General features: G+C 44.1%; 2 protein-coding genes and 1 long non-coding RNA gene across 12 annotated transcripts; 2 read left to right on the forward strand and 1 right to left on the reverse strand.

Annotated features, from left to right (window-relative positions):
• The first annotated feature begins 15,540 nt into the window (after positions 1–15,540).
• On the forward strand, positions 15,541–168,149 carry SGCG (sarcoglycan gamma). 7 transcript variants are annotated; one of them, XM_047864038.1, is made up of 9 exons: positions 15,668–15,751; positions 43,850–43,934; positions 67,831–68,025; positions 98,270–98,371; positions 103,274–103,361; positions 112,162–112,281; positions 130,945–131,017; positions 146,659–146,782; positions 149,470–150,223. In XM_047864038.1, exons 3-9 carry the CDS (start codon positions 67,831–67,833, stop codon positions 149,641–149,643), a joined length of 876 nt encoding a protein of 291 aa, XP_047719994.1. In that variant the 5' UTR covers positions 15,668–15,751; positions 43,850–43,934; the 3' UTR covers positions 149,644–150,223. The 7 variants fall into 7 exon arrangements, with proteins under 7 accessions (XP_047719985.1, XP_047719980.1, XP_047720032.1 ...); XM_047864048.1 differs by lacking the exon at positions 15,668–15,751 and adding an exon at positions 36,602–36,679; XM_047864055.1 differs by lacking the exon at positions 15,668–15,751 and adding an exon at positions 37,604–37,641.
• On the reverse strand, positions 152,713–196,803 carry SACS (sacsin molecular chaperone). Of its 4 annotated transcripts, XR_007153267.1 has the most exons (10): positions 196,665–196,803; positions 196,408–196,558; positions 191,654–191,741; positions 190,678–190,763; positions 187,042–187,153; positions 182,369–182,515; positions 178,022–179,504; positions 177,312–177,403; positions 154,754–167,619; positions 152,713–152,724 (listed from the first exon to the last, which is right to left on the reverse strand). XR_007153267.1 is itself a non-coding variant. In XM_047863997.1 (9 exons), the coding sequence occupies exons 1-9, from the start codon at positions 196,673–196,675 to the stop codon at positions 156,062–156,064; spliced, it is 13,728 nt and encodes a 4,575-aa protein (XP_047719953.1). In that variant the 5' UTR covers positions 196,676–196,803; the 3' UTR covers positions 154,651–156,061. The 4 variants fall into 4 exon arrangements, 3 of the variants coding, with proteins under 3 accessions (XP_047719953.1, XP_047719963.1, XP_047719968.1); XM_047863997.1 differs by lacking the exon at positions 152,713–152,724 and having other exon boundaries at positions 154,651–167,619; XM_047864007.1 differs by lacking the exons at positions 152,713–152,724; positions 190,678–190,763; positions 191,654–191,741 and having other exon boundaries at positions 154,651–167,619.
• A 2,233-nt stretch (positions 196,804–199,036) lies between these two features.
• LOC125168764 (uncharacterized) lies at positions 199,037–203,386 on the forward strand. The gene is made up of 3 exons (XR_007153287.1): positions 199,037–199,094; positions 202,280–202,397; positions 203,156–203,386. It is a non-coding gene; the product is annotated as an uncharacterized LOC125168764 (long non-coding RNA).
• The last annotated feature ends 84,972 nt before the right edge of the window (positions 203,387–288,358 follow it).

Below are 288,358 nucleotides of genomic sequence, written 5' to 3' on the forward strand. Positions count from 1 at the left end.
TGTGCTCTTTTCTGTATTTTGTTTTATTTAAAATTCCTTTTAAGGAAATGGCTGGATTCGTTTACACTTGAAAACGTTCAAGTTTGATTTAAAATTTTATTTAAAAGAGACGTTTGATTTTAAAACCAAATTATTCGAGATTTTAAGACAGAATCCACAATATTATCAATCCGTGCCCCAGCTTCACAATGCACTGTGTTATACTTCTGGATGTCTACTTAGATAATATGATTATTTAATTTAATAACTTGATAATAACAGTAATGTGCAAAATTTTCCATAGCTTACAGCCAATACAGAATAGAAAAATGAAAGAGATAGTAAACAATAAAATAGGAAGAATGAACTTTGGCTGAGTTTACTGTTGGAAAAGTAAGCTGTAGGAGTCTGGTTCACTTAAAGGATGTTCTACCCTGGGCCTGTAACTCGTAGACATATCTTGGCAATTTTACCCTTTATTCCTAGGAAAATAAACGAATAAAATACTAAGAATGTTAAGAGAAAGGACTTTCCAAATGTCCGTTAAACGGAGCAAAGACGCTGCTCAGAGACTCTGAGGCACCGGGTCTCCCATTTTTCCCTTGATGAAAATGCCACCTTTCTGACTTTACGTTTGGTTCAAGAAGCGGGTAACTTTATTTACCCTAGAAGGTAAATGTCACGTAGACAGCGGCCATCAGTTCTTCCTGAATAGTGCAGAAAACCCACGTTGAAAGGATCACGGCACAGCTCAGAATGAAGTTTCGCCATTCCGGCAACATCCCACCTCTCCCAGACGTCCAGTCCCTCGCATCTGTGCTGCCACCTCTATTCCAAACATGGCTCCTGGCACCTGGGCAGTGACCGTCAGGAGAAGGTGTGTTGAGCCACAGTGCAGATGCCCCCAGTCAGCCATGACCACAACAAACCAAGCCTTGACCAAAACTCACACAGCGGAGAATGTGTATTGACAAGGCCTTATCATCTAGCTGTTGCTCTAAGAGACCCACGGAAACAAAACACGGTATTTGGCCAGTTGTTCATGACCTGGTTGACCACCAATTATTTCTTACATGGGTTCATGTGGTAGCTCTTCTTCCATCATAGATGAACATCGTTCCTACTCACAGGGACAATTACCCAGGGAATCCCAAGTTGAGGGAGTAAGGTCAAGCTCATCGTCAGCTCAGTGATGGACTACGAAACACACACCACCCCATATGCAGACAGTAGTGGGCACTTCAGCAATTGTTTTCTCTTTGCATTGTTAAGACATGCTACTGATGAAATTACCTATAATTGTGATCTTGGTAGTTATGGAAATTTCAATGGAAATGAAGGGTGGGATTATTGCCTAAACCCTGCCAATGCATTTCTTTTTTTCCTGGCTGATCCAAGGCTCTGGTAGAATTGCTTTCTGGGATGAATGGTGGCACAGGATTACCAAGGTGAAGGGTACTCACACCTTGACATAATACAGTGTTAATCAGTGTGGGAAAAGGAAAGACATTTCTTTGTTTTAAATTATCTTGAATGGTCAGAAAATTGGTTTCATAATAATAGACAGGCACACTAACATTAGTACTCTGGAGAAGTCTATGCAGATGAACTGACTAGAATGAAACTCTGAAAATGCTAACAGTGGTATTAGGTTAGTGGATATTGAAATTTGTTTCTATGTCTGTATTTTCCAAATGCGTTATAAGATTAACTTATTTTAATGATTTAAAAAGTAAATATGTTAGTAGGTATTAGATATAAAAATATATTCTAAGAATAATGGAATCAAAACCACACGTATATCTATACACCCACATATGTAAATATAAAAATATATAATTAGATAATTAGTAGGTTATGATCTTCTCACCTGAATGGTAGAAAAGCAGGCAACCTTTTATACATGAACAGATAGAATTAGTATCTTAATTTTAATGATATCTTTCTGAGAGTCATTTTAGCTTTTGTTTCAATTATTATTCAATTTTGTTCAATTATTTATATGAATATAATTGCTTCACATACCCATCTTCGAGGGATGGATATCTTCTAACATTATATTGATGCTAATGTTACCTGCTAACATTATATTGGTGCTTCATGTTATGTCTGGTGAATTTCATTGAATTTAGTTGCATTTTTAAGTTTTACATTGTTTAAAAATATGTAGTAGAGTGATTCATTTCCCAATAATGTATAGATCGAATTCCAAAAATTCAAATTATATCTCACGCAATGGTTTAATAGTAGGAAGTTGTTAACTAGTAATTTGCTTTTTCAAAAGTACTGGAAACCTATCCCCTTATTTAACATTCAGGAAGCAAAGCAAAGACTAAAAAAGAGAAATGCTTGACTTCACACACCCAAGGCAATATTTAGTCGCATATTCTTCAAACTTCCAAACTTCGCACTCACTGAGAGAGGCATACCTATTTTTTAGATAAAAGTTATTACTCTACAAGACTGCTTAATATTTGTCTTTTTTTTAAGTTTATTTATTTATTGAGAGAGAGAGGAAGAGAGAGAGAAAAGCAGGGGAGGGGCAAAGAGAGAGAGAATCCCAAGCAGATTCTGCACGGGCAGCACAGAGCCCAATGCAAGGCTCAAACTCACAAACCTTGGGATCATGTCCTGAGCCAAAACCAAGAGTTGGATGCTTAACCAACTGAACCACCCTGGTACCCCTTTGTCTTTTTTATCAACAATACATCATGGACACATTTTTAAGTCAACATAAACTGACCTCATAGTTTTAATGACTGACTCATGTTCCACTGAACAGTTATATAATAATTCATTTAACCAATGCCTTATTGATTAGAAATTACAGTCCTTTACTAATTTTCACTACAACTCACATTATGACAATCTCAAAGTTCATCTGTAAAACACTGTCTAAATGTTATTTTAAGAAAAATTTGTAGTAGCAGAATCATTGTTCCAAATGAGCCTATAGTGCTTAAAATTTTTGATGGATAGTTTAATTTGTCTTCCAAAAATCTCGTGCCAAAAGAAAACTCTCATTAGCAGTTTATGAGATTGTCATTTATCAAAAACCTTTGTAACGTTGAACGCTATATGTTTTTTTAAATATTTGCCAATCTGAAGAATAGATATCTTGTTTTTATCATCACTTTGTTATTTATTAAATGATGGAATCTTTTCCTTACAGCTGTTGACCATTTATGTTTCTCTGTGTATGTATTGCCTATTTGTGTCCTTTACTGTTATATGAATAGCTTACAATTTAATTTAATTTAATTTAATTTAATTTAATTTAATTTCCATTATTAGCTTCATTCTTTAAAAATCCCAAGTTCATAGGACAGTATTTCTCAGTGAGGCACCACTGGCACTCAGAAAAAGACAAGTCTTCATTCAGAAGAATCGTCTACATACTTCAGGATATTAATTGCACAAGGACCCTAAATGCCACCAGTGCTCCAGGCTGCCTAACAACCAAAACGTCCCCACTTATTTCCAGATACTCCCCCAAGAAAGCAACAGTACTGCCCCTTTGGTTGAAAATTATTTAACTGGATATCTCTGCTTTCCTTTTACTCCTAATTTCTAGTATCATCCCAGGTGTATTGACCATTGTAAACAGTATTCTTATCATTACCTTTTAGCTGCCTGTGAACATTTGGGTACATTATCAAATTTCACCTTATGGCTCAGTACAAAAATAAACTCAAATTACATTAAAGACCTAAATGTGAGACCTAAATCCATAAAACTCCTAGGAGACAGCACAGGCAGCAATTACTCTGACATTGGCCATAGTAACTGTTTCCAGATACGTCTCCTGAGGCAAGGGAAACAAAAGCAAAAACTCAACTATTGGAATTGCATCAACATAAGGAGCTTTTGCACAGCAAAGGAAACCATCAACAAGACAAAATAGCAACCTACTGAAGGGGAGAAGATATTGGCAAATGATCTATCCAGTAAGGGGTTAAGATCCAAAATATATAAAGAGCTTTAAAAACACAACACCAAAAAACAAAAAAGAAATCAATCTGCTTAAAAAATGGGCAGTGGAACTGAACATTCTTCCAAAGACCGACAGACACACGAAAAGATGCTCAACATCACTAATCATCAGGGAAACGCAAATCAAAACGGCAATGGGCTGTCACTTTACACCTGTTAGGATGGCTGAAATGAACAAGCCAAGAAATAGTAAATGTTGGTGAGGCCTTGGAGAAAGCGAAATCCTGGCGCACCGTTGATGGGAATGTAGACTGGTGCAACTCCTGTGGAAAACGGTATAGAGTTTCCTCAAAAAATTAAAAATAGAAATGCCATATGATCCAAAGACAAGAAATACCATACGATCCGGTCATTCCAAATTTCCCCAAGAAAAGAAATCCCCCCCGCCCTTTTTAGGATCCATGAGCATTCAAAAGCATGTGAGTATCATGGAATACCATCACGCATCACTTCACCATTACTCCATTACTCAGATCCCCCGTCATGATCCACGACGACAAAGCAAGCAGCCTGCGTCCGGATTCCTTCCTCAAGTGGCTGACTCGTCCCCACACCACGGATTCCACGGATGTCTGCACACATGTGATTAGAGCAACTTACTCACATTGAGACACCAGCTCCAGCTCAGTTTGCAGCTTCCCTGCGTCTCTATGAGAGAAGAGGATGGGAAGAAAATGTGAGTTTGCAAATCCAGGGTCCATCGTATCATCATTATACTTTGTGTGGTTCTCTTAAATTTTCTTTCTCTTCTAAAATTCAAAACACGTCTAATGTTTTCTTTGTTCCTTTATTTCCTTCATTTTGTCCTTCAAACAGCCAAGACTAAATTACTTTGGGCAATTTAGGATTTTGAAGTTATACAGCTAACTTTATTCTATGACTCTGTCATTATAAACTATTTAAAACTTACATTCTTCTGTCAACATAAGGACCAAGTTAGTCTTTGTAGGCTCTCCCATAAGAAACAGAACCTTATGATATTTTTATTCCTTTCACTACTCGCTCTCAATGTATAATAGGTTTCTTAAATATTCAATAATATTTCTAGAGCTAATACATGGTGGTATAGTTTGGGAGTCTTCACGCATTTGAAAATATCCCTTTTGCTGTTTGGCATAAATGTTGTATTAGCCGAAGTCAAATCCTACTAAGTCATAAACTGAAAATGTGTTCATCATCTTCCAATATTTAATATTAACACAAAAATTCTAAAGTAAAGCTGATTCCATCTCCTTACTAACCATTTATTTTTTCTTTCTAGATATTGTCAGTAATTTTTTTTTTTTAATGGGGCTCTTGGGTGGCTCGGTCCATTAAGCATTTGAGTCTTGATTTCTGAACAGGTCATTACCTCACAGTCATGAGATCGAACCCCGGTGGGTTTCATGCTGACAGCCGGGAGCCTGCTTGGGATTCTCTCTCTCTGCCCCCCGTTGGACTTGATCCCATAAACAGTGAGATCATGAGTCTGACGCCCAACCAACTGAGCCACCCAGGAGCCCCAGTAAATTCTCTTTTTTATTGAAGTATAGTTGACATACAGTATTACACTAGTTTCAGGTGCACAACACATTGATTTGTCATTTATATACATTATGAAATGCTCACTACAATAAACGTAGTTACCATCTGTTGCCATCCAGCATTATTACAATATTATTGACTGTATTCTCTACCCTGTACTTTACATCCACGTGGCTTACTTAGTTTATAATCGGAAGCTTGTTTTTGCTATTCAAGTTTTTAAATTACGATCTCTTTCATTCTGCTTAAACATGGTGAAATTTTAAGTAAATATCCATATCTTTCTTCATTTTAAGAGAAATTTTCTCATTTTTTCCCCCACTGCCGCGTCTCCTCCTGCATTAGGTCCATTTTTCTTCTCTCTCTTAACTCCCATTATGTACTAATCGTATCTTCACAATCTATCACCCAGGTAGTTTGTCTTTTCTCCCCTAATTACCATTTGTTTCTTTTACTTGCATGTTAGGAGAAGAATTTTTCTCTTACTCAGTCTTACATAGATTTTTTTTTCTTTTTTTACTTAAGTGCTGGTAATACTTGGACTCGTCACCTTTCAAAGACTTTAGGCTCTCTTTTGGTCTGTTAAATCTTATTTTTATCAGAGAGGCATAATAGAGACCCGTTAATTTTCAAATAGTCCCTCATGCTAGGTGACACAACAGAGATTTTAATGAATCGCTTTGTGGTATAATAGTGAATAATTAAGGAACGAGAAAAAAGAGAAGATAATTTTAGAAGTGAAAGCATCAAATAAAGACAATCTGAAATGAAATGAGGCGAATAAGTGGAAAAGAAACAGACGGTGGACAGAAGAAGAAAAGTTGACGGAAAGAAAAAGGAAGTGAAGAAAATAATAAAGTAACACAAAACAGAAAAGAACAGGACGGGGGAGAGAAGGAAAGTTGAAATAAAAATGTCTGTTAATCCAAAAAGGGGAAGAAGGAAAGGAGAGAGTTGAGAAGGGGTGGGCACGACATATAGTGTCTAACATTACTATGCCTCTAGAAATTACTTTGTTACAGTTTGTAAATCATATTAAATTTGATTACATTAAGATTTAGTGAAATTAAACAGTGGTACAAGATGATGTCCATAATTTTAACTATTCTAAATTCGGGGTTTGGTTTTCTCCTGTAAAAATTCAATGAAAATATACAGTAAATAAAGGATAAGAAATGTAGAAAGCTAACAGGAAGAGGACCAAAGGTATATTATTCTATTGGATAAATTTTCAGGAATAACATATTTTGTCAGGCTGCAATGATTACTTTTAGACACTGAGGCACACTCTATACACTGAAAGAATAATACACAAATGATGTTAGGGGCATAAAGAGCCCGTTCTGTTTCCGAATATGTCTGACTGCTGCCAATATGTTTACGCACTGGAAAAAATCTGGGCCATCAACTTTCATTATTAGGTAATCGAAATGATTTCAATAAAGTGAAAGAAAAGAGAAGAGATCTAAAGAAAGGTAAGTTCATTTTACCGAAACTTCAAAGTCTATCGCTATGTAGCAAATCATTTAACAGACCATCTCTCATAGACATTATGAGAGTACAATGAAAAATTAGATGTGAGAACTCTAAATGAAAATCTTCTACAAAACCAAATGTTACTATGGCTAAGGAATGAACTTCAAGGAGAAATTGGAAATGTTCACCACGCAAAATAACTGAATTGAACAAAAGGAAAAAATAAGTGACTGTGTGGTCGTTGCACGGAACACTTGTTTTTTTTTTTAACGTTTATTATTTTTTGAGACAGAGAGAGACAGAGCATGAACGGGGGAGGGGCAGAGAGACAGGGAGACACAGAATCCGAAACAGGCTCCAGGCTCTGAGCCCTCAGCCCAGAGCCCGACGCGGGGCTCGAACTCACGGAGTGCGAGATAGTGACCTGAGCTAAAGTCGGACGCTCAACCGACTGAGCCACCCAGGCGCACCAGAACACTTGTTGTTAACGATGGCCCTATTGGAACTCAGAAACAAAATTCCCCTGCATTGTTCATTGATTTCCTTAATGATAATAAAAAGAAATATTCTGAAATAACTCAAGTTTATAAAAATTAAGAGTATGCAAAGATCGTCTGGAACAGCTATCATCTTTGATGGGTACAGAAATAGTTTTTAAAAGTACTCTTATTTATTGTTTAATATATTTTTACACCAATAAAGTACTGCAGAAATAGTATTGGACTTGAAAGAGACTTCTGTCCCTGTGAATCATGATTTATAACATGTAGATTGAACAAGAAAGTCCTGCAAAATACACACGTAGAGAGCCATGAAATCAATTAGGGAGTTGTGTTCTTGAGTCAGTACCAAATGATCCACAGACTTAGGGAAGAACGAACGCCCCAGCCTAAAACCCCAGTGCCCTAGCAAAGGAAAGAAAGTGTAACGGTCATAAATGTAATCGAAGTGTCATTCCACGTGAAATTATTTAATGAAATCACAAACCATACGTCTTTTTAGTTTGAAATTATGTAAAACTTGGCTGAGATTTTTTTTTTAACGTTTATTTATCTTTGAGACAGAGAGAGACAGAGCATGAACAGGGGAGGGGCAGAGAGAGAGGGAAACACAGAATCTGAAACAGGCTCCAGGCTCTGAGCTATCAACACAGAGCCCGACGCCGGGCTCGAACCCGCGAACCGTGAGATCACGACCCGAGCCGATGTCGGACGCTTAACCGACCGAGCCACCCGGGCGCCCCAAAACTTGGCTGAGTTTTTAAGACAGAGAATGAAAACCCAAGAATAAAATCTGGCGCCATTAAATTTTACTCCATCAATACCACATCTGTGTGGTAGATTGCATTACTGTTCCAAGCTACTTGTCTTCCCTTTCTTTTAGATTCTAAACAAGTTACAGGATTATACACATCTACCCGTGACCAAGTGGCCTCCAGTGTCTTGAGAGGGATACGCATTTGCGATGAGGCTCGGTTGGTATTCGGATCGGGCCGGTGACTTCCTTTGGAATACTGATGTCCTTGGGCTGACAGGTGTTGGGTGGAAAGAGAAGCTTTCCGGTACGTGGTGTGTTTCCATCAGCTCTCTGGATCTTTCCCTTAGGGACAGCTTGCCTCCGATAAAGGCCCCTCCTTTAACCTGGATCCTGGGATGAGAAAACCTGTGACACAGAGCAGTAGTAGCAATGACTGATACACAACACTAGAGAAAAGTATCTTGTGAGTCGCTGCCTTACAAAAAAATAACCACGCCATTAAATCCCACCGCTAATATTTCCGGGTTCCCCTTACGCCACCAACCACCTTTTCAAACCACGCCTATACCAAGTATCCGAAGAAGTCGTGTGGAAACAAACAAGTCCACTCAAGAGGACCTTCACCTTCTGCTCTTGAGTCTTCGACAAATACACACAAATTTCAATCAGGAACATGAGTGGTGAACACTCAGATCAAAGACTCTACAGCCCAAATATGAATTCATTACAACAGGTAACGGTGCTTAAGCCCCCTTTCCATCTGCCACGCATCAACAGTTATTTCTTGGACACCTGTAAAGAGAGGTCCCCCTTGTGCCCATAAAGCAGTCTGTCACCAGCAGGCACTGTGATGCGTCCACCCCGTTTTCCCCAGCTCGTAGTTACCCATGTCAAGGGACTTGTCGCTGACTCTCCTTCAGCCTCTGGCCCTTGGGGCTGCAGAATATTGATGGGGACCCCTGCAAAAAGTGGAGGCCGACTCCCCAACTTTGAATCGCTTAGTTATAAGGCCCTGGAGTGATTCTCCTGGGGCACAAAGGCCCATAAAGTCCCTTTTGAATAGTTTCATTATCTTTTTTTGCCTTGAGAAAATTCTTGACACTGCGTGAATAAGTGAGGAAAAAAAAACAAGGGAAAACATTAATTTTTCTAATAAAGTCCAATATTAGGTTAAAGGAATATATTTTATTTTGGAATAATTCATTTAACACAGTTGGATATTAAAATAAACTTCTTAACGAAATATTAGACAGAAATAGAACCAAAATTGTTTTACTGGTTCTTTTTGGCAAAAGAAAAAAAAATACAAGCTCCTATGTAGTCCTATATTGTTTAAATTGAAATTTTTCTGTCCAGACTCTGGCCTTACACGAGCAGAGTCCCGCAGCATTATACATGTCTAATCATTTTTTCTCACAAACCTCTTTGGAATATTTGCAAAGATCCACTACTCTATTAAAAGTACACCACACCACATGTATATTTTAAGTGCCACATTATGTGAGTGTGAACATGGTGTTTAAATATTGTGTATATACGAACATATATATGGGAAGCACTTTGCAACAAATGTCAGCTAGTTGGGACATTTAGAAGTATCTTCCTTATATTAACTTCTTGTTGGAACAGCCAGTGAAAAGTGGCCCATATTAGCCTTGGCAGGGGGCGGGGGGGGGCGGGGGAAGTCCAACTAAAAAATAACTTATTGGATCCTAGCAATTGGGCTCTGTTAATTTTACAAACCTTAACTCGTTTATTTCTTACCACATGCCTATGAATTAAGTTCTAATTTTTACCCTATGCTGTGTAGACTAGGAAGTGGAGATATAAGACTTTAAGTCATTTAACCAAGTTCCTCTAGTGACCAGTAGAAAGAGATCAGAGCGCCTGGATTTCTGGACCCAGACAGGCTCTTGAGATCACGTGAGACTTCAGTTACACACTCCTAGGGTTACTGATGTTCCGAATCATCGGCTTTTAGAACTACAGTGATTTTAGGGAGTACACATTGCCTACGGGTAAGAAACACAGGCACATTCAAAACTCTAGCCTTTCTTATGACACAGTCACTAATACAGAAATTGAACATTTAAAATAAAATAGACAACGGCACTTTTAAAGATTAATTTTAAAAATAAATTTTAGGGGACGCCTGGGTGGCTCAGTCAGTTAAGTGGCTGTTGATTTCAGCTCCGGTCATGATCCCAGGGTCATGGGATTGAGCCCCGCATTGGATTCCTCGCTGAGCATGGAAACTGCTTAAGATTCTCCCCCCCCACCCAACCCCCTTCCCTCTGCCCCTCTTCCCTGCTCCTGTGCTCTTTCTCTCTCTCCTTCTCAAAATACAATACAATACATTGAAAAGCTTTGGGCCCGTAGAGAGAGCTCTCGCCACAGAAAAGATTGCTGGATGTAGGAAATGAATTTAAATTAACTAGGGTCCCTAGCACAAAGTTCAGCGTTCTTTTACCACATCATGGTGTCCCTCTGAATTGTGAAATCACAATTGATAATTCTGACACATACACTGTACCAATTTAACCTGAACAGTCACAGAAAGAACCCTTGACTTATCGAGCCTCTTTTGAAAATACAGTCCAAAAAATTAAAAAAGAACCCAGGATGTCATCATATGTCAGGGAAGGGATGGGTTTTATAGAAGCGACCCGAGACCTTATTCCCAGTTGGTTTTAATCACCGAAGAAGAAAACTTCAAAGCAGAAACAACGGCTACTTGGGCCTGTCTCTCTTCCAACTTTGCCCAACGTGCCTGGAGTTGGGGGTTGGGGGCACGTGACTATTATTATTTATAAGCACTTTGTTTAGTACCTTTATTCAGATATAATTAGCAGACCATAAACATTTATCCACTTATGGTATATAATTAAGAGATTTTGAGTATATACACAGAGGCGTGTGGTGATCACCCCCTCAGTGTCTCTTCCAGACATTTTCCGTAAGTCAAATAACATAATGTGGATGTTTTGTGACCAGTTTTGTGACACCCTGCATGTTTTCAAGGTTCATCCATATGGCAGTATGTAACAGTCCTTCATTACTGTTTACAGCTGAATCCCGTTGTATGGATGTACATTTTTTTAATGCATCCATTAGTTGATGAACATTTCTGTTGTTTCTAGATTATGCTGAATAATGCTGCCATAAACATGTGCATACAAGTTTTTGTGTGAAAACACATTTTTATGTCCCTTGGCATACTAAAAGTAGTGTTGCCCCACATCCTTGTCAACATTTGCTATTATTTGTCTTCTTATCTTTTTAGTGTTTATTTATTTTTGAGACAGGGACAGAGCATGAACAAGGGAGAGCAGAGAGAGAGGGAGACACAGAATCTGAAGCAGGCTCCAGGCTCCGAGCTGTCCGCACAGAGCCCGGCACGGGGCTTTGAACTCACAAACTGGGAGATCATGACCTGAGCTGAAGTTGGACACTTAACTGACTGAGCCACCCAGGCACCCCTACCTTTTCCTTTTATTTTAGCCTTTCTAGAGGGTGTGGAGTGGTATCTCATTGTGATTTTGGTTTGTATTTCCTTAGTGGCTAATAGTTTTGAGTATCTTTTCATGCAATTACTGGTTATTTGTGTATTTTCTTTGGAGAAATAACTATCCAGATCCTTTGCCTATTTTTAACAGAGTGGTCTTCTCATTGCGGAGTTGTTAAAGTTCTCTCTACATACTCTGGTTATAAGTCTCTTGTTAGATACGTGATTTGCAAATATTTTCTCCCACTCAGTGTGTTGTTTTTTCACTTTCTTGATGGCAAAACCTTGTTAATTTTGGTGAAGCCACATTTGTCCGGTTTTTTCATTTGTTGCTTATGACTGCCCCACCCAAGGTTACAAGGATTGACTCTGATATTTTCTTCTAGGAGTCTTTTCTTTAAGCTCCTGCACGAGGGCTGTGACCCATTTTAAGTTAACTTTTGTGCGTGGCTGAAGGAAGGGAACACGTTTCCTTCTTTTGCATTTGTTTGCATATATCATGTAAATTACATAATTTGTCAGTACACGGTTGTTCCCAGTATTCCTTGAAAATCCTTTTCTCTAAGGTTGATATTGATGGTCCCTCTTTCTCTCCTGGCTTGAAGAATTTGAGTCTTTCCTCTTTTCTTTCTTGGTCTGTTTAGCCTCTGAGACTCCTGTCCCCAAAGTCCCTGTTGAGCTTCTGGCTGGTTTGCCTCTGTGCATATCACACTCAGTTCTTAGCCTCCACTAATTGCTGGCTGATTTCCCTGTTATTTTCAACAACACCTAGGCATAAACTGTTCCTCAGCTGGATCCAATTACAGTCCAGTCCCTTTGCAGGAGTAATCTTTGAGGCCAGTCTCTGAGGTTTCCTCCACCCTGGTGGTGGGGCGGTGGGGGGGAGCTTTTTTCTTTTTCCCTGGGTTTCTCTCTTAAATTCCTAGCTGGTCCACCATTTAGCTTTTTGCTATCACGGAGCTTCCAACGTCCTGTTAATTGCTCATTACCAAGATCTCCACTGTGTCCTTAGGTATGAGCTTGCCCACACCCTCTTCAAAATAAAATCCGTCTTCTCAGGGAGAGCTGTGGGGCCATGTTACAGCCTGTGTTTCCCACTGCCCAGAACCTCTGCCCCGCTGCCCCAGAGCTGGAGGCAGGCAGCAGCCTTTTCCTTCACAGTGACCCTTGTGCTCTATGGGCAGGGCACTGATTGGGGTCTGTAGCCCTTGCTATTTATTTTCAGTTTTCCTCTCCCAAGGAGGAACCTCCACCCTATGAGTAAGCTATGGTGGGGTCATTAGTAGAAGCCCAATATTCTTACCCCACTATACCTGGCATAGAGTTTCCACACCTCCCACCACCCCCCCCCCAACCCCCAGTGGTGGCTGGATATGTGGAAAGCCCCACACCTCTCAGCCACGTCTGCACACAGCTTGGGGACTGGGGCTGAGAAGGGTGGAGGCCTGCCCCTCCCAGGGAGAAGCCGATATCCTAGACCAGGAACTGGGGGAGAGAGGCCATCATCTCCGTCCACATTCCTCCAGAGCAGAGTTTCCATGGCATTGACCAGATGCCCAGATTCTTGCTCTTCTTACCAAGATTTAGTAGATTTTCATGAACAAATGTTCCTTCGTTGCCTGTATGCCCTTGGGACAATTTCCAGACACTTTAAATGATTGTTTTTAAAACTTTGCACCACTATGGTTGTTCCATTCCATTGGGGAGCCCTGTGCAGAGATCCTCCTTCATTCCGATACTTTTCCCCTGTGTACCTTTATCTTTCCTTTTTAAGTTTCTATTTGTTTTCCAATGTAGTATGTTAACTTCAGGCATGTAATACACTGTATCTTCACAAATGCTTATAACTTACAAATAAATATACATGCACCGGGTGGCTCAAAATATTTTTTACTGATACCGTGCTCAAACCGGAGCCGTCATGCCCTTGTACACACGACTGGGGTTTTTCCACACACTGCTTTGGCTGTATTTAGCTTTCCTGCCAGGACAATTATGGCAAGTGCTCTGAATCCTCTGTGTTCTCACCCTCCACAGCATCAAACTGTTGCCAGTTATTTCTTTCTAAGGCAACAGAAAAGAAGTCCTGACTCTGAGATCGTATTAGTTTGGGCAGTGAAAATGAATTAATAACTTTTGAATTCTTTGACACAAACGTACACCCTGCAACCTTTGCTGGATAGTAAGGACATTTTTAGAGCAACAGTTCGCAATTCTTTTCACTATGCTGCCTGCAAAACAGATAGAAAATGATTCATATGTCCTTAATAATATAGTGCAACCTGTATCAATCTTATTTATCCTTGTGAGAGTGAAGTTTTTGAAAGAAATGGTTGTCACTATCACCTATGAGGTGATACGAAACCTTTCGTTGGACTTCTCTTATTGGACACTGACTTACCCCCCCCCCCCCCCATTTCTACTTTTGAAAAAGTTTGCTTTCATGTAATCTGAGCATTAGAAACATTTCCGCCTTGGGACTATTCATTTTGTTACATGAGAGACATGTTTAAATTCTCCAGGATCTTTATGTTTCCATCTGGTTCCCAATACGGTAGCATAACTCCATTTTAAAAAAAATCAGAAACTAGGGGCAACCGGGGTGGCTCAGTTGGTTAAACCTGACTCTCCATTTCGGCTCAGGTCCTGATCTCCCAGTCCTGAGATCCAGCCTGGCTAAGGGCTCCGCGTTGGGCAAGGAGCTTGCTGGGGCTTCTCTTTCCTTCTCCCTCCACCCCTCCCCTGCTCACGCTTTCTCTCTAAATAAATAAACAGTAATAAATCAGAAAACACACCAAAATGATCCTTGCAGGAAGGAGAGAATTTACCTCCCGAGCACATTCACCAAACGTCTTCAGATACCCAAACCATTCTCCAGACACAAAAATGCTAAAACCAAGTTCACCCTCCTGTGTAGACAAAGGGGCGCAATTGTGTGGACGCAACCAGAAAATCCACGATTGAGGTACATCAGCACTCACAGGATACCTGGAGGCCATGGAAACACAGTGGGGCGCACCTCTCCAGGCCTGGGAAAACCAGAGTAAAAGCGGCTTCGTAAAAGTCATGATCAGCGCTCGCTGCGAAGGAGCCCTACGCAGGGAGCTGGTGGTGCGCGGCGGCATTTCTGCCGGCACCGGGCTTCCGCCCATCCCGCGGGGTGCCTCCTCGCGGCGGGGGTCGGCCCTTGCTCTGCAGGAGTGTCGACGAGGAGAGGGCGCCGCTGCCGGAGCCCCAGGGTGGCCGGCAAGGCTCTCGAGCCTCCTGCAAGGGACCATGCCCCCGGCGGGGACGCCCTAAATTAGGAAATGCGCCGGCTGTTGCAGCGGGGGCCCCGGAGCCCAGGTGGGAAGAGGGGTGGTTGCGCGAGCCCCAGGCCCGGGATGCCCGAGGCGGGCGCCCGAGGGCCGGACGGGAGCAGGAGGGCGCCCCCCGCGGGCAGCCTGGAGGAGCCGGCTGGGAGCCGGGGGTCTGCGAGCGCCCTGCTCAGCGACACGCGCGCGTGCGCGACCGTGGGGGGCGAGCGGAGGGCGGGAGGGGGCGCCGGGGTGCTGTCGGGGCTCTCGGCGGTGGGACGGGCGGCACGCGGGGGGCGCGGTCGTGCGGGGCGCGCGGCGCTGGGGCCGGCAGGGGGCGCGGCGGAGGGGAGCCGGGGGGCGCGTCCCGCCGGCGGCGCCCCCTGCTGGGTCCGGCGCGCGCGCGAGAGCGAGGCCTCCCCGGGGCGGTGGGGGGGGCCGGGCCGAGTCTCCCCCCCCCCCCCCCCCGCCGAGGGGAACGGCCCCCGCCTCCCCTCGCGCCCGGCCGGTGGCGCCGGGAGCCCGGGCGGGGATGGGGGCCCCCGCGGCTCGGGGGGAGCGGTGCCCCCGCCCAGGAGCAGAGCTGTCGCTGCGGTCGCCGAGGAAGGAGGACGGAGCCCAGGCCCGCGCGCTCCGGGGAGAAGCCGGGGGTCTCATCCCGTCGGGAATGAAGGGAAGTGCGGTGGCCGTTTGCTCGCCCGGACCGCCAGGAGGACCGCAGGTAGAGAGAATGGTCACGGGCCACCACTCCGCTCCCCGTTGCCCGGATGTCCTTCCTTCCTTCTCTTGCAGCCCCCGAACGAACTCCTCCGAGGTTGGGGCCGCCTGGTTCCTCCGCAGCCCTTGCCCAAGACCCCGGAGCTACCTTCCCACCCCGCCCCCTCTCCCTCGGCACCCCCCGTGTCCCACGCAGCGTGGGACGTCCTCCGCCCGGCTGTGAGGGCTCTGGCACAGGTGGGAAACGTAGCCGGGACAGGTGGCCTTTCTTTGCGGGAGAAAACTTTGCTAACTGGTGTGCGCTCTGCCACAGCACTTAAATAACTTTGTCGGGGCCGGGGTGGGGGAGGGGGAGAGTAGGGGGGAGGGAGAGGGAGGCCGGCGTGGGCGGGGGGGGGGGTGCGGGGATGAGACGGAATGGAGATAAGAATTTGTTTGCTGCAGATTGATTTTGCCAAAAAACATTGCCCTGGATGGGCGACTAGCCCATCCACGGACACTGAGTAAGCAGAGTAAATGCACCGAGTACAAAGTTGCCCAGGGTTAGTTGGGGCGTTTTCGCGGAGACGCAGAGATGCTTAAAATCACAGGTGGCTCACCCGCTCTTCGGTGGGATTATAACTGGACGATGCAACCCCCTTGTACCCATTATCCCCCGTTAAGTCCCCAGGGTTGGCATTTATGTATTTGCATGTTCTCGTTTGGTTAAACCAGAGTTAGCGAGTTGATAATTTTTAAGTCGTTACTGGGTGGTCTGGTGTTTATACATACCGACACAATCACACGCAGTTTTTTTTTGTGAAACAACTCATCGAGTGATGCCGAATGTTGTGCAGGTGGATTGTTAGCGACGGCGCTCTGTGTGTTAACGCCGCTGGGTGCCCTTTAACACAGGTAGATCTGTGTTTGTAAAGCAATGGAATCGTGTTTAGTTTTCTTTTAAACCAAATATTTTCCTATGGCTCTCCCTGTGCTTTTCTTTCTTGAATGCGAGCAGGCTATTAAACCCCCCCTAAAAAATACAATAGATATCACAATATTTTCAAAAATTTCCAGGAGCTGACCTCCTGGTTTTGGTGATGGAATGTTTCACTAAAAGGTTCAGTGTCTCTGGTAAGAGAACTTCCTCTCTAGAAAAGAGGTGTCTCCAAAGTGACATCTGTTCCGCGTGTGTAAAAATATGCAGAGTAGACTTTTAAATTGATTGAGTTACCGTGTTTTCAAGTATTTCGTTTTGCCTAAGTCCTATGCTCTTCTGATGTTTAATGTATGTTATTACTGAACCAGACATTAAACACAATTTTTAGTAGATATTACACCTAAATCATTCATGTTCAGTGTGGGCTTAAAAGTGTAGAAAACCTGGCCTGTAAAACAATTGCATCTATAAGATAAAGATCGGAAAAAATACAGTGATGAAAATCCATTTAGCAAGTGAAAATCATTAGATATACATAGCAGCCTATGAAAGAAATCAGGAAACTTTGATGTTTAACAAATAATGTATTTGCTTTTTTAAACTATTCGAATACCTCTTTCAGAGAGAATGAGGATCATATGACTCATTTCATTTTTAAAGAATCATTTTAATTGTGTCTAGAGGGTATTTTAGATAGATTATATTAAATATATATGTACACTATTACATTTCAATCAGCATCATTGTACTATCTTGGGTATGACTTTTTAAAAGTTATTAGGCCCTCATTTAGATGTTTAGTTCTTTCGATTGTGTCCTAAAAGAGCTTCTAATGCCCTTTGGGCAAAATAGGCAACTATCTATGGACGTACAGTTAAGCAAAAAGTTAATGTTAATTTTACTTCTTTCTCTAAAATTGCACTGTTAGAAAGTGATTTATAGGGACATGCTTATTGTAATATAATAACCCTTCTAATTTCCTAACGGCTTAGGTGATGTTGCTTTGTGATTTTTCAAAAAGTGCCCATTTCATTGTATCTTTGGTGGTTAAGTTTATGTGAAGTCAACACAACTAGTTATATGGCGTGAGTGGTACAAATACAGGGTTATCTGTGTGAAGTATTCCTCCTTTGAAGTTATATTTGCCTGTAACTTTCCCATCCTGACACCTTCTAAATTCGGAAACAAAATAGCTACCCATAACGGCCTGAGTTTTTAGTATATCATTTGGTTACACATGAGGGAGATACTCGTGCTGGAATAGGAGGCATCAGGAAAAGGAAGGGTATAGTCAGTACATTAATGCTTCCAAACTATTTTAAGGTCATGGATTCCTTTGAAAACCTGGCGATAGTTAGTCATCTGCTCTTTGGACTGGGTTTCAAAAGGTTAACTGTTCTTGCAGGCAGTTCTGGATCCCTGGCTGCGATCACTCAGATTAAGTTCTCAGCATGTAGGTGGGCTTGGTTGCGGCACCTGCAAACCCTTGAGTCAGTCCGTTATAATGAAGTGTAATTACATGAATACTTACGTTAATCATAAAACAATGAACACTTAATTGGATAAGTAACAGGAACCTGGTATTAATTTATAGAAATGTGCCTGGAATATTTTGTCTTCGTAGACTTTACTCTTTGTTGCTAAACTCCTTTTTCAAAAATAACATACAGCAAATGACCTGAATGATAAAAGGGGAAGTTGAAAAACTAGGAAATCTTAACTACAGTCATATTGCATTGAAGACAGGGGCCTCAGTAGCAACCAGGTATAAAAAGACTAAGGCTGAGGCGCCTGGGTGGCTCAGGAGGTTCAGCCTCTGACTCTGGATTTCGGCATCAAGGTGAGATGATTGTCACCGTCTCAGGGTTGGTGAGATCGAGCCCTGTGTCAGGCTCTGAGCTGACAGCACAGGGCCTGCTTGGGAGTCTCTCTCTGCCCCTCCCCTGTTCACACTCTGTGTCTTGAAATAAACAAACACTGAAAAAAAAGGCTAAGGCTGTATAAAAGTTGTTTTTATAAAAATGTCTTTAGGAGTCACCAGATTATTTACATGAAATTCTGTGGGTTGGATTATAACCGAGGTTGTTTTGCCTTTCAAAGGCTTGGTTCCCAGATGCTCCAGTCCCCAACGAGTCCACGCCTTCCTGCCCCACGGCTGCTCTTGGAAGCCATGGTTCCTCTTCCGTATCCTTGGTATCCTTCTCCCTTAAGATTCTTGACTCTGTTTATAATCGCCTATACTCTGAAATGATTTCAGGTAAATACCCAGTAAATCATTCTCCAAAGACTTCGCCTCTAACATGTAGAGCTTGCCGCTGTCCCTCTGACTTCTAGCACTTGCTCTAAAAAGAAAAACGCTGGGACGCCCGGGTGGCTCGGTCGATTGAGTGTCTGACTTCGGCTCAGGTCATGATCTCGAGGTTGGTGAGTTCGAGCCCCGCGTCGGGCTCTGTGCTGGCAGCTCAGAGCCTGGAGCCTGCTTCCGATTCTGTGTCTCCCTCTCTCTCTCTGCCCCTCCCTCACTCACGCTCTGTCTCAAAAATAAATAAACATTAAAAAAAATTTTTTTAATTAAAATAAAAAAGAAAAGTGCTGTGTTCCTCACCTTGAGTGAGCTCCTCCTTTAGGCCTGGCACGGTGGGCATTCATTACATTCATCCATCTTCACAAGCATCCTGTGAGGAGGGCCCCACTTAACACAGACAGAAACCAGGCCCAGAGAGGCTGTGGTTTGCCAAGGTGATTGCTCAGCAGGGTTGAGGAATAACACAGACCTTACACCCTGCTCGCCCCACACTCCCTCCCCACCCCCACTGCCCTGGCCCTAGCACAGAGGCAAGAGGAAAGAAAACTTTCCTCTGGTCAGTCTGGCGTTCTCCTTGTGAATGCAAGCCAGCTCAAATGTCTGGTCGACAAAACTATTGCTAGTAACACTTTGAATCAAGGAAGAAGACTCATCTTTAAGGTGAACGTTCGCCAGCGTAAAGAGTGAGCACCCGTAACCGCGGTGCCCTGACGGCCTTGGATTCTTCCTTAGAAACCCTGCAGAAGTCTTGGAGGGGACTTCAGTGCCTTCATTTTCTAATTAAATAGTTCTCTCTGATTTTTTCAGTAAATTGGGAAATAACAGAAGGCCTGTACAGTACATAAAACAGTATCTCCTCGACACGGCGTGCCGTTAGCAAGTCTTGAGACGTGTCGAGCACGGTGCGATGGTGTCCAACCCGCTGTTCTCACCTTTTTTAGGAAAGCTTTTCATGTTAGTCATACTTACCTGAGGCAACAGTTGTGTCACCCTTCACATATCATCCTATTTTGGGCCTAAGTTTTGCGTTCCGGCCTCTTATCCCCTTTCCTTTCCATAATCCAAACTTTGGTGAGAATGAGCCAACTGGAATAACAAAAGAACGATATTCCAGTCCCTTCCTATGGCCCGTCTCACGCCCAGGCGGCTGTCCTGCGGTGTATGTTTCTTTGAGAAATACCACACGGTGCTTAGGGTTCCACGTGACTCTTCCAGCTGTGAGCACCTTTCTTTTTTTTTTTTTTTTTTTAATTTTTTTTTTTTAACATTTATTTATTTTTGAGACAGAGAGAGACAGAGCATGAACGGGGGAGGGGCAGAGAGAGAGGGAGACACAGAATCGGAAGCAGGCTCCAGGCTCCGAGCCATCAGCCCAGAGCCTGACGCGGGGCACGAACCCACGGACCGAGAGATCCTGACCTGAGCCGAAGTCGGACGCTCAACCGGCTGAGCCACCCAGGCGCCCCATGTGAGCACCTTTCTATGAGTCTGGAAAGGTGGGCATCACTATCTCTTTGAAAAATGCTTCTCTCTTGTATTTTTTTTTTTCCACCTCCTCCTTGAATCCTCACCAGGTGCATTTTGGCCCTTCTCGTTTCCGTCTTCCGTCTCTGCTCAGGCTGCTGATTCCCTCCTTCCACATCATGATGGTTTAATTGCTCCAGTGATTTGTAATTATTTTGTGTGAGCTCATCTACACTGGGAGTTATTCTTAGATAGGAATCTCAACTGCAGCAGGTGTGAAAGTCTCCCTAGTGGTGTTTCTTCTCATGTACCTGCTGGGATGCAGAGGTTTTATGGGTCTCAGAGCAGCTCTTATGTCAATTCCATGGCTTGGGGTGATAGCAGCACATATCTTTTGTAAATTTGGACACATTCACACCTATAAATGGTACAGGCTCGTAGTTGGTGCAAGCTTATGACTTTGCTTTCTACCCAGTGGTTCGTCTTTCTATCACAAGCCTTAGAGAGGGAGGGATCCCTTCTTGTACTTTCTTTGCATGGTGGGAGCTCTGGCCTTCTGCTGGACAGAGGCCAACTCTCCCGCCTTTGTTGAGCATTAGGATTCAGGCTCAATATCTAGGCCCTAGATCCATAAGTGGATCTAATAACCTGCATCTCTGCCTCTGATTTCCATTCTTTTTCCTAGCCTTGAGAATGTTCCATTCTTTCCTGTTTGACTGTATATTTGTAAAGTATTACATTTTGTGAAGAATTCCCGTGTCTTGCTGGTGCAAATGGTACTCTCTCGTGTCTTCTCAGTCCATTATATTGGAAGAACTCTGTAGGTGTAATAAATTTCACTATTTGGGGGGAATACTTCTGATGCAACCATTTCTGAAGATAATTGTGATATTACGAAAAATAAGCTGTACTAGCTAGATTCTGAGCTGGATTCACAAAAGGACTCCATGACATTCATTATCTAAATTTTATTTTTGGGGTACCTGGGTGGCTCAGTCGGCTGAGCATCCGACTTCGGCTCAGGTCGTGATCTCACGGTTCGTGGGTTCGAGCCCCGCGTCGGGCTCTGTGCCGACAGCTCGGAGCCTGGAGCCTGCTTCGGATTCTGTGTCTCGCTCTCTCTCTGTCCCTCCCCTGCTCACGCTCTGTCTCTCTCTGTCTCAAAAATGAATAAAACATTAAAAAAAATTTAAATTTTATTTTTTTCAAAGTGTTTTTTTAAATGTATTTATTCTGAGAGAGAGAGAGAGAACAAGCAGAGGAATGGCAGAGAGAGAGGGAGAGAGAGAATCCCAAGCAGGCTCTGGTCTGGCAGCACGGAGCCCAATGTCATGAGTTGTGAGATTGCGATCTGAACCCAAATCAAGAGTCAGATGCTTAACTGATGGAGCCAGCCAGGCGCCCCTAATTAAATCTTAAATAAACCAAATTTTAACCGACCTCTGGGATTTTCAAATTAGCAATAAAGTTAAATGGTATATTAAATGATATTGAATGATTAGATGTATAATAAGAGTAATTCTCACTTATGTTCATCTGTGGATTAAGTTGGTTATCTAACCTGTTGTTTATTTTTGAGCTGTCTACACCTTTACTACGAAATTTTGTTTTTATTTATTAGTATTTCTTCCAAATATTCATTGGAAAGTGAGGACAGACATCAGGACAGTTTTGAGCATTCGGTTGCTTGAAACTAATAAATTGAGGTTTGGGTATTTTATTTACCTTGTGATGTAAAACTGAGACCTGAAGTATGAATTTGTAGTCAGGACAGGTACTCAAGTAAGTACTGATTGATTTTAGATATTTACTTTGCAGGGAGAGTGAAGGGGACATAAGAATGTAATATAATCATCAGATTCACCTGTTGGATTAACCATGATAATGAGACAATAAATTTATCTTTAAAATAGTAAAACCCAACTAAAATATGACTTGCATGTCTACAATGAGAAGTATCAGAAGTAGGTAGGCAAGCTTTTTCTGAAAGGGCCAGATAATAAATATTTTAGGCTCTGCGGGCCGTAAGATTTCTGTCACAAGTACACAACTCTGCAGTGGTAGGGTTGGAAATACATAAACAAGTCAGCATGGCTGTGGCCTGAGAAGACTGTCCTTAACAAAAACAGGTGGCCGGTCTTCTTTGACACACAGGCCATCATTGACCAAACCCTGATCTGTACTGATGAAAACAATCAATTCCAAAGGAATCAAAACTTCCGTCGTGAAATAGTTTTCAACATAGACTGATATTGTCAACGTTAAAAATTAAACAACAAAGGCTGTCAAGCAGCAAATTGGTTTATTGGGGCACAGCAGAGAAGTCGCGGGTTAGGACGCACAAACTACGGGGAACCTCAGGCAAGTCCAGAGAACAAAAACATCCTTTTGTTTGTTTTTAAGTATAATTAATTGTCAAGTTGGCCAACGTACAGTGGAGATACAGTGTGCTCTTGGTTTTGGGGGCAGATTCCCATGATTCATCACTTACATACAACACCCAGAGCTTGTCCCAACAGGTGCCCTCCTCCATGCCCATCACCCACTTTCCCCTCTCCCCCACCCCCCATCCACCCTCAGTTTGTTCTCAGTATTTAAGAGTCTCTTATGGTTGGCCTCCCTCCCTCTCTGTTTGTAACTATTTTTCCCCCTTCCCTCCCCCATGGTCTTCTGTTAAGCTTCTCAAGATCCACATATGAGCGAAAACATATGGTATCCGTCTCTCTCTGACTGACTTATTTCACTCAGCCTAATACCTTCCAGTTCCATCCACGTGGCTGCACGTGGCAGGATTTCATTCTCTCTCATGGCCAAGCAGTATAAACCACACCTTCTTTATCCATTTGTCAGTTGATGGGCATGCAGGCTCTTTCCAGAATTTAGCTATTGTTGAAAGATCTGGAAGAGCAGCCTTTCGTACAGGGAAGAAGGAGGTTGGGAGGGGTCGTTCTGAACAGATGTTCAATGGGGGAAAATAGGCTCCAAGTGGCGACTGCAGGTGACTGAGGTGGTGACAGCTTGTCTTTGGCCGCAGGCAAGGGCAGCGTGCGGTCGCCAGACTGAAAGGAAATCTTGCCTCTTCCTGCTGGACTGGGTAGGCCGCGAGGAGTGTCTCCTCCGCCGTGACTCCCAACTCCGTTTTCAGGGAGGTTTCCTTTATTCCTTTTCACAGGAGATTCGTAAATGTGATTTTCTGAGGGGATCACTTCATACAAAATCCTAATACAGTCATACTCAAAAGCCTTGGGAAAGAAAGAATTGCGCCTGTTTATTTTTTCTTCACCTTCTTTTTTCACTTCTTGCTTCAGACAATGAAATAATTCACAAAATTAAAAAAAAAAACCATATTGCTTTTCTCTCAGGAGGAAAGTTAGGAGCTGAAACTTCAAACTGTTGGTAAGTTCATGGTTGTAAACTACCTCTAATTTATAAATGATACCTTAACATATGATACCTTATGGTATGATATGATATATGATACCTTATGATACCTTAATAATGATACCAAAAAAATGATACCTTAATATACGCATCACTGTGAATTTGCTATACGTGTTAGGTAACATTAAGGATCATCCTTGGGCGCCTGGGTGGCTCAGCTGGTTAAGCATCCGACTTCAGCTCAGGTCATGATCTCACAGTTCTTGGATTCGAGCCCTGTGTTGGGCTCTGTGCTGACAGCTCAGAGCCTGGAATCCGCTTCGGATTCTGTGTCTCCCTCTCTCTCTGCCCCTCCCCCGCTAGCGCACTCGCGCGCTCTCTCGCTCTCTCTCTCTCTGTCTAAAATAAACATTAAAAAACAAAAAAACAAACAAAAAGGATCATCCTTGAATTTCATCACTATATGAAACTGTTGCGACAGGCCAAAATATAAAAAATTAGAGAAATGTATTTATGTAATCCATATTTAAAGTGGATATTGTATTGTACCTTTCAGTAAGCCATGATCATCTGCATATTTGGTTTATGACTTTGTTTCTACATATAGTAATCAAATGGAGGCGAGCCAGAAGAGTCATTTTCCTTTAAGAGATAAGAATTTATATAAATTGGAAGTAAGGAGGAAAAAAACCCTAAAAATTATTTTATCATGTTTGCCTCTTTTGGCATTTAAAAGATTTTACAGTTTCATTAAACTATTTAGTTTCATAAAGTCTTCTTAGGTTCATAGTGGGAAGGGCTCCAGATTTTTCTATGTTGCCCGATTTAAAAATATTAACTACTTACTGACAAGTGATGTTAATCCTTTATTTGCTACACATTAAACATTTGGAAGACGTTTTTCCAACTCATAGATTTTGGTTATTTGTAGATTGTGTTTTCAAATAAAGTCAGCAAAAGGTGGTAATTATTTTGCAGTACATAAATGTATCAAATCAACACACTGTACACCTTATGCCTTTAAAATGTTGTATGTCAAATATACCTCAATATAGCTGGAAAGAAAATAAATGAATGGAACCCTACTCCCCCATTTCAAAAAAGAAAATACTGTTATATTATATAGTGATGGTTATATATCATTATATATGTGTCCAAACCTGTAGAGCATACACACCAAGAGTGAACTCTAGGGTAAAATATGGACTTTCAGTGATCATGATGTATCAGTATAATTCAGCTTTGGTAAAAAAACGTACCATTCCGGTGAGTGGTATTGAAAACGGAGGAGTCTGTGCGTGTGTGGAGGCAGGAGGTATATGGCAAATCTCTGTACCTCCCTCTCAGTTCTGTTGTAAACCTGAAACTGCTCTGAAAAATAGTCTCTAAAAAATGAGCCGTGCATACATACACCACATTTTCTTTGTCCGTTCATGTGTTGATGGACACTTAGGTTGTTTCCATATCTTGGCTGTTGTGAATGAGGTCGCAGTGGACTCAGAAGTGAAGCTACGTCTTCAATATCGTGACTTACTTCCTTTGGATATATACCCACAAGTGGCATTGCTGGATCATGTGATAGTTCTATTTTTAACCTTTTGAGGAACCTCCACCCTGTTTTCCATAATGGCTGCGCCATTTTACGTTCTCGTCAACAGTGTGTAAGAGTTCCGGTTCCTCCACGTCCTCGCCAACACTGGTTATCTCCTGTCGTTTTTGATAATAACCGTTATAACATCTCATACTTTACTGTACAGTTGAATTTTGCTAAGGTGATAGCATTTAAGTGTTCTGACCAGGGAAGAAAGGCAGGAAGGAAGGAGAGAAGGGGAGGGGGAGGGAAGGAGGGCAGGAACCGGTAAGTACTTGAGGTGATAGGTGTGTTAATTAGCTTGATGGCGGGGATCATTTTGCATCACGTTGTACACCTACAATTTTGAGGCGCTTGGGTGGCTCAGTCAGTTAAGTGTCCAACTTGGCCTGAGGTCCTGATCTCCGGTCCAGTCCATGAGTTCCAGTCCCCTATCAGGCTCTGTGCTCACAGCTCAGAGCCTGGATCCTGCTTTGGATTCTATGTGTGTCTGCCTCTCCCCTGCTCACATGCGCGCTCTCTCTCTCTCTCTCTCTCTCTCTCTCTCTTTCAAAAAAATAGCCATTAAAAAAATTTTTTTAATATATGCAGTTTGTATTTGCCAATTATATCTCAGTCTGGGGGTGGAAATTTTCCACAGGATATGCTTTCAACATGATTTCTATATTATATCCAAAGTGTGGCTGACTGTGTCAACTCCTGCCCCAGTCAAACAAACAGATATCTAAAAGTTAATCTGCTGCACTCAGAAAAGGGAGGGGGGAGATTGAAAGGCCAGACTTCCATTAGCAATGGCTTGTGTTGTAGCGCCTCAGAGCTCCTCTGGCTCGCCTGCCCTAATCTCAGACCGCAGACTGTGTGTCTCCGTCCAGCAATCCGCTCGTCCCGCATCTTTGTCCAAAATGGGATGCCTCATTATTCACTTCAAACCATTCCTGCTCTGCTGGTTAACCTTGCTTTCTGTTCCGCTTACGCTCCCACACAGCCACGTTAAAACCTTTCGCGTGCCCATCCAGCTGGGTGCTAAGTTCCATTAAAGCCTCGCTCTACACGGCCTCCCAGTTTCCTGCATTTGGGTCCAGTGGCCTCTGCTTCCATGACGCTTGGCAGCTTGGAACCTGCTACCATCTTGGATTGCTCAGCAAATTGTTGTGGAGTTCGGCTTAATGTTTTCCAGCCTCTCAAGTTGGAGCACGGAAACCTGCCCCGAACGTCCTTTGCACGTAGGAACTGTCATGAAGAAGCTGAGGCCCTGCCCCTGTCACTTTCTTGAACTGCTGTCCCCCGGCCTCCTCGTCCTCCCCCTCGTTGCCATGTCCCTTCCCGCGTAGCCGGGCCCATGTTGGTTCCTGAGCTGCCTTGGCCTGGCCAGCACCGTCCGCTTCCACCTGTCCACGTGTATCGGCTCCATCCCCTGAGAAAAGTCCTGCCATAGGTTAGTCCTGTGCGGCGATTTTCCTGCTCTTCTCCCCCAAATGTCTTTAAAATCCCATAAATGTTCAGTGGCCAGTGCTGACCATTCACAGCCTGCAGCCGCAGCTGGCAGGACCCTTTAGCATCACGCTGCTGTCCTTCGCTTGTGCTCGACTTGTTCCCTCTCCATCCCAGACCTCCTCCGTGGTCCTCACCACCCTTCGCTGCTGACCTCCCTCCTCTCAGCTGGGACGATGCCCTGCCTCAACTTCCTGTTCTCCCCAACCGTAACCCTAACCATGCCTGCATCTGTCCTTTCCTCTTCAGAGCTGCTTCCCTGGGTCCTCCCTTCTTGCTTTTCCTTCACCTTCTTTAGGCCATTACACTTCTGTGACCCTCCCCTCCATGGTGCTTTCCCCTATTTACGAATTAGTGCAAGATTAGACGTGTATTTGAGGTTTACATAAAAGACTTTAGAGAGAGAGTGGTTGCACATATGACTGGTTTATTAAAGACAGAAAATAAATTATTATCAGCCTAGCTTTGAGCTGTGTAAAGCAATCTTATCGTGTGCCTATCTTGATCTAGTTTGTATTTGAAAATTTTAATCAACTTACTCCATTAAAAAAATTGGGGCAAAAAAAAAATGATTTAAGACCGTTTTTGAACAACGAAAGGAATACATCGCATCATCCTCAAATCAGTAATTATGTGACATACTCAGTTCCACAAGTAAATGACCGGTATTTCTTGAACAAAATTTTGACGTACAATTGTTGTATTTAAAAAAGGAGCAAAACAATATGGGATGAAAGGTAAACAATTTTAAAGACTTTGGGGAGAGAGGATAGTTGTAAGTCCACAGCAAACTTTAGAAGAAGGTACAACGATTTCCCATATTCCTCCTGCCCCCCCAGTCTCCCCAATATCAACATCTCATCCTACATTTGTTACAGGTGATGAGCCTACCGGTGGCAACTATTATCACCCAAAGCTCAGAGTTCGCAATTAGAGTTCACTCTTGGTGTTGTATATTCCATAGGTTTGGACAAGTGTATAATGACATGCATCCACCATTATAGCACCATAGAGAATAGTTTCACTGCCCTAGAAGTTCCCTGTGTTCTGTGTATTTAGCCCTTTCTCCCCACAGTTTTCTGGTGACCAGTGATCTTTTTTTTTTTAACTTTAGTGTGTGTGTGTGTGTGTGTGTGTGTGTGTGTGTGTGTGTGTGAAAGAGAGAGAGAGGGAGGGAGAAGGACAGAGAGAGGGGAGCGGCAGAGTGAGAAGGAGAGAAAGAATCCCAAGCTGACAGTGCAGAGCCCTGCCGGGGGCTCGAACTCGCTAACTGTGAGATCACGACCTGAGCCAAGACCAAGAGGCGGACGCTTAACCAACTGAACCACCCAGGTGCCCCACCGCTCATCTTCTTACTGTCTTCGTAGTTTTGCCTTTTGCAGGACGTCATATGCTAGGAACCATGCAGTAGGTAGCCTCGTCAGACTAGCTCTTTGTACCTAGTAGCATGCATTTAAGTTCCCCTACATCTTCTCAGGGCGTGAGAGCTCACTTCCTTTCATGGCTGAATAATATTTCATCGCCTGTTTGCACCACAGTTTGCTTATCCATTCACCTACTGAAGGACATCAGGTTTGTGTGAAATCTTTTTAATGCAAAGCTTATTTGACTTTTCTTTCCCGAAAACATTCCTAAAACTATTTCTTTCAATGTGAGTCCATTTAAAAAAAAAAACCAGTTGTTTATACTGTGGGAAGAAAAAGGCCTGGGATGATCTTCCTCATAAGGTACACTACCATTTGTGTCCAGATAATTGGCTGCGTTCTAGACGTTTATTGGTAAATCTAAATATATTTTCTCAGGGGCACCTGGTTGGCTCAGTCAGTTAGGAGACTTCGGCTCAGGTCTTGATCTTCCGGTTCGGGAGTTCGAGCCCCGAGTCGGGCTCTGTGCTGACAGCTCGGAGCCTGGAGCCTGCTTCGGATTCTGTGTCTCCCTCTCTCTCTGCCCCTTCCCTGCTCATGCCCCCCCCTCAAAAATAAATAAACATTACAAAGAATTTAATATATATACATTTTTTTCTCAGAAATGTATCGTGTATCTGTTATGTTGGAAGGACATTTTTGCAAATGCTTCTTCAAGTGTTAATGTTGTTAAATAATAATGTTTCCGTTGCACAAAGCCTAAGTATTATTCAGAGTATCACCTCTGTGTTTCAGTTATTAAAACCAAGAATATATCAGAATAGGTGATGCTCACCATTGGCCTAAAGAATAAGGATTCAAATGGGAAAAGTTTACAGTGACAGTTTGGTAGAAAGGGACTGAGTGTGGCCCAGGGAGGATTCTGCACACACGGTGGGGACAAGCTCACAGCCGCTTGGCGATATACAGCCGTGTGAACCTGAGCAGAGGGTTTTACCAGCCGTATCGATAAACCGGTAGTGGACTTAATGTCCACATAGTGTAGCCTAGAGGTGAAAAAAAGCTTAACTGCTTCTTGCAAATATACAGAAAGAAGGAAGGAAGGAAGGAAGGAAGGAAGGAAGGAAAGAAGGAAAGAAACAAAGGGAAAGAAAAAAGAAGAAAGAGAAAGAAAGAACAAAAGAAGGAAAAGAAAAAAGGAAAAAAGAAAAAAAATCTCACTTTGGGAGCTAAAGCAATTACTTCATGCTATTGAGTTGAAATGAACTGTCAAAAATGACTAAGCTTTCAGTTATACTCCAAGGCATAAAGGTGAACTGAACAGAATCACGTTCCAAAAGAGAGCACTCACGTTGCCAGGGATTGAAAGTGGGATACGATCTACAGAGGAATCGGGAATCCTGAAAGTCTGGCTCGAACCAAGGCCACAAGCTGTCCTCAATTCTGGGCTCCGTTTAAGCTTTTACTGAACCTGAAGTATGCTGTTTTCCTTTTGTCTGGTTATCTAGGGTTTTGTGAGAGACCAGAATTCTTTCAGGAGTCAGATCCGCGGAAGGGAACACCATGGTGGCCGCCGACAGTTGTCACGCGTAGCTAAGGACCCTCGTAGCCCCGTGATAAACACGTCGGTGACCGATTTCCATCTTGAAGATGACCGTGTGAGGTTAATAGTTACACAGTGCCCTCCCGAAAGCATTCAGAAGCAACAAGGAGAGAGAAACCCATGCACACTCTAGTTGAGGCAAAAGTAGGAGACAGCTAAAACCCAAACACAAAATTAGTGGAAAGTTGCCCCGAAGAGTGGGAATCGAACAGGGGCATGTCTGAAAGAATAGCGAGAGAGGCCACTGGAGCTGCAGACTCAGAAACCCGGGTGTGTCCTGCGTGGTGCAAAGTGTGCACGTCTCGCAGGGAGGACAGGAAGTGCACACGCGGACGGCAGGTGGGCAGACAGAGTCGCACAGGTCAGTCACACGTCCAGGAGGCAACCTGTTAAAGCTGAGCATAGACGGACCTTGTATTAGGGGAGGGGAGGGGAGAGGAGGGGGAGAAGGGAGGAGGGGAGTAAGGAAGGGAGGGAGGGAGGGAGGCGGGAAGGGAGGGAGGGCTGACTGGGAAGCGAACATCGGACAGGCACAAAAACTCCGGCTCGTGAAGAAAATTGCGGTCAGACCAGGACGTCTCCCATCCCGGCACAGACCTCCTGGAAGCAGCCACTCAGAAGAAGGGAGAGAGGAGAGGGACGGCTGTATGGAGCGGGCTTGTTGGCCGAGGCGAGCAGCAGTGCGCCGACCGGGTCCGTCCCCCTCATGTGTTTCTGAGTCTGGCATCTGGAAGAGCGTCTCCTCTCGCACTGGGCTGTAGCGACGTTGTTGTGCAGCTGTGGCTCCGTCCTTGGGGACCCACGAGACTGGCCTAGGCATCCGGACTGATAGTGGGGCCCCTGTTGTGCCAGACACGTGGGAAGTTCTGCAGAGGGTCCTGGAGAATGGTAGGTGTTCTGTTATACATCCCCTGCTTGGTTCTGCTGTGTTGCCACGGCTGAGAACCACTGTTCTTCATGCCTCAGTCTCTCTGGCTTTGTCTGTGCTTTTCCATGCACCATGTTCCCACCCCGGGGCCTTGCTTGTGCCTCTTCAACATAGAAGACCGTTCCCGCCCCAGGGCTATTGCATGTGCCACCCCTTGCCCGTATCACACTTTGCCCTAGTATTTTCACGGTTAGTTCTTTCTCATTATTCAGATCATCCCACAAAGGCCTGCCCTAGGTGTTTAAAATATTCTCCCCATCACCCTATTTCTTTTTTTTTAATGAACAAAAAAATTTAAGTGTTTATTTTTGAGAGAGAGGCAGAGCGCGAGCAGGGAAGGGGCAGAGAGAGATGGAGACAGAATGTGAGCTGTCAGCACAGAGCCCGACGCAGGGCTCTAACTCATGAACCGTGAGATCATGAGCTGAGCCACAGTCAGACGCTCAACCGACTGAGCCACCCAGGTGCCCCCTTATTTCTTTTCTTTTTTTTTTTAAGTTTATTTATTATGGAGAGATAGAGGTAGACAGAGCATGAGCAGGGGAGGGGTAGAGAGAGGGGGAGACACAGAATCCGAAGCAGGCTCCAGGCTCTGAACTGTCAGCACAGAGCCCGACATGGGGCTCAAACCCACGAACCGTGAGATCACGACCTGAGCCAAAGTCAGACGCTCAACCGACTGAGCCACCCAGGGGCCCCCTTATTTATTTTCTTAGTAAACTTGCCACTGTAAGAAACCTTCTTGTTCATTGTTTTCACATTTATTGACTGTTTCCTCTCAACTAGAATATAAGCTCTAAGAAGGCAAGGCCTCCTTTGTCCTGTGCACTCTGGTGTCCTTAGCATCTAGAACGGTGTTTGGGACCAACGTGGTGCTCATTGGATCAAAAACAGCAGACGTGGCCTGAGCAGGATCCTGGTGGCCTTTAAGTATAACTGGTTCGTATAAGACAAACCAAGTCAGCATCCCAGAAAAATGGTTTTAGAGACTCAGTCATGAGTTCCATTTAACAACCACCATATACAATGGGAAGCATTTCCATACAGCTACCTAAAAAAGCTTTACTTTTCTTAGTTAATTACTGAGATGAGAACTGAACTTCTCCTTTATTCTAGCAGACAGACATAAAAACAAATCGACAAAAGCAACTCTTGTGTGACAGAGACAACCCTTGATGAATATTATTTAAATAAATCACCAAATGACAGACAACTGCTGTTACCATTCACTCTGTTGTGCTGTTATCATATTTTACCAAATCTAAAATGTCCATTTCTTACATTTTTCTTTTTAAATTTTTTTTTCAACGTTTTTTATTTATGTTTGGGACAGAGAGAGAGCATGAACGGGGGAGGGGCAGAGAGAGAGGGAGACACAGAATCGGAAACAGGCTCCAGGCTCCGAGCCATCAGCCCAGAGCCTGACGCGGGGCTCGAACTCACGGACCGTGAGATCGTGACCTGGCTGAAGTCAGACGCTTAACCGACTGCGCCTCCCAGGCGCCCCCATTTGTTACATTTTGATAGCTCTCACTTGCGATGCATATTATAATTAGTGTTATAGTTTAATTTGCAGAGGTACTTCCTTAGTGCTGAAAAACATCCGTGGTCTTAAAATCATCAGTCTTTGCTTTGATGAAATAATAGTATGTGGGAAAGTTCAGAGCTTTTGCATGAGGGTTTCTTGAATCGTTACTATGCCTATGGTTTTCTTTTTTTAAGTTTAGAACTACCACCTTAGATTTTCCCATTCTTCTCTTGCCAAGTCACGTGATGTCTTTTGGTCCCCATCCTTGACCTCCCCAGAGCACGTGGTAGCACAGAATAGTCCCATCGTTTGTGTATGCCACCACAGAGGATATGGACTTCTGCACCCCCCAGGTTCTGTTTCGTGGCTGATGGCAAGGAGTTGTTCACATTTGTGTTCATCACCTCTCTTCATTTTTTGAAGTTTTACTCTTGCCACCGTCATCCCCTCCTTCTCCCACACCAGCTTCTTTATTGCACTGATTTCACTAAAACTTAGGTTAGATTTCTATGTTGCAAATTGTCAAATACCAACTCTATAGTTTTCGATGAAAAAAGGCAACGTGCCGACCGACGCAGCCGAAAAAGTACGAGACTGCAGCTGATTTAGGCATGCCGTGATTCGTGGACTTGAAGTTGCCATGCTCCAGCCCTCGTGCTGTCAGGTGGTCATGGCCGCTCACAAGCCAGGCTCGAATCGCTGTCAGCTTCAAGTCCAGCAGAAACCAAAGTGTGTCTTGTCAGTCACTGAAGCGAAAGTCGTGGGGCTGCTCTGACTGAGGCTGGTTGGCTTCGATGGACTCATCCTGAAAGCATCTCTGTGGCCAAGAGAGCGCCTTGCTCTGCTCAGCCCGGGCTGAGTCACATGACCTGCCACTCAACCTGGGAATGGCATTGATGTGACTTGACCGAACGAATAGGCTAAAAGCAAGATAGGGGTGGCTGCTCAAGAAGAAAACCCAGCGGTCGTTACCAGTGGTAGAGTTAATGGATGTTGAGAAACGAACAAAAAGCGTGTATTTCTACGTGTTCTTGGAACGAACGTGTTCATGTTTGCCATTTTCAAGTTTTCAGTTTCTCATTTTTAAATGAGAAAAGTGTTTGTCTCCTTTTTGCATATTAGTGAACGAATGGGATTTTTGTGCCTTGCTGGAGAAAGCGGCTTTTGTGCTATTGTGGAGATGCCAGATTTTCTTGTTGCTGAACTTGTATACAGTCTGGGGTGCCTGGGTGTCTCAGTCAGTTAAGTATCAGACTCTCGACTTTGGCTCAGGTCGTGATCTCATGGTTCGCGAGTTCAAGCCCTGCGTCGGGCTCTGTGCTGACAGCGCGGAGCCCGCTTGGGATTCTGTCTCCCTCTTCCTGTCTCTCTGCCCCTCCCCTGCTGCTGCTCTCTCTCTCTCAAAAGAAATCTTAAAAAACAAATAAACTTAAAAAAATTATGCTGAATCTGATGCTGGATATCAAACAGCTTTTTTTCTTTCATGGTAAACAACCAGACTGGGTCACGCATGGGATGTGCTTAGGCCAACATCCTTCATTTTTTCCCCTTTCATTGCAGTCTTCCTTCTCCAGTTAAAAATTAGCAAAAGAGCATTTGCTAATTGAGGAACAAATACACACAATGTAAATGAAATAATTTACATTAAGCTATGGATGACTTCCACTGTGACCAACTGGCCAATGGCAATGCCATTAAGCTAAGGAGGAGAACAGAAGAGAAGGGTTGCAGAGAAGTGGGAGGGACGATTAAAATACGCCGAGTTTGCAACATGATGACTGAAATGTCCATGCCTATAGTAAGTCTTCAAACACAAAGGATCCAGGGCTCCTGGGTGGCTCAGTTGGTTAAGCGTCCAACTTCAGCTCAGGTCATGATCTCACGGTTCGTGGGTTCGAGCCCCATATCGGGCTCTGTGCCGACCACTCGGAGCCTGGAGCCTGCTTCGGATTCTGTGTCTCCCTCTCTCTCTGCCCCTCCCCCACCACACTCTGTCTCTCTCTCTCTCTCTCTCAAGAATAAACATTAAACACAAGGGATTCAAGCCAACTTCACCTCTCCATCTCATCTCTCGGTGTCATTCTCTTCACCACTGTCTTTTCTCCCGGGCCCCAGCAGCATAATCGTGCTGGCACTCCCACGACCTCACAACACAGCATTTCTGTTGTCAAGATCCCTCTAGCGTCCAGCTACACATTTTCAGTGGAGAAAGGGTTTTTGAAATAATAGGATCTTGAAGACTTTTCGGTAGATAGGATGGAGGTAGGAGGTCAGGAGCACAGGGCCCCTCAGCATGTCCTGAGCAGCACAACGGTCAGGAGCAAGTCAAGTGCAGCTGCGTGGGATTACCAGCATCTTTAGTTTTCAGACTATAAAGTATCCCCGTGTGTCTGCCAAGACTGTTCGACTATACGTATCGTATCAAGGCAAGTTGTTGACAAATGCTGTGGATTTGGATATCAGAAAGCTAAACTGTAAGGAAAAATAATAATTTGGTTTGATAAACTGTAAGAAAAAATAATAATTTGGTTTGCTGTTGTGTGGACTGCCTGTGAAGGTTCGTTACTGGCTGAGCTAATGAGTAGGCACAACATCAAGTCAAATCAAGTCTAAATGCTTTTTATCATGTTAGGTATACTATTAAGTAAACCAAAATACCTTTGCTATAAAGGCTGAATTTGTCATAATCTGCGATTCACATATTTTATTTCGTTTTGAAAAATTCACTCACGGCATTGAGAAAGAGTTGTAATAATAGCTACCATAGCTTCATATGTGTTTTACTATGTGCCAAGAGCCTTTTGTGCATTGCCTCATTTAATTATTTTAAATAATTAAGGAGCTAATATTATCCCCGACATTAATGGCAGAAAACAAACCATTAAAGAAGGTAACTGAGTTACCTAACACAAGCTATTACTTGTGAAAAAGCTGAATTTAAAACTCACTTGATCCGAAAGCCTGGAATTTGGGGCCATTGGTTTACATTATTTCTAGGGAAAGAATAAGTAAGGAAGATTTTTACATTAACGCTGTGTAGTGTGAATCATAATCAGACTACAGAATATAGGAGATCAGCCAAGCTGTCAAGCCATAGAGGCTATCAGGTATCTGAACCTGACTTTGGAGGGCTTAGGGGGTTCAACGAAAGTCATCAATACTGTAACAGTAACTTTTTGAAGGTTTTGGTTAGTGCTCTCCAAACCCACTCGTGAATCAATAGAAAACTTAGCACTTAGGTCAGCGACAGGCACATATGTCCATATGTGTTGACTCTCATATTTTTACAAATTATGTTCACACGCTATTATGCCAACTTATCGAATGCGTTTGAAACATGCACAAGCATTAGAAATTTCAGCCGGCCGAGGTAATGATGATTTCTGCTGTTGGAGAATGCACTGCCACTAGGTCTCTTCCAGAAAGAATTACCTTTTCCTTTATATGTCTCCGTAGCCTGTGCTACCCACCTAAACTCTTAGGCGAACCACATTATTGAGTGTTTAGCGGTTTGCCCTCTAAGCTGGAAAGAAAGCTATATAAGCGTAGGAATTGTGGTTCACTTACTAGATGCATTCATTTAGCAGATATTTACTGAGTACGTAGAGGCTCAGGAAATACAGGGGTCAAGACTCAGTCCCCGCCATCAAACTTAGGATCAAATAAAGGAATAACAGGATATAGGGAGGTAAATGAGCAGTGACACATTGGTCTGCCCTGAATTCTGTGAGGACCACAGAGGTATCCAAGAGGGCACCAGCCAGGCAAAAAGAAGAAGTTGAAAGAGAAGAGTTAGATTAGGTGCTAATACAGAATAGCCCCTGCTATAAAAGTAGATCCTTAGCAGAGATGTGTGGTTGTTCGATGCTGATTTTTTTTGTTTGTTTGTTTTTAGTTTGAGAAGATTGAGAAAAATCCCTTCTGTGTTTACTGCCCGAGTTCTGAACCAATTGAGATGAGGCCAATGAAGGTCTAAATGTCATTTTTGTTGCAAAGAGAGCTGTCGGAGAACATATTCTAGATGTGCAGCGACCATGGGCTTGCTAACGTTGCATTCCCAGCAAAGACTCACCCACCTCTTAGCTCTGGATGATCACAGGTCCCCTCCACCCCTTGCCCCCCGCCCCCGGGAAGGTTACAGTTGAAACTTACAGCCTGAAACTGTACTCCCTGCAGGCATGAAGGTCCCTGACGAGGGAGGGATTGCACCATACAGACCCCCTTTCTTATTGGAACTCATCAAGGAGAAGAATTAAACCACTTACCCTGGGAAGAAATGAGTGCAATTATAGAGAGAATCCAGAAGAACTATTACACTAGGAGAAACGTCCTCACGGAAGGAATAAGTGTTCTTTTTTGTAAGTGGCTATTCTTACAAATTTCAATGCCTGACATGCTTTCATTTCCATGGCCCTGGGAACAGATCTTAACTTTGCCTCCAAATGCAGATTTCCAATATTTTTTCAATTGTTTTTCTTTCCCTCCAGTTTATTTTATATCACGTATCTTCCTTTTCATAAATCCTACCATCATTTACTCTCTAGTTCTTGGTCAGAAATTTCTGATCAGAGCAGATTTTAAGAATATTCATGAAATATAACTTGAGTATCTTACTCAATCATTACTTTTCAGTAAGAACAAATACACTTACATTTTATAAACGGACGCTACCTTCTCTTTGATGTATTCAGATATGTGAAATACCAGAGGAACATAACAGGAAATAAACTAGGGAGAATATTAATTTTACCAACAAAAGATGCACACAGCTACCTTTAAATAGTAACGTACCTTACTCAAAATAAACTAGAAATGCCAATGACTAGAATTACATTTCTCTGCGGGAACTCTTAAGGACAGATGTCAATGGAGCCAGGACTTCAAAGTTTAGTCTGAAATTATTTTAGTCCAGAATTTTATGCTAAATGAAAGTATTAACCAGTTTGGGAGCAGAATTGATACATTTCCTGACATAAAAGGACGCAGATAATCTACTTCCCCCAAACCCTTTCCGAATGCTCATTTGAGGGGACATCCCACCAAAGCAAGGGGGTAAATGAGGAGAGGACCTGAGAGCTGATTCGGGGAACTGTTCACGCAGCTGAGGAGCGCGGTGAGGAACACGACCACTGTGCGGGAGGCCAGCTCAGCCCCTTGGACTGGCACAGGACGAGGGAGAGTCTGGCATACAAGGATGCTGAAGAAAAACGCGATCGTATACAACGGGTTTTATTATCAGAAATTCGCCAGAAGTCTGACGATGGGGCAGAAGTAGAGAATAAAAGAAACACAAAGACCATCAGAAAGGGAGGAGGTGGAGGTGAGTCCTGCAAGAAAACCATGGTACAAGCTACTCAAACTAGAAAGGAACATTTTTTTTTCCTTCAAGAAGAAAAGTGACATTGATTCCAAATAATAGGTTAAAGGAATAAAAAGTGAGAGACAAGTAGGAGATAGGCTGAGAACGGCAAATTTAGCAAAACGTCTTGTACAACAACAATAAAGATGGAAAGATGGCATTCAGAAGCCCCCAACCACAAAAGCTCTCTGGGAAAGACACAGTGTCCGTACAAGGCAATTAAGATATTTGGAGAAATATTTCAAAAGTGGATCATTCCAACTGATAATAGAAGCATTGAGGGGCACAGGTGCTTATCTCTGAAAGGAACATGGTTGGACAGTCGGGTAGCTGGTTGTAAGATGTGAACACGGTGTATTGCATTAATTTTTAAGTCAACTTGATCAAATCACAGGAGATGCAGAAGATTAGTTTCTTTTTAAAATTTTTTTTTCAATGTCTATTTATTTTTGAGAGAGTGAGAGACAGTGCAAGCAGGGGAAGGGGCACAGAGAGGGAGGGAGGGAGGGAGGGAGGGAGGGAGGGAGGGAGACACAGAATCCGAAGCAGGCTCCAGGCTCTGAGCTGTCAGCACAGACCCCCAGGCGGGACTTGAGCTCAAACCGTGAGATCATGACCTGAGCCGAAGTCGGACGCTCAACCGACTGAACCACCCGGGCGCCCCAGAAGATTAGTTTCAGTGTAGAAGGTGAATATGACCATTGTGAGCATGCACAAAAATAAAGGGAAGGACAGAAGTTTGGAGACAAGAGTGGAAGGCACTGTGGGCAAGGGGCTGGGACATTCAGAATGCTAATGCCCTCCATCAGGCAGCAGGACCAACGGATACACGGTCATTATGGAACAGGAAGTGAACGTTTAAGTCGATTGTTTGAAATTGCAGAGGTGACCGCAGAGGAAACGAACTGATGATAAAAGCACATGGGAAAAAGGAGACAAGGGCTCCCGGGTGATAATGTACATGAAGTAATAGACTAGGTCAAAAGTTCATAAGCCCAGCTAGAGCCTTGTAAGGGTACTTGAAGGTCAGAGGTAGGTAGGAGAAGGAAGATCTAAGCGGTGACCTCTGACCGGTGGAAGTGTGGATGGGGCGGGGGAAGCGGGAGACACTGAGGTTTCCATTACAAGCCCTTCTGATAGATTTCCCCTTCACGTGTGCAAGTTCGGCTTTGGTCATTGCTCCTCGTGCATTTCCTGTGATTCTGCTATGTGCACGCCACATCTCCGTTTGCTGCCCGACCGGAGAGTCACCGCTCGAGTCTGCACCTAACGGAGTTGTGGAACCTGTTCCCTGTCAATTTAGGCAAAGTCCTGTGTCCATGGAATAAGACTTTAAACATACGATGACCCAGTGAAGTGATTACCGGCGGGTAACTTTTGAAATCTCAGATAGGCCATGTTTCTCTTCTGAAATGTGAGTTTCCTTTTTTTGTCTTTCTCACCTCTTATTTTTCCGGGATCCCACAGTTTTCTTTCCCATCATCCCTGACAACACTGAATTAGCTCTTTATACTAAAGAGTGACTCCCCAACTCTCCCAAAGTACCATAAGAAGCCACAAAATGCCTACATGCGGTAGTCTAGCGATCAACTTAATTTTTTATTGATACAGCAACTCCAAAAGAGAATACGAATTATCTTTTTCAAATGTGCACACATGGATGATCCCTATTTAAAAATAACCAGAGAATTTGGGTGAGAAGCATCCAGGTGATGATGTTAATTACATTCCAGATTTAAATTCATCGAGAGTTTTCATTTGTGTGCAGAATCATCTGCTCACTGCATTTTGCTAGTGCAAAAAGTCTGTGGCCATCTCTCCTGAGGAAGTGTGGCTTCGATTGGAGGGGCAGAGAACTGATGTGGTATTTTTTAATGCTTGAAAGTTTATCTCTTACAAAATAATTTAATTTGGTTTCACTGTCATTTGCCCTGAAAGCTAATATCTTTATTACTGTTATACTGACCTCTTCTGGAAAAGTCTTAGAATGTCATGCTGATCATATGTTAGATCTTTTTTTTTTTTTTTTTTTTTTAATTGTGCACTGTGGAATTGGTATCGTAAAAAACACTGAAGTTTGGTGTCACTGTTCAGAGGCCAGTAGACTGAGGGCTCACTTTATGAAGTGCTGAGCAAGGAGTTCATGGTCTAGTAGGGAGAACACGTATATAAACCAATGATGGCAACGTGAATACAAAGAACTCTAAGTTTATAAACACATCTAGAAAGCTGATAGTGACGTGAACAGACTTTTAAAGGTTAGACAGTCATTCGTTTTCCTGCAGAAAAGGACGGGAGGTGACTCTAGTCAGAGGCTTGGCCAGGTACCCGAGGGCAGGGCAGGAGAGACAGACGCGCGGCCCAATCGTGAAGGTGTGTGTGCCCCGTGGAGTACAGGATACCGCACCCTCGAGCCTCCCTGAAGGGCTTTAGGCTGGGGAGTGCTGTGGAGAGAATTACCTGTTCCTGGCGTCTCTCTGGCAGTTCCAGGAGAGTAAAGTGGAACGTGGCAGGACCTGGAAGCGGGCAGCAGCACCCGGCGAGTCCTGATGTGACCCCCCGCCCCCCATCAGACGGGGATCTGGAGACGAGAGAGCAGGCAGAGCAGGCGATCCTGGGGCTTAGTGACCGGCGGGCTGGTTGGTGAGGGATGTTCCTTTATGGGTCATCCATGACTTTGGGGAGGATGGAGTCATACACTGAGAAAGGACGGATGGACGAAAGAACGGGTTTGGGGAGATGAGTTTCGTGGCGGAGGCAAGCAGGAGGTGGTTTGGGGGGATTTAGTCATGGGCGCTCATGTCTACAGTCATGTCCAAAGTCACAGGAACTGTCAAAAATGGGACCAGTGGGTAGTGATCGAGTCCGGCTGGGCCCTGAACACGATCTAGTATATTTCACGAGTGAAATGACTTCCCTGCTCCTCACGACTGCTCTATTCTTTTCACACTTTGAATGATCCCATACCCCCGCACCCTGTGTCTTGTCCCTCCTCGGGCCAACCTACAGCTCACTTCATATCAAAACCAAAAATGAGTAGTCCAAAATGAACCATATCTCCACCAGAAACTCCTACTTTTCGCTAGATCTAAAAGTGGTCTCCCCAACCCAGTATCTTAAGCAACACGGCCAGCAGCAGGACTGTCTGCCCCCAGGCAGAAGCAAGGTAGGAGGGCAGGACTGCTAACTGACAACAGGAGGGAGGATGCGGGTGAAGCCCAGAAGGATCCTAGAGTCATGGAAGACCCTCTTAAGAATCCCAGAGAGATCCTAGAGTCATGGAAGACCCTCTTAAGAATCCCAGAGAGATCCTAGAGTCATGGAAGACCCTCTTAAGAATCCCAGAGAGATCCTAGACTCATGGAAGACCCTCTTAAGAATCCCAGAGAGATCCTAGACTTATGGAAGACCCTCTTAAGAATCCCAGAGAGGGGCGCCTGGGTGGCTCAGTCGGTTGAGCGTCTGGCTTCGGCTCAGGTCATGATCTCATGGTCCGTGAGTTCGAGCCCCACGTCTGGCTCTGTGCTGACAGCTCGGAGCCTGGAGCCTGCTTCTTGTTCTGTGTCTCCCTCTCTCTGCCCGTCCCCTGCTCATGCTTTGCCTCTCTCTCTCTCTCTCTCAAAAATAAATAAACATTAAAAAAATTAAAAAAAAAAAAAGAATCCCAGAGAGATCCTAGAGTTATGTAAGACCCTCTTAACACGAGAGCCTAAGGACTTTCTTTCTTTTTTTTTTTTTATTTTTTTTATTTATTTTTATTTATTTTTATTTAAAAAAAATTTTTTTTCAACATTTATTTATTTTTGGGACAGAGAGAGACAGAGCATGAACGGGGGAGGGGCAGAGAGAGAGGGAGACACAGAATCGGAAACAGGCTCCAGGCTCTGAGCCATCAGCCCAGAGCCCGACGCGGGGCTCGAACTCACGGACCGCGAGATCGTGACCTGGCTGAAGTCGGACGCTTAACCGACTGCGCCACCCAGGCGCCCCTCTTTTTTTTTTTTTTTTTAATTGAAGTGTAATGGACACACAATGCTACGCTACTTTTAGGTGTATAGTGACTCAACAATTCTGGACATCACACGCTGCCCGCCAAGATGAGTGTAGTCACCGTCTGGCACCAAATGACATCATTGCAATATTACTGACTACATTCCCTATGCTGAACTTTCCATCTCCATGATTTATGTAGGACTGGCGCTTTGTACTTCTTAATCCCCTGCACCCACCCCCGACCCTCTCCCCTCTGGCGACCACCGGTTTGTTCTCTCTGTAGGTAAGATTCCATCTCTGTGCCAGGCTATGGCCAAGCCAGCTCCGTAAGCCTGAGCTCCGTAACCTAACATCCAGTGGAATGTTAGACCTGGTTTCCTTTAAGGTCTCTTACAGCTTTAAAGTGTTAGGATTCCACTGAAAACATAGGAGATGTGTATTTGTGAGTTACAGAGTGAAGCCAGACCTGCATTAAAGACTTCGAAGGTGTTTTAATAATTTCAACTATTCTATAAAATGAAAGGTTTTTTTTCCTCTAAGCCTTCCTACTGAAGGACCGGAAAGACACGTTGGTAGTACTAAATGAATTTTTAGATGTGAATGCAGATCGAGTCCACAGCGTGGCTAACATTTGTACAAAGCAGTCCCCAAAACATTGAAAAGTTCATCGTTATAAAACCAATTTACTGATTGATGAAAAGGCCCCTCGATGCGCAACCTTTCGACGTGTGACATTTCAACCAGAATACTGAGTTAGGAGTTGCCAATTTTGACTTCTTAGACACATACTGGTACAAAAATACATCTTATGTCATCATTGTTAAGTGTTCTATGTTTTTATTAGGAATTGATAGTTGTGCTATAATTTTATGTCCAACTAAATTGCCGTGATAGGGAAAACAGTAATGGGCGGAGAGCTCATGAAAGATTTTTTAAAGTCTTATAAATAAGTGTGTGATTAGTTGAAGCTGTATCAGCTCTTAATTTAAGGCCTGCAGCTGTCAGTATAAGAAGCATCAAATGTCAAAAGACGTTAGGGTTATGAATAAATAGAATAAGAGAAGAGGTCTCCTGAGAAGAAAAGAAAATAAATATTAAGCATATGGATTATAATTACACCACTTGTCCTTTTCAAGTTTTAGTGCTAAAATCCAAATTTCAAACATACAATTTAGTCCATGTTAATTCAGGCAGCTCACCAGGCTGTACAAAAATAGGACAAAATAAAAGATTATTAAAAAGCTCGATATTGGGGCGCCTGGGTGGCGCAGTCGGTTAAGCGTCCGACTTCAGCCAGATCACGATCTCGCGGTCCGTGAGTTCGAGCCCCGCGTCGGGCTCTGGGCTGATGGCTCAGAGCCTGGAGCCTGTTTCCGATTCTGTGTCTCCCTCTCTCTCTGCCCCTCCCCCGTTCATGCTCTGTCTCTCTCTGTCCCAAAAATAAATAAACGTTAAAAAGCTCGATATTTATTTTCTTTACCTCTTATAAAAGTTTAATGATCTAACTTTTTCTTTTTCAATAAAGATAAAACATCAAGATTTCACTGTTACATTCGCATACTTTGTTAAACATAAGTTTAGTTTATTAGTAAAGAACGGTCATAATTTTAACATATGGAATGTATTTGCCTTCTCTTTATTAGGATGGTAATTCCTCAAGGTTTTCTTCTCAAACATTAAAATTTTTCACTTAAAAAGAGACTTAAAGAAACTGATCTTTAAGGAGTGACTATTCTAATACGCATTTCATTTGAATGAGAATAGTTTACACTTAATACTAATAAAGTCCTAAGTTCTAAATGCTGCCTGTTAATTTGAAATGATTTCTATGAGATTTTGTCAACATTAGCTTCTCCTGGAAACCAGTCTGCTTTTCTGCTATTCATTTAAGGTAAAGTTTATTTTAGAAAGTTATCATTACATAAGGCCATCGTGATTCAAGATTTAAATGTTGGTTTTATAAGAATTTTCTTTTCTTTTTTTTGGCCCACTTAGAGCTGTGTCCCAGAATTGGTGCCCAAACAATTTTAAGTGTGGTATGAGCTGTTTATGTCACTGAGTAAAATTAGACACGCCTGTTGCTAATACGAGGGAATGAAACATGACACAAGGCCAAAACACGTGAGAGCCTTCCCGGCACAGTGGGTGAAACCTCAACCCTTCACTCATTCTGCAGGGAAGGGGAAAGTTCGAAACATTGAGTCCCCGCCTAACTCTGGAGCTGGTACTGCCCCCGCCCCGTGTTTTCTGCGACGTCTAAGGTAAGGCCCAAGTTTTACCTTGGATTTTGTATCCTTCAGCTTGGATTTTTTAAAACATCGCTACAATGTACAACTTAAAAACCGAGTAGGTACAAGATTTCTCCACTGTTTTTCTTCATAGGTGACATAATAGTTAATACGTTCCTTTTGGGGCGCCTGGGTGGCGCAGTCGGTTGAGCGTCCGACTTCAGCCAGGTCACGATCTCGCGGTCCGTGAGTTCGAGCCCCGCGTCAGGCTCTGGGCTGATGGCTCAGAGCCTGGAGCCTGTTTCCAATTCTGTGTCTCCCTCTCTCTCTGCCCCTCCCCCATTCATGCTCTGTCTCTCTCTGTCCCAAAAATAAATAAACGTTAAAAAAAAAAAAAAAAAAAATAAGTTCCTTTTAAAGTGTTGAATAGCTTTCTCTGGAAATGATTATATGTAAGTATCAATAACATTCAGTATCATTTCTCATTTCAACTCTTAAGTTACCCTGACTGCTAACACGCTACGTATTTTTCACACGATTTGTGTTTCTAATGTTTTTAATCTGTAGAACTCCATGGTAGCATTTCTGTATTTATCGGACATTAAGTTGTATACTGTAGTTAATCTAGATAAAATATAATCTTTAAGATTGCCTGATTCTAATTCTGCCCTTCAGCTTTTGTGGTAGAACTACGTTTGCTTTACCTTTTGTCCACAGCGCTGTTACAGACGTTAAAAAATAGAGTGAAGTTAATGAGAGCAAAATTTCAGGTCGTGAGATAAATCTGGGGAATAAGCAAAACAAGAGAAGAATACCAACTTCGGCTTCCCAAATATTCTTGGAACAAAAACAGGAAAGAATAGTTCTCTCCTAAAACCTGGAAAACAACGTGTTGTTCCAAACACTTGTCAAAAAGTAAATATAAATAAAGTAAAAGGTAACCATGTGCCAACACTCGGGCCTCCTGAACTTGTCAGCCCTTTCTCTGTTTCCTGAGTTGATACAGGAGAGATTGGAAAGCAAGTAGAAAGGAAGGCGCAGAGAAAGAGGGAGAATGGGACTCAGCTGGCAGAAAGACTGGCCAGCAGGATGGAGTAACTCACTAGCACGAGACGTCCTGTGTTTACTCTTTACTTATTTTCTCGGAAACATTTTGCTGAAATAGGTGCAGAGGCACACTCAGAGTTTCAAGACGAACGGTTCAAGTTGGTGTTAGTTTTATAGGTTCTAGAACTTAGACCTGAGATTTTCTTTCAAAGCCAAATGAAAAGTAAAGTACTTCTGCATATGTAAATGCCCCATTCCTGAGACTGAAAAATCCAGGTTTCCAAAAGAGGCTGTAAGCTCGCGCTGGCAGGTGCCAAGGGCAGGCCACCCCAAAATGTAAAGGCCGGTTAAGAAACAGCCAGCAGAACACCCTGAGCCCCACCTCCCGCACCTGTCTCCAGTCTCCCCTGTGAAAGGCGCCCTCCCTGTAGCAGGAGATCCTCATCACCTGAGGTGGAGAAGTTAGAGCCAAGAAGCCTATACAAGCAACTCTTGTTACTTTTTACTGACTTACGCCCCCAGCCAAAACTCTGCTTAGAATTCCTCACGAACGGGGGGTGCCTGGGTGGCTCAGTCCGTTAAGGCGTCCGACTTTGGCTCAGGTCATGGTCTCGTGGCCCGTGAGTTCGAGCCCCGCACTGGGCTCTGTGCTGACAGCCTGGAGCCTGCTTGGGATCCTGTGTCTCCCCCTTTCTCGTGCTCTCCTCCACTCATGCTCTCTCTCTTCCTCTGTCTCAAAAATAAATAAACGTAAAAAAAAATTCTTTACAAACGGGAGCTCCCAAAGCCAAGTTTTCTTTGTCAATTCCTCACCGACTTATGGCCACTTTCTTCAAAAGGTATAAAAGCCACCCACCCCCGTCTTGTCCTCAAGCCTCAACTTCGTTACTGGGCCTCCACGTGCATGTGGTGAGCCTTTGGCTTGGTTTTGTTTGATTTGTTTTTTTCCCCCCTTTATTCTTACACCACCTGGAAGACCTTCAAGGGTGGAAGGAAAAATATTTCCTCCCCTACACAGTTAAAATGCTGAAAATAAAATGGTTCCATGTTGTCCTTCAAGATACTCACCTTCTAGTCATATTGCTATCGAGTATGAAAATCCAGTAGTAACTGTAAATGATGAACGGCCCTACTGTTGAACGTGGTGTATTTTGTAGGACCTCTGGTTCCCCCTTTGCTCCCCCTTTTACTTGGCTTCTCGTAGACCCTTGTTTCTTCTCAAATGAGCCCAGCCCTCCTGCTAAGAAACCCCCCCCCCCAGGGGTTCCCAGTGGAAGGGGGAAAAACTCCAGTCAGAGCAGGATTCTGCTACTTTCCTACTCCTCAGAACCTGCCTCTGCCCCTCCAGCCTTCCCTCCTCCTCTTCTTCTCAGCCTCAACAGCATCTGCCTAGCTCTGTGTGCTTCCGGACCCACTACGAGGCCAGATATTTCCATGACGGCCCCACGAGTGTTGTTGAATTCCTCGCCCACGGGACTTGCCATTTTCAGGGCACAACTTCACTCAATTTTATATGTGATTTTGCCCTAGAGAAACGTATGAAAAACTGGCAACAGGAGTATTCTTAGCAATTTGTAGATCTGCAGAAGTCTCAAGACTTCTCTCAGAACCCCTCGAAATATTGAAGAGTGCTGGGCGTGGGTCTGACTGGTGCGCAGCCTTCCGCCGATGAAAACCGAGCTGGGGTTGCAGGAGGGTTCGCTTGCCCCCAAAGGGGTCCACGCTTCCTCTGGAAGCAGTGGGGCGCCATTTAAGCATTTGCCACAGAAAAGCCACAGAGACCGGATTATTCTTTGGGATGCTCCCTCTGGTTGCCGTGCAGGATGGGTTGGGGGCAAGGGGGAGGGAGAGGAGAGGAGTTCTAGAAAGTCCAAGGCTGAGGACTGGGGAACGAAGGGAGAGCCAGCAGGAAGAGGTCATTGCTGTTGAGATGGATGCCGTGAAAGCTTGCCTCACCTTCGTGACTATTTCAGTTCTCTTCTGAACGTTCTCAGTTAGTCTTATGTGTAGAACACCCCTGAAAAGCACACTATGCATGAAGAGGCAATCATTACAAGTTCAGGCTGTGAAGTCAGAGGGCCACTCTCCCGCCGTGGGGCCTTGTTTGTGCGGCTTGCTTAATTTCCCTCAGTCTCAGTTTCCTCATTTGTAAAAATAGGAATAAAGTCGCAGTATCTACTTCCTGAGGTTATAATGAGTGCCAAATGCAGTTGAGACAAAACATTTAGACAGTGTCTGACTTCCTGGTGAAGAGTAGTCATACTCCTCCGCCCTCCTGACCCCACCCCTTCTTGCCTTCACAGTCACTGTCAATAATGAGGAAACACATAACCTCTTAGTCTCAGTGACCAGGAGGTCAGGGAGGAGCCTCAGAATGGTGAGTGATCAGGATTTCTAACCTGCTTCTCCTGGATCCCCTAGGAAGGCACCGTGAGCCCCATATAGAAGGTGCTAGACTAAGGAATGCTCTCCACACGCAGTCTGGGCTGCTGAGGAGGAAATGCACATTCCAGAACACAAACAGAAAACCCTCTCTGGTATTCTCACTAACTTACTGGAAATCCCTGTTGCCTTCAGGAAAAACAAGAACAAAAACGAAAACCAAAACTCAACTGCCTGGGTTTCCTATGAACATTCTCCCTTCATAAAACATTTTAGATCTTAATGAAAATTTTGTATGGAACATTCTAGAATGTTAATCTTGGCGAAACATAGAGGTATGCTGTCCTTCTACCGGAATGCATTTGAATGTGTATTCTTTGCAACAGTTGAAAATCGCTTTAAATCCTCACATTTCAATCCTGAAGAAAAGGTGTCTATAAAGATAGAAGTGAATCGTGACCTTGAAGTTCCTGAAACTTGTTAATGAACTGCCAAAGCAATCAGAAAATTGCATATACACTACATTTGATAAGAACCTTAATTATGCCTACCTCAAGAATTTCTTTTTGCCCTAAATCTTTCACATGGAGACTTGTAACTAAAAAGCTCAGCTTGGTTGATACATTTAAATAACTTTTCTTTTCTTAAAATTGGTCCTTAACTTTGTGTGGGTATTTCTCAGAGTTAGCATTTAGTTCAATGCTATTTTTAGGGACTAGGCAAATTGAGGTTTTGAGGGGAAGGGGTTATATAGTTGCTTTGCCTGAAAATTTCAATTCGGTTAGAAAACTCCAAGGACTTAATGACATAGATGACAGGCTTCTTTATTCCCTGGTTAAATGCAATCTCCCTGTGTCACTCGAGGAACATTCTAAACTCTGTCTTCCTTTGTAAATAATGTCAAACGTCAGGGTCATGTCTATACGGGATGAATGGTACTAGGGCGGGCTCAGGTCCCCCTCACCGGTCTGGTACACGAACTGGCCACTGAACCGCCAGTGACGGTTAGCACAGTTCTCTAGGTACCCAGGTGTCACTAGACACATCTTTGTGTCTGGCTTCTCCTGCCCCGACCAGCTGTTCTCATCGCCTGACATATATGCCTCTTAGAGAACATTCCCTTCATGAATCATTTGTACGAGCGTCCTCACCTCAGGTTCCGGAGAATCCGACCTGAGATAGACAAGGTGGAGCCGTGTGCTACTGAGAAATCCATCGATGTGTCTGACTGACTGATCGCTTGTTAAAATCCCGATGTTTCCGACAGCCGTTGTTCAGACCAGTGTCCCCAGGAACCACCCTGAGCTGGAGACTTGCCTGCCGGTTTATTGGAGGGAAAACACCTGCACGCGACCGAAGGCAGCCCAGTTGGGCAGGAGGGTTGAATAGCGATGTAGACGCGTCAGAGCCGGGATGGCCCTCCGAGTTGTCCGCAGATTGAGGGAGGGGCCTGGGCTTTTGCCCCCCTGCTGTGATCAAACAGCGGACGTGGGACATACGGTAGGTGGGGCGGCTCAATGCCATCGAAGCCATTCTCATCCTCAGGTGTCACTCGTGGCAGCTGGAAGAGTGAGGCCTGGGTTCTGAAGACTGACCAGGGTAATACGCCACTGCTGTTCACCCCTCGCGTCGTGCGGATTACTCCACGTACCTAATTTGGAGATCGCCCCCTGCCCCCCAGAGGGTTCTAGTCAGACTCTTTCCCTGAGGAAGCCACTGAAGGAACATCAGCGGGATGAACTACAGGCTCCGTGGCTGCCGTCAGTCTCCAGAAGGCAACCGACACGCATCGTGTCTCCCTCCCACCCACCACCCCCGGCCACCCGTTCATTCTCACCTAATACCTTTGCTGGTCTAGGTAGCCAACCCGGGTGATGACCCTGACGTTCACCTCTGAGGGGTCTGAGCCGTTGGTCACCGTGCCCTTATGGATCAGCCTTTGCGTGAACACGTGTCCATTTGCCATCCGCACGGTCAGAGGACACCGAGAAATGCCCTTCCAGGCCTTCTGGGTGACAGACATTCTTCCCAGCCAGGAACGGCACATCCTTTCCTTCTAACTGCTGTCTTGGTGCGAGGGGCTGAAGTGAACGGATGGTGGCATGCACATCAATGGGACTCAGGCTGCACTCCCTGGTGGAAGCATTTCCCACCGGGGAACAGACTTCTGGATCCACAGAGCCCGTAGTCGTGGGGATGGGAGGCCCGGATTTCCCATCCAGGTCATTAAAAGCGATGGTAAGAATGACCACTCCTACTCTCGCCCTTGGTTCCCAGGCCATGCGTTCTGCCCATTGAGGACGGGATACGGTGCCACGTGGTGGTTCAAATGGCCGGTACGGACTGCATCCTGAGGCATCACCCACCCTCACAAGGAATCTCCACACTGGGGCCTCAACAGCAACCTCAAAAGGCCGTCCCATCCCGTTCTCAAGCCGGCAGCTCTGGGACATGCCATGGGTGTTGAGAACAGTCGGCCCATAGTCAAGTGCCACGGTGCCCTTTGTTATGAAGTGGATCATTTGATTCACTGCAGTGTCACAGGGCGTCCCACACCAGTGGATCCAACATCTGTAGGTCCTCAGAGAGTCATGGTGGCCAAGGCCATGCAGGCGAAAGAGAAAAGCCCATACCCGTCCCGTGTGTTCCAGTCAGAGTGATACAACTGTCTTGCCATTGAGTGGCTGCTTGGACGTGTTGGGCTGTGTCCAGCCTCAGCGTGGGTGTCTGTTGTTGGCAGTTTAGACATTCAGTAGTGGCAGTAGCTAGATCAGCCTTGACGAGAGGGCACCCTCGTTGGGCCCACCCGTGGCCTCCATCGCAGCCACTGTGGCCACTGTGTTAATGAACCCGCTGTGGGAGCACGGGGTGGGTGACGATGAGCTGGCTGCTGTCAACTGGCTGAGTCATTCTGGCCATTTGGTGCCTCCTCCACAGCGGACACTCTGGAGGATGTTAGTGTGTGAAGCGAAGGTCTTTGCCCTTGTGCCCCCACAGGTCCACCCTCAGGCTCTTTCCCTCATCTCGTTGTCGTCCCCCTTCCAGGTCCTGATGAAACAGCCAAGCCATTCACCCCTGTCAGTGAGACTGTCTGTATTCCAACCTCAGCTTGTCTCTGCTTCTGCCAAAAGTGGATGTGCCGATGAACTGCCTGAAGCTTTGTGCTTTGGGAAGATTTCCTTTCAGCACCTTGACGGGGCCATGGTCCGCAGCAAGACGTTTGTGGCTTGCACCAACATACTGAGCCAACCCACCCTGAAGCCAGGTTGGGCCATTTTCTTCCTCTACAGGCTGGTCATAAGGGACACCCCTCTGTGGCCAGAGGACTGAGATGAGGCAGAGGTGGTGGGTGACGGAACCATGAGTCACCTGTGCACGCAGCCTCTTGTGCCCTCTGCCTGCCCCGGTGCCTGGTATGCCACTTCTAACGTCTAGGAGATTACTGCTGGCCTCTGACCTCATGCCTCGGTGGAGGGCTAACAAAACTCAAGTGGTGATGGGAGATTCTGGCCACGTGGCCAGATAGATGTCTCACGGTCGGGTGCCCTGTGTCCACAAAAGCCCGGGAGCGCTTAGGGCAATGTTTTACAAATGGCATGTAATTCCCTACCGCAGACGGCACCACCTTATTCCAGAATGCTAGAGGACTATTCTGTGATTCTTCCACAGGGTTGCCCTTTCCTCATTGTACCACAGCCAGTCACACGGCCTCTGGTTCTGCTGGAGCAGGGCTGGATGAGTCCTCGCACTGTGCGCTTGCTCCAGTGTCACAGGTGTTTCCTTCTGGGGACCTGGCCTCTCTTCAGTCGAGGGTTTCCACGTCTGGAAACCGAGCAAAGAGTTGTGATCTTTGTGGGGGCCAGGGGCCCTCAGCCCCCTGACCATCCATCCTTGATATGTCTTCTTGCACAAATGGAGAGAACTCCCTTGCTGGCTGCCCGTCTGTGTCTGTCCTCATCAACAACTAGCATGGAAGTTCCGGCCCTTGCCTTTCACCGGGTGTCATCCATTGCTTTCTCCAGGCCACCCGTTTCCCCAGGAAACAAACAAACGACAGGAGACTGAGATTTGCATGGAGGACGTTCATTAGGAAGGGTCGCTAGGAGGAACAGCTCTGTGGGAGTGGAGGAAGCAGGAATGGGCAGAGGAAGAAGCTGGAGACAGAGGGCTCCGTGATCCCACCGGACTGGCTGGGCAGAGAGGAGAGGTGGGGGGGTGCTCTCTGGAGCCAGACTGACCCTTCAGAGAAGACATGATTGAAGACAACAAGGGCCAGGCCCTTGTGCCACCAGAGCGACCTGTCATTAGCTGCCCTGGGAGGGGCGTCGCTTTGGATGGGGGGTGGGTAGCCCTCTTTGACCAACGACAGTTCCAGGACCTCAGGTGCACACTGTGAGCAGGGAGTATTCCTGGCGGCCGAGAGAATGAGCTCCTCGGTGACTCTGTGACGAGGGAAGAAGGTCTACCCGACACCACGGTATCTATGCAGTAGTCCTCAGGTTTGCTGCCTTTATGATTATTTGACCTTTGCGTGGATTTTTAGAAAATGATTTCTTTCGTGACTGTTTTACTTCTGTGAGTAGGACTCTTTGGTCATATAATCCAGTAGAACAGCAGTTTATAAAGAGCGTTTAATGGAGAATTGATCTCTGCGTTATTTTCATCCATTTGTTCATCAAATATTGGCAGTGTTCTAGGGAGCGGGACTGGCCAAGAGCGTAACAGAAGAAAAAAAAAAATCCTGCCCTTGTGGATATGGGACAAACGATATGAGAACGTGGATGCAATATTTTTTGGATGTTGCGTAAGATAGGAAATTGGAGGCAGGAGAGAAAAATTAACGTTGCTTGGGTTCATAAGCAGGGGAATAAGTTAAAGCTATCAACAGAAAGGCCAGCATAACTCCACCTTATGTAGTGGCTAACTTCAACTAACTAATTATCTCTTTGCTCTCAGTATAGACAAATAGAGGTCATTATTATTTTGGTGATTACTTTGATTAAATCATATTCTGTTATCAAAGCGTTTTATTTTTTAAACTGTTTAAAGTTTATCTTAAGAGAGAGCACGTGCACATGCACACACGACTGAGGAAGGGGCAGAAAGAGAGAGAGAGAGAGAGAGAGAGAGAGAGAGAGAGAGAGAATCCCAAGCAGGCTCTGTGGTGTCAGCACAGAGCCTGACACAGGGCCCAAAGCCATGAACCGTGAGATCACGGTCTGAGCTGAAATCAGGAGTCAGATGCTCAATGGACTGAGCCACTCAGGTTCCCCTGTTATCAAAACATTTTAAAGGGATGAAAACAAAAATAAATATTTAATTTTTTGATATGCTGAGAGGAATTGATCATGAACATTTTTAACATAATCAGTCTATTTAAAATATGGAAAATATCTCCCTCTCTCTCTGCTCCTCCCCTGTTCATACTCTGTCTCTCTCTGTCCCAAAAATAAATAAACGTTGAAAAAAAAAAAGGGGGCGCCTGGGTGGCGCAGTCGGTTAAGCGTCCGACTTCAGCCAGGTCACGATCTCACGGTCCGTGAGTTCGAGCCCCGCGTCAGGCTCTGGGCTGATGGCTCAGAGCCTGGAGCCTGTTTCCGATTCTGTGTCTCCCTCTCTCTCTGCCCCTCCCCTGTTCGTGCTCTGTCTCTCTCTGTCCCAAAAATAAATAAACGTTGAAAAAAAATATGGAAAATATGTAAATATGTGAATCATTTATATAATTTAGTATATTGGCATTTGGGTTTTGATTGATTATATCAATGATATTGTAGAGCTTTTCTGATCTGGTGTGAGTTGTATCTGTAATAATAGTTTCCAGAACTTTGTCAAGATGTAGCACCGTCATCTTCTATAAATACGTGTTCTTTGGAATTCTAGTATGATCTAGCTTCAAAGTCAAAAGACCACGAACATTGTACTCAGTATACAATAATAGCAAGTCTAACACTCTGTGCTAAACATTGTTTTAGGAACAGTGCCCTTTCCCTTTGGAGCTAGGGTGGCAAATTTCGGGGAAATACTGGCCTCCAAATATGTAAGACTTACGAATATACTTGGGCATATATCAGAGCATATGTTATAAGGTTAACTGGGTTGGTCGTGAATGTTTGGTGCCCGATGGTAATAAAAGGGCTTTGTTTGGAGTAATGAGAGTGATCAGAAGCTTAATAACCTTTATGAAACTTACAATTCTCATGATGTGAAATACATGTAAGGCACCCATGAGTCTTCTATTCCACCTGGTGGGAGAAAGACACCAGCAGGTCAGGAGTTAGATGCACCCTCAGACCTCTGGGAATCCCAACTGTAAGCATTTGGGCACTTCGAAGAAAACAATTACATTACTCATGATAGTAGGAAAGCATCTATAAGTTATAATGCCAGTAAAAAGCCCAGTGAAGGCTTCATGTGTTAAAAGAAATTCTTGAGGGGCGCCTGGGTGGCGCAGTCGGTTAAGCGTCCGACTTCAGCCAGGTCACGATCTCGCGGTCCATGAGTTCGAGCCCCGCGTCGGGCTCTGGTCTGATGGCTCGGAGCCTGGAGCCTGTTTCCGATTCTGTGTCTCCCTCTCTCTCTGCCCCTCCCCCGTTCATGCTCTGTCTCTCTCTGTCCCAAAAATAAATAAACGTTGAAAAAAAAATTTTTTTTTAAATAAAAAAATAAAAAAAAAAAGAAATTCTTGAAAGACTGCATAATTAAACTCTATGTTTGGTGATCCTTTTTTTGTTGATAAAGCATTCAGGAAACACTATGCAATGAAATGTTCCACATATTTGCAGATAGTTTCTGAGTAATTTGACAAAGCACAAAATCAACAACAAACACATGGGGGAAAATGATAACCATATACAGTTTCCTAAAAGACTACATATTGAATCAGGAAATAAATAGCCTTGGTCATTTTGGACCATCGAAATCAGAGAAGTGGATATTTTAAAGACAAGGCGATAAGCCAAGACCGAATAACATCATATGCCTTCCGCCTCCACTTTCGTCTTCACTGTAAGAAACTGTGAGTCTCCAAGTAAATCTTGCGGACCATTTGCCCAGAGCTTGAGTAGGATCACAGGTTGGAGTAGAATTTGAGAAAGGAATGACAGTCTGAAGAAGGAAAAGAAGTTAAAACAGCAAGGGGGACCACATTCTCAAGGAAGCAGGTGCAGGGATCAGAAAGAAATGTGGCTCCGTGGGCCTTGTCTCATGGACAGGGCCAGGTGGCAAAGCCACAAAGCCCTGCCGAAAAGCTCTTCGAACATATTCCACCAAAATTCAGGACGTGTCTTCGGACGAAGGAGTCTCCACTGTGAGGAGAAGGCTGTGGGGCCTTTTGACTTGATCGGTTGACAGAATCCATCACGGCATCACGAAGTTTTCATCATAGAGCTAAGTAAGTAAGGGTGTCTTTAGAAATCAGGCTGGTTTTATGTGAAAGCAACAGGGAAATACCTAAGATAAGACGGTTGAAAAGTGAAAGTAGGAACAGTGCTTTTCTGATGCTAATCTTCCTCCAAAATCCGACTCCTTTATCTTATCAGGGTAGAACTTTATGTGGTCTTGACCCTTAAAATGTGCTGTTTGGACACAAAGAGAGCTTACGATTCCCATTCGTGCTAGAAAATGGAGTTGTGCGCAGGATCGCCAAGATGTGGAAAGAGGGAAGTGTCAGGCTATGAATTATGACATACGCATCAATCATATCATTATGCCAATAAAAGGGTCTGGCAAACAATGATGTGTAAATCAATCATTTTCCCCTTTTGTTTGGTGTGTTCCCATTCTTTTCCGAGCTATTCATGGAGTTTCTATTGAAGTCGGTAGGCTCTCAGTTAAAGAATGGGTAGGAGAGATAATACGATCCTTGGGTAGAGATGGAATGACTTGCATTTTCACGCGTAATGCCGTTTCGTAGACATGGAAATCTGTTCCACGAGTACATTTAATTTTTTCACGTTTGTTTTTGAGAGACAGCCCACACGTGCGAGCGAGCGGGGGAGGGGCCGAGGGAGAGGGAGACCCAGAATCCGAAGCAGGCTCCCCGCTCGGAGCGGTCGGCACAGAGCCCGACACGGGGCTCGAACCCACAAACTGTGAGATCATGACCTGACCCGAAGTCGGACGCTTAACCGACTGAGCCACCCAGGCGCCCTGTCCACCAGCACATTTGGATGCGAATGTGTCTTCTTTGGCCTGCCTGCCTGTAACCAGTATGTATAATTGAGCCCCTACTCTGTTGGCAGGTCCTACTCTCGGTGCTGTGTATGTGACAGTGAACAAAACATTCTTCCTGCCCTCGTGGAGGTAAGAGTCTAAAGAGGAACGGGCCAGAAAAAGTCAACAGATGAAGGCAGCATTATCCGTCCTGGAAAATGAGGGAAATAAGCAGGCCTCGGTTGTAAATGACGACGGGGCGGAAGGTACACGGAAGGGGTGCTGGTGGAAGTCCATCTAAGTCCCGGCCGAGGTGGCAGCCACGTGGCACAGACCACGTGATTCGGGCAGAAGGAACAACGTGTGAAGGCTACAAGATAGGAAAAGCTGGTTCTGTTTGAGGGATCGGAAGAAGTCAGCGCTGAGAAGGGCACAGTGGGACGGGATGGGGCGGGATGGGGCTGGAGAGGCGGGACGCAGCCCCGGAGTGGAGCTTCGTCCCAGGGGCAAGGGAGGCCGCTGAGTGACCTTCGCCAGGGCGACGCGGGGTTGCCTTAGGGCCTCTCGCAGCGCCTCAGTATACATTTTGTTAACTAACTTGGCTCTCACCGCAGCCAACCACCACTGGCCCTCTGCATTCGCTGTGCGCGCAGAGTCACAGGTTAACGGTAGGTATGAGCCCCGCGAAGAAGCGGACCCTAGTTAGTACCAAGTAACACCCTGTTCTGGTTAAGAAGCTAGTTCTCCAGGGGCGCCCGGGGGGCTCAGTCGGTCGAGCGTCTGACTTCGGCTCAGGGAACGATCTTAACGTTCGTGGGCTCCAGCCCCACGTCGGGCTCTGTGCCGACAGCTCGGAGCCTGGAGCCTCCTTCCGATTCTGTGTCTCTGCCCCTCCCCTGCTCACACTCTGCCTCTCTCTCTCTCTCTAAAAAATAAGGAAGAATTTTTTAAAAATTAAACAAAAAAAAGCGAGGTGTCCAAATGTGGCAGCCTTTGTTATGACACTTTCACGGGCGCACTTGTAACTGACGCGAGTGCTGTTCTTAATTACTCTGCCAGCTTCAGTTTCTGGATGTTACTGCTACTCCTTAGATACTGTATAATGACACCTAAAAGCCTCAGACTTCGGAGTTCATTTAATCAAAACAAGGACAAAATGCTAAGAAAAGTACATTTGAACTGCCCACCTTTATAAACCTAACGCTTTGAAAATAAGCCTCTATCTGAACCATGAAACAAAACATGACATTTAAAGCCACAGTTTCTTGGGGTGCCTCGGTGGCTCAGTGGGTTAAGCATCCAATTTCGGCTCAGGTCATGATGTTGCGGTGAGTTTGAGACCCGTGTGGGGCTCCGTGCTGATGGCTCGGCGCCTGGAGCCCACTTGGGATTCTGTGTCTCTTCGCCCTCTCCGCCCCTCCCCTGCTCATGCCCTGTCTCCCTCCCTCCCTCCCTCTCTCTCTCTCTTTCTGTCTCTCTCACAAAAATAAATAAACATTTAAAAAAACAGGGTTTTTTAGCTAACATTTGTATGACAGCGGGTTCGATGTTTTCTCTTCCCTTGTAGTCACTCGTTCACTTAAATAAAGGTTTCTTCCCGTTTAGCTTTCTTAGCTACTTACAGGGCACTTAATCCTCTTGGTTTGGTGTATTTTGTAAAGAGCTTTTTTTAAATGGCAACGTTTGCCGTTTTATTTTAAGAGTCAATCGTGGTGTAAGGACGAGAGGATAATTTGATGACCTTTTAATCTGTCTGAGTGTGGACTTGTGTATGCATTTAGAATATTGGGCATGTGTGACTGTAACTTTGGATGAAATTGACAATTACGATCCGTGTACGTTGCTCTATTTACGTTTACGATGCTGAGCAATTTGATGAAAAGGTAAAGCAGATCTATTCTTGAAATCGGTCATCCTAACTAGTGATAAAGTTGGGATGAGTATGGTAAATTAATTACTAACTTCAGTATTATCAAAGGAATATATATGTATACACACACACACATATCTCAAAAGATAGATTTGTATAAATTCTATAAATCTGACAACATTTGGGGGAGGCATTTAAAAATTTTATTTACATGTTTATTTTTGAGAGAGACAGATACAGAGCTCTAGCAGGGGAGCAGCAGAGAGGGAGGGGGACACAGAATCCCAAGCAGGCTCCAAGCTGTCAGTGCAGAGCCCGATGTGGGACTCAGACTCACCAACTGTGAGACCATGACCTGAGCCAAAGTGGATTGCTTAACCAACTGAGCCATCCAGGTGCCCCTAGGGAATGCAATTTTAAATGAAAAAAAAGAGTCTGAGGAAATCGTCTTAACAATTTTTAAATTTCATCATCTTTTCTTCTGTGGGTATACATTTTAATATGTTTTTCAAAATTCTATCTTTTTCACTTAACACACGGTCATTAGCATTTTCCTGGGATGGTTTTTTTTTTTTTTCATTTCAAGTCGTTAATTCTGTCATAGTGTGAGAATCCAGTGACTTCGTTAGTCTTCATTATTTATTTAGTGTCCAGTTTTTCACCATCCTGGATAATGCTACCGTAGATATCCTGAAACACAAATCTTCATTTTCATTCCTAATTGTTCCTTTGGACTAAGTTCCTAGAACTGAAATGCCTGTGCGTGTTTGAGGCTCTTGGTACTTAGTGCCAAGTATCTTTCCAGAAGGATTATGTTCCCCCTCCCGCTCACCAGCAGAGGAGTACCGTGGTTATTTTTCAGACACTTTGCCGATGCTGGCTATTGTCAGTTTGTCAATCTCTCTCAGTCTTTGCAGACGGCTCCAGTGCTCGTGGTTATTTGAACTCCTTGGAGTCACGGTGAAGCTGAACTTTTTTACCGCGTGTATTGCTGGTCAGTTAAGTTTCTCTGATGTGCGTGCGTGGCCTTGCGCAAGTGTTGCTGGGTTACTTGTGGTTTTTAAGGGCATCAACCTTGCCTTTAAGGCACATGTTCCCCCCCAGTTTACTACCAGCTCTTGAGTGTGTCTTGCTCTGACGTGCTTTCTGTCACACATCGGTGAGGGTGGGCTCGTCCTTGTTCTCCTAAACCGTGGCTCCTGTTCCAAGTGATGAGTTATAATGCAAGCAGGGAGGCAGGAAGTTAGCTAATTACTGTGGGAAGGAGCTGTCTTTGAGAAGTCTGAAAGCAAATGGAGGTGCAGCTGGGCCTGCGGTTCTCAGTGCTGTCACGACCTAGTCCGCTTCAACCGATAAGCACACTATCTTCCTCCTTCCCCAACAGAGTGGCCCACGCGTCCTGGATGCCTCTTGTTTCTGGCCTCCATTTACTTATCGCTTCCATTTACTTATCACTAAAGCGGGCTTGCTTTAGACGCTTCCAATCGTCTTTCCTGTCTTTGTCTGCCCTTTGTCACGATCTCATGTTTCATACTGAAGCACAAAACTATGCTTTGCCGCCTGTGAGTCCTACTGTCTATGCATTCATTTGTCCACCACATACTCACTGATTGCCTGACACAGGCGCATCACTCCTACTGGCCTCGGTGACACAGTTGCACAGTTGACCCCTCCCCCTGGCCACGGTTACATAATCGTGCGACTGACCACTCACCTCAGTCCATGCCTTATCGTTTTAATAGATGATGTAACATGATAGCACTAGATGTGTAGTAAGAAATTACAAGGTGAGGGTGGCTCAGTCGGTTAGGTGTTCGACTCTTGGTTTCGGCTCAGGTCGCCATCTCACCACTCATGGGTTCGAGCCCCATGTCAGGCTCCAAGCTGATGGTGCGGAGTCTGCTTGGGATTCTCTCTCTCTCCCCCTCTCCCTCCGCCCCCTCCCCTCCTCGCTGTCTCGCTCCATCAGATAAATAAGTTTAAAAAGTTACGCCACCTGGATATTAGAGCTGTGTTACGTGGTATGAAAGGCAGTTTTTTAGAGTGTCAAAAATGATTTTCCTACAGTTTTTGGGTTGACGTGACGGGTGCTATTAGACATGCGGTCCGCCCCCAGTCAGCATGCCCTGTGGCCTGGCAGGACCTTACTCAAAGCGGTCAGAATTCCAACCCTAACACGTGGGTGACTCTCCCTCGGAGACATGAGGTGGCTGAGGAGCTGGTGCCCACCGGACACCCTCCCCCTGCCTTGCCTTGTGGTCATGGCAGGAAAACACAGTCTGAATCATGTGTGTGTGTCTGAGTCAGAATGATCTCAAGCCTCAACCCCGTCCTCTTATCATATTTCAAAGACTTTGGTTTCTGTTTTATCCGTGAGTGTGCAATGCAGTTCTGATTGTACTGTATTATCACCAGAGCAGAGAATTTGCCTGAAGCCGATCCATTGGCCCTTCTTCATACTTTCTTGTTGAACTAGCATGTTATCGGATTTTGCAAATGTTACCCGTATGCTTGAGAAAAATAAGCATTTCCCAGTTTCGGGGATAGGGCACATTTCAGTTGTCCATTTGAACACATTTCAGTTGTATCGTTTAGGTTTCGTGTAGCGCCACTCATTTTAGAGGGCTTGATCTATCCGTAGAGGTATGCTAAAATCACTCTGATGATGGCTTCCTTCACTGTTTCCTGAAGTTCTCCCATTTTTATTACATGTATACAGATGAATAGATGTTTGTTAGACGCATACAAGTCTAGCATTTCTACAGCTGCCCGATATGTATTTTATATCTATAGTATTACAGCAATACCCCACCCTAACGTGCCCTGTCATTATGGGCGTTCATATATAACATAAATGAGAGATGGCTCCCGTCCTCCGCTCCTGCCCCGGTGTCAAAGGAGGGGTGGCTGAAGTTTTCCTCTCCTTTTGGGGGAAAAGGATGTGTGGTGATGTGTGCAGGCTAGAAATAAGCAGCACCAGTAAAGGGCGCCCCCTTCACCAATAATCTAGATTACTCGTCCCAGAACAGGTTAGCTGGGAGATTCTTGGAGTCACTGCTGCTTCCTCCTTCCCTTCCTTCTGGGGATTGCTGTGCAGGCCCAGAGTCTCAGCATCGCTCCCGGCAGTTGCCCTACTGAGAAGTGCTAGCTGGAAGGGTGGATTTGAATTCTCTGCCACACTCTGGACTCTTAGCCCACAGCCTATAGATAGGCCCTCGCTGGGGTGAGTTCATTAATTCTGCACCACGGCTACGTTTACAAAGTCGAACGCTGTTGTGTTTTCTAAGATTTATCTTCTATACCGATTTTCTTTTCGCCTGGATGTGATCTGTTAGATACAGAGAAGACATATATTTTGTATGTCTTATAGCTTTAAGCTATATAACTCCTTTTTGAATTTTAAAATATAACTGAGTTTCTCGTTTCTAAAGGGTCCGTTTAGTTCTTTTCAAACCCATCTTTTTAAAAATCACATCATAGTAGCTTCTTTTCAACATCTTCCAGGGGTTTATGATCTCTGTGTCTCAAACTCCTGGCAACAGCCTGTCCAAATTAGGCGTGTCAATAAATGATGTTTGAAATTAAGAATGCCACTTAACGCCATTTATTTAGTAGACCCAATGCTCAGTTCACTACGTTATGTCCCATGACAAGAATCAAAGAATACAGAAGACAGAATTCCTGTCCATGATGTGGTTTTATTTTCAATAATAAATAGGGAACCATTAATTCAAAGCAGATAAAAACTGATACTTATGCAAAAATGTATTCTAATGCTTCATATTTGATTCCCTATCTATTAAAATGTTGATAACTGGGGCGCCTGGGTGGCTCAGTAGGTTAAGCATCTGACTTCAGCCCAGGTCATGATCTTGCAGTTCCTGAGTTCGAGCCCCGTGTGGGGCTCTGTGCTGACAGCTCAGAGCCTGCCTACTTCAGATTCTGTCTCCCTCTCTCTCTGCCCCCTCCCCCACTTTCTCTCCTTTAAAAATAAATAAACATTAAAAAAAATTTAATAAAAACTAAAATGTTGATAACCACATTTGAGAGAAGCACTTAAAACCCATCAAAATTAAGTATACCACCATCAACATACTTTGAGGATTAGGTTAACAGGAAAAGAGGTGTAATTTAAAAAAAAAAAATTTTAATGTTTATTTACTTTTTTGAGAGAGAGACAGAGACAGAGTGCGAATGGGGGAGGGGCAGAGAGAGAGAGGGAGACACAGAATCCACAGCAGGCTCCGGGCTCTGAGCTTTCAGCACAGAGCCCGACGCGGGGCTCGAACCCACGGACCGCGAGATCATGACCGGAGCCGGAGTCAGACACTTAACAGACTGAGCCACCCAGGCACCCCCGGGAATTCATTTTTGAATGATAACATAAGTTATTTAAAAAACTAAAGTGGTCTATGAAGGTAATTTTTATTCAAGATGTAGTAAAACTCAAAATTCCTTATCTTGGATTATAAATTTTAAGTTCTAAGATAAAGCATCATTTCATTAATGTTTTTGTACAAGGCTTATAAATAAATCACAAAGTGCTCTGCCTCGTTGCGGTGCACTTTCCTGCCAGCATGAATGCTACCTTGCTGTTGTCTGACTTCAGAGTCCTGAAGAATTGGTATCCTTCCCAATGCTGATTATAATAGTATCTGAAGGAAGCTACCCAAAGCAGATAGTCTCTGAGAGTCTCTTCTGGAAAAAAATTTAATACACGGTGTCAAATAAAAAATGAAAACCACTATGAGCCGTGAGGACTGTAAGCTAATAATTTATTAAATAACAAAATTGACTCTTTAGAAGAAAGTTTAAGTTGAGTGTTCCGCCTGGCCACTTACATCATGCCTGTCTAGAATAAAGTCCTCGTTTTCTGCGTAATAGCACTGAGAAATAGCGATACCCGCTTGGCCAAAATACGTAAAGTGGGCAACGGTAAAACGCGATAGAGTAAGAACTACAACCGGGAAAACAGACAGATACGAAAGGAGAGGTCGTGGCTTTGGTAAATACGGCTCGAGTCTGGAAGGACCAGAAAGCAGGTCACTGGCTTCTGAGAGTCAGCCTGGAGTCGGTAGGGTCTGCTGAGGAAACGGGGTCCGGCCTCTTCCTTGGGCCGTCAGCAAAGCAGGGGTGCAAATGTGGGGTGACTCCTAGACTAAACACTTTCCCCGGGTTCCTCTCTCCTGGGAGACCCTCCAGAGATTGTAGGGTAGAGCCTGCCTTCTCTCTCGCAGCAAACAGCCGGTCACACTAACCTAGTCCGTTGTGAGTGGGTTTCCACTTACTAAATATAAGCAGTTGAGGGAACTCTGAAGTAACTCTCAACGTATTTTTGTTGTTGTACATTTAAATTATCTGGGTATCTGTGCATTCGACGTTTATACTCAATTTATTAAGCAAATGTTTATCGAGGGCGTACTACATGCCAGGCACTGCTCTAGGCACCCGGGGATACAAGAAAATAACCAAACAATTGAGAGCCCTACCCTCTGGGGGCTTCTATGCGCTGAGGTGAGCCTTTACAGTAAAGTAAGTCAGTAAGGTATATAGTATGTCATGTAGAGTTAAGTGCTATGGTAAAAAAAAATAATAAAATAAAGCAAGAAGGAGCGGAGAGAAATATGCAGTGGTGAGAGCGGAGGGTTATTTAAATCAGATGACCAGGGAAGGCTGGTTGATAAATGCTCTTTGAGCGGGGAGTTGAGGGATGCGAAGGAGACGCCAGCCAGTATCTGGGAGAAGACCTTCCCGGCTTCCAGGTAGAGGGCATCGCAACTCCAGAGTTCACGCTTGGAAGGTACGCGGGTGAGTAAGACCGGTGTGACTGAGCCAGGAGTAAGGAGGAGAGCGGTAGAGGACGAGGTCAGGATGGGCCCTGCCAGTCAGGCTGAGGATGTCGGGGTTTACTCTGAGTGGAATGGAAAGCCGCAGGAGGATTTTATGGAGAGGTGCTCGGTGACCCAGTCGATGCTTTCACAGGACCTCTCTAGCCCCCATGTTGGAAGTGGCCTGTGGGAGGTTTGGGATAGAAGCAGAGAACTGTGAGGTGGCAGCTGCAGTCGGCCAGGTGACCGATGGTGAGACGCAGTCAGATCCGGATTATTGGTAGCACTTTGATTCACTGAGTTGTTGATGGATTGCATGCGGTATGGAGAAAGAAAGGGATTAAGAACAACTTAAAGATTTTTGACGAGCATCTTTTTTCTTAATTTGTTAAAGTTTATTTCTTTGTTTTGAGAGAGCGAGAAAGAGCACAAGCAGGGGAGGGGCGGGAGAGAGGATCCCAAGGAGGCTCTGCACTGTCAGTGTAGAGCCCCATGTGAGGCTAGATCCCACGACTGGGAGATCATGACCTGAGTCAAAATCAAGAGTCAGATGCTTAACCGACTGAGCCACCCAGGTGCCCCTTGACTTGAGCACCTTGAAGAATGAACCAAGTTGCCACTCAGCGATTTGGGGACAGTTTTACAAGGAGCAGGTTGGGGAGATGAGGTCAGCTTTGGTCAGGACATGTGCAACTTGAGATTCCCAGTTGGAGAATCTTGAGTTCAAGGTGAGCCATAGCTAGGAACTAGGAGTCCTCAGCTTAAAGACGCATCCACAACTGGGGGTAAATTCAAATGAAGAGGGGAAGTAATCTCGGGGCTGAGCCTGTGGCTCAGAGATGATGAGGACACGGCAAATGAGAATGAGCGGCCATCACCATTGCAAGTGGGGTTTCCAGAACCCTAGCGGAAGAGGAGGCAATGACTATTTGGCATGTGCTAACCCTGGGTCGTGTGAGCCCGCTTTGCTTAGCAACACGGAGACCCTTGATGAGCTTACCAGAGCAAGTTCCATGGGTGGCCGGTGTGAAAGCCTGTCTGGAAGCGAGTTCTAGAGAGAAGGCAGGCACAGAATTAGAAAAACAGTGGGTATGGTCAACCCACTCAAGGAGTTTTGCTGGAGGGAGGAGTGGAGAAATGGAGCTGGGGCTGTAGATATTTGTGAGGCACCTGCTGTTGGGCCAGAGCATACGGTGGTAAGACATAATCACTGTCCTCAGGAGCCCCAGGCTGGTGGCTCGCCCCTTCTGATAAGACCGTTTTTCCAGTCTTTATGTAGTTTATCCTTGTTAGTATCCTTTCAGTAATAAGATCCTAGAGACCTCATTTTAGAAGTCCTCTTTCCAACAGGTCTTTTCTGAAAATGCTTTAGCAGAGACCGCATGTTTTATTTTTACCTACTTAGCCTGGGTCCCCTTTGGAATTAGCTCCTCATCAACAATCGTTATTTTAGAAGAGTGTCAGACCGCAAGTGCCAACTCTTTTCTTAATGGATTCAGTGCGTTCATAAATCATAGAATGTTTTGTTTAGGATGTAATTCGGAGAAAACACTCCATCTATCTAGCCCCATTTACCAGCCTCATCTCTGGCAGGTAGGTAGCCCAATTAGTGTTTGTGAGATTTAGTAGTTCTATTTTTTTTTAAATGTTTTACCGTTTATGTATTTTTGAGAGAGAGACAGACAGAGTGTGAGCAGGGAGGGACGGAGAGAGAGGGAGACTCAGAATCCAAAGCAGGCTCCAGGCTCTGAGCTGTCAGCACAGAGAGCCCGACTGAGGGCTCGAACCCACAAACCGTGATATCATGACCTGAGCCGCAGTCGGACGTTTAACCGACGGAGCCACCCGGGCGCCGTCTTTCTTTCTATTTTTTCATCCATTCACTCATTCCCTTAAGGCTTCTATTGTGTCACTATTATTTGTCAGTTACCCTGTTTTAGGGGCACAGCGACAAAAAGGCTCACATAGAGTTTACGTTCTGAGGAGGGGGGAGTCAGTAAACAAGTGAATAATCAAATAAAACAGATTCCCAGGATGAGTAAGAGGGATTTAAGGGCTACCCTCATCACAGAATTGCTATTGTCTGTCCTGTAAGCCACAGCAAAATTGTCTTAAATGGATATTAAAGTCTTCCCCATCTTATGTAAGTGGGAACAAAAGCTTCCTATGAGAGGCAGAATAATGACCCCCACATATGGCCATGTCCTAATCCCTGGAACCTTGCATGATAAAAGGAATGGTTCTGTTGTGATTATGTTAAGGCCTTTGAGATGGGGAGATTATCTTGGATTACCGAGGTGGGCCCACTGTAATCCCAAAGGTCCTTATGACAGAGAAGCAGGAGGGTCAGAGTCAGAAAGGAGCCGCGGCAACATAAATAGAGGTTGTAGCCAAGGAGTGTGGGCAGCCCTGGAAGCTGGAAAGAGGAGGGAGCAGATTTTGCCTGGCTCCTCCGGAAGGATTACAGACCTCCCCACACTTGGATTTTTAGCCCCCACAGACCCACTTTCAGACTTCTGACCTCCCAAACCGTAAGATACTGAAGTTGTGTTGGGTTAAGCCTCTAGGTTTGTGATAATGTGTTGCAGCAGCAATAGGAGACTATATATAGGAATAGAAATGTGTAGCAGTTGGAAACTCTGTGTGTGTACACACGTTCTTGGAAAGCTGCTATTTTCACGGATCCGGAGCGATGGCGTGAAGTGGTGCACTGGCTATAAATTCAGACACTCTGGCCACCCTTCCCGATCCACTTGCGGTCTGTTAGCCCACGCTTCACAGAAATTGTGGGGTTGCCACCATTATTTCGGATGAAGGCAAACACTCCGAAAGAAGCGTAAGAGGGTAAGGCAATGGCAGGTGACTGCGTGCCCGGAGAAGGCTTCTTTGAGCAAATGACATGCGATCAAATGACATAGGAGCTGCCACTGAAGGCTGAGAAGGAGCCCGCAACGCAGAGTGTTTCAGGCGGACGCGATGCCCGGGACGGAGGTCCTGGGGGGAGATGACCTGGTCTGTTAAGGAGTAGCCGGGGAGGAAAAGGTGAAATGGTGGTAGGTGATGTCCAAGAAGTACACAGAGACCCTTCACGCAGGGTCTGCCCGGTGATCGAGGAGTTCAGATGTTCTCAGTGCAGGGGCGGGGGAAGCCACCTGAAAGCCTGGCACGACACAGCTTGCTGACGTCTTGCACATTTGGCTTCTGGGTGGAGAACGGCTTCTGGAGGGAAACGACGGTGCAGACGAGAGAGTCTGTGGTGGCCCGACTGGGGGGGTAGCCAGAGGGGTGGACGGATTCGGGATGGGGGCTAAGGGGGAGCTGAGGCGACGTGAGGTTTGGAGGGAAGAGAGAAGAAGCAAGCGTCGCTCCTGGGGCTGGGGAGCAACGGCAGGGTGGGGTGGGGTGGGCCCCGAGTCGGGAAGGCCCAGGAGCTCAAGCCAAGGAGCAGGTAAGTTACACCAGCGTGCAACCAGTAAGCCCTGAGGTTTCGAACAACGTAGACGGTCCGTCCTGCGGGTCTGCAAATCCCATGTGCTGAATAGCATAGTTTTATATAATCACAACGCGGGAAAATGCCAGTTGTTGAGCGAGAAGGAGATTTAAAGAGTTATTTCAGACTGTGACTTACTTGAGTAAGGACACCTCCAAACCGTCCCTAAAAATAAACGTAAGACCGTCGCATGAAGAAAAAACAGAATCCCGGAGGAGATTTTCTGTTCTGATTCGTCGTTTTACCGCATGTACAGTCAGGAAGGTCTTCATTATCTGTCCTCTTCCCTTCATAAATTAAAACCAAAAGTGGACAGTGTGGGAAGCGGAATAATGGCTGTTTTCTTAAATCTCCCCATGGAGTTGAAATGGTTATGGAAACTCGTGCGCGAACTTACGTAAAACAGCGGGTACTTGTAACCATTTGCATGCACGTGTACACTCTGATCGTTCTTGGAAGTAGGTGAATACCAAGGAAATTTATTATAGGCAAAAAATTACGGTGGTGGGTATCTCGACAAGAGCCTTTTTAATTCTGAGTAATTTAGCGACTGTAGAAAGACGTGGCTTAATAATTTGACTAAACAACTAAGTAATTGGATTTTAAAAAGACATACAGGTATCAGCTGGATTTTCCACCCACTGAGTCCTTTAAAAACTTGATTACTTGATTATTTTAGGTTAATGCTTCCATTCTAAGTTTAACTGTGCAGAATTTTGAAAGTTCTCTCTCTCTCTCTCTCTCTCTCTCTCTCTTTCTATATATATATATATATATATATATATATATATATATATATATATATATAACTTATTGATTAAAATCTGAAAATGTGGCCACTGGATTTCAGATGGATTTGCCATAGCTAAACTATTTTCATGCTTGAAACAGTGACATGTTTCAAAGTAATGTTCAGTTCTTTTTAAAAATCATTTTCATTCTAGAAATTTATTATTGGGGTAGAAGGTGTTATTTTGTTGGACTTTTAGTAAATCAGTATTGACAAACAAGTTCTCTGTTTCTGTCTGTCTCTCTCCCTCTCTCCCCCTCCTTCGTCTCCTCCCTCTCTCCCTCCTTCTCTCCCTTTTTCTCTCTCCTTCTCTGTCTGTCTCCCTCCCCCCCCCCCGTCCCATCTCCCACCTTCCCCCTATGGCATGGCAGATGGTCCGTGAACAGTACACTACAGCCACAGAAGGCACCCACGTGCAGAGGCCAGAGAACCCGTGTGTCTACAAAATTGGCATTTATGGCTGGAGAAAACGCTGCCTCTACTTATTTGTTCTCCTTTTACTCATCATCCTCCTTGTGAATTTTGCTCTCACGATTTGGATTCTTAAAGTGATGTGGTTTTCCCCAGTAAGTATCGTCTTCCTTTCCTGGCAAGCATGTTCTTCTTCTGTTTGTTGGATCACTTTATCCATATTGAATTGGTGGAAGCCTCCTTTAGTGTCATTGACGTTTGTTTCTGTCTGGATCAGGATGGTCTCGCGGCAAAATACTCGTGCTTTTTCTTTCTTTAATGTTTATGTTTGAGAGAGCGCAAGTGGGGGAGGGACAAAGAAAGGGGGACAGAGGATTCGAAGTGGGCTCAGCACTGACAGCAGCCAGCCCCGTTTGGGGCACCGGCTCCCGAACCATGAGATCGTGACCTGAGCCGAAGTGGGATGCTGAACCCACTGAGCCACCCAGGCGCCCCCATACTCTACTTTTTCTTAATTTCACTATGAACTATAGTGTGTTGGGTTTTTTGTTTTTCTGTTGCAATTTTTTTTTATTAGTCATTATGTCTACACGTGAGAAAATGGTACCAATCTTGGGTTTGAGTCAAAATTGCGTAATGATTATTCAATAATTTGTAAAATTTTATGAATCCTGTTTTCCTAATCTCATTAATCCATAAATAATAACCATCCAGATGCTACCCTCTCATTTGCTTAAAAAACTTTACTTTAGGGGCACCTGGGTGGCTCGGTCGGTTAAGCGTCCGACTTCGGCTCAGGTCATGATCTCACGGTCCGTGAGTTCGAGCCCCGCGTCGGGCTCTGGGCTGACAGCTCAGAGCCTGGAGCCTGTTTCGGATTCTGTGTCTCCCTCTCTCTCTGCCCCTCCCCTGTTCATGCTCTATCTCTGTCTCAAAAATAAATAAACGTTAAAAAAAATTTTTAAAAACTTTACTTTAAAATACGATAAATTAATAAATTCACAGCTTCCTGCTTCAACACTTAGCAACACATTTACTAGGTGAAATACCAGTAGTCGTAAGGAATTCATATTCTATTTTACACATCCTCATGTTTTCTAGATTGTTGGCTAATGTTGTATGCTCTGATGATATTTTTGTGTACTTTTTGAAAAAATATTCATTTAATATAGAATATCTAGTTTCTGCTAGATAGTCACGGTGGCAAAAAACACCGCAATGAACATCACCTATAGGTTTATCTGTTCCTCGCATGCATCTTGAAGGTGTGAAATAGGCAAGGACTCTCTCCAAGAACAGTAGTTGTAGCTTTCAGTGTGAAATGCCTTCCGCTGATGACTCTCTTTCTCTTTCTAGGCAAGTATTTCCTTCCTGCCACTGCTCTGTGGCCAGTAGGCACATTATTTATTTCGTTGACTTAAATAAATATTTACATTTTCATGTATTCAAAGAAGTAATATACCAACCCAATCGAAATATGCCTTAAGGGGCACCTGGGTAGCTCAGTCGGTTAAGCGCCCGACTTCAGCTCAGGTCATGATCTTGCGGTCTGTGAGTTTGAGCCCCACTTTGGGCTCTGTGCTGACAGCTCGGAGCCTGGAGCCTGTTTCGGATTCTGTGTCTTCTTCTCTCTGACCCTCCCCCGTTCATGCTCTGTCTCTCTCTGTCTCAAAAATAAACAAACGTTAAAAAAAATTTTTTTTAATGCCTTAAAATATGTTATTTAGGGGCGCCTGGGTGGCGCAGTCGGTTAAGCGTCCGACTTCAGCCAGGTCACGATCTCGCGGTCCGTGAGTTCGAGCCCCGCATCGGGCTCTATGCTGACAGCTCAGAGCCTGGAGCCTGTTTCTGATTCTGTGTCTCCCTCTCTCTCTGCCCCTCCCCCGTTCATGCTCTGTCTCTCTCTGTCCCAAAAATAAATAAAAAACGTTGAAAAAAATTTAAAAAAAATACGTTATTTAATATAAACATTATACATTGTTATTATAAATATATTTAACTATTAAAAATACCTAAATATATTTAACTTAGCCAAACAGAAGTAGTCGTTTCTTCTTTAAAATTTACCAAAACAATATTTTTACGCTATCATAATAGTATTTTGTTCCATTGGACACCTTTATTAATGTGTCGTACATCATCTTCATTTTATCCATAAATTAAATTTTTTAATGTTTGTTTTTGAGAGAGAAAGAGAGAGAGCACGAGTGGGGGAGGGGCAGAGAGAGAGGGAGACACAGAATCCGAAGCAGGCTCCAGGCTCCAAGCTGTCGGCACAGAGCCTGACGCGGGGCTCCAACTCACGAACCACGAGATCAAGACCTGAGCCGAAGTCAGATGCTTAACCGACTGAGCCAGCCAGGACACCCTCTAAATTTAAATTTTTTATTTTAATATTTTGGGGACAGTTAACTGAGGTTGGAGTCCTCAGATGATAAACTGTGGGATCTCTCGGATGCCTCCTGACTAGAGGGCCCTCCACTCACAGGCAGTGTGCCCTTCAGTTATGCGGAATGTGGACCGAAAATTTACTAGGGAGGCCAGATTTTAATAGTCCCTTGGCATCAGGGACCGTGAGTTCTGTCAATCATCTTGGCACATGCTTAGCACTCAGTAAATATATCCTGAATGAATAAAGGTGTGCATTATATTAGAAATGTGTGTGAATTAATTTTATAGACTGTATGTGAATGTAAAGTGACCTTGTATCTACCTTGTGCTCTTGCCTTATATTGTAGCACTGAAAACAAGTTTTGGGCGTTATAGATTTTGATTACATTAACGCAAATTGTGCCAGCAGCTGAGTCCACTTCAAGTTAGGATGGCTAACCCCAGAGACCAGCAAATGTTTCCTTGCCATTGCTGCCCCTGTTTCTAGCCCGCACTTTCTCACGAGATACGGTCAGCACGCACGGCATTTTCTTCGACATTCAGGAACCTGTTGCTAATTCAGGGTGCTTCCGTGCTGCCTTTCAACAAAATAAGGCGAATAAACACACGTTCATGGATCAAAAGGCAAGATGCACAAAAAGATTATTCTGCAGAAAGTGCCAGGGTTTGACCGAAAGACGATGGGTAGACTTTAGGTCATTCTCCTCAAAGTGAGATGCTATAAATGATATAGTTCTCATCTGTGGGTGAGCTTAATCCCTTGCTTTGGAAATACTCCCTACATACTATAAGTTAATTTATCCGTTCATTTTTTTCCTAGTTTGAAAGATTTCTCTGTATAGAAGATTGCAGTTTTGTTTTTATTTTTTTCATCTGTAAACTAATATCCTTCCTTGAAGACATACATGCCAAGGAAGTAACAGGACTATAAAAGAACCCTTTCATGAGCTTTGGCACCAAAATGATAAAAGCAGCTAGAGCTCTCAACATTTGCAGAAAGCTATAGAATTTTTAACAGGCAGCAGCTAGTTTCTCATTCTCTACCTGAATGCAGTCACCTAGTCATTAGTCTCGATAGACTGAAAACCATAACTTCCCAAATTAGCAAAGTTTAGAAGACTTTCTCTGCTTAGATCCCCAGTGGGTAGCAATGGAAGGTTTATTATCTTACACATGCGATCATTCCAGTCCCCTTGTCCACTCTTCGTACTTTAATATTTCTCTATAGAAAACAGTAAAATCAACTATGGGTAATATATTTAAAAATGCAAAGATCAAATTATGGGGGAAGACAAGTAAAACATTACCAAATGAAAACACAAGGATGTCAAAGAATATCGAGACATCAAACAGAAGTTAAGTGTTGACAAGGGAACTAATCTGAACTCTGTGAAACCAAGCCTTTAACAGCCTCTATGTGCCCGACACGCATCACAAAGACCCCAGATCGTGAGTATCTCACCAATGAATTCCACTCTTAGCACTGTAACTTCGTGTAGGAGAATTTTACATAATTGCCACGTATGACATCTGTTGAATATAAAGTAATATTAGGACATCGTAGCAACTGATGCTAACCATAACGGTTCTAGAATATTTTGTGTTGGCCACGATCATAACTAAATCGGTTAGGAATGTGGACGTTAAAAGAAATCAGTGCAATAAAGTGGCTAATTCCGTTTTTCCTTTTTATACTTTCCTTCCATAAAACTAATATACAATATTAGTTTTAGTTCTAGTGTGCATGGTTATAAAATGATATCCATGAGTCTTGTCAGTAAGTATGTCAAAATAAGGCATCTTTAATTTTTAATGACCCACATGGATTTTTTTAAACCTTTATGGTTATTTATTTATTTGTATATAAAATATTTTAGTGCATTCAATGAATGTAATTTTAACAAGATAAGATGAAAGAATCCAAGCTTAAAAAGAAAAAAAAAAAACACACTAACCCTGAAAGTTAAATTTCTTTAGGTACTTTTTATTTGGGGGTAAAAAAGGATATAACCAATCAGAGCAGAATTGTAGTATTGAATATCAGAATTAAGCTTATAGTTCTATATTGGTTCTTGACCCTCTCAGGAGCTACCCGGGTGAATCTGAAATTGGCCCCCAAACACGAAGGCAGGGAGAGACCAAAGAAAGAGGCAGGCTTCTCCAGGTTGGTAGGTGACAGTTTTTTGTGTTTATTTTAAATTATTATTTAATTATTATTTTTTTAATTCCAGTATAAGTAACATACTGTGTTATATTAGTTTCAGTAACCTGTAAGTAACCTGTAAGGCACTTTTCAGACTCAACAGTGACACACATTATGCAGTGCTCATCACATTGAGTGTATTCTGGATCCCCTTCTTCCCCCCTGCCCACCTCCCCTCCCGTAACCGTCTGTTTGTTCTGTATAGTTAAGAGCCTAGTTTTCGGTTAGTTTCTGTTTTTCTTTGTTCGTTGGTTTTGTTTCTTAAATTGCACGTATGAGTGATACTGTATGGTATTTGTCTTTCTCTGACTGACTTATTTCACTCAGCGTGATACCCTCTAGATTCATCCATTCATCCATGCAAATGACAAGGTCCCGTTCTTTTTTATGCTGAGTAATATTCCCTTGTATGTACCACATCTTCTTTGCTCTTTCATCCATCAGTGGACCCTTGGGCTGCTTCCATATCTTGACTATGATAAATAATGCTGCAATGAATGTAGGGGCACATATACGTTTTCAAATTAGCGTTTTCCTTTTCTTTGGGTGAACACCCAGTACTGGAACTGCTAGATCGTATGGTGGGTCTGTTTGCAATTTTTTGAGGAAACTCCATACTGTTTTCCACAGGGGCTGCACAATTTTGCATTCCCCCCAGCAGTGCATGAGGGTTCCTTTTGCTCTACACCCTTGCCAACACTGTTGTTTCCTGTGTTGTCGATTTTAGCCACTCTGACCGGCGTGAGGTGGTATCTCAGTGTGGTTTTGATTCGTATTTCCCTGCTGAGGAGTGACGTTGAGCATCTTTTCATGTGTCTGTTGGCCATCTGGATGTCTTCTTTAGAAAAACGTCTGCTCGTCTCTTCTGCCCGTTTTGTGATCGGATTGTTTGTTTTTCAGTGTTGAGTTGCATAAGTTATTTACATACCTTGGATATTAACCCCTTATTTTGATGAAGTCCCAATAGTTTTGCTTTTGTTTCCCTTGCTTTGGGAGTCATGTCTAAAAGAACTTTTTCTTTAAAAAAAATTTTTAAGGTTGATTTTTGAGAGACAGACAGAGACAGAGAGTGAGCAGGGGAGGGACAGAGAGAGAGAGGGAGACACAGAATCCGAAGCAGGCTCCAGGCTCCAGGCTCCGAGCTGTCAGCACAGAGCCCGACGCGGGGCTCGAACTCACAAACCGTTACATCATGACCTGAACCGAAGTCTGGATGCTTAACTGAGCCACTCAGGCGTCCCCTTAGTGATATTTTCTAACGCCTCCATTTGTTAACTATGGCATTTTATAAACTCTGAAAATCTGAAGAAAATTTATCGGCACTCACTGCATATGAAAACTTGAATACGTTGTTCTCTCAATGGCTTGTTTTCTTCATCTCTAAAATACTTGATGAATACTGGATGATACGTAAGTCCTTCCTGATGTAAACTTTGATGATGCTTTCTCAGGTGCTTTCCTCGTGGATTTTCAATAAGTACTGTTGTCTCATTTTGGCGGATCAAGACTCGTGATCTTGCTTTCCTTGCTTTGGATGGGTAGCGAATGTTGAATATGGCACACCAGCTCCATGGCAATCTAGACTGTGTTCGATTATGTATGAAAAGCTAATGAAGACAATCCCTACGATGGATTTGTATGGTTAAATATCTTTTTTTTCAAAGTACCTGGTTTATGCTTGTGGTCGGCAGAATTGTAAGAAGGCTCCCATGACCTCCAGCCCTGGTGTCGTGTTCTGTATAATCCCCTCCCCTTGACTGTGGGCAGGACCTGTGATTTGCTTCTAGGACCTGTGATTTCAATCGAATATGGCAGAAGTGGTGGAATTAAGTCACATTATGTAGCAAAGGCAAAGGCACTTTGCAGATACGATTAATGGCCCAAATCAGTGATTTTGAGTTAGTGAGGAGAGACATTATCCTGGGGAGGCCTGACTCAATCAGGTAAATGGCCTTAAAAGAAAGCCCTCTCGTGGGAGATTCTCCCGCTGGCCTTGAAGGCCTGAGCTGGCATGTTGAGAGGGTCTGTGAGGGGCCCCGTGGCGAGGACGAGGGGCAGCCACTAGGGGCTGAGAGTGGCCCCTGGCAGCATGGGGACCTTGTTCCCTCTCCTGCAAGGAACTGAATGCTACCAACAGCCCCACAGCTTGGAGGGGAACCCCAAGTCCAGAAAGGAACCCCGCCTAGCTGATCCCTCAGCCGCAATTGTGTGAGACCCTGAGCAGCGCCCAGAATCCTGACCCAGGGAAACTGAGACAGAAGAAACACACAGTGTTTTCAGCTGCTACGTTCCCGATAGTTTGTTACATAGCAGTAGACAGTGAATACAGTGTTATCCAGGATTCAGAGTGTTTCATTTCTCTTTTGCTAGATATTGACAACCGGAAAGAAAACCGAGAGAAAAACTCTAAAAGTACCTAAATGAATTTTCCTGATGATTTATATTCGTAACCACTTATTATTGAGGACATATTTAATTTTTGACTCTTTGTGTTGCTGGACATTGATATTTCTTAAGTAACTGAGGACATAAGAAAAAGATAAGAATATTTGAGCCTAATCTAATACTGTGCCTTTGAACCATTTACTACCTGAGAAATTCTTTATTCAGCAAGTAAATTTATTTCTTTTTGAAAATACTTTATTAGGTATCCTCAGTTTTTCACTTTAATAACAAAAATGTTCTTATATGCATTATTAGGATAGATTGATTATTTCATTATAATCGAGGAAATCACCAAATATATGTATTGGTATATTATTATCGTGAAAAGAGCTTATATTTAAGAGTCTCTTTTTTATTTGAATAACTCCTAACTGATGCACACAGATTGCACAGTCCGTTTATTCCCATCAACTCAGTTCATCCTCACAATTACCCTATGAATATGACTTTGACTGACTACACCATTATATATTTTATTTTGGTGATTTCAGCGATCGGCGTACTTAACAAATACCAGTTTCCATGAAAATCAGGAACACCTAAGCCAGGTCTCCAGAGGTCTTCTGCACCCAGTTAGAAGGTAGTAAGTACTATGAAGACGGTGTCCTCGGATTCGGGGTCCTCACACCGTGTCCCAAGGAGCCCTAGTGGGATCTTAGGGGACCCAGGAAATACCACTTTTTCCCCAGCCAAGTTCAGAACCAGTGAAAAGGAGAAAAGGGAGTCAGGTAGGGACAGCTCAAAATAACATCTGTATTACTGATAAAAGCCAAGTGCAGGGTACAGTTTGGACCTGCCCAAACATCTTGTCCCTCAGAATTAGAGGAGTTACCCAGCAAGTCACAGATAGCATGGGAAACTGCAGACACCCCTCTAAGGGCAGGGACCTGACCACTGTGCCACACTTCCGATCTGCCTCACTGTACTGACAGCAAACTGGAAATCTCAGGGCAGGTAGATCCTCAGGGACGGAGGAGCTGAGCCAATGGACTGCTTCTTCTCCCAACTCACCAGCCCTGCAGGGCGCTCCTCCCGGCCTGGGGTGCAGAGAGGGGCCAAAGTGTTTCTCTGATGGCAGGGCCCTCCTGTGTACCCCACTTCAGTGGCCCAATGTTGACTTTTCAGACTGCCAGAGAGGGGAAATCAGTCAGGATGTAAGTTAGAAATTGGGGGACCCGAAATGTTCAGGAAAGGGGAGCCCGTCCAGCCACCCTGGAGACCTGGTGATCCCTGACCCTGGTCACCCCAGCCTGCCTCTTCAGCTGGAGCAGTCTGAGATGAGGAGGTGACTCCATTGCGTACATCCAATCCTGTTATGGAAAATCAATGAGCGGATTCCCTTCCCATTGAGCCCAAAACCACATTAGCTCTTAAAATTCTGCGGATAGTTCTCTTTCGACTCAGTGCTTCTGCACACGTTATTCCCTCTACCTAGAACAGCGACACGCGCGCGCACACACACACACACACACACACACACACACAGAGTCTCAGCTCAAAGGGATGTTCCTTGACCATCCCCATCCACAGGCTAAGACAGGGTCCTCCTATCCTTCTATTTTCTAGGACTCCGATTTGTTTCCCCCGACACAGCACACATCATAATTTGAATTTGTATACGTCTTTCTGTGGTTGTTTAATGTCTGCTCTCCCACTAGGATCATGTCCGTTAAGCCCAGTAGACTCAACATCTAGCATCTAGCATAAAATCAACACTCCCTAAATATTTCTTGCATACGTAACTGATCGAACGACTGAATGAGAGTATTTTCCTTATTTCCTTCGATTAAATTGTCGTTCTGTATTTTTAGCAAGGGAATAGAGAAGGAGCCAAGGCAACCCAGAATAGGCAAAGGCGATAGAAGATCAGGATAATCCGGTTGCTAAAGTGCAGATTAGGGAGGAGGCTGGAGGGTAACATCACACGGGAATGAGGGCTGTCCCGCTCAGTGTGCGTGACAGTTCCTGGAAAGGTTACTAGAGATAGATCTTGTGAAGCCACTTCCCAAAAGATGCTGGTTAATGGCGTCTAGAGTGGGGCTCAGGGTTCTCCCAGGGACCTGAGTCCAGGTTGTAGACCAGGTTTGGGAACACATTGCCTTAGGGTCATCTAGAGTTCAGACTACTTTCAGGTAATACAGTGTTACTTACGTGGTGTCACTTGTCCAGATTTCACGTTGTTTCCTAAAGCCTATCATTCTTAATGGTTGACGCCGAGACGTGTCGTAATGTAGAAGCATTCTGTTCCTTAACTGATGGAATGAAAATAGAAGGAGGAATACGCCTGAATGGGATCATGCGGAGCAAGACATCGCACTTTGTCTAAAGAGCTGTCGACTCATCACCCGTATCTCAGCCCTGGTCTTCCTGGCAAATACGTCGAATAGCATTTATCAAATAGAATTCATTCAAAAAGAAAAGATGACGCATAAGCTGTTGAAATGGAAAGAATCCTTATCTGTGTCAGGCCTTGCTCATTTATTGAAGAGATCAAGTTCAGTCCAAACAAAAGTTGCTTGTCCGAAAATACTTTCTGCTAGAGTATTTCAGTATTTGACAAATGTTTACGTTAGATTGGGCAGAGATTTTATTTAAAAATATCTTACTGGGCACCCAGGTGGCTCAGTCAGTTCAGCGTCTGACCCTTGGTTTTGGCTCAGGTCACGATCCCAAGGTTATAAGATGAAGCCCCATGTTGGGCTCTGTGCAGGCGGCGTTAGGATTCTCTCTCCCTCTCTCTCTCTGCCCCTGCCCTGTGCATGCTTGCTTTCTCTCTCTTTCTCTCTAAACACAAATAAGTGTTTAAAATATATATCTTACTTACTTCAGTAGCTGAGTGAAAAAAAGAATTTCTATCATATGTTCAGTTACTGATACGACAGTATATATTTTTTTTAATTAATTTATTTTTATTTTTATTTTTTTTTAATATGTGAAATTTATTGTCACGACAGTATATTTTAAGATGCCTCTTTTCAGTGACAAGACTTTGCCCACGGAAATCACTGGGGGGGGGGGGGCAGGCACCCACAGGTCCCCCGGGCCCCACCAGGTCTGCAGGTGACGTTGTGCTCAGCCTGGCCGTTTGTTTGCCAAAAGCAGTGTGGTCTCTGCCCACAAGAAAACAGCAGGTGTAAGGGTGAAGGCAGTGACATTTCATGTGGCCCGTAGATCGTGGAAGAGTTTTCCACTTCTTCGCTGTACCTGTCTACCATGGTGACATCTCCCTCCGCCTCACAGAGTTTTACCCTCTGACTCCCGCCTACCTTTACAGAGACCCGTGCTCGTGGGGCGAGAGCAGGTGGCCTCCTGTTCTCCGTCCCTGCCTTCCAGAGCCTGGCCTCCTGGTCGTTCCATCGTCAGGGAGCCCTTGTTGGCTCCTGGCACCCCCTCCCTCTTTCCCACTCATTTTTCACACCAACGGAAATTCGGATTAAAAGGAAACCATGACGCGGTGGCCTTTTCAAGCAGCACCTTGACGTTTTCTCAAATTATTTACAGCTCTCTGAAAAGAATTACACGACATCGGTGCTTACCAGTCTAAAAAGCAAATTGAAATGTGTGATTTGTGTCTTAGTCATAATCCAGTGGGATTGATCCAGAGGTCACAGACAGTAAGAACGCGTACTAACTTAATGGCATTTTCTTTCTAAGAAGACAAGCTATTAGCGAGCCGGGGTGGAGGGGAGGAAGATACAGCTAGAGCTGGTCCGACTACACAGGAATTTCACTGATACCACAGTGACACAAGTCCCATTGTCACCGGTGTCTAGAGATGTGCATAGCACTGTAGTTTTCATTTTTATCTCAAGGACATTCCTTCAGTTTTCCTTTTTATTCTAACTTTTCCATGAGTGACTTAAGCATATTTTAACGATTGGGAAATAAAGAAAGCAAGAGCACCCAGTCTCACAAGCCTTAGGTTCTTGCCACGCCTGGTGGCAGTCAGTCATCCGCTTACCCCGGGCCCCAGATCCACGTTCCCGTCATGGGGAGTATCCCAGCACAGTAAATGTGCTCTAGATGCAAATGGATCCACATGCTTCCCTTTCCCACTAATGATGTAAGACTGATAATGCCTTTGGGCAAATAGTTTGTTTTTTTTCTCATGAATGCTAATGAAGAGAATATCTTGTAATTAATAAACCCACCTAGTCTCACTCACTTCTTGAAGTGTTACTTGCTTAAAAAAGAACAAAAGCCCAATTTTTACCAGTACTGGAAGATGGAAAGAACATTAGCTTAGGAGCCAGACTGGATAAGAATCTTGGTTTTAATTAGGATTATGTTCATCTGTGATTTTCTGATGGTGCACACGCACACAGTACTGTTTGCAAGTATTTGTGTGTGTGTGTGTGTGTGTGTGTGTGTGTGTTTCAATATAATTTATTGTCAAGTCAGCTGACATACAATGTATACAGTGTGCTCTTGGCTTTGGGAGTAGATTCCCATGATTCATCACTTACAAACAGCGCCCAGTGCTCATCCCAACAAGTGCCCTCCTCACCCACTTTCCCCTCTCCCCCACCCCCCATCAAACCTCAGTTTGTTTTTTGTATTTAAGGGTCTCCTGTGGTTTGCCTCCCTCTCCATTTGAAACTATTTTTTCCCCTTCCCCTCCCCCATGGTCTTCATTAAGTTTCTCAAATTCCGCATATGAGTGAAAACATATGATCTCTGTCTTTTTTGCCTGCCTTATTTCACTTAGCATAATACCCTCCGGTTCCATCCATGTTGTTACAAATGGCGAGATTTCATGCTTTCTCATTGCCAGGTAGTGTTCCATTGTATATATAAACCTCTTTTTTAAATTTTAATATTTATTATTTTTGAGAGAGAAACAGAGAGCAAGCAGGGGAGGGGCAGAGAGAGAATAGACACAGAATCCAAAGCAGGCTCCAGGCTCTGAGCCGTCAGCACAGAGCCCGACGCGGGGCTCAAGCTCACGAACCATGAGATCATGACCTGAGCCAAAGTTGGACGCTCAACTGACTGAGCCACCCAGGGACCCCTAAACCACATCTTCTTTATCCATTCATCAGTTGGTGGACATTTGGGCTTTTTCCATAATTTGGCTATTGTTGATAGTGCTGCTATAAACACTGGGGTGCATGTGCCCCTATGGATCAGCACTGCTGTGTCCTTTGGATAAATTCCTAGTAGTGCAATTGCTGGGTCGTAGGGTAGTTCTATTTTCAGTTGTTTGCTATTATTTATGATACTTAAATGCTTGGTTTAAATGTGGCACAAAATTACGAAATCCTTGGACCAAAGTGTTTTTTACTTTATTCTGTGTTGAGCACAAAATGAATGTCATCCCGTTAAACTTCTCGCTGTAAAAATATGGGGAAAGTCACACTCAGACAATATTATCATTCCATGGGTCAAATATGGGTCTGAGCATGGACGATGTGGTTGATATTAGTACAAAGAGCAGGGGGTTAAAACCATCACTGAAACAAAGGTCTGTGTGGTCAGTAGTCACCTTTGCGATAGAGCCACAATGCTTGGACTGTATGTGACTGTCAGATGTGAAAGTCCGACCAATTTCAGACATTCTGTCTACAGAGTTTGAGATAACAGAATTTCAAGGATGACTATACTCAAAAAAAAAAAAATGAGACACAGAGAGGGGGACCATTTATCTACTGTGTCTTAAGAATTAATAGGAGACTTTTCAGCATCCTCCTCCATAGCAATCTTTCTATGACAAAGTTCATTATTGCCATTCCATTAAGAACCCTTTAAAAGTGAACTTGAGTCTTTCTTATCTTTCTGTCTTGGCCCAGATTGAGTCCCACACGCTCCGAGAAATAGTCTCCAGTTTCTCTATTAATCATGCCTCGTTCTGAACTCTCAAAGTTGTCTGTACTACTGGTATATTTTTTCACGTCAGAGAAACTTTCTGAGGGGCCAGTAGAGGTTTTTGTTCTGTTTTATTTTAATTCCCAGTATCACAGTGCCTTGTGCCTTGGAATTTAGGTCCCCAGTAAATACTTGCCGCTCCTAAAAAAGGAGAAGAAATGAAAGATGATTTTCGCACATGTGTATGAAATTAGCGACGACCAAGAAAAAAACGGCACAAATTCAGTACTAGGTTGATTACACAAAATTACTATAGGATTTGCCAATGGGTGGGTGGATGCAAAACTACGAATCAGAAATTTGCTCATCTATTATGTATTTTGTTCATAGACTCTGATACTGAGTGGACCATGACATTCGCTCACAAATTCTCAATTTCTTTGCAAACGCACTTGGATAAATAATGTGTGTCCTTAAAGTTGTTTCCCCAAATTCTCTGAGATGTCAGCGTGGTGGTATAACATTGACTTCTCTTCGTATCCAAATGTCCAGGTGAGTGGTAGCAAAAGCATCTGATCTCTAGGACACTTCCCAGCTGTGAGTTGTATAAAACAATAGGGACTGATTGATTTGCTGTAGACTCCTCCTGTTGGCCAGCCTGGTACTCTGACTTTAATCCCCAAATCTATACTGCTTGAATCACCTGGTCTGAGTATTCCCACACTACTGGTAATATATGGAGAAGCACATTCAGATATTCTGGAAATTTGGTTTTAATGCCAGGATAGTAGAAAACGATGATGGTTATGATGATAAATAACTTTGTGTAGTGCTTTAGAACGTATAAAGCACTTTCAAGTGTATACAGCATTATAAACATATCCATATATAACGTCTCTGTATAATGCCACCTTTTCCAAATAGCAAATTAAGGAACTACCATTCAGAGTATTCCTTTTTTTTTTTTTTATTTTTTTTTTTTCAACGTTTATTCATTTTTTTTTGGGACAGAGAGAGACAGAGCACGAACGGGGGAGGGGCAGAGAGAGAGGGAGACACAGAATCGGAAACAGGCTCCAGGCTCTGAGCCTTCAGCCCAGAGCCTGACGCGGGGCTCGAACTCCCGGACCGCGAGATCGTGACCTGGCTGAAGTCGGACGCTTAACCGACTGCGCCACCCAGGCGCCCCCAGAGTATTCCTGATATGAGCAGTTTTAACTAGATTTCTCTCCCCAAACACCCGGTTTTATGAACACCATTTATAGAATGATCTGTTTTTTGCTTTTGACAACTTTTACTACTTTTAATGTTTGTGAATTTTGTATGCAGTTTTGAAAGAAAGAAGACTTGAGAAAGAAACAAGAAATTACTCCTAACAGAACTATCTAAAAAATTTTTTTAACATTTATTTATTTTTGAGAGACAGAGAGAGACAAAGCATGAGCGGGGCAAGGGCAGAGAGAGAGGGAGACCCAGAATCCGAAGCAGGCTCCGGGCCCTGAGCTGTCAGCACAGAGCCCGACGCGGGGCTCGAGCTCACGAACCGTGAGATCGTGACCTGAGCCGATGTCGGCTGCTCAACCAACTGAGCCACCTAGGTGCCCCCGATTTTTAAAAAACCTTTTAACATTTATTTATTTTTGAGATAGACAAAGCATGAGGGGAGAGAAGCAGAGAGAGAGAGGGACCCTAACGGAACTATCTAGATATAGCTTGGTATATTTTCATAATGCTTCCTTTATCATATAATAGGCAGCTATGAAGAGAATCTGCTTTAGAGCTATATGCTTCCTCTACCTGTTTATGGCTTCTTTTGACAATGTGTTAGGACCCAATTTTCATTATGATAAGCTTATTATTGTTTTTACATATAGATAAGAGGGCAAAGTCATTCCTCCTTCCTTTTAACTTTCCAGGTGTCCTTAGCACTATGACCTGATTATTCTTGTCTTTGCAGTATATGGTGAATAATTTCAAACATAGAGCCTGCAAATACAAAATTCTCCATGAAGTTGTGTGTCATCTTTACAAAGTACCACGCTGATCTTTTCTCATGTTTACAGTAGTGTTATCTATGCTACTCGGTGAACACACCATCCAGTCATTCTTGGCTCTTTGATGTTCCTTCATTTTCTTCTTGTCTCTCAAACCGCTCTGCTCTTACGGTGGCTTCTCTCCTGTTTCCTTCCCTGGGTCGTTTTATTAACTCTACGAGGTAGAAGAGAAGCCAGTCTATGTGTTTTTTCCTAATACCGTATCTATGCCACCACATACGAGGCACCGCTCCATAAACATAGGTGTTCCTTAACTTGAAGTGTCAGAAATTTAAAAATTGTCTGAGATCACCGGGTGAGAAGATAAGAATTAGAATTTGCATCCATTTCATTTCATTTGAAATCCGCCCTTTTTTCACTGCACCACACACATGGGCTATCGTAGATGGCGGTAATAAAAAGAAATAGTTGACCAGCATACTTCCCCTAACATGATAGCGAATATTTACCCGAACCAGCAGCCAGAAACATACTTGATACTGAAACTCTAGAGGCATTTCTGTTGAAGCCAAAAACAAGAGAAGTGTATTACTGTATGCTACCCTTTTATTTTTTGAAATATTGTCAGTACAGCAAGGCAATCTGTTAAATAAGGCATTGAAATAGTTAAACAGCAGATGATTTGAGGGAAAAGAATTACTTGCAAATTATTACCATGTTGTCTTATAAAATCCAGAAGAATTAAATGCAAAACCCCTGAAACAAATACGAAAGTTTGATATGTTGAGTAATAAAATGAGGTACAAAATGTAGTGTCTAACACCCACTCATATTTTAGTCCAAACTAGTTAGAAAATGAACTAGAAGAATCACACTTCATATTGCAATAATGACACAAGTCCACAAGACTCTCAATTTGCGGGAATATATTTTCCCGACAGTCCCGAAAGGAACCCTGAGTAAAAGGGTCTGCACAGCACAGGATGAAAAGACTTCATATTAGCTTTATTCATGACAAAGAATAACAAGGGAAAGCTTGCTCTAGCAAATACCAGAACATTCCATAAAACTAGAATGATCTGGCGCCTGGGTGGCTCCGTCGGTTAAGCATCCGACTTCCGCTCAGGTGATGGTCTCGCAGCTCTGTGAGTTCGAGCCCCGCATCAGGCTCTCTGCTGTCAGCACGGAACCCGCTTCAGATCCTCTCTCTGCCCTTCGCCTGCTCGCACTCTCGTTCTATCTCAAAAGTCAATAAACATTAAAAAAAAACCCGTCCAAATCATGTGGCTCATAAACACCAAAAAGACCCATGGAACATAAAGAGATTTTAGAGACAGAATATAAATTAGTAAATTCAGTACAATTATAATCTCACTTTTCTAAAGCTTATGCTTAATTAAAATGTTTCTGAAATACAAGTAAGCTCCATAATTTTAATGTAATAATGTAAATAATGTAATAAATTAAAACATTAAAAATTATGTAACTTCTTTGTGACGTTAATAATTATAAATTGATAAACTGGTAAGCTGATAAATATAAAAACTGATAACTGATAAGTATAAACTGATAAATATATAAACTGATAAAAAATTAAAACTTGTTTGATGGGAAAGGGTGGTAAACGCAAATACATCCTACTAACTTCAAAATCATTGTCAGGCAGTAACCAATATTTTGCCGTACACTGGGATAACTTTGCTGCTTAAACAAAGGTAGAGCATATCATACCTATTTGTCTTTATTTCCTTGTGAAAGATTCTGTGCTGCCTCTATTGTACAAATATGCCAATACATTTGAATAATGTAAGTTGAGGGGGGGAAGGTGCATTGCTTCGTGAGTCTATGGAAAACTTAGGGAAACTACCCTGCATTTAAGTTTTGCGGTGATATAGTGGGAAAATTATGAGCCAAAAGAATATGTATGTTGTACTGCCAGAGTATTTGTATATTGTATATTTTCCTTTATAGGTTTTTATTAGGTGGCATTTTGTAGTTTGGATCATTCCTTGGATTGCTTTTAATGTCAAAATGAAATTATCCATTTTTCATCAGAAGACAACTTTACTAGCAAATAAGTTTTTTTTCCAGGGGGTTTTTGCTTTTGTATAACTGTAATAATATTAAAGGGATTTTTCTTCTAGGAGAGGATATATTTTTAACTTGTTTTGGAAGTCAATAGAAGGTATAATTCAGTTGAAATTAAATTTGCTTCTATAGCAAGTTGCTGGGAAACATCAATTTCATTAAATGAAGTATACCCAGAACTGGTTTCCATATATATTTCTAGAGACTCTCAAAGTTTTACTGTTGACGAGTCAGCTGATCAACTTGACCAAACTTTATCCTTTCTTATGCTGAGCCAAAATGAAAATTCATTATCCAGTCTTCTGCATGGTTTAGAAGAAATAAACATCAAAACTTCCTAAGATATAAAGCATTGAGAAATGAGTCTCTTTATGGGTATTTGAAAACAGACAAGACAATCACTGATTATTCTGAGACTATTCCCCAAGGACATCTTTACACAAAATATGCTCACTTTAATTTCTCATTAAATTCTAGGAACCCCTTGCCCACAATATGAAAAATCAGGATCACGATAAAATTGAGAGAAAATTGTATACAAATCATACCACTGAAGAATAAATTTATGTCTGTCCTTGATCTGTTGCAGTGCTTTAGAATATAGTCAGATAAAATAACTGTAAACATTCATTCGTGAAATAATTCTTCCTGTTTCTAAGGGAAAAAAATCCTTATGAACTAGAAAAACTCACATTTTTTTGATGCCTAAAGTTTTTACTAGCAGCCTAGCAAGGAAGAAAAGTTGCGTAGAGAACTCCCAGAAGTGATTTAAAAAACCCAAAAACCTGAGGTAAACAAATAATAGTTATGAGAATAATTAAAGGAGCCTCAGTTTGATTTTATATCACCTCTCAAGTGTCGGCATGAAGTTTATGAAAGCACGACAAGGCTAAAAACTTTAAAATCACTACAACATCCCCCCAAATGCCAAATTTCTTACTACACACCATGGGTCATCCTAAACGTGCAAATTCTGAAGTAATACCAATTATCAACCTGTTCGTTTTTTAAATGTATGCTGAGCAGCTAACGTAAGGTAACATGGATCTCGCGGTTGCAAAGGCCAATCAGTGAACCCATTGTTGGGTCCTGCTGTGTGTAGGGTGGTAGCCCCCACAATACAGGCCGGGTTTACAAAGCTCTCAGTGCAGTAGAGGTCTAGATACATGTAACATAATGGGATAAGGTTTCTATGAGAGATGTGATCAAACTTTTGTAGAAATCCAGAAGAAGGAGTTATGGTGGCCTGAGGAGATCAGAAAAGCTTCAACAGGACTCCGATCATTTGGGGATGCAATACAAGGATGAAGAAAGATTGTTGAGTGAGAAGTGTATTGTCACGAAGATGTAAGGTTCGAAGGAGAAGGGCAGGAGATAAACCTGTAGAAATAGGGACCATGTATAAGAGCCTTGTATGCCCGTAGGTCACTTGTGTGGTATTGTGTACACCAGTTTTTAAAGAGGGAGAGTAAACGTTAGGTTAGTGTTTTAAGAACTTATCTGGAGAACACTAAGGAGGGGTGCTCACGTGTAAGAGGATGTGTGTGAGGGTTTAACATATATTCAGTATTTACATGGTGCCAAGCATGCAACTCCAAGAAACGCGGGCCTTTCACAAAGAAGCCTAGGAGGACGTTGTTGAGAAAAAGTGCCAAAGGAACAGTCGAAGCCAAAAGATAAACCAAACTGCCCGAAGCCTCAAGGGAAGGTGGAGTGCGAAGAATTATGGATTGGCCAACAGTCCCAAATGCTACAAGAATTTTCCAGTAGAATGAGAATTGAGAAGGGGCGTTGGATTTTTTAATAACAAGGTTATTGGGGAGAGCAATTTCAGTAGAACGGTGATGGTGGAAGCCACGTTGTCATGGGCCAAAGACCGAGTGGGACTTGAGGCAGTGTGAATTGAATGTGGACTCTGACAGAATGTGACTCATGCGTGGTGGGTACATTCAGCTTTTTTTTTTTTAATTTTTTTTTCAACGTTTATTTATTTTTGGGACAGAGAGAGACAGAGCTTGAACGGGGGAGGGGCAGAGAGAGAGGGAGACACAGAATCGGAAACAGGCTCCAGGCTCTAAGCCATCATCCCAGAGCCCGACGCGGGGCTCGAACTCACAGACCGCGAGATCATGACCTGGCTGAAGTCGGACGCTTAACCGACTGCGCCACCCAGGCGCCCCTGCATTCAGCTTTAATGGAAGCTGCCGGTGTTGAGGACGGATTGCGCCAACTCCCACCAGGACGTGAGAGTTCCAGAGCCTCCACATCCACTGCTTGCCACTGACTCTTGACATTTTCTATAATTTTTTCAGCTTTATTGAAGTAGAGTTGACAAAATTGAAAGAGATTTGAGGCGTACCACATGATGATATGATAGACACACACATTGCGAAAGGACTTCCCTCAGGGAGTTCACACATCCATCACCTCCCATATTTACCTTTTGTGTGTGAGGGAGAATAAGTTCTACTCTATTAGCAAATTTAAACTACCCAAAACAGTGGTATCAGCTATAGTCACCATGTTGTTACACAATAGATCCTGAGACTCCATTCAGGTCTTTTAACTGAATGTCTGTACCTTTTTACCAACCTTTTCCTACTTCTCCCCACCCTACCCCACCCCACCCCCAGCCCCTGGCAACCACTTTTCTATCTGTTTCCATGAATTTGATTTCCCCCCTCTTTAGATTTCACATAAAGTTATACTATGCAGTATTTGCCTTTCTCTGTATGACCATTTCACCTAGCATAAGACCCTCCGTGTTCATCCAGGTTGTCACAAAAGACAGGATTTCCCTCTTTTTTTAAGGCTAAATAATATTCCATTGTCATTGTATACCACATGAGAATAATGTATAATCTGCTGCTGTTGGGCTGAATGTTTATCTGGTCTAACGTACAGTTTCACCACCCTGTTTCCTTAGTGATTTTCTGTCTGAGTGATGTATCCATTGTTGAAAGTGGAATATTGAAGTTTCCTGCTATTACTGTATTACTCTCTATTTCTCCCTTCAGTTCTTATACTCAAATGTTGGGTGCATATTTTGTGGCGTTACATTCTCTTGATGAATTGACCCTCTTAGCATTCTATAATGACCTTCTTCATCTCTTGCTATAGTCCTTGGTTTATAGTCTGTTTTTTCTGATATAAGAATAGCTACCCTTGATTCCTGTTGGTTTCCATTTTCATGGAATATCTTTTTCCATCACTTTCAGTCTATATGTGTCTGTAGAGATGAAATCAGTCTCTTATAGGCAGCATGTAGTTGACTCTTGTTTGGTTTTATTGTGTTATCTAGCCACCCTGTGTCTTTTGAGTGGAAAATTTAGTCCATTTACATTTCAAGTAATTTTTGGTAGGTATGAACTTATGACTGTCATTTTGTTGATTGTTTTCTGGTTGTTTTGTAATTCCTTGGTTCCCTTCTTCAAGTCTTGTTTCCTTCCTTTGTGATTTGATGATTTTTACATAGTGTTCTGCTTATGTTCTTTTCCCTTTATCTTTTGTGAATCTACTATAGGCCTTGGCTTTGGTTACCATAAGGCTTACATAAAACGCTCATAGTTATAACAGTCTATTATTTTTTTAAGAAATAAAAGAGTTTTATTACAGCCCAAGTTAAAGACAGCTGCCTGGGATACACAATCTTTACAAAGAAGAGAGTGCTCTAGGGAAGGAACATTAGGTGCAGAGTTACATATGTTTTTTACATCAAGAGTTACAAGTCAACTTGATAAAGGACATCCAGAAAGTTACAGGTTTTATCTTATTTTTTAAAATTTTAGGGGCGCCTGGGTGGCGCAGTCGGTTAAGCGTCCGACTTCAGCCAGGTCACGATCTCGCGGTCCGTGAGTTCGAGCCCCGCATCAGGCTCTGGGCTGATGGCTCAGAGCCTGGAGCCTGTTTCCGATTCTGTGTCTCCCTCTCTCTCTGCCCCTCCCCCCGTTCATGCTCTGTCTCTCTCTGTCCCAAAAAGAAATAAACGTTAAAAAAAAAAGTTTAAAATTTTAATTCCAATACAGTTAACACACAGTGTTGTATTAGTTTCAGGTGTAAAATATGGTGATTCAAAAATTCCATACATCCCCCAGCGTTTATCACAGAAGTGCACTCCTTAATCCCTATCATCTATTTCACCCATCTCAGAACCCACCTTCCCTCTAGTAACCATCAGTTTGTTCTCCATAGTCAAGAGAATGTTTCTTGGTTTGTGTGTGTGTGTGTGTCTCTCTCTGTTTTTACACTGACTCATTGTTTTAGTTTTCAAATTCCACATATGAATGAAATCATATGGTATTTGTCTTTATCTGACTTATTTCACTTAGCATCATACTCTCTCACTCCATTTGTATTATTGCAAGTGGCAAGATTTCTCTATTTTTGTGGCTGAATAATATTCCATTGTATATACATACCACATCTCTTTTATCCATTCATCTATCGATGGACACTTGGGCTGCTTCCATAATTTGGCTATTGTAAATAATGCTGCTGTAAACATAGGGGTTCATGAATCACTTTGAATTAGTGCTTTTGCATTTTGTGGGTAAATACCCAGTAGTATGATTACTAGATCCCAGGGTAGTTCTATTTTTAATGTTTTAAGGAATCTCCATACCATTTTCCACAGTGGCTGCCCCAGTGTGCATTCAGCAAACTATCAGCAGTGAAAGTAAGTTCCTTTTTATCCACATCCTTACCAACACTTGTTGTTTCTTGTGTTTTTTATTTTAGCCACTCTGACAAGTGTAAGGTGGTATCTCATTATAGTTTTGATTTGTATTTCCTTCAAGGTGAGTGCTGTTGAGCATCCTTTCATGTGTCTGTTGACCATCTGGACGTCTTCTTTGGAGAAATGTCTGTCCATATCTTCTGCCCTTTTTTAAGTTGGGTTATTTGTTTTTTGGGTGTTGAGTTGTATCAGTTCTTCATATATTTTGGATACTAACTCTTTATTGGATATGTCATTTCCAAATATCTTCTCCCATTCAGCAGGTTGACTTTTAGTCTTGTTGATTGTTTCCCTCTCCATGAAGAAGTGGTTTTTCTTTTTATTTAGGTGCAGTCCCAGTAGTTTATTTTTTACTTTATTTTCCTTGCCTTAGGAGACATATCTAGAAATGTTGCCATGGCCAATGTCAGAGACATTACTGCTTGTGCTCTCTTCTAGGATTTTTGTGGTTTCAGATCTCACATTTAGGTTGTTAATCCATTTTAAATTTATTTTTGTGTATGGTGGGAGAAGGTAGTCCAGTTTCATTGGAGTTTTCAGCCTTACACCCCATTCTCCAAAGAAAGGAGAGAGGCTGGAAATGATTGATCATGCCTACATAAGGAAGCCCTCCATAAATCCCAGTCGTAAGGGATAAGGGGAGCTTCTAGATTAGCAAACATATCCACACCAGGAGAGTGATATACCCCAACTCCATGGAGACAAATCCAAAGGTCCCTGCACGTGGGATTTTCCCAGACCATGCCCTATATAGCTCTTTGTCTGGCTGTATATCTGTGTCCTATACCATATTTTTTAATATACTGGTAATTATAAGTTTTTCCTTGAGTTTTGTGACCTGTTTAGCAATTTAATCAAACCCAAGGAGGGGACCATTGGAACCTCCAATAAAGAGCTGGTTGGTCAGAAGCACAGGTGATAACCTTGGCTTATGACTGGCATCTAAAAGCGGTTGGGTGGGACTGAGCCCTTAGTCTGTGGAATTTGGTGATGTCTCTGGGAAGATATGTCTGAATTGAATTGAATTCTTGGACACTCTGCTGGGATATGAGGATTTATAGTTGCGGGGAAAACTTCCACTCATTTATTTGGTGACCAGAAATGTCAGAAATGAAGTGTCTATGTGAGGAACAGGATCCTCAACAGGAAGGAAAGACATAGTAGGGGAGAACTGAGTTTTTCCTACAGAGGAAGGAAAAAAAAAACCCAAGTGTTTCCTTACCATACCCAGCTGGCCTTTAGAAAATGTTGAATGGGGCAGTGCTGATCGGAGAAGGAAAGCGGAGGGTAATCTATTTCCTACAAGAAGGGAAAGTTATCAAAGGTAGTTATGTGAAACCAAATTAATGTAGTAAATTCAAAAGGATATGTAAGTTAATTAAACTTTAAGAGATGAAAGGAAATCAGAGAAGCCTGCAGAACTATCAAATATTTTGCAGTTTTTGACCTCCAGAATGAAGAAAGCCAACAACAATAGGAAATTGACCAGATGAATTTAGGGTTCCAGGGAAAGTTAACTAGATCGTGTTCTACTTGAGTTCGAGCTGTGAATGCTAAGCTTGCAACTAAGAAAATGATGATTAAGGGCCAGAGAAGCACCCCATCTGCGAGCTCCAGCTTTGGGAAGATGAAAAGTGGGGAAGGGTTTGTGCCACAGGTAAAGGTTAAAGTCATGGATGGGAAGAATTTGAGTCATGACACTGTTCTTGTTACATGGAAGGGGTTTGCACTGAGAGTTCATTCACCCTTCTGGCGTTCTGTGTAAATTGCCTAAGGATTCAACCAAGGCATCATCCTGCAGGGACTGCTCTCCCTGCCCCCTGCTATTGCCCAGAAGTGTTGAGCCCACTCTGAACGAGTGGTGGGAGCAGAACAGAGTCAAAATCTGGCACTTGGTTGATTTTTGCCAAAACAATGAATGAGTCACGATACAGTCACATTATGATTGACAGCAGCTGATGCACCAAAGGAAGGAAAGCCAGAGATGAGATGTCCCATACACATGAAACTGACAGTGTGGTGCAATGTAGGATCTAAGTGACCTCGAGCTTTATCAGCTTAACTGATGTTTTTCTGGACACGGATCGTTTAACAGCTCAACAACCACGTGCTGAGCGCTTTTGTGCATCAGATATTAAACGAAGAGTTGAGAATAGATGTGGTTCATCCCTGCTCACAAGAAGTATCCTGGCTAATCTGTTGCTACAAAACATGTTAGTCTAAAAACAAATGGCTTAAAACAAAAGCTATTTTATCGTAACTTTTGATTTTGTAGGTCAGAAAATGGGGCAGGGCTCAGCTAGGCAATTCTGCCCGCCACCACCCCTCATGTCAATTGAGGTCACTCAGATATAATTAGCTGGTATTAGGGCTGGTTTGGAGGGTTTGGGATGACTTCATTCACATATCTGGTGCCAGTGCAGGGATGGCTGGAAAGCTGGGCTCAGCTGAAACTGACAACTGGAGAGTCTGCCCTTGGTCTCCCCAGCATGTGATCTCAAGGTCCCTGGACTTCTTACATGGTAAGACTAGTCAGGACTTCTAAAGTATTCCAGTAGGCCTGAGCAGAAGCCTCAAGACTTCTTTTGATGTCATACCTGCTGGTAGGCCAGATTCATGGGCAGAAGATTATACTCTACCTCTCGGAGGAATAACCAATATTTTGTGCAGAAACAAACAGGCTCTTATATTAGTAATGATATAAGTGCTACTACAGAGTTATGCACAAGGTGCTGTGGACAGGGAGAACTGAAACGTAGGATTAGTAAGAATTAGCTGTATAAATTAAAATAAGAAAGTTATTCGTCAACTCCATGAGCAAACACACGGATGCCGAAAGAGCGTGCTGCCACTCCTATGATACAAGGGAGTAGAAGTGAGGGAACCATAACGCCATCAGCAAGAGTCAGGAGAGACTGAGGGATCCAGAGCAAGTCTGTTCCACCTCAAGGGTCAAGAACGGACCTGGTGCCCAGAGCCTATGGCCACACGGCTCCAGACCCTCTCCTCATAAACAGGAGTCAGTGGGGAGCAGCAGGCACTCACCTCTTAATGCCCCTCCCCTTCCCGGATTTCCCTCCACCATCGGCCTCCAGTGCGCTGCAGATGAGGCCCAACTCCCTTTCATCCCCATCGATGTTGGTCACCATAGGAAACCCTCGCCTCCCCACTGCTCATCTCTTCCACTCAAAGGCTCTGAGGTTCTGCTCACGCACTGTCCTCTCCTACCCTCATCCTTCCCCAACTCTGGGAACCCTCTGTTCGACCCTCTGGAATTCAGGACTTCCATCAGCATGACGAATGTCTTACTTGGCCCATCACTTTAAGCACTCATTAAAGGGCCAGGCTTCTTCCCTGTAAAATGACTGTTTTCCCATTTGCAGGTATAACTATTTGGTAAGGAGATAGGTTTAAACTATGTAAAGACACTGTTTTCGTCAACCCTTCCATTCATTTGTTTATTTTTGCATGTCTGTATGGACTCATGATTTCTAATTCTATTCAGTGCGCTCTCATAATCCATTGCTGCCATTTCTTTCAGTGCTTATATTCAGTCTGATTTGGCCTCTGGGAGCCCCTTTTAGCCGGCTTTTCTGCCTTTTGGTCTATCCTCAATATTCTCTGTGCCCTTTCTTGTCTACCCGCACAGGATCTTCCAGGCTCATCATGCTCTTTGCTTACTCTGGCCCTGAAATTAGCTGTCTCTCCAAGGAGCTCTAATCCCTCTTAGTGTGGAATGGTATTTAGAACCTGAGATTCAAGTGTCAGACGCGCTCATTGTGGTCAGTGTGCTGCTAGCCCAGAGCCACTCAGAGGACATGTAACTAACACCTGCGTGCACGCATGCAGATGCACACACACACACACACACACACTTTTATATGAACATTTCTCTACCTATCCATCTACATGTGGAACACCATGGGTTCATACAAATGTTTAACTTCAGTGCAACAATATGGGGATTAACCTGATTTTCTCTCTTTTTGTATTTGTACCTCCCTTCCGTGACAATGAGGAACTTAGCTCCCTTGTTCTTTCATCTACTTATAAACTCAATCCCTTGCATGTTTCCACCCTCGTACCTCTGCCACCACCCTCTCCCCATTGCACTTGAGCTGGACACACTTCCCCGGGGGAGCTTCGCCACTGAGGGGTTCTATTCACCCTTCTGGGACCTGACACCCAATGCTCGGTCACGCCTCTTCGTAGAAGCCCTCTTCACCCAGCTGGGGCATTTTATTTAACAAGAACACTTGGCCTTAATGGAATCGTACACCTTGTGTGTTCTTAAAACCATAGTGTTCTTACAGGGCTTTGCTATGGGTGTCAGAGCTCAAGGGGCCCGATGATTGTCAGGTCATGAGAGATAGTACTCAATAACCAGAGTGACTTTTCTTAGAGAAAAATAAGATAGTATAAATCCATCAGAATACTTCATTAATTTAAATGACTATGAACATTAAACTCTATTAATAAATATTTTCAAGTTATGTTTTTATAAGATCATCTATAATGTCCTTACAAGAGACATAAAAGAAAAAAATGAGAGAGTTTGAAAATAAAAGAAGGAAAAAGGATAAGCCAGAACAATATGGACTAAATAGAAGCTGGTGTGAGATAAAAATAGTATCATTTATAATGGCACCAAGACACATGAAGTATTTATGTAAAAATCAAGCAAAATATGAATAAGATTTATATGCTGAGAACTACAAAACAATGATGAAAGAAATTTTTATGATTCAATGGGGAAATAGTGTTCGAACATTGGAAGACTCAATATTTTTAAGATGTTAGTTCTTCCCAAATTCATACTTATATTCAATACATTTCTAGTCAAAAACCCAGCAGAAATGTTTGTAGAATAGATAAGCTGATTCTAAAACTTATATTTAAAGGCAAAATGCTAGGATAAAGTTAGAAAGAAAGACAAAAAATGTATATGATTCCACTTACTTTAGGCAAAAGTAAAAGTACTTCTTGATTTATAGAATCAAGAAGTAGAATAGGAGTTACCAGGGGCTGGGGGAGTGGGGAATAGGGAGCTGGGTTTAATGTGCACAGAGTTTCAGTTGGAAAGGATGAAAAAATTATGGAGAAGGATGGTGGTGATTGTGCGACGATATGAAGGTACTTAATACCACTGTACTATGCAATTAAAGATGGCTAAAATGGTAAATGTTATTAAGTATACTTTATCATAATAAAGATTTTTTTAAATTATTCGAATTGCCAAAATAATTTTGAACTCCCACTGGGTGATTTCAAACCTGACGGTAGGGTTAGAGTAATCAATACAGTATAGTAAGTACAGACACATAAGTCAACAGAACAGAATAGACAATCCAGAAATATAACCACATGTGGTTAATTTTTGACAAAAGTACAAAAGTAATTCAGTAGAGAAGGGATACAATTATCACCGTATGGTGCTGGAATAATTGAATATCCACCCATATGCAAAATAATCTTCATGTATGCCCCACACCATACACAAAAGTTAACTAAAAACTGGTCAGAGACCTAAATGTGTAATTTAAAACTATAAAAATTCTAGAAGAAAACATAGGAGAAAATATGTCCTTGGTTTAGGGAAAGTTGTCACATAAAATATCAAAAGCATAATCATAAGAGAAAAGTGATAAATTAAACTTCTTGAAAATTGAAAACTTTTGCTCTGCAAAAGACACCAGTCAAGGAATAAAAAGCCACAGACTTGGTAAGAATATTTGCAAATACATATCGACAAAGATGTGGATAGTAAAAAGCCCACTGAAAAACACTTACTATCATTAGTCATTAGGAAAATACAAATTAAAACCACAATATGATACCATCACGCTCCTATTAGAATGAAAAATAGTACTGACAGTACTAAGTGCTGACAAGAATACAGTGCAACCAGAATACTCATATATTGCTTATGGGAATGCAAAATGGTACAACCGTCTTGGAAAACTGAACAGTTTGGCGGTTTCTTGTTTCTTATAAGGTTAACCATAAACCTACTGTACAACGCAGCAAATCCCCAGGCGTTTGCTCATCAGAAATGACCACTATGTGCACACAGAAGCCCTTTATTCGTAATCATCAGAGCAAGCTAAATGTCTTTCAACTGACACATGTATAAACAAACCATGGAATATTCTCCAGTGGAATAGTCTGCCTCTCTAAAAAGAAACAAACTCCTGATACACACAAAAGCATGGATGACTGCCAGACGCTTTATCCTAGGGAAAGAAGGCAGTCTGAAAAGGCTACATACTGTATGATTCCATTTAGATGACATTCTGGAAAGGGCAAGACTATTGGAACAGGAAGCAGTGGTTGCCAAGGAGTGGGGGTTGGCTGTGACTGCGGGGGGGCATTGTTTATCATCTCCAGAACTGTTGTGTACCTTCACGGTGTTGGTGTGTTGTACTTTGATTGTGAAACCTGGCAAAAATATTCACTAAAAAAGGTGAATTTTATTATTTGTGAGTTGTAGCTCAACATACCTGAGTTAAAAAAAAAAAAACAAACGAAAATAGGCATATTGTTTTGTTTTCAGACATTGAGTAGCGATGGATTGTTTGTAGAGGTTTGTAATTCATTTTGTTAAAACCATAGAATATGGGCTGAGGTCATCTCATGTCAATTTCCTCATTTTTCAATGAATGAAAAAGCCAGAGGAGGAAATGACACATGACAAAGAACAATCACCTTTTGCGATGTGATTATATAAATAAGCTGCTTCAGAGGCTGGGATCCGCATTACTTTTTTGTTGTTTTCTGCCGATGTAGCGAAACAGAGTCCAGAAAAACTCCTGGCATCTGTTCGGTTGAACCCAGAAATCCACAGCAGATTTTCAGATTTGAATGTACAATGCTGGAACCTCACTTTGGCTAATTCTAGGACCAAAAGTTCCTGATGCAGTTGTCTGCTAAAAATTGGTTTATTATACACACATGATGGATCTTACAACATTGCTCATGTTGGCTTCATTTCATAAACTGTGTCTTACAACTGCACGGTTACATTTTGTGAGAAGTTGTACCATAGTGGCTGTCAACTTTTTAGATTTGGAGCCCCGCCTCCAAAGCTACACACTCAGTCACAAATGTAAGAGTGACTCGGGAGAGCTTCTCTGCCTGTGGTGTCGGTTGACCCAAGCCCAGCGGCACTGGGGGACTTCCATTGATCACAGTGCAAAATCCACTGCTCCCACACCCACGTTTGGGAAGAGGGCCATAATGGTGGCTCACAGACAGCTAGCCAGGCCGAATGATTCCAGACTGAATCTGGTTCTTGTTAACAGGGCTTATCAGTCAGTGGAGTTCTTGAGAAGAGAAGTCTGTGGCATCAGTTCAGAGTAACAGATCTCTGTCCCGGAAGTCACCTCTCACTGTATAAAATTGTGCTTAATGTCATTGTTCCATTTTATCTGACCATTCTACTCTCCCTTTTTAAAATCTAACTCTAGACTCAGAAGAGAGGGGAGATCAGAATTCAGTTTGTTGTATTTAGGTGTTACCAAACTTTCGAAAGGGAAGGAGAGATGGAGAATTGTATATACGGGTCTAGAGCTTAGGAGAGAAAATGTAAACTGCAGATAAAAACAGGTGAGAATTTCCACACTGAGATGGTACTGGGAGCTGAGGGTGTGGTCAGAGAAGGACAGGACGGGGCCTTCCTGTGGACAGGAAGGGGCCGGACTGCTGAAGAAGCCAGCAGTCCAGGGCTGGGCAGAGGAGGATGAATGTATATGGAGGCCAAGGAGAGAAGCTAAGAGAGCCTGGTGTCCTGGAAACCGAGTGAGGATAGGGTACCAATGAGAAAGAGGTCCAGTGTTAAATGCTGCTGAGAAAGCAAAGGGAATGAAGTTTAAAAATGTCCACGAGATTTAATAGCATGATGGTCACTGGTGATCTCCATAGTTAAGTCTTCTATCCTTTGTGGGCGTTTTTCATGATGAAAAATTCTTTGAGAACAGACCCTTTGAATAGAGCTTCACGTCCTCCTATATGGTTTTGTGCTTAAGAAATGGCCACCGAACAGTTGCTATATTGTAAACTTACCTGATACACATGAAACCTCAAGAAGGTGTCATGGTGGCGGGGGGGGACCTGGGTGGTTCAGTCAGTTGAGTGTCCGACTTCAGCTCGGGTCATGATCTCACAGCTGATGAGTTCAAGCCCTGCGTCAGGCTCTGTGCTGACGGCTCAGAGCCTGGACCCTGCTTTGGATTCTCTCTCTCTCTCTCTCTCTCTCTCTCTCTCTCTCTGAAAAATTAAAAAATAATAAAAACATTAAAAAAATTTTTTTTCAATGGTACCATGGGGGTGGGGGTGGTGGAACTGTTGTGTACCCTGATTGTATCAGTGGCTACACGTGTTAAAACTCATAGAATGGTACACCTCAAAACAGCCCATTTTATTACATTTTAATTTAAAAAAACAGTTTTAAATAGTAATGGTAAGAGTCTTTTTCTTACATGGTGGCGACTCTCGGGTGTTTATTGTGAAGTGACTCTTTCAATCTCATACGTATTTCCTAAATAGTCCTTTGTATTACGCAAGGGTTAATGAAATATTGACAATTTAATAAAAACAACTAAGGTTTTAAGCAAAGTAAGAGAAATCCAGAGAAGTGCCAATAGAAGATTTATGAAAACGCATCTATAATTTTAGCTGATACTAAAAGAAGTGAAAAGGAAAGCAAAAACAAAATCTCTGTTGTCTCGTCTTTTTAACAGACAGGAATGGGTCACTTGCGTGTTACAAAGGATGGTCTTCGCCTGGAAGGGGAGTCAGAATTTTTATTCCCATTGTACGCCAAGGAAATACACTCCAGAGTGGTAAGAAAGTGATGAAACATGTAAATATGTTGTGTTTTATGAAAAATTAATAATCGTTAAGCATAGAAATTCAGCTATTTCGGAAGAGAGTTCTTAGAACGTATATATGTACACGCGTTCATGTTACACGCTTTATAAAAGCTTGGTAGAAGGTTGTAAAACTTATTTCCGATATTACATTATAAAAAGATGCCATTTTCATGTGCTTCAGCTCTGAACTCGGTGGCCTCAGAAATTTAAACCATAATTAAAAACGTTTGGTAATTAAAACCTTTATCAAAGGCAATCTAAACCTCTTTCCATTAGTGCAGGTAATTTAAAGACACTTTTCTCAAGGCATTTAAAATTATCTGAGAAGTTTAGAAAGAAATTAGTTTCATTGTAGCATGTTCTGTACTAATTACACTAATTATAGATTATGGTCCTGTGGGATTCTCCACAAGTAGATTAAACATATCTGTTAAATAATTGTGTGACTTTAAAAATAAATCTGCCTCCGTATTATCTTCATTTACCTCCATGAAATTTGTAACAAATAGAGCCAAGCGTGAAACACAGTCAAATAGCTTTTGTAATATGTTCTATTTTTCTTCATGTGATGCTATGGACTTCGTAGTAAAGGTAAACCTTTCGCTAAATTATTGGTTGGGTGTCATCTCAATGAAATGTTGAGACTTCACCCAACTGTAACCTACTTGTTGGATGAAGAGTGTACTCTTCGTTTTCCTCCTGTGTTTATACATGTGAAAGGAGGTGTCAGTACCTCCTACATGCTGAGGCTCTTCGAGTGACTCTAGGGCAGTTGGAAAGGATACAAAAGGCCAACCGCTGAGAATCATGTGGTCTTGTAGGAGGGGTAAAGCACACCCCCACACAGCCATCAGAACGGTCACCAAGCTCTACTACCAACCATAATGGGATGCCGTGTAAGACTTGGACATAAATACACTGCCAAGGAGTCTCGAGAGTGCAAGGCACATTAGTAGCTCTTAGGCACTATTGTATTACTTCTGATAATGTCTCAGTTGACAGGAGGAACCCACAAATGACCTGGAATAGGACAGGCTGATACATGCGTGAGCCAGATGCCGTGGGCTTAGCTGAAGAGCTAAGGCACTTAGGTGAATCGTGATGGCATTTCAGTGTATTAAATAGCCGTGTCATATGGAAACATGAGGAATAAACCCAAACTTATGTAAAGGGGGAAGTCAGATGTGAGCAAAGAATTTAAATATTAGAACCATTTCCCCCCCCCAGAGTTATGCTGGCTGATTCCCTACCTATAGTTTTGAGGAGAGAAGACTGGTAAAATAGCCTGATGGCTGAAATCAAGGTGATTAGTTCTAGCAAATTTAATATTCTGGACTTAATAGTACTTTTAGTTATATCTTATCAGATTTTTTATATCTCCATATACTTAAAAAAATCGGGGAGCAAAATTATGTCAATTATTTTAGATAATCATATATTAAACTCTTACAATGATGCATTGATGCAGTATGTCGATCGATACATAAAATTATAGAAACATTTGGAATGATATTATGTGATCACAGAGCTATAAAGTATCTGGTAACTAATATGGCTTTCCAATAATTGGATTAACTGAACAAAATTAGGTCTTATATATTCTGTGTGCACTGATGTATTACTTATGTTTCCTTTTCAAAGATGAGTCTAGGAGGTAATTTTCCATAAAATTACAGAAATGGATTTACAAAATTTGGCACATATTAATTTATGTATATTGCTGAGTTGAGAGAATTTCCTTATTCTAAATATAATTCAACATGGTACTCTGGCTTCTAACATGTGATTACTTGGTAACTCTTCAAAACTAATACATGAGGTCCTGTGAAGATTGTGCCTGGAACTCATGATTTATAACCACCTACCCTGCCCATTATTAACCAAAGCACATAGCAATTATAACTGATAAAACAAAAAAGTTGTAGTTAGCAACATACGTCGTCAAAGATGAAATGAAACCAAAACACACAATGGTAAAGCTTTACTTGGAATGATTGTCTTTGAAGTTCGCAGTCCTGGAAAGAGGCAGGGACAGCCTACGGTCAAAGCCCACAGAGACACAGGGACCAGAATGTTGCCTGATGGGACTGCTTGGGGCTCTAGCCAGACCCACTGCATGAGACAGCAATGAAAGGCAGAAAATAGTCGCACCTACTGCCCAGACTTGAATAAAGATGCCAGACCAAGACCCAAATGTCATCCGAGGACACGAGCCCTGAGCCACCATGACAAGGCTGAGAAACCCAGGGGTCTCAATGAAAACAATGGGAAAGCCCTTAGACAGGCTCGGTAAATCCAGAAATCAAAATACATCCACAGAGGGAAGCTTGAGACTGAGACTGGAAACCACATAAGGAAGCCTTCATCTAAAAAAAGGATTCCAACTAAACTCCCCAAAGAGAGAATTAAATTCCGACTAAGTAGAAATAATCATTCTGAAAATGACTGGAAAAGCACACTTAAGCATCTCACAGAGATAAAGCTGTTTTTGAGGAGCTTCTATGAAAAAGACAAGAAATGGTAAAAATCAAAACAGGTAATACGAGACAGAAATGACAGGAAACAGACGTACCCGCTTATATTAAACAACTAAAAAACTTGAAACTGTATCAGAAACCATGGTTTTTGCTGTGGCCTGGAAGTTACATGTTGGAACCCTAACCCCCAGGGTGATGGTATTAGGAGGTGGGATTTTGGCGACTTCCTCATGAGGGAATCAGTGCCCTGATCAGGGAGGCCCAGAGAGCCCCCTCACCCCTTCCACCAGGTGAGCTGGAGGCTGGGAGGCCCCTTCTGTGAACCCGAAAGTGAGTCTCACTGGACACAGCAAATCTGCCAGCACCATGACCTTGGACTTCCCCGTCTCCAGAACTGCGAGAAAGAAACCTTTGTTGTTTATAAGCCACCGAGTCTCGGGTATTCTGTCAGAGCACCAAAATGGAGTAGGACAGTTTGCAGACGTTGGACAGTGGCAGTCAGGACAGTTCTCTCTGAGAGGCGGACACAAGAGGTGAGCCCCAGGACCGCCCCAGTTTGCTACTTGCAGAGAGTTTCGAAGGCCACGGTGAGGGAGCGGGGCCAACGAAGAGGCAGGGGTCCTCCCCGAGTTGAGAAGATATGGTTGGGAGTCCAAGGAAGAGCAGCCAGCCTAAAGCTCACAGGCTAAAGCTCACCATTGAGGAGGCCACCACACAGGGAGAGCCCCGAGACGGCGGGAGGTGAGCCCCTCCTCACACCCCTGCACGCCGAGGCTCTACGTAAGAAACCGGTAAACCGTTAACTCTTACCATGCTACTTATTTTTGAACAATGTGAAGACAAGTATCAAGGTCACATCAGTGGATGAAACACGAGATGCCGATAGGTCATCTGCTTCCACAAAGCGATGGGGAGAATTTCGGACCTGCCAGAGTTCCAGAGCGTTCCTGAAACTTCTTTCCTTCTGAAAAATCACGGTACTCGCTACAACTTTGGAAGACATTCGGTTCCCTCTGATGGATCATAAACCCGCCTGAATCCAACAGCCAAATCGTTGCGTTCTTTTTTGAAGAAAATTGCTTATATAAAAACAACCAATCTTCTGTAATGCAAAACCAGCCATTCGGAACTATGATACCACAGGAGGCGCTTATGACATAAAGCCACCTTATCTTCCAACAAAAGTTTAAAAAATATAGATATCTGACAAATTTTAAAAAGCTCTTGTGAAGTTGTGAAAAGGCTTTACATTTTGAAAATAAGTAATGTGGTGTTTCTTACAGAAGAACTAACCATGCTCTCATTTATCTTCTAAAAATATGTCATGTCCTGGACATAGATATTAAAAAAAATTTAATATTTTAATATTTTATTAAGAAATTTTAATTCCCTGGAACAGGAAAAAACACTGATTAAAACTCGATTATTTTAGATCTTCACCCAGAGAGCTAACGTGGTACACTATAGCCATTGCATACGAGCAGTGTGAACCCATAAAAATATTATAATTTATGAAAAAAAGAGTTAGGACACCCTGTAGCAGCAAGGAAATGGATTTTGCCACCAACCACATGAGCTTAGAAGAAGCTCTTAAGTCTGGAATGAATCCTCAGCCCTTCAGTCCCCTTGAGACCCTGAACAGGGGACCAAGGTAGCCTGTGCCTAGACTCCTGACCCACAAAAGCAATAATATAATAAATACGTATTGTTTGAAACTGTTGGAGTAAAAAATTTTCATGTACTCTTTTAACATAGTATAATCCAAGATTTTAAAATACTGTGTAGGGCCACAGGATCTCTGACTATGGAAAAAGTATCTTATATAAATCCTAAATTTATATATGAATATAAATATACAGTCATTTTATTTTTTATTTAAAATTTTTAATGTTTGTTTATTTTGGAGAGAGAGAGAGACAGAGCGTGAGTGGGGAGGGGCAGAGAGAGGCAGACACAGAGTCCCAAGCAGGCTCTAGACTCTGAGCTGTCAGCACACAGCCTGACGTGGGGCTCGAACCCATGAACCGCGAGATCGTGACCTGAGCTAAAATCGGACGCTTAACCGACCGAGCCACCCGGGTGCCCCACAGTCATTTTGAATACTACCTATCCATTGGGATGCCCGGGTGGCTCAGTCACTTGAGTGTTTGACTCTTGACTTTGGCTCAGGTCATGATCCCAGGATCGTGAGATCAAGCCCCGCGTTGGGCTGTACACCGATGCACTGAGTGTGGAGCCTGCTTAAGATTCTCCCTCTCCATCCCTTTGGTTGTTCCTGCCCACGGGAACGCACATGTACACGCTAAAAATAAGTCTAAAAATATGTCTCTCTAAAAATAAGTGAGTAAATGAGTGAATAGTATGTATTTGTCACATTTTGTAAATGCCCTTCTAGGATTCATCCCTGCTTCTGCAGTCAACTCAGAATGTGACCGTCAACGCACGCAACTCTGAAGGGGAGGTCACAGGCAGGTTAAAAGTGGGTGAGTCTAACCTCTTCACAGTGCTTTGCATGTGAGTGGTCTGTGGATAGTTGTGCTGAATGGATACACGTCTCTCTTCTGAAGAATTCACAGTTACTCATGAACAATTACAGTACGAGTTTTCTAAATATCATGCTGTGTTGACTGCAGAGAATAGTTGTCATCACGAAGGAGACAGTCTGAGATATTTTAATTAAAGTTATTGCGATTGCAAGAAATAGAGGACCATTCAAGGTAGTAAAAGACACATGATTAGTACAGAACTCAAAGGAATCTCAGAGACCAAAGGAAAGGAGCCAAAGTATCTGGCCTCAAAAGAACAGAGACCAGGGGCTAAGAGCCAGAAGATTCTCTCTCGCTCTTCCTCTCCCCACCCCTCCTTCACCTTCCCTTTCTCCTCGCCCATGTACCCCTCCTTTCTACAGCACCTCTGCCCATTATTTTCACTTGGCCACATCGGTTCTAACTCTGTAGGACGTACAGGACCTCTCTGGTTCTTCATCTGATAGGCTGTGCTTCTCAACACCAGCCAGCGTGGTCTTCAGTTTCATGAATTCTAAATTCACAATAAAGTACTCTAATCGGCCCAAGTAATGCGTGTAACCAACTGCCCGGGGGCAGCTATGTATCCTATCCAACCAGCTAAGACCAGAGAGTAAGCTCACCCAGCAGTGAGATCACACGAACTCTTATACAGAGAGAAAAAAAGGATTACCGAGAAAGATCATCGGTGGAAGAAATGAAAGGAAGAAGTTCCTTTCACCTAGTGAAAGGAATGTGGATCCCTTCTCTATACTATCAGCAGTCTATACATGTGCCAAATCTAAGAAACTGAGTGGCCTTCTGGGTTATGGGAAAACAGATGAAAAGTGTCCCGCCAGCACAAACTGGTAACTTTCAACGTCCCTTTTCTACGAAACAGAATAATGTCACATTGGCAACTGCAGCCGTATATTAGCCTGATGATTCCTTTTTATCATGCTGATACACAAGTTCCATATTATATGTTCTGCTTTAATCTTCATAACTTACTTCTCTTTTGCTTAGAAGTTTGTTCGATCACTAAGTCCAGTGAGATTCTCAGTGGTTCCAGACATGAACCTGAGTTTATTCAGCGTACATGTTCTTGAAACGTGTCTAAGATCAAATCCTATTTTCTTGAAAGATTATGTAGGATTATGATTTATCTTTACCATTATTTCACAGGCTTCTTTGGCTCTAGCTTTTATATGTTTGAGGGATTTTTGCTCATCTTTTGTCATTCATTTGCCATTTGTTGGATGCCTACATGCAACTTTCTATATGCTGTCACATGTAAATAATATGTACATACCCCTTAGGAGCTCCACAAGTAAAAGACGCCCTTTATATTCTGTAAAAATGATTTACTACAAATACTTATTTCCTCATTTAGTTTTTTGTTGAATGTAGATTTTCATATATCGTACAAGAGAGTTAGGGGCACCTGGGTGGCTCAATCCGTTAAGTTTCCGACTTCGGTCATGATCTCACAGTTCGTGGGTTCAAGCCCTGCATCAGGCTCTGTGCTGACAGCTCAGAGCCTGGAGCCTGCTTCCGATTCTGTGTCTCCCTCTATCTCTGCTCCTCCCCCACTGATACTCTCCCCCCCCCCAAAAAATAAACACTTTTTAAAATTTTTTAAAAATTTAAAACAAGAGAGTTAGATGTGATATAAATCTGCCTCCAATTCCATGAATGAAAAAAAACTGAAGCAGTGAAAAGCGAATTTGCTCAAGAACACAGCTATTTAGCAGAACAAGCCAAACCAGGAGTTAGCAGGAATTAGTAGTTTAGCAGGAAAAGCAAACCCCAGGACTTCTGTCCCTCAGCCCGGAATGTACCACTCCCTCTCTCCAATCAGATTTCCTTAAATTATGGCACACCAGTTTCCTTAAATTATGGCCCTATTTCCTGCAAATGTGGTTACCATTTTTGTCACCAAGGAATTTACTTAAAAAAAAATTTAAAAAAAAAAATTTCCCATTAGAATTACATTGGTTTAAATTGTTCACCTTAAATCTTGAGTTTTAACCTGGGTGTTTCGTGCTTGATATAATGTTAAAGTGAAACGCCCAGAGTCTAAGAGACCCCCAAAATGAACCACCAGAGTCCAGAGTCAAAGCTAAGCAGCAAGGGTCATTTATTGCAGGTTCGAACCTGGACCTCTGCGCCCCCGTTGCCGGTGACGCCAAGAGGCCCCGAGAGAGGTTTTTACACCCCTTTTATAGACAGGTACAAACAAGTCATGGGGAAATCAGGAATTTTCCACAGTTACAGAGCTGCGATTGGTTGGTGTTTAAAGTTGGACACTTAACAGTATTCGATTGGTTCCTGCCTTCAGGTCAGACCACAACCGGGGGTACGGGTATCACAATGATTGATCAGGAATACACGGATGTGCCAAGCAACGATGATTGATCAGGAGTACACGGATGTGCCAAGTAACAATGGTTGATCAAGAATATACGGATGTGCCAGGCAATAATGATTGATCAGGAATACATGGGCATGCCAAGCAATTGTACAGAAGCGGAACAAGCTGGTTAAGCTTGGTTAGGTTTCAGTTTCCCATAACTTAAGCTTTTAAGTTTCAATTTTCTCAGGCCTCTCAAAAGCTGGTGATTTTTCTTAAACCCTTGGTCGAAAAGCCTCTGCTACGTGGCGGACCCTGAAGCAGGGAGTGCTGCCCAGCTCACCGAGGGTATTTTCAAGTAAACGACTTCCGCAATCACAGCCGTTCCGGCCTCACGTTTCCGGGAAGAAGTTAAATGTAGCCAACCTGGACATTAAAATGTAATTTATGTGAACTAGCCAAATTCATCCCATGTAATGAAATGAATACTTGCTCATTACCAAACCACTGAAAACAATGGCAACCAGTGCGGTCAAAACCAAAAGTCTTAAATCCCCAAAGAAGTCAAACACTGACATGAACAATAGCTAACACTCTAAATCCTTGAGCTGAAAGATACCAACTCATAGCAAAATAACGGGAAAACTTCCTAACTGTGAGTTCAGCTCTGGCTGCCTACCAGTCATTTTCTTTTGATTTCAAATAACAGAGACGAATTCTGGTTAGCTTAAAAAAGTTTACACGGGAGGGCTGGTCGGGTTCGGCAGGACGGGTTTTCTGAGGACCGAGCCGGGCTGCGGCCAGTGGTTCCTGGGGAACCACCAGCTTTCCGGCAACTGGCAGTCGGTATAGAGTTTGATCAAGCAGGGCCGCTGGCCTCTCTGCCCTGTGATTTCTCTAGAGTTATGGTCACTACCAATCCAACTGGGGATTTTCAGCTAACAACCAAATAAACCCACCGGGGAGGCTGGTAATGTTTATGGCTCCATTTGGTCACCATCACGCAGACACCCAAATCATTTTCCTGGGTGCTGAAAGATGTCCTCTGTCACAATCACACTGTCTTAGATCCAGGTGTTCGAATAGCAAAGCTGAGAAGTAAGAATCTCATGAACCCATTAAGTTGGTTCGGGTTCTTGGAACTTATGCATAGCCATGGTAAGCTTCTGCAAAAGCCTTTGTATACCCAGAGCGTGAGCGTGACTAATATCAAGAATAGAAACGTAAAACAGAAGGATAAAGCGAATGTAGTATTGCAGAGTTTCACGGACCCTCTATTAAGGAACAGCAGTGCACCTGCAGCCAAGATATCTTTGGGTGTAATGATTGGACTCAGCAGAAGAAACATCAGAAGTGAGGTCGAAAATACCAGTGTTATCCCAGCTGCATGTTTCTCTGAGGTTACCTAGATATTGCTGCTTTGCAATCCTTCCCCAGGGAAAAGGAGACAGAGGACAGTGACTGCAAACCTGAAGACAGCGGACCTTCCGGTGCAGCACGCCCCAGGGAAGAGACGCTCCAAACACAGCACAGGGTCGCCACAGGCTGTGGATGTAAGAATATCCTCGAGAGACCAAAGCAGGACAGTGACAGACATGTTTGACATTTCAGCCACTTGATTAGTGACCCCCCCCCCCAGGTTAGCAAATAAATTACTAAAGCACACAGCAAGTTCTGACAAGAGATTTGAAGTAAGGGTGATGCTCAGGGACCTCTTCTCCAGACTGGTGGGAATTCATGCACTTTTTCTCTTTAGCTTCGATCCTTTGGGCAGGGGTTTCTGCAGCCCCGTCAAAGAGAAATAACCAAGAGCCTTCTGTTTGCTGCCCAAGTGTGCCATCATTGCTCAAAGCTGAGGCCAACAAGTTTGTAATTGACCAAAGGTCTAGGAAAGTCATGACAGTAGCAATCAACACTATTCCAAGACAGGTCATAGCTCCTCTGGCTATGACCGAGACCCCTCCAAGATCTGGCCTTGTGTAAAACACACAAAAAGAAAACTGTGATGACATCATCTGGAACTTTGGTTCAGCTCTCCTGAGCACCATATCCGCAGATGTTGCAGAACAAATCCTGGAGTGAGCCTACGGAGGCCTCGATAGAAGCAGGAGTGCAAGAATACGGAGAATTCGATGCTAGATTGCATCTCAGAAGCGGACATTCTAGAATTCAAAAGAAGAGGAAGAGAATGACAGATGGGTGGGGAAGTGCCGGTCTCAGTGAGGGGAGGATGTCGATGGTGAATGGGTTGACACGGACCACTCTTCCCTGTAGAACAGCAAGCATTTGCCAAGAATCTGACCGGCACGCTCTCAGAGGGGAAATCCAAAACTTGTGCCTTCAGCACCAGGCAGATTCTAACCCGGAAAGACTTCCAGAAACTCCACCTGGATTTTTCCCCAACTGAGGAACAAATAGTACTTCCCCAGGAAACCCCAAAATTAAGTGTATTGAAATACCACCAGTGGGCCCAGAGGCAAGTGATGCCCACTTAAGGATACCGAACGTTTTCATAAGAACCCAAGTCTAAAGAGGAGACAAAACCGGCAACTACAGTGGCTGGAAAGACAAACCAGAAACAGTAGGTTCGGAAGAAAACCTAAATGAATCCACTTTCCGGTCCCACAAAAAAAGACAAAGGGGCAGGGGCGCCTGGGTGGCTCACCCTGACTTCGGCTCAGGTCACGATCTCCTGGCTCATGGGTTTGAGCCCCCCAGTGGGCTCTGTGCTGACAGCCCAGAGCCCGCTTTGGATCCTCTGTCTTTCTCTCTCTCTGCCCCTCCCCCAATAGCATGCGCTCGCTCGCCCTCTCTCCCAAAAATAAACATTTTGAAAGAAACTTCAAAAACTACTTAAATATCCAGATGTATGGGTGAACTGTTGAATAACCACAGTGCATCCGCGTGAATACCATGCATCTGTTAAAAAGAATAAGGAAGACGCCTATGAATTGATTCGGAGTAACTCCCGGGGCATATTTGGAAGCGATAAAAGTAAAGTGCAGAAGCTTACCTGTTGTAGGCTACCTTCATGGAAGTAGGAAAGGGCTAGAAGGAAAGATACATGTGTTTGCTCATTTGTGGGCAAAAGAAATAGAGGAAGCATAAGGCCGAAATAGACTGGCTCCCTGCCCGGCTGCCTGGGAAGAGGCTGGGGGGCCGGGACTGAGGCAGAGGGGTGAGGAGGGAATCACACATGCAATTCAAGCTGTCAGGGATTCTGTATGTCAGGAAAAACTTGGTTGTATTTTCACCGGAGAAAACCCTTCGGCCGATTCGCAAACTTAATTAGTCAGGTCCTAAAACCGTCCTTTATTTATTTCTTTCATTTTTCATTTCCTTCTTTGTACCAAAGCCGCTCGTTAAAAATTTTCCTTTACCAGATAGCTCTTGTTTTTTTTACCACCAAGGTAGAGTTTGAATTCCGTCTCTTAGCTCCACTGCAGAAGAAGATTATTTGCTTGGCTGTAATCAGTGTCCAGCGAGGTTCATAAAAACAGGTAGAATATTAATAAAATCTAAAAGATTAATTAGAAGCTCAGTTATTTTAAGAGATGATTATCCCTGTGGTTATGGGCTAGGGAATGATGTTTTCTGAAGTGGAAACGTGTTTAAAGTTAACATTCGATGCCTCCTTGTTTTTAATAAAATGAAGACGGAATTCTGTTCACTTCTGAGCCTTTCCTCTAGTATTTCCCTCTAGCTGGCATGCCTCATTCTCCCTTCATTGGGGAAATGGAAAGTCTTTCTTCAAGGTCAGCTCAGACATCATTTCCCCAGGGTGCCATTCCTGACCCACAAGGACAGACCATGGATTCCGGGTTCTCATTAAACACTGCCCATGCTTGTATCGTAGCGCTTACCAAATTGTCCTGAAACTAGGTTTATATGCTTTGCTTTTCAGCGCACTAAGTTGTGAGCTATATCCCACTTGTTTATATATCCAAGGTTCTTAGCACAAAACCTTGAACATAAAAAAAACATGCCATAAATACGTGCTGAGTGGTACACTCAGTTTTTTACATTTTTTAAAGTTTATTATTATTATTATTTTTTTAGTAATCTCTACACCCAACGTGGGGCTCAAACACATGACCCTATGATCAAGAGTCATATTTTTGCATTTTCTTTTTTTTAAGTTTGTATCTTTATTTTTGAGAGAGAGAGAGAGAGAGAGAGAATTCCAAATAGGCTCCACACTGTCAGTGCAGAGTCTGATGCGGGGCTTAAACTCAGAAACCATGGGATCATGACCTGAGCCGAAGTCAGACGCTTAACTGACTGAGCCACCCAGGCGCCCCTGCATTTACTTTGACTTGAGTAAGGGTTTATATGGTTTCCCTACTCATGAAAACTATGCAACTAAACTCGTTGAACATTTCGTCACCATATATGAAACAATGGTTACAGAAAAAAAAAATCATGTCGTTTAACCCTTTTTACTTAATCAAGCCCCCTAGAACTGTTATATGAGTCTCCAATAAGCTAAACAATGAAGTCTTACAGGAGAAATTATTCCAGGTTTTTTTTTCCCTCTCTCAATTTAAATTCAGATAACTTAATATTCATCATTTAATGCAAATCAGTACTTATATGATAAATGTCTAAGGTATATCCGTGATCCAGAAGAGATAAATGGTGCCACTGAATCCCTGAGTGACTGAGTCTGGGTGAAAGTGCAGATGAGCAAAAATACAGGCCACTATCCAAAAAATAAAGTCAGGTTTCCTTAAGAGAAAGAAGATTAAGACATAGAGGAAAAATAGAGAAATGTGGTCCACTTTATAACTGCCCTACACATACACACAGACATAGGTAAATGAAGGCTTTTGCAGTGTTGATTAATGAAATAACGTAAGAATATGTTGGTGACCATATCCAAAACTGTTTAATGTATTCACTGAAGAGCTTCTATTTAATTTCTAGTTAGATATCCCTCAACTTTAATGAGTAGTGGGAGTGATACAGGAACACACACTCAAAGACTGTAAGATATCCATATTCTCAGTACATTTATTCTCCCAGATAAGAATATAAAGCACACCTACAAAAGAATTAGGGAACGCGTGTAGTTCCTTGAGCGAATGCTCAGAGCTGTGTTCTGGAGAGATTAATCCGTTATGCTCCAGGGTTAGAAAGATTGGAAACACAAAGAATTAAGAGACATAAAATGGTGAATGCCTGAGTGTGGGCAAGGGAAATGGAACAAGGTCGCATATGCTCTTGAGGGCACAGCATCCCCGGTCCCCGGGCACGTGGGAACACTCACCAAACCTTGTGAGTCTAAAGGGAGTCTAAAGCAGTGAGTCCACAGCTCACCTAGGAGATGAAACTGGGACAGGAAAGTGTTGCTGTTGTCACTGAAATACAAAGAAGGAGGGAGTGAAGAAGATGACAAAAACGCCGTAAAAGAATCTGAGTAGGATTCATCTTCTGGGCTGGCTTTGGCCACTAAAGTCAGCCGTTCTTTTTTTTTTTTTTTTTCTTTTTTAGATTTCAAATGTATTTATTTATTTATTTATTTATTTTATTTTTATTTTATTTTAAATATGAAATTTATTGTCAAATTGGTTTCCATACAACACCCAGAGCTCATCCCAACAGGTGCCCTCCTCAATACCCTTCACCCACCCTCCCCTCCCTCCCACCCCCCATCAGCCCTCAGTTTGTTCTCTGTTTTTAAGAGTCTCTTATGCTTTGAAAGTGAGCCACTCTTAAAATGGTCATTCATGGGGCGCCTGGGTGGCTCAGTCGGTTGAGCGTCCAACTTTGGCTCAAGTCATGATCTTGTGGTTCCTGAGTTTGAGCCCCGCGTAGGGCTGGCTGCTGTCAGTGCAGAGCCCGCTTTGGATCCTCTGTCCCCCTCTCTCTGCCCCTCCCCCGCTCACGCTCTCTCTCAAAAGTAAACATTAGATAAAAATGGTCTTTCGCAAACCTCACGTTTCAGAGTATAAAATCCTTAGTTGGCTAATACTCAAAAGATTACAAATTTATATAAGCTGAGTAGACAAATTATGTTACTTTTGGCTAGTTTTAACTTGAAAAACTTCACTTTTAAATGATTTATTCTTTTATGTGACATAGATTAACGCTTTCTTGTTCTTTTTAATTTTTTTTTTTAATTTGAGTATAGTTGACAAACAGGGCTACCTTTGGGTCAGGTGTACAACCTAGTGAGTGATTCAGCACCTCCATACATTTGTGCTTTGTAGATTAGCATGTATTCGACATAAATTAATTTTAATAATATCATAGATTTAGGCTCAGAACGTAAAAAGTTTAATCGCAAAATTTTTTAAAAATACTGTTGGTAACGGATTTTGTATATTTAGTAATTTGGTATTGCTGAGTGATGTGGCCTGTGTAAAAAGAGATTTCGACACTACGTAAATACTTCATAATAAACTGTTTTAATGAATCGTGCAGGTCCCAAAATGGTAGAGGTCCAGAGTCAACACTTCCAGATCAACTCCAAGGATGGCAAGCCACTCTTTACTGTCGATGAAAAGGAAGTTGTGGTTGGTACAGATAAACTTCGAGTAACAGGTGTGTGATAACTTTTTCCTTAATTGAGATATAATTCATAGATAACATTAGTTTCAGGTGAACAACATAATGATTTGATAGCTGTATATATTGTGAAATGGTCCCCCGGTAAGTCTAGTTAATGTCGATCACCACACGGAAGTTTTTTTCTAGTGACAAGAACTTTTATTTTTTTATTTTAATTGCAGTGTAGTTAACATACAATGTTTCTCTCTGTGTGTGTGTGTGTGTGTGTGTGTGTGTGTGTGTGTGTGTGAATATAGTTCTTTAATGTAGTGCTCTTTATCTGTTTATTTTTTAAAAACTTTTAGTTAGTCACCATATAGTGCAATATTGGTTGTAGAATTCAGTGATTCGTGTTATGTTAGATTCAAGATCTATTCTCTTAGCAACTTTCAAATATCCAATACGGCATTGTTAACTCTAGTCACCATGCTGTACATCGTATCCCTAGGACTTAGGGATATTTTATAACTAGAAGTTTGTCCCTTTTGACGCCCTTCACCCATTTTGCCCAACCCCATCTCCTGCCTCTGACAACCATCAGTATATTCTCTGTATCTATGAGTTTGGTTTCTTTTTTAGATTCTACATGTACGTAAGATCACACAGTATTTGTCTTTCTCTGACTGACTTCACTTAGCATAATTCCCTTATGGTCCATCCATATTGTTGCAAATGGCAAGATTTCCTTCTTTTTATGGCTGAGTTATATTCCATTGCATATATGAATATCACATTTTCTTTATCCATTTATACGTAGGAACTCTTGAGAAAAACAAAATCCCGTAGAACACACTTCCACAAAAGCATATTTTACTTTTGGCAAGTTTACTCTGGAAATTGTCAGGCAGGTAAGAAAAAGTAGTTGAATTTGTTGACTCTTCTTCATAATGTTTGTTTTTTTAATTCTTGATACTCTCCTGGAAGAATGAAATCCTCCTCATAACTCTTTGCTTACTCTTTTCTTCCACCATATTGTTACCCTTTATCTCTTTTCCGGTTAGGGTAACCCGAAGACTTATAAATTCCTCTGTCATCTGTATGATATTCAAGTATCTCCTTTCCATATGGTTTTGCAAAAGAACCTTCTCCAGAGTTTCTTTTATTCTCATTGTATCAAGCACTTGGAGTCCTTCTATTGCTACAAAAAATTGTCTCTCTTGGAAATAAAGATTGGGTGGGATTCTTATAAGAATCACTTTTAGGACTGAAAAAAAAGCAATTTTGTGAAAGAAAAAATGTCCAGAACGTGTGTGAAATTTACCTGCTGAGCTTCTGTAAAAATGTAATGAGAAAGACAGTAGTTAAATTCATCCCAGCACTTTTCTGTACTATCCTGAAAAACAATGGCAACCTTATTCTCTCCCACATTATTACCAAGACTCATAAATGAAAACTTCCTTGAGAAGCAGACTCAGGAGGCCGCCAAGATGGCAGAACGGCATGGAAGTTTTTTGTGTGTCTTGCGTCCACGAAACACAGCCAGACCAACACTAAACCATCCTGCACACCTAGAAAACTGATCTGAAGATTAACACAACAATATGTACAACCTAGACCACAGAATTCAGCAGGTATGCGGCACGGAGAGGAGAACTTGGGGAGAGAGAAGCCATGGAGGGCAGAGAGCTGCTTTTGCATGTGGAGAGAGGACGGAGACAGTGGGGAGAATACGGTAAAAGCACTCCCTGCCAAAAACAGCTGGAGAGAAAGTGGAAAATTGGAAACGGCCACAGGGACTAAACTAAAAAGGGAGAAAGGAGAGGGCTTAAATTCCACTAAGACTGTAAACAAGGGGACTGTAAACAAGCTTGTAAACAAGCTGCAACTCCTCAGCTCCATACCTGGCGGTGCTTTGGTGGGAAGGACGAATCCCCAGGAGCAGAGTGGGATTTGAGCGGTTCTCAGGCCACGTGGGGAAAAGCGGTTCCACTGCTGGAAGGAGATTTGGTAGAGGCTGTGAGGCAACCTGGGCCCAGCAGACCCCAGAGAATGGCCACATTCGCTGGTGCTGGAACAAGATCGTTAAGGGTGAAGCCTGGTGCCAGGTGTGTGTTGTGATTGTCAGTAATCCCTGAAAAGCCTCCCGAACATTTTCTGGGGCGGGCTGGCACACAGCCACGGTCTCTGGGCATCGGCAGCAGCAGGGTCCCGCAAACGTTCCTGCCATTGCTCGGTGAGACCCTCCCACAGAGGGGCGGAATGGGTCAAAGCTGCAGTCCTTCGGAAGTAAGAGGCCAGGGAAAACAACCGCATCTGAGATAAAACTCAGAAAAGAGGTACTGCCTGGGGCCTGGTCACAGACAGTGGAAAACCAGGGAGTGGATGAGAGCTGAAGACAGAGGATGGGTGTGTGATTGCTGATTGGGAAGAACAGACTTCCGATACTAGAGACTGGGTAGCTGGATGACGCCATTTTCACCACTTCTGTGCATGCGCATATGCACCTACAAGCGCCACAACAATCCACCCCAGTAGGCTAGCAGCGCCATCTAGTGGAGAACGGAGACATTACACTGAGCCCGCCCAACTGGGCCAACCTCGCTCTTCAAGAATAGAAGTCTCACTGCCTATTTGGTTTATGGATTATAAAGTGCTTCATAGTCTGGCTTCTAGGGGAAAACAAAGTAATTCCAGTCGTATTTCAGTCTGTTAGAAGATCCATCTATTCACTTTTCTTTATTTTTTCTTTTTTTCTCTTTTTCATTTGTTTTCTTTTTCTTGAATACAGAAAGAGAAAAATTCATTTTTATTTTCAATTTTCATTTAAAGTACTTTTTTTTTACTATATTTTTTACTTTTGTGTAAATTTTTTCAAATTCTATTTTACTTCCATCATTTCATTTTAGTCTACTTCAGTGTATTCATTTTTTCAAATTTTCAAATGATTTCCCTTTTTTTTCTTCTTTACCCTTTTTGCTCTAATCTTTCAAGCCCCTTTCAACACCCAGACCAAAACACACCTACTATCTAGCATCATCTATTCAATTTGTGTGTGTTTTTAATTTTTTAATTTTAATTTTTTCTACCTCATTAATTCCTTTTCTGCCTTCAAAATGACAAAATGAAAGAATTCACCCCAAAAGAAAGAGCAGGAAGAGATGACAACCAGGGACTTAACCAACGCAGATACAAGCAAGATGTCTGAACCAGAATTTAGAATCACGATAATAAGAATACTAGGTGGAGTCAAAAATAGATTAGAATCCCTTTCTGTGGAGATAAAAGAAGTAAAACTAGTCAGGATGAAATAAAAAATGCTATAACTGAGCTGCAATCACAAATGGATGCCGCAGTGGCAAAGATGGATAAGGCAGAACAGAGAATCAGCGATATAGAGGACAAAGTTACGGAGAATGACGGAGCAGAAAAAAAGAGGGAGATTAAGACAAAAGAGCATGATTTAAGAATTAGAGAAATCAGTGACTCATGAAAAAGGAACATCAGAATCATAGGGGTCCCAGAAGAGGAAGAGAGAGAAATAGGGGTAGAAGGGTTATGTGAGCAAATCATAGCGGAAAACTTTCCTAACCTGGGGAAAGACAGTCATCAAAATCCAGGAAGCACAGAGGACCCCCATTAGACTCAACAAAAACCGACCATCAACAAGGCATATCATAGTCAAATTCACAAAATACTCAGGCAAGGAGAGAATCATGAAAGCAGCAAGGGAAAAAAAGTCCTTAACCTACAAGGGAAGACAGATCAGATTTGCAGCAGACCTATCCACCGAAACTTGGCAGGTGAGAAAGGAGTGGCAGGATATATTCAATGTGCTGAATCAGAAAAATATGCATCCAAGAGTTCTTTATCCAGCAAGGCTGTCATTCAAAACAGAAGGAGAGATAAAAACTTTCCCAGACAAACAAAAATTAAAGGAGTTTGTGACCACTAAACTAGCCCTGCAAGAAATTTTAAGGGGAATTCTCTGAGGGGAGAAAAGGTGAAAAAATAAATGCATAAATAAATAAAGACCAAAAGAAATGAAGATTAGAAAGGACCAAAGAACACCACCAGAAACTCCAACTCTACAAGCAACATAATGGCAATAAATTCATACCTTTCAGTACTCACTCTAAACGTCAATGGACTCAGTGCTCCAATCAAAAGACATAGGGTAACAGAAAGGATAAGAAAACAAGATCCATCTATATGCTGTTTACAAGAGACCCACTTTAGACCTAAAGACACCTTCAGATTGAAAGTAAGGGGATGGAGAACCATCTATCATGCTAATGGTCAACAAAAGAAAACTGGAGTAGCCATACTTATATCAGACAATCTAGACTTTAAAATAAAGACTGTATCAAGAAATGCAGAAGAGCGTTATATCAAAATCAAGGGGTCTATCCACCAAGAAGACCTAACAATTGTAAACATTTATGTGCCAAATGTGGCAGCGCCCAAATATATAAATCACTTTATCACAAACATAAACTCGTTGGTAGTAATACCATAATAGTAGGAGACTTCAACACCCCATTCATAGCAATAGACAGATCATCTAATCAAAATATCAAGAAGGAAACAATGGCTTTGAATGACACACTGGACCAGATGGACTTAACAGATATATTCAGAACATTTAATCCTAAAGCAGCAGAATATACATTCTTCTCCAGTGCACGTGGAACGTTCTCCAGAATAGACCATATACTGGGACACAAATCACCCTAAGTAAGAAAAAAATGATTGAGATCATGTCGCACATATTTTCAGACCACAATGCTATGAAATTCGAAATCAACCACAAGAAAAAATTTGGAAAGGTAACAAATACTTGGAATCTGAAGAACATCCTACTAAAGAATGAATGGGCTAACCAAGATGTTAAAGAGGAAATTAAAAAGTATATGGAAGCCAATGAAAATAACACCACAACACAAAACCTCTGGGACGCAGCAAAGACGGTCCTAAGAGGAAAGTATATAGCAATCCAGGCCTTCCTAAAGAAGGAAGAAAGATCTCAGATACACAACCTAACCTTATGCCTTAAGGAGCTGGAAAAAGAACAGCAAATAAAACCCAAAACCAGCAGAAGAGAGGAAATAATAAAGATTGGAAAGAAATTAATGCTATTGAAACCAAAAACCAGTAGAAAAGATCAATGAAACCAGAAGCTGGTTCTTTGAAAGAATTAACAAAATTGATAAACCACTAGCCAGTTTGATCAAGAAGAAAAAGACCCAAATAAATAAAGTCAAGAATGAAAGAGGAGAGATCACAACCAACACAGCAGAAATAAAAACAATAATAAGAGAATATTATGAGCAATTATATGCCAATAAAATGGGCAATCTGGAAGAAATGGACAAATTCCTAGAAACATATACACTACCAAAACTGAAAAAGGAAGAAGTAGAAAATTTGAACAGACCCATAACCAGTAAGAAAATCGAATTAGTAATCAAAAATCTCCCAAAAAACAAGAGTCCAGGGCCAGATGGCTTTCCAGGGGAATTCTACCAAACATTTAAGTAAGGGTTAACACCTATTCTATTGAAGCTGTTCCAATAAATAGAAATGGAAGGAAAACTACCAAACTCATTCTATGAAGCCAACATTACCTTGATTCCAAAACCAGACAGAGACCCAACTAAAAAGGAGAACTACAGACCAATTTCCTGATGAACATGGATGCAAAAATCCTCAACAAGATAGTAGCCAACTGGCTCCAACAATACATTAGAAAATTATTCACCACGACCAAGTGGGGTTTATACTTGGGATGCAGGGCTGGTTCAGTATCCACAAAACAATTAACATGATTCATCACATCAATAAAAGAAAGGACAAGAACCATATGATCCTCTCAATAGATGCAGAGAAAACATTTGACCAAATACAGTATCTTTCTGGAAAAAAAAACCCTCAAGAAAGTAGGGATAGAAGGATCATACTTAAAGATCATAAAAGCCATATATGAACAACCCAACTCTAAAATCATCCTCAATGGGGAAAAACTGAGAGCTTTCCCTCTAAGGTCAGGAACAAGACAGGGATGTCCACTCTCCCCACTGTTATTCAACATAGTATTGGAAGTCTTGGCCTCTGCAATCAGACAACACAAAGAAACAAAAGGCATTCAGATTGGCCAGGAGGAGGTCAAACTTTCACTCTTCGCAGATGACATGATATTCTATATGGAAAACCCTAACGATTCCACCAAAAAACTGCTAGAACTGATTCATGAATTCAGCAAAGTTGCAGGATATAAAATCAATGCACAGAAATCCGTTGCATTCCTATACACCAACAGTGAAGCAACAGAAAGAGAAATCAAGGAATCGATCCCATTTACAGTTGCACAAAAAACTATAAAATACCTAGGAATAAATCTAACCAAAGAGGTGAAAAATCTATACACTGAAAACTGTAGAAAGCTTATGAAAGAAATTGAAGAAGACACAAAAAAAAATGGAAAAAGATTCCATGCTCCCAGATAGGAAGAACAAGTATTGTTAAAATGTTGATACTACCCAAATTAATCTACATATTCAATGCAATCCCTATCAAAATAACACCAGCATTCTTCACAGAGCTAGAACACATAATCCTAAAATTTGTATGGAACCAGAAAAGACCCCGAATAGCCAAAGCAATCTTGAAGAAGGAAACCAAGGCAGGAGGCATCACAATCCCAGACTTCAAGCTATGCAATAAAGCTGTAATCATCAAGATAGTATGGTACTGGCACAAGAACAGACACTCAGATCAGTGGGACAGAATAGAGAACCCAGAAATGGACCCACAAATGTATGGCCAACTAATCTTTGACAAAGCAGGAAAGAATATCTAATGGAATAAAGACAGTCTCTTCAGCAAGTGGTGCTGGGAATACTGGACAGCGACATGCAGAAATATGAACCTAGACCACTTTCTCACACCGTACGCAAAAATAAACTCAAAATGGATGAAATACTTAAATGTAAGACAGGAAGCCATCAAAATCCTCGAGTCGAAAGCAGGCAAAACCTCTTTGATCTTGGCCGCAGCAACTTCTTACTCAACACGTCTCCGGAGGCAAGGGAAACAAAAACAAAAATGAACTATAGGGACCTCATCAAAATAAAAAGCTTCTGCATAGGGAAGAAAACAATCAGGAAACTAAAAGGCAACTGACAGAATGGGAGAAGATATTTGCAAACAACATATCAGATAAAGGGTTAGTATCCAAAATCTATAAAGAACTTGTCAAACTCAACACCCAAAAAACAATCCAGTGAAGAAATGGGCAAAACACATGAATAGACACTTCTCCAAAGAAGAAATCCAGATGGCCAACCGACACATGAAAAATGCTCAACATCACTCAGCATCAGGGAAATACAAATCAAAACCACAATGAGATACCACCTCACACCTGTCAGAATGGCTAACATTAACAACTCGGGCAACAACAGATGTTGGCGAGGATGTGGAGAAAGAGGATGTCTTTTGCATTGTTGGTGGGAACGCAAGCTGGTGCAGCCACTCTGGAAAACAGTATGGAAGTTCCTCAAAAAATTAAAAATAGAACTACTCTATGACCCAGCAACTGCACTACTAGGTATTTATCCAAGGGGTACAAGTGTACTGTTTCAAAGGGACACATGAACCCCCATGTTTATAGCAGCACTATCAACAGTAGCCAGAGTATGGAAAGAGCCCAAATGTCCATCAATAGATGAACGGATAAAGAAAGTGTGGTATATACATACATTCAATGGAGTATTACTCGGCAATCAAAAAGAATGAAATCTTACCATTTGCAACCACGTGGATAGAACTGGAGGGTATTATGCTAAGCGAAATTAGTCAGAGAAAGACAAATATCTATAACTTAACTCATATGAGGACTTTAAGAGACAAAACGGAGGAACATAAGGGAAGGGAAACAAAAATAATATAAAAACAGGGAAGGGGACAAAGCATAAGAGACTCATAAATATGGAGAACAAACAGAGGGTTACTGGAGGGGTTGTGGGAGGAGGGGTGGGCTAAATGGGTAAGGGGCACTAAGGAATCTACTCCTGAAATCATTGTTGCACTCTATGCTAACTAATTTGGATATAAATTAAAAAAAATTAATTTTAAAAACTAACAAAGAAAACATAGAAGCAGACTCAACCCTAGTATAAAGTCTTATGTAGTGTGTAACTCCTCACAAAACAAACTACAAGAATCATACCTATGTTGCAGCATATACTAAGGCAATAGGGTCTGTGGTTTTCTTACTAAAATAAAGGACATTAGGAAATCTATTTAAAGGACATTGATTGTTTCCTAATAAAGAAATGGCTAGAAAGTCCAAGCGCCTCAGTCATCAGAAATCTATCTCAGGGGTGCTGGGTGGCTCATAGTTCATGAGTTTGAGCCCTGTGTCAGGCTCCAGGCTGACAGAGGGAAGCCTGCTTGAGATTCCCGCCCCTCCTCTGCCCCCTACCCTCAAAAATAAATAAATAGCCTTCAAAAAAAAGAACTCTACTATTGCTAGTACAAAGTATATTGGCTTTTTAGATCTAGATTCTGTTCCTGTCTCAACGATTACTAGCCACATGACCTCAGGCAAGTTGATCTCTGTTGGCTGTTTCCTCATTTTTAAAAGTGGATTGATGATCCCTACCATACTAACATTGCTAAATTAAGTGGATCAGTATATACAGAGGACAGCAGAGGTCTTGATAAAGTATTATGGCACTGCAGGGCAACGAAATCTGTAGGGAAAACAGCCTAAAAAACAGGAGAGATTGCTTCAAACCCAAGCCATCCTACACAGGGCATCCCTTAAGTGAAATTTTTCTTAGCATAGGACTCCTTCCAGACCTTGATGTTAATTTTAGTGGAAGAGGTGAAAAAAATTGATAAGCACCTATATTATTTATTACCTGCATATATGTTTCAGAATCACCTGGAGGGCTTATTAAAATACATATTGTTGGGCTTCATCCCCCAAGTTTCTGATTCAGCAGGTGTGGAATGGGACATGAAAATCTGCATTTCCTATGAGTTGTCAGGTAATGCTGCTGTTCCAGGGACCACAGGCTGAGAACCACTCCCTACACTAATCTGACCGGAGTCAGTGGGAAAAACCTGTTGGTACCAGATAGATGCTCTCTCTGGCACACACATTTAAGTTAGCCTTTTTATTTATTTTTTAATTTCTTTAATTTCTTTTTATTATTTGAGAGGGGGGGGAGTTCACACACACAGGAGGGGCAGAGAGAGAGAATCCCAAGCAGGCTCCACGCTGCCCGCACAGACCCTGATGTGGGATTTGACCTCACAGACTGTGAGATCATGACCTGAACTGAAACCAGGAGTCAGACACTTAACCCACTGACCCACTCAGGTGCCTTTAAGTTAGGCTTTTTAAAGATAACTTATGTTCTTCTTCTTTTTCACAATTATTTTTGTCTCGTATCGTTTTCTTCTAAGCCCCTCTGCTCCCCAGTGAAACTAACTGGGGCAAATATACTGTACCTGTAATTTCTGAATACTTTCCTTGTCATTATGCCTTTAAAACAATACGGAGTTCTCCTCACCAGGGCAGCCAGGAGTGGTGACTGCATGAACAGTGACATTTCGACCCAGACCTTGACTCTTCTCAGCTTTTCAGTATGTTCTTAGCTTCCCTAAATTTGCAGTTAAAGCAATGCAAGGAGTCGTACAATTCTGACTTCTCTCCTTGTTTTTTTCTAAGGTCTGATTCCCTCTCTGTGTCATATAACTTAAACTTTCTCAGCCTCAACACTACTGACGTTTAGGGCTGGATAGTATCTTTGGTATATGTGTGGGGGTATCTGTGCAGTGCAGTGTATTCAGCAGCGTCCCTGACCTTCAGCCATCAATCCAGCAGCATTCTTTCCCTGGGAGTTACGATAACCAAAATGTCTCCAAACATCGCCAAAACTTTTTGGAAGGATGACGGCGTTGCCAAATCACCTCTGGTTGAGAACCACCTGTCTAACTTAACCCTACGCCGTTTCTCTGGACTTACATTCACATTGCCTTCCTGTGTATTGCCAGCTAGAAATGAAGCTAAATGCCTATAGTACAAAATAATTAAGGCACACTTCCTTTCACGTGACGTTTATATTTTAACTGGAGAGCTGTTACCACAAATTAATTGGTTGGACACAGTCTGCTAAGGATTGTAACAGATGTTTGGGCCAAGGGCTACAGGAGCAGCCTGGACAAGGACATCAGTTGTGCCAGAGTGTGATGGGAAGAGACAAAGAGTAGGTCGGACAGGGTTTCTCAAGGAAAGAGGGATTTGAGGTGGTCCTAGAGAAATGCCTAGAGGTTTGTCAGGAAGAAAAAGTAGGATTCATCGTTCTGAACAGAGTGTAGAGCGTGAAGGGCTATTAATAGACGATTGTTAAAAATAAGAGTGGATTGGGGCGCCTGGGTGGCACAGTCGGTTGAGCGTCCGACTTCAGCCAGGTCACGATCTCACGGTCCGTGAGTTCGAGCCCCGCGTCGGGCTCTGGGCTGATGGCTCAGAGCCTGGAGCCTGTTTCCGATTCTGTGTCTCCCTCTCTCTCTGCCCCTCCCCCGTTCATGCTGTGTCTCTCTCTGTCCCAAAAATAAATAAACGTTAAAAAAAAAAAAAAAAAAAAAGAGTGGATGACACTCTGAGAGCCAGACCGAGTTCCAGTCCCGGCTGCTCATGGAACAGCTATGTGACCTGGCTCATGTCTCACCTGTCCGCACTTCACGATACATATACAGCCCCACGCATCTCTACCCCGGGTCTTCCATTGGCTGGAGGACAGTGGACAGAGCTCAACCAGGCAGAGATAGATTGGTCGTGAAATTTGATTGTGACTCTTGCAAAAGATGCAGGGCTCCAGAAGTCAAAAGTGGTACAGAAATACTGGAGCCACTGACAAAACCAGTAACAAAAGAAGACCTGGGAAGTCAGACTTGCCGGCCGCTGAAGAAGTGAAAGTGAACCGAGAAGGTGACCTGGCGGGTACTCCAAAGATCAATAATGTTACTGATGGTCAAAAGATGACATTATTCACCTTTGGGAAGCGTGGCAGTGCCATCGGTTTGACCGTCACGATGGTTTTACTGCCTCTGTAAACCTTGTGAACAATGTCATGTTGTGTCGCTGTGGTAGGCAAAATTCTAAGAATGAGACCCCCAGCGACCTTGCCCTTGTAAAATCCCCTCACCTCTGAGCGTGGAAGGAAGCTGTGAATATGATATCACTCCTGTGATTATGTTATTTCTGTGGCAAAAGGGAGTCCGTGTCCGTCTATCTGAGGATCCATTCTCGATGGCCTACTCTAATCACATGGGTTCTTTATAAGCAGAGAGTTTTCCGTGACTGGTGGTATACAGGGAAACCAGAGAATTTGAAGTGCTAAAAGGGTTCTCTGTTGCTATATGAAGACGGAGAGGGCCATGTGACAGGAAATGTGGCGCCTTCTAGAATCTTAGGTGCTAGGCTGACAGTGGGAAAATAGGGCCTCACCCCTAAAACCACGTGGAACTCTCTTCTGCCAACAGCCTGACTGGGCTTGGAACAAGATTCTTACCCAGAGACTCCAGAAAAGAGCACTGCGTGGCTGACTCCTTGACTTTGCCCTCGTGATGCCTTGAGCATAAAATCCAACCAAGCCCACTGGGTAGGACTTCTGACCAAAGGACTGTGAGCTAACAAGTGGTTACTGTTTTAAGCAGTGAAGTTTGTCACAATTTGTGACACAGAAATAGAAAATTAATACAGCCATCATATAATTCCAACTGTGTTGGAAAAAGTGCACCGCAGGACAAAACTTGAGTTATTCTTTGTTTATTTTCTGTGAATTCGTAGTTGTTATAGTTAGAACTAAGTTTTGTTAAATATAAAATACAATAAGCATATTTTTATAAACATTAATTTTTAAAGATAAGTTTCCATTAAAGCTTCCTTCCACTACTTACTATAAAAGTTTGGTCTTGTTTTAAATGGATCCACTCCAGGTAGCCTTTGGAGTTTCCTGGAGCAGAAGCAGCAGCGGCTGAGAGCCAAGGAAAGAGGACTGATAGGAGAGACAGAGCCAATTTCACTCTGGGGACTGGGAAAGAAAATTAAATGCTTTGCTTCACTTTTCTCTCTCCTGGTCTCTTGCATGACTGCCCAAAGCATAGGATTAAAGAGGAGAGATCAAGTGGTTCTTTATTTAACGTAGTACACTCCAAATATCTGACTGGTGCTAAATCCTGATCTTGACTCTTGCGTAAAGAAATGGTTTCTTTCCATTACCTTTGTCTTCAGAACTCCAAGAATAAAATGAAACCTCTTTAATTCTTAAGCAGATTCCATTTGCAGAAGATATGACTTTTTATGTAGAAAATCTTCTAAGGATTCAACCAAAAAAGCTGCTGGAACTAAGCAGCAATTTCAGTAAAGTTTCAAGACGTAAAATCAACATACAGAAATCAGTTGCATCTCTATACACTGACGATGAAACATCTGAAAAAGATGTAGAGAAAACCATCCCATTCACAATAGCATCAAAAACAATAAAATATTTTGTTATGAATAAATTTAGCCAAGGAAGTAAATGATCTGTACAATGCAAGTTACAAGACTTTATTGAAGACTGAAGAAGACACAAACCGATGGAAAGACATCCCATATTCATGAATCAAAAGAATCAATAATGTGGAGAAGTCTATACTATCCAAATCCATCTGTAGATTCAACAGCATGCCCACCAATATGCCAATGGCATTCTTCACAGAAATACAAAAACTTGGAACCACAAAAGACCCCTAATAGCCAAAGCAATCCTGAGGGGGGCGAGGGGCGGGCAGAGGGACTAGAGGTATCACATTTCCTGATTAAAAACTGTACTACAGAGCTATAGTAATAAAAACAGTATGGTACTGGCATACAAATAGACCTATAGACCAATGGAATAGATTGAGAGCCCAGAATTAACCCTCAATTAATATGCCCTCAATTAATATTCAGCAAGGGAGCCAAGAACACCCAATGGGGAAAGGATAGTCCCCTCAACAAATGGTGTTGGGAAAACTGGATAAACATGTACAAAACAATGAATTTGATCTCTGTCTTACACCGCTTACAAAATCTAACTCAAAATGGATCCAAGACTTGAACATCAGACCTGGTGCCCTAAACCTCCTTAGAGAAAACTTAGAGAAGATGCTCCTCGACATTGGTCTTGGCAAAGATTGTTTGGATGTGACACCAAAAGCACAAACAGACAAAAGAAAAACTCAACAGGAGGGACCGTACAAAGCTGAAAGCTTCTGCACAGCAAAATAAAATATTAACAAAATGAAAAGCCAACATACAGAATGGGAGAAATTTTTGCAAACCGTATATCGGAGGAGGGGTTCATATCTGAACTATATAAGAACTCAACGATAAAATGTTCCAGTGCATAACTCCTACAAATCAATAAGAGCAAGAACAACAAAAAAACTCACACAACTCAAAAACAAACAAACAAAAAAAGATTTTAAAATGGGCAAAGAAACTCAATAGACATTTTTCCAAGAAGACATTCAAATGTCCAACAGGTACGTGAAAAAATGTTCAACGTAAATACTCATCCGGGAAATGCAAATCAAAACCACAATGCAATATCACGTCATACCTGTTAGAATGGCTCTCATCAAGAAAATAAGAGATAACACGTATCGGTGAGGATGTGGAGAAAAGGGAGTACGCTGTGGGTGGGAATGGAAATTGTCTCAACCACTGTCGAAAACAGTATGGAGGGTCCTCCAAAAACTCAACATGTATCTATATGATGCAGGAATCCTCCTTCTGGGTATACACGCTAAGAAAACGAAAGCAGGATATCGAAGACATGAAGGCACTCCCATATTTACTGCAGCAGTATTCACATAGCCAAGATACGGAAACAACTTAAGTGCCCGTCAACAGATGAATGGATAAAGAGGATGCGGCGTATACATACGACAGGGTATTATTCAGTCATGAGAAAGGACATCCTACCGTTTGCAACAACACAGACCTTGAACAGGTTATGCTAAGTGAGATAAGACAGAGGAAAACAACTGTCTGATGTCCTATGTGGAGTCTAAAAAAAAAGCAAAACTCATAAAAACCAAGAATAAAACCATAGTTGCCAGGGGATGGGGGAGAGGACAGATGTTGTGTAAGTGTACCAACTTGCAACAAGAAGTAAAGAAACCCCAGAGTCTCATGCAGACTGGCATGAGCATAGAAAACATTATTGTGTTTAATCATCGAAACTGCTAAGAGACTAGAACTTGGTTATCACAGTCACTAAAAAGAAAGGACGACTGGGTAACATGATAGAGATGCTAATTATCACTACAATGACAGTCATCTTACAGTATAGAAATGTATCAAATTAAGATGTTTTACCATTACATTTACACAGTGTTCTGTGTTAAGCAAGTTCCATTTAGGCTATAGTCAGCTGGGGAACTGAAGAATTGTTTTTAAATCAGATTTATGGAGGAGATTAAATAATTTCATGAACCCGGTTTGAAATTGATCACGGCCTTTAAGCAGTCTTATTTTTTCCCCCTAAAAATAGAATTGGTCACCAAGTGACCAAAGTTAGCATGCCCTTTTGTTAACCCAGTTATAGAACATATTCCTGGAGCAGCATCAAAAGTTCATCTCAAAAAAATGTTTTATTAGGCTATTGCCAGAACTGACTTCTGGCAAAAAAATCTACTTTGATTCCTTGGCAGTGATCTGCTTGGCTGGGCCCATTCCCCAACATTTAGTAAGAAAAACAGGGTCCTATAATGGTATCCAATTTCCCTTGAGGACAGCAAGATTCAGTGATAAGCCAGTTCAGTTTCTTTGCACCTGTTGTGGCTAAGCAGGATTACATGAAGTCAGAAGTGATGGTGGAGAAACACTGCAGTCACTCACAAAGCCACTGAGGATCTGGAGAATAAGATTTCAACAACTGAAAAAGTGGACGTAAACAAAGGTGATAAGTCCAGGTCCCTTAAAAAGACATGAAGACAGATTATCTACAAGATGCTAATAGATCACCATATCCTTTAAGAACATAACCAAAGATCTCCAAACACTTGGTAATGAAGCTCTGTGGACATCGGATAACCTGGCCCATCAGTTGACGATCTTTCAGCTGAAAAGAACAAAAGACCCAATTAAATCTGGGTTAAGTGATAAGGACATGTATTATCTTACATGAGAAGTCTGCAGGTTGATTAATTCAGTGGTCCAATAATTTCTGCTCCCGCTTTGCTTCTCTTAGATGTGTTGATATTCCCCTTTTAATCACAGAATGATTCCATCAGTGCTAAACATCACTTCCCTGTGCAATGACTTCTCTAAACTGTAGGAAGTTGATGACCTCTTTAAATTACCCTTCCAACCTAAATCCTCCTATTAAATGACTTACGTTTCTCTTTAAAGTGGCATTTAGCTGAAATTTATTTTTTTAACCCATTCGAATAGACCTTGTGGTTTTTTTTTTGGGGGGGGGAGGGGGGTTATTTGTTTTTATTTTTGCTTTAGAGAGAGAGAGCAAGCACCTAAGCAGGGGAGGGGGCAGAAGGACAGAGAAAGAGAATCCCAAGCAGGCTTCATGCTCAGTGCAGAGCCCGACTCAGGGCTCAGTCAGGACCCTGGGATCAAAAACTCAGCCAAAATCAACAGTTGGACACTCAACCAACTGAGCCACCCAGAAGACCCTAGACTTTGGTCTTTAATGAGGAGTTTTAAACATTTACATTTTGCGGCACCTGCGTGGCTCAGTCAGTTGGGCGTCCGACTTCAGCTCAGGTCATGATCTCGTGGTTTGTGAGTTCGAGCCCCATGTCAGACTCTGTGCTGACAGCTTGGAGCCTGGAGCTTGCTTCAGATTCTGTGTCTCCCTTTCTCTCTGCCCCTCCTCACTCATACTCTGTCTCTTAATAATAAATAACGTTAAAAATTTTTTAAAAATAAATAAAACATTTACATTTGTTTTGATAACTGTTCTATTGGGGTTATCTGTGTGATATTATTTCATGATTTTTATATTTTAGTCAACATTTGTTTGGATAACTGTTCTATTTGGGGTTATCTGTGTGATATTATTTCATGATTTTTATATTTTAGTCAACATTTGTTTGGATAACTGTTCTATTTGGGGTTATCTGTGTGATATTATTTCATGATTTTTATATTGTAATCATATGGAATTTCAGTCTGAAACAAGCCTGGTGTAAGGCGAGATACGGAGAAACCAGTTCATGCAAGTACTTGTTGGCCATTATAAGGACTTCGTATTTGTTTTTAATGCAATGGAAAGACATTGAATTGTTTCAAATGGTGCTTTTTGATCTATACATTTTAAGATCAATATAACCTATTACAAGGGAAAATAGATTATTTGGAGGAAAGAGAGGAAACAGTAAGACCATTTAGGAGGATGTCAGTTGTACAGGCAGTAGATGCTGGTGACCTGGCTGGGTGGCAGCATTGGCCACTGAAGGACACTAATGACTCCAAATTAAGAACTGACATACAAAGACGTGCCAATAGATCAAACGGGTGGCAGATATTAAGAGAAGGAATCAAAGATCAAAAGATTATATTTGTTTCTGGATGATGGCATTATTCTCTAGATACTGGAGAAGACTGAGGAGGAAAACACATTTTCAAAACAAAGACTAGACAATTAATGTTTTAGATGCATAAATGTATGATATGTCTGAAACAGCCAAATGGAGATGCCAGGTCAGCTCTTGGATATGTGAGCTATTTAGTGCTCAGAGTTCCAGTCTTGACCAGAGATAGAAATGAGGGCATCATCAGCCAAGTGAGTTCTGAGAGATACCAACATTGGGGCCTGCCAGATAAAGGAAGGGTAGCCAGCAAAGGACAGTGTGAAAAGGCAGAGTGTGGTGGGAGAAACATCACAGGAGCCATTTTCTCGATGCCAAGAGAGACTGTGTTCCCAGAATTTGGGTCGAGGAAAGATGAGGATGGAAACTGTCATTGAATATGTCATCATGGAGGTCATTGTTATCTTACCAAGCATTTTCTTTGGAGTATTAAGGCAAAAGGCCGTTCGCACTGGTGGCAGGATAGAATGGACCGGAGGCAGTAGAGAGACACCATGTGGGAGTCTGGCTATGAAGCCAGTGGAAATCTTTCTTGTTTTTGCACCACTTGTAAAGCTCATTTCAGTTCATAAATACTCAGTGCACATGTGGAATCAATCTTAATAAATAGTTATCAGGGTAGACATAAAAACCTAACTGGTGTCTAGGCATATGTCATCCACTGTTTGGGCAGTAGTATTCTTACTGAAATACGTCTGTATTTCTGAACCGAAGGAACCTACAGTAGCCACGGGTAGGGAAGGATGGGGCAGCCTAGAGCAATTTCCCCGTCCGTGTTGGGTTATGTCCATGAACTCTAGGGTGTGGGTTCTGTGAACTCTTCACCACCATTCCAACTCCTCTTATACCACGGTCTTACTACAGATATTCATATGAATATCCATTCATCATAAATTATTCTGTGTTCCAGGAGAGAAAGATGGAGTCATCCAAACTATTGACATTTTCTAGTGGAAAGGACCAGACGATTTACTACATCTAATCTTGTGATACATTCTTTAAAAAAAAAAAAAAGTTAGCGTTGTAAGACTAGGCTTTTTTTTTATAAAATTTGTGTTAATGTTTATTCATTTTTGAGACAGAGAGAGACAGAGCATGAACGGGGGAGGGGCAGAGAGAGAGGGAGACACAGAACCGGAAACAGGCTCCAGGCTCCGAGCCATCAGCCCAGAGCCCGACGCGGGGCTCGAACTCACGGACCGCGAGATCGTGACCTGGCTGAAGTCGGACGCCCAGCCGACTGAGCCACCCAGGCGCCCCAAGACTAGGCTTTTTAAATTCCTATGCTTCCCTTACACAAATGGTTATACAGGATCATACTCTACAGAGTTATTTAAATGCATTATTTATATAATGATATTTTATAATGGAACTTTTTTTCCCAGTTTAAATTATATTATATGACCCTAAATAATATGTCCTATTTTCCACAAGAAACAGATGTTACACCAATGATATATTTTTATATCATCTTGGTTGGGAATACTTCATATGAATGCATACATAAGGGAAACATAGTTACACTGAAAATTAACACCATAGTTACACTGAGAGTTACTTTACGAAACCATTTACAAAACATCTAGTGTAATGTATGCAAATAGGTCCTGAGGAATATTACTTTGAAGCCAAATAGTAATAACAGAAGTAAGGTCATATAATTTGTGCATCGACAATTTCAATGATGCAGAAATTAAAGATAATACATATCAGTTGATGGGCTTTATGCCTGCCTTGTACTTATGTCCATTACAGTAACCACACATCGTTGTAATATGACTAATTGGTTATATTAGAAAGTAATTGTTATACCCTTAAAGACTAATTGCCAAGTTGTAGTTCCTTGTAAGAGAGTGCCCTCTGAGAATAATTTCAGCTCGCTGGAAAAGTTAACCGTCTATACATGAGTTCCTGTATATTAGTTGCAGTTTCTTGCTTCCATCTGCACAGATCCAGCAACAAGGTCAAAGTCCACTTGTGCTTTAGTATATAAACTAAATGTTTCATTTCCTTGATGCTGTTTATCTGACTTCTGTACAAAGTTGCATCTCTGGTTTTGTTTAGGGCCTGAAGGCGCCCTTTTTGAACATTCAGTGGAGACCCCACTCGTCAGAGCCGACCCATTTCAGGACCTGAGGTAAGAATTCTGTTCACATTTAAACGCTTTTATGGAAGGCACCTGGATATGTGCTGGAATAATATTTTATCCGTTATTACCAGCATCTGCCTTATTCCGTTCACCGTCTTTATTCTCATCATGTTCCACTTACCAGCTAGTGACAATTTACTAAAACCCAAGGACACTAAAAAGTGCCACAGATTCCCTATGCTTAATCCGCCCCCAACAGAAAACTTACCACCTTAACCACTTTTAAGTGTGCGATTCGAAAGTATTAAGTACATTCGCACTGTTGTACGACCATCACCACCACCCATCTCCAGAATTCTTTTCATTTCGCAAAACTGATACTCTGTGGCGGGTAAACTCCTCCCTATTCTCACCCGCCACCAACCCTGGAAACCACCATCCCGCTTTCTGTCTCCATGAATTTTATGCCTCTAGGCACCTCATGCAAGTGGAATCATACAGTATTTGTACTTTGTGACTGGCCCTTTCACTTAGGATAACGTCCTCAACAATGTGTATCTTTACCTAATGTCAGAAGATATACAGTCACCCAGTTCCAGATGCAAAGGGATTCTTCATACAGGGTCTCCGTGTGCCTATGTGTATTTCACTTTATCACTGCACTACCGATGACATTTATTCCAATATTATAATTGTATTTTATAACAAAATCAAAGCACTTTTTTTATTGAGTTATTTTTAAAGTTTATTTATTTTGAGAGAGAGAGAGCGTGCGCACACGAGCAGGGGAGGGGCAGAGAGAGGGAAAGACAAAATCCCAAGCAGGCTCCATGATGCCAGCATAGAGCCCAATGTGGGGCTTGAACTCATGAACAGGAGATCATGACCTGAGCCGAGGTCAAGATTCAGATGTTTAACCTACTGAGCCACCCAGGCACCCCCAAATACTATTTTTTAAAACAAATGTCTAAAGTCTAAGGCATCGCTCAAAATTATATTCAAATATATCTCTGAAATACACACGTGTAAATATCACAAATTTAAATTTTGGTATTTGCTCAAATGATAGTCATAGAAGGGTGACAATCACTATTTAAGTAAAAAGGTAATTAATTTGTATTTAAACTAGATTTGCATTTCTTATAGCAAAATCATTTGAAGTTGAAATAAAGGCAGAACAATTAACATCCTAATATATTATGTATCATAGAAGAAATAAAGTACAGTCCCGGCTTTACACCGAGAAGCCTTGTGACCTTGGCCAAACTAAACTTTGGAAACTATTTTTTCTCATTTATAAAATGCTGGTAGTAATACATATCTCACAGGATTCTGGGAAAGATTTAATAAGCTGTTAGGTTAAGAGTACTTTGTAAACTGGAAGTTGAAGACACATAATCATTTTTATTATCAGTATTATACCAAGTGAATAATCACACTAAATGGAATAAAAGGAAATTAAGCATTTCTCTTATCTTTAATGCCTAATTAAATATTAGTCAAAAGCAAGTGAGAGTTTAATTTATCTTACCCACTTAGAGAACATTTGCAGCATGAAAATAAATTGTGACTCTAATTACGTTAGAGAACAATTTCATTAATTTTGATAAAGGGTCATAAGATCAATATTACAGAATTATTATAGTTAGGAAAGAAGAACATTTTACTTTTCTAGGATACAAAAGTGATGCAATATCTTTAAAACATAATCCCATTAAAACCATTTTGAAATTACAAAATCGTACAAATTGTAGAGATACCAAACTCCTTTTTGAACGAAATGTCACTGTTTTAAAAGATACAGCGCTTGAAATGAAGCCATTCATCCTATGTTGTCCATCAGGATATGAATCTGCCTGTACTACAGCAGACCCTTGCTAAAAAAGAAATGGCAGACAAGTATCCTCTTGCTTTCTGAAACGTGACATACTGCGGGACGTCACATAACCCAGGCATTGTAACCAAATTGACTGAGGAAATAACAAACTCGTAAGAATTCCTGGAGGAATGGGGTGAAGCTGGAAGGTATCAGCTAACACGTCCTGAATGTCATGCATCTGTGCTCCATGCTGTCTCAAAGTTTATCTCATTTAATCATCAACTCGACCCTAAAAATTATCAGCTTCATCCCCATTTTATAAAACAGAAAGACTGAGATCAGGATAGTAGCGTGTTCTAAGCAAAGATTAAAGAGTGTCCAAAAGATCATCCAAATTCAGCTCTGACCCCAAAGCCCACGTGCATTGACTATATTGTCTCCACCAGCTAAGTGGACCCCTGAGTGGTTTATCCTTTGATTTACAGCCAGACTCCACTAATCGATTATATGATAGTCATATTTTCTTCTGTAAATCCTTACTATAAACCTTCTCCCACTTTTTCTTTCTGAGTCCAGTACCATTACTATTCTTGGCCCAAGTACAGTGAAAATGATTCTAGAATATCCTGAAAGGAAAGAATGTGGATTTTGTAGGGTTGAGATCATAATGCATTTGCAAATATATCTCTGAAATATACATGTGTAAATATCACAAATTTAAATTTTGATATTTGCTCAAATGATAGAGAAGGGTGACAATTACTATTTAAGAAAAAAGATAATTAATTTGTATTTAAACTAGATTTGCATTTCTTATAGCAAAATCAGTCACAAGGACAATATGAACTCTGACATGCTGCCTTCATTTTGACTTGCTGTTCATTCATGTGATGTAATTCATTGTTTTCTTTTAATTTTTTTTAACGTTTATTTATTCTTGAGACAGAGAGAGACAGAGCATGAACGGGGGGAGGGGCAGAGAGAGAGGGAGACACAGAATCCGAAACAGGCTCCAGGCTCTGAGCTGTCAGTACAGAGCCCGATGCGGGGCTCGAACTCACAGGCCGTGAGATCGTGACCTGAGCTGAAGTCGGCCGCTTAACCGACTGAGCCACCCAGGTGCCCCCAAATATATGCTCTTTATTCTTCTCTCCATCTTTTTCTTTTTATATGTCATCAACTGTTCAATGTCATGCAACTTTTTATTTTCCTTTATATTCAGAAGCATAATTTTTTCAATAGTTTTTGGGTTTTACAGAGGCTTCTAATTGCCTTTCTTTTTTACTTTCTCCCTTTTTTAAAAAAATATTTTTTAACGTTTATTTATTTTTGAGACAGAGAGAGACAGAGCATGAATGGGGGAGGGTCAGAGAGAGGGAGACACAGAATCCGAAACAGACTCTAGGCTCTGAGCGGTCAGCACAGAGCCCGACGCGGGGCTCGAACTCCCGGACCGCGAGATCATGACCTGAGCTGAAGTCGGCCGCTTAACCGACTGAGCCACCCAGGTGCCCCCAAATATATGCTCTTTATTCTTCTCTCCATCTTTTTCTTTTTATATGCCATCAACTGTTCAATGTCATGCAACTTTTTATTTTCCTTTATATTCAGAAGCATAATTTTTTCAATAGTTTTTGGGTTTTACAGAGGCTTCTAATTGCCTTTCTTTTTTACTTTCTCCCTTTTTTAAAAAAATATTTTTTAACGTTTATTTATTTTTGAGACAGAGAGAGACAGAGCATGAATGGGGGAGGGTCAGAGAGAGGGAGACACAGAATCCGAAACAGACTCTAGGCTCTGAGCGGTCAGCACAGAGCCCGACGCGGGGCTCGAACTCATGGACTGCAAGATCGTGACCTGAGCCGAAGTCGGACGCTCAACCAACCGAGCCACCCAGGCGCCCCAGAATTCATTGTTTTTTTTTAAAAATTGAGCAAAAATGTACCAGACGTGTTTTTGTGCCAGGGTAGATGCTAGTTCTGCACTGATAAAAGGCATGGATCCTGCTCTTCATGATTTTCAAGTCTGTTGGGAAGTGAAATAGGCGAACAAGTTAGAACAGTATAGTTCCTTGCTCCGGTGAAAGTCCAAAATATAGTGAGGGCATAGGAGAAAAAGCTCAAAATCCTCCCGGGGTTAGCTGAGATCACGTCACAGGGAAGGAAGCATTTGAACTGAAACTTAAGGAATCGGGAAACATTAACATCACAGGGTAAACTCTGCAACCCAATGGGGATGTGATGGCAATTGACTAAGTGACTCTTTGTAAATTGCCGGAAACAATGCCAAGCACCTGGTCAGTAATACAGGTGTGTCTTCATTAGGTAAAGTAAAAGGAGAGGGTGCAGAAACATTGTTTCAAACACTGGTAAATACGAGTTCACTTCTAAGTAAATAAATAAGTAGGAAGGCAGGCAAGGAAGGGGAGAGGGAGGGAGGAAGGAACTAACTACTTATAAATCTATACTGTAGACTTATAAACATTGTTCAGCTAGAAAGCGAGACAAGCTCATCCTTAGGTCTCAGTAACAAAGAGGAAATTCATTGTCAGAGCCGAGCTAATGTACTGCTAGAGAATCAGGATCCCATAGAGATGGGGGGCCGGGACCTTAATAGTATTATGGGACGGGATGCCAAGCCACAGCCTAGTGTGTGCGAAATGCTCAGGCTGAGACACCCTGTACACCCTGGTCTCCCAGAGAAGTTATTGTAGAAAATTTGCCTGGTAGTCTAAAGATGCTGTGAACCCATCTTGGGCCCTGGGTTGGGTGACCCAAACGAAATCAGGAACTACAGGGCTTTGCTTGGCCAAGACAGGAGGACTATATCCACACTGCCTCATAAGATCTCAGAGCTGGAAAATTAATGTTAAAAACTGCACTGAAGTCCAACTACTTTGAAGAAAGTATCCCATTACCCATGACATAAAAACACCTATGGAAGACAGACAGTCATTGCTGAAGATGCGTTTACTACAATAATAATAATAACGCAAAGACACAGAATTAGCAGCCTCTACAAGTTACCGCCTGAAACTCTAAGAGAGCAAAGTGAGAGATTTTTTTTTTTTAATTTTTTTTTCAACGTTTTTTTTATTTTGGGGACAGAGAGAGACAGAGCATGAACGGGGGAGGGGCAGAGAGAGAGGGAGACACAGAATCGGAAACAGGCTCCAGGCTCTGAGCCATCAGCCCAGAGCCCGACGCGGGGCTCGAACTCCCGGACCTCGAGATCGTGACCTGGCTGAAGTCGGACGCTTAACCGACTGTGCCACCCAGGCGCCCCGAGATTTTTAAAAGATATGAATAAAAGGCTCAAAGAGAAAAAAATGTATTCTTTAAAAAAAATTTTTTTTAATGTTTATTTTTAGTTTTGAGAGAACAGACGGGGGAGGTCAGAGAGAGAGGGAGACAGGATCTGAAGGGGGCTCCGTGCTGAGAGCAGAGAGCCCATCAGGGGAATTCACAAACCACAAGATCATGACCTGAGCCGAAGTCGGATGCCACACCGACTGAGCCACCCAGGTGCCCTCAAAGAGAACAAAATTTTGAATACAAGGTTAGGCAATGTCACAGTCATATGCAAATGGCAGATTTGAAAAATAACAGAATAGAAATTCGAGAAGCGAGCGATCAGGTAATTAAACTCCGTGTCACCCAGCAGTTGGTTCCTCATCTCATTCTGCAATAAGAGAAATCAGGATTCCTCGAAGAAATGGCTCATTCTAGGACGGGGGCCGCGAATGTAGAAGATGAATTTGGAACATTTTGCAGTGCCAGTGAATAAGCTGTGCTCAAAATTCAAAACAGCGAGGGTACATCAAGAAGACCCAGGAGCCAAATGAAACGAGCTCCCAGTCGAAGGACTCCCAGTCACAGCTGGACAATTTAAGCAAAAAAAAAAAAAAAAAAAAAAAAAAAAAAAAAAATCTTAGCATATTGAATTGTAACCCAAAGGAGGTCGATATCGAATCTCCGTGATTTTTAGTTTCCATCAAATACACTACAAAGCGATGAGTGTTATTTCAAAATGACGGTGTGTATAATATGCAGAAATGATATCTTTTGTAAATACTTAAACTTAGGAAAAACACAGCGTTAACTTAAAACTGTGTAACGGGTGCGTAGTTTCTCAGATATCGTTTAGGACGGAGAGCCCTGCTCTGAGTTGTCTATTCTACCAAGTTTTACAAAACGTGGGTTTGGGATGTGAACATACGGAACTTTGCCAAACCTGGCCAGTGTGCCTCTCAAAGTGCCTGATCCGATTTGTTGCTCCGCGAGCAGTGTAAGGGTCTGTCTTTCCTCACCTTTTTACCTGTATTTTGCACTGTCAGACTTGATGATCTGTTTCATGTTATCTTGTGTCATTTTACTTTTCATTTCCCTAGGGACTAGTGTGGTTCAGCATCTTTCACATTTTTATTTTGTTATTTAAATACTCAGCCTTCTCTTCAGATCTTATAAATCGTTCCCTTTTTATTTAAGGCTGCTTCTCCTGGAACTGCCTTCCATCTCCTTTGCTTCTTTAATGACTCTTTAAAATGGATTTGTAGAGGAGCGCCTGGGTGTCTCAGTCAGTTAAGCGTCCAACTTCGGCTCAGGTCATGATCTCATAGTTCATGGGTTTGAGCCCCGCGTCGGGCTTTGTGCTGACAGCTCAGAGTCTGGAGCCTGCTTGGGATTCTGTGTCTCCCTCCCTCTCTCTCTCTCTGCCCCTCCCCTGCTCGTGCTCCGTCTCTGTCTCTCTCTCTCAAAATAAACATTAAAACAAAATTTTAGTGGATTTGTAGGGATTAAAGTATAATATAAAATATTCTGAATATTAACATTTTTCCTGTTAACATTCTATTTTTAATGTTTATACACTCAAATTTATTTATAATTTCATTCATTATATCTGGATTTTAAGACATAATTTGAAACTTTCCTTACAGAAAGAGGAAGTCAGGCATGTTGCTTGTCTGGTTTTGCCTTTTACATTACGATACATTTTAGATCCCTGATGCCTTTAGAGTTTATTCCTGTATCAGGTATCAGGTGTGAAGTGTGGGTCTAATTTTATCTTTTCCAGTCATCCAGCCACCGGAGCCAGCAACTAGATTATCTATTAGAAATTCCACCTTTGTCGCTACGATTTGAAATAAAACCTTTATCATCTATTAAATTTCCCTATGCACGTGGGTCTGTTTGTGTATTTTCTGTTCTGTTCCCCTAGTCTTCCTGTTCAGGTCCTAGTCCCAACCTTGTTAAATAGGGTATAAAGTTTATTTTATTTTATTTTATTGAGTTTATTTATTTATTTTGAGTTGGGGAGAAGCAGAGAGAAGGAGAGAGAGAATCCCAAGTAGGATCCATACGGGCAGCACGGAGCCTGATATGGAGCTCGAACCCGCAAACCATGAGATCATGACCTGAGCCGAAACCAAGACTTGGACGCTTAACCAGCTGAGCCATGCACGTGCCCCTATAAAATATGGTTTAATGTCTGGTAGGACTAGTCTCTCTCTCTCTCTCTCTCTCTCTCTCCTTCTCTCTCTCTCTGTCACACACATGCACACATACCCTCGTAGCTTTCAATATTTCTCTGCCAGTTCTTGCTTATTTTTCTGAACTTGAGCATTAACTTATCTAGTTCAAGAATTATTAGGATTATCTTAAATCCATAAATTAACTTGGGGAAAACTGACATCTTTATGTCATTATTTACCCGAAAAACATGGGATGTCTTTCCATTTGTTGAAATCCATTTTTGCCCTTTCAGGAATACGTAGAAGTTTTCCTTATGTATGTTTTTCACATTTCTTGGAAGTTTACCGCTAAGCTCGGCACCCGGGTGGCTCAGTTGAGTATCCAACTTCGGCTCGGGTCATGACCTCAGTTCGTGAGTTCAAGCCCCACATCTGGCTCTCTGCTGTCAGCACAAAGCCAGCTTCAGACCCTCTGTCTCCCTCTCTCTGGCCCTCCCCTGCTCGCTCACTCTCTCTCTCCCTCTCTCTCAGAAAGAAAGATTTTCTTTTAAAAAGTTTACCCCTAAGCTCACCTTTGTCGCGATTATATCCCCTAACAAGTTACCACTGTGGGTATGAAAGCTACTGATTGCCGTGTGATAATTTTCTATAAACAACCTTACCAAACTTTTTATTCTTTGAGTCCGTTTCATGTTGGCTCCTTAGGGTTTTCAGGTACGCTGTCCTATCATCTGCAGATAAACATACTATTGCGCCTTCTTTTCCAACTCTGTGTCTCGGATTGGTTTCTGATATCTCATCCCGTGTCCCAGCACTGTTAGCGCCATGTGAGAAAGAAGTGGGCGTAGTGTAATCCTTGCCTTTTCCCAGTCTGAATGCAGATGCCCCCGGTGTTCCCCCATGAAGACGATGTGAATACGTGTTTTATAAAGCAAATAAATACCAGTTTCTATTTTGTGTTGAATGGCCGTTAGACTTTGTCGAAGACTCTTTAGCCCTTGTGGAGATGGCCATGTTTCTGTGTTCTTTAGATGTGTTAATACAGTGTATCATGTTCATGGGTTTTTCATGCCACACCAATCTTGCACTCATGGAATCAATTCTACTTGGTCACGGCACATTCTTTTCTTAAATTGGTGTTCAATTCCACCTGCCAATATTCTATGTAGAACCTTCGCGTTCATATACCTTTGGTGATGTCAGTCTGTAACTTTCTTGTTTGTGTGCTATTTTCGTAAGGTTTGGGTAACTATGTTATCCATGCTTTTCAAGAATGGGGAAGATTTCCCTTCTTTTCAGTGTTCTGGAATGATTTGTTGACAATTGGGATGCTCTGATCTCTGAAGGTTTTTGGTGGAATTCTCCCTGGAACCATATGGGCCTGATTAATTTTTTAAATATAATTCCTTAAGAGTGCAATTCTTCTTGAGGCGCCTGGGTGGCTCAGTCAGGTAAGCGTCTGACTTCAGCTCAGGTCACGTCACCGGTTGTGAGTTCGAGTCCCGTGTCGGGCTCTGTGCTGACAGCTCGGAGCCTGGAGCCTGCTTCAGATCCTGTGTCTCCCTCTCTCTCTGCCCCTTCCTCGCTCCTGCTCTGTCTGTCTGTCTCTCTCTCTCTCTCAAAAATAAATGAATATTAAAAATTAAAAAAAAAAAAAAGCTTCCAGATCAGCTCAGGTCATGATCTCACAGTTTGTGGGTTTGAGCCCTGTGTCGGGCTCTGTGCTGACAGCTCAGAGCCTGGAACCTGCTTTGGATTCTTTGTCTCCGTCTCTCTGTCCTTCCCTCACTCCTTCTCTGTCTCTCTCTGTCAAGAGTAAATAAACATTAAAAAAAATAGTGCAATCCTTCTTTTATGGATTTTTTTTTTAATTTTTAACACGTATTTATTTTTTGAGAGACAGAGAGGGAGTGCGAGCGGGGTAGGGGCAGAGACAGAGGGAGACACAGAGTCTAAAGCAGGTTCCAGGCTCTGAGCTGTCAACACAGAGCCTGACGTGGAGCTCAAACTCATGAACCATGAGATAGTTACCTGAGCCAAAGTCGAATGCTTAACCGACTGAGCCACCCAGGCACCCCCAATTCTTCTTCTTGGAGAAATTTGTCTGTTTAAACCTTTACCTTTATAAGGGTCAATGTTGATCAACTGTTTTTGCCTAGATAATTATTAATGTATTCTTGGTTTTCACATATATTTGCATATGGTCTGAAAGTGTTATCTTGGGAATATTTTAATTCCTTCTCTTTCCGTGTTTTTTGAAACAACTCATTGATAAAAAATCAGTGTCTACAAATGCATGATTAACAAATGAAGCATTGAATTGATCTCACACAGCTTGCATAATCACATTCCTCATCCCAAGTATTTATTTTTCATTTATCACAGGTTACTATTCCAAGTCTACTTAGTGAAAGTAATTTGTGCCTCATGGTGATTGGCAGTTTATGGTGTGGCTCATTTTCCTTAATTCTAGAAATTCCAAGAAAAAAGAAAAAGTCCTAAAATATCAAAACAAAACATAGTACATTTAGTCAACTCAACAAGTGGAAACAGTTTGAAGAATTGAAAGTTTCATCCAATCACAGGAAAAAAAAAAGGAAACAAAGGAGGGGGTCTGCCTGGCTGGCTCAGTCAGTGAAGCCTATGACTCTGCACCTTGGAGGTGGGGGTTCCAGCTCTACATTGGGTGTAGAGATTACTTAAAAAATAAAATCTTAAAAAAAAAAAAAGAAGTTTCATCCAGGAACAGAATAGTGAAAATAAACCCGTAGGAACTTGAGTGTATTGGAAAACACTGTTTGGGCATTAGGAAGGGAACGAATTCTTTCACAACCACATTTGCTTTTCAGATTTAGGTCTTTGATCCAACCAGATTTGTTTTTCGTGTGGGGTATATCTCATGTTTCAGTTTCTCAAATTTCTGGATTTGACATTTAACCCCCTACCTACAGTAAAGTTCCTAACTTTTAATAGGGGAATTGACCATTTATATTGATTGTTACCACTGACATACTTGACATATTTCTGTGGTATTATGTTTTATTTACTGTGCTTGTTCATTTCATTTTTTCTTCTTACTGACCTTTGGTTAGATCAAGAAGCTTTTCCCTATTTTCCCTCTGGTGTTTTCCTGTACTCGTTCTGTTTTTATTCTTGTAATGATTACCCTTTACATTTTACATGCATGGAGATAAATTAATGCTTTCTGATGAAGTTTAAGTGATTATCATTCTCTTCCCAAATTATAAAAAAAAAAATTTAAGTTATTCCCATCTTGTTTCCACTTTGCTTTTACTCATATCTCCGTTTTCTGTTTTTCAAGCAATACCTACTCAGCTTTACCCACACAGTGTGTTGATTATCCTAATGTCCACCATTAGATGGTGCTTGCAAAATACTCTTTTTGCAAAATACTCTTTTCCTCTGGTTTTAGTTCCTAGAAGCACTGTACAGATAGTAAACTTTTCCCTCTGGGCCTGAAATGTCTAGTCCCTTCATAGTGGAATGATAGTTAAGCTGGGATAGATTTTTAGGCCGATGGTAAATTTTCATCAGCATTCTCGAGATATTATTCATTACTTTTGGGTCTTTGGTGAGCAATTTCATTCTGAATATTTGTCATTAATCTCAAAGTTCTGCAGTTCTACCGCCAAGTGTCTGGGTGCCGGGTATGTCTTAATTCATACTTGGGTCTTAGGTTGCCACTTCAATGTTAGGAACTCTTGTTATTTGTGAATTCTGGAAGGTGATTAACCGTGACCTCGTCATTTCTGTGTCTTCTCATTCTCCAGAGTACAGGTGTTCTTAACTTGTGGTCTGTGGATCCCCTGGGTATCCAAGAATAGAATTTAGCGGGCTAATGATTTTGAACGTGAAAAAGAAATCCTTCATTTTCGCTGACCTCCAATTCACATTTTGCATTCCTTCAGCTATAAATGAGAGGCAACAAACCACAGTAGTATCAGCAGTTTCTTTGACTTTTTCGTCTGTAGAAGCCAGAGGTACCTCAGTATCACGTAAAGGTTATCGCTAGTATCACAGAATACGTTACACACTCTTCCCTGCTTTGAAATTACACTAGTTGTAAGACCTCCGACCAGATCTTATTTAATACATTACTAAACAAGCTCATAAATTGCTGTATCACCCATTGAAAGATACTTTTACATTTGTATGTAAAAGTCATTAGTTCCCTTTGAAATTCTCTGTGCTTTATTTTATGCATTGAAAAACATTAAACTTCTATTTCAGATTTTACATTTCTCGTTTTTCCACTGAATTACCAAAGCCACATTACAGCATCCTATTCTCTTTTCACATGTGGCACGCCTCCCATTTAGCCTGCCGGAAGACTTCAATTTTTTTATTTCATGAATTTCTACTTACTTGGTTTTCATTTTTTTTTAAGTTTCACTTATTAATTTGTGTGTGTGTGAGCGAGAGAGAGGCAGAGGAAGTGACAGAGAATCCTAAGCAGGCTCCGTGCTGGGAGCGTGGAGCCTGACTGGGGGCTCGATCTCACAAAGCGTGAGATCATACACAAAACCAAAATCCAGAGTCGTTCGCCCAGCCAGCTAAGCCGCCCAGGCGCACCTGCTTACCTGGTTTTTAAGTCTTTCTTTTTCTACTCTGGTCTTGTTCTGTGAGCATTGATTTATCTCTTTGGATGCCCTGAACTTAGTTACGTGTTAGTCCCTTTCTGACTGATCTGTTATCTCTAGTTCCTCATGTTGAGAGATTCGCCCATGTGGTTTGGCAATTCTGGGCGTTCATGCCCTTTGGCTCTTCATCTGGGAGAAGGGGTCCAGGAGACCCTTCCATTTGCCTTTCATGTCTGTTTCACTTTCACTTCTGCCCGGGCCCTGCAGGGGGCACTGTTCTGAAGCCAGGGTTTATAAGTATTTCTCAGGTTGGGCTCCTGCAAGGCCTGAATAGTGTGTGCGTTTGGGTTCTACACTAATGCATGATTGAAGACTCTCTGCTCACATCCCTGAACGAGCAGCCCGCTTTAGGGTTGTTACCATGCTGCGTTTCACCTCCCATCTGTGTGCCCAGAGCCCGTTTCCAAACACCTCTGTCCCGCCCCCCCTACCCCCTTCCCGTAGTTGGCCACAACTCCTTCCTTGTAGAGATTTAAAATACCAGTCCAGGGGCGCCTGGGTGGCGCAGTCGGTTAAGCGTCCGACTTCAGCCAGGTCACGATCTTGCGGTCCGTGAGTTCGAGCCCCGCGTCGGGCTCTGGGCTGATGGCTCAGAGCCGGGAGCCTGTTTCGGATTCTGTGTCTCCCTCTCTCTCTGCCCTTCCCCCGTTCATGCTCTGTCTCTCTCTGTCCCCAAAATAAATAAACGTTGAAAAAAATTTAAAAAAATAAATAAATAAATAAATAAAATAAAATACCAGTCCACATGGCAGTACCTCCAGGGCCCCAGCATCTCAACTCCCACTCATCACTCTAGGAGTTTCTTGTGTTTCTGGCACAATGAAAATGCCCTTTGCTTGTTGTTTTCTATGCCTAGTATGTGTTTTAATGTATTTTGTTTTCCCGTTGTATTTTAGCCAGCATTTATGTGTAAGTGGGCACTGAGAGGAGAGCTCTGAGCCGCTTATCTGTCTTGAGCAGACTTCATAGATTTGTCTGTAAAACATGGCTGGAATCGGGTCGTTCCTCTGCTTACAGCCTTTCCTCTGCTTGAATGTTAGACTCCTAAAGGCAGGAAGCTTGTCTGCCTTGTTTGCTACTGTTTTCCTACAAACCTAGAACAGCACATAATAGGGACTTCATAAATAAGGGTGAAATGAATTAAACACATTTTCCCCCACCACGTTTAGATTAAAGACGAACACAGTGAACAGGGCCTAGCGGCCGGCATGGCCTGCCAGGGGACACGATCTAGCCCTTGCATGATTTGGCCAGTGCTGCCTCAAGGCCAGCTTTTCTCGTCAGTTTGCGTTTATGCTCCCTGCTCCCTCATCCTCTGTGCAAAATTTGGGCTTAATGGGAGCCTGAAAGGGCTTGAAATCAAAACATTATCCATACGTTTCAATAACTTTTCCCCTTTGTTTGAATGGCACTAACATGACATGAGCAAGAAATATTATAATCAGATGTGATTGACCAGTTACATGCCCTAAACTCAAAAATGAATACGGGCCAAAGTTTGGGAAGTTACTGAATTCTGTGTGTCTTTACTTAAAAAGGAACACAGCTTAAAACTCACCTGCTTTAACAATCACATTATCTTAATTAATTGTATTTTTATAACCCGAATTGTGTGTGAGCATGTTTGTGTATTTACACACACAGCTTATTTATTTAGTGTATTTCTGGAGCAGTGTTCAAAACGTTTTGTTCCTCATGTAAGTCACGAGTAAATATGTTTTTTGAATGTTTATTTATTTGAGAGAGTGGGGGAGGGGCAGAGAGAGAGGGAGAGAGAGAATCCCAAGCAGGCTCTGTGCTGTCAGTGCAAAGCCCAGCACGGGGCTCGATCCCACAAACTATGAGATTATGACCTGAGCTGAAATCAAGGGCCGGACACTCAACCGACAGCCACCCAGGCACCCCCGGCCATGAGTAAATATTTATATGTTCATATTTGAAGAAAGGGCTCGATATCTAACCGGCAAACTAAAATATAACAAAAGAGAAAAAAGTAAGTTCTTTTATATCTGACTGTTGCTCAGCGTGTTCATGGAAATGTGTACTTCAGAGCTGTCTAATCACAGCCTTTTTTGGTAAAATGTGTCTTAACTTGTGCTGAACTGATACGTTTCATCTTCAAGGTCAGAAGTGAGGCAAAGGGGAAGAAATTTACTATTCCAGAAACACCGTGTTATAACCTGGCTAAGAACTAGTGATTGGTCCTAACTAACGGACCTGACTAGCGGAGTCATTTTGTGGTTTGATGACTGATCTTGAAGCACGCTTGCCTTCACTAGGGTCTTCAAGATCACCAGTGGTTTGCCTGAAAGGGACCAGACCTCTGCAAGTTGCTTCCGTGCTTTTCTCCCTTCCTTTCCTTCCCCATCCCCCCTCCCTTTCTTTCTATCAATCCAGGCAGGAAAAATGTAGATAATTAGCAGATGGCAAAGTGGCAAAATGGGCAGGCAATCCACAGACCAAATCATCTGGATATATCTAAGTGTTACCCCATAACCTAAGCTTAACAGAATTTGACCAATACATCCCATACATATCTCTTAAGTGTTTTCTTGTACTCAATGTAAATATAAATTTCAAAATGCGTAACATCAAATTTTTCATATTGAGATGTACATAAAAAAAAAAAACGAAACTTTGTTTTCTGTAACAAAGAGTGGTAGACAAAAAACTTGCCAATTGAAGGTAACAGTTCCTCCAGTCAAAGGTCTATGGGGTAAATATTCAATCAGTTCAAATGCTAATTAACGATCTAGATCCTTCTGTCCTCTGGAGCCGCTCCCTTTGTCTCCCCTGCCCATGCCTACCCTAATCTTACCCTGCCGTGGGTGGATCACAGACCCGCACCCTGTATCCTGTTCCACTTGTTACTGATCTTTAAACATTTCAGTCAAATCAGCCTTCCAGCCTTTGGGGTTGGGTTGCCTTAGGTTGGGTCGGGCGTTGCCTTGGGTTGAACCTTTCAAGTGATCATGGTGTGCCATCTGGTGGAAATTTAGTGTTTTTTCAGGCAGAGGCAAATGGCATTTCTCTGATCCATATATTCCTGGCTCTGTATCTATGTTTGACTTAGTCCCAAGGAGACTCTGGTAGATTTTACAAAAACAAAGCCAGCTGAGGCCAGTCTTCATCCTGCCAGTATATCAACTCTACCAGTTCATTTCTTTCCCAAAAGAAATCTTTGCATTTGTAACCCTCCTAAGCTTTAAAAAAAAAAAACCAACAAAACCTCAAGACTAAACATGCATTCTATTTTATGAACAGGTGGCAAATGAACATGTTATCCTTCCTTAAATCTGTCTTTTTCCCCCAAACAAGTTTGAGTTTTCACTAAAAAGAAAGCTTTACAGAGTTTTCACAAGTAGCATTTTCTTTTGGTGTGTAATATGCAGGGTGCTTAACCCTGCCATCTGAAACTACTACGTAGGGGTAGGGCTGTCTAATGTTTTATCCGTTTTTAGATTTCGTAGATTCTCACTGATGGGATCTCTCTGATTTCGTAGACTCTCACTGATGGGAAGTTAATTTCCTTACTGAAACTAACACATTATTTCTGGATTGGTCAATAAGGCGTATGTATACACTCTAGTGGGATTCAAGCACGACACGATGGTGCTTTATACTTTATTAGTTATATTTTCATGCAACGCCATTCAGTCAGTGAGGGATTCCTGGGGAATTATTTTTAATACTGTTTTTTTTTGTTTGTGTGTTTGTTTGTTTCTTTACCTCATTTCAGATTAGAGTCTCCCACACGGAGTCTAAGCATGGATGCCCCAAAGGGTGTTCATATTAAAGCTCATGCTGGGAAAATCGAGGCCCTTTCTCAAATGGATATCGTTTTCCAAAGTAGTGATGGAATGGTGAGTTCAGTGCGCCAGCTCCTGTTGTGTATTTCCTGGTGATCCTCACATCCATTAAGGTATCGTTAAATTTATGGCCGTCTGTAAACCGACTGAAAAGAAGGCAAGAGACAATCGTGCATTTCAAGAAGAGCCAAGAAAGGTTAGAGTTATTCTGTACTGGATCCAGACAGTATTCTTTGCCTGGTATCTGTGCTGTCCAGTCTCTTGTTATTTTCATCTGGGAAAGAACACTGCAGATTTTCCGAGCCACTTCCTGTGGATGTGGCTTCTCTCAATATGGCGGTCACTGGGAGCTCCCCATAAATGACAGCCATCAGCGCGTATTGCCTAGAGCGCTACGCTTTCTCGTACCAAATTAAGTTTGCGTGCAAGTTAAATGTGAAAAATAAGAGCTTTAAAAGCCACAAGAAAGATGACATCTGGAACTTCAAGTCCGGGGATAAAAGGTCACCGACACAAGCCAAAGTGCATAACAAAGCAGTAGAACGCTTGCTACTCAATATTGATTGTCCTAGTACCAGATCAGTTCACAGGATACCTGTTTGAGTTCGGGGAAGTTAACAGGCCTCTCCAGACCTGGACCTGTCTTCTCATTTGTCAAGTAGGGAAAATAATACTTGCTTAACTAAGTCACAGATGATACCAATGTGATAATATGGGTGACAACATTTTTAAATTATGTTAATTTAATAGTAACAGGAAGGGACAGTAGTAGCAAACGTAGACCATGAGAGGTGGCCCATGTGTGTGGACAGGACCTGTCCAACGGCAGCCTGCCAGGAGAATAGAACAGTCATCTGGTGAAGCCCCTTCAAGTTGTAACTTAAAACATTATGATGTCAGGAGCAGATAGATGCAAACATGAGAAGAATTCTGGTATCTCATTACCATATCATAATGTGACTACATACTTCAACTGTATGACCTTGACAAAATACATACCGATTTTAATTTTGAAATAATGTCACTTGTTTCCATCAATGAGGTCATGTTTATAATTGCATACAGCCTGACTCATAATTGAAGTTGCTATCCCTTCTTACTGGGAGCTAGCTCCAAGTGAGGAGATGTCTGGCCTCCCACAAGATATATTCCCATAAAGACCAACGAAGATGAGCAAGGAACTGGTATGCGGACTACTGAGTGACTAGGGTTTGCTAGAAGAGCAGGAAAAAAATAACTAGAAAAGAAACATCACCAAGTAACCATAAGAAAGGAGAGCAGACAGAACCCAAAGGACTGGACAATAGCACGAGTAGGTTCCACGTTTAAAAACAATACAGTACACATTTCACTTTTCCTCTGACCGTGTCCCAGACCACAAGGCAAAGCTTTGCTTCTAATACTGTTCCATCCACTACTTCACACAGGAGTGGCCAACTTCCCGAGAGTACAGACTGCACGCATCAGTTTATATATATATATATGATCGGAGTCCATGAGGGCACCCGGATGGCTGAGTCGGTTGAGCGTCCGACTCTTGGTTTCAGCTCAGGTCATGATCTCACGGTTATGAGTTCGAGCCTAGCACTGGGCCCTGCACTGCCAGTGCAGAGCCTGCTTGCGATTCTCTGTCTCCCTCCCTTTATGCCCCTCCCGCCCTCCCTCTCTCTCTCTCTCTCTCTCTCTCAAATTAAATAAACTTAAAATTTTTTAAAAGTTAAAAAAATAAGATTGGAGTTTGTAGATAAGAGTATGTAAATAAAGAAGAGTCCAGCCTTGTTTGCAAGGAAGAACATTCGGCCTGCCTGTGACACAACTTAATTCCTGCTAACAAGCGAGCGCCCTGGAATGGGTGAGATTTGGCTACTCGAGAGGGTTCTTCTTTCTTCGTTCCCAGAATTTCAAACCTCAACTAATGACCATTTGTTTACATTTCAGTTTCAACTAGAATAGGAGCAAAAACCCCAATAGCTTTTACTCACTTTCAGTTGGCGTTAATCTGTGTGTCTGCTGTTCCTCCACACCTACGAGAAGGCAGCAGAGTTTCAAATATTTTAGAAACTAGGGAAATGGTTGGTGGCTAATCGGATGAATGTAATTGCCTCTTCTAGGAAAACAAAATCAACAGAAATCCCAACATTCACAGGTAAAAATTGTGAAGGGACGCCTGGGTGGCTCAGTGGGTTAAGCGTCCGACTTTGGCTCAGGTCATGATCTCATGGCTTGTGAGTTCGAGCCCTGCATCTGGCTCTGTGCTGACAGTTCAGAGCCTGGAGCCTGCTTCAGACTCTCTCTCTCTCTCTCTCTCTCTCTGTCTCTCTCTCTCAAAAATAAATAAATAAATAAATATTAGGGGCGCCTGGGTGGCTCAGTTGGTTCAGCGTCTGACTTCGGCTCAGGTCATGATCTCCCAGTTTGTGGGTTCGAGCCCCACGTCAGGCTCCATGCTGACCACTCAGAGCCTTGGAGCCTGCTTCGGATTCTGTGTCTCCCTCTCTTTCCGCCCCTCCCCTGCTCATGCTTTGTCTCTCTCTCTCTCTCTCTCAAAAATAAACATTAAAAATTTTTTTAAAGAAAGAAAATCTGATCATATAATGATCATCTAAGACTTAAGTCCCGTGCCTCATTTCATTTTCTATGTGGAGAAAAAACTAATCTGTTTGGAGCATTTGGAGATACGAGTTTCATACTGTCCCGCTCATCCCACTGGACCACTTCATCTCTTGTTTTCTCCCAAACAGCTCGTGCTTGACGCTGAAACCGTGTGTTTACCCAAGTTGGTTCAGGGGACTCAGGGCTCTGCCGGCAGCTCACAAGAACTCTATGAAATCTGTGTGTGTCCAGATGGGAAGCTTTACCTGTCCGTGGCTGGCGCGGGTACGACGTGCCACGAAAGCAGTCACGTCTGCCTCTAAACCACCTGCATCTTCCACCGAACGCCTGCCTCATGTCCGTGAGCTTTACGGTACCGACCTCGGGCCTTCACACTGAGCAACTTAACATCCTATAAAACCGAGATGGTGGATGGGAAGTCGGAGGATGGAAAAACGTGCCAACGGAAGAAGGATGCAACTACACGCTCTCAGAATGCTGTGTACTTATGAGACACAGACGTCTAGCAACAGCAAACAAGGAAATGTTTGTTCCACTACACTTACTTTCATCAGAACCGCTGTGACTTTTCCTTTTCTTTCTTGTAGATAATCTACAGTGAAAGATTGAATTGCTGTGTGGAATTAACTTAGGCTGTTCAGTTGTGAATATCTAATTCCCCACGGAAACAGCATTGGTCTAAATGCCCCCAAAGTTCAATGTGGTCCCATTATATCACTGAAACCCACGCACTCATTTTAACGCACAGCGCGTCAGGTCTCACAAGAAAATCTTCAGGTTTTAAGGGGACTTAGGTGGATCTGATTTTCAACATGTAGTCAAGGGAATAAATTCTACAAAATCAATCATGTTTTCTTTATGCATAGTCAACAAGCAATAAAAATCGACCTACATTTTCACAAATTTCAGTTTGTCTTTTATGTCCTCTAATCCTCACTCCGGCATTCTGAGGTAGGTATCATTTTCCCCCAAGTTCCTGGTGATTAAAAAAAGGTTCAGCTAGGACAAGTCAGAAGGTCATCTAATAGCCGGTGAAACGAAACCAAAACGTGAGCCTACATGTCAACGGCTGTTCTCGCTTCAAAAAACTCTGGCATATTGTCTCATTCCATACAAACACCAACTACATGGTAACTGTAAATGGGATGATATTCATTTGACAAGTGAAGTAACCCAAGTCCAAAGGGGTTTTGTCGCCCACCAGGATCAGAGAGCCAGGAGGGGGTGGGACTCATAACTGCCCAGCCTGTGTATTTACTTCTGACACAACAGTAACGGACTGGCTGCTCCGTAGACTCTCTTCATTTTTGAAAATATGTTTAATACCAATGGGTTGCACATGCCACTGTAGAAATCAAACAGGACACACTGAGCCTGTGAAAACGGGCTAGCTTTGTGTGAATGAATCGCTCGCTCATTTTGTTAAATGCCGGTCGTCACAGAGTGGTGGCTTTTTGGTTTTTTAATGTTTTGTATTGTTTTGTTTCGTTTTTGTGTTTTACCAGTTGCTGTAATTAGAATCTCCAAGTAGCACAAGACGTGGTAGGACCAACAGCATTGTAACTTCCTATTTATAGGATTTGTAACTATAAACACCAGTTCAGATTCATTTTCTGCACTCAGAACGGAGAGCAGAAAAGGGAACCCTGTTTCTAATATGTTAACAAGGTGTTCATCTAACAGTGTAGCCCACTTACAACAAATCCTGGATTTTCAAATTGCTATGTGCGTAAAAACTGGAAAGTACAGGGGCGCCTGGGTGGCTCAGTCGGTTAAGCGTCGGACTTCGGCTCAGGTCACGATCTCGCGGTCCATGAGTTCGAGCCCCACGTCGGGCTCTGGGCTGACGGCTCAGAGCCTGGAGCCTGCTTCCGGTTCTGTGTCTCCCTCTCTCTCTGCCCCTCCCCCATTCATGCTCTGTCTCTCTCTGTCTCAAAAATAAATAAACGTTAAAAAAAATGGAAAGTACGGAGGGAAAATTACATGTGTCCTGGTTAAGAGCAAACTTGACTAGGGCCGCCTGGGTAGCTCAGTCGGTTGAGCATCCAACTGTTGATTTTGGCTTAGGTCATGATCCCAGAGTCATGGGATCCAGCCCGGAGTCAGGCTCCACACTGAGCTGGATTCTCCTTCTCTTTCTGCCCCTTTCCCCCATTTGCTCGTCGTCTCTAAAAAACAAAAGAAAACAAAACAAAAACAAAAAACACAATCTCCAGTTTCGTAGGGGATGGGTGTTTTTAGATTTTAAATTGGTATTTCACCTTTTTCCATTTAGTTAAGTCCTGATTTTTTTAAGTTAATGTCTGCTTTCTTGTGACAACATTCCCACTGTCACGGTAAATAGTGTTGCCTTTGTTTTGTTTTGTCATATGCTCTCCTGCTCCCTGTTTGTGCAAAACAAACGTCTTCAAGCTCGGTTGACGCAAGGTCAAGAAAAAGAATCAAGGAGAAAGTATGGGGGCTAGAACCCTTTGAATAAAAGACATAAATTAGGTGTTTTTTCGCTCTTTTGCTGTCTGGAATCATCATGAAAGAAATTGGTATGGGTGGCTGCATTCTCCAGAGTGGTAAGGAATTTATCCTTGCTTAGAATCAAAGCTTTTAGATAGGTAGTGTTCTCAGATGTATTACACATACCTTTTTGAACACGTCAATGCAGTGTAATTTAAATTTTCATTAAAGGTGTAAGATCATGACGATGACCATCCCTAACGGACATACCTGATGAGTTATGTGCACTGATACTCCTGTATACCAAGTGGTTGTATGTAGACCGAGTGTTGATATGTGACCTCAAAAATAGCCCCTCTTTTTCCATTTCCAAGCCAGCTGAGTGGACACGAGTCAGAGAGGTGAAGAGCAAAATGTTAGCTTTCATAGTAGAAACAATTTGATTTGCAGCAAGATGGACTGGCCTCCCTAAGCCTTGACAGCTGCGTATCACAGGAAGCTCTCCCAAGCCGGGCAGGATGTGGGCCCCTGCCTTCGGTAGCTGGCCATGCCCAGGCCAGACGGAGGCACCTGTTCCGAAGGCAGCCACATGCCAGGTAAGAGGAAGGGGTGAGCTGCACGTGCACGAGAACTTCCGGCCCATCCACCCACCAGGTTCATCTCGGCTTTGGGGGTCAGCGAAAGAGCAGAAGCTGCTCCTTTCAAGGCAGAGCCAGCCCCTCACACTAAGGCCGTTAGGCGGTGTGAGCTTTAGTTTTTTGCCCCTTCCTTCCCCAGAACGCTTCCTACTCAGTGGTAGCAGTTTGCCCTACGTTAGGTTCCACTTCAGACTTGCTGTGGTTTCAAAACCAAACGCTTGTTATCAGGTAGAACAGGTGGCTCAAAGGGCGGCGCTAAGTAAAAGTCCATTTTTTACCGTGGAGACAGTGCAACTTCGATTTTGTCCTCTTAGATCCCAGCTTTGTGGTCAGCGTATATGAGGGTATTTCCCGAGCCGCTTACCAACCATGAGAGAAAGAATATGCATTTTAAACACATAATTCTTAGTTTTAAATAAAATCTCATGCTGGCTTTAGCATACGAGTAGACTGGGCTCCCAGTGCAAACAGACAATTCTCACCGGTCTGTGCAAACCGACAGCCAGGATGGAACGCGGGCCTTCACGCCTCCAACACCTGCCCTAACGCCTGCGCACAATGCTGAGGGGCTGTTGAATGAGCAAATGAATGAATGGCACTACTTTCAGCCATATCCGCTCAATGGAAAAAGCTTTGGAAGCCAAAGGGTGAGGACGGTCCATGGGCAGACTGGGCTTGAGCCCCGCCTGGGGGAGTTGCCCGCCTGTGGTGTCCCCCTGCCCTCTGGATTGCACGCTCGCCAGCCCCCACAATCACGGTCACTTCCCGGAAATAGAGGTCTTCACGTATGTGTATCCGTGCACCTTCTGGTCCTGGGTTCTCAGGTAGAACCCTGCTTAATGCATGACTAAAACCTGTAATTGGTCGTTTCTCCCAGCACTACAAATTTTAACCTTGAGATCTGCAGCACGTCTTTAGTAGGGAAGATGTCCATGGGCACTGACAGGAGAGAATCCCACACACTTGCCTATCAGACCCGTGAACCCCTTTTTATTAAAACGATTTGTACATTTTGCCAGCATCATCCTTGGGCTCTCAGCGTCCCCCCCCCCCCCAACTCTCCCCGCTGCCTTTGAAACTGGTCTGCAGGGGGTCTCCCTGAGTTCCCCGTGGACGCTGTGAACAGCTCAGCCTGCAGGGGGCGCTTCCCTCCCCACCCTCCCCCCCCCCCCCCTCCCCCGCTTTGGCAGTGAAGAACCAGCCCGCTCCTTCCTGGACTGCAGCTGCTGCACACGCAGGCCCAGTTTCCATTTTCCAAAAGGAGGAAAAGCAAAATAGGGGGAAAGCATAAAATAAGAAAATACAAAAATTAGTTCACGTCAAAAATTCCCTAACCCTGAATTTCAAAGTCCAAAAAGCTCCAAAAATCTGAACACTTTGCAAATGCATCTGCAAACTACTGGTGGCAAGATCTGACCTAACTTAAGGTGAGGTTAGTTATCACGTCTGCGCATTCAGCTTAGTGTGAGTGTCCATCGGTTTCCCAGCAGGAATTTAATGTGTTTAAGAGCGCTACCCAACCCTGATGGGAATGCTCGTATTAACTTTCTGAAGTCTGATTTCTGAAATAGATTTGGATCCAAGGGTTTTATATAAGGGATTATGAACCTGTTTTTTTTTTAAAATAACTATAGAAAAAGAACCCCAACTAACCTCAACTAGCATAATGGCCAGACAAGGTTTTCTGTGTAAATTTCAGTATCAAAAAACAGTAAAATATGTTCCAAGTGCTAAGTGTGAGTTTCAAAGGAGCAAGCTCTTCTCAAGGCAGCTCCAGACAGCTAGCGATCCAGAATTTGCTAAACCCCAGAACAGTAAACTCTTAGCTCTGGTCTACCTAGCCTTGAAGACCTGTGCCTCAGGTGTTAATGATGAACATTTTCTGTTAGGGCTCAAGTGTAAATTAGCCCCAGACATGCGGCCCTCTGCTGGGGCAAGGTAAATACCAATTCGGCCTCCACCTATGGAAGAACCGTATTTACTGGGCCTACTTCCGAAGATACATATGTATATATGTATATACACCCATACTGTATATGTCAGCTAATCATATTCCCTAAAAAGGAAAAATGAAGTCTTAACAAAACCAATGAGCACCTAATAAACTCAGTATATATCAAGTACTTTATATTCAATCATAAAAGAGAGCCTACTAAAATGCTAATATAAAATGTAATAAAAAATTCTATCCTAAATATTTCCAATAAACATACATATATGCACATATCAAAAACTTTATATAGGAAGGTACTAAGTTTGCTTTTCAGGAAATACCAGTTACAATAATTTCATATGTACATTTGCTTTATTAAAAGTATGGCACTTAATATAATAGCAGAAGTAATTACATAGCTTCACATCCAGAAGCAATACAATAGTGGAGGCACAAACATTCCTTATTACCAATAAAAGTAAAAAAGTTTTAATATGTTCCATAAGCCCTTAATTGCATAAAATATTATATTTAGCATCATTTACAGCCAGCACACTTATATAAACTAATAATTATCATTACCTCTCTTTTACATTCTGCCAAAGAAATATGCCGAAGTGAATACAATATAGGAGGACACTCAAGCATGAGAAAAATCAAATGTCAGTTCTGAATCATCCATGGGGAAAATGCAATAAACTGTCACAAGCTACTGGACATTGTCACAAGGATTTCACACTGATTTTTTAACGTCTTCAAAAGTAAAATCCAAGAAACTCCACTAAGTGCCATGTGGAAAGAAAAGCTTTGTTTTAACTGCAGCACCTTTAGACAACAAAAGATTGCATCCTGTTCAGTCACACTATATAAATTATGATATTTGTGGAAAATATGTACAAACAGAAAGCGAATGTTCTAACAGTTGACAAATGTCGTTTTGGTACGCAGTTCTTGGACGCGATATTAACATCTGGTGATGAGAACTGCGGCCGTTTTGAGTTTTCCAAACATCATCTTCATGAGATAAGGAGCCTGTAAACATAAGGTGTAAAAAACCACTTAAAAGAAAGATGTAAAGTGCACTCAGTGCACCCTAAGGAGTACTATGTGCATACTCTTAATCAAGTAATATTCAGGATTAAAATACTGTACCATTTTTTAAATGTACTATTTACGATGTAAAATTGCAACAAATTCATAATCAGATCCAGCTGATAATGATGCATCCAAAAGAGGATCTAATTAAAGAAACGATCAGCTCCAAAGACTTGATTCCCCTTATTTGTTGAAACCAGTGATATGTCCAGTGTTTCATAAGCTCCTTCAAAAATACCGCGTTAAAAACATAAAACATACCTCCATCCTGATCACGGACACACACAGACTCGCATCGAACAAACCGTAAGCTTTGGTTACATAAAGTGCAGTTCAATAATGTGCCATCCTAGCCATTCAAATACATCTAGCAATTCTGCAGCTTACCATCTTCAAATAATTTTCTTTTAAAGTCGGCTAAGGTCCTCTGTTTATATGCATGTTAACAACAACTCCAAAGTTCTTCCCAAACAACCTGCAATGTGCTTTACCATTCTTAAATAACTAACTGGCAATGAAGCCTAAGGACGTACAGCATTCATATTTGTGCTACAACACAGTCAAGGTCTGGCTCTGCTTTTTTTTTTTTTTCCTTTAAATACCTCACACCTTCTGTTGTATAAAATTTTCAAGTTTTATGATGATACAGGCGGTACATTCCATCACCCTCATAGCAACCTCAGAAGTGAACCTGTCGTTTGGGATCTGCGGGAAAGGAAGCAGATCAGGGTATCTTGTTTTTAAACTGTCTACGCCGTAGGCCTCCAGCGTGTGGACATCATTCGTCAGTCCTTCAAGCTGCTGACTGTACTCCTCTATTTTCTGTGCGAGTGCGGTGGGCTTTACATCTTTATCGGACTTCCCTCTCACAGCGTAGTCAGCGGCGATCAAAGCTAACTTGGTAGAGAGGTGACATTTGAAGCACACCCATTCATTGGCGTTTTTATGAAGGTCATTCCTGGCAGCTGAAAAATTTGCTCTGGCCTGTCTTAACCATCTACGCGCTTCAACCGGATTGCCAACTGACTTGAAAGTGGGAGGGACAAAGAACCTCTGAGAGTAAGTCTGTCCAGCTGAAGGTGTGCTTTTTTCCTTATTTTGTTGTTGCCTTTCAGATTTATGGCTCGTTGCTTCTTGATTCCATGAAGTATAAAATCTTTGAAACGAGTACTTGTCTGACTGAAATCGGGATGCTGAGGTTGAAAATGTTCGCCTTGAGGCTCTGTCTGCATTTTGATCTAGAAAAGCCTGCTTCTCTAGCCTGTTGATTTCGTTCTGCAAATGTTTAAAAACTTCATTAGCAATGTCATGATTCTCTGGATTTTTGTCAGGGTGCCATTTCAAATACAACCGCCTAATGATCTTTTTCCTTTCCGATTCTGGAAGCTTCCAAGCTTGCTCCACCACTGATGTCACTTCTTTTAAAATTTCTGGTAAAGAATTCACCTTGAGCTTTTTGGGGGACGGATGCTTCGAGGATGAGGTCTTTTGGCTCTCTCTGCCGGAGAAAAGAGGAGGAATGGTTCGTAGACCAGGGGCTAGGAACTCGGTAGGGCTGGTCGGTGTAGAAGGGGCACTGTCTCTGCTTTGAGAGCTTTCCTCAGGCCTTGAAAACTTATAGAGATCAAGAGAGCTAACTATTTTATATTCACTGTAACCAATATCAATCTGATAGATCTTTCCCAGAAAACTAGAATTATCAGCATCTTCTCTTTCAACTTCTTGTACGATAATTGCATACGTATACGTTGGCTGGTACGATCCATAGATATCACCACCTTCAGCATCAACAAGGTACCCAACGTATTCTCCCGGGTAAAAAACATTCATTGGATCCATAAGCAGAGTATAATGGATTTCAGCAGGTATTGGAGTGCCGGGCATCGGAAGTTCAAGTTTCGACGGTTCAGAAGAGTCGTATTTTACTCCTAAACTGTCAAGTTTCTCACTGATCCTGTAAATATCATTGCAACCTAGCATAGCAATTAAATACGAAGTGTCAGAGATCAGATTGTCCGTCGCAGACTTCAGCGTCATTGCCAATGCTAACAGGAAGTTAATGTCCTTGCTGTCTGAATGCTGTATGTATAGCAGAATGACCGCGTTGCCAAATCTCTTCAAAAAAGCGAAAGTTTCACTTCTGCTGTGGGGAATAGGGTTAAAACCTTTAACTCTCAGTGTGGTTTGAAGCTTTTCAAAACAGGACACTTTCAATCCTTCTCTTAGGGCTTTGCAAAGTCTTATGGCTTTTTCTTCATTGGCCAGGAAAGCATTATCATTTTCATGCTTCATAATTCTAATCAGTCCTGTGATGAACTGTTCCGAAGACAAGAGTAGCTGCAATCTTCCCTGAAGAGAACACAATGCTCCAAACTGACAAACTTTGGGAGTCTCCTCGTCTAGCTGTTCTTCAAGTATACTGCTCAATAAACGAGGTCTAAGTTTTTGAGGAAAGAGCATTATCAATTTAGTGTGAAAGCCGTGGTCCTTCCCTAGGTAGCACTGGCTAAGGTCAACCAACATCTGCACGCCGATATTCCCCTGGATTCTACTTTTGTAATGTGGCGCGTCATCAAACACTAAGATGCTCGACTTCACCAGTCTGCCATCCTGGCTTGGAAGGTACAGCGCGAGGTCTCGGACGTTCTCGAGATCACTCCTCACCTTGACCGAATCATTCTGCAGACTCTTGAACAAGCCGGAAACTACTCTCTTAACCGTGCGCATTTCATTAGGATCTAACTGTTTTCCTTCAGAATTTTTGAATATGCGGCTCAACACTTCAACATACTGCTTGGTTGAAATAATATCTTCAGTACCTAGGTGTTTGAACAACTGGTGAAACGTGCCAAGTTCTAAAGGCAGCTTGTACAAGTAAGGTTTAAAATCGGATTCGTATTCTAGATTTATCACTACCTCCTCAGGCTTCAGGAGTTTCCAACCATCTTCCACCATTACAAAAGCAACACCCCGCAGCTGAAACCGAAACTCCCTTTTTTCTGCACTGAGAAATTCATATATGCTCCTTAAGACCTTTGCTCTAGTTTTTACCATCTCTTCATCCAATGTTGTTATGTTGCATATGTTTCTGCAGTTATTAATGACCTTATCAAGAGGAGGATCCAAGTTAACATTAAGCATACTTAAAACTTGTTCGAGCTGTTCCTGCGGACCAAGGTCACTACCTTCTTGTTCTCTGATGCTCAAGGGTGTGGCCTTCTCTGGAAGAATAGGGCAGGATGTCCATAAGAGCTGGAGCACATCACACTGCTTGAATTTGGGGTTTACTTGTGCCCCATTGAACTTTATGAGAGGAAGCGTTCCATTGACCTCTTGATATTGAGGATGAAACCTAATGAACTCTGCAGGGGCCCGCTCAGGACACAAGAACGGTATTAGAGAAAGTTCTTTCAGAAAATTGCCAGATAACAAATCCATTCGTTCTTGGAATATGTGATGGAGAAGGATATCAACTGTATTTTGCAGTGTTTCCTTAGACCAGTTTTCTGTATTAGCTCTCACGCTGATTTCCTTAGCAAACTGCAGCAACTGTTGCTGAGAAAGAATGTACTTTAGTCCAATGTTTCTCAAGAATTCCACCCAGGAGGTCATAAATGTGGCTTGATTTTTGGGCTTTATAAGCTGTTCCAATTTTTTAAAGAAGTCCTTAGGAATAAACAATTTTTCGGGAAGCATAACTTCAAAAACTCGCACCGTTCTATCATAAAAATGTTTCGCTTGCTTTAGTCGACTGTTCGCATCGTGGATTATCAGTAAACTTTCCAGTTTTTCAAAAAGTTGTTCCTTGATCTCTGACAGTTCCTCAATACTTGACAGCCTATTCTTAAGATAGATCAGGTGCTCCAATTTTGCATCGTAAGAGAGATTTTCAATTTTGGGTAAGAGGTGCTTCAAATATACCTCAAGATCATCTACAGGTACACAGCCGAGCAACTCATAGAGTTCTTTTAGGTGTATTTTTTCTTCAAGAAATGCAGATGACGACGACTGTGTCCATTTTTCCACTTCAGCTGAAGGAATACTTTTTGTGAGTACATAGCATGTTCCGAATTTTGCGATGCTCATGTAGCGACCACTGATGGATTTGTAGCATGGAAGTGACTTCAAAATTTTTATGTCGTCTTGGGACATCAAGTGACTGAGATTGCAGTTGAAATACATCAGAAGTGCTTCAAAGTCATTTTCTACTAATTTTTCGGTTCTAAAGGTTGATGTTTGAACCATATAATGTACGGCCTTTAAAATGCTTGTGGGGCTCTCTATGTTTGCAGTGTGACGGGACAACAGAGGAACAAATGCACTGTCTTTGGAGCAGATTTTGTTCAAAGCAAGCTGGATACAGCCAGCTTTCATGAGCGCGTGAAAGACTTTATCGCTCTGGGCATTTGGAAAAACTGCAATGTGCATGAGACTCAGAGGAAGCAGAACATCACCTTCAGGGACTACAAGCTGGTTGGCTGAAACGGTGAACTTTGTTCCTGGAAGCAACGCCCAGTCTTTTAGGGTATCGACAACAATGTCAAATGTTGGTTGTGTTTCTTCTTGATCTTCTTTCACGTTTACAGCCTCGCTGATAAAATGCCACGCGTTCTTAAGCCAAGACTCACTTGCAAAATTGTCCTTCCACTTGGTACAATTTTTGGTCTTATACTCACGAGGCAACACAGAGGATAACAAATCAGTGAAGCTGGAGATGTCAAACACTTTTGCAACCTTACAGTTCAATAAAATATTACTGTATTTCAAATATAACGTATTCATGAACAAGTCTTTGCGGGATGGAATCAACTCATGGTACGTTGTTAGAAACTTGGGTCGTTTTGCGTCAAAAGTCTGCAAAACACTGTCCAGTGTAATGAGAAGGGGCAGTCCCTCCACTTCAATCTCATTTTCCTCTGCGTCCTTGAAACAGTAATCCACTAAAAGTTTCAAACTATGAAAAAGCTTTAGGTTAGTCTGCTGGAGACGACAAGGCAGCTTCCCAATGTGGCAATTAGTGTCAGGAGAAGAAAAGGTCATTAAAAAAGATCTAACATCAGCAGGGGTGACGTAACTAACAGGGATATCCGCATCTATAAGGCAGTGGTACAGATTGGCAGTTTCATCACAGTTGTAAACCAAGTTGAAACCGATTTCTAAAAGGAGGTGTTTCAGTCTATAGACATTCTCTGCCACCGTCTTGCGGGTCGTGATGTTATAATCTGCATTCTTCAGGTGTTGCAATTCATCCTGCAGTAAGTTGTCAAAAAACGGTCTGGTTTTATTTGAAGTAGACATATTAATCCAAGTAATTATAACTGCAGAGTGTAAATCCGAGCCATCGATATTTGGAGCCCGTACAACAGGTAAAAGGCGTTTCATGTCTTCGTGAATGCAGCTGTAAAGTGCTTTCACTAGACAATATAAATCTGGTTGTAGGTCAAGCCTGTTAACTGGGAAAAACGATAAAAACTTCTTTAAAGTATCCTTCACCACATGAATCGGTGTGTTCTGCAAAACCGACAGTGTGGGGTCAGAACCAGGGAAATAGCGCTTTTTTAGCTGGATTAGCAACTCAACATATGCAGGAGCTATTAATGCTGTCATTAAACTGTTATTCCAGTCACTGCGAACACCAACTCCATTATCGTCCCGCCACAGATTTCTTCTGGCTGAATCTAGAGCAAAATGGCCGTTCACGTGGAACGGCAATCCCGTCTCTAAAGAGAGGGGCAAGAAACAGAAGGCCCTGTGGGGTTTTTTGTAGTTGTGAGTAATGCAGGCAGCTACTCCGCCACGTGGGAAGAGAGTAATATCTTGGTTCTTGTGAGCCGATATAACGCTCTTAGACACTTTTTCCATACTTGAAAAACCCGACCTATTACAAATTAGCCACGTAGTAAGATTTCCTTCGGAGTCTTCAGTATCCATAGTATAGGTTATCTGTTGGACTGGTATGTCTTTGAGCTGTCTCTTTTTCGTAACACTATCGATTACAGATGCGTGAAACTGTTTCCTTTTCAGTCTGTCCCCGTCGGTGATTTTGCCCTTTACAGAATACAGCACATTCAGGGCTCCAGTACCTTTGTCTATTTCACAAATAGAAATCTTTTCCATGTGATTAAGAAACATTAAAAGTTCTGCCCCATCTGACCGCAGTTTGTCCAAAAGGTTCTGGACCATTCTGTCTGATGACGGAACTGAAGAAATTTCCGAAACTTTTGCCATTTCTGCGTTACGAAGAGGAAATCTAAACATTGTGCAATTATCCAATTTAAAGTGGGTTCCCAAGTAAAGATCCAGGACATCTGAGAACTGTGTCCTAAAATCTGCATCCAAATCTCTAAACATGCGTCCAGGACTAACGGATGTGGCTCCTGGTGCGTATCTGGCATGAGGATCAAAGATACACAGGATGTCATTGCCAGAAATGAAAGAAGGGCAGTCGGTAATATGATACACAGAATTGAATCCTATTCCGTACTGCCCAGTTTTACAGGGATTTCCTTCTTTGGTGCCTTTTCCAAGGTTCTGAATTCCCCTGACGTCATCCTCCGTGAAAGGTTGGTTGTTGTACACACAGAGCGCTGGCCCTTGCAGGGGGGCCCACTTATCGTCAAATATTCTGTCAACTGGATGCTGTCTAGGATCAAACACAAAACAGATTTCTGTGGCCTTTGCATCATCGGCATTCTGAAGAAGTTCTTTCAACATTTCCTTTTCTGAAGGATAGGCGTTAAGGATACTCTTGATTCTGCTGGTCAGCTTCTCTTTCTGCCCAAATTCCGTGCCAAGTGTCGTGAAACAGATGTTGGAGGCGTACCTCTCCAAGGCTTTGTGTCGCTTTGGGACCGCTCCTAGTTTCACGGCTACTTCCCTGGGTATATCAGCATGACAGTATTTCACGGTGGTGTCCTTAACTTTTATCCAGGGACAATCGTTGTAGCATAGAGATTTGGCAGGGAGAAGCTTAAGATTAGTATCTGGCAGTAATATTTTGCCATAATTTTTCTCACAAAATTCTTGTTTCTTTTCTCTAATGAGACTCCATATTCCTTCACTAATTATTCGCCGGCAAAGCTGAAAATTCTCTTCTGTTATTTGCTTTGTTCCTTTCTCCTGATCAATAGATTCCAAAACAAGGGCAAAGTCCTCAACAGTAAATGACTGCCGCACGCCCACACTTTCGAAAAGCTCACGGAAATTGTTTTTGTATTTATTAGGCAGCTGATAAAGGTAGGGTGCTGCCTCGAAATTCAAGTGAAAAGACACTTTTTCTGAGTCAACATATGCATTCTCAACTAGAATGAAGCTAAAGGGCTTTAGCTTTTCAACAATTGACATCTTAGTGACCTCATTTTGCATCATTGCATCATGAAGGTATTTGTAGCAAGCATTGGTGATGTTCTCCTGGTACAATGTGATCCCATCGTCAACTGACTTTGCAACTTCTTTCAGCTGGTTCACAACCAGATCAACTGTCGGCTTCCTCAGTAATCCCAAAAACTCCTTAACAGCCAGTGACACCGAACCACACCCCCTGAAGGAATGGGAGTTTTCATTTAGAATTGGTTGCAGGAGACAAACTATATCTTGGTGCTCAGCCGTGTAGAGATCAGTTGCTGCAAACATGGTTTCGGGCTTAAAACTGTTACCTTTCCAGTCCAAAGAAAATCCTGCCGGCTTTGTCAGAAATGGAAGGAAGGGGATTGTTTGATATTTTGCAGCAAAATCCTTTGCCCTAGGATCCCTGATTTTCAGCTTTTCATCAATGAGACTTAACAGGATGCTACTTCTCAGACAAGCAGCAGCGTGATCGCTTTTATTAATTTCAGCCACTGACTGTGCACGTTCTAGCATGTCGTCCCACAGAATGTCATCTTTGGCCATACCTAACTGAACCAGCTTAATCAGAATAATAGGATTAAGATAATCCTGAGTGGAGCCATAAGGAAAGCGTCCATCTTTAGTATCAAACAACTTGGCGACGCGTCCTTCAGGGTGGATTAGCCTTGATGGCAAAACCAGAGGATGCCCCTGCAAAGAGCAAGGGATACATGGGGTAACACGAAGAATTCCTGAGAACTCATCAATTTTCTCATTTAGAACAAAGTTCATTAAAGGATCTCTGAGCTCTGCTTCGATTTCTTGGATATTTGGGAAAAACACTTCAGAAAAAAACTGCTTCTCTGAAAAGGTATTTTCAAGCAGTATCTGTTTGCAGCCAGCTTCTTCAAATCCTGCTTTTACTGAAGAAGGAAGTTCAACAGCACAGAGGTTCTTTGACCCGGTCTTCTTGAGGTATTTCAAAAATATCTTGAAGGCTGCTGGGCCAACATCTTTTCTTTTAAGTATAGAGTCATCCAGAAATCTCACGTTCTTCATGGAAACCCACGTAGATCCATCAGAGAAGACTTTGGTCAGTTCTTTCCCTTTTCCATGAGCTATATCTTCATAAAATCCTTGGCAAATGACAGAAAAATCATCATGGACTAATTCAGGATCAGGCCACACCGAGTAGTAAGTATAATCCATTAGCTCCCCATTAGTAGCCAGGTCGCGTAGGACACTGAGGGCCTCCAAGTAAGCCCGCACAATAACGTGCCTCATGAAGGTGGCATTCCATCGTCCTTTCGTGTCTGTCTTCCAGATTTCTTTTCTGTTTGAAGTAACAGCAAAACACCCATTGATGTGAACCGGCAATCCTGTTTTTATTCGTAAGGGTAAATAGCAAAACACTTCTCCCACATGTGGCTTCACAGCCCACTTCTGGTCCTGGATTTCGGACAGCAGAACCCCCACGGCCCCACAGGGAACCAGCCCTAGTCTTCGCCCACTTTCATTCAGGGAAAACTTTAGAGCCTCTCCTGTGTCCATGCAGGTGCATATCAGCCATGTGGTACACTCTACTGTTTTTTGAGGCAACTCATCTGACGGCTTTTTCGACTGGCCAGACTTAGCCATCTCGAAGAGAGCCGTTAGGTCATCCTCTGGACCTCTGAAAAGCGGTGACTGCAAATCAGCAATCCTCCTGAACACATGGTGAAATTCTTCAACTGTGACCTGAAGAATGCAAGACGACTTGGGGGCATCGGCAGGAAGCTTTTTATTACTGCTGCTGCAACTCTTCATGAGCCTAGAAGCTTCTTTTAAAACACTTAAGACAGGGGCACTCACTGCTTTGGAAGAGCAGGGGCTTTTCTTAATGATCACCGTATCTTGCGCCAAGCTGGGATTGCTCTCCTCGATTTTCAAGTACTTCAAATACATGGAGTTCACACTCTGAGTGAAAATGATAAGCCTGTGACCACAGAGACTAAATTCATCCACAAGAGAGTAAATATCTGCCGTATTGTAGCAGGTACTACTAACTTCACTCACTTTGGCTTCCTGTTGCGTTCTAAAGGACAGTCGGAAAAGAGTTCCATCATAGCTGTAAGGGGCTTCTACGGTCAGAGGTAACCGACAGCCAAATACGTCTATAAACGGTTTGAACTGATTGGGAAATTTCCGAAGTCTTTTCTGCTGTTTACTCCAATTAATCTTGATCCCAGGATTAGATTTGTCTTTAATGTGCTTACTGATGTGGTTTATGTTCGGATCGAACATTATCATGAATTCTCGACTCATAATGATGGGAATGTCGGTGATATGGTACACAGAATTAAATCCCAGACCAAATTTTCCAACTTTGTCAACCTCTTCCCTCTTTAAAGATTCTCCTAACCTAGTTATGTTCACAAAATCTGAATCGGAGAATTGAGAATTATTGAATGACCACAGAGCAGGTCCGTGGCAAGCCGCCATCCCCGGGTCTAGAAGATTCTCTCGAATGTCCATATTTCTTCGCATATCAATCATGAAACTGCATTCTGTTGCATTTGCGTCATCGGCATTTTGGAGAAGTTCTTTAAAAATATCTGACACTGATGGGTATTCTTCCAGAATATTTTTAATTCTTACAGTAAGCGGTTCTCTCTGACCTGACTGCTCAAATCCCATGTTCTCAGGATTGATCAGTCTTGTGCTGAGGCATGGAACTTTCAACCATTCTGCAGTCTTCATGGGTATGTCCTCGTGTACCAGAATGATTGGCTCCACCGAATCTTCCAGTAGATCATTGAGGTCATCAACTTTGATGTCACAGTAACAGCATTCATGAATTGGCTTCATGACAAGTTTAGAAGGGTTTTTGCTGTGATGTATAGGAACTGGTGTGTTGGGACTGGCTGGAATCTGATTGCTATACAGCCACCTGATGATATTCAACATAAGATGGAGATTTTGCTTGCTTTCCTGATCGCTGAGATCTTGGTCACTTTTGAGATATACCTTCTGAATGACTACGGAAATATGATCCGACGTCAACTCCTCTATCGAACCACAGACCTTAAACAGTTGGTGGAATTTTGCCATGGTTTTAGGCACACCGTGCAAATAGGGCTGAAGATCAAGATCATGGAATGGTTTTATCACAGCCTGGGCGAGGGGACAAAATTTCTTGCCAGTCCAAACCCACGGAAATCTTAAGGCCCTGAAAGCATCCTTCCCTTCATTTAAATGATCATGCATGAAGCCGTAAATTTCCAGCAAAATATGTTGAAACTGATAGTAGTCCTCATCACTAAAGGTTTTCGAAGTATACCAATCAACAACAATTTTAAAGTGTTTTAAGACCGCACTGATGCTAGGTTCTGTGAAGATGCCCAAAGCTTTTTCCAAGTTCACATGGACACTCTCAACAAGAGGAAGTGACGAGCCAACCAGGATTGCATGGGCTACATCACACATATCTGGTGGGGCACAAAGGTCGCAGACATCTCCCTTCCAGACTAACGAGCCTGGATAGTTTGGTGGCCTTTCCTTGCAAGCCGGGACCCATTTTATTTTCTTCAGGGTCATCTTTCCTTCAGATGACTGCAACAGCGTATGATTCTTGTTTAAAACAAGTAAGAGTGTTTTGGCTTTCTTTACAAGAACCTCCTGATTCGGACAAGAACTGACCTGTAAGGCTTCGATTTTTTTTGCCACTTGCACAACATCAGCTTCTTCGAGGCTGGCTTCGTTTTTTAAACCAATCTGTCTTAAAGAGTGCAGGATATCTGGTGAGGTAAAAGCTGTGGGTGGGAAACAGGTTTCTTCTTCACTATAAAAGAGATCCTTTAGTATTTCTAGATCAGGATCAAAGAGTTCGCCGGCTGACACCATCCGATCCCGCGAAATCTGAATGAATTTTAATGGCCTTAACCAATCAAGCACATTCGGATTCTCGTTTTTAAGGGAGGACAGATTCTCAAGGGTCCATAACATAAGGCGTGTCAACTCATCATGTGAATAAAATTCATTTTCAATATCTTTTAAGATGAGCTTGAAGCAACTGGTGGTCTTTAACTTCTCTATCTTCAACATGTTTGCCAAGCGAATGGTAGCTTCGTCACTACTGTCTATGACTGAGAGAGAGAGTCGCAGATCTGGTGGAAGCTTGGCGGTATGGTGCAAGACCTTACAGCCTTTTAGTTTTGTATACGAGGAAATGCCCTGACCAGATAAGTGGTTAATCCGCTTGAATATTGGCAACTCCTGAATTATTCTTTTCTCTTTTTCACTGCTATCAGTTAAGGTAGCTAAAAACTTCCTCAGGGCATCTTTGTGCGTGGGAAGTAGCGAAGCTATCTGATTACACAATTTCTGCAGCGGCATCTTCTCCATTATCTGCAGCACAGCACTTGGTAACGGCGAGTGAATGTATTTTTTAACAAGTGGATGCTGTATGGAGGCATCTAATTTCTTAAGGACAATCCCTCCAAGTTTCTGTACGATATCTGCTAAAAATTCAGGAAGCTGTGCTTCGGATTCATCATCTAAAATGACTAACGATGGAGTCCTGAGTCTAATGAGCTCCACGCACGCCTGACCATCTTCTAGCGTAGTTCTGGGGATAAGTGGCATCTCATCAAATAGAGTCAAATCCTCTGAAAAATGTATATAGAGATTCTTCCACACCATTTTAAGCCAAGAAACAGATGGGTGATTTTTGTCTTCATCAGACGGATACCACTGAACAATCAACTCTCGGCCAGGCCAGAATGTATTCATTACTTCTTTGATAAGACGTGCAAATCGTTCTGGATTTAGAAGCTGCAGCTGGGTACACGGTCTTCCTGTAAATCATACACAGAGATGTTATAAATACATACAACCCTACTCTAACTTGTCTAGCCTTCTAGTCTTACAGATTACGTAGTACTACGAAGCCATTTTTAGAAGGTTTAAGGACACTGTAAAAATGCGAACATTCAGCATTACTGGGCTAAAATAAGTTTTAAGTAACGACAGAGAATCTGCATATGCACTTGTATTTATGGGAGAAGTGATTCTCTTTGGAGAGCGCTTATTTTAAATCAATCCATAAAATGCGCTTACATGCATTTTTAAAATGATCCTGTAAGTTTCTACAAATAGAATCAACACAGAAAATAACTTTCAGTGGTTATCTGTCCACCAAAAGAAGCATCAAAGAAAATGTGGGAAAAGCTTAAACAGGTACCATTCTACTTAAGGCTAAGTAATTTATAAGGAAACGCAATACAAATTTTCCTTTCTTCGTGTTTCCAGGAGCTGCGCAGGATGAAGGGAGGGGCGTGATAATGGGGTCCCAGATGCAAGTGACCAGCACTCTCTGAAGCTGAGGCCGTGAGGGGTCTTCCACAGTTTCCTTCCACGTACTAACTGGATGCCTAAGGTAGGTGTCACTCAATCTTGTGGGGCCCTGAATCCTCTCATCCGGAGAGAGGATGTGGATGAGGTTCTAGGTCCCAAGACTGCTCCGTTCACATGCCCGAGTATAGACCACATTCACAACTTTTCCCGGCAGCTTTTACCTCTCTACTTCTGACTGACTACGGTGGGCTCTTTGGAGCCCTGGGATTTTGTGGAAATGCTTCGGGGAGAAACAAGTGGGGCAGCCAGGTGCTGCTGGGCAGGTGGGACTGTCCCCAGCCAAGCGGCTCTACTTGCAGGTGGCTTATAAATAAGACTCTAAGATTTTTGTCTCGGGGAAAAGACTGTTGCTGATTTTTTAACCACCGGTCCAGAAAATAACATTCGGGCTTGCCACAGCTTGTGTACTTAGTGCACAAGCATTTGCACCAAGTGCATTTAGTGCCTTAGAGTAGTTATAACACCAATGGGAAAAAATGTTTAAATAATACTGTGTACCTGTAGGTCTGTGTCAGCAAATAAATAAATAAATAAATAAATAAATAAATACATGGCATTTCAAATTCAATCTTCTGGAAACCTAACAATTTTCTTCCAATGTACATACAATTTCTAGACTCTACAAGGGTAATTTTGGGGGAAAAATGATAAAAAAAAAAAAAGGGCACACCTCAAGCCCCTTGAAACTCTGGTTTATCACTATTTTTTAACCGAGAAAGGACACCCTTACCTCACAGTCTTACACCTCAGGAAGATGACTTTACCTTCTACCAAGAAAAGGATCCCTCGTGTTACAAGGAGACATTTTAAAACGACTGCCACAGAAATTGAAGCCAGGGCACAGTTTTGCAACCTTTGGGAGATGTCAATACCCAAACGCTGAACACTGTCAGTTTCTACATTGTGTCATTTAGGGGAAGTCACATAGCTACACTTAAGAAATCCTAAGAGCTCGTCAGCAATTTGGCCAGTATAGCCTCCTTGACCTATGTGCCCCATTAAAATAGACTTTGTATAATTAAGTTTTAACAACATTGTTCTTAAAAAAAATGTTTACCGAATTAATAGACTACCCAAGGCAAGGATATGATTTTGCAAGGATACAAAAAAGAGTTAGAAATTAAAATTCAGAACACTTTGAAACGAAACATTAAATATGCACCACACTGTTCTATGTTAATAGGGGCCACATGACGTGCATTTTGTAGATACTCCCATCTAGTATCCTTGCGCGCAACCGGCAACTTATAAACATATACCCACCTTCAGGAAAACAATCTAATATTAACATATAAGTAAAATGCCAATAAAGCACCCACACCACATATAACATGCAACTAACACACCAGTCATGCTCAACTGAAAAAACGTACGAGAAAATAAAGGAGAGAGAAAATGAAGTTAAGACACAATTCTAAGTGCTTCAGATGGATTCAATCTGAAGTCCCGATTTCTATTTAGTTTGTATTTAAGCTTTTCACCCTGAAGTATGAATGTTAACGCAGAAAAACATCTTCACGCCCCGGGTCAGAAAGCCGCTGAAAGGCTGAAGCGCCTCCAGCGGTATCAGCCAAGTAGTCTTGTGCCATTTTGATAAACCACTTGGCTTTTCTCGCCTCGGCCTTTCAAATCATCAGCACTGTCAAAAGAGGTCAACTGTTCAGGACTCAAGGAGTCCCTGCAGACAGAAACGTTTCACCTAACCTGTCATCAGACAGGACTGTCTAACTCCGAAGTGACTCTTTTAAAGAGCGGTTTTTGCTCTACTGTCCATCTTTCCAAACTAGTAACATCAACCCGCTGAATCACTCTTCAAAGACTGCGCTGATTTGTGTTTATATTTGTTCGCTTGTTCCCGTTCACTACTAACTGCAGGACACGTTTGTGACACGGACAAAAGGATACCATAGAGACTACTTCCACGTTTACTTTCCAAGAGACCCCAGTCCTGAACGCTCTCCTTAACTGGGGGCTCACTACACTTGCGCCGACTGGTCGGAGGCGCAGCTGGCTGGCCACTCTGTGCATCGCGGCCGCAGGCACGGCGACAGCTTTCCGTGCTTCGCTTGTACAGAAGGCGGCAGCGGCAGCTCTGACGGCTGATGGGTTCTAGCCACGCTCCACTGCGAAGGGACACCCAAATCTCCCTGCAAATACACGTGCGAGTGAAAGTCCAATGCAACGGTAAGCTAGAGGGGGGTCACTCCTTCCGAGAAACAAAAAGGAAGGAGGGGAAGGAAGGACCAAGTCAAGAAGGGAAAGGGAAGCGCCACGTCTGCCCGCCATCACTCCATCTGGCACCGGGCACGTCTAAGTGGCAGCACCGCGGGTGCCACGGGGGTCCGGGGGGTCGCTACTCTAACACGGGCCACGCCAAGGTGGCTCAAAACTCGCACTGGTGACCAAATTCCTTCCCAGGAAGTCCACGCTGACACTCTGCAGCTGCCTTCCTGGAGTTCGTCTAGAAGAGGAGAGTGACCGACTGGAGAGGTCACTCGCCGGCATCACCCAGAGCACCCCCACGGCAGGCGGAAGCCACGCCACCTACTCCTACCGCCGTCACGCTCTCCTCTTTGATTACACCTCAAAACTACAGGCCCCGTGAAGGCTTCAAGATACCTAGTAATAGTAGCTGTGGATGACACATCACTTACGAGCCAGAAACCAAACTTCGTATTTATGGGAATCGTCAATATAACCAATGACTTGGTTTCCCAATCAGTTTGAGCACGGGTATACGTTACTTCAAAGAACTGAGCCACTCCAAAAATAGTATTTACCATAAAAGCAATTTCCATAAAGCAAATCTTGCAACCTCTAATTTTCCAGGTGAAACGTGAACTGGGGGAAAATAATACCAGTTGGGTCAAAATATTTTTATTTAAAAAAAAAAAAAAGACGGTCCGTAAAATGACACACTAGGCTCCGTAAGAACAATCGGCCAACTGCTCCTAAGGAGCGCGGTGTCAGCCACTTTGCTTTCCTCGGGGGGGGGGGGGGGGGGGGGGGGGGGGCAAGGAGGGGGTGCTCTCTGCCATTCCCGGCTGCGGCACAGCACGCCAGGCTCCACCAGGGGCGCCGTAGGGCTCCTCCCCACGGTCCCTGGTCCCAGGACTGGCTCCCCTCTAGCCTTTTAATCACAGACATTTATGTGCATCATGTAAGAAAGGGGTGTTCACTCTCCTACTCCCCCACTAGAAACCACAGCTTAAAATACAAATTTCAGCAGAATTCTTTCATTTGAAACTAAGTGTTCTGTGAAATGGATGTTTTCAAGTCATTTAGGTATGGTTTTACTGTCGTATGTCCAACCCCCATCTATACACCTATATTGGTACAGTTTCCTCTCTCCTTTAATATTTATTGGCATCAGAAAAAAAAAAGTTAACATAATTTCTAGCTACTTAGGTAAATGAAAAAACAAGATTCAAAGAATCAAATGAACAAAAACATCAGGCTACAAATAAACACAACATTCAGTTATCATACCTGAATATCCCCAGAGTAGTTGTTGTGCTAGAATACAATTAAATCCGATCTTAGAAAATGCCAGAATTGTCACAATTTCACATGATGGCTACAGAAATTATTCTATATCTTAAGATAACACTGTCTATGGAATCTTACACAACATATGTAAAAGAAAAGCCATACACAGAAGTCCAAATAGAGCAGAATATACATTTAAGATTTAAAAACGTATTTCAATGCAAAACTAAATCCAAACTACATAAAGGTAGGGAATCTTAGTTTAGAAAGAGAGCAAAGACAAGAGAGGTAGGAACTCTGTATGTATAAATTACACTTCAACCACATAAGTAAAGTCATTTGATAAGCTCCCAATGTGCTTTTGTACAGATGACCGTCATGTGACATTCAGATATACTAGGTAAGAATTAAGAAAGGGAAGACATGTGATTTGTGGAACCAATCACTCCATAAATTGGGGTGCCTCTACAAAGTAGGTGCACGAGTTTTGGAGTATCTCTATGAAGTAAATAGAATTCTGACTCCATGATAAAGTAAGGGAGGCTTTATCATACATTTTCACTGCTTGCCTATGGTAACCATAAATAATTTCAAACTTCAAAGAGCTGCTCCATGGCCATCGAAGCCATGATCAAGTACGACTCCACAGCTCTGTAGACGTGTGCGTATTTGGGTACCTTAGGCTACACTTGGCAGCTAACACAGAGACCACGCTCTTACCAACGGAAGTTAAGCTCTCCTAATCTGAATACCCTTCCAATTACATGAGACGCAATACTGACTGTTAGAGATGGAGAAAAAAACAAGACCTCGCGCCACGTCTCACAGTCTAATGGGGAAGGCGGGCCTTAGACATGATTATAAACGATTAAGCAGGTACGCGGGTATGGGTACGAGTGATACGAGGAGCTCCGTGCTCCACGGGGACACGCGGGCCATGAGACAGACGAACACGAGGGAGCCAGATTGGGGGGGGGGGGGGGGCAGAGGAAACCAGGTGCGCACCTAAGGGAGGACAAGGACAGGCTGTCTGCCAAATACGAGAAACATCAAGGGAGACAATCAAGGAGACTATTAAAAATAATCACGGTGCCAGCCAACACTGATATACCCTTTCCATGTACCAGGAATCTTTAGAACACCCAGAAAACGGAACCACATAATGCAGGGCCTCATCAGAAACGTTAAGAATTTTGGCCTTTGTTCAAAGGAAAAAGGCAGAAGCCTTTGAAAGATTTTCAGATAAGAAGTGGGAAAAACTTCAGAAAGATCATCGTGGCCGTACTGTTGCTGTATTAACTAGAGAGGCAAGGACGGACGTGGGGAGACTTTGAGGTTATGCCGTATTCCAGGTGAAACATAACGGTGGCCAGAAGGAGGGTGAGGTGGGGTTGGGAGGCGTCCTAAGACAGGGCCCTTCTGTCCAAAAGGTAGCTGTGAAAGTAGGAACCTAGAACATCCTCATGGCACAAATCCTGCACCAAAATCTTTGGAATACTGCTGATCTATGTATCTGAGGTTGGCACCTGAAATTTCTTCTTCTGAAAAGTTCTGCATGTATGTACACATGTACATATATGTGTGTGTGTATGTATACACATATATATGTATATGCATATACATACATACATATAGGACTGTCTCCACAATGAACTGTAAATCATTGCAAAGTAGTGTCAACGTGGACCAGGGGAATACACAGCCCCTCCAGACACAACGTCTGCAGTCTGTCCCCTGAACGTCTGAGATGGAACACGGGGCCAGCTCCTCCGTGAGGTCCCCCACCCACCCCGACCTGCCACGCCCTCCTTGCACCGACTCTGCTCAGTGTTTGACACACGACCCGTCACACTAACTGGCAGGGTTATTTGCACTGCTGTCCCCACTGGGCTGTGAGCTCCTTCACTTCTACTCTTCTTTCTGTTGCTTCCGTTCAGCATGATGCCTGGTACCCAGGGGGAAATTCAGACAAATGGTTACTGGGAGTCTTTGGTCATGGAACGGAGCAAGGCAGGAGGCCATATGTAATAAGCAAGTGTGAAAGTATTTTAAATAACAAATAGGATCCTGCTGCTAACCTAACAGGCTTTCCTACCATTTGTCTGATTTAACTGCTTTTTTCCTCCTGATGTCCTCCAAAATCCATCTATCTGCTCTTCTAACTACTCTCTAAATTCTGACAGTCAAGCGTTTACTCGAGCAACGTAACACTCAAACGACTCCAACGAACACGACAATATACGGAGAGCAAGTGAGAGGACAGAAGATGCTCGTTTGAGGACGAAGTACTAAACCACGGGCACGACCCCGGGGATTCCTCTGCCGCTTCATCTTCGCGCTCCTGCCTGCTGCAACACCATCCCCAGCCCCGCATACGGAAGCGTGAACGTGTCCAAGCAGGCTTGTCAAACGGGCACTGCGAGTAAGAAACAAAATAAGGGATCGTCCCTGCTCTCAGGGATTTTCTAGCCCAGCACGGCAAAGTTAGGACCGTGAGAAGGCCAGGGGGACTAAAGGGACCACGTCCTGAGCTCCCCGAGCAGAGGAGGGGCATCTACCCCCGCTGAGCAGGGCAGGGCACGCGAGGGGCGGCCTGTTGGAGACACGTGTGGGCTGAAGAGTAGGCGACGAACACAAGCCAGCGGGGCAGGTACAGGACGGGGAGGGTGTTCCCGGCAAAGGGAACGCGGTGCACAAAACCACAGACACGACAAAACTTTCACTGGGGTAAAAGCAATTACCGAGCGGCCGCCGTGACGCGGCTCTACGTGCTACGCGGCGGTGGCAAGTGTCACAGGGCACAGGGCCCTGCGCTCGCCGAGCCTCTCAACCTACAAGTGCTTGTGACGGCGAGAACAGAAGGGGAACACTGCGGGAACCAAGGCAGGAGATGGCGAGGTCCCCACCACAGAACGCCCTGTCGCCCGCACGAACCACACCAGGTCTGCCCGGGAGGAAGCGGCGTCCGCTGGGGATCCCGAGCAGGGCAGGGGCGTGTTCGGTGAAGAGCGAGCCCGGGAGCGAGGGGCTCTGTGAAAAGCCGCCTCGGCTACCACGGTGGCAGCACAGGAGGAGGAAGCCCGACGGACAGAACCGGGAAGCAGGGGCAACGGATCTGGGGGAGGAGGACTCGAGTCGTGAAAATGTTGATTTCGAGACACTTGCAGACCTCCGAGTCCAACGCGGCAACGGCGGCCGTTCCGTCGGTACTCACGACGTGCCCGGGACGGTGCTGAACCGTGTGCACCGCGGACACGTCACGCCGCGGTCACAGTCATGACTCCTGCGAGTGAACAGCACGGCAGAGCTCTTCTCAAACGAGCCCTGCCGCGGCACCGCAAACGGGACAAAGTCCAGGTAGTACGTTGTGACTGCCCGCCTTCCCTGACCCACCCCGTGTTCGCCTGCCATTAACCTCGAAATAAAGCCATCTTGCATCGGGTATCGCTGAATCTTGAGGGCCTCAGCTACGCCCTCGTGGAAGGATGTAACTGTATCACCAGGTTACTGGTCAGGAAACACAGGCTAAGTTGTTCAAAGTCACACAACGGAGGAGGCAGGAGTGAGCCCAGATCTGCGTGACTCCCAAGTCCTGACACATAACCGCTACGCCACACGGTCCCTCCTGGGACTGGGATGGTAAGTGGAGATCAGCGGCTCTTACACACACCTGGCAGTGGGGGCCCGGGGCCGCCTCACTCAAGGACAGCGAGGAGCAAAACAGAAGAGCGCAGAGGCGCCTGGGTGGCTCAGCTGGTTAACTGTCTGACTCTCGATCTCGGCTCAGGTCATGATCTTTCAGTTCGTGAGCTCGAGCCCCGCATCTGGCTCTGCGCTGATAGCTCAGAGTCCGCTTGCGCTCGCTCTCTCTCTCCCTCTCAAAATAAGTAAACTTGAACAAAAGAAGTCAGCGCTGAGAAGAGCTCCTGAGCTAGCCACCGAGTTTATGCGGTGGATAAACTCAGGTACAGAAATCACAAAGAATTCTGGGAAGCAGGCATAAGAACAAGGACACAGAAAGAGAATGGTGTCATAAAAGCCAAGGAGTTCAAAGAGGGTGTGAGCAACAGCATCGAAGCTTCAGGGAGATGAGGGAAAAGTGACAAAAAGTCCACCGGATTTAACAAAAAAAAGTCATTAATGGGTGACCTCGGCCCGGCAATTTTATCAGAATGCTAGCAGAAGCAAATGTTCATCTGCAGTGATAACGGATGATAAGGAGGTACAGACTTGATAAGCACGCCCCACTCGCTCTAGAAACTGGACCGGGACAGACTGCAAGAAAGGAAATCAAAGTCAGGCTTTGTTCTGTTTTCCCCAAGAAGGAAGAGACTGGAACACGTCCACAGCTAACAGTAAAGGGCAGTCGCAGCAAAGAGTGAAAACACAAGCAGTAACTTAACGTTTAGCTCCAGATTCTAGACGTGATACAAGTAAAACTATCAACTAATGAGACAGATTTTACTTGAGCTGTGAAATCAGAGAAGTACCCACGGCAGAGAAAAAACCCTCATGTTTTAATTCTATGCCCAGAACTTTCAAAAACGGGCAACGGATGGTTACTGAGAGTCCAGTTCCTGGTTCACAGCTTTAGATCCTGATGGTAACAGCACTGCACACTCATGGAACTTGACTCCTGGAACTTGGACTCATCTTTAGTCTGCCACCCCCATCCCAATTCCCTTCCCTTGTATTTAAATAAATACGTGTATGATCGGTAGCAACTTGTCCTTTACTCATTATCCTCGAAAACACCATATACTGTAAAAGACACATCACAAAGAATATGCTTTATACCCTTAACCAATGGGACGAATCCAGAATTTTTCAGGCCATCTCCAACTTCGAAAAAGTTCAGGCAACAGTTCCCTAATGGAAAAGATGCTGGCGGAAGTTGAAAGGTGACATTAAACTGAGAACCATGGTGATTTTGCCCCCCAAGCCCTTCTGTCTTTTCCTAAAAAGAATTCTCAATATAAAGGACACCCATCCTTTGCCAAGACCTCAGGAGCCCCCTTTCCTGACCCTTCCATCTGTCTGCAGTCCCCGGAGCTGACAACGCACAGCTGCACACAACTCGGGAGGGCAGGGCGGTATGGGTGACATAAGGCTGGTGGGTGCGAGACCTGAGCTCTGGGCACACGGGAGCTCCTGACCTTGAACCGAACCTCTCTCTCCTTCCTCTGTGCAATCCAACCGACCACAGCTGTGCCCACTACTACACAGGCTATGAGATAGGAGACTGGGGGAGGGGGGGGGACGGGGGGGGGGGGGCAGGGGAGGGGTCACGTGACAAAGGAACTGGGAAAGCATTAAAAAGTTGTGTAAGAAATTACCATAAACGTACACCACCCGACCGTGACAGAAGAGGTTCTGAAATACGATACCTGCCACCTTTTGATTCTTTTACATGTCAGAGTGTAGCACTGAAACACCTTAAAATATAACAATTACAACAGGCTGAACCATCTGAAATCATGACTTACAGATCTAGAGTGGGGAACTCCGGGCAATTTCATATTGGTTCAACTTCATAGAGAACTTTTAAAAACTTTGTATTTTTAAAAATAGGTTTATGTAAAAAAAAACTTTATATTTTTAAAAACAGGCTTATATATAAAAAAAGAAACTAAACAATTAATACCTCGGGTTTGGGCAGCTTCCTTTAAAGCAGCTATAAGATGAGGCTTCAGGCTATCCAAAATGAACCTTCCTTCAAGACCTGGGAAAAGGGACCTAAAACGTGAAAGGAACACAGCAGTGATAACCTTCTAACTACAACATATTCATTTATTATGTCATTTCAAGGCAGTTAAACGTGCTAGCTTGCATAAATCACACTGCCCGCGGTGTGATCACACGGCAATACCTTTTGAGAAAATCTTAGCCAGGCTTCACTAACTTAAAATGTCGGCAGGCACCAAAGCCAAGTCCAGAGGGGTCTAAACATCTCAGAATTCATTTTGTTTTCTGAAATGTCACGCATACGCTCAGGTACGTTGACTTCATGTACTGTTCCCATTCAATCGAATTGCCTCCAAACAATTCATCGCTAACTCCCCTTACTTCGTTATTCCTAGCACTTTAGGACCATGGCTTTCAGTGGCCCGCGCCTGCCACTCCGGAGAGCAGCAGCAGCTCGGGACACCCTCCGGCGGGCCCAGCCCCCAACGCTTTTGCACTTCAGCGGGTGCAAAGGGACCCTCCCGCGGGTGCAAAGGGACCCTCCGGCACGTTAACAAATGCTTCCGCCAGAGGGCCCCTGACCGCCGCCTCCCCGCCCCCCACGCGGCCGACAGGTGGATTCCCACTAAAGGGGTCTGGGAGTCGAGGCGGGCAGGGGCGGGGCCGTACCTGGGATAGTCCTCTGAGGTAATGTAAATAACATCTTGATCTGATACAGATGACGAGAAGGGCACAAAGTTCCCGTTCTGCACGGGCAGCAGCTCCAGCCCCAGCAGCTCGCTGTAGGCCTGGTCGGAGAGCACGAACTCCAGGAGGTGGAGCTTCTCCCGGGCCCCGCCCGCGGGCGCGCTCTTCCGCAGCACCTGCCGCACCCACGCGGGCGTCACCTTGCGCACCGGCTTCGCGGGGGAGGCGGCCAGCTGCACGGCGGCCGCCAGGTTGGCCGGGACCTTGACGATGTGCTTCCCTGAGCTCTGGAGGTAGTTGAGCACGGCGGCGGTGCACTCCGCACCCTCGTCCAGCTCTGAGAAGTACGCCTGCTCCAGCCGGACCCACTGGTTGCTCGCGGAGTACAGGACCGCGTTCTGGAACAGCTCGTTGAACAGAGGCTCTAACACGGGCTGCCAGTGCACCTTGACCTTGCCGGCGTCGGGCCAAAGCCTGTAGATGAGGTCCGCCGACAGGGGGAAATCGGCGCTCCTCTCCGTCTCCAGGCGCTTGATGGAATCTAGGATGAGAGTCGCGTAGGCTTTGGGGACGACGTTCACGACCAGAAGCTCGTTCCACAAGGCCGCCGGGTCTCTCCACTGGTCCAGCTCCCGCCACTTGATGCTTCGGCGATTGTCGGTCAGGCCAAAGAACCCGCTGATGTGAACGGGGAGGCCCGTTTTGCTCTCCTCACCCGGCGGTAAAGGAAGAAAGCAGAAGGCTTTTCCTGAGAGATCAGCTGTGGCTCCTTCTTCGTCACCGTCTCTCGATAAAGACATGGCTATTCCAATGATGGGGACAAACTTCAATTCGTCGGCTAAAGAATCAAGCTTCCCGCTGATCCCTCGCCCGCCCACACTGTTACACACCAGCCACGACGTTTTCTGGGCGTCCTTCCTATCCTCATCTTCTACAACTATATTTATATGATACGTGACACAGGTGATGCTGTTGCTTGGGACCTTCTTACAATAGTTGCTTATGGCAGTCTCCAGGATCTTTACAGAATTCGGCCGCTCGTGTCTCAGGGCCTGATTCTCACTCGCGGTCACTCTGAACACCAGTTTCTCGGTTCCGTCGGCCTCTCGGACGTGTAAGGAGACGTCCTGCACGCTTTTCAGGAAGAGCAGCACCGTGTCGGCGTCTGCCCTGAAAGAGTCGAACAGCTCGAGAACCTTCTGCTTATTGTACAGGTTACTGCTAAGCTGTGAAGGCTGGAGGCGAAGGGGGAAACGGAAAAATGTTCCCGGAAAATTGGCATTTACAAACGTTTCCTTGGTGCTTCCAAAAATGCCGATAAATGGCGCAAACTGGTCTGAAAGTTCACTCATTTCTTTGCTGTCGTCTTTGAGATTCCAACACTGGCCTGATTCGTGGGGACCAAAAAGCGTCTGATGAGGATCTAACATCCCGATCTGGTCACCACTAAAGATACAGGGAACATCTGTAAAGAAAAATTCGACACTCATGAACAACTCTGAAATTTGATAGACAACTATAATTACAATGCAGACTGACTATCAAAGCATTACGTGTGGAAGAGCACAAACCATAAAGAGACTCTAATGCGGATTTATCTAAAAACAAGCTAAATTTAGCTTCAGAAATTTAATTTCTCTGAGCATGAAACATAATGGTTTCTCTTTTGATTCCGTAAGTATCAGGCAGGGAAACTTCTAATGATTACTGAGAAAATGTAAGATGGATCTTCAGACACCCGTTAAACGAGATATGCAACGACTACCTGGGTATTTATGCTCAATCTCCGCAGCCGCATGAACCCAATTATGCAAAACGCAACTTCATCCCAGGCTCACAATAAAAATTTCAACCGCACATTCTCTGAAAAGCGGGGGAGAGAAAGCACAGCACAGCGACTGCCCGCCATGCTCCTCAGTGAGCAAAGGCCCCCGAGTGAGTCTGCAGTGAGCCCCGGGTTCGCCTCCACCCCCGGCCGCTCACACTGAGCACATCTCAGAACCACGCAGAACCCAAGTGCGGTGCTGCAGGAGGCGCACTGCGGGCACAGCGTGGCTCATAAAACTGGTACCAGCTGCTTCGCCTGTTTCTCAACCAAAGACGGAATGACACTTAGACACTGGCAAAACGACTAGAATGTCAGATGCTCCGTACCTACAGAAATTCTTCACCACGGTGCCCCTGTAAGGACTCCGTGAGAGTGATTTCGACACGTTTTTCCGCACATGCTGACGTTAGCACCTAACCTTCAGGCAAGACACACCTTCAGTATCAACGGTCACCAACAGCAGGCTGAGCCGTCACCAACACTGACTCCTAAGCTCTCAGGTATTTTAAGTATGAAATGTGACGTCCCCCAACCCAGCCACTAAATCGATCAACAACGTGGTCGGATGGCACTCTTGTCTGTGCTTCCCTTTACACCGTGTGCACACTCCCGTTACTCAAATTATGTCAGGGAGCCTCCTGACAGTTATAAAGCATGATGCCGGACGTTTGCAAATCCTGTGTTTAGAGAATAACACTCCAGTTAACAATGTCCCACATAAACGTGCTCATTCTCAAACGGGGAACAAATCCACAGCATTTGCTGGCAGTCAGCTAGACTCTCTGACTAAACAATTCATTCCTGTACAACAGTCTCCACACTCATGCAATTCACGTCGGTGCCCCCATAAAATTTTAAAACTTCCGTATGTCAGGGACCTACGGGGTACCATGCAAATGGCTGAACACGTGAATCTTCGCATTCGTGTATAATGGTTATATAATGCTGTGATATATGATTTAGTGTATTATTTACTTACAATACTATATAACAATATAAATGCAATTTAAAAAACAGGCTTAGTAAAATTGGGCTATATAGTGAGTGTGACCCTATGTCCCCCCACCTGCCAAGGGTAGTCCCAATTCAGGCCAGCTGGCCAGCTGTTTGGGAACAATACCACCCTCTTGCACTCTGACCAGTGTCCCAATGTGAACAATGAATTATATGGTCACCTTAGCTATAGCTATAGCCCTGCCAGCTCAATCCTTCCTTCTCTTTCAGGTTCAAAAGGCAAACAGAGTTTTGAAACTAAAGTGCCAATTACATTAAAAACAAAAACCTTTTATTACAAACGACAGTAAATACCGAGAGCTTTGACTCTGGAAACATAGTCATCCATTCTTAGAGATGTCTACACCACAAGTTCCAAGTATTTCCTGCTCTAACTATGAACCAGAACCCTCATATTCTTTCTAGATTCAACACATGATTTCAAAGTAATCTTTTTTTTTTTTAATTTTTTTTAACCTTTTATTTTTATTTTTGAGACAGAGAGAGACAGAGCATGAACAGGGGAGGGGCAGAGAGAGAGGGAGACACAGAATCGGAAGCAGGCTCCAGGCTCCAAGCCATCAGCCCAGAGCCCGACGCGGGGCTCGAACCCACGGACCGCGAGATCGTGACCTGAGCTGAAGTCGGACACTTACCCGACTGAGCCACCCAGGCACCCCTCAAAGTAATCTTTAAAATACTTCGAAGCTGGGGGCGCCTGAGTGGCTCAGTCGGTTAAGCGTCCGACTTCGGCTCGAGTCATGATCTTGCAGGTTCTTGGGTTCGAGCTGGTTCGAACCGAGTTCTTGCGGTTCATTGGGCTCTGTGCTGACGGCTCGGAGCCAGGCTGCATCAGATTCTGGGTCTTCCTCTCTCCCCGCCCCTCCCCCACTCACACTCCATCTCTCTCAAAAATAAATATTTAAACAAGTGCTTTAAAAAAATAAATAGAACAAAGTAAAATACTCAGAAGTTTGAGAAGAGCAAAAGTTTTACGAGGAAAATGTAGACAAGCCAGAATCAAAGATCTTCATTTGGCCATCATTCAATACTGCCGGGTATTACACTTTCGTCTTTAGTCGCTTGATATTTAAAAATGTGTACAAGAAAATCTATCAAAATCAGTTGGTCTCAGAGGTTCAGTGTGAAAATTCTGAGAGTAACAATTTGTGTAGGCGTTTCAAGGGCTACATTTCAAACCTCACGTGAAATGACTTAATAGATACTATCACACCGATCCCACTGGACCGTGAGGATATTAACTTTTGGCATCACATGGTGACGCTTCGGTGTGGCTACCGTGGCAACTTTAGAAAACCCAAGACACGCTGATAGTTCACTGGCATATTTCTCGCCGCTGCCAGAGAATTCGGGAGATGCCTCTGAAACCGGTTTCATCTGGAAACGATGCCTTTAAAACAGTATCATCTCCAAAGTGAACCAAATAAATTACAAAACATAGGTGAAAATACTTGGCACTGGTGTGACAGAAAAGGCGAATACTCTACCTGTTATATGGTAGACGGAATTAAATCCGATCCCGAATCTTCCCACCTTCAGAGGGTCGTCCTTCTTCCTGCTCCTTGCGATCTCCTGAATGCCATGCCAGTCCTCGGGGGTGAAGACTGCATTGTTGTACACGTAGAGAGCCGGCCCTGCGGGGGAAATGCACGTGCAGGCGTTCAGAGAGAAGTAAGCCAGAGCGTTCGGCCCTCTTCCAGGAGCTTCCTCTATGTAAAACCGCTTACTTGATGGCAAAAATGGAAAAAAGTGAAGGGAATGACTGAATTCTGCACCGTAATTCCAATGTTCACGGTAAAAACAAAAACGTAAGCTAACAGCAAAAATTATTAGCAGAACAAAACATTATGGCTGGTCAAAAACCCAAAAAGGAAAAATTAAGGATGTTATGATACTTAGACATCCAAACCACATGGCACACAAGGAAATTAATCAGAGTATACGATTACTGTGCAACATTCCTTCCTAAATAGCATGTTTAAATTTTTGTTTTGTAAATGCGATAACCTGTACATGTACGGGAGGCCCTGCTATCTACGACAACCTTGTTAATATATTATTTCGTAAGGAGGAAAATAATCCTTCAGTCATGTTAATAATCACCTTGTTTGTTTTTGTTTCCATCAGCCTTTGGATTTTTCTATTCAAGGCATTACTTGTCTAACTACTGTAATCATTAATGTGACAAATTTTAAAATCAGCACCTCAGAATAATGCTACCCTGTCTCTAAAGTAGTTCCTTTAAAAGTTCTCAAAGTATTTGAATTTATAATGCGGATTTATAATTCAACATATTTTGGGGGCATCACTTTTTGAAACTTCTCTTCAGAATCTCTAACATTGTTTGAGTATGTTCAACTATAGTAATTCATCATATTTAAAAACAATTAACATTTTTCCTTTAAAAAGCTACTGAAGTAAACACACACACAGTAAAGTACAAAGACCTTACGTGTGTGGCCTGGATGAACGCTGACAAAGTGAATAAGCCTGTGAAGCCTCCAACTAAATACAGAGAACATTCCAGCACCCCCCAGAAGCCTCTCCACGCACACCTATAAATTCCAGCTCCGATACGGGGATGTTGGCCATTGTTCGCTTTACAAAAACGGCCTGACGGCTGTGTGCAAACCAGTCCAAGAAGGGAGATGAGAGTTCCCAAGCTTGTCTGAGGAGGAGAAGCCCACAGCGGATGAAGGGGACTCTGGGGCCAGGGGAGCTGGATGTCAGACCCGGATCCACCACTGCCAACTGAATCACTTCAGGCAAACTAAAGCCACTCAGGCTCAGTTTCCTCGTCGGTGAAGTAAGGATGAGAACAGCACCGCACTCGCAGATGAGATCGTACAAATGAAGGCCCCGGGCCAACGCCTACCACAGAGGAATCACCTACACAGTCACATGCTCTTCCTGGTATGTACAAGTACTGGCGACTAACCAAATAACCGTTACAGGGATCCATAAAATAAGTGTCGTACCACCCAAGAGCTAACGACAGCTGGTTTAGAGTGGCATCCAGTGGGCAATGCCTGGTTCCGCCTCCTCCAAATCTCCATTAAACATACCTCTGGAGACACAGAAACGGGGACCACAAAAACTACCACACAGAACATGAGGACTGGGAGCGAGGCTCTGGCCAGAATCTAGGAAGAACCTGCGTAACTAGCAGGTCTACGGAGGGGGATTAGGAACCCAGCGGGAGCACATCAGGTCACGGCGCCAGGAAGGAGGCACAGCGGGCCAGCCTGAAGGAAGACGCGCCTTCCTCCGCGCCAGCAGCCAGGAAATCCCTTGCTGCCCAGCTGCTTTTACAAAACATTTGTCAAGTTAGCAAATGACAGATGCACGTTCTTACGGATTCAAGCGGAGTGCTTCACGGGAAAAGGAGTTTCCTCCTCACGTCCTCGATCTTCAGGGTTGACTGACACATCAGAACTGTTCCGATGCTAGACATCCACAGGTGACAGACCCCCTGCACGTGGAACCGCCCTTACTCACTGGCTTCTGGAACATTCCTTCCACGAGGGCCAGTCGGTGTCTGAACGGGGTGGTGCACAGAGGAGCCCCCGCACCCCACCCCGCACCGGCAGCAGAGAACTGGGTGAGTCAGCTCGACGCATCGGGTCCTCACGGGCCTCCACACCCAGCACGTATCACCCAGTTCTTTTTTCATGGTTTCGATCGAGGTGTTATCTGATCATACGCCTCCGGGACTCAGGAGGAAACTGTATGTATTCCACCTCTGTGTTCATCTTGAATCTCACCGAATCTCCGCCTCCATCATGCAGATCAATTTTAAAATACCCCAATCTACCCTGATCAAAAGAACATCTCCTGGTTGTGAGAGTGAGATAACAAAACAATAAACCTCTTGAGAGAATTTTCTCTAACAAAAGTTGCAGTTATCTGGGAAGGAAAGGTTAGCAGCAGGCCTGCAATCTACTTTCTCCTTTTAAAAGGGAATATGGGGGGGGGGGGGGGGGGGGAGAGACAGACAGAGAGAGAGAGAGACAGAGAGAGAGAGAGAGACAGAGAGAGAGAGAGAGAGAACCCAGCCCAATCTCCTTGCAAACACGCTGACGACAGACCTCTGGGCAAATACACACTCATGCTGTTTGCTAGCCGAGGAGTCTAGTGGAGGCTTCAGAACTTGATTATAAATAAACCTGGAATTTACAGATTTATGAGACACAACGTCCTGAAAAACTCACAAGCTACTGAACTATCGGAGAAAAACATGTACGTGTTTTATGACCGTGTAGGTGCTGGCCTTCGTGCATCATTCCGAGGCCACCTCCGCTAACTCTAGGCCCAGGTGTGCCCTGACACAGCACGAACAGACCCAGCAGGAAGAGCGGGGAGTCCGACCCTTCTCCAGCCTTCCTTCACCGTGTCTCTTAATTAACCACATCCTTGAAATCCTTACTGGTGGGACACTGGGTGAGATCTCCCCATTCTTATGCACCTGATTTGACAGACTGAGTCTTTTGTCATGTGGTTATATAAAAATATAAGAACAAGAATAAGGTGGACTGAAAAGTTCTCATTTGCAAAACTAAGTATCAATGAAGGGGAATAAAACTAAGATCCAAGATGACACCAGCTAAGACAATATTCACATCTGAACATAAAAGACAAGCTCAAATATGCAAGAACATGTAGGGCCCTCAACAAATATTTGTTAAATAAAGAGATCAGAGATCACTCCTACCTACTTTTATGTGGCCAAGTTTATTTTAAATCGGCTAATCTGATAATGCTTTCAAGAGCCCATCTACGTATACAGCTGACCCTCGAACAACACGGGTTTGAACTACACAGATTATACATGGATTTTTTTATAAGTTCTAAAAATGTATTTTACTTTTCTTATCATTTTCCTTACGTTTTCTTTCCTCTAGTTTACTGTAAGAATACAGTATAGAATATATATAGCATACAAAATATGTGCTAACCGACTGTTTATGTTACAGATAAGATGCTCTGGTCAACACTAGGCTATCAGTGGTTAAGTTTGGGGGGAGTCAGAAGTCATACAGGGATTTTTGACCGCATGGGGTCAACAGCCCTAACCCCCATGTCCCCCCAGAGTCCACTGTACTTGATTCGGTTAAATAATTTTTATTTCAAATACTTTTTCAAATGAGGTAAAGTCAAGGCTGGAAGCAAAAATCCTAGATGCTGGGTTGGAGTTTGAAGCAAAATACTTCTAGGATCTCCTCACACTGTCCCCTTCGTGCCTCTAAGGTACACACATAATGACTAATATCAGCGTGACACCAGCCGTAAAACGTTATCACACAGATGAGCTCTCTTCACCCACAAAATCACTGGGAGGCAGGTTTTGTTCTTATTACCATTTACAGGAGAGCAGACTGAAGCGAAGCGGGGCCAGGCCGTCCGCTCGGTCACGGTGAGTGAGTGGGTGGATCGCAGCGGCCGCCAGGCGAACCGGTGCCCAGGGGAGATGTGCCGGGGGGTGGGCCCGTGCGGGACCAGGACCTGAACCAAAGACCCTCCCTCCGATCCACGTCCGGTATCTTCCAACCACGGCTACAGGAATCAGGAATGCCAGAACCAGGACGCCTGACCCGGCAGCCGTCATCACGAAACCGGACGACGGCAGAGGGCCCGCCTGCCCCCATCACCGAGGCAGGAGCAGCCCGGTCCACGCGGGCAGCCGCCAGGCATGGCAGGTCTCCTCGCGCCTCGTCACATGACACACACGTGCAACCTGCCTGTCCCAGGTCTGACCAGAGAACGATATATCAGCTCTAGTAAGCGTTAACTATATAACGTTTACGTAGTTAACAACAGTTTTGATCACCCTCCTAAATCCTAAAACATGTTTTCAAAAATAGAGGGCCTGCACCTCTTTAAAATATATTCAGGGATGTCAGGATCAATCCTTGTTATTCTCAACAACTTTCTACCACGTATAGTCATACACAGTCACATATATCCTCCATCTGACTTGTAAGTTGCACTCAAAGTTATGAACGTTCTCTTGAACACAGCACGTCCCAGAGGAGGACCGCGGTATCTGGGGTCTATTGGTCACGGTTATCTTACTGTCTTACCTTTCGTTGTCCTTATTCCCTTGTCTCCTTCAAGCCCTCTTCCCACCCACATCAATCAATAGCCGATCATCGATTCTTACCCTGATATTGTGCCATATCTTTTGACCAAAGAGTCTCCGTTCCATACTGAGTTTCATCGTATAAAAATTTAACTTCTGTGGCCCCTGCATCTTCTGCATTCTGAATTAATTCCTAATCAAGAAAATACACCAAAAAATAATATTTAATAACACAGCAATCTATTGCCCATCTTTGAACTTCCTATACTATTTACAAAGTAATTACAGTTCAGTCACAGAAACCAACGACCGCATCACTACCTTTAAATCCGGCGGGGATATGACCACAAGTAACTGTCGCACGCACACGAGAGCGCGGCTGAGAGCTCGTGAGTCCCTCTCCAATGACACACTTAACACGCAACCTTTAACTTGCCATCTCCTGTCCCCCAGTACAAATCCCGACACTGTTTACAACGCTGACTTACAATCTATACAAGCCTTCATTCAAAAGAAATGACTCCACCTCTGAAAGGTGCACGGGTGGTTCTGGTTCTGGGACGGGCAGCTTGTTCTCAAGCAGCTACCAAAGACAGACCTTTATGTACCAGTCCCTTACCAAACTCACCTCTTCTGAGGAAAAATGTACCGGTTTATATGTACCGCTTAGTAGTCTGCATGCTTGCGAAGTTGCAATCTGACCCCGTCTTTCTCCTGCACTAAAGCTAAAAGCTTCTTCACAGTCAGGACTGACTCACTCCTTTCCCATAAAGAAGGCAGCAATGTTATTTGTTTGGCGGACTTGTTTGGTGATCACACCTCTGCAATGTCGAAAGGAAAGAGCAACCTACAAGGCTTACACACCCATCGGTAGTCCCCCCAAAATCCTTTTCCTCAACAGCCCCAATCACTCTGGCGTGCCCACCAAAAACATCTTGGGCTCTGGTCCATCTGAAGGGAGCTCTGCCAGACTCTGAAATAGGAGTCCAACTCTTAAAGCCAACACCGGCATCATGCGTCTCAAGTAAGGAAAAGGCAACAGATGACAACTCCTGGATGAGCTCTGACACAGACTAAACCAAATCAACTGGTTTCATTTTTGATGGATGGGCCTTCAAAACACAGTAATTCCGTCTGTAATATTCACCCTGAAGGAGAGGAGGGAGCAGTCAAGGATGGACGAGAAGTGAAGAGAGCTTATACTGATCCCATGGCAATGCCAACAGCAAAGCCTTTATCACGTAGGGAAGAGATACGGTGCCCACGGGACACGACACCACCATGGCCGAGTGAGGGGACACAGCAGAAGTGGAGAGCCAATTCTGAGACCAGGGATGGCGTCAGGGTTCACCCAATGCACACCGAAAGGTGGGGGGATCTTAATCCCACCTGCTGTTCAACCCCAAACACGAACATTTGAACCATGCCCTTAGCTACCTCCTTATCGTCTACAAATTCCTCCTATTTACGCAACTGTCTATTTCTAAAAAGATTTTCAAGACCTATCCCTACCCTATTCAGTCTAAAAGAATCCCTAAAACATAGCAATCTTATTTACATTAGGAAATTATACTATAAAAGGCAGAAATAAGAATTATCGGTAGCAAAATACAACGTTCACCTACAAAACGAATAGCACTTGAGAAGCTGGATCTTGTTTCCATTTGGATATCTGTGAGTGATTTCTGTGTATTTTAGGGAGCAGAGAGGAGGAACACTGGAGATAAAACCTGTTAAGTCCCAGACCCCAACTAACAGTCTCAAGTTGAACAAAAAATAGGATGGGATGCTTTTTGTCAGGGGATCTCTTCCAAACTAATTCTGAGAAGAGGCGATAAATGTGCCAATTTGCATATGATCTTGGGCAAGTCACTAAACTACGTCCAGACTTGTTCCAGCAAACATCACAGAGGACAGTGACCCGAGTGTAGGTAATTTCTATGATTCCTATTAATTAAATCTCTAAGTGCCGAATTCGACCACAATATCCAAAGAACAGAGATGATATCGAGCCGGCTCGCACACAAATGCACGCAGAAAGGAGAGCGAAGGACCGCGGGCTGCTTGCCAACTTTAAGGTGTACAAAGACCTCGCCCAAACCCCTGCCCTGTGTCCCCTCAGTCCCCAGTCACTTGCTTCTGAACTGACGAGCCCCTACTCCCATTACCACCAACGAAATCTTCACTTAAAGTCGCTTAGCTTTGGGGCACGTGGGTGGCCCAGTGGGTTACATGTCCGACTCTTGGTTTCGGCTCAGGTCATGATCTCACAGTTCGTGAGTTTGAGTTTGAGCCCCACGTCGGGCTCTGTGCTGACAGCGCGGGGCCTGCCTGTGGTTCTCTCTCTCCCTCTCTCTCTCTGCCCCTCCCCTGCTCACTCTCTCTCTCTCTAAAAATAAATAAACTTGAAAAAAATTTTAAATGGATTCTATTCACCTCTGTCTACCCCCGACAATCCATACTTTTCCCATACTGTCCTAGCATCTTGAAATAAAATAGTTTCCAAGCTCACTTTCTGTGAACCACTGAAGGTTCTGTGAACCTTCTGTGAACCTATGCTGAAAGATGACCTTAATTTGCTCCAACATACCGTCATTAAAATCACTAACGATGGGAGCAATCTGCAACCAGCACCTTCCCAAGAACAACTACTTAAGTTCAATTAAATACACCTAATCCTTACTTTCTAGAAACTTACCATCCAAACTAAAACATATAATGAAGACCAGGATATGAAAGGCAATAAACATTAAAATAAATTAGGGGGGAGAAAAATGCATAATAGTTGATCTACTTTTACAGTTAATTGAGGAGGTTTCTTATGAAGCTTAAACACCAAATAATTTTTGCAGGTTCTTCTATTAGTGCTTTCTTTTATGGTTGTTTGGTTTTTTGGTTTTTGGTTTTCAGTGAGTGTATTCAAACTAAAAGAATACACTGTAAATAGAAATAAACAACTAAAACCATTTTGTAGCAACGTGGATGGAACTGGAGAGTGTGATGCTAAGTGAAATAAGTCCTACAGAGAAAGACAGATACCATATGGTTTCACTCTTATGTGGATCCTGAGAAACTTAACAGAAGACCATGGGGGAGGGGAAGGAAAAAAGAAAAAAAAAGGTTAGAGAGAGAGGGAGCCAAACCATAAGAGACTCTTAAAAACCAAGAACAAACTGAGGGTTGATGGGGGGTGGGAGGGAGGCGAGGGTGGGTGATGGGCATTGAAGAGGGCATCTTTTGGGATGAGCACTGGGTGTTATACAGAAACCAATCTGACCATCAATTTCATATTTAAAAAAAAGAAGAAGTAAACCTCTTTCTAAACCCAGGGGTCAAATGTGCTCATGGCCCCTGAATGCAGGTTTGCATTATTTTGTCCATTCGGTCAACCGGTTGGTTTGCAGCGGCCCCACACGATGTTCCACATAAGTTGTAAAATTACATTATGTACTTACATAAGATTATTGAAAAAAGCGTTCCTAGAGCCACTGTGCTTGACTACAGCACCCAGCAACTGAGCGGGCTCCTTTGCCTCTGAACCCTCGCGTCCTTACGACGGCCGCACTCACAGCCCGGCCGAGCCAGCAGGCGCGGAGGGAAGGAAGTGCAGCTGTCCAAATCTAGACAACGCGTTTCAAAAGTTAAACGCCACCGGGACTCCCAACTCTTTTTTTTTGCCAAAGTAAGTTCACACACGTATACAACACACGCCCTTACCTTAAGGATCTGTCCTCCTTCCGGATATCTTCTTAAAATGTCCTTGAGAAAATCAACAAGCGGTGGGGTTGTTTGACCAAACCGACCTAAAGCACAGAACGCACTTAAAAACTGATTTTAGAACAAAAATCCCCCGGCTGTTGCCCACGTGCTGTTTGGTTCCAAGACCTAAGGAAACTTGGACAAGTTATGACTTCACATGTGCTGTTGCAGCTCTCGGCTCTGAACGTCTACCTGGCCAGACACAGTACGGAGCAGAGCGGACTCATTTATCAAATCTCCACCTTTTTAATGAAAGTACAAAATTCGGTTTTTAAAAAAAGGCTCACAAACAGACCATATATCACAAAAGATTATTCATTCAAAGACGGAGAGCATGGGGCGGGCTGTCGCCAGGCTCCAAAGCAAGCGAAGTCGATGGCGGTCTTTTGTGGGTGCTCTTGCCGCTAAGAAATAAGCCAGAGATAGTGGCGGCTACTAGGCCATGGTTGATATTCTCAAACCCAACTGACGTTCTGATTACGCGGAAATCGGCCCAGTCACTGTCCCAATAGCTGTCCAGTTCAAATACCCTTAAGCATTTCCTCACCGAGAGATGCTTAGAATTGACTGACCCGGTGACCTTCGGAGAGCGGACAGGGAAGTACAGAGAGGACGGGGAAAGGGAAGGAACTTCTCAGACGCACAGAAAAACACACAAACAAAACTGGGCGTAAAATAGCGAAATCATCACTACAAATTTATCTGCATCGTCGGGGTGCAGCACCCAGCAGGCCCAGGCCCCGGCAGGACTCTGCTTCGCAGGGTACTGTACCCCGCACGTTCTCATAGAAAATTCGCTAGCTCCGCCCACCCTGGTTTTCCAGCCTGATACAGCCTCATCACATCCCGTGGAATACACCTTCGTTGCACTTTTAAAACGTAACCGTTACGCAACTAAAAATGGCACAGGCTCCTGGTAAAATCAGTTCAATACCTCCCCCTTTTAAGCCTCTTGATTGAAGGTTTACAAAAAGATGACAGTTTCTGAAAGTCAGATCTCCAATCTTGATCCAGTCAGATAACTGAAAGAAAAGAAAAGAAAAGAAAAGAAAACAGTGTGTATGAAGAGCAACGTTGTTCACTCAAAACTACTTCCATCCTTTCACTCACTTAAGAAATAATGTTTGTTGACCTTTCTTATTAGGAAATCAGTTACTGTGGAGAAGTGAACATTTCAAAGAACAGAAATTTAGTCAAAAAGTTTCCTTAAAACCTGAAAGGACTTTTCCTTAACTAATTACAAAACAGATAAAGATACATATCCGCTTTGAAACAACGTAAACTTTTAATGATAAATCGGGATCGTCAACGTAAACAAAATCTTCCTTTTTACAGTTCCAAAATGTACCGCTCAGAAGCCAAGGCCAGATCAACCTTCTCCCCACATTCCTCAAGTGCTAAGATGGGGTGACCTCTCACAGGTCAACAGCCTGCAAAAAGTCACCCAAAAGCTCACCTGCAAGAATCTTCGTAACTTAACACTCCCCGGCAGGGTGCGAATGACCTCATTCACCGTATTAAAAAGTCAGTGTTTCCAACTGTCTACCATCATCCCACACGGAGATCCTCCAAGGTTCCTAAAGCTCATCCCGTCAAAAGTGACCTCACTGGGTTTCCTTCCAAACCCTCCTCTGCCATCTTTTATTGCATATCTCTATTAATAGGGGCACCTTCTGCCTCTGCACCTCGGAGGGAACGCGGGAGAAGCTCTCTCTCTCTCTCTCTCTCGCTCTCTCTCACTCTTGCTCTCTCTCACTCTCTCTGCAAACCACATGGCCAATTAACCTTCCAGGTGCTACCAGGTCCATCCCCAATTTCCCTCAGACCTAACTTGCTCTTCTCCGTTTCCAAGTGCTCATGCTCAGACTCTCAGTATTTCTTGGATTTTTATGACAATCTCTCATCTGGCCTCCTTACTTTCTGTGTATCATCATTCTAGTCCCCATTTCTAAAACACAAATACATATCATTTACATGTATTACATATTATATAGTGTATATATAATATTATATACTATTATAGTAGAGTATATATAATATTATATACATATAATATATACAATATATATAATACTATATGTATGGTATTATATATAATAATTATATATAATTTATATTATAGTATTATATATACGTATGTATATATATATACACTATATATATATATACACACATATATACACTATATATATATATATATATATACACATATATATACACACACACACTCCCACTGAATCTTAAAGCAAGCCTGTAAAAACTAAAAACTCCCTGCACAGGAAATATGAATAAGAATAATCCTGGCAGTACTGTTGCTAACCACAATTATTTTAGAAACAACCCCAATTCTGTAACATATTGACAGAGCGGAACATCATCCAGCAATGAAAAAATGGGTTAACTAAGCTGCACATAACTCTGGGTGAATATTCATAACATAATACTGACTTTAAAAAGATAATTCCAAGTTACCACATATAGAATAATAAGCTTATAAAGTTCACAAAGAACTAAAAGTAAACAGTGTATCACTCAGGTTATAGACTTAGGTTACAGACCCACACATACACATATATGGACATATATGTTCCTAGGTATACATGTGTACACACATAAATATACACACTTATGATAAAACGACTGAAACAACTACAAAAAAGGCAACAGAATAATAAATGCAAAGGGGTAAGGGAAAAGAGGCACACGGGCTGGGGCGGAGAGGAGCACACAGGTAAATACAAACTACCAACAGTGCTCTTCTCCAGTTGGATGAGGTCATCAAAGTTGTTCATTCCATAGTTAGTTAATTAACTACTTAATTACTAAGTGAGAGCCATGCATAAACCAAGGATTACTAGTCCAATTTAGCACAGCTGAGGTTTATCTGAAGGAAGAAAGGCAGGAAGGGAGGAAGGGAGGCAATTTTTAATGCAGGAAGAAGTTTGCAGGTCTTAAAGAGGCCTTGAAAAGGAAGAAGACAGGGTAGAATCGCGTTCGTAAACACGGATGTAACTGGCTATGTGAGTCTGACAGCGAATGCTTTTGGTGCAGTGTCATCAGTGACCTGTCTACAGGGAAGTGATTCTCCCAAAGAGAAATCGAGCAGCACAGATAACTGACCTCAGCAGGGCTCTCAGCTTTCCCCTCCGGAGTCTGCCAAGATTAAGGAATTTGGCTTGGGCCTCTCTCCTTCCTAGACCCTACACCGCTCCAACCAAGCAAAGTAACATTGGTCCTACTCCTCTCCAGAGGCAATGAAATCTTAAAAGTTGCCCAGTTAAGTCTTTAGTATACAGACTTAGTATATAGACTAGTATACAGACTCCCTCAAAAACTTCAGAGATGATCATTTTCATGGACTATGAAACAACTCTTTCCAAATTACTAAGGAAACAATACGATATTAATTACAACCTGGATCTCCCGACCCTTCTTCCTTTGTTCAGTTGTCAAGGACACAAGGAGTTGTGAGACTCAAGACTCAAGAGTTGACAGAAGGGACATTTTTGATCAATTAAAAGACAGGAAAGTCAAATCATGCTTCACACCTCCTGGTTTGAGGCTCGACCACATTCGGTGCAGAGGAAACAGCTATAATGAGACAGTCTCTTCATCAGACCGGAGGCAAAGTGAAGAACTCAGAAATTCCACTTCCAGGCCAGGGAAGGCAAAAGAGGGACAAGGACAATGAAGGTGGCGGATGGCCCGGAAAGACTGAGGACTGAGAAAGTGCCTGATGCCAACTATGTCCCAAACGGACCCAAACCCGTGAGTGACAAGGAGTCCTCAACAGCTTTTGCTTCCTGCTTACCCTGACATATTTAGGATTCCATTATCTCTGGGTCTGACTCAAGGCTTGTGAACATCCCTGGCGAGACCTTCTGCCTCTCTACATCTACCCCTCTACCCTGCGCACATGCACACACGCACACCCATTTGTACCAACTGCCGTAATCATATCTTTCCAAAGCCTCCTGTATATCCTTTCCTCCTAGTTTCACTGTGACAGTCGGTCACCATCTAGAACCTCACTAGCTCAGGACAGCACAAGCTTCCTAACCAGAACCCCCTCACCCAGCCACTCAATCTGAAACTCGCTATGCACCACGGCCACATTCACTATCCCATACCAATGCTTTGCACACACACCTCCAAAAACACTTCTAGAGGCAAGACTGAGCCACGACTGAGCCTTAGGGTTTGACCACATGTAGGGGACAAGACGGCAAAGCAGACCCAGAGGAATAACCAAAGAAGCGGGTACAGAACCAGGAGACTATAGACAGGAAAGCTAAGAGACAGAGGTGGGCCCAGAGAAAGAGGTAAGAATGACAAATATTTATAGAAGAATAAGCTTCTTAAAAAGTTCATAATTTGCTCCTCAATTCTGTCCAAAGTCCTCTAACGAGTCACATGTCTACGTGCTACCAAATACGTAATAAGGGCTGAGCTGTGGAGGAACATAAGAACAGTTTAACTGTGAACCTGTGTCTAAGTGGTCAAGAGACCATGGTGTGGACCCAGGTGCACAGACGGTCAAGATTACATTGAGGGATTGAAAAATACCAATGTTTGTACCGGATACAAATCCGATACTTGTAAGGTCATTCTGTGTGGCTCAGTATTCCTTGTATATCTGTTTAACATTTTTTTTGCCTCTTCTAAATCCTGGAAAGGCTCTTTTATCTTCTAAAAAGTGAAGGTATTTATTAGGATAAAAGAATGGGTTAATTTTCAGTAAAATGTTTCCCTTTAACTCCTTTAAGGAAATTAAGTTTTTTCACAACTTAAAGAATATATAGATCACAATATGAAACATTCCCATCTTTCAAAGTTTTGATTGAAGCCATTCATTTGCACCCCAGAAATGTTAATGTGGAAGAATAGTTTCTATAACATAGTCTGAAGATCCTTTGCCTAAATTTCTGTGATTCAAAACTGGGGGGGGGGGGGGGGGGGGGGGGGTGAAGGTGAGGATTATTCCAGTTAAGTATACAACACAATTAGAAAAATCTGGGGGCACCTGGATGGCTCAGTCGGTTAACCCGGGGACTTCAGTTCAAGTCATGATCTCACCGCTCATGATGAGTTCGAGCCCCTCGGGGGGCTCTGTGCTGACAGCTCAGAGCCTGGAGCCTTCTTTGGATTCTGTGTCTCCCTCTCTCTCTGCCCCTCCCCCACTCGTTCTCTCTCTCTCTCTCTCTCTCTCTCTCTCTCTCTCTCTCCCTCCCTCCCTCCCTCCCTCCCAAAAATAAAAGATTAAAAAAAATTTTTAACATAAAAAAAAAAAAGAAAGATCTGAGTAATGGTTAAGTCACTTCAAAACAAGTAAACCAGCACAAAAACCCTCTGGCTACAATGCCCATCGAAAAAGTACCTTAATTTCAGGAAGTGAAGATTCAGACAAAACGGCGGGCAGGGGGCAGGGTGACACAAACGCTGAACCGGCAAATCAATTAAAATTGCCACTCACGAGGGGAAACCCCGCGCGCTTTTCGATCGTGTTACTCACAAAGCATCACGTCCCGGGTGATCGCTAAATCCACCTCTGCCCTCCACGACGCGAGAATGAAACCCGCCCAGTTTCTCTCTCAGCGAGCCCACTGACTTAGCAAGTGGATGCGCTACAACCCCGAGCACAGAGGCGGGCCCACCGTCCTACAGGGAGAGGGGACCGGCGCGCCGTACCTCCCTGTCGCCGAGCCACAGCCGCTGCTCCGACACCGGGAAGCCCGTCTCGGCCAAGATGCGCTCCTTGATGTCGCGCACGGTCCAGGACGCCCGGACGGCCACGGTCCTGCAGCCCACGCAGCCGGGGAGGACGGTCACCCGGAGCCACCTGTGCAAAAGGCAAAGGGACCTTCAGTGGGGGCCACGTGGGGGCCCTCCCGCGAGGGGTCTCGGGGGGCGGGGAGCCTCGCGGCCCTGGGCCCGGGCGGGGTTACCTGTCCCCCATCGCGAGCGTCCCGGCCGAGCGCGGGCCCGCGTCCGCCCCAGCGCGCCGCGCCCGCTCACGGCCGCCCCCGCCGCCCCGAGAGGCCCGGGGCGGGCACCGAGCGCGGGATCCTCATGGCGCAGGCGGGCGCCGCCCCGGCCCGGCTCAGCCGCAGCCCGGGGAGCGGCGGCACGAGCCGAGCTGGAAACGCGAGAGGAAGCGGCGGCCGCGGAGGCGGGGCGGGGCGGGGCGGGGCGGGGCCGGCGGCGGCGGCGGCGGCGGCGGCGGCGCGCTCCCGGCCGGCGGGGCCCCAGGAGGCGCCGCCCGCGGGCACGCGCCCGCCCGCCTGGACCGTTAGCCGCGTGGGCGCCCCGCCCTGCCCGCAGGCCCCGCCCCGCCGCGCGCAGGCCCCGCCCCGCCGCCCGCGTCGGCCGAGGCGCCAAGGCCCGAGGACTTGAAACACTTAATAGACCGCGCGGAGCCCTCGCGGAGAAGGCGCGTGTGTTTTCCCCGGCGGGGTTCAACAGGCTCGGGAGAGGCGGAACTAGACATTCCTGGGGGCCTACGCCTCCGTCGCCTTTAATGACTTTTCATCTCTGGCAGCGTCTCCAAATAAGACTTCTGGTGGCCTCGCAGGCGCAAGCTACCGCCGTGGTGGCTGCAGAAAGAAGAGCCTTTCGCGGTTTCGTGATTGTTTTTAAGGCACAAAAGTAGGATCAGTGATTCAGTCTGCTGGAGGAAGGAGCAGTAAGAAAGGAATAGAAAGTAATAGATGACGATATACATGAACATATCCTATGCCGTGTTGAAATATAGGTAACTTATTTTGGCCATATTTTATGATTGGTAGCCTGTTTTCCCATGACGCCTGCAAGCTCCTTGATATCAGAAACAGGCCTTAAGAGTCGATGGAGGGGCGCCTGGGTGGCTCAGTCGGCTAAGCGTCCAACGTCGGCTCAGGTCATGATCTCACAGCCTGTGGGTTCGAGCCCCGCAACGGGCTCTGTGCTGACAGCTCGGAGCCTGGAGCCTGCTTCCGATTCTGTGTCTCCCTCTCTCTCTTCCCTTCCCCCACCACGCTCTGTCTCTCTCTGTGTCAAAAATAAATAAACATTAAAAAAAAAATTTTTTTTAAAGAGTTGATGGAATCACCCAAGAGTAACTAATGTTGCCTTGTAATTTGAAAGCGTGCTCGCTTGACGAAGCTTCAGAACGTACCATTATTTTCCTCTGGCTTATTTCTCAGAGGTAAGGATGAGACACATCAGGGGCGGGGGGAGGGGGGGAGGCAACATCTATTGCGACAATTCAAAGGCTATGTCCTGAGGAAGTAAACTTGTGTGCTCCTTGTTTAATACCAGGAATAGAATTAAATTTTAGTCTTGGCGCAAAAAAAAAAAAATGATATTAATGACTGTTTTTCAGTTATCACTTTTCCCCCTCTTGCACAAAAAAATATTACTCAGAACTAGTTATCAGCAATAATAGAGTACCCATACAGAATATTCCATCCCTTCCTTCTAACCACATTTAAAAAGGAAAGGCTGGGGTGCCTGGTAGCTCAGCCTGTTAAGGCTGGGACTCTTGATATTGGCTCTGGTCATGACCTCACCATTGGTGGGGCAGAGCCCCGCATCAGGCTCTCTGTTGAGAGTGCACAGCCTGCTTGGGATTCTCTCTCTGCCTCTCATGCTCGCTCTCTCCCTCTCTCTCTCTCTCTCTCTCTCAAAATAAATAAACATTTTAAAAAGGAAAGTCTGTAAATCATGCAGCTCTTCCCCTACTTGGAGCAAGTACGCGCAGTCAATCAGAGAAGAGGCCAGAAAACCCTAATGGATGAACGTTCGCTTTCCCAATCAGGCAACACTGTACATGCAAATGCATTAGAATATCACCAAGGAGAAAATCTCACTGAGCCGGTGAGCACGATCCCCCAGGATAAATCCTCCACGCATAAGTCCTTTGATAACCCCCGGGTCTACCTGCTTTCCTTATGCTCTCTCCTAGGGAGACAGGCAAACGTGATGTGGTACAGAGTTAAAGCCTTGAGGAAAAGAAAGGCCCCTAGTGGAGGGGATTTCACAAGAAGTGAAGCAGATCTGGCTGGGAAAGGGGGCTGACCGTAAGTATCTTCGAACATCTGGAGTTCGAAGTATATTCAGGATACACTCTAAAGCGTTAGTCTGCATGGGAAATATAAATCTGGAACTCAAACAAGATGTCAAAGCTAAGGATATAGACTTAGAAATCATTTGTTTAATCATTCAGATAATATTTGTTAAACCCCTCCTCTGTGCTAGATGGACACATTTCTAAATGACGGGAATAAACAACGAACAAAACAAAGTCAACATCTCATGCTTGCATTCTAGGGAAGGAAGCCGATTAATAAATAGACAAAGGATATATGAATGCCTCCTGTGGCGGCAGCCAAGTAGGGGTAAGTACTATTTAAAGGTGGGGGGAGGGAGTTGGGGCATGACAAGATAAGAGAGGAAAAGAGCTAAGATGGTCGTAGAACTTTCTAAATGACATGTGAGAAGAGGCCTGAATGAAACACAGGAGAAGGAAGTTATCCAGAAGGAGGTTATATGAGAAGGAAGGGGGGCAGAGCAACGCTTGTAGCCCATGCATCCATCGTCTCTGACCTGGATTTGGGGTCATCCCTTCCTCCTTGTTGCCTCCCCTCTATCTCTCTCCTCTCTAACCCATGCCCCAACTGGCCACAAAACCAAAGTTGGAACTGAGGTCTGTTCTGTTTGCTGATAGCTTCCCAGAACCTAAAAGAGGTCCTCACACAGAATAGGTGTGCAGTAAATATGAAGAAAGGAAGGAAGTATTGAGGGAGGGAAGGAAGGAAGGAAGGAAGGAAGGAAGGAAGGAAGGAAAAACAGAAGAAGGAAGAAAGGACAGAAGGAAGGAAGGAAGGAAGGAAGGAAGGAAGGAAGGAAGGAAGGAAAAACAGAAGAAGGGAGGAAGGAAGGAAAAACAGAAGAAGGAAGAAAGGACAGAAGGAAGGAAGGAAGGAAGGAAGGAAGGAAGGAAGGAAGGAAGGAAAAACAGAAGAAGGAAGGAAAAACAGAAGAAGGAAGGAAGGAAGGAAGGAAGGAAGGGAGAAAGGAAGGAAGGAAGGAAGGGAAGAAGGAATTACATAAAGGAAATGAGGGGAGAAAGAAAGGGAGGAAAAGGAATAAATAAATATCTGGAAAATACAGAAAAGTAGATAAAAGCTCAAACATTATACATAATTCTAACACCCCAATACAAACAACATTTTTATGGCCATTAATTTAAGGGCTTTTTATATGATTACAGTAATACTATGGGTACACAGTGTTTTTCCAATTTTTATCACTGTAATAATTGTATTGCTAATAATTGCCGAATTTTCCATTGAGAAGAAATATCTTAGGCTACTCAACCCTACTGATAAATACAAGGGCATTTTAATTTTTCGGAAGTGCACAGACCAATAAATATCTTTGTTCATGAACTTTCACCACTATTTAAGATGAGAAAGAAATTTGTAAAAATGATGCATTCCAGTAAATGTCTAGCTGAGCCCTAACTCATTCTGTAGGAGTATATTATAAAATTCAGAACAGCAAAAGCCAAAACCATAGTCTCTTCTTTTAGAATGAGTCCAGACACAATAAAAAAAAAAAAGGGGGGGGGGAGTCCTGGGACCATCCTTTCAGCCTATTTTAGTTGTAGAGACGAACAAATAAAATTATTTTATTGCACAAGCCAGATTCAGCAGGACAGAAGCAGAAAACAATGTTGTTCTCTCTCACGAGCCCTGTTTTAATTTGTCCTGGTACTTATTTCTTTCCCTTTCCCTGGATGACAGAGGACGGCAGGGCTTGGACCCTAGATTCCCCATCACTCCTGGATGATAAAAATTCTCCAGTTCCTTCCAGTCCCTAAGATGACTCATCTTAGTAATTGAAAACCCTCTCCAGGGTAACAACCAAACCACCAGTCCAATCCAATGTAAGAAATTCTGAAATAGTAACCGGGCTTTATTCCGTCTCACCAAGTCAACTGCAGTGTGGAAACGTAGCTCAAGGCTGAGCTAATTTCCCCTGAAACAACACTCTGTGGTTTTATGAAATGGAATGTGCCTGATAGCATGTCTTTGATCAGAGGGAAACAAGAAATTAGTCCCTTCTGGAGAATGTGCACCAGTTATGTAAAGACCGAAGAGTGACAAATCATTGTCCCTTTGTTTGATGAGTCAGCGTAAGGCTGTTTGGCTTGAAAATAAAAAGATGAGAATATTGTGGATATGTAAAGTCCTGGAAAAATGAGTAAAACCTTAAGCCAAACAGAAAAAGGAAAAAATCTCTCAGGGAGAAGAAATAGGACCTCTAAAATCATGGAGTCAAAAAAACAGCAATAAGGCATCCCAAGTAGCTTCCTATGATGGAATCCGAGGGGAGGATTCACGCAAAGGCACAGAAATGTGATCCGAGAGCACCTGCAGGGATATCATGAAATCCTCACACTATATCTGCAGTTACATGAGGGGAATGGGAGCCACTTTCGGATTTGAATCAGGTTAGGTGATCTAATTTGCATTCTAGAAAGACTGAGGATGACTTGGATGGAGGCAAACTTAAAATAGGAACAAAACCAAGAAAAAAAATGCTATCTGTGAGATGAAAACCTTCAAGAACAGTATCAATCACGTGGATAAAGTGCCCGTAGGATTTGACAACGAGGAGGCCATTGTTGGTTGACCTCTATGCTCCAGAACCTGCAAGAATTTCCTGGTGACTGTAGGATCAAGTTCAAGTTATCCTGCATGGATAAGGCCCATCACAACGGAGCCCTGGTCAACCTTCTCAAATTCCTCTGAGGCCGTCCCACTGTCTGTCTCCATGACCAGCTGATAGTAACATGTAAACGTTATGGAATACTTACTATGTGCCAAACACCTACTAAAATCCTTATGTGACTTAGCTCATTGGATCTTCCCCCCAAACCCTACAAAGTACATAAACCCTTAATTTCCAGGCAAGGAAAATGGAACCACACGCCTTACTTGTAGCTGCACAGCTGTTAGTGGGCGAGCCAACTCCATGAGCCTGAGCCCTATTACTATTAAACTATACTATTCACAGAATACAATCACTTCACGTGGCCTTGCTGCCCCCTGCCTGCACTGTCCTCACCTACTTGCAGTCCCCTTCCCATCACTTTCCATCTGATAAATCTCTAAGTCGTCCTCCAAGATTGACTACTGGTCCCAGCTTCCCCCGTCTCTTCCGGGCTCCTTCTTTCTGCATAATGTGTACGCTGCATATTCACTGTTGGTATTATAGCACATATCATGTTTTTTAGTAACTATGACTCATTTTTATTCAGTGCAGTGGGATCCCCATTGCACTCCTCTTGGTACCCCAAGGGCCTGGTACAGAATACTAGTCCATGACTGTTGCTAAGATGTTTGAGATGAATGAACGGGCTGCATATAGGGAAATAGCAACTTCACTCCTAACACCAATCAGGCTTTGTTTTGTTTTGTTTTGCGGTCTGTTCAAAATGCTTTGGGCTGCAAGTAACTGATTCCCCGACTAGCAGTAGCTAAACTGATAATGGTTTGTTTTTCTCATGGGTCAGGAAGTCTAGAGGAATGCCATTGTTCACCAATCTCAAGACTAGCATTCCAGTGATGTTTTGGGACTTTCCTTCTTCGTCATAGAATGGCTCATCCAGTTCTAATACTTCCATATTCAAGGTAGGAGGAAGGGAGAAAGGGAGAAAGGGAAGAAAACAGTTTTACCTCTTTTATCAGAAAAACAAGAATGTTCCCACAGACTTCTGCTTCTCATTGGCCATCCCTAGCTGCAAGGAAGGCGGGCAAAACCAAGCCTCTACAATAGAAGGTTCTAGAAGAAGAATAGGGATTTGCAAGTGACTGTTGGGTCAGCCTACAACACTATCTACAACATTGCTCTAATATGCATGGCAAATGTATTTTTTCTAATGTTTATTTATCTTGAGAGAGACATAGACAGAGAGCAAGCAAGGGAGGGGCAGAGAGAGAGGGAGACACAGAATCCGAAGCAGGCTCCAGGCTCTGAGCTGTCAGCACAGAGCCCCATGTGGGACTCGAGATCACAGACTGTGCAAAATCATGACCTGAGCTGCAATCGGACACCCAACTGAGTCACCCAGATGCCCCGGCAAATTTATTTCCAAAGTGTCTACAGAAATATTGGAAAACGATGTAACGGGTAAGTTTTTCATAGCCTGATTAGTGACATACCAAGGCACGTCTTTTGAAAGGATAGTAGGAGAAGTGTTTCATGCACTAATCTTTTACTGCCTTGGGATGGGGATTTGGGTAAATCCTATGATTTTTCTGTTCACTTTTCTATAATGACAGTCCCTAAAGTCATTTTAAGTTACAAAACAGAATTTCAATTCTCTCATTGGGATAAGTTCCAGGCAAAATCATTAGATAAGATTTCAACCTTCTGTCTTCACTCAAAGGTCACCTTCCTCTTTCTGTTGCCATCACCACCCCACGCTAAGTAAGACCCATTGTCAGATGCCGCCCACCTTCCAGGAGGTGACAGCTGTGGAGCCAGGAGAAGGCAGGAGGACGGGCTGTTCGTTGGCTGTGTGGATCTGAGCCCTACGGGTCTGGCAGGTGATTAAGCTCACCATTTCTCCCATGGGACTCTTGGGGAAGTCCTGTCACTGGGGACCCCAGCGGGAGTGGGGGGCGGGCAATGCCTCTCTCCACTGAGTGATCACTCACGACTGCTTCCACAACCTTCTGAGTCCACACCACCTCCCACCCCTTGCTGTTCTGGCCCTACCTCAAGCAAACCGCATTGAAGAGGCCCCGACCTGATGCTGTCCCACATAGTTCAGGTGTGTTCTATGGAAAATTCTCTCCTATCCCTTGCCCAGCAAGCTTGGGCAGTGCAGGCCAGAGACCACGATGGCCGCCTGCTGCCTCAGAGTGCTTGGTCCCCAGGCCTGAACTGGCCTTGAACCCAGTCCCAAGTTCTTCCTGTGGTTCACCAGGCTTGATGTAAAGGAGATAAACCCCTCTAATCCTGTCCACTTGGCAACATCTTTCTCCAAAGAAATCGGTAGCAAACTTCTCTTCCCTCCCTATACTCTCACTAAAGGGGATCACACAACAGGTCCTGAGGCTCTTTGTAATTGTATATGAGGGCACGTCTGTCCCCCAAACACTTTCCAAACTGAGGTAGGAAGCACTTACTTTTAGCACTTTTTTACCTTCAATACGCATCAGCCATCGGAATAATTCAAATTGCATTCACAGAGACCAACAGAAAAAAATACATGAATAGCATGTAAATCAAAAGAATATATACACAAGACATGCATCATTATATATTCATCAATTCAAAATTCAAACACCACAGTATACCAGAACCATGGCAGTTAAACAAAACACCTGCTCCTATGAGGCTCCCATTCATAATAGGGAGGCAGAAAATAAATAAATACACAGATATATAATATGCAAAGCAGAAATAAGGCCTATGATGAAACATGGTGGGCAAGGGACGGAACATGGCATGGGCTGGGATGCTGTCATCTGAGAATGGAACCGAATATGCAAAGTGAAAAAGCATAGAGAAGGAAGCCTCGGGATGAAGCTGGTGATTGAGAAAGCAACCCTTACCCAAAGGCAAAGTGTATGATCTCTTCCCCATAAAAAACAAAATTTGCTATTCTAGTTCACTGTGTTTAACTCACCTCACCTTATTCCCATAACTCTGCTTCAAATATTTTAAATTAAGAAAGTACTCATCAGGGGCGCCTGGGTGGCGCAGTCGGTTAAGCGTCCGACTTCAGCCAGGTCACGATCTCGCGGTCCGTGAGTTCGAGCCCCGCGTCGGGCTCTGGGCTGATGGCTCAGAGCCTGGAGCCTGTTTCCGATTCTGTGTCTCCCTCTCTCGCTGCCCCTCCCCCGTTCATGCTCTGTCTCTCTCTGTCCCAAAAATAAATAAACGTTGAAAAAAAAAAAAAAATTTAAGAAAGTACTCATCAGAATCCTAAGTATTTCACCCACTACAAATTTCTAAATGGAGTATCTCTTCTAAAGCCAATTAAACTATTAAAATGAGGTATTCATCCAAATGATGAATATTTTGTTTCATATTGGTTTTCTCAAGCTTGTTTATTAATTTTCAGAGAGAGAAAGACAGCATGCGTGCAAGTAGGGGACAGGGAGAGAGATTGGGAATCCCAAGCTAACAGCAGGGAGCCTGACACGGGGCTTGGCTGCATGAACCATGAAATCATGACCTGAGCCCACATCAAGAGCTCAACCAACTGAGCCACCCAGGTGCCCTTATTTAATATTGGGGTTTTTTTTTTCATGTTTATTTATCTTTGAGGGAGAGACACAGAGACAGAGACAGAGACAGAGACAGAGTGTGAGCAGGGGAGGGGCAGAGAGAGGGAGACACAGAATCTGAAGCAGGCTCCAGACTCTGAGCTGTCAGCACAGAGCCTGATGCGGGGCTCGAACTCACAACCCACTAGATCATGACCTGAGCTGAAGTCTGAAGCTTAACCAGCTGGGCCACCCAGGTGCCCCTGATATTGGTTTTATTTTTATTTTATTTTTTAAATCTTTTTTTAATGTTTATTTTTGAGAGAGAGAGAGAGACAGAGTGCAAAGTGTGGGAGGGTCAGAGAGGGGGGGAGACACAGCATCTGAAGCAGGCTCCAGGTTCTGAGCCATCAGCACAGAGCCCGACGGGGAGCTCGAACTCACGAACCCCAAGATCATGGCCTGAGCTAAAGTGGGACGCTCAACCGACTGAGCCACCCAGGCGCCCCTTAACATTGGTTTTAAATTCACTCAGTGAGACTTCAAGGCAAAGCACTTCGTCTTTGTCAATATTCGTACAAGCGGCCGGTGGGTGCACCACGTTGTGTGTGCAGTGGTGAGTGTGTATGTTTGGGCGTGTGGAAGACAGCTGCTCCTGCTGTTTAACACGCCGTGAGTCTCTGTGCAACTGAATCCTAATGCACGGTCATCACTGATGGAAGCAGGACTCCCCACTGTCTGTGCCCAGAGACACTGTGAGCAAGTGAAGGGAGGAAACTTACCTCCCCGCTCATCTCCCACACGACCTAAGACGCCCAGTGCGGTTATGGCAGGATGTCCCAGCAATCAGGGGAAAGGTGGCAGGTGGCACCCAGACCCATGACATCCGGGCTAGACGGCATCGTTGATAACGCTGTTACCTCCGCTGGCAGAAAGCCGCACGTCTGCAGGCTCCTGTCTAGACCCTTCTTCCCTCTGGAGCCTTCCTTCCTTCTTCTCTTCCTTACCCCCGTTGTTACCGACCCGGCTCGGTGTGATAAGCCCCTTCCAGCACAGCCTTCTGTCCGATTTTGTCAGGCTGGCCCTTCAAGGTCATGGTAAGACCTTGGCCCAAGTCGGGCTCGTAGGCATTCCCCCCGCTCTGCCTTTCTGCTTTCTTAGGGCACCCCCACCCTCCCCCCGCTACCGCCTCCGGCCCTCCCGCCACCCAGCTGCTCTGGTAGTATCATCAGCCTCCTCCTCTTCCCGCTCCTACACCTTTCTAGAAACATCCACTCACGTACAAATTCTGTTTTGACAATTTTGCGCTCAGCACGTGACTGCGCGGGAAATGACGACCCAAAGTCCGAATACAAACGTGACAGAGGACCGCAGGTGGCGGTCAGGGTCCTGGGGAAGGTGTAGCTACCGGACACAGGGGCAAAGTCCAGATAAAATGGTGGGCTGCAGATGGAAATTCCTGTACCGATGGCTTCCCACGTCACTTAAAGGTAAAGTGAGGGTCCTCGGCGAGCAAGGCCTTAGTGGTCAAGCCCCCTGTCCCCGGGCTCGTCTCCTCCTCGCTCCTTGTCCCCCTAGCCCCTGCCTCCTCTCCCTCTTGGTCATTCCACCGCAGCCCTCGGCACCCTTCAGTCCTGAACACGGAGCCACACTCCCTGCCCCAGGGTCTTTGCACTTGCTGTCCCCCCGGTTCGGCGTGATCTTCGTGCAGATGCCATTTCTTACTCCCTCACCCCCTTTCTGTCTGCACTCAAACGTCCTCTTTCTCAGGATGCCTTCCCAAACACCCTGTACAAAATAGCAACACGCCCCATGCCCCGCCTTGAGTTGCCTGATCCCTCTCTACAGCACCCATGACCATCTGCTACATACCCAGTTGTTTATCTGTTCGGTATCTATCTCAGCCCAATGTGTTGTCCGCTCCGTGAGAGCAAAGGCATCGTCGGTTGAATTCACTGCTCTCTTCCCAGCATGAGAGGGGTTCAGCCACGCCACAGGCACTCGGGAAATATTGTTGGACATACGAATGGACGAACGCTCACTCTACGGGCATCCTGGACCCCGGGCCGATGCCCGGGGTATCTCTTCCCCCACACCCCCCACCCTCGTTCCGAGCTTGGCTTCCAGCCCCTGCCCCCAGGGCTCCGGCACTGCCAGGCTCACTGCAGCCACAGCTGGGGCGTGGCTCTGGCCGTGTCCTGCCTCACGCGGTGGCTGTCCCCCGGCCGCACCCCTCTGGCCAGCAGCTCTCCACTGTGCCCCAGGGAGCCCGTGACCTGCTGTCCCACACTCACTCTGCAGGTGCCAGCTGACCCCAACTCACAGGTCACTTAGCAGGACAGGTTCTGCCACTTTGGCTTCCTTCCCAGGACGCGTAACCACCAGCGGATGGGGAGGACAAGGTCACCTTCACGTTTTACTCCCTTGATGGAGATTCTCGCGTCTTCGTGAGAACCCACAGCGGAAGCATTCAGGAAACCTGTGCCTGGGGTTTAAGGTGGAGAACGTACATCCTGATGACTCTCGCTGAGAGACGTTCCTAAGAGACGCATCTCTGTAGGAGAGACTGGTTTTGTCACACCAGACACTGCCGGCTCTTGCATTGTGCTCTCCCTAGGTCCTCCTAGGGGCCCCATAGTCCCTTCCCGTCTGCAGACACGTCCTGCGACTGCCCCCGTGCCAGTCCCACCAGAAGGGAGGGAGTCCCAAAGCCCCGGGGCATGTTAACAACCCCCTGCAGTGGGTGTATCACTAAACGACACTCTTCGCTCCCCAATACCGCAACGTGTACTGTCGCAGCCTCAGGTAGGGCGAGCCCTCCACCACCAGTTTGCACACCCCCCCCCCCACAGCTCCCATCTTGTGCTGAAAAATCTGTCCACGCCCGGAACACAGCATCCTCAGCGAAATGAGCCGAGCACTCAGGACCACACGTTACAGGCTTCCGTTTGTATGAAACGTCCAGAGGCAGCAAACCCACAGACACAGCAGGTTGTCGGGAGCTGGGGAGGGGGGCGGTCAGGAGTCACGGCCAACGGGCTTCTCTGGGGGATGTTGAAAATGGTCTGGAATAGTGACACATCCTGGTGAGCATCCTAGAAGCCACTGAATTGGACCCTTTCAAGTGGTGAACCGTCCGGCAGGTGAATTTCAGCTTCCGAAGAAAACGAATACTAGCATTGCAGTTGATGGAAATACATCACTGTACCACCACGTGTAGAATCCCTCTGGGCACAAAAATTCTTTAATGCGGCTACCTTGACCTTCCCGGTGGTTTATCGAACTGTCTTCTCGAGATGGTCTCCGTCGCTTTCCAGAACGGTCAGAACGGACGGCTCTGTCCCGAAGACACACACAAACAAGACACGATGCAAACTCCCTATCGGCTCATCCGAGTTCTCCTTCTCGCCCTCATCTCTCACTGGCTCCGGGTGACTTCCCCCCCCTCCCACCTACTTTGCCACGCCACGCTCCAGCCTCCTCAAATGAACCCTCTGGGCCTTTCGTGTAGCCTCCTTCCCTCCTCAATGTCCACTCCACCTTCAGACCCAACCTTCTTCAGGGAGCCCGATGCTTCACAAGGCGGCACAGCCACGAGCCTGTCTTCTACCTTCTCCATCACTCACGTCATTTGCGTCTCCTCCCCGAGCTCACGAGGTCAGGGCACCGGGGTCCCGAACTCCACTTTCAAAGCCTTATGCAGAGTAACCTCTCTAAGGGAAAAGGAGGTCTTCAGCCGGCACTGCAGGTGGCTCAGGCAGAATTTATCCAGCCCCACGTAAGACCCAACAAGCCAGACAAATGATAAAACTTCCCTTCTCTTTGTGCTAGTGTAGACACAATTGCTTGACTTCTATTTTTAGTTACGTTGGACGTGCTCTGGGAAATGAGGTCATGCTTCTGAATTAACATTCCTGCCTGTTCTGCTTCCAACGAGGGTACTACGAATTCCCCAAAGTGCCGTCAGAACGATGAGAAAATCGGCTTGTCCGGACTTTCTTTCCCTGACGCTTTTGCATCCATATCGCTAATGGGAATAAGGGCTAGTTGCTGGGTTGCCAAAAATCCTAGGTGATTCACAACCAGCTTTGCCAAAGCAAAATTAACCAGTAGGGGCCTTATGTGTAGTCACGCGTACATATACCCATTGACTGATCCAAACGGACGTCGCATCAGAAAGGAAAAATAAAATAAAAGGACTCGGCCCCCTGGATGTCAGAGATGACACATCTTGGGCCACATTCGCCATTCTGAGGACGACTAGAACCACATGTGAATTCCTCTGAATTCTGAATTGCTCTTCCTTCCATGGTGACCTCTGGTTAAACATCCTCTCCTGGAACATTTTGTAGAAAGCACGGAGGCAGCGTGAGCCGACGAGAGCAGTATGCACGTTAATATAAATGTGCTGCTTGTTAATAATTAGAAAGTTTGAATGGAGTCTCAGCCCCAGACACGATAGCAGGAAATTCATGATACAAACCTATCCCCTTATAAAACTAAACAAGTTGAACACAGAAAAGGAAATGGCAAGGGCAACAAATACCACAGTTCATTTCTTCCTTTTTTCGGCCTCTCCCGCCTACGGTTCTTCTTCCGGTCGGTTGGCTTTCCTTCTTCTACTTGTCCTTTGTTTTCCCGCATTCTTGTCCTTCACTTTCTGCCCTTCTCCATCCTCTGCCCCTTGTGGGATAGTGAATTGAGGGTGAGCCTCCCCCACCCCCCTACCTCACACCTGCCAGCCGGGGGGATTGACACGCGTCTGAGCTCACTTTCCCACCTGCCCACTGGACTGATTGTCAGGTTACTGTCAGGTGAAATGGGGCACCCGGGAGGTGCTCATTTATTCATCTAAAAAGAAGCGTAGCATCCACGGTGCCCCGGGCACTGGTATCAGGCTAAAAGAGCACGTTCCTGCCTGGGGGGCTTGTCACCTCCCGGGAACAGCAATCAGGCAGAAATTGCAAGATGGCGGCCTCCACCCCCTTTTCTTTTTCTCACCCCCCGTCTTTCCCTTCACGCTTCTCTCTTGCTTGGGCATCTGAATGGCCAAAATCAACATTGACGGGGCTTTCCTGGACCAGCACCATGGTTCGTGAGCCAGTCAGGAAAGAGACTGCCCTCCTGGTGGATTTTATATCTGGAATGAAATCTGTTTCGTTTTGTTCTTTCTTCCCCCATTATCTTCGTGCCCACGCACACCGCAGAGTTCAGCTTCCAGGCAGATCTATCTAAGACACCGGTGGTGGCTTATGGCCCAGTTAGGGCACACTTCAGGTCCTCTACATCTTTCCTGCGCATGAACAAAGTCCCAGTCGAAGGTGGTCCTGGCATTCCCTTCCCCCACATCCTCATTTGTCTGTGCGTGTTTGTAGAAATGATTTGTCTTTCCACCTCTTCAGACCTTCCCGAGGAAGGACAGTGCAGACAGAATAACTGTCACCAGCGCACTCCCACCACTCTCAGGGGCCAGGGAGCTGTCCTTTGATCGCCGCTTGCTTCTTCACACAGGAGGGCAATGACAGGCTATTCCCATAGCTAACACCTCCCTCCCAAGTATATTTGTATTTTAACAGGGGATTCTTCATTTCTGCTGCTGGGTGGGAACTGGGTTCATATTTGGGGAAGTTTAGTCACCCGATTCCCCCTGAAGTCATATCTCGAGGATAGTTGTTCATTTTCAGTAGCAATGACGATGGTGAGAAACTCAAAACAAGGTCTAATAATAATCCCTGACATTAATTAAGTACTTACCAGCCACCAAGTGCTTATTTAAATCTTCACTAAAACTCTATGAGGCATTTTTATTACTATTTTATTCCAAAGGATGATGAAAGATTCAAAAAGGTCATAACTGCCCAAGACCACACACAGGGCCAACATCTAACCCCACTCGAAGTAAACCCCAAACCTGGGTTTTTAATCACTGTCCACATCCCCATACGGGGTTGTTACTGACAGAACTAGAGATGTTTATCCTGGAGAAAAAAAAAAAATGACGTCCAGGGACGTCTTATGCTATCTAAATAGAGGAACGTTTTTCATGTATAAATATTTCTGTGGCTCCAGAGACAGACAAATTTGGGGTTCACTCTGATGAAACATATCCCAACAACTAGAACAATTCTCATTTTTATTCATTTACCACCAACTACCTGTCAAATCCACATCCACCATTATATTCACTCCCCCCATGTACCTACAAAGAAGACATCATCCACACTTAGAAGTCAGAGAAGATAAATAATCTGCCTCAGGTTTCCTTGCAAATGCAAGTGTCAACATTGGAATTCAGGTCTCTGCTCAATTTCCCTTATTCTGTGCTGCTCTCCAGAATTGAGTGAGGAGAAAAGGCTTTGCTTGAGATTTTAAAAACTGTGCATGGGGGCGCCTGGGTGGCACAGTCGGTTAAGCGTCCGACTTCAGCCAGGTCACGATCTCACGGTCCGTGAGTTCGAGCCCCGCGTCGGGCTCTGGGCTGACGGCTCAGAGCCTGGAGCCTGTTTCCGATTCTGTGTCTCCCTCTCTCTCTGCCCCTCCCCCATTCATGCTCTGTCTCTCTCTGTCGCAAAAATAAATAAACGTTGAAAAAATAAATAAATAAATAAAATAAAAACTGTGCATGATCAGCATGCCCTGGAGACAGCAAGGTCCTAGGTTCTCTTCTTTAAAAAAAAAAAAAAAAAAGTTTATTTATTTTTGAGAGAGAGAGAAAGCACGGGGGAGGGGCAAAAAGAGAGGGAGACAGAGGATCCAAAGTGGAATCCATGCTGACAGCAGAGAGCCCAATGCCAGGCTCGAACTCACAGGCTGAGCTGTGAGATCATGACCTGAGCTGAAGTTGGACGTTCAACCAACTGAGCCACCCGGGGGCCCCTAGGTTCTCTTCTAAGAGCTGATCACGGTCTTGTATTTCAAACAGATGGCAATTTTACAGGCTGGCCAGATGTAGGCGCGTGTTAGCTCTCACACATACACACGGGGGAACAATTCTAAACATAAATTTACAAGCATGAATTACACAATGAAGATATAGACATTCGGCCAAAAAGGGGAGATTTTACAAATTAACTATATGTCCTTTCAGTTAGTCATTTAAAACACACTCCGCTTTATTGAATGGTATCTCAAATAGAATCCCGAACATAATTCGATTAAACTAACATCCTGTAGTCATAAGTACGTGAGAAACAGTTTATTTATGAAACATAAATGGAAATCTTATTGATTTTTGGCCTATTTTATTTTGACTACTTCCTGTTTATATTCACTAAAGACTTTGAAAAACAAAAAACCACGTTCTTATGAATCCCATTCCTAAACATCTGGGTTCAGAGTGGTATGGCCAATGAAGAGTTCAAAGGGTGAATTATTTTATCTCTGTGCAAAGACAATGCCATAACTTGGAAACCACACATCTGTGAATTTGTGAGAAGGAAGACTGTATTTTTTTTCCTTTGCTTTATAGTAAAAGAGGAGAGCCTGGACAGTCTTCCTCACCCAGAGGGTTTATAAATGGCCGCACACACATGCTGTCTTAGGGAACAATTATAGCGGCTGGCAGGAAGCCTCTACTGGAGGGGACACAAAGAAAATGCTAGTTAGAAATAGGTCAAGGGAGTTGTTTAAGGACAGTGACAGTGAATCCATTAAAAAACAAAACAACTGAATTTTACACGAGCGCTACAATCCAATAGAAGCTTCATCTATTAAAATTCTACATTTTGCTCATTTCCCAAACCATTTCAAATTTTCTCTTGATAGGATCTCGTTGGATGAATTAAATTGTTAGACGCTGGAAAAATGAAGATGTCTGCTTACTCACTGCTTATAAAAGTGAATATTTCTTAAGTACCAAGGACAAAATTTTTAAATAAGGAAAGCATAGATAATATTCAAATGTACATTTTTTTCAGAAGCCACCCAAATCGGAACTTAAGTTCATCCAAAACAAACCAAATGATTGCGCACTATTTATATCCTCTTTATAAATATAATGGCTAAGTAACTGACATATAAAACTCATCAATTAGAAAACTATTTAGGGCAATTGAATATGGTTCAGAAAATGTATTTTTTTTAATTTTTTAATGTTTATTTATTTTTGAGAGAAAGGGTAGACAGAGCGTGAGTGGGGGAGAGGCAGAGGGAGAGGGAGACAGAATCTGAAGCAGGCTCCAGGCTCTGAGTTGTCAGCACAGAGCCCGACGTGGGGCTCGAACCCACGAACTGTGAGATCATGACCTGAGCCGAAGTCGGAAGCTCCGTGAGCTTAACCCACGGAGCCACCCAGGCGCCCCAGGAAACGTATTTTTAATTGCATTGGTAATTAAAATTTTATGTGTGTTTGTCTTTTAAGTCTTTGGTCACCTTCTTGTTTTCTAAACATTTTCCTTTTTTTGAGTAAATAACCTGCAGATATCGTAAATACAAGACAAATATTCCAAAAAGGAAATATTGCTTATTCTCTGCAAACCCTTCACCTACGCGTCCAATCAGCTGCCACGTCTGAGTGCACCATCACACTAGCTATCTTTGAACCCGTTCCTTCCTGGTGTTCGTATTAGTTTGGGCTTTCCTCTCTCTTGCTCAGACCATGAGGTCAGGGCCCTAACTTTCCTCACTGCCCCAAATCCTTTCCCTTCAGTCAATCCTTCACAGTGCCATTGAGTTATTCTAGAATGGAGTATGACAAAGCGTCTCCCCTTCATAACGATGTTCAGTACTTCAAGTTACCCGCATGATCAAGGTCAAATGCTTGAAAGACAGGCTCACTTTCTAGCCTTGTCCCCTCCCCTCCTTCCTGAACATCCCCCCCCCCCAACCCCACCACCAAGAACGCTGCAGGCACGTTCACGTCTTTGGACTTGTTTTTGCACATTTCTAGCACATTCTGTTTCCTCCCGCAGCATCTGCCTCCTCCCTACCTCTTAAACTCAGTACCCATCCTTGGTGGCCCAGCTCAAATGCCCCTCCAGTTGTGAAACTTTTCCCTCTGGACCCAACACTGCCTAAGGAAAAACGGGAATGGGGCCATGATAAATAAGGCTGTCGGGCCCTTTCTTATTCTCTTATAATACTTATAATACCGTGTACTTACATGGCTGCATCCCACTCTGGAGACAGGGAACCTTTTAAGAACAGAAAGCTGGTGTCGGTATCCCTCATCCACCCCCCCAGAGACTGGCACACAATCCAGCCAGTGCTTATGGAGTGAGTGAGGACCGACGAAGGTAAGCTGGGCAATTGCAAGATCTTTCTCTGAACGGCTGATGCAAAGCCAGAACCTTAGACTCGGACCGTGCATCGGGGAAGCTCTGATCTTATATTGAAGCTGTTAAGTGCGTGAACGGGGGACGTTGGAAACACTCCTTCGTATTTTAGGAGACAGCGATAAAACACTTGAGAGATGGGAAGAACCTGATAATCACGACTACCCAGACCCTACCCGTCCATCGATGCCCAGCCAGCAGAGCAGAAGGCTTCCTCTAGCGGAGCCGATGAGAAGAAACCTCTGTCTTCTTGAACATCGTTAGCACTTAACTTTCACGTATGGGTGACTGAAGAAGGAATGGATTGTCTTTATTCATAAACTATGGAAACGTCTCTCGCTCACAACCTCTCCCGTGTCGTTCCATGTCCCACAACACTCACGGCTGAAAACGGGGAGCCCAAGTTTTCATATACTTGGTTGCTCATGACCATTCCCTAGAGGCACTTCCCCACCTCCATACAAAGCAAGAACTAGAAGAAAAGTGGGTTGTTCTTATCTTTTTTTTTTCTTTTCTGTAATACTCCTCTTAACGGACAGATATTAATAGGTGGCACCAGAAAAAACTGGGAGCTGGTCTAACCTTTCATCGCAAACTCCAAAACAGTTTCTCACAGCCTGGGGAGAGGTACACTCCTTCACGACACAGAAGTTGGGGGAAAGCAATGATTCAAAAAGAGAAAAGAAAAGCAACAGGGCGAAAGGGAAGTTGGGACTCAGCCTATGGAAGATCAGACGGTAAGGAGTTATTGGCATTTGTGCGGAGTCTAAAAAATGTTTGTGGTCAATGCTGTGAGCATTTACTGGTCACTTCCTGTACTAAGGGCTTCCTTCAGGAGCTAGAAGTCCTGGTACACATCAACTGATTGCTCTGCTTGCCACATACACTTTAAAGTACACTCTATGCCCAATGTGGGCCTTGAACTCATGACCCCAAGATCAAGAGTCTCATGCTCTACCAACTGAGCCAGCCAGGTACCACTAAACATTTCTTTTTTGTCTTAATATATAGGTGATACCAATCCATTTACACGTGAAAGTACCATCTGCTCACGTAGGATGATGATCTGAGATCTGGTGACGAAGCCGCTGGGGAGGATCTCTGGAGCAGAAGACCCTCGGTGGGCCATGAAGTTCAAGTACGTAATTCCTTACTAAGTCCTTGCAACTGAATTTGTTCCTAAAACCTAAACTTCCTCAAGCTTAAAAAGTCTTTTCAAGTGTGAGAATAATGAATTTTAAAACTTCCATTTTGTAATAGATGACTACCCACGAGAAAGATATTAAATTAAACAATGTTAGTTATTCCGCTTTAATGACCTTACGGTAGAAATCAGCCACCAACACTAGGCGTGGCTTCAACAGTCGACTGACTGGATGCAGGAGGTTCAGAAGACAACTTAATTCATGGAGAATCCACTTTACCCATGACGGGCATGAACTAAAGAACCTTAACCCTTGGAGCAGACTTCGCGAAATAAGTTTAGGCAAACTGATAACATAACTCGGAAAGCGCTTACTTCCAAAAAGCAAACTAACAATTGCCTGTTTCAGAATTGGAAATAAGGGTTTGTAACAAGCTCTTACTGTGACATGACCTATGGATCCACAGAGTATGACGATAGGCACCGCTATGCAGCAAAATGTAGATATGTTTGCCTTTTACGGTGACTGGTCAGTGGGCAGAGAGAAACGATCATTTGCCTCTGCACTTAATACGATGTCTGCAAAGCACGTGTTGTCCTTGAAAACCTGTCCTCTCCTATAACTCAACCGGAGTTTTAAGCTAAGCCTTCCCTCATTAGAAAAAAAAAAAAAAGGAAAACAAGACAGTAGACAGGTACAAGGGGTCTGGAACGCATCCTTCTCTTTGAAGAACACGTTTGCTTTGTTCTTCTGCATGCAGGTGGAAAGAAGGGATAAATTACAGTGTGTGAACTCTGTTCCTTGGATTCTGCATTTAGTCACCATTTCCTTGCAACATGGCAAGGGGCAGTTCCTTTAATTCTTTTGGGGAGAAGGGAGCAATTTACTTTCATGTCAGAATGTCATGGGGCGCCTGGGGGGCTCAGTCGGTTAAGGGTCTGACTCCTGATTTCAGCTCAGGTCATGATCTCACCGTTCATGAGTTCGAGCCTCACATCGTGCTCTGTGCCGACGGGGCAGAGCTTGCTTGGGAGTCTCTCTCTCTCGCCTCTACCCTACTTGCTCTCTCACCATAAATAAATGAACTTTAAACAAATTTTTTTAAATGTCAAGGTGTTTGGCCAGGCCTACCTATGCCGGAGGTCCCAATAAGACAGAACCACTTCTGTGCAGCCTTTCTGTTTTTCATATTTTAGAAGATCTTTCAAGGGATTTTTTTTCCTATTCATTCTATGAGAGATTTTATATAGAACCTGTTACTTGGTCTAGAAGCCGCCGTAGGCTTCCGATTGTGTCTGGCTCGGAAAAGAATTAATGTTTCTGTCTGCACTGTGTTTCTTATGGCTGTGGCTTTCAATCATAATAAATTAGAAAAACCAGAATAATTTATGTCAAGAATTCATATATAGAGCATTTTTCCTACTGTTTAATTAAAATTTAAGATATATTAAATAAATAAATAAATAAATAAATAAATAAATAATAAAATAAAATTTAAGATATATATACATATATCTTCAATTTGACTCTAAGTTATCATTTCCAAATGACATTTTTGTCCCCTTAAGAGAGTCAGTAAATGAGATTATTTAAAACCCTAGTGTCTTGGGGCGCCTGGCTGGCTCAGTTGGTGAAGCGTCTGACTTCAGCTCAGGCCACGATCTCACAGTTCGTGGGTTCGAGCCCCACGGCCGGCTCTGTGCTGACAGCTCAGAGGCTGGAGCCTGCTTCGGATTCTGTGTCTCCTTCTCCCTCTGCCCCTCCCCCACTTGTCTCTCGCTCTCTCAAAAATAAATAAACATTAAAAAAAAATCTTTTAAAAATAAAAAAATAAATAAAACCCTAGTGTCTTATGCTGGGTAATAAATTAACTCTATATTCTTCTCAAGAAACATCTACCAGTTGATTTTTCAGCAAAGAGTACCTTCTTAAGCAGGTTTAAAGGGTGATGATTCCGGGGCACCTGGGTGGCTCAGTTGGTTGAGCGTCTGACTTCAGCTCAGGTCACAATCTTGCAGTCCGTGAGTTCGAGCCCCGTGTCGGGCTCTGTGCCGACGGCTCGGAGCCTGGAGCCTGCTTCGGGTTCTGTGTCTCCCTCTCTCTCTGCCCTTCCCCCACTTGTGCTCTTGTGCTCTCTCTCTCTGCCTCTCAACAATAAAATAAATGTAAAAAAAAATTAAAAAAAAAATAAGGGGTGACGATTCCAATGCCTACAAACGTTAAATAACGAACATATTTCCATCTCTGTTAATGCCCCCCCCCTTCCCGATCCCTCTGGGGGGTCGCAGGGAACTTCCTCTGGCACCGCCCACAGAACTCCCTCCTTCCAAACGCACCTGCCTGGAGTGCAGAAGCCTCGAGGGCTCTTTCGGGGTGACCCCTGCAGTTTGAGAAGGGCCACCACACAGCCGCACCCGCCGGGGCCTTGCCGTGGGGACCGGCACAAAACAGAGGGCACGACTGGCTCTAACGTGCCGAAGTAAAGAGAAAGAGGGGAAGGAACAAACTCAGCAGAACCCCAGTAAGTATTCAATCCGCGTAATGAGCGTGTGGGTGTTCATCGCAATGGTGCCTTCTACCTCTACGGATGCCGAAGAGCTTTCGGGATAATATATTTTGAAAGGGGGTACGGGGGTCCGAGGGCCAGGCACACGACTTCTGCCAATCACGGCAGAAAAGATAGGGTGAAGGCCCAGGCTCCATTCCACCTACACCGAATGGCCTCTGCCTCTCACGTCCACTCTCCACTCGGCTCACCTGGTCGGGACCACATCCACAGAGCCTCAGCGCACTTTCGCCGCAGGCTGAGTCCACCAACAGGAGGGTCAACGCGAGAGTGACGTCAGAGAACCCATTCCCCCAACACCCATCCCACATCCTCACCCCACGGCCTGACGGTGTCTTTCAACCAAAGGTCACCTCTCAAGGGACGTTGTTCCTTGTCCTTCAAGGTTCAGGCAACCGTTTCTGCCCTGGTCCCCCTGGCCTCGGGAGGTAACGGTGCCTCGGCTGTCAGGTTCCTTGGCATTTGCCCGTTCCTTTTCACCACTGCATGTAAACCCTTGGCTTATCCTAAGCTGACTGCGGGGACCCCGTCTGATAGAGCGCTCACCAGAGCGTGATTGCCTATTCCGTCCACGAAGGAGAAGGTGAATCCGACTTACTATTCTGAGAAGCAGCAGCGTGCCTGGCTGGCAGGGAGCCACTGCAGACCATTCCTGAGTATGTCTGTCCCTCCTTCCCTCCCCAGATTCCTCCCCTTGCTCACTGGCGATGGATTTCTTTTTTTTTTTTTTTAATTTTTTTTTTAACGTTTATTTATTTTTGAGACAGAGAGAGACAGGGCATGAACAGGGGAGGGGCAGAGAGCGAGGGAGACACAGAATCGGAGGCAGGCTCCAGGCTCTGAGCTGTCGGCACAGAGCCTGACGCGGGGCTCGAACTCACGGACCGCGAGATCGTGACCTGGCTGAAGTCGGATGCTTAACCGACTGTGCCACCCAGGCGCCCCTGGCGATGCATTTCTTACTGCTCTGAAGCTGACAGCTCCGGATCAGCCGCAGATCAGACACTAGGCTGCAAGTACCCCACGGAAGGGCTTAGAGCCGCACATGCAGGCTGAGGTCGCCCTCCCCCGGGAGCCAGAAAAATGGAAACCGCAGGGAAGCCACGCTGGCCGTTTCGTCACCACTCGGTGAGGGCCGCCACCTGTCTCGTCCTCTGCGGCCTCCTGATGATGATGCTTTCCCTAAAGATACCGTGTGGTGTCCACCAGGATTCTGCCCCCCGCCCCCGCCTCTTTGCGTCTTGTGTTTTCCATTGGATGGCCAAAGACACTGGAGAAGCCCCTCCCCAGGCAGACCCTGGGGACACACGCGGACACACCGAGGGGATGATAGTGGCAAGAAGGAAAATCCCTGCAACTGACCTAGAGGGGTAAGACCGACCGGCTTCCGACGGCTCCTTGGGTCAGGAGGGCGGGAGGCAGCACAACTCCTGTGACAGCTGTGTGACGGCAGAAGCCGTCGCGGAGGGCTAGATGTCATGCGACTTTCTGGAAAACCCCGGGCCCAAACGGGGTCACTTATGTTAAGAGCGTCACATCAGCAAACCAAGACTTAATACCTAACCCAACTGCAGTCTCACCCGCCTCCGAAATGTAACCTTTAACCAGTCAACAGGGAATTTCTGCTCAGCGCTAGCAAATATGCTGACAGACCCCTTCCACTCTCCTTAGGAGGGTGACCTTGCCTACACCAATGCATTCTTCGCTAATAATTTCCCTTTTTCCACTCCGTCTCTGCCTTCAAAAACCTTTCCTTTTCTAGACCTCCTTTCTATTTGCTACGTGGGATGCCGCCTGATTCGTGAATTTGATCTTTTAAATTACCCCGTTGAATTTTTGTTGCTTAATAGAAGTAATCGTAGCAAGTGTTACCTTTTCTTGGGCATTCTGGGTCCCATGCTATGCTAAGTGTCTTTCGCTCGTGACTTCTAACGTTGTAGGCACTATGATCGCCATACTAAGAAAAAGTAACGTACTCAAGGCCATGTAACTGTAAATATCAAAGCTGAGACTCAAACCAAATATGTCTGGCTCAAGAGTTAATACTCTTTCCATTACACAATTTGTTTTCTCTGAAAGGAGGTGGAAGGATATCTGTTCCGAGTTTGTTTTGTTTGGGTGCAGAGGTATCTAAGGAGAAGAGAAGAGAAGAGAGAGAGAGAGAGAGAGAGAGAGAGAGGATACAGAAGAGGCAGGACAGGCCCCATCCTCCTCTCTCTGCTCATACATAAGGGACTGGTTTTGAGCCTATGAGGACGGAAACTCAGGCACAGTGCCGATGAGAAGTTGGACTGGATTAAGTCCACACAGCACTGCTTCCCCTTAGAGAACAAAATCAGCCCAGGCTTGAGGAGAAGCCACTCCTCTCCCCTCACTGCCCTGTCCCCAGGTTTCAGAGTCGTTTGGGGCTCAAGGTGTCCACAGGGGATAATGTCTTACAGAAGCACCTGCTGCAGAGACCTTGACAAGTCCCCTTGACTTGAGAGGCTCAAGAGGAAAGAAAGGGAGCAAATTCATTCCTGAGCCCATATAAGACGTCACCACCCTGAGGAGGCCCCGACACGGCCAGGGAAGAATTTACGCAGAACAAGAGGAGCATGGGGGGGGTTAAGGTCTGATCAGACAGGTGAAGGCTTGGAGCCATGGAGATATGGATGTAAATATTAACTGACCTTATTTATACTCGTGAACTACTGGAACCGAGGAGGTGTGGAATAGTGACTAAGCCACATGTTCTTTCTTTGGACTCCTAAAACCCTGGCTCTTTGTTGGGGTCACTGCCATTAGACCCATGGCTTCAAGCCTGCGTCTGCTCCTGCCCCCTCGTGAGAACGCCAAGGTCTGGCTTCTTTTCCTGGCCCTCCGCCGCCTGCCTGCTCTTTCCTTTCTCGGCTTCGTTTCATACACTAGGTCTCAGCTTCCTTGTCTGTTCTCCTGAAGACTGGACTCCACTCTCCCATCTGAGTTTTTCTTACTCCTAGTGTGTTCCAGGGGGAAAAAACAAAACATGCATTTGGTTTTTGTCTCCTTGGGCCTGGGACAGAGCTTGGAAATTTCCTGAGCCACAGGGCTCGTTTGTGTATGCTAATGAGATCACTTGTGGCGGAACTGTTAGGTAGGTTCAGGACCAGCAGCTAGACACAGAAGAACCCATCGTGTGATTTGTGGCTTAGAACTTTCGGCTGCCCCCCACCCCCGACCTCCAGGGAGGGGAGAGGGGCTGCAAATTGACTTCGGCCACAGATGACTTGACCAATTTTGCCTCCCAAGTCAAACTTCAGTAAAACCCCCGAAACAACGAGGCTCAGGGAGCTTCCGGGTGGGTGAACACACTAAGCTGACGGGAGGGCCCGGAAACTCTGCACACCCCTTCCCCCCAAGTCTTGTCCACTGCTTCTCTTCCACTTGGCTGTGACTGAGTCACTTGCGAGTGAAGTGCCGAGTTCTGAGTCGTTCTACTGAGACGCTGAACCTGAGGGAGGGCATCATGGGAATCCCTGAATTTGTAGTTGGGCAGCCTGGAGATCCCACTTGTGTCTGGCCCCTGAAGTGGGGGGCCAGACCTGTAGGGTCTGTGCTAACTCTTGGTAGTGTCGGTTGGAGAATTAGGAGACTGATTGCTTTGGGGAAAGATGGCGGAACATCCACCCTAAGTAGGTTGCTGTCGATATTCGTCTTGATTGTATCTAACGTGGTAAGGATACTCTCGCAGCCTTGGCGAGGACACTGACAAACACGTGCACGAACCACCACGGAGCCATCAGGCAAGAGCCTCCAACACCCTTCTGTCCCGCCGAGAGCCGTCATCATCTCTCGCCTGGATTGTTCCAGCAACCCATAAGGGGTCTCCCCACTTCTATACCTGGCCCTCTACGCAGCAGCCAGAGGGATCCTCTAAACACGTAAATCAGAGCACATCACTCCTTAAAACGCTGCAGTGGACTCCCAGTTCCTTCACAGTGACCTGGTGCCCAGCTACCTGTTCAACCGCATCATCAACTGGCCATCATTCACCTCACTCCGTGCCTGTCACCTCCTTATTCTTGGAACACTCCAGGCAGCTCCCACCTAGAGGCTTCGCACGGGTTCCCCTACCTGGAACCTTCTTCCCCTAAATAGCTTGTGATTATTGCCTCCCCTCCTTCAAGTGTTTGCTCAGATTTCACCCTTCTCCACGAGGTCTGTCCCGACCTTCCTATTTAAAATTGTGACACATCTTCTCATACAACCCCTTCAGACTCCCACCTCTTTGTCCCGGCCTAGCGTTCCTTTTGTTCCGTCATAGAAGATAGCATATAATTTAATCATGCATTGCATTTGTTGTTTCTTTTCCCTCTTTCCTTGCTAGAATGTAAGAGTCACAAAGTCCACATTTCCTTGCTAGAATGTAAGAGTCACAATTCTTTCCCTGATGTATTCCAAGTGCCCGGCACATGATAAATGTACGATACACGTTAGGCGAGAGGATGATTTTAAGAACAGAGGTTTGTTTGAAGGACCCTGATGGACAGTGCTGCCCTGTAATCCCCAGGTTAGATGTGGAAGTGGCTGCATTTGGTAGACCCTGGGAGACGCTGGGAGAGGCAGGTCTAGTCACGCTGGTCCGGAGCTTGCTTGAACCTGGGCTCTCTCCTTGACCAACCTTTAAAAAAGCTCCTCTGAGCCCTCTGTTCAATGAGGACTTGCCTTTGGGCTGTGACCTTGACTTGTCTAGCCCGGTTTTAACAAGAATCCACTAAGTCAGTTTAGCAAAAATCTCCCTCCCCTTAAGATGTGATTTCCCTCAATATTCAACCAAATTCCTTAACCCCTACCCCTGATACCCGGTCACCATGGCCTGCCTTCAGCAAGAATTCTGTCAAGTTGGTTTAGCAAGAATCCCCCTACACTGGATATCTTCTCTTATTAATTTTCCATACCCTGGTCCCCTCACTCTGCTCATTGGCTATAAGCCCCCAGTTGCCATTGCCGTATTTGGATTTGAGCCCAGTCTCTCTCCCCTGTTGCAATGGTCTTGACATCTCTTTCAATAGTCCTGAATAAAGTCTTCCTTACCATTTTAACAAAGTGTCAGAATAAATTTTTCTTTAACCAACCCTATGAGTTTGAGCAAGTCACATAATTTCTGTGTCTCATCTGTCAGACCCATAAGAGAGGATCCCAGACATCGCCACTAGCCTGAATCAATACCAAAGATGCCAAGCTCGTTAGCACATTGTAACTAGAATTGTTTCCTAGGCATCATTGGGGGCAATTTCCCCAAATGTGGCCCACACTTCCGTATCCTGGAATCTGCTTCTACACTGTCACACACTGAAGCTCCAGAAGCTTCCTGACGGCAATAGAGAGAGAACCAATCCGAAAGTAGCCTTCAACAAGTGAGATCAAGTCTCAACTTTTAGTTCAAATATTCATATGGCACATTCAACGATACATCTGCCTTAATTTTAGCATAACACTTGATATTGCTTATTAGATAGACAATGTAACTAACTTCTTTTCCCAAAACATTTACATAAATCTAGTACCTTAGTAAGGGCCTGACTTGCTGACACTGTGACCACATGACCCCCCACCACACACACACACACACACCCCCAGGGATTCGTGATACAACCCCCCCCACCAGAGCTCAAGAAGCCCAGACTAGATCTTTTTCAGCTTTAAAAATTATATTGCCCCAGGAACAAGGAGACCAGGCAATCAAGTTTTATAGATTTATGGTCTTAATAAGACAGGTTTTAAATGCCTTAATAAAAGTGTGTACTTATAAAGATGACCTTAAGATAGATACGTTGACCCTCAACTCATGTACTCCACTCTATGTATTCATACATGTTGCTATATCCAGTCACTGACATTTTGGCTTTAAAAAAATTTTTTTTAATGTTTATTTTTGAGAGAGAGAGACAGAGTGTGAGTGGGGAAAGAGCAGAGAGAGAGAGACAGGAGGGACACAGAATCCGAAGGAGGCTCCAGGCTCTGAGCTGTCAGCACAGAGCCCGACGTGGGGCTCGAACCCACGAACCACGAGATCATGACCTGAGCTGAAGTCGGATGCTCAACTGACTGAGCCACCCAGGCACCCCCAACATTTTGGCTTTAAGTAAATAAGTAAATAAGCTTCAAGTAAATAAATACATCAGTTGTGAGGAAATTCTAAAGCACCCAAAGCCTACATAATCTGCAAAGATATACCCGAAGTTAATATACTTTTTGCTAGCTATAAATAGAATTTATCAGCCAATGACTACAAAGACAATTGAACATGTTGTTTTCTCAACATCTGTCAGATGCTTTCAAATCAATCCTGACTGTTGAAAAGTTGGACTTCAGTATAACTGTACAGCATTAATGCTTTATTTTAAAATAAATTTATAAGGGAGCGTGGGGGGCTCAGACAGTTAAGCGTCCAACTTCAGCTCAGGTCAGGATCTCCTGGTTTGTGAGTTCGAGCCCCACATCGGGCTCTGTGCTGACAGCTCAGAGCCTGGAGCCCGCCTTGGATTCTGCGTCTCCCTCTCTCTCTGCCCCTCTCCCATGCAAACTCTGTCTCTCTCTCTCTTTCAAAAATAAATACACATTAAAAAAATAAAATAAATTTACAAATGAAATTATTTTTAACCGATCAGTCAACTGGTAAGTTGAATGAATTCACCTTTAGTTTGAAAGGCAATGATCTTCATAACTAAGAAGACATTATACAGAAGCACTTTAAAAGGTAAAAAAAAAAAGAGGGGCACTTGGGTGGTTCAGTCAGTTAAGCACCCACTCTTGATTCCCACTCAGGTCATGATCACAGGGTGATAAGATCGAGCCCTGCATCAGGCTCTGCACTGAGCATGGAGACTGCTTAAGATTCTCTCTCTGGCCCTCCCCCACTGGCATACGTGTGCAGGCACATGTGTGAGTGCACCTGCACACACGTGTGCTCTCTCTCTACTAAAAGAAAGGTAAAAAAAAAAGAAAAAAGTCAGAACTACTGTGAGAAAACACATACAGTGATACATAAGTATATTTCTCTCACGTCTAAGCAATTCAGTATCAGTAAGGGTACGAAAATCTATCTTAGATGGCTTCTTATTATACTAAAAAATACAGAAAATAGTCAGATATTCCAATTGGGCAATAAAAATCAAAACCATGATGTAGTCTCAATTCGTGTGTACATTCACATATTTAGGTAACAAGCAGTCGCAAAATTAATCCTGATTTGCTAGAAGGCAAGTACTATTGAAAAAGTTACACTTACCTCCACGGCCTAATGAAGAAAACACTTAAGAATTTTTATTTTGGAAAAATTTGAAAGAGAAAAACAAATACTGGGCTTCTTCAACAGTAAGCCAAGTTTGAAAGCCAACTTGGAAAAGCCTTCCATCCACAGATATCATTAGGTTATAAGATGTGAAGCCTTACGTGGTCCCTGTGGCACGAAAATTTTATTTATTGAACATAACTATTTGAATACAGCATTCCAAATCAATGAAAGAATGTTTTGCTATATGCTTAAGAAAAAAAAGAATACATGGAAATTTAAGGGGTAATTATAAATATTATATTTTTGCATAAATCCTCAAGCCTGCAAAAGAAGCATATGTTCTCATAAAATAGCAATTAAATTTCAGGAAAGGAGTGAACTTTGTTGTTATCATAGTTCCCAAAGTCAATGCAGACTGCGTTCCCCCTCTCTCTCTCTCTTTCTCTCTCTCTCTCCCCCACCCTTTCCTGGGTTATCTGATACAATTTCAGGTACTTCACAGTTCTTTATTTAACATTTTCTGAATAATCATATGGCCAGTAAGAGGCACTAACATATACACTTGAAGAAGGAGAGAACGGGGTAGATCCAATCAACTGTCCCTTACAGCAGCCACACCAGAAGACAGAAAATCAAAAACCATCTGGACGAAGGTAAGGAATGATTTTCAACCCTTGGCTTGAACTTTTACACAGGTAATTCCAGTTAGAACTAAAGTACCTATAGTTGATTCACTTTTATCTCTAGAAAGCTTTCACCTGTTTTTGCCTACCTATGTTTCACTTGGGAAAACCCAATAAACCTTGAAGTATCAGTGCAAATTGTCGTAATTGAAAACATGAGCTCATTTACCTATTATCCTTGGCCTCCATTATCACTTCCGGAATATGTGTCGGTGAAAATCATGAAACTCTTTTTCTGTCTTCTAAGTCTTTCGTTTGTGTTTCCTTTGAATGTGTACTCCAAGCTCAGCTCTGCCTGGCCGGTAAAAAGCCCGTGTTGCCCTCAGTGTCCATTCATCATCTGACGCCCGGAAGCATGGCTGCGTTTTGTGGTGTTCCCTCACGTGTGACTCTCCAGACTGAAAGCTGAAAGTGGTTGCCTCCTTGGGTTATGCGCCTGATCGAGCAACCCACAGTTCTTCAGGTAAAATAGTACTGGTTGGGCAATGGTTTTTGGCTATTCCCCACGGCACAAATGAGCTATTTTCATCTGAGAATCTTCTGTATTTTCTTCACGAAGGTGGTGAGGAAAAATGTCACAGAAGCTTTGGGGCTCGGTGTTCCTCCCCCTCATCTCAGCAGATGTGAAATGCTCACTGGCGAGAGCCTTTCTTCTTGCTCTGGTGATGATACCTGCTTTTCCACGTCACTTTTGGACCCTGAGAGAAAAATCAAGGAAGGTTAAAGGAAGGAGTAAGGAAAAGTACGCGGAGTAAATGCACTGAAAATGTAATTCCTCGTGGAAGACAGCCACGGTTCTTATTTCCAGCGACTTTCTAATTATAAACTGCTGGTTGCTCTGTGGCCCTGCCAAACAGCATGGCATTTATCCCTCCCTCACAACCAACAGATGCACATGGCGGCCTCGGTAAATTAAAAAAAAAAAACCTACTTAATTTAGTTTCCTGTTCTCACTCCCTAGGCATTTCTTCTCATTTCTCTATTTCTCTGGCTTCTTTTAAGTGAAATATGTGCTTCACATGATGTATCTTTTGCCGGGCACAGTTCCATTAAATCCAAAGCTGAGACATTACATATATCACAACTCACGTTTGAAAGTAAAACATCTACATCAGAAAGAGAAAAGAAAATGTGTCTTTCAGAAAGCCTTTCTTTCTAGTATAGTCTCAATAACCACTAGTACCTGCCAGCAGTCTAACATCTTAAGAAACAAACTAGAAAAAAAAAATGACTAACTTTGACAACGGTGATAAGCCAGAGGGACACATGAGACTGAATTTTCTACCCATTCATACAACGCTCTTGAGTATAAATGCTTGATAATTTTAGACAGTACCACACGTCAACAGTTCTTTGGAGTAGATAGAAGAGAGGTAGCATTGCTAAGATGTTTAATATGTTAACGAAACTTGAATGCAGAAAGGTAAGTAACGGTGTTCAAGCTCACTCAACCAGGAACTGATAAACCAGAAACTGGAAAAACAGCTCCTGGACTCCTATTCTACTTTTTGTTAGCCGACAATATTTCATTGTGGACAAAAGTCATTTAGAGAGAGTAATCTAAGCTATGCTTATAATACTATAGATTCTTGACTTCATGAAAACCAAAGAACTCAAAACTCACTGTAAACTATTTCCCGAAAACACTTCCCCAATAACTTGTTATAATAAAAATATTACCAGGCATCATGAGTGAGATTAATTGAAACAAACCAAACCAAATCTCAATGACGCTTTCATATAAAAACGTGCATAATGAAATTTGAATGCCGTGTGTCAAGAATTAGAGAAATTTTGCATTTAAATTTTTAATTAAAGAATTAAAATTAAATTAAGAATTTATAGGGCGCCTGGGTGAATCAGTCGGTTGAGTGTCCGACTCTTAATTTCGGCTCAGGTCGTGATCTCAGGGTCGTGAGACTGAGCCCTGCATCGGACTCCGCACTGGGCATGGAACCTGCTTGGGATTCTCTCCCTCTCTCTCTCTGCCCCTCACCCCTGTGCATTCTCTCTCTCTCTCTCTCTCTCTCTCTCTCTCTCTCTCTCTCTCTCTTCCTCTTTCTCTCTCTCTCCGAAAAAGAAAAAAAAAGGAAATTACATAACAAGAAGATGAAACCCTTTTGTATGACAATGGATTTCAGAAATTAGACTCTTCGATTTGAAATGTTCAGTTTAAGAGAAGTTATGTGTAATAAAGTGGAAGATTAGAATCAGTTTCTTTACCTGTAAAACAAGGATATGTCTTCTGACTAAAAACGATTTTGTCAATTAAAATGTCATGTTAAATATAAACATAAAATATAAATGTATTGTAGAACAGACACAGGTTTTATATAAATGTTTATGATAAAATATGAAATTCCAAGGGGAATCTGGAATCACTTATACTCAAATAGAGGCCTTCAGCCGCACGTTTTATGTGCTCATGGTGTTCTGCCTCTGTGGGAGCGTTAGAGAAAAACAGAAGTATTGACTTAAGTGTAACACTGCAAGTTCATGCTTATTAGCCTCACTGAAGGAGTTTCCAGCTCTAATTCCAGTCTGTCAATATTTTTTTTTATTTTTTTTTTTTCAACATTTATTTATTTTTGGGACAGAGAGAGACAGAGCATGAATGGGGGAGGGGCAGAGAGAGAGGGAGACACAGAATCGGAAACAGGCTCCAGGCTCTGAGCAGTCAAGCCCAGAGCCCGACCGGGGCTCGAACTCACGGACCGCAAGATCGTGACCTGGCTGATGTTGGACGCTTAACCGACTGTGCCACCCAGGCGCCCCTGTCAATATCTTTTGAAAAACATATTCTGAGATCTGCAATTTTAATTAGCTTTATATCACCTGGCACGTTTTGCAAAATTGCAATACAACGTAGGAGAACCCTGTGGCAAATTATTAGAACGTTCCTCCAGAGGGACAATGATACGTTGATGACAAAAAAAAAAAAAAAACCGATCTCTGAATAGTTTTTACTACACAACCCTGAGCCCTAATGAAAGTCCCATCATCGAGCACATCAAGCTATCAATATTAGCAAGATACAACAGCTTTGCCCAGTGTATCACCAAGGCCAAGGTACAGTCTTTCTGCTGACCCCTCCACGGTGCTGCCAGTCTAAAAATGTTGTCAAAGGGGACATTGACATGACGTGTTCTCGATGAACCCATGCTGGGTCCCAGGGATAACCGTGCCCTTGTCTAACAGCCCCTTAATTCTCTTTCAATGCAATCAATTTTAGTATGACTTCTATAACTAACATCTAGCCTACAAGTTAGAATTCTAACAACTATTGTTCCTTTTTGGACACTGGAACATTGGTACGTGTGCATCTCCCCAGGACTTGTCTTTTTTCTCCAATTGTTCAGAACTTACCCCCTGTGAAAAGGCACAGCATAGGCAATACGGTCAATGATACTGTAATAGTACTGTATGATGACGGGGGGAGCTACTTTTTGGTGGACAGAGCAGAATGTATAAACTTGTTGAATCGCTATGCTCTACACCCAAAACTAATGTAACATTGTATGTCAACTACACTCAATTTTTAAATTTTTTTAAAAAAATTTAGAAAGAAATTACCCCCCAATGATATAACAATTGTATACGCATATTGATGAGAGAAGACAGCGTGTTACCTGGAAACACCACTTGCCCGAACTGTAGTCACTGATGAGTCACCCTTATGTTTTTTTTCATATTTGAGGATCTGTGGCCTAACTGGGTGCCATCCATTTGTCACTTACTTAAGAATTTTTAAAGTTACTCTGTGCTTACATAAATGTATTATGAAAGGAAACTCTCTCTTCACAACATACATGGAAACCCAGTCCTATGTGTCACAAATAAAGGGCAACTCTAAAGATAAATAAGATGAATACAAAACAAAAGGAATCTTTCTAAATTCTGGTTGGTCTCTCTTCATTAAAAAGGGGGTTAGTAAATGGATGGGGACATTTAGAGCCTTTAATGATTTCATTTAGAAAGAAGAAAGACAGGGGCGCCTGGGTGGCGCAGTCGGTTAAGCGTCCGACTTCAGCCAGGTCACGATCTCACGGTCCGTGAGTTCGAGCCCCGCATCGGGCTCTGGGCTGATGGCTCGGAGCCTGGAGCCTGTTTCCGATTCTGTGTCTCCCTCTCTCTCTGCCCCTCCCCCGTTCATGCTCTGTCTCTCTCTGTCCCCAAAATAAATAAACGTTGAAAAAAAAATTTTTTTAAAAAAAAGATAAGAGATGATACAACCTTTCGGGGAATGAATTTTTAAATTTTGAAAATGGACAAATTCCTGGAAGAATATAAAGTACCAAAACGAATTCAACAACTAAGTCAATCCAGGAAATAGATTCGATCACTGATATTTAAAATCTTTTCACAGAGAACACATGAGGCTGGACAGTTTCACTGGTGAGCCATACCAAATGTTCGATAAACAGATTGCCTCTAATATCTTATAGATTCTACCAGAGAACATGAAAACAGACAATATGTCCAAGTAATTTCATGAGGTTGATAATATCCCCAAATTAAATGATCTACACCAAACCGGGACAATTATGAAAAAGAAAAAGTAATGGCCAATCTCACTCATGCAAAAATTTGAAATACCTACTAGCAAGTTGAGTCCAGCAGTGTGTAATAAGCATAATACCTTATGATTAAGCTGATCAGAGAATAAAATTCAGTATCCATTAATAACCAAAAAAAAAAAAAAAAAAAAAAGAAAAGAAAACAAAAAACTTTAGGTCAGTGAGAAGTAGGTGAGCACTTCATTAAAGGGCAAACATACCCTCCTGTCTTAATTTCTATTCCCCATTTTACGGGAGGGGCCAGCCAGTGAAAGACAGAAAAGGGGGGAGAAGAATGAGAAACAAGGGGTGCAAGAGAGGAAGCAAAGCTGTCACTATTCACAGAGGGAATATTAAAAAAAAGAAACTTAGGCAAATTACCAAAATTAATAGTAGAGTGAATCAAGATTATTGATAAGTTCAACTGCCTTTCTACATACCAACAAGAGTTTGTGGATTTTTTTAAGGTGTTCTTTTAAACGATAGCCATTTAGGGGGGCCTGGGTGGCGCAGTCGGTTAAGCGTCCGACTTCAGCCAGGTCACGATCTCCCGGTCCGGGAGTTCGAGCCCCGCGTCGGGCTCTGGGCTGATGGCTCAGAGCCTGGAGCCAGTTTCCGATTCTGTGTCTCCCTCTCTCTCTGCCCCTCCCCCGTTCATGCTCTGTCTCTCTCTGTCCCAAAAATAAATAAACGTTGAAAAAAAAAATTTTAAACGATAGCCATTTATAAAACCCCGGGGGGCGGGGGGAAGGAGTTACCTTGGAATAGTTATAACGAAAGAATTTGTATAAAACTTCTAGGAAGAAAATCTGTCAACTTGAACAAAAAAACACTAAAGAGGCCCTTTTAAAAATGGAGATAATGCATGTAATGCCATGTCAGCTCTCCTCAAATTGATCTTTTCATTCAGAGGAATTCCCACTAAAATCCCAGTAAGTTTTTAAAATAAAACTTGACAAGCTGATTCTCAGAGTTTTAGGGAAGAACAAAGGGACAAGAATTTTTTTAAAAAGACTCCTTCAGAAAGCTTTTCTAGATGTTGCATCTTAATGTAAAACTATTATAACTAAGTTGGTATGGCATTCACACAGGAACAATCAGAATAAAAAGCTTAGCAACAGGGCCCTGCATTCATGGAAACTTGATACATGACAGAGGTGTTTGTAGAACTCGGTGGAGAAAGCAGACCATTCGGAAAATGTTACTGGGACAAGCGGTTAGCTACGTGGAAACAAAATGTATCTGTACCTCCCACTGTGCACAAATACCAACACAAACTCTCATGAGGGAGAAGATCAAACCTTAAGCTTTTTAGAAAGAAATAGAACACAATATCTTAATGACTTCAGAGTAAAGAAGAATTCTCCAAAGAACAAATAGAAGCCACGGATCGTAAGACAAAAGATTGTTACAGTCAAACCATATTAAAACTAAGAACTTCTGTTCACCTAAGGTAAGCTACAAAAATCAGGAGAACGCATTTGCCACACAGATAATTGACAGTTTTGTGTCCAGAATAAAGAACTCTTGAAAATAGAAAAGAAACAGCCCCCCAAAAAGTATGCAAAATTCTCTAATTTATATATACTCTTTCGTATGCATAATATTTTCATTTAAAAAATAATAAAGATTATGGGGCGCCTGGGGTGGCTCAGTCGGTTGGGCGTACGACTTCCGCTCATGTCATGATCTCGTGGTTCATGGGTTCGAGCCCCGCATCAGGCTCTGTGCTGACAGCTTGGACCCTGGAGCCTGCTTCGGATTCTGTGTCTCCTTCTCTCTATCTCTGCCCCTCCCCTGCTCGCTCTCTCTCTCTTTCTCAAAAGTAAACATTAATTTAAAATAAATAAATAAATAAATAAATAAATAAATAAATAAAAATAATAAAAATTAAACATGTACTATAAATTGTGTCTTGTGCAGGGGATAATATTAAAAATAGGTTTATAACATGATGGAGGGCATATAATGATATCTTTGCTTAAGACAGTCTTTAATATCTTCCATTTATTGCTAGAACAGCTGTTAATGAAGAATGAGGTTCTGATGGAAAAATAGAGTCTACGAAATAAGGTTTTTACAGGAAGAAGGAAGGAGAGGAAGAAAAGAAGAGGGAGGGGAGGCAAGGAGAGAAGGAACTTGCAAAAGGGGTCATATCCTCACTGAATAATCTCTTTTTTTTTGATGCCTATTTGAGTCACATCACATCTCCTCATTTCCCCAACACCGACCATTCCCTCCGTGATCAGGGCATGTGGCCTCCACGTTGTGAAACGCTCTGTGAGAACCTGCTCCCCCAGCATTCCAAAGTTTTCCTCAGAGTTGCGAAGATCCACGTGGTGCCCATGAGCCCTTCTGAATCAATATGAAATTCTGCATGTGGCGTTTAAACGACAGCACCTTCCCCGTGTAGTCCCGTACAATCGCATCCGTGGTTTCACGCAGTCCTCAAGCCTACTTGAGGAAAGAGGGAGACCAGCTGGTTCCCCATTTTACAGGTTAAGGGACCGAAGCTCAAAACACGTTAAGGCATGTGCCCACGCCACAAGGGGATATAGAAGGGAACGAGGTGACACACGTCCCCAGGGCCAGTCTATGGCAGATGTTGTCCATGTGAGTTTATAAATATGAAAACGTTCGTTTGCGAAGGCGTTAATCTTTGCGAAATGTAGCTCTGCAGGGGCAGGGCTAGAAGGGGAGACACTGCGCCTGCCATCACAGGGTCCCGTGGGCCATGAGGGCACTACGAAGGTCACACCGAGGAGGTGACAGAGCCCCAACACCAGCTCTAGCCCCTTCGTTCAAGAGCTTCTCCGATAAACCCAACTGCTTCCCATATAATGATATCGAAATGTCTGCAGCTCACCAACATTCACAAAGCACTTACTGTATATTCTTCTCTTTATTCTCATGATTATTTTGTCCTAATCCAAGATCAAAATATATAGGCCAAGGAAACATTAAAATGTCTTTTTTATTCCCAACTCATGATGGCACACACACACACACACACACACCTTTACTCAAGTCAACAAACATCTATTTCTTGGTGTGTGATAATTTCACATTGTAAAAAAAAAATTTTTTTTTAATGTGTATTTATTTTTGAGAGAGAGAGACAGAGCGTGAGCAGGGGAGGGGCAGAGAGAGAGGGAGACACAGAATCCGAAGCAGGTTCCGGGGTCTGAGCTGTCAGCACGGAGCCCGATGTGGGGCTCGAACTCACAAACCGCGAGATCATGACCTAAGCTGTAGTCCGGATGCTCAACCAACTGAGCCACCCAGGCGCCCCGATAATTTCACGTTTTAAATAAGCCTATATAGGAACACATCTCTGCTTGTGATTATGTATTTAGTTCTATTTCATGTTCATTATTTTAAACTCAGAAATGCTTCTTGTGCCTTACTGATGGTAACATTACGTGGGATTTTTATACTTCCATGTTTAACGCTTCTCTTGCATATAATAAATCTTCACCTGATAATGCATCCATTTTTGAGTGCTCCATTTACTTCTACAAATCCTTAACAATGACATCACACAGAAGACAGAAGCCTTTTTTATGGCATCAGCCGTGAATGAGCAGCAGTCCAATGCAATTTAAGACAGCTTTTCAGGACGACCAAATTAACCATGAAGTGTTAACTCTGGTGTTTTTTACCGCTTTCATAATGGTGTGTTAACGTAGCTCATTAGCATAGCCAAGAAAATCAGTATATCCTACATTTTGTGCGCCGTTGAAATGTTACTGATAGTAAAATTATAATGCAGTATAGTAGGAGTGTCTTGCAAAGATAAAGTATCTTTTTTTTAATTTTTTTTATGTTTATTTACTTTTCAGAGAGAGACAGAGACTGAGTGTGAGCAGGGGAGGGGCAGAGAGAGAGGGAGACACAGAATCCGAAGCAGGCTCCAGGCTCCGAGCCGAGCACGGAGCCCGACGCGGGGCTCGAACCCACAGACCGCGAGATCGTGACCTGAGCCGAAGTCAGGGGCTTAACTGACTGAGCCACCCAGACGCCCCAAGATAAAGTATCTTTAATTCATTGAAGTGACTCCATAGATATTATCTTTTTGCAGTTTCATAACAGCCTGGTAATTCGGTAGAAAATTGTTAATTCTGTTTCACACGTAAGGAAATTGGTGCACAGAAAGTCAAGCGACATCCGACCCTGGGACTCTAACACGGGGTCTTCGACTTCTAGCTCTTACCTTATTCACCGAACACAACATCCGTACTCAGATATGATTTCCTTCTCTCCCATTGCTTCTTCCCCCAAAGGAAAGAAAGCCGCTTCCATCATGCCAAGTCCGGGGTGGGGGGCGGGAGGGGCGGGGGTTAGGAGCGCACGAGGAAGGCCGAGGCTGGAGAATCACGTCATCTCTCTGCGCCTCATCTGGCCTGCCCCCTCCCTGTGCAGGTTCATCAGAGAGACCACCCGGAACTGTGTCTAAAAGTACTCAACAGACTGCAGGTGACGTTTGCCAATCTTGGAGGTCCCTCTTCATGTTCGTGTAATATTCTCCAACACATGCGGGGCCAGGAAACGCACGCATGATACCCTCTGCCACCTGACTCAGGCCCTCGTCCCGGGCGTCGGGCCCGAACAGTTGGCTCTCTGAACTTGCTACTTGGGAACGGGGATTTGGACATCCATGCCGCCGGCTGTGGAATCCGTTCGTCTGGCTCTGAAAGCTGAGGCCGCTGCCCACGGCTGAGAGAGGCACGGCGTGCCGTTCAGCGACCTCTCCGCCTTCCCGGCAAAAATACCCTGTTCTGGCAATCAGGGTTTTCCCCGCAGCGGGCGAATTTGGCACCATCTACGGTCTCCTTTAAGGAGGAGGAAAGACCCGTGCCGACCCCGCTAACTCACGGAGGTGAAGCTCCCTTCGAGATGCTCTGCGCGAAGCAGAAACGGCCCAGAGACTCGGGGCGGAAATCATGGCCCCGGTGGAGACAAGTGGTGACGTCCCCTCGGCCCAAAGCCGTCCTTTGGTGGGTAGGCGGGGAGGAGCGAGGGAAGACGAGGGGATTTCTAAGGTGGACTTCGCCAGAAAGCAAGAGGACAGAACAGACTTCCCAGGAGCTAGAACACACACACCCAGCTGCCACCCGTGGGAATGAAAAGAAAGGTCTTTCCTGCAGGGAACGAGATAGAAATATCAACAGGACCTACCCCTTGGACTTCATCCCCAGGATGATGTCCCTTCTCTTTGGCTTAGCGTGTCTGTTAAATACAGAACCACGTGGGCTCGGAACTAGTAAAAGCCCCTCTTCATGGAGGGAGAGGAAGTGGCCTGTGGCCCCGAGGAAGCGAGGACATCTCGGGTGACCTCTCCCCCTTTCCACAGTTGGCCATGCTGCCATATTCACAGGCATCACGCTCTGCGGCTTTACTTATCAGAATAACGTTGGTTTCCCCAGAAACGGTCCTTCAACCCACCTACGGCAAACAACAGGGTCAGAGCTGCCCATGGTGACCTCCTGAGAACGGCATCCACGTTCATCTAAAACTGGGAACTAACAACCCACATTACTGTGTATCGCGTCTGACCAAAGCCACTGGTAGCGAAATCCTCCAGCATGCGGTGAAAATTCACCCTTGGAAGTCCCTCACGTCACGAGAACGGGGAGCCAGCCACAGACAGACTTCGGGCCCGCAGAAAGCCTCGACTGGCACTGCCCTCGGAATAATTGCCTGGCCCTCCTTAATGTCAGAACAAAACAGGAGTCGGCAGAGACTTTAAAATGGCATCTTTGCAAAATGGAGAAATCAGATTCATTCGCCCTGTACGTGAATGGAGCAAACTTAAGATTTTAAGACGTAGCAACTCTTTTGAGTGTCGCTAATGACAGGACTGTATCGGCACGATCTGTTGCAGAAAAGGCCACGGTCACTAGTCATCATCTGACCTCAAACGCACATCCCTGTGATTGAAGGTGTCCGTAAATGCACTTTGTGGAGCACCAAAAGCAAAGTGAAAGGTGGGCGATAAGTAACTGGTTGGTTGTGTGCATGTGTGTGTAATTGAAGATGTCCGTGTACAATGCATAACAGAAAAGATACTGTATTTCAAATGGAATAAGAAAAAACTATGAGCTACTCCCTCAGATTCCGAAGCTCCTCTGTGTTACACAAATCTTCCTCCCCGACTTTGCTGAACACGCCTCAGGAGTGTTTTCTTCGTCGTTGACTCTCTCACTCAGTGAGATCTGGGGCCATGGATACGTAAGGCATTCAACAGAGATTGAATAATTTAGTCACTTTGGCCAATTTCCAGCTAATAAAAATACACGTACTTTTATAGCGTATCTTGGATCGAATTGAGGAGCCTCTGTTTTCAGTCTTGTCAACTAATGGAGCAGATTGTCTGAGGCAGGAGTCTGGGGAGGGCTGGTACTGGAACGGGACCTCCTCAGAGTCTTGGGTTTATCTTTGGATCAATGTTATCAAAGATAACATTTCACCCCAAAATAAGAGACCATATAGATGAATTATATGGCATAGGAATTAGATCTCCATAAAGCTTTTAAAAAATAATGCATGAAAAATAGACTATATGATTAAAATACATCTCATTTCATATTATCTGACTAATATTATCATCCGGGTTTTTTGCAGGGAAAAAGAATATTTATTCACTCCCTTAAAAAAACAAAGGGAGCATGCCATGGAAATCCACACCAGAGGCTTTACTCACCTGTCATCTGACCTCTGAGGTGGTGATTGTTAGCCTATTATCAGTGCCATTTAAGGAGGAGGAAACTGAGGCACACCCGAGTAGCTCAGGTCATGATCTCACGGTCTGTGGGTTCGAGCCCCGCGTGGGGCTCTGTGCTGACAGCTCAGAGCCTGGAACCTGCTTCGGACTCTGTGTCTCCCTCTCTCTCTGCCCCTCCCCTGTTCACACTCTGTCTCTCTCTCTCTCTCTCTCTCTGTCTCTCTCTCTCTCTCTCAAAAAATAAATAAACATTAAAAAAAAAAAAAAAAGAAGGAAACTGAGGTTCCAAGAGGTGAAGTATCAGGTCTAGTATGATGTAGAGTCAGTTTGCAAAACCAAGTTTGACTCCAAATAAATATATTTAAAATCTTGGGTATTTTTTTTTCCATTCAGTAGCAAGGCCTCTGGGGAATATGAGGTGAGTTGGACATAATATGGTTTTCAGGATCAGGATTTTCTTAGAATGGTCACTTATTACACATTTAATAAACAAAAGCATTAATAAACAAAACTAGTGAGACGCTTGCATATTATGAGAAACTGATAAAGGTTGGATTTAATGTATGTTTTAAGCTTTAAAAACCTAACATTAATATCTTTATGCTCAAAGTAAATGACTCTCTAATTTATCAGTTAAGGTTCTGCTTATCTAGGGTTCCTAGATTTAGCAAATAGAAATGTGCCTAGTTAAGTTTGAATTTCAAATAAACAACAAGCAATTTTTTAGGGTATGTTTACCTTAGGCCATATTTCCTGTAACGGATCTGGTGACCCTATTAGTCATTTATTAATGCCCCTAAGAATTAATAATGACCCTAGTCATTTCTTAATGATTAAATTGATCACTGCATTAAAAACGAGGAGAAAGAGCTAAGCCTTCACTGCTAGAAGTAAAGTCGTGCACAAATTCTAGATACCTGAAAAATGCAAATACATGCGGCTCTCTGGCACTTGGTACTTAGATGAAACAAGGAGATCTATGAAGTGTAAGTGATCACCCACAACATTATTTGGGTCTTTGACTTCTCTTAATGTGTTGTAGTTTCAGGACACATGAAAAGGAAAGTGGGGATTAAATCACCCTCATTTTCTAATTTTCTAACCCGGAGCAGAACATTTAAATCAAATCTTTGGACACGACGTCACGGTAACCAGACCATCGACGCCCCCTTACAAAAGCGAGAACCGGTGCGCGTTGGATTTCAGGCCACTGTAAGCTCTGAGTGCTGTGAGAGGGGACACGGGGGTACAGGGGCCAGAGCTCAGCGTTTGCAGGCTAAGGACTCACTGACGTCTAGCGAGAAAAGTCAACTTGGATACCACCTGGTCGACCTCCCCTCTTTACAAATGAGAAATCGTTGGGGCTCTCTTCTCCCTTGGTCTTACGTTTTATCATCGGCAAAACAGGCCGGCTCTTCCTCGAGGCTATTGTGTCGAGGACAACGGACAATGGAGGTGAAAGCACGTGACTTGATCAAGTAACCGTTATACACCAAGAGTACCCCAAAGACAGGGTGTATTAATTGTGCACCCAGGACTTGAAGGAAACTTAAAGGGTATCTACGTCGTACCTCTGATCGCAGAGGTGAAGTCAAAGGACTTTCCGGTTAGCGCAAAGAGAAACCAAGGCCTCGGAGCTAGCACCGCACCCCTCGATTCCCGCCCGGTACTTCCCAGTTCACCACCACAGTGGCTCTGTCCTAGGCTCTAACGTCAGACGCGATGCGCGACGCGTAGAGTTTAAGGAAAGAAAAGGTGGCAAGGAGGAAGGAGAAAAGCACATACGAACAGAAACTAAACCAGCGACAGGCTGGCACTACAAAAAGCAAACTGCTGCTCAGGTTGTCCAAGGTCAGAAGAGCAACAGGATCTGTTCCGGTTTCCAATTTGGCACTGTTCGCATCAGTCCCATCTAGCGGTCCTCACTTGGACAGTCAATGTCATCATCACCTCTGCCATCGTCAAGGCTTTAACAGGAGCTGTACAAAGACACTTGGCCTTCCCTCCTCCAACGAACACTCTTGTGGCAGCGTGGAAACGTCACCATTACGCTTACAGGCAAGAGATCCTAAGCAAGTACCGGGTATGTTTCTTTATAGCTACTTAGAGCTGATTAAGATGCACTTGATCAAAAGATCATTTCAGAGTCCCTTCCTTTAAGGAAATGCTATGAGAAACCACAGTAGCCTGCTTCCCCACGGATCGGGGAATAGGAAGGTGGGTAGACCGAAGGGGAAAAGTCAGAACTCCCGCTAAACAACAATACGGTGCACGTTCGGTGCTGATGCCCTCATGTGCATGACCTCATTCGAACCCGGGGACAGTTGTGTGAAAAACAACGGCCCACATCTCTAATATAGGAAGGTACTGAGACCCACAGAAGTTAAGTGAGTTTTCGGCGATCAGAGCTACAACGAAGCGTGGCTGAGATAAATACCTGAAGCTCCTGAGAACCAATCCAGCATAAACAACAATACACCAGATGCCTCCGATGGAAGGGAACCTTGGTCTTTCAAAGAGCGTGACTGGGCTTTTCCTCTTATCATGGGAAGCATAGAAAACACCGTCTTCATCATGGAAAGAATCTCAGAAACCAAGCAAGGCACGAGGGAAAGACAGGAACGTGGAACATGTGGCTTGGCGTGTTTGAAAGGGAGGCTGAAGGAGCCTCGAACGCCAGAGACAAGAAGGGGGGAAATCGGCCAGCCAAACAGCCAGAGAAGGTACAGAAAGGATGAGTAAGACTCTGCGGCAGGGTTCGGGAAGGGAGGCTGGTTAGTCACAGGCAAAACCACCGGGGCACCATGGTCACATACTGACCTGGTGCGTACCTGGTTATCAATGGGCAGCATGAAAAAAAAACCAATATAGGAGATTTACTTCCCACGTGACAAATACAATGGGATTACGCGTCGATTACTTTTCTCCGCTTTGGAGGAGAAATAAAGAGCTGCCCTTGCATGGAACTCGAGGGCGGTTCGTGCTGGGGAAACGCGTGGAACGAACCTGCTTTTGCCTTCCACTCACACAGAGCAGGATGAAACGAAAGCCCGGACCAGTGGCGTGTTAGAAACCAATCCGGCGGTCCGTCCTGGGGTTATTAACCTTGTTTCAAGAGAAAGAACCAGACGGAGAGGTTTCCTCCTTGTTAAAACTGGGATACTCTTTCTAAGAATGTGACGATCACTCGCTGGAAGAAAATGGAATGACTTGGTAAAATGCTGCTCAGTAAAAGCAGGATTTTCAAATCCCGTTATGTAAGGTAAGGATAATATGTGGAATCACGCAAGGGCGTGCTGTTTAAAATGAGGACAGCCAGTGTAAATTCCACCAGAAGCCGCTCTGAGAATCCCACTTGGTATTCAACAGGGCTCTTGACCCCCACACCCCGTTTTACAGCAAAGGACCCATTGTGACCAAACACTGCAAGCCCAGGGTGGAAATTAAAATGACAAAGCCGGGTGGTCTGAGCACGGGGACCACCGTGGATCTCTCTAGTAACGCGGCCGGCTGGCGTCTCCCCCCACCCCCAAACCCGCAGGCTGCCAGCCCCATTTAAAAAGAGCCCATTACTCACAGGTGCACGACCCACGAAAGAAGATTCTCTGCCTTCCACGGAAGGCAGTGTCTTAGGAGAGTGGTCAGTGCTGTCCGAAAACAACTGCAGTGACTGACCGACCTGGTTCCAGCCCAGCTCTCGGAGGACCCAAGAACCAATCACACCGTGGGCTCGCCGATTTCCACAAGCTTCTTCCCTTTCCCTTCCCGTTCCTTATCTAACCGGATCCTCAGCCACTTACCGGTGGCCATCTCAGCGCCTTTGTTTTCCTTTTGTCACATCAGCAGGCTCCAGCGTGACTGCCACCGCAGCCGCACTGGGTCCAGGGGACTGGATGCCGCAGTCAGCGGGGGGCCCCCCGCCCCCACCCAGCAGACTTTTTTTTTTCTTTTTAAAGAGATAGGACCATCATCAACCTTAGGCTTTAATGATGCTGCAGAACGCAGCGCGGGTGCTCACGCTGGTCGTGCAAAATAACAAGGACAGTTTCTATTCTCACCAAATTGCCCAGATTAATTTTCGGACATAGGCACGGCTGACAAAAGCCCGCTCTGTTAAACGCGGGCCGAGTGGCCTTAGACAAGTCATTCGTGGGTCTCATTTAGCTCATGGAAATTGAGGAGTTGCGGCCAGGCGATAGTCTGGAAATGCTATCATTTGCTAACATCAGATACAAAACAGCAGCCACATACTCGCATATAAAAGACAATAACACACTACGTTGGCCTTGCAGGTTATGGCTTACAAAGCGCTTTTCTTATTTTATTTGGATTTGGCTGTGAAGTTCCAAGGGTTAAAAAAAAAATTAAAAAAGAGCATTTACCCAAAATGTTTTGTAAATTAGGAAATGTTGCCCAGCTATAAAATGGTCTAAGTTTTCACTGGTAATGTCAGTTTAGTAATAAAAATATGGTAAGAATAAATTTAAAAAGAGCTCTATCTTCTTGCTTCCTAAAACGGGGGTTGAAATACCGAGAGAGCCTGTTTTTGTAAATAGCTCTCCCCCGCGACCCTTGGGTGCACCATATTCCTCATTATAGCCTCCTCGTACGACCGCCTACATCAGTAGAAATCTAGAATAGAGGCTTACCTAGAACCCCTTGAGCTTTGAAAGTCTGGGTCGCTTGACGTCTGAGCAAAATACCTGACTCCACTCAGCAAACTCCAGACCTGAAAAGGCTAAACTCTTACCTCTCCTGCGAAGACCAACTGAGGCCCAAAACAGCATCCACTCCAGAAGCAGCGTCACTGTCTGCAGCAGGGGCCTCCGCAGGGCCGCCGCTGAAGACACCAAATCTAATTTCCTTTGTGTCCTAGACTCACAGATTCAGGTATAGAGCATGCCCAGGAAATAGCAGGGCAATGTCCTATTCCAATAAAATCACTGTGTACCAACAAGGGAGAAATAGCGTCCTGACGGCCTTTTGTCTGACCCTCACCACAGCGCTTTGTGGGCCGCCAACAGTCTGGTCCTCAGGGGTATTACCCCCGTGGGGGTGAGCTTCTCCCCTCCAAGGGTGCCTCAGTTCTAGCAGCGCCATCTTGGATGCCATCAAATTAACTCAGGGCACACCTGTGGAGCACTGCCACATAGTTAGGTACAGGGGGCTGCGAGACGAATCTTCAACTTTCTTGTTCACGTAATGTGGTCATCTACATACTCCCATCGTTGAGCTCCTGGAGCCCCGTGGGCGCCAAAGTTATAAATTATCAGTATTTATAATTCCCGGTTCCTCCACCTTCCAAGGAAAATGGGTCCCTAAGGAGATCATTTTGTTTGGTTCAGTTGCCACGCTGCTGGGATGTAACAGAAACAAAGCGATAACGACTGTTACTGTTTTACGCTAATTAGAAAGACCGCGTGTGATTCTCTTAGCAAATAGGAGACATGGAGCCCATAATCCTACCATCTGAAGCAACCACTTTTTATCTTTTGGTATTTGATATATACACATTATATACATATTTTATGCATGTATATACATATATCTGGCTTTCCCGCTTAACATTGTATTGAAAACATTTTCCTCTTTCACTCTTTGAGGACATAACTTTCTAACGCCTGCATGACAACACTTCTTACAGTTGTACCGTAGTGTATTCAACCGATTCCCTACTGTTGGTCTTTTAGGTTGATATGTCTTCTCTCAGAAAGGTTATGCCGTTTGCCCACCTACTCAACACTGAATGAAAGTGCCCAGTGACACACTGGTTGTGCAGAAATGACCAAGTGACGCAGAGGTTGGAACTTCAGGACCCCCACGTGCACTGCACCTGACATGCCTTTCGCTGTCTCGAGGATGTGCCCGTGGGGGGGGGGGGGGGGGTGGTTCCACATCCACTCTGAAGGTGGTTTCACGTGAAGCACAGCCCTTGACCTCGCCCCAGTCCAGACACACTGGCACACTCAGTAAACCATACGAGCCACTTAAAGTTGTGGTACGATTTATGGTCTTGAACACTGTGGTCAAAAGATTGAGGCTTTGTCCTAAACATGGTAAGGAGCCAAAGGTTTCTAGATAATCCGTGAATCGCAAATCCCGCATGTTCTGGTCAAAGATTGACTGTTGACACACGCGGTTTAGAGGTCAGCACATCTTTCCTCGCCTTAAGCTCACTCCGGCAAGCGACATATGAAAACATCGTCTAGTACCTCCCTTGCCCAGAACCACGAAGACTTAGCCGGAGGGAGAAGTCTTTGCCACTTCTCTAGGGCTTTTAAAGAGCTGGCACCAAGTCTCTGGCCTCTTCTCCTGGACGACTCCCAGCCACGGCTCTCGCCATGGCCCACTCTTCCTTTCTAGCCACATCATGTGGCCTGGAGTCCACGGGGCCTTTGTGGCCCTCTTCCATAAAGCCGTATGGGTGTCAGATGTTTATCAGCTCAGAAACAGCCATTGTTCCACCTGAGAGATGTTAGTTCAACCCCGACATCTACTCCTAATTCTAGAATCTTAGCCTTAGTATCTTTGTCACAGATTCTGTTAACTCGTGTCTGTATGATGCCAGTACTCTCTCAATCTCAGTAATAGCAGCTCAGTGGGCCAACCATGGATTCGATCCCTATAAACCAGTACATGTCCACACAAAAAGCACGTATGCTTTTTGACCTTCTGTTTCTCCTTCTGTGAAATGGCAATATTAACTCTCCAATATGGGGATACACAGTTCTTGGCAGGTAATAGGGATCCAAATTAAAGAAGCTATTAGTTAGTTTTTTATCTTATTTTTTCTGCTTTAAGTCACTCTCCCAAATCGAGAAGTATAATTTTGGAACTGAGAGCCAGACACTTGCCCTTAAAAGATATCTATGTAACCTCAGCTCAAGACTTTTAGAAAATTCCAAGGTACATTTCTTTTTTTTTTTTTTAATTTTTTTTTCAACGTTTATTTATTTGGGGGACAGAGAGAGACAGAGCAGGAACGGGGGAGGGGCAGAGAGAGAGGGAGACACAGAATCGGAAACAGGCTCCAGGCTCCGAGCCGTCAGCCCAGAGCCCGACGCGGGGCTCGAACTCACGGACCGCGAGATCGTGACCTGGCTGAAGTCGGACGCTTAACCGACTGCGCCACCCAGGCGCCCCCCAAGGTACATTTCTAATCCCAGCAGCAATGTGATCCCATGACATGTTCTAAGAAGGACACACAGACTCTAAGTTATGAAAATATGGAGGGCATCAGATGACAGAAATATGACCTCGTAAGCATCGTGGCTCCCAAGTACAACCACGCGGCCATGGTAAAGGCACCCGCCATTTTGTAGATTTCTTAAAAATCCCCACAGCTTCTAGTCCAGGGTAGGCATGTAGTAGACGTGTGGTCAATGTTAGCTGAGCAGAGAACTTGGGGGCAGAGCCCGCTTCTTCCTTGGGCCAATTTTATTCTCATGTCTCACTATCAAATTTAGGGGACCAGAATATGCCATCCTAAAATACTCCACTTTGTCACAAGGATTATTTTGCACTGAAAACAACTGAGAAGCAGCAGACACAGAAGAAACTCTTTGTCCCCGTGTTAATCACCAGGGAGGAGCCCAGAGGAACATACATACCTTGCTACAACCCCCCTTGCCAGCCATTAGCTTTCCCACAATTTGCCACCCTTAAAAGCCTGAGTCCCTTCTCCTTTGTCTTGTCTCATCTCTACAAACTTACCGTTCTTTGCGAAGACCCTAGATGGAGCCCCAAGTTCTAACCACCCCTTTGAGTCACTGCTCAGCGTTGGGTTCCTCCAGTGTTACTGCACATCGCACACACTGTTAAGCTTTGTGTGCTTTTCTCTTGTTCGCCTGTCTTGCGTCAGTTTAATTTCCCAGCCCCACTTGTAGAACACGGAAGGAGGGAGGAAAGGGGTGTCTACTTCCCTGCCTACAGTTACAGACTCGCGACTGGCTCCCTGAACTAGTTTCCAAGAAGTCAGTCCCTAGAGCTCAGCCCTGACAACATTCCCTGCAGTTTTCTAGTCCTGTGACGTTCCAGGAAAACACAGGCGTCTTGAGGCGTGGCCACACAGACAGGTAGACCAAGACCACAGTGCACAGCTTCCTTACAAGTAGCTTTCTGTACACAGCCACGGTGGTGTTCCTTTGTCCCTTCTTCACCCCTTACAACATTGCAATGAAACCTTGCAGACTCCGTGCTTCTTAATTACAGCGTGCCCCGTTCTGCCACAGGATGCGGTGGAGGCATAATCACAATCAATTTTTTTTTTTTTTTTTTTTTTTAACATTTTTAATTTATTTTTGGGACAGAGAGAGACAGAGCATGAACGGGGGAGGGGCAGAGAGCGAGGGAGACACAGAATCGGAAACAGGCTCCAGGCTCCGAGCCGTCAGCCCAGAGCCCGACGCGGGGCTCGAACTCCCGGACCGCGAGATCGTGACCTGGCTGAAGTCGGACGCTCAACCGACTGCGCCACCCAGGCGCCCCTCACAATCAATTTTTAAGGTCGATGATTAAAGTCATCCTGGTCACCTAAAAAAAAAAAAAAAAGAAAGAAAGAAACTGCACACCAATTTACAGGATCATCAACTCACTGGGAAAGGATACTATCGTCAACAACCCACACCTCGCTGAGACCACAGAACAGAGTCTCAGCAAGCAGAAGTGGTCTCAGATGAGCCCCCCCCCTGCTCCCACATTTAAAAAAGAAAACTTCAGGGGCCCCTGGGTGGCTCAGGCGGTGGAGCGCCCGACTTCGGCTCAGGTCACCATCTCAGGGTTCGTGGGTTTAAGCCCTGCATCGGGCTCCATGTTGACAGCTCGGAGCCTGGAGCCTGCTTTGGATTCTGGGTCTCCCTCTCTCTCTGCCCCTCCCCCTGCTCACGATATCTCTCTCTCTCTCCCTCTCTTTCTCTTAAAAATAAATAAACATTAAAAAATTTTTTTAATTAAAAAAAAGGAAACTTCATTTAAATATGCAAAAATCAACCATCCTACCACTCAGAAAAAAACACTCTTGGTACTTTAGTGGGTGTAACTCATTCCATGTTATTTCCCGGGCATGTGTGTGCACCACCACCGAGTTATTAAGGCACCGCGTGGCTTCCAGGTGCAAGGCCCTTTTCCACCTGCTGCTACAGTCAACAAATGGCGGAAAACCAAATAGGCAAGGGCCCTCCCCTGGGGAGCTTGTACTGCAGTGGGGAGAGACCAAATAAAATAAACATGCATATGTCAAGTGGTAAATGAATAAATAAATAAAAAGGAAATTAAGCACCGTGAGAAGGTGTTGTACAGGTGCTATTTTAGACGGAGAAGGAACTCAATCAAGTTATCTACGTCAGGGGCGCCTGTGCGGCTCAGTCGGTTAAGCTTCCAGTTCTTGATTTCGGCTCAGGTCGTGATCTCCAGTCGGGGGATTGAGCCCTGCACTGAACTCCACACTTGGGATTCTCTCTCTCTTTCTCTCTCTGTCTCTCCATCTCTCTCTCTCTCTCTCTCTCTCTCTCTCTCTCTCAAAAATACAGAAACATTTATTTTTTTATATTAAATATAATTTATGGTCAAATTGGTTTCCATACAACACCCAGTGCTCATCCCAACAGGTGCCCTCCTCAACGCCCATCACCATAAGAGACTCTTAAGCAAATTTAATACTTAATTTAGTACATTTAATACTTAAAATGTTAGTTTATTTTTAATTGCACAAGTCACATATAATTGGGTTTTTCTTGGACATGATCGGAACCCCACGGCTAGAACGAACTTTCTATTATAAAGCCCATCCTCAGGGCGCCTGGGTGGCACAGTCGGTTAAGCGTCCGACTTCAGCCAGGTCACGATCTCGCGGTCCAGGAGTTCGAGCCCCGCGTCAGGCTCTGGGCTGATGGCTCAGAGCCTGGAGCCTGTTTCCGATTCTGTGTCTCCCTCTCTCTCTCTGCCCCTCCCCCGTTCATGCTCTGTCTCTCTCTGTCCCAAAAATAAATAAACCTTGAAAAAAAAATTAAAAAAATAAAAAAATAAAGCCCATCCTCTGTTTCTCATCTCAGAATAAGTAACCATCGTCATATGTCTCCTTTCAGAGTAAATCGTCTCAATAATGCATATGCTCATGCAGACATACTGACAGCATGTTGCAGTGAATCTTCCAAAGGACATAAATTCTACTTTCCTTTCTGCAACTTGCTTTTCTCACCTAACAATCTGCCAGTAAATATTCTTATATTTCCATGCCAGTGCCCCATTCTTTCTTTCCCTTTGAGTAGGCTTCACTCCCATTGTGGAGCCCAACGTGGGGCTTAAACTCACAGCCTTGAGCTCATGACCTGAGCTGAGATCAAAAGTCAGACGCTCACCCGACCGAGCCACCCAGGGGCCCCAGCATCCCATTCTTTCTAGCTATTGCGTGGTATTCCATGGTTAGGACACATCATATTGTATTTAACTCTTCCATTTTGATAGATACTAAGGTGACTTCCAACTTGCATCATCAAAAAATAAAACCGTAGGGGCGCCTGGGTGGCTCAGTCGGTTAAGCGTCCCACTCTTGGTTTCGGCTCAGGTCCTGATCTCACGATCCAAGATGGAGCCCCAAGTCGGGCTCTGGAGTGACAGCTGGGAGCCTGCTTGGGATCCTCTCTCTCCACCTCTCCCCCGCTCACACTCCCTTGTGCTCTCTCTTTCTCTCAAAATAAATAAACATTAAAAAAAGAAGAAAATGAAACCGGCCTGTTTATGTCCATGTGACTCAGGCAGGTAATATGGAGTGGAATGGCTGGATCATAGGATTTGAGTTTTAATACTATACTGCCTGATGACTCTATCCGTTTAAAGTGCTTGTGTTGGTTTAAAATTCCACCCGAGGCGTACCCTTTGCAAAATTAGAGCCACAATATACCTACTGTTTAAGACTGTATTTTCTCCCATGTAACGAAATACCATGAACATCTTTCTATGTATTTAAGTGTCTTTTATTTTAAATTTTTTTAATGTTTATTTATTTTTGACAGAGAGGGAGAGAGACAGAGCATAAGCGGGGGGAGGGGCAGAGAGAGAGAGAGACACTGAAGCCGAAGCGGGCTCCAGGCTCCGAGCCGTCAGCACAGAGCCCGACGCGGGGCTCGAACTCACAGACTGCGAGATCATGACCTGAGCCGAAGTCGGATGCTCAACTGAGCCACCCCGGCGCCCCTCAAGTGTCTTTTTAAAAGACAATTTTTAGTGGAGGCACATTATTCTATCTCGGTTGTATTAAACTGCTTGTTTTAAATCAGTTTCCTTACTGTTGAATATTTCAGATATGTCCCACTGCAGCTATAATCTTTGTATGCATTTTTTAAAATTTTTTTTTTCAACGTTTATTTATTTTTGGGACAGAGAGAGACAGAGCATGAATGGGGGAGGGGCAGAGAGAGAGGGAGACACAGAATCGGAAACAGGCTCCAGGCTCTGAGCCATCAGCCCAGAGCCCGACGCGGGGCTCGAACTCCCGGACCGCGAGATCGTGACCTGGCTGAAGTCGGACGCTTAACCGACTGCGCCACCCAGGCGCCCCTGGGATCGTTTCTTTATGGGACGTTCTTTGACGTTAACCCTGGACCAAAGACGACGCACACGTTTAAAGCATCTTACCCAGGAGTGGCCAAACTACCCTCCAGGAAGACTTCACCAGTCGACATTCCCACCAGCAGGCGGTCAGAGTTAACACATTTATGTTCAGATGCACATTCCAGGTGTTGCTCAGGATTTACAGGGCCTGAGGAAGTCCCGAAGGACTTTACGAAAGTGCTGACCTGCCCACGATGGACGGGCCCCGCACCGCAATGTGGGGCAACGTGGCAGAATGGGCGAGCGAACGTGCCAACTGTATCCAAGCCCCGGCTTCCCACTTCCCACCGTGGGCCCTGGAAACACAACCTGATGTCTTCATGCCTCAGCTTCCTCACACGTGAAACAGGAATGTTAACAACACCCCAGTGGGTGTTTGTGTGCAATAAACAAGTCCGTGGATATAAAGCTTTTCGCACAGCACCTGGTTCGGCTCTCTCCTCAATACCCGCAGGAAGTCACCAGAGCTTTGCTGTTTTCCACGGTGTTCGATGTCAGCAGCGTTAACATCCGACATTCACTCGTTCCACATGTTCGTTGAGTCCCTCCTGTGAACCAGACACGGTGATAAGCAAGTATCTTTGACCATGTGACAGACAAATCTATTTGAAATATGAGGAAGACTGTCCGCTGGAGGGAGCACTGTCTCTTGTGAGCGCTGCAATTCTATATGCACATGCGTTTGCCTTTTTACCTTTGTTCTTGGGAAGTTGAGAGGGAATTATAATGCTCTGTTATGATAATACTGACCCCATTTGCCTCTTTATTTAGCATGTTAATGCTTTCTCGTTCTGACACTTTCCTTTTCACTTTCCATTTTCCACAGTCATCGGCCTTGCTCTGAGTAGCTTTTATATAGATATATAACCATATACTTTTACTTAAACACCTGTACGTTCTGGGGCGCCTGGGTGGCTCAATCGGTTAAGCATCCGACTCCACGTCAGGCCATGATCTCACAGCACGAGTTGGAGCCCCGCGTCGGGCTCTGTGCTGACAGCTCGGAGCCTGGAGCCTGCTTTGGATTCTGTGTCTCCCTCTCTCTCTGCCCCTCGCCTGCTCACACCTTCTCTCAAAAATAAATAAAACATCACAAAAATAAAAACCATTCTAAGTTATGAGTATGGAAGCTTTTCATTTAAACAGATATAGAGGTTCCCCCAAAAAGGCCAAAGTGTAGCAAAGTACAAACTACAAAAAATACTAAATAAAAGGACTGATCTTTGTGATGTGTATCTATTTGGAACAGTTCAGAAAAGACAAAAAACAAAAATGGGATGAGGGGCCTTGAAAGTCCTGACCTTTGGTTTCCTGGGTACCTGAGCCAGGAAGGGCTAGACACAGCCTTTAAGGAGAAATGGAAACTAACATTTATTTCGCAATCTACAGAGCTCCAGGCACCACGTTGGTTCCTCTCATGCTTGGTCTTCGCAAAACAGTCCTGCGGGGTAGGTATCATCCCCCCTCTAGATGCAGAAGCTGGTGTCTAGAGTGATTCATTGCCAGATCTTGGTTAATTACCACCCCCATTCTCAGTAAGGAGCAACACGCTGGCATCCCCAGGGTTGGGTGAGAAGGAAGACAAGGGTAGGGCTCTCTTCAGGAGCCCTAATGCTGAGTAATCGTCTTACTGGTCTAAAAGAAGGAGGATGTGTAGTACTTTTTAATAAGGAATAGGGAGAAACGTTGATATCATATCAGAATACAGTAATATGAGACATACAAATGTACATGCCATGGTCCATCAAACCCACAGCTGGAAATTATCCCGATTAATTTAACAAAACAAGACTCTACAGGCATAAAGATAGTTTTGCAACATTGTCTGTATGCAATACAGCTTAAATGAACATAGAGTGAATTATGAAGTAACAGTCATAAAAGTAAAATAAACAGAACCTAGGGCCAGCTGTGTAATTTGCAGGTCCCACCACCAAATAAAAAACATTAGTCGGGGCGCCTGGGTGGCTCAGTGGGTTAAGCGTCGGGCTTCGGCTCAGGTCATGAGCTCGCGGTTCGTGAGTTGGAGCCCCGTGTCGGGCTCTGTGCCGACAGCTCGGAGCCTGGAGCCTGCTTCAGATTCTGTGTCTCCCTCTCCCTCTGCCCCTCCCCCGCTCATGCTCTGTCTCTCTCTCTCTCTCTCTCTCAAAAATAAATAAAACATTTAAAAAAATTAGTCACCTTGTTCAAAATTATTAAGAATTTCAACATGTTGACAACTGGTCATTAAAGCAAGTACAGGGCCCTTCTGAGCACGGGATCCCGTGGTCCTTCATGAAGCTGACCTTGACAGAAACGTAGAAAATGTTTACAATGTGTCACACAGGAAACAATACGTGAAGCAAACGCGCCACGATTATAGTTAGATAGAACACATCTGCACGGGCAAAAAAAATCTGGGAATTAACGCCAAATAACCCAAACAGTTGTTAAAGGAGGTAAGGTCACGGGGAAAAACCTTCCGTAATATTTCCATCATATGATTTGGGGGATAGAAAATGTTTTAAATAAAGCAGCTAGGTTAGAAATTCTACATAAACAGAAATTCTACGTAAAAAATCTATAGAAACAGGATAATGAGTGATGAGGCCCACAGCCTCTGCAGGACCGTGTGCCTCCTCTGACAGATCTCCTGCCGTCCCCACTCAGGTCACTCCAGTGGGGCCCGAGGTCACGTGAAGAGACTGCCTATGCGTGCCATTCCGCATATGACTGCCAGAATGGTCCGGAGCCGTCTTGGCTGGTCATCGGGAGCCTACCTGGCCCAGGTTCCTATCTGATGTTACCTGAAGGGTAGCACTCAGGGCCAGTGAGACAACAACCAAAAAAAAAAAAAATGGCGGAGAATGATTAGGCGCAAAGTATCACATCAACTAAGCTGGTTTATAAGATACAAACTCGATGCCTCCAGAAAACATCTCGGTCCTGGTCCTTACCTCCTCTGAGCCTGCCTTGTACCATCTGTGTCCAGACGTCTGTGGTCACCACCCAGCGTTTGCCCTTTGGTGTCTGAGGTTGTACAATGCCCACCAGTAGAGAGCCTGGTGGTGCGTCCCCGGCCGGGCGACCCGTGACCCGTGACCCGTGACCCGTGACCGGGTGACCCGGGTGGGCAGGACGTGGGTGGCTCTGGGAGCCTGTCAGGCCACTTACCCAGAACATTCCCCAAGCCCGAGCAGAGCCAGGAAGGCAACACAGACACACGGTGTGTCGGGAGGGTGGTGAAACCAGACCGAGTGGCGCACGAGGCCGTGGGACACGTATTTTTGCCAGGCGGCAAGGCCAGGACCCGGGGGGTTCATCGGACAAGGTCTCCCGTACAGGGTGAGCGGGGTCAGCGTTTCAGGCCAGCCCGGCTGGAGCATCCTGCAGGCCGGCTTCCTCCCCGGATGTCGGCCTCTCCGCGCTCGAAGAAGAGCCTGAAAAGACAGGGACTGCCAACAGCTGCATCGTGGGAGCCTTCAGATTTTGCGGGCGATTTCGCTTCCGCCACGAGACACTTCACAAGGTGAGCGCCACACGACCAAAAGCGTGCAGCCGCGTCCCAGCGGCTGACGGTGGGCGCACAGCTTCTGTTCCATCCCTTCCAGTCGCGAGCCTGCCCAGGTTGTAAGAGCACGCGGAGCCAGAGCTCAGACCTTCCTCGGTGCAGACGACGTCCACCCAAAGCAGCCGCCATCTCTGTCCGCTGGCGGACGTTGTGTCGCCTCTCGGTGCACAGCCTCAAGCTCTCCGCTAATGATTGTGTACGGAATCTCCCCCCCCCCATTCTTTTGCCCTGCAGTGAGCACCCCGTAGAAGCGAGGCATTCAGGCTCTCTTAGGCGGTCAAGATCTCTTGCCTCCCCGCTGCTGACACCCGTCCGGCTGACCCGACTGAGTCACCACCGGCTGCACGGCCATCACGGCTGACCGGCTCCTTTCAGGGCCTCTTTCTCCCACTGTCCTCTCTTCTGGTATGTGGGTGGCCCTCCCTGGCCAACCTGGCTGGCTATTCCTGGAAGCCACTTCCAGATTCCACGGCCACGTAGTAAACGCTTCCCGCTTCATCCGGAGTTGGGTCTGAAGTCACGTAAATCAGACGTTCCACCTTTCGTTGAGAAACCTGCTGGTGGAGAAACAGGATACCTTTCCACTGCGTGTGCTTGAGAAATCTTTAAATATCTTACTTTAGGCTTCTCCGGGCTCATTATTGTAGGATCCTAGGATCAAACACCTTCTAACTTTATGGACATGAAAACGAGGCACAGAGAGGTCAAGTGACTTCAAGGGTAACACAGTTAATAAGTGTTGAATAATAGGTCTCCAGAGAGCCCCAGTCAGAACCTGTACCTTGTGATTCCCAATCCAGAGCATTTTTCTTTTATTCCTCCCACCCCTGCCCCTGACACCATCAAGCACTGACATGGACAATGTTAGGCATCCACTGCAACCTCTATTGTCCAGATTTACCTGAAACACATGAAAGGATTTCTTTTGTTGTTGGTTTTACACTGAGCTGACCCTTCCGGTCATGGACGTTGCCAAAAGTAATTGCATTGGGTTTTGCAAAACAGTTTCCATAATTTGTAAAAATTTTTTCCGTGTCCTTGTTTATGAGTAGCTTCTAATGACTAGTTTGTAATTATGTTATATAGTGGTGGTTTGGACAAGGTAGAAAATCGAAGACGACAAATGATCTTGGAAACTCACTTGTGAGTAAATGGTCACTGATGACACAGAATAACAGTAGGGGACAGGCTCTGGGGGCTGCAAGATGTAAATAGTGGAAGGGGCACCGACAGCTTTCCTAGAGTTGGAACTGGGTGTTTTGTTTCTGCCTTGTTGCTTTTCACTTGTTCACTGTTGGTGGTTCAGTCGGGTAAGCATCCGACTTCGGCTCAGGTCATGATCTCAAGGCTCATGGGTTCGAGCCCCACATCGGGCTCTGTGCTGACCGCTCAGACCCTGGACCCTGCTTCAGATTCTGTGTCTCCCTCTCTCCCTCTCAGCTCCTCCCTCACGCTCTGTCTCTCTCTCTCTCTCTCTCAAAAATAAATAAACATTAAAAAAAATTTTTTAAGAAAAAAAAGAAGTAGACAGTAGGCTGTCTGCTGTAAGAAATTGATAAATTAGATCTCTTTTCCATTTTTCAGGGAAATGGTGTCCCTGCTGTGCGGGGGAGGGGGGAAAGCAGGGAAGCTAATGGAAGAGCCTAGTAATACCTGCAGACATCTCCTACTGCCGTATTGCAAAACCATAACAGTTAATGAAAGATCCACATCCTACACACACAGGCTCAGATCCCTCAAAAAATGAAGGTGTGAATGACTCAAAGGAGGAAAGAACCCCAGCTGTCAAGATGCTCGCTGAAGACAAAGGGGATCCAGAATGAGCAGCAAAGAAGGAAACTCTCAAATACGAGTTCTAGCCTCGGGAGCGTTTGCAGAAACGGGGACCATCACCCACCCATGTCTAGTATTAACATATGGGATGTTGGTGGTAATGGAACTTGCAATCAGATCCACAAGTTACAGATCATAACCTGAGTCTCAGAGAACTTACAAAAGAAAGCAGATCGGTCAGACATACAGGACCTGGGTCTGAGAGAGCATATGAGGGTTTGGTTTGTCTCCCTTTACAAAAGGTGTCGCTTTGGTCAGATGACCAATAGGAGCATCATACAAGGAGAAAACGTTTCTTTTCACAGACTGTAAATATGGAAAGAAGGGAGCATGCATCAGTTACCTATTGCTGTGTAACAAATTATCTCCAAACTTAGAGACTCAGAATGACAAACCTTTATTATCTCACGGTTTCTGGAAGTCAGGAATCTAGGCGTGATCTGGGTGACTGTGGTTCAGGGTCTCTCGTGAGGTTCTAGTCAAGATGGGTACCGAAGCTGCCGTCTTCTAAGCCCTCCACGCGGGCTCTTTTCACATGCTGTGGGCTGGGGACCCCATTCCTGCCCACATGGACCTCTCCATAAGGCAGTTTGGGGGTCCCTCCATGCATGCGGCTGGCTTCTCCCAGAACAAGCAATCCAAGAAAGAGAATAAGGAAGAAGCCACAATGCCTTTGGTGTCCTAACCATCATGATCATTCTGTGCGTTAGACACGAACCACCAAATACAGCCCACATTGAGTGCAGTGGCTTACCCCAGCCGTCCTTGGTTCCCGCCCGTTCTCCAAGTCTTCCCAGCAGTGCAACGAGCTACCAATACCTTCCAATAATTTTCTTTTCTGCCCGTTGGTCAGACTCAGCTGGTCTTGCCTGGCACCTGCTCTTGACAAATACAAATATATTGAAGTCCCAGCAACATGGTCTACTCAGAACCCGCAATGAAATGCCTCCATAGACTTCCCGCTACACCTTGTCTATGTATGTTTACTTGCATGTTCTGCATAACCTTCCGAATGGCAGCTCTATAAGAGCATCTCATCCATTTTATATCTTCCCATCTTTTAAAAAATAACTTTAGGGGCACCTGGGTGGCTCAGTCGGTTAAGCATCTGACTCGATATCGGCTCAGGTCACGATCGCACGGTTTGTGACTTCAAGCCCCCTATCAGGCTCCAGGCTGACAGCATAGAGTGTGCTTGAAATTCTCTCTCTCTCCCTCTCTCTCTGCCCCTCCCCTGCTGACACACACACACACACACACTCTCTAAATAAATAAATAAATAAATAAATCTTAAAGAAATTAAAAAAAAAAAAGAAAAATAACCCTGGAGGGGTGGGGGGCTCACTCTTGATTTCAGCTCAGGTCATGATCTCATGGCTCGTGGGATCAAGCCCCGCATCAGGTTCTGCGCTGACAGAGCAGAGCCTGCTTGGGATTCTCTCTCGTCCTCTCTCTCCACCCCTCCCCTGCTGACACACTCACACACACACACATACATACACACGCGCACACACACTTTAAATAAATAAATAAATAAATAAATAAATACATACATACACTTCAAAAAAGAAAAGAAAAATAACTTTATATTTTGAACTCATTTGTGAATCACAAGAAGCTGCAGAAAATGCTAGAGAGAGTTCCTGTGTACACTTCGCCTGCTTCCCCAGGGATAGCATCTGCATACACGTGTGGCACATACTCAAAACCAAGTAATATGACATTCATATCATTGGTATTGTACTACCAACTCAAATGCAAATATTTTTCTCCCTTTAATTTTTTTAATTGAAATATAGGTGACATAGTGCTACATTAGTCTCAGGTGTACAATATAGTGAGTCAACAATTCTACATATTTACTCAGTGTTCATCAGGATAACTGTACTCTTTTTTTTTAATGTTTTTATTTATTTCTGAGACAGAACAGGAGCAGGGGAGGGGCAGAGAGAGAGGGAGACACAGAATCCGAAGCAGGCTCCAGGCTCTGAGCCATCAGCACAGAGCCCGACGCAGGGCTCGAACTCACAGAGTGTGAGAGCATGACCTGAGCTGAAGTTGGATGCTTAACCAACTGAGCCACCCAGGAGCCCCAGGATAACTGTACTCTTAATCTCCTCTACCTATTTCCCCATCCTCCCATCCACCTCCCCTCTCGTTTGTTCTCTGTATTTAAGTCTATTTTTTGTCTCTTTTGTCTTTGTTTTTTTTTAATTGCACATATAAGTGAAACCACATGATATTTGTCTTTCTCTGACTTATTTCACTTATTTCACTTCTAGATCCATCCATGTCATTGCAAACAGCAAGATTTCATACTTTTTTTTTCTGAGCAATATTCCACTGTATATATATACCATACTAATCAGAGAAATGCAAATTGAGACCACAACAAGATATCACCTTACACCTGTCAGAAAGGCTAGAATCAAAAAGCCTAGAAATACCAAGTGCCGATGAGGTTGTGGGGAAAAGGGAACCCTTGGGCACTCTTGGTGGGACTCTAGAGCAGCTAGTGTAGAGAATGGTATGGAGGTTCATCAAAAGATTAAAAATGGAATTATCGTATGATTCAGTAATTCCACTACTGGGTATTTATCTACCTAAAGAAAACAAAAACACTGGGGTGCCTGGGTGGCTCAGTCGGTTGAGCGTCCGACTTTGGCTCAGGTCATGATCTCACAGTTTGTGAGTTCGAGCCCCGTATCGGGTTCTGTGCTAATGGCTCAGAGCCTGGAGCCTGCTTCAGATTCTGTGTCTCCTCTCTCTGCCCCTCCCCTACTCGTGCTCTGTCTGTCTCTCTCTCTCTCAAAAATAAACATTTAAAAATGCCTTTAAAAAAAAGAAAATGAAAACACTAATTCAAAAAGATATATGCATCCCTGTGTTTACTGCAGCATTATTTACAATAGCCAACATGTGAAAGCAGCCCAAGTGTCCATTTATAGATGAATGGATAAAGAAGGTACAGTCTGGTATCTTCAGGACCCAGGTAATAGTGCTTGGCACATGGTAAACACCCAACCAATTCTTGCTGAATGAACAAACGGGTGAATAAGTGAATCAATTATAGCAGTACTCAGTGAAATGAAGGGAACACTTTTAATCCCAGGCTGTGGGATGTGACCTCACATGGAGAAAGAGAAAGGGAAAGAAAGAAGAATGTTGGGGGGGGGGGGGTCCTGGAATGTAAGGGAGTTGAGACAAGAAGTGAGATTTTTGAACAGCCTCCAAAGGGACTGATAAATTTTAAGGATGTTTTCCTATCAGATGCACTGTAGAAATCCTATTTAAAAAAGAAAAAACCTACACTAACATTCTACGTTACACTTTGAAGTCATATTTGACATTGAAGGCTCTAAAGTCATATTTGAATTTCATTTCAGCGCATCAAGTGGAGATGATCCTGAAGGCACTGCAGATATATCCGGAATATGCTAACTTACTCAACACTATAACCTCGTTGGAGGAGGAAAAGATTGGTAACGTCCAACATACACTGATGTATTGGACTGTTATGGAGGGAAGTAGGGCACTACTGTACTGGAAGGGGAGGACTCCCCCAGCTCACCCTCATCAGTGGAGGCCTGTGAGGGTAGCAGCAGGACACAAGGGGACCCCCAAGAGACACCTAAAAACTGCAGATCATAATCAACCATCACCTTACGTCATTAGTGAAGTAAGCTGGGACCCATGGAAGAACAGAGAAGAGTTTGGAACTGGGAAGAACAGAATGAAGTTAAAATTAGGTTGATTAAGTCACTGATATTATATTCCATTCTTTTTTTTTAATGTTTATTTTTTAATTTTGAGAGAGAGAGAAAGAGAGCATGCGCACGCACGAGCCGGGGAGAGGGAGAGAGAGAATCCCAAGCAGGCTCCGCACCGTCACGAACTGTGAGATCATGACCCAAGCCAGAATTGAGAGTTGGATACTTAACTGACTGAGCCACACAGGCGCCACAAGAGTCCGTTATTTTTACAGCAGCAGACCCACTAGGAAATTATTCCAAACTGAAAACTGCATATAGTGAGTTGAACGGTAGCTCCCCTCCCCCGAAAGACTGTATTCTCCAGAATCTGTGAATGTAAACTTATTTGGAAAAGGGGTCTTACAGATATAATTTAGGATCTTGAGATGAGATCACCCTGGATGATTTAGGTGGACACTACATCCAATGACAAGTGTCTTTACAAGAGACAGAAGAGGAGGTGACACGGACACAGAGGAAAAGGCCAGGGGAAGACAAAAGCGAAGATGGGAGTGATGATCTACAAGGACGGCACACCTAGGGCCACCAACAGCTGGAAAGGGCAAGGAAGGTGTCCCCCAGAGCCTGCGGAGGGGTACGTCTCTGCCGACGCCCAGATACGGAACTTTTGGCCTTCACGCGGCCTCCACATAAATGTCACAAAGTCTGTGGTAATTTGTAACGGCTGCCCCAGGAAACAAATACGCTGCCTAAGGACACACAGTGTCAGGTTTGAAAATGTGGGCTAGTATAGCTTTCAAGACATGGAGTAATAGCGTCTGTATCAGTCAGGGTTCAACCAGTCCCGTAGGAGATAATGGGATTTGTTGGAACGAATGGCTTATGCAATCGCCGGGGCCGGCTGGGACGGTCTGAAATGTGGAGGGCAGGCTGGAGCCCTTGGCACAGGCTGACACCGCTGTCCTCAGGCTGACTTCCTTCTTCCTCTTAAAGCCTTTCCACTGGTTGATCGTCCCACCCAGGTTACCCAGGATAATACACTCTTGTTTCAGGTCAGCTGACTTTGGACCTTTATCACATCTACAAAGTACCCTGGGAGCATCACCTAGATTGGCGTTTGGCTGAGTAACTGGGGATGGCATCCTCCCCAAGTGGACACATCGACAAGACCACCACGACGCCCCTGAGCTACTACTCTATGCGCTGCCGTGCTGGAAGTCTGCACCCTCAAGTTGTTCCTGCACGTTCTGGCCCAGAAGTGACTGCTCCCACCAAAAGGTCTGGCCATAACCTCATCACTCGTTGTCCCCAAAGCGGAAGACCTAGAATCCAAGACAGAGCAAAAACTCAGTTAAGAATGGAGTTGGCCAAAAATGAACTACTGGAACCTCAGCAAAATAAAAAGCTTCTGCACAGCGAAGGAAACAATCTGCAAAACTAAAAGGCAGCCGACAGAATGGGAGAAGATATTTGCACACGACATATCAGATAAAGGCTTAGTATCCAAAATCTATAAAGAACTTACCAAACTCAATGCCCAAAAAACAAATAATCCAGTGAAGAAATGGGCAAAAGGCATGAATAGATACTTCTCCAAGGAAGACATCCAGATGGCCAACCGACACATGAAAAAATGTTCCACATCACTCATCATCAGGGAAATACAAATCAAAACCACAATGAGATACCACCTTCCACCTGTCAGAATGGCTAACATTAACAACTCAGTCAACAACAGATGTTGGCGAGGATGTGGAGAAAGAGGATCTCTTTTGCATTGTTGGTGGGAACGCAAGCTGGTCAGCCACTCTGGAAAACGGTATGGAGGTTCCTCAAAAAACTAAAAATAGAACTACCCTACGACCCAGCAATTGCCCTACTCGGCATTTATCCAAGGGACACAGGTATGCTGTTTCGAAGGGGCACATGCACCCCAGTGTTTATAGCAGCACTAGCAACAATAGCCAAAGTATGGAAAGAGCCCAAATGTCCATCGGATGAATGGATAAAGATGTGGCATATATATACAATGGAGTATTACTCGGCAATCAAAAAGAATAAAAGCTTGCCATTTGCAAGTATGTGCATGGAACTAGAGGGTATTATGCTAAGTGAAATTAGTCAGAGAAAGACAAAAATCATATGGCTTCACTCCTATGAGGACTTTGAGAGACAAAACAGATGAACATGAGGGAAGGGAAACAAAAATAATATAAAAACAGGGAGTCGGGGCGCCTGGGTGGCGCAGTCGGTTAAGCGTCCGACTTCAGCCAGGTCACCATCTCGCGGTCCGTGAGTTCGAGCCCCGCGTCAGGCTCTGGGCTGATGGCTCGGAGCCTGGAGCCTGTTTCCGATTCTGTGTCTCCCTCTCTCTCTGCCCCTCCCCCGTTCATGCTCTGTCTCTCTCTGTCCCAAAATAAATAAAAAACGTTGAAAAAGAAATTAAAAAAAAAAAAACAGGGAGGGGGACAAAACAGAAGAGACTCATAAATATGGAGAACAAACTGAGGGTTACGGGAGGGGTTGTGGAGGGGGGGTGGGCTAAATGGGTAAGGGGCACTAAGGAATCTACTCCTGAAATCATTGTTGCACTATATGCTAACTAAGTTGGATGTAAATTTTTTAAAAATAAAATTAATTTAAAAAAAGAAGAAGAATGGAGATGCTGTGGGGTGCCTGGGTGGCTCAGTCGGTTAAGTGTCCAACTTTGGCTCAGGTCATGATCTCGCGGTTCATGGGTTCAAGCCCGGCGTCGGGCTCTGTGCTGACAACTCGGGGCCTGGAGCCTGCTTCAGACTCTGTGTCTCCCTCTCTCCCTACCCCTTGCCTGCTCATGCTCTCTTTCTCTCCCTCTCAAAAATAAACAACAAAAAAAATTTTTTTAATAGAAAAAGGAATGGAGTATGATGTATTAAGAAAACCCTGATACAGCCGTGAATCGAAAAGTGAACGTAGAAACAAACCTCTGGTTCTTCTCACCCCCACCCCCACTAGGGTGGGCTTTTCAACTAAAAAATGAAAAGATAATTTCTCCTCTTTCACCTTTCCCTCACAGGGAAAACAGTCTTGTATAACTGATACCATGGAACTATGGACAGCATAACATTTTTATTTCCAGAGCTAACCGTAAAGAGTTGTTGCCCAGGAGGGTAGGGTCAGACAGAGGCAATTCCTTTCAGGGTTTTCTGTGTAGAATTTAGACAAGAGGTTGCAAGTTGGCAATAAGGCTGGTGACAGGAGCCAAGCCAGCAAGGAAGGCAGAGCAGCAAGCTGGAGACAGCCAGGCACCGAATGGTGTCACTGAACAACCCAACCAATGCCAACCACAGCCTAGACCTCTGCTTATGTGGGAAAAACATTGAGATCTTAACCGGGCAGGCCGATATCTGTGTCTTTCCTTTTATTTGCAGAACAAGAAATGTGGCTGATCTGACAAAAACAACACTTAACGCAAAGTCTGCCCTGCCTGCCTCAGCAGGTTGGTATCTGAATTAAATGAGCTAATGTGACAGTAAGATAAGGTGTTTTAATACAGTGCCCAGCCCGTGACAGCTGCCCAAGAAATGTGTGTTGATTTGACACACAACTCCCATGAAGCCAATGGTTTGCTTGCGAGTTTTTGTCTTTTTTTTTTTTAAATAAAAGCAAATGAAAAAAAAAGGATTGGAAATCAAAATATTTCTATTTTTCGATCCAGGGAAACAATAGCATGTTTTATTTTTCACAAAGAGGAGAGAATATTATTGTTTGTGAATTCGCAACTTTCATCTAAATGTCAATTTCCATGTCCTAACACCTTTTGGAAGAGGGATTAAGCAAGTCAAGGAGGTGTTCCCAATGCCATGCTGGCTCACATAACTCGGGGAAGGCTGAAGTCCCTTTGATCAGCTCATTTGCTGCCTCCCTTTGTGTCAACCAGGAGGAAGATACGGGTCCATGGGGATCCGTGGAAATGAGAAAAAATTATGTCAGGCGCCCAGTGAACCTTGGAAGGTCATCAATGACCATCTCTGTGCCTCAGGCCAGCCAAAATATAAACCATCCATGGGGCGTGAGGACTCGCCTGGGCTGTCAAGCCACCTGCTCCCCATTAATCAGGATGACATCTGGAGTAAAACGTACCCTCTTGAATTCTGGAAAGCATTCTGGTGCGTGATGATGGCATTTCTCCTTGGATCATGGAAATGAAGTGTATTTAGTCAAGTTGCAATAGTAACGATGCCTTCATGTGAACCTTGGAGAGCTGCCCCCATTCTCTGTAAGGCCATAATATAGGGGGCAGGTGAAATAAATGAAGGGGCTTACAAAGGGGATTGAACTTCCAGTTATAAAATAAATAAGTCATGGGCATGTAATGCACAGCACAGGGAATAGAGGGGTTTTTTTTTTTATTTTATTTTTAAGTAATCTCTATTCCCAGCGTGGGGCTCCAACCTACAACCCTGTGATCAAGAGTCGCGTCCTCCACCGACTAAGCCAGCCAGACGCCCCGCGAGAAGAGCGTTACTATTGTAATAACTTTGTGTGGCGAGATGATAACTAGACTTTTTGTGGGAATCCTTTCATAGTCTATACAAATATTGAACCACTCTGATATACACCTGAAACGTAGAGGAGCATGTCAATTATATGTCGATTAAAAATTAAAACAAAATAAGACACTTCAAAATTCCTCCCCCCAAAACCTTTACTGGTTTGTGAAGAACTGTTTGCCGTAATCGGTGAAGTGAACCCTTTCACTTCACCACTTTTAAAAAGGTCCACCTTAACTGGAGAGAGTTATCACAGTGGCTAAGCCCAAAGACTGTCCCTCGACTGAATGCCTAACTTCATCATTTAGCTGTGTGGTCTTAATGCAAATTACTTACCCTCTCTGTCAAAAGGGATATATTAATCCTGTTTTTTATTTTGTATGTTTTAGGATACTTTGACGTCTTGGGGGCCTGGCTGGCCAGGGGCGTGACCACCCCTTCCTGGGTTAGCTAATTCCTAGAGATAGCAAGCTGCTTCCCTCAGAGTACGACTTTCCTATGCAAACCAACCAACCCAGAGCCCATATTCCCCAACACCTCCTTTATCCGACTCTGTCACACCAAGCCAGTATTTCCCTGGCCCCACATCACCCGAGAGCCGGGTGCTGGACGACTAGAGACGCCCTCTATAGACAAAGCCGATCAAAATTATTCAAGGTATCCCATCCGCGTCTGCTCAAACTGGCCTACTCTGCCTTATGCATTCCTTCTCATCCCCATAAAAACCACTGTAAAGACTCTGGGCCTTCACACCTTCTTCCCGTTGACCCTGGGACTTCTCTTTGTGGGCCTCTGTGGTGTGGCGTGCCCCTCCTCTTGGAAACTGTGAGAAATAAAACTTCTTTCAATGGCATCGATTTGTGCTGTCGCTTGAACACCTCTATCAGTTAAGCCCTGGGCACAAATGAAACAGGGAATGTTGAAGGTTCCCACCTCTAGGGCCAGTATGAGCATTAAGCAACTGAAAGCCTGTAGAGCGTCCAGAGCGATGCTGGTGCTTCGTATGCCTGTCATGGGTTAGCTGTTACTAACTGGGCCCATGCTGCTCCCTGGATGGAGTCTAGCACGACTCCTCACTACCCCTGCCCGGGTCCAGGCTCCTCTCCATCCCTGTCTTATGATTGTAATCTCCCTGCCTCCAACGTCATGTCTTGCTGCACTGTCCTCCTTACAATAACCTTCTTCCTCCTCTCTGATTCCCAGACTCCTAAAAGCCTGCTGTCTGGTAGACCAAGGCCAAGAGCGCACACTTCTTCCCAAGAGGGCCTGGGCTGGCCCAGGCACCCACCTCCTCCTCTGCCCAGCACACGTACCTGTCCCAAGGTGCCTTGAGGATTCAGTCACATGCCTCTCCAAGATACCAACAGAGGTATTGAATAGACTACTCCCCACGGTACCATTTTGGACACAATCGCCACAACAGCTGCCAATAATATGGATGTGTCTCCTGGGAGCCAGTGCTTGGCTCACTTTCATTGAGATTTTCCTTCTTAGTACAACTCTTGAACCCGGTACCATTTTACAAGTTAGACAACCATTGTACGGAGAATTTAAGTCATCTACCAAAAGTCCTGGCTGCTGGGGGACCGAACCATATTTCCAACCCAGAGCTACCCGACCCTTAGCCGTGCCCCTATCACATTACTTACATGAGCCGCTTTTGATATTGTTGGGATACTGTTGACCATTATTGTTACTCGTGTGGTTCCTATCGCTATTGCTGCTTCTAGATTACTGGCCAACATCACAGAGGTACGTTTTTTATCATTCCAGGTATCCTTCCCACCAACAAAGAATCAGACTTCTAGCATAAGCAACAAAGGCCACCTCCATATGGAATGCTAGCAAGTTAGAGTTTTCTTGTGAAGACTGGTTTCATAATTTACCTCACCTCTAGCTTGTGCTGTTTATTGTAGAATCACTCATGCTTCAAAACCATTTTTTTTTGTCCACTGAGAGAATAATTCTGGAAGTGAAACAGCAACAACTCTCCATGTATGAACCAGATGGAGGACTGTTAGCCAGTTCCCAAGGAAAAAAAAAAAAAACCTTCCCATTCTGTCATAATATTTTCCAGTTAATTATCTAGTTCAATTATCAATCAATAAATATCAGTTATCCAGTTAATTGTGGAAATTGAATGGCCTGATTTACTAATTAAATTTTCTAGGCAAAAATATAAAACTCTATGGGTTTTCTAGGCGCGACTACTCATCTTGCGTAAGCATAAAAATTATTTCATAACAAGACTGTAAGCTGATAAAAGCATTTTCACATGCGGCCAGGGTTGGATTCCGGCCTTTGTTGAAGCAATTTATTTTATTTAGAAAATTGTTCTTTCCATACGGGCATTCAGGACCTCCTCTGACTCAAGCCAAAGCACTGAAAGATGATGCCTCGAAAGGCAGCACGCCACAAATAAGCAGTTAGAATTCTAAGATAAGCTGTAAAGACTAATTACGGTTAGAAAGCTCGCCTCAGTCGGCAAAGCATCCACCTCTTGATTTTGGCTCAGGTCACGGTCTCTCAGTCCAGAGATGGAGCCCCACGTGGGGCTCCACGCTGAGTGTGGCACTTACTTGGGATTCTCTCTCTCCTCTCTCTCTGCCCCACACCTGCTCGTGCTCTCTCTCTCAAAATAAATATGTAAACATTTAAAAAGAAAGCTCATAGATCGCTAACTGATAGAGTGATTTCTTTAATCCATTTTTCCAAGGGAATAAACCAGGCTCAGACGTGATGTGTTGTAAAGCTCATGGCCAGATGATGCAGACAACACATTTTTTGTTTTAAGTTTATTTTGAGAGAGAGATAGGGAGGGGCATCGGGAAGGAGACAGAGGATCCCAAGCAGGCTCTGCACTGACAGTGGGGCTCAAACTCGTAGACCATGAGATCATAACCTGAGCTGAAATCAAGAGTCAGACGTTCAACTGACTGAGCCACCCAGGTGCCCCAGCCAACATGTTGTTATAATGCTTAGCACGAACACTGCTTTAACGGCAAAATTCACCCAACGTTTCTTATGGCCTTCAATATGCCAAGTGCTATATCAAGCCTTAGGGTGAGTGAGAGGAGAGACACATTGCTATGTTCAAAGGTTTACAGTCTAGTGGGGGAGCTGAGCATGTAAAAGTCTAAAATACAAGGTGATCATGATATATATGATGGAGGGACCATTGGGGTGCCTGCCGTGGGGCTATAGGCAGGGACCTAATTCAATGTGAGTGGCTGAGAACCATCACCAGGGCAATTCTTACCCATTGATGGGTCTACAGACCCTTTGGAGACAGGACGATGCATTTTCCTTCTCACGTGTATAAAATCCCCACCCTGCACACTGTTTAACGTGCCTCTCCAGCCTCAACTCTGAGCATGCTCACTTGCTTACGTCCTGCCCGCTGACCTCTTCTCCTGCCCCAAACACCTACCCGGCCTCTCTTAGGCAAGTTCCCTCACATCTACCGTCTTCCTTCTATGCCCCTCTTACCCAATCTTTTTCTCACCTGCAGGTCTTTGCCAATGTCACTCCCACATGATGTGTTGGGCCACACATCAACCCTCACAGGAACAAAGGGGTCTCTGGAGATCCTTGGCCTGGGAAGCCATCGCTGACTCAGCCAAGACCACATGGGTGCCCTCTCTTTGCTTCCTTAGCTGCTCAGTGACCCAGCCCTCTCTTTTCTGCCCCAGCCCAGGGGTGGATTCAGGGATCATGCCACCAGTGTCCAGGATAGATTCACTGTAGACATGAAACAAGTAGTAATAAAGGCAGCTTTTCAAAAATTTATATAAAAATTCCGTTTCCACTTAAACAATTATACAAACAGAATGGCATGTCCCTTGAACTCCCATAATTCTTTATCGAAAATGCACACTGCCAGGGGTTCAGGTTTATTCACATCTGTAAACTATAAGATGCTAAAACCCCCAAGTTTCCAAGCACAGGGTGACTTTCAGAGTATTCGAAGGGTTTTATGTCTCTAAAGAACTTTTGTGCAATGGGGCGACCGAGTGGCTCAGTCGGTTAAATGTCCGACTCTTGGTTTTGGCTCAGGTCACGATCTCGTGGTTTGTGAGCTTGAGCCCCATGTTGGGCTCCTCCTCTCTCTCTGCCCCTCCCTCTCTCTCTCTCTCAAAATTAAAAAAAAAAAAACACTTTGTGCTATATTGGGTATAGCATATGTACAAGGCATTCAGATATTAACCAACCTTTTTGTATGATGGTAGTAATGATTATGAAGTGGGACAAAATGTACTTGTCAATTGTGAATCAGTACACAAAAGTGAGGGACCATGAGCATCAGGACTCTGCCAGGCCTAGGACTCCTTGGATGTCCTGCCGTGTCCGGTTAATCTCAGACAATCGTCCCTCCCTCTTTTCAGGCCTAGGACCCCTTGGATGCCCCATCGTGTCCAGTTAATCTCAGACTATCGTCCCTCCTTCTCACCAGGCCTAGGACCCCTCGGATGCCCCCCTGTGTCCGGTTAATTTAAGACTGTTGTCCCTCCTTCTCCCCAGGCCAAGCCTAACCTAGCTGAACACCTTGCAGTGCCCAAGAAAAATCCCCCCAAGCCAAGAATGGCTCTAAGTTCAGCAACAAACAACAATTAAGACAAGCATCAAGGCCACTGTAAAGCTTGACATGCTCTCGCCTTTCCCAGCTTGGTGATTGCTTCTATTTGGGACTTCCCGGCAAGCCCACCACCACCACTGATGAGCTAGAAATGTGTGCTCCCAACATAAGGGGGGAAGGGCGGGGGGCACCATGTTCATCATCCTCATCAAACACTAGAGCACAGAGAGGTGGTTCAGCCCCTGGGAGGAGCTTGCTTTATGGCCAACTGCCTGAGCTGACCCCAGACGCTGCCTCTTCCCAGCTGTGTGAACTTGAACATGTATACTAGCATGGCTTCGATTCTTCTTCTGAAAGATTCAACAACAATAAAACTTCCTTTGTAAGATTTTTTGTGAGCCCTAAGGGGGCTAACAGTTTTCTGGATCAGAAAAGTGCCTAGTGTGCAGAAACCGCTCGGTACATTTGCTCTCATTACCAGCACCATCATCATTCAGCTGGTTTTCAGGAAACTAACTCAAACTAGTGTAGGCAAAAACTTGGGCCTCAGGAGTATAGAAACCAGAGCTGGAAATGCCACAAGGACTCTCTCTTCGTCTTTCGTCTCTGCCCCTCTCTTTGGCTGAGCTAATTCTCTTCGAGTGAGACACTCCCCACTTGGGCTCCTGGGTTTGCTCCGGCCAATCCCCATGGACAGGACATGGCATTGAGGAAGATAGCAGCTCTCACTCAAACCTGAAATAAAGGAGCCTCTTGAAAAGGGACCCTCTTGCACACAGATGAGTCAGTTACTACGCTCACTGCCGGCTTCTACAGAAGCATTTCTATAGGAGACAACCCTTCCCCTTCTGGAACACTCTTCTTTCTCATTCATTCGCCCTCACATCTGTCTGTTACCCTCTTATCTATTTAAACAAATATTTAATCACATTTCTGCAAGGTGCCAGGTGCTGTGCTTCGAGGTGGAATCGGAGATGAAAAAGACATCATAGCCTCTCAAGACTCTAGATTTCCTTTTCTCCTTATAGACGACTTGGCCAGAACACATCCATTGGTTGATAAGAGAGAAACTGCTTCTGCCCAAAGATTGATGCCTGGCCATGCTCCCTCTGAAACAATGAAGACAGCAGCTGTTGCCCCACAGAGGCCACTTTGTCCATCAGACAGTGACTTCCGAAGGCCCGGGAGCAGCTGCCTCCACTCACGGGTGACATGTGACATAATTCAGGGAATCCTACAAACGACGACGGGGCAAGTGTTGGTGTAACCTCACCATGAATGAGTGTTTGGAATGTGGTGAAAACATGAAGCCCAGGTCTGTGACATACAAACAGCTGCAGAGTCAGATGAGCCTGAGAGAAGCATGTGAGAGGTCAGACTGGAGAGCCAGAGTGAGGCCAACCCCTGGCCCCCCTTCTATAGCCTGCCCCGAGTTCATCCTGGGCCATTTCCTTCCCTCACCTCAGCCTTCTCCCCTCTGTGTATCACTTTGGTGAACACTTCTGGAGGTCCCCTGCTCCGGACTGAATGTTTGTGTCCTGCAAAATCCGTACGTCGAAGCCCTAATCCCCTCCATGTGATGCTATTTGGGGGAGGATGATATTTGGTGGCTTTTGAGAAGTGATTAGGTCATGAGAGCTCCGCCCTCAGGAATTAGAGCCCTTACAAGAAGCAATGCGTCAGAAATGATCTCTCTCTCTCTCCACCAGGTAAGAGCACAGAACGAAGGCTGCCATCCCCAAACCGGGAGCTGACCTGGCATCCTGATCCCAGACTTCTAGCCTCCGTCACTGAGAAACACATTTCTGTTGTTGAAGCCTCCAGCGTGTGGCATCTGTTACAGCAGCCCACTCTAAGACATGTCCCTCTAGTGCCCAGGCTGAGGTGGGTGCTGGGGTAGAAAGAAAAGCAAGAATGGCCTCCTGCCCCAGACCAGCATGGATCGCCCCTCAGGAGACGCACACAGCCTGAAAGATGGTGTGGAATTCAGAAGAGTGGCTTTTGCGCCTCAAAATATGACTCAACTGTGATGTTCATTTTTGAAATTAATGTTTATTTCATTAAAGTTACAAATTTTAAAATTTAATTTTCCTTTAGTTTTTGTGGGGTTTTTTTTTGCAAGTACTCTGTTCTTTTTTAAGTTTACTTATTTATTTTCGAGAAAGAGAGAGAGACAGAGAGGGAGAGAGAGAATCCCAAGCAGGCTCTGTGCTGTCAGTGTGGAGCCTGACATGGGGCTTGATCTCAAGGACCATGAGATCATGACCTGAGCCAAAATCAAAAGTCGAGCACTTAACCCAATTTTCCTTTAGTTTTTAATCCAACTTCCAAATCTTACTATTCTGCAGCCATGAGTGGCGTGACTCTAGCAAAGCGAACTCTGACATCTCATTGAGATCACCATAAATAGTTCAAACTTAATTACAAATGTGAAATGTTCACTTTTTTAAGTGCTCCAATAAACAAAATCTTCTTATTTAAATAGCTCCTACAAATCTTATAAATGTAATGATTCCTAAGGTATCGTAACTGTCTATCATGTTAGTAAGACTTCAGTATAAAACAGCAAGTCAGAGTGAACCAGTCAATGGCAAATTTTTAATAGAATCACAAAGCTAATCCATTGCTTTGGGACGCCAAGCTCTTTCAAACATTACAAATCCTTAAAATGTCAAACATACACAATTAATTTTCCAAAGGTCAACTATAAATACCACATGGTTGATGGATTTCACCTCCTTAAATATTTCTGTATGTCACACAACTTTCTCAGGATTAAGAGATGCTTATCCACTAAGAAGGCAATGGTCATCAACCCAACATTTTGGATGTGACTCTTCTGCTTGCTGAGGGTGCATAACAAAGGAGATGTAAGCTAAGCCTGAGCCCAGAGGATTCACAGGTCTATTTTTCTAAGATCTTGAGTACCAGGCTGAGCCATACAAAATGAACTCTACACCTCAAAGAAAGGGTGTTCAGGAAGCCCACATTCTTGGATCTGCGTTTGACGCATCCACTTACCTTTACTTTTAATCGCTCATGGAAGTCTACAACTGCCAATCAGGATGCTACACTACCTAATTAGATTTTGTGTCCGATTTCCTAATTGGTTAAGGTTATATCTTTCACGTCTGGTAGAATAACAAACACTAAGAAAGCCTTGTGGAGAGAGAGGGGCCTGAGCTATGTTTAGAGAAACCTCCTCACGCCATTTTCTGGCGCCTCATGCCTGCTTGATGTCTGCTCACTGTCCAAGACCCCACCGTGGTGGCCCAGGGGGATGCTAGAAGCAGCCATATACATCCCCTCCTAGTGCTGTGCTCAGCAATATCACATTGGTAGCTTTAAATCAGCCACAGTGAAAGTGTTTACTCCATGAAAATAGGCAGATGCTACTAACAAGAGCCTTCAGGAAGCTAGTTGTCAGTTACCAACACCCAGTAGTCTCCCGCCTTATCTGTACCTTAGCCTTCATGGTTTCAGTCACCCGCCATCAAGCCTGGAGGCAGATGATCCTCCCATGACGTATGGCCAGAAGGTCAACAGTAGCCTAATGTTACATCACGATGCCTGTCATCCATTGCACTTCATCTCATCAGGTAGGCATTTGATCATCTCACATCATCACAAGAAGAAGGATGAGCATAGAGTGGTAAGATATTCTGAGACAGGGAGACCACATTCAGATAACTAATATTATAGTATATTGTTATAATTGTTCTATTTTATTATTAGTTGTTATTGTTAATCTCATACTATGTCTAATTTATAAATTCAACTTTATCATAGGTATGTCTGTATAAGAAAAAATTCGTGTATATATAGGGCTCAGTACCATCCACAGTTTCAGGCACCTGCTGGCAGTCATGGAACATACCCCCTATGGATAAAGGGGGCTACTGTACTGTTGGTGGTACTCCAGTCAGGCTTGTGACCTCGGTCAAGCTCTGTATTCTAGGCCAATCAGTTGATTATTCTCTTCTTCCATCCAAATTTGGTTTATGCCAAGTGGGAGTATTCCAAAGCTTTGTACTACTTTCTTTAATGCAAAAGACTAACCTAATTATGGATAAACTAAGTCACGTGAAGATATCAGTAACAGGTGTTTACAGGCAAGCTGAGAGAGGACTCTTCCATAGCATAGTGGGAACATAATTATAATTTTTTAAGTGTCACCCTTGCTTTCCATGATACTTTCTCTAGTATCTTTTTGGTTTTATTGGTGATCATAATCTTTTTTAAAAAAGTGTAAACCTATTACTGTCTTTAAAAAAAAGGCCACTTAGGGGGCGCCTGGGTGGCTCAGTCGGTTAAGTGTCCCACTGTTGGGTTTCGGCTCAGGTCATGATCTCATAGTTCGTGGGTTTGAGCCCCACATTGGGTTCTGTGCTGACAGTGCAGAGTCTGCCTGGGATTCTCTCTCTCTGCCCCTCCCACGTGCTCTCTCTCTCTCTCTCTCGATCTCAAAATAAATAAATAAGAATTTAAAACTAAATATATAAATTTTAAAGAGGCCACTTACAAAATGAAGAAAAAGAAATCTCGGTAATATCACTTTCCAGAGACCCCTGCTATTTCATATTTTGGTTTTCCAAAATTTGAAAATTTTTTTTCTATTTTCTAGCTATCCATATTTTCTATTTTTCTATTTTCTATTTTCTAGCTATCCATATTTTCACATAGTATTTAAATTCTAGACACAGTTATGATGCTTTTCACCTAGGACTTCTCCAGCCTCAGTGAACATACTTTACACCAAAGCGACCTGACCTCTCTGGCCACCAGATTCAAGGGTAGCCTGTTCTTAGACTGAGTAAGGACCTCTGAGCTGGGATCTGACTCAAAAAGACAAGCTAGGCCAATCAGTCTAGGAGTTTGGAATTGGGAGACTGAGAACTGAAGCCAGTGAGTAATGAAGCTGAGATGAATGGATATGAAATATAGCAGAAGCTAAGAAGAACCTTTTGGGCTATGTGCACACTGAAATCCTGAGACAACAAAAACCACGTTTAAGGAGAAGAGGTTGGCATGAGAGAGAAATACAGAAAAGGCATGCAAGGACAATGAGAAAATTCGGTAGCCCAAAAAAGGAGACTTACGCTCATTGATCTTCCAGATTCAATTTCCAAGAGACCTGTCTTTCTTCCTGTGCTTTGATTCTCATGAGACTTCCGAAACATACTTCAAGCCCCCTTTATCCGCGTTGGGTCAATGATACTGGCAACCAAAAGAGACCCGATGCAAACAATTTAAATTTGAATTGACAATTTTGTATTGACTATTCTAAAGTATTTCCCAGGTTATTACGTATGCTTTAAATATATAGTTTTAAATGGCTAATCGTATTTCATAGTACAGATACATGGGGTAAGAAAGCTGGAGGGCAAGGAAGTTGACTGTGATGCTATTAAAATTATCCCATAGGTACTAAGAAACCTAAGACCTGTGCTTGCCCAAATGATTTAGGAAAAGCTCCAAAAATTTTTAAGAATCTTTTTACCCACACTGAAATGGTGTCAGCTCATAGATTGACATCAATATGTAGTTCACCCCTGGGCCAGCTCTGAATAATCTGAGCTCCACTCTCTTCAAAATATTATAGTAGGTTTGGAAATTGGGAAAAAAGGTTTATCACCTTTCCTCATTCAAATTGTATCTACATGTACCTAGGAAAAGCTTCTGTAGCTCCTTTCTCAACATAATAGGATAGTTAGCCTTTCTAGCTCCAAACTCGTAACCTCACACTAATCGTCCCACAAAATTATACCCATACAATATTACCAAATACGGACAAGAGAGAACACCCACAGGTAAAACTTAAAAAAACAAACAAACAGAGGCATCTATGAAAATGAACTAGCCTTTCTTTGAGTGCTTTGCCTTATATTTTTTTCAGGGAACGGATGATGCTCTGATGTAGCTAAACCACCGATGAGGTTAGGGACTTAAAGTTTTACTATTTATTTAGTATTATTTAGAAATGACCACGGGCCCGTGTAATTCAAAGGTTAGTTCTGGGAAAATGGGATATCAGGTGTGTAAAAGCATTTAATTACATTTTAAGCAATTTACAAATAAAATGATTTCCTTTTGCTAGAAGGTCAAGTAAGGGAAAAGGTCTAGTGACCAGAACAGGCTGAAATCTCACAGACTTGGATTCAAATTCTATTTACTTGACCCTGAGAAAGTTCCTCACTGCTCTGCACTTGGGTTTCCTCATCTGTATTACAGTATTACTGGTATATTATGTATTTCATCAAAGTTAAATGTATCCTGTATGAATAATGCCTTCCTCACCAAGTTAATGAGAAGATTCAATAGGACTTGTGATGTGTCTGCAATAAATGTGGTCTAGTAGTGGTAAGAAAAAAAAGGGGGGGGAGCACTTTCCAAGTGGTCTTGCTCAGAGGTTTGATCATTCTTTCTACTACTCCCCTAGTTTCATTTGACCTTCATATTTTTTGGCCAGCACGGTGTTTAATAAGTAATTGCCACATTGACAAAACATTGTCAACATTCAAAAGTTGGAAGGCTTCACTTACAGTCCAGATTTCTGGCTTCTCTTGACAACTGGAAGATCTGTGAACACACTGACCCATATTCTCGAATGGCCAATGGTCAACAATGGGCGCAGGCTGGGAAGCAGGGGCTCCTCTTTAAATGGGTTATGTTGGCTTTAGCTCATCACAGTGCTGATCTGACCTACTTCTCTCTCACTTACATTTACTGCCCGGAACAGGTCTTGGAAATAAAGATAACATTTCGAGCAGAGTGGCAGGCTGATGGATGTTTTTCTGACATAACGCGGGCCTTCCTGAGGGGAGTGTTGACACCCTCTAATAACACAACGCGTTGCCCGGATGATAAAACTACAGCCCTTTCTAAAACTATTCACTCCAATGTCCTGAATCTCCAGGCCAGGCCACAGATTAGATCAGCATGCACACAGTGCTTTCTCTTAGACAGAATCACAGACTCCCTGGGATAAGAGGAACCTTCGTATAATCTGGCCGAGGATCCACGTACTGCTTGAAACCTCTCTTCAAACATCCTTGCCAGAGATTCCCAGGGATCTTCAAGCAGCTGAGATGGTATCATCACCTCCAAAGGTAGCTCTTGTGACTCCTGAGACCCTCTTCATAAACTGGACAGAAATCTGATGTCCCTGTTATCTCACCAAACTTGTACAGCGGTGCAATCTGCAGAGTTCAACCACAAATGAACTCTCTTCAATGAGAGTCCTCCGCAGGACTGCGTTATTATTTCTATCGTTGCTTCTTTACAGATGGGGACGTAGAGGCTCAGAGAAGTTGCGTGGCTTAGCTCAAGTCACAGAACGATGACCAGTAGTGGCAAGAGGTGGTTTCCTGATTCAAATGTCAATACTCTTGACGTAGAACCATCAGTCTAAGTCGCTTTCCTACGAAATAATACTGCACCTCTAATTTCTCTTTTCCGTAATACACCTTCATATGTTTGAACGCAGGTAGGATGTCTCCCATGAGCAGCTCCTGCTTCTAGGTAAATAGCCCACTTCCCCTCAATCCAAACTCACGTGACAAAGTTTCTACACTCCTCACCATTCTCATTTCCCTTCCAAACACGATCGTGATGATTACATTGATAGGTCAACTTGACCGGGCTGAGGGATGCCCAGATAGCCAGAAACATGATTCCCGAGTGCGTATGAAGGCGTTTCCAGAAGGGATTAGCATTCGAACCGGTAGTCTGAGTAAAGAAGATGTGGAAGAAGAGGTGGACGGGTCCACCTCGCCACCTCACCAAGGTCGAAGGGCATCATCCAATCTGTTGAGGGCCGCAAGGGAACACTGTAGGCAGAAGAGGGGTGAATTTGCCCTCTGCAGACATTTCTCTGGTCTTGCCCTCAGACATTAGTGTTCTTGGTTCTCAAGCCATTGGTCCAACACCTGGACTTACCCAATAGGCCCCTTGCTCCTGAGGCCTTCAGACTCCGAATAAATTACACCACTGGCTTTCCTGATTCTCTGGCTTCCCAAATGCAGATAGTGGACTTTTCAGCCTCTGTATTGGATGATGATCCAATAAGCCAACTCATATAATAAATAAATGTACATGTCCATCCTACTGCTTCTATTTCCCTGGAGAAACCCGACCAGTACAACAACCAATTGATTTTGAAGTTCAGATGTGAACACACTACTCCAGAGGCGGCCAGACCAGCACAAAGGAGAGCAGAGCTATCTTTTTCATCTTTCTGAGTATTACACACGTGGTAATTCAGCCGAAGTGTACCTCAGGGTTTGGACTCCCATATCAATACGTTAAGCTACACGTACAGTGATCATGGGTCGTGTTTCACCCAGGACAGTCCCTGATTCTGCTTATTGTCCTAAATTATCAAGACTGCCCCTTTTTACTCTCAACTGCCCCACTTTGGGTGATTGTATGCTCGCCTTATCTATATGAAACATGGCGGCAACTACATCTTTCCTAGATGCCGTTTCCAGATGCCGTTGCTCAGGCCTGTCTTCCTGGGATAAAATTTGAACCCAAGTTACAATAAATTTATCCGTGATACGTTTCATCTCAATGGATTCAACCTATCTAGATTGCGCCAGAGGTCCCAATTCTTTAGCGTTCTTTGTGCCTTTTACCACGTAACTTTGCAGGGCCCTTACCTTATGGGCTTGCCGTCATTCTCAGACCCTCAGCTTGGCCATGCAGTTTGCTTTGGTCAATGGCATGTGAACCCGACATGAGAACAACGGTGTCTTGCAAGGCGTTCCTGTGACCAGGCTGGCATGCTTCTGCTTCTGGCATCGCTGTGAAGTGACTGCGTCCCGGGTGGCTGCCGGTCCCAAGAGAATGAGAAACACATGGAACACAGCTGCCCCAATCCAACGACCCCAGCCTTGAGCTGCGGCCAGCAGACATTGAGTGAGTGTTAGCTCAAGCCACTGAGTTCTGGTGGCTTTTCAATGCAGCTGTGCATCTACGGTCCAGGACCTGACTCTCACGTGGTATATTTGCTTCTCCTCAGCTAAGGAGCTGTCACCCAAGAGTATGCACGTCGTTCACATCCTCACTCGGGTCGCTTTTACATTGTTGAATAGGACACAACTTAGAATTCTGTAGCCCTCTAAAAACAACATTTCAGGGGCGCCGAGGCGGCTCAGTGGGTTAAGTGTCTGACTTTGGCTCAAGTCATGATCTCACACGGTTCACGGGTTCGAGCCCCGCATCTAGCTCCACACGGACAGTGCGGAGCCTGCTTGGGATTCTTTCTCTCCCCGTCTCTTTCTGCCCCACCCCAAGCTGCGCTTTCTCTCACTCTCAAAATAAATAAATAAACTTTAAAAATAAATAAATAAATAAAAACAATGTTCCAGGTTCATATTGATAATTTAATCCATATCCTTTGGGCAGACCATTGATTTATTATACATACTAATAATAACTACCTTTTACTGAACATTTGCCATTTCTATGTCTTAAGCATTTTATATGTATTATCTCCTTTAATCCTCTCAATTCTGTTTTAGGACAAAGACACTGATGAACCCATACGTCAAGGAGCATTTCCAAAGTCGTACTGCTGGGAGTAAAGCCCAGATCCCCCGTCTCCCCCCAGCATCACTCTCATTCACAGGTACCTCCTCCTACAGTCTCTTGGCTACTAACCCCCCACATTATGATCAGATTACAGGAGATCTTGGCAAACGGGGTTTGGGGGAGTTGGGAAATACATTTCTGAAATCTTAGTGGGAGATCACTCACCTAAAAGTAGTCATGGTGAACTAAAATAAAAGAACACACTCTTTGGAGGTAGCCAGACAGATGCGGGCTGAGATCTGAGCTCCCACCAACTGTCTAACCTGCGGGCCACCTATTTGATCACTGCGAGCCTTGGTTTTCTCACCAGGGAAATGAAGATAAAAATGCGAACTTCCCACGGCTGTTGAGAGTGCGTGAAGCTCCTAGCTTCAGAGATATTTGCACTCTTCCCCTTCTTAGGTGGAGAATGAGGTTGGTCTGCAACCTGCCACGTGGTCTGTGAGCAAGGTGGGTTCTGCACTCATGCCCACACTTGCTTGCTGGAGACCCTGTTTTGTGTTCACGACGTCCCCTCTTTCTCTAGCCACTGCTGAGTTTTACTCTGACTATTCAGCTCGTCACTTACTCCAAAAAGGACAATGCAATCTTCTTTTTGAGCTAGCTAAGTGACTAAAAAACAAAATCTGGAGAAGTGAGAACCAAAAGAAAAATCAGCAAAAGTCATTTCAAGAATTCCAACTATGATAAGAGATGGAAAACTCACTCTCCAATTTTGGAAAGTCCTCCATCATTGAACCTAAGTATAGAAATGAACTCATCATTTTGGCATACTGCACAGAACTCTGCCATGGTAGGTTCTGAGTAGCCGCATTCTGACCAGATATCAGTAGAGGCGAAGATCACCATCCCAGGTGTTAGTCCTGAAAATTCCAAAGCGGCTTACTGGCTGTGGAACCTCGGCTACTCAACCCATCTCTGCTCTAGTTTTCTCATCCATAAAACGGAAATCACAACAATGCCACATGTCCAATGACAGTGAAGATTCAAGTACCTGCAGAAACCTTAGCACATAGTAAACTCTCAAAAAAATCAGTGGGGATTTACACTGCAAAGAAGATTTTATTCAATTAAATGTGTCTCTGGAACACATTTTAAATTACGTGCGAGCATTACTACAGCAATCCAAGGCAATGCTATAAGAAATGGAAGAATCTAGGAGCACCTGGGTGGCTCAGTTGGTTGAGCATCCGACTTCAGCTCAGGTCATGATCTCACAGTCTGTGAGTCCGAGCCCCACGTAGGGCTCTGTGCTGACAGCTCAGAACCTGGAGCCTGCTTCAAATTCTGTGCCTCCCTCCTCTCTGTCCCTCCCCTGCTCATGCTCTGTCTCCCTCTGTCTCAAAAATAAATAAAAACATTTTTAAAATTTTAAAAAAGAAAAGAAATGGAAGAATCTAGAAATGGAAGTCATCGAACCCCACCTATAACTATTCCTGGTAGACACCATAAAATGCTCTAAACTCCCTTTCCCTGTCCACCTCCTCCCTCTCCACTTTTCCTTCTCTCTCGCCACTGAAACAGGAGTCTAACCGGCTATTAAGGAAGGTCCCCATGGAGGTGACAAAGAATAGGACATTGACATAAATGTCAAATACCTCTCCCCAAACACTCATCAAATACAAAGTGCAAAAAGTCATGATAAAGTCATGGAGGAACTGGGCAGACGCCCACTGGGCCATTTCATCAATATTAGCATCATACAAGTGGATCAAGGTGACCTCTAAGAGGAACACGGCATAACTTCTGATTCCTCCCAAGTCTGGTCGTGCGAAAACATCAGAGAGAACCAAGTCGGCGTCATCTTACACAGAAGACCTATACTTTTTTGTTATTACTCTCCAGATATAATCGACAGAGAACATCGTTTTAGCTTCAGGTACACAGCATAATGATTTGACATATGTATCTACCGCAACACGATTCCTACAATAAATTTATAATTATTGTACCACCGCAGTTACTCTTTCTTGTGGTGAGAACTTCCAGGATCTACTTCAGGTCTGTACTTTTCAACCCTCTCAAGGACCCTGTTATGAGCTGAATTGGGCTTCCCCCCTCCAAAAACATCGTATTGAAGTCCCAGCCCCCGGTACCACAAAATGTGACTGCGTTTGAAGACAGATCCTCATCCAATCTGACTGAACGTATAAAAGGAGGAGATCAGGACACAGACTCTTACGGAGGAAAACAACACAAGAAGACGACCGCCTGAAAGCCAAGGGGAAACGCATCGGGAAAATCCACTCTGCCAACGCCTTGATTTCAGATTTCTGGCCTCCGGAACTGGGAGGAAGGAAGTTGTTGTTTCAGCCACCCAGGCCGTGGTACTTTGTTATGCTGGTGCTAGAAAGCTAATCCAGACAAGAGAGGGAAAAACTGAGCGTGTTCCAGAAGGAAACTAACCACATGTGACAACCAGGGGCCACACACGATCCTGATCCTGGACCAAAAAAGACAAAGAGAAATATACTGGTGAAAGAGAATGGCTTCTCCGCCCCAAGAGGATAAATGTCCTATGATTCCTCTTACATGAGGTTCCTAGAGTAGTCATACCTCTCAGAGACACTGAGGGCTACCAAACTATGCCACCCCCAAAATATGCCTCCCTGGCAATGGACCCTTTTGAGTTTAAAGGCCGTTGCGAACCGGCAGATGCAAGGAAAGGCTCTAAAACCAGGGGACCAATTTTCCTTTTGGGAAGCAAATGTGCATCTATAAAGGACATTTCCATTTGTAAAAGGTATTCCCCCTTCAGAGAGCAGGGAGGAGGACTATGAACAAATCTCATCAATGGACCAAGTAACATCTGTACCGCAGGCCAGACCAAACACCCTTCTTTGCCACACTTCCTGGCTACCTTCCCATAACCCGCCTCCCCCACCAAGAAGCCCCAAACCCCTTTCCCTTTGCTTGGCCTACGAGGGGGTCAAAGCCCAAGCTCTCGCCATCGCTTTGGTTACACACTGCTGGGCGTTGCCCTGTGTCCATGCGTGATGCACATGCTAATAAACTTGTGTTTTTCTCCTGTTCATCTGTGTTTATAGGGCTCCGGCTGGAAAATGTAAGTGAAAGTGGACCTCAACCACCTCCATGTTGACCTCCAACTCTCTCATTGATTCTTTCCAACTTGTTTTTTAACTCAGGCAACAGACCCTGTGGGCATGACCCCGTGACTGACCTCAAGCCAATGAGGACTTGACCTTCCCTGTCCACCTGCACGTACTCACTAACCTTTATCCCACATTTCCCTCACATAAACCTGGACATATTTTCGCGACTTTGGGACGCTGGCCGGCTGTCTTCCCCGTGTTGTCCTCCCTGGAATCAATCCCTTTCTGTGTCACCACCTCTCATCCCTCTGCCTTTGGATTCTGTCAGCAATGAGTGGCCGAACCTGGTCTGTTTGGTCCCCCAGGGCCAGGGGCTCTTTCACCCTCGGGTCCCGGCTCTAGGAGGATAGGAGGGAAAAGGAAATTTCCTTCCTTACGAGGCTACGTAGAATGTTGCCAGGAGCCGGAGGAAGAGGGCAAAGCAGAGTTGTTATTTAATGAGGACAGAGTTTCAGTTGTGCAAGATGAACAGTGCCCTGGAGGCTGCACACACAACCCTGTGCACATTCTTAGCAGGGCCAAATTTACAAAGAACGAAACCAGTAAATTTTCCTGTTATGTGTATCTTAGAGATTTAAAAGGCTCTAAAAGATCTCGTGACGATCACTTCTGTCTTTATATACCTGCCTTTTCTTCCTTAGCTAGAATAAATCTTATGGAGGCAGAAAACATGTCTTAAATGCACTGCATCTTTCAGAATCGAAAGCCAGGTCCCAGAAGCTGACCCGTACGGGTTTGCTTATGGGATTCCTGAGAGTGAATGTTTGAAACTATAGCTGCCTTGGAAAACCTGGCGTATGGGGTTTCCTTACTTATTCTTCTTAATATTCCCCAGCATCTATCACAGCGCCCCATACGTAGTAAGGGCTCAATAAATGCTCATCGGTGACAATGATAAGGACCCAAAGGCTTCTCTGACTCTTTCTTGCACCCCTAGTGGCAGGTGTAGGGACACAGGGGGCTCTGGCTGAGTGGCCATTCTTCTCACGGTCTAGGAATATGTCTGCCACATCATATCCTGCAGAAGTTATTTAGACTTTGACTAGAAGCCAGCTCTTCATGTGCGTTTTATTTTTCTTGTCCCCATAGTGACTTCGATAAATGCCTCATTTTTACTAACTTTGCAAATTCAGGGCTCCACGGGAGGCATCCAGGGATATGTCAGGACCCCCGGAGGTGCCCAAGGGGACCTAAAATTCATGGAGTGCCAAAGGCTCTGCATTTGTTATTTCATTTCAAGCTCCCAGAAAACCTTATGATTCAACCAGGCTTCCAGCGGAGAAAATAGCGGCTCGCAGGGGTTAAGGAGCTTTGCCACCAAGTCCCACGGGGCGAAGAGCAGAACCCATGCTTTCTCCGGCACCCACAGGTCTCCAGTGGCCGGTCGGCGGGGCCACTCTTCCCATCACGTGGGTGAGACCATGGCTCTGGAGGCAGCCAAACCAGGAAGTAGGGGGACTTGATGAAAAGGCCCTCCAGCAGGGTGGCTCATTCGGTGGAATGGCCAACTTCGGCTCAGGTCATGATCTCACGGTTCGTGGGTTCGAGCCCCACGTCGAGCTCTGTGCTGACAGCTCGGAGCCTGGAGCCTGCTTCTGATTCTGTGTCTCCCCCTCCCCTGCTTTTTCTCTCTCTCTCTCAAAAATAAATAAAATAGGGGCACCTGGGTGGCTCAGTCGGTTAAGCGTCCAACTTCGGCTCAGGTCATGATCTCGCGGTCCATGAGTTCGAGCCCCACGTCGGGCTCTGTGCTGACCGCTCAGAGCCTGGAGCCTGTTTCAGATTCTGTGTCTCCCTCTCTCTCTGACCCTCCCCTGTTCATGCTCTGTCTCTCTCTGTCTCAAAAATAAATAAACGTTAAAAAAAAAATTTTTTTTAAATAAATAAAATTAAAAAATTTCAAAAAGGCCCTCCAGCAAACTGTTAGGTGTCCATGTGGGGAAGGCACAGGTTGGGGGGGGGGGGGGAAGGGTCATGTGAGTACTGGCTTCACCAGGAAGAGGAAATGATTCTCAGAAGTGCCTCTGAGAGATTCTTGAGAAGTAACTGACATCACCTGTTACCCAAGCAACAGCGGGACTCCGTATTAGGTCTGGTATCTCCGGGCTGGTGGCTCCCAGGGCCTCTCAGTCGTACTTGGCAGTGAGTCGACCTGGCAGTGCAGCGCTTTCTGGAATGGTCAGTTGACACAGACACGGATCTTTGTGACTTGGGCCACGCTTGCCTGCCCCCGGTTCCCCAGAGCCCTGCCGTCACACTGGGGCCGCTTGATGGCCCCACTTTCAACCACAGGAGGGCGCAATGGTATCATTAAAAAAAAAATTCCCCACCTCAAAGCCGCCGCTCAAGACGTGGTTTTGCGAAAAGACCCACATTTGGGTTGGGGGGTGGGGGGGCTCGGGGGCTGGGAGTTCATAAGAGATTGTTCTAACACAGACACAATTGTTGCCAACAGGAGTGTGTTACAATGCCCTCGTTGTGCAAATAAGAAAACTAATCCCAGGAGGCTCCAGTCCTTCCTCCGCCCACAGTGCAGATGGCCGGTGACCAGGGGTATCACTCCAGGTTTCCCCAGAGAGTCCAACCATGACCCGGCCGGGGTCCAGCGGTGGAGCAGGGGGCCCCTCATGACTCAGAAAGCACACAAGAAGGGGCACCCGGGTGGCTCCGTCAGTTAAATGTCCGACTTCGGCTCAGGTCACGATCTCGCAGTCCATGGGTTCGAGCCCCGCGTCGGGGTCTGTGCTGATGGCTCAGAGCCCAGAGCCTGCTTGGGATTCTGTGTCTCCCTCTCTCTCTGCCTCTCCCCTGCTCGTGCTCTGTCTCTTTCTCTCTCTCAAAAATAAATGAACGTTTCTAAAAAAAAAGCACACAAGAAGCCTCAAGGGACAGGAGTCCCACTGTCTTGCAGAGAGTTGCCACCAAGAAGTCAGTATTGTTTCTAGGCTTGAGGAACTTGTAGCGAAAGGGGAGAAATTAGCGGGTACACCTCACGGGAAGAGCAGATCACGCATACACATAGAACCCAGCGGTGCTGAACCAACTGCAGCTGCCCTGCACAGCGTCAAGGATGCCCGAGGGTGGGTTGAGTGTGGCCGGCGCCATGCCCGCAGAGATCTCCCCAAAAGGGTTTCCTAAAACTGGCCTTGATTCGCGGCTAGCTCTTTCGCCTGCATGCAGAGTTGACAAAGAACGGTTCTGCTCTGGAGTGTCTGGCAAAGGACCCGACGTAAATGATCATTAAGACAGGATAGGTTCGGGGCCCCTGGGTGGCTCAGTCAGTTGAGCGTCCGACTTCGGCTCAGGTCATGATCTCACCGTCCGTGAGTTCGAGCCCCGAGTCGGGCTCTGTGCTGACTGCTCAGAGCCTGGAGCCTGTTTCAGATTCTGTGTCTCCCTCGCTCTGACCCTCCCCCTTTCATGCTCTCTCTCTGTCTTTCAAAAAAAAATAAACGTTAAAAAACATTAAAAAAAAAAAAAAAACAGGATAGGCTCATGAGAGAGGACTGAGGGCAGCGGCCCTCTTAGACACAGAAACGTCAGGGAATAGCTACCAAGTCCCGTCCCAGAAGGCGAGATCCGCCCTTGTGTTCCAGGGCCGAGTTTCTGAGTCTGTCGGTGGCAAGGACCCGGCCAGCGTCAAGCCCGAGCTCCTAGGGCAGCACCGTGCACTGAAAGACCTCTGTATACCATTGGTGGCTAAGGCTGGAGGCTGCTGAAGCAAAGCCACAGATGGACAGAGCCTCAGAACCAATGGCCTGGGCTAGCACGTGTCTAATACTCAGACACACGTCCCCACTTTTAAATTTCATTTTATTTACGACTCTGCTCTATTTAGTCTTGATCATTCACACTTAAGTACTGTTGTCTGTGGAATTTCATTAGACACCTGTTCTCAGATAATAAGCTTGCATACCTTTCCAGAGTAATGTAGGAAACAAAGAGGACCAAGAACCTGAGGGGCGCCTGGGGGGGTCTCAGCTGGTTAAGCGTCCGACTTCAGCTCAGGCCATGATCTCGCGGTTCGTGGGCTCGAGCCCCGCGTCGGGCTCTGTGCCGACAGCTCGGAGGCTGGAGCCTGCCTGCTTTGGATTCTGTCTCCCTCTCTCTGCCCTTCCCCCACTCACGCTCTGTCTGTCTCTCTCTCTCAAATATAAATAAACATTAAAAAAAAAAAAAGGACCAAGAACCTGAGAGACCGAGGTACTGAGAATCTGTAAGAAATGTTTTCTGGTTAACAAATGTACCGCTAATCAGGCCTCGGGCATTTGTATCAATGTGGATGCTACACCCACAGTGAGCCTCAGGAGAAGCGAGGTCTCTGCTTCTCGAGTTTTTAAAGAGATACAGTCTCTTTCTTCTAGAAGCATATAATCTAACAACAAAAGTGATTTCGTTGGACAATAAAAGACGGTTATGCTTTATTGTTTATATAAACGCTGTCTTTCTCCAAAATGGTTTTGATATTACTTACAACAAAAACATACGATAGGCTTAATAAAAGAACAGAGAGGGGAACTAAGGACCGAGAGGAAAAAAATATAGTAAATACAATAATACGAACACATAACGTCGTTTCTATAACTGAGTATAAAACGTGGCTCTGAGCTGCCTATGGGCTGAGGCAAAAGTAGAGACAAGAGAAATGTATAATATCAGTAGGCAGACGGAAGAATGTGGATTTTTAAAAACAGGTTTTTTCCCTAGAAACCAAATCTAAAAAGAACTGCCATATGCAAGGATTCATAGGGCTTTACGTGAGGATGTGACAGACAATACCCGCCCCCCAAGAGTTTTGACACAAGTTGAAGGGAATAAGAATTGCCATTAAAGCACCACTCGGTAAAGGTACTCCTCTCAGGGGCTGGGCTGCCACGAGCAAACTTGTGAAGAAAAACTTAGAATTTCAGCAAACGGACGCAGGGAACGAAGGCCACCTATTCACTCAACCTACAGCGTGGTGCACGGAGCCTGGCTTAAATGTTGACGACAGCTCCTTCCGTAGAAATTCAAGTGGGGGTGTTCAAAATGGGAGTCTGCAAGGAGTCCACATCTCTGATTTGAAACTGTGAATGGGTTTCATCAGCCGTGTATCCGGCCCCTTCGCAGGCACCCTGGGCCCAGACACCAGGCTGTTTGAGCGTGTCCTCCGTCAGGCTCGGTGCACGAATGGAAGACGTCTACGCAGCACACGCATATCACCTCTTTATCTCCCAATCTCATTGCTTGATTGAATTTTGAGCAGATGTGCCTTACTCTCTCTCTTTTTTTAGGGTAGAAAGCAATGGAAAATGCTGTGGCTTTAAAATTAAGTGAGCACTTGAAAAACATTAGCTCTAGTTTGCTTCAGGTTTCTGTCCTCTACGAAGGCTTTCTTCCTGGCAGCAAAATGTCCAGTTGAAAACGGTGCAGCCACTGGCTCCCTGTTCCTTAAAACAAACAAAAAACAAGCCTGCGGAAAGTCTCCATTAACTGAAAGAGAGAACTTCTTCACAGTTTGGTTGGTTGGTTGGTTGATTTGAGAGAGAGAGAATGAGCGGGGGAGAGGGGACAGAGGGAGAGAGAGAATCCCAAGCAGGCTCTCATGCTCAGCGCAGAGCCGCACACGGGGCTCAATCGCACAACCCTGGGACCATGACCTGAGCCAACATCAAGAGTCAGACGCTCAACCAACCGAGCCACCCGAGTGCCCCATGAACTTTTGCCTCATCAAAAATGTAGCAACCAACAAAAGAAGCAATCCCTACTTTTTGCCTGATGTGGAATATTTCTTTTTGAGCAAATGTTTATGATGACTGTTGAGGGAAGGTGTATGTTCTGGAATTACCAACACGACCGTCGAGGGCAGTGTGGCTGCCAGCTTCATCCGCCTCCCTATTTCACGGAGTGCCCTCGACAAGCCAGTGGACAGAGACCGGGCAGCAGCAGGGATCTCATTTAACAGGTAAGATCTTGCGTTCAACTAACAGACCTGCTACCGTCCCCAATATCAGCTTGACAAACCCTTGTTAAATACCAGCCACGACCGTGTTCTGGGCAGTGTGGGATGATTAACAAATGGTCGCTGCCCTTTGGGCAGTCATTGTTTTATAGGGAATTCTAGAAGCAGGGAGGAAGGAAGGTCTCAGGGGGGTAGGCTTTGAACTGAATCAGTCTTTAAAGATAAATTGGTCAACAGAATTAGAGAGCGGAAGAGAAAAGACCGTTCTGAAGGTGGACCTTTCAGAAAAAGCAAATAACTTGAGCAAAAGCATGGGCACAAAAAAGCCAGAGCATTTGGAGAATTTCAAAACATTTTGCATGACTGACTATAAGGAGCACGAGAGGGTCTTTTGAGAAATACGGCTGGAGAGGTAATGAGGGGCCAGACCTCGTGTCACACAAAGGACCTCTTATGCCGCACAAAGGAATTTGGATTTTTTTTTTCCTCCTTAGGCATAAGGAAGCCATTGAAGAGCTTTAAACAGGCAGCAATGTAATCAGATTTAGTCTTTGGAAATAAGACCTCCTGATTAGTTAATGAGCTCGTATTTCTTTTCTTGTATGTTAGCCATTGTTTTATTGCTTGGTCTTTAGACTCTATTATTGATTGAAATAACAAAATGATGGGAGTTAAGAGGCTGCGCCACTTAACCTTCCAAAGTCTGTTTCATCTGCGTTACCTTGCTGGTTTGGTGTAAAATTAAAATAAGATAAAGGCAGAGAAACTAGCTTTGCAATGCTATTGCTTTGATTTGCCTGCTGGACTCCATGAGTTAGCTAAAACCAAGTAACGTACAAATGAATCAATATTTATAATTGGGCCACTTGTGAACAAAATCAGGAAATATTTCATCTAGCGTAAATTTTACAAACCACTGAGTTTTTCATTTTGCTTTGCATTTTTAAATATTGACAGCTACGTCCCAACTGAGAGATTCTGATTTTGTTCATTAGGGCTATAGCCTGGGGTCGGGATTTTGCAAAGCTCTTTGGGCAATCTGAATATGCAGTTAGATTGGAAAATCATCAGTCTAGTCTTTTGTGGTGTCACGAGTAGGTCTCTTAACTTTTCCAGTGATACATAATTCACACGCTATATAGACTGTACTAAAACACACAGAAAAAACAAAGGAAGCTATTGAATTCATTTTATGAAGCCAGAACAACCCTAATAACAAAAATTAAAACTTAAAAAAGTTCACCCAAAGACATTAAGCTGTAAATTAGCCTCTGTTATGAATATAATAGAAATCATAAATAAAATATGTAAACTGTACATTAAAGGAATAGGCCAAGTAGGATTTATTTTAGGAGTTTAAGGATGGCTTAATATTAGGAAATTTGTAATTGTAATGTGTCATTTAAATAATATTTATTGAGAAATATAAAGTAGCACGTACTGTGTGAAGCGATGGATATATAAAAGAAACTCTCTCTATCCCACAGAACGTACACAGCAGTGTTGAGGATAAATAAATATTAAATTAATCGTATACACCAAAAGGCAAAATAAGAAAAATATTAATAAATACCGAGTGATATTGGATAAATTTAAACACCAAAATACTATTAGAGCTAGGAATAGAAAATACATTTTTATCATGATATCAGAATGAAAAATATTTCCTTCTAGTAGCCAATATCCCGTGAAAATCAGGAACAAAAAGTTGCCTGTTGATGTCATTATGATTTTCATTGTTCTAGAATTTCCGGCCAACAGAAAAATAAATAAGTCAAAAATAAGAAAGGATACTAAATCGCAATTATTTGAAGAAAACCTGATTTTCCACTTAGAAAGACAAAGGGAATCATCTGAAAATCATTAAAATTAATTTCTGAAGCTTAGTTTAAAAGCTGAATAAAAAAGGCACACCTGGGTGGCTCAGTTGGTTGAGAGTCTGACCTCGGCTCGGGTCCTGATCTCACAGGCAGTGAGTCTGAGCCCCACATTGGGTTCTGTGCTGACAGCTCGGAGCTCGGAGCCGGCTTTGGATTCTGTGTCTCCCTCGCTCTCGGCCCCTCCCCCACTCATACTCTGTCTCTGTCTCTCAAAAAATAAACATTAAAAAAAAATCTAAAAAGAAAAAGAAAATGCAAAGGCAAGTCTCAAGCTGAGAAAAATACTTGCAAACCATATATCCAGTAAAAGACTGGATCTCGTATAAAGAGCTCCGTAACTCCATAGAGAACTTTATAATTCCATAGAAAAAAGGCAAATTCTCCAATTAAAATTGGGCAAAAAATGGAACAGATAATTCACCAAAACATATTCTGGATGAAAGATAAGCACACGAGAGCAGCTCAGAGAAATGCGAATTAAAACTATAATGAGGACTATATGCACACAGTAAAATGCCTGTAATCAAAAAGACTGACAGTCAAGTGTCGGTGAAGATATGGAGAAATGGATCTTCACACACAACTGGTGGGAACATAAAAACCATACAGTCACTTTATAAAACAGTTTGGCAGCTGCTCAGTAAGTTCAACACATGCACTCCTAAATATCTACTTAAGAGACAAGAAAACTTAGGCTCAGACATGTCCGTGTAAACATCCGTAGCAGCATTATTTCTAATAGCCGCAAGCTGGAAACGTGGCGGATGTCCATAACTGATAAACGGATAAACGATATATGGTATATCAATATAATGGGATAGAGTAGTAA

The sequence above is a fragment of the Prionailurus viverrinus genome, chromosome A1 (genome assembly GCF_022837055.1).
Source record: "Prionailurus viverrinus isolate Anna chromosome A1, UM_Priviv_1.0, whole genome shotgun sequence".
NCBI classification, from domain to species: domain Eukaryota; kingdom Metazoa; phylum Chordata; class Mammalia; order Carnivora; family Felidae; genus Prionailurus; species Prionailurus viverrinus.

Coding starts and splice junctions, on each gene's coding strand:
- SGCG (XM_047864024.1), top strand. CDS start 15,563: ATGGGGGCCCCCGCGGCTCGGGGGGAGCGGTGCCCCCGCCCAGGAGCA. Junction 68,026..98,269: donor AAGTGATGTGGTTTTCCCCA/GTAAGTATCGTC, acceptor TCTTTTTAACAG/ACAGGAATGGGTCACTTGCG. Junction 131,018..146,658: donor GACCCATTTCAGGACCTGAG/GTAAGAATTCTG, acceptor ACCTCATTTCAG/ATTAGAGTCTCCCACACGGA.
- SACS (XM_047863997.1), bottom strand. Junction 190,764..191,653: donor AAGAGGCTTAAAAGGGGGAG/GTATTGAACTGA, acceptor TCTGTGCTTTAG/GTCGGTTTGGTCAAACAACC. Junction 179,505..182,368: donor TTCCGTCTACCATATAACAG/GTAGAGTATTCG, acceptor TTTTCTTTACAG/ATGTTCCCTGTATCTTTAGT.